This window comes from Pectinophora gossypiella, chromosome 28 (genome assembly GCF_024362695.1).
Source record: "Pectinophora gossypiella chromosome 28, ilPecGoss1.1, whole genome shotgun sequence".
Taxonomy (NCBI): Eukaryota; Metazoa; Arthropoda; class Insecta; order Lepidoptera; family Gelechiidae; genus Pectinophora; species Pectinophora gossypiella.
Window position 1 is genome coordinate 1,024,076 of NC_065431.1, and position 243,793 is coordinate 1,267,868.

Consider the following 243,793-nt stretch of genomic DNA (forward strand, 5'->3'; position numbering starts at 1 on the left):
CTAAGAATGCTGTCGACTCCTTCCACCAACCTTCATGAATCGATCAAATAAACAGTCTTCTAAGAGTTGCCACTCAAAGTCAATACATTTGCATAAATTTTATCCCCAAGTAGTGAGTTTGGCCTAAGAATGCTGTCGACTCCTTCCACCAACCTTCATGATTCGATCAAATATGCAGTTTTTTAAGAGTTGCCACTCAAAGTCAAAACATTTACATAATTTTCACCCGCAAGTAGTAAGTTTGGCCTAAGAATGCTGTCGACTCCTTCCACCAACCTTCATGAATCGATCAAATATAAAGTTTTTATATAAATAATAGTTTTTATATATAAAGTATTATTTATGTCATGTTGGAATGAGGGACTTTTGCTGCGTTCCTCAAAAGTTGTATAGATGGCGCTGTACAGAATTAACGTGATAACTGCCTATTTAGAAATAGAATAATATATTATATATTTTTTTTTATATTTGCTTTTGAAAAGGGTACATTAATAGATGGATGTTCGGTTGTACAATAAACTTCCGGAGTCATTTACAACTATGAATATGAACAAATTTAGAACTGCTCTTAAGACATGGCTTGCACAAAAATGTTATTATGACGTCAAAGAATTTTTGAATGAAAACTAAATAGTTATTTCATAGACCTACTTATTCATTGTATATATTCTTTAATAATTTTTTGATTTTTTTATTATTATTATTATTGTTTTCTTTCTCTTATGTTATAATGAAATATGGTGTGAAATGAAATATCATTGCCTGTGTAAAATGTGTATATGCCTGCAAAGGCAAAATTTAGTGAGACGTAATTTGCAACTATAACTGCAAATATTATCTATAACTGTACCTAAATTTATGCACAATAAAAATCTTTATCTTTATCTTTAAAAGTCCCTCCTTATCAGCTTTCAACAATAGCATGCAAATATTGTTACAATTTAGGTATACTTATCTTCTTGGTCGGTGTACTGCGGAACGGAAGGCGATTGGGGCAACCACCGTTCTACACGCCCTATCTATGGAGTAATGAAGGCGATTACTCCACCGACAAGAGCGCAACTCTTAAATAAAGAGAGAGGTATACTTATATGTCATATCATATTATGTGTATTTCCTCTTTACTCAGGTACATAATTATTAAAAAATATCATCATCATCATCATCATCCAAGCCGTGTCTGGCGACGGCGACTCCTAAATGTCTATCCCAGGTCGATGATTTGATAGGCTCTAATGTGGCTAGCAAAACCGAACTTCGATTTGAAGGTTCGGCCACATGGCGCGCAGAATAACTGGCCAGCAGAATTAAACGTATAGTTGTAAAAAATATAATGTAATGACGGATGCATATATAAAAATAATTATTGCTATATTTGGATTACATTAACCCCTTAAACGCCGGAACGCGGATCTCGACCAGACACAATGTAAAATCTATTGTGTCTGGTATCTCGGCATATGAGAGGTTAATGTATAGAATTATGTTGCTACCTATATCGCCTTTCTTTATTTCGATCAGAATAATAATGGGTGTAAGACGTAATTGTGCCTGGGTGTAATAAAAAGGGTTATTATCCTCTTATTTCCCAATGACGCCTTTTGGCGTTCGGATATTTTTCGCACCGCTTACCGTGAACGCCGAAAGGCGTTCAGGTGACCGCAGCCGATATTTTAGCTTATTATAATTACAATAAGGAACAAAGTGGCATAAATTATATATGAATGGATGGAGATAGAAAATGCATAATGTCTGTTATCCATGATATAAGAAGGTTAAACGGAAAATAAGACTACACTACACACTATAAGGCACCTTCTGGGCGAGCTCGCTCCATCTTAGGCCTCGCCAATGCCTTCGGGCAAATCTGGGGCCAAAAGCAAACCCATCAAAGGTAAAATTAAAAGATAAAGGTAATTTTGCTTTTGAGGAACGGACCCTGGAAAGTACCTTATTATGAATTTATGAATAAAGATAATTTATTTTAGAATATGTAAGGTCTAGGGGTGTATGTTTCTACGTAAGCTCTTGAATTGTTAATTTATAATTAATTACATACATACATAAACTCACGCCCGTAATCCCTAATGGGGTGGGCAGAGCCACAAGTAATCAAAGACAACTTGCAGCCACTGTTGATACGAAGTCCAAAGATGGATATGATGAACCTTATGGTGATAAGGGATCAGCCTATCGCCCATAACATTAGTCCATCATGTTAGAGGACACAATCCCTCTGTCGGTTTTTACGACATGCCCGGGAAGAGAAGCAGCTGAACGTGTTCTATGTTTTTTATATGCTCCCAGAACAGCATAGAAGCAATTATAATTAATTATCAATATTATTTTGTTTATTTGCGGTAAACGCGCTCGGTCTGCGATTGTTGAAGTTAAGCAACTTTCGCAAAGGCTGGTCTCGAGCTCCTCCGTGCTTCGGAAGGCACGTTAAGCCGTTGGTCCCGGCTGCATTAGCAGTCGTTAATAACCACCAATCCGCACTGGGCCCGCGTGGTGGTTTAAGGCCCGATCTCCCTATCCATCCATAGGGAAGGCCCCCGCCCCCGCAGTGGGGACGTTAATGGGCTGATGATGATGATGATGTTTTTTTTAGAAATATTGTTATAACATTAATTTTGTCAAATTAATTGTATAATATGTTGTTTGCTTCTATGCTGTTCTGGGAGCAAATAAAAAACATAGAACACGTTCAGCTGCTTGTCTTCCCGGGCATGTCGTAAAAACCGACGAAGGGATTGTGTCCTCTAACATGATGGACTAATGTTATGGGCGATAGGCTGATCCCTTATCACCATAAGGTTCATCATATCCAGCTTACGACATCGTATCAACAGTGGCTGCAAGTTGTCTTTGATTACTTGTGGCTCTGCCCACCCCATTAGGGATAACGGGCGTGAGTTTATGTATGTAATTGTATAATAATTATGAATTGTATAAAATCAATTTTTGAATTGATTAGAACTTGTCTCGCCTCTACATTTCACACCGTTACCCAATATTTTACATAAGTATCTTTACTACATCCGTTCGCTGCGGGCCATCCCGAGTCATCCGATCTGAATCACGATTTGGATCTATACATCTTTTCCTTATTTGTCTATTCAAACTATACCTACCTACCTGACAACCTAGTCAAATGAGATACTTTTTACGAAACGTCAAAACAACAGTTTTCTTTGGCGTTTCCATGGAAATACTGTCCTGTGACGTCATTTTTTAAGTAAAGTCCTTAGTTTGGTTATCAGATTTGAATACAGTTTGCAAGAAATCTGACAGAGAAGGAATATTTATTGCTGTTGTCTGAGTCAATATCAAGTAAAATTTTCCGTCTTTTTTTTTACTTTTGATGGGTATGCTCTTGGCCCCAGACTCGCCCGAAGGCATTGACGAGGCCTAACATGGAGCTCGCCCAGAAGGTGCCTGTTCACTCTGGCCTTGAAAGCACCCGAGTTATATGCATTCGGAAATACAGAAGACGGCAGAGAATTCCACTCCTTAGCAGTGCGTATAATGAAGGACGAAACGACACGCTTTGTGTGAATAGTTGGGATATCCGCCAAATAGGGATGGGACCCCGCCGTACGTTCCAACCCGTCGCAAAATTCAAGAATTATTATTTTCATTTCCATACTTTTGCGACTGAAAATTCCATTTGATATCAACTGAAAAATATGGTCTGAATCAACCCTCAAAGTTTTCGTTTCGTCTAACACCCTGTATGTATTTAGCAGAGAAGATGCGGCGCAAGAAAAACCAACATATTATCACATGTTCCTAGAACATAAGCTTCTTGGTTTTAACCGGATTTCTCAGAGTAAACAATAAAAAAAACTGTTGATTCATAAAGTCAAACAATGAAAACCGCGAGACTACGCAACAAAACCTAAAAAAAAAACATATTTTTTTAAATTACAACTAAAACATACATACATAAACTCACGCCTATTCCCCACCGGGGTAAGCACAGACTGACTTAGGCCCTGCGCAGACGACAGACTATCCGTGACGCACTTTTTAGTCTGTGAAAATATAACCTATGCAATTATATGCAGTAACGCGCCGGACTTTTTGCGCGTCGTGTGCGTTACTGCATATAATTGCATATTTATGTTATATTTTCACAGACTAAAAAGTGCGTCACGGATAGTCTGTCGTCTGCGCAGGGCCATAAACTCACATGTGATGTCATAATATCTCCTAAAACGAGGGGATTAAACTGAAATCCCGTCGCAATGTCAGAGTTGCTTCATGACGGGATTACGATGACTAATCGGCCGCGACAGTGGAGAAAAAAACAAATATTCGGTTCCGTACGGTACGCCGTATGAAGCAAAATAATGAAAAACATATAGAAAAATCATACTACAATACAGTACAATACAATACAATACAATACAAATACACTTTATTGCACCAAAATAAAAATAAATAATTACAAAAAAAAACTCTTAACTAAGTAAATGGCAAATGGCAGCCTTATCGCTTAAAGCTACTTTATGTAAGCATACTACTTTATGTAAGTTTTTTAACGGCCTCTGTGGTTCAGTGGTTGAACGTTGGGCTCAAAATCCGGAGGTCCCGGGTTCGAATCCCGGTGAGGACCATCATCATCAATTTAAGAGCCACGCTCTTGTCGGTGTAGCATTTTCCATTCCAGTCTAACAAAGTCCAATTCCGGTGAGGAAATATTTCAAAAATCACTTTGGGATCCCTAGTTTGGTTAGGACATTACAGGCTGATCACCTGATTGTCCGGAAGTAAGACGATTCGTGCTTCGGAAGGCACGTTAAGCCGGTGGTCCCGGTTACTACCTACTTACTGATGTAAGTACGTAGTCGTTACATGAGTCATGTCAGGGGCCTATAGCGGCTTAATAGTAACCCAGACAGCGGGGTTGATGAGATTGGTCATCCACCTCACAACCCACACGACAGAAGTACCTATTTACTTACAATACGAGCCACCATTTTTTTTCTAGCCGCTTCTTTTCCCCGGCTATACAGGTCGTGAGAAGCTGCAGTAGTTTTAGACGGATGAGACGTTCGTTATGTAAAAAATGACGATTCAAACTGTAACTATGTTACCTACTGAATAAAGATATTTTTGAATTTGAATTTTTCTCCGTGCAGCGAACCCTACTTTAAACAATAACCCATCAAAAGATGTCCAAAATCGTCTTTGCAATCGCAGATGTTTTTAATGTCACATAAAGACCTTGAAAGGATTAAAACTAAATGTTACTTTTACTCAAGATTTGAGAGTCTGCTACAATAGTTCGAACATGCAGAACATATACATAAACTCACGCCTATTTCCCACTGGGGTAAGCAAAGACTATGTCACCATTTGCTTCGATCCTGACACACTTCTCTTGCTTCCTCCACGTTCATCAATCGTTTCATACACACGCCGCCGGTTCAGAGTAGATCGTACTGAATCTTTTCTAAGGACACAATTTAGTCAATGTACGTCCTTCTAGGTCTTTCTCTCGATAAATTAAAAGTCACTGTGCTCCTATGTGTCAAACGGGGAGAACGGGTTCGAACCCCGGTACTGGATTTGCACCAATGGCCCCGATTCCTGCAGACACCGCCTAATGTTATTTTAAGTTATATCCGTCATTTTCATATCCGTCGAAAAGGAAAGGGACGGATGATTCACAGCTCTTAATTTTAGGAAGAATGAGTAAATGAATGAATAACCCGGGCGAATCAAAAGGTACGTCGCTGGTATGCAATCCGTTTGACGTGCTGTCTACTTAACTGTGTCGGGTTATTGACGGACGTAAAATTTTTAGACGGTTGGTTTAGATTTGTGCTTAAAATTGACGTGTGTTCCATATTTTTTATGCTTGTCGATTACCCGTCCCTTTCCTTTTCGGCGGATAAGAAAAAGACAAATATAACAAAATTAGATGGTATTTACAGGAATTAGCACCAATGAGTTATTAATTTATCTTAAGTGTTAGTGAACACAGTTGTCTCGACGATTATAGACGGCGATACGGCTCACCTATCACGTTGGTCTAACAGAAGCTCGGTGAGGTGTGGGTACTTAGTTCATCTTATGATGAAACTAGTCCACATTTTGTTAGTAACTGGGAGGTTAGAATGGCCACACCGAAGCAATTCATCTAAGAAAGCAATATTGCTATTTGACATTTGTTTGCATAGCGCACTTACTTGTATATGCGCAAATGTCAAATTAACAACATATAAAATAATGAAAGACGACAACATAAAAAGAAGCTACATGAGGCTAGCCCGAGGCCCCGAAGCCGCGGGCAGCTATGTAACAGCGTGCAATCGCACTCAGCGGTTCAGCAGCGGAGAGTCATACCGGTCCACCAATGCGCTCATGATGGTGTAAAAACATTTTTTCTTTTGACGTGACTTATTGTAGATTTGCCGCAGATGGCATTAACTTCTTGGCCGGACAAATGGGGAGCGCTGAAGGCTCTCACCCGGTACAACGTTTAAGACAACAGGCCTGAGGGTGCCCAGTTGGGCGCGAACCTCGGCTCAGGGCGTCGTCTGGGAGGAAAAATATTTGAAAGAATTAATCGACCCTAGTGTTTATTTTAGCACATTTAGTTTGTCTCATAGTGATTTTCTGAGTTATTGTTAACTTAATAATTATTTACCACTAATAGCATTTACGCGTCCATCCGTTACTCACTAACATAATTTTAATTTAAGGTGTATTGTATTTCTCTAGTTAAGTGAATTATATTACATACATACATAAACTCACGCCCGTAATCCCTAATGGGGTGGGCAGAGCCACAAGTAATCAAAGACAACTTGCAGCCACTGTTGATACGAAGTCCTAAGCTGGATATGATGAACCTTATGGTGATAAGGGATCAGCCTATCGCCCATAACATTAGTCCATCATGTTAGAGGACACAATCCCTCCAATACACCAACCTCCTCCTCCTCCAATTCCAAATGAATTATATTCTTTTGGAGAAATAAATTTCTTAAACCGTAGTAACAATAACACATAAACATAAGTATATAAAGAAGGCAAGGTCCATTAGTTCTCAAGGCTTCAACCTACATGAGTAGGTATAATAATGTCTGGTATTTGGCATAATAAATTCCTAAATGTGAATTCTAGATCGATGTATTTACATAAAATTATCTAGAAGCATCCTCATTTTAATATAATAGCTGTACGAATGGCACAGTCACGACTTTAAGTTATGTCACTTTATACATTGATTTAAGCTAACGCAAAAAAAATCCATAGAAAATTATGGATATACCTACTCCACTCCAATCTTATCAGTCATCCCGTGATCATGGCACTTGCAACAGTCGAAATATCGGGAGTCTCATATCCCTTTTTAAACGCGATAAGAACCCGTTATTATGTGTTTTAATTGTGTCACTTTAATTATAAGTTATAACTGCCTTAAGGGCTCAAACTGGATGACAGCGGCAGCGGCGCGGGGAGCGGCGCGGCGACCGCTGTTGCGTTCTCGATACCAGCGGCCAGATCGCGCGGTGTTGCGGCGGTATAGAGTTGTGTCTCAAATGAATGCGATGTCGAAACGGCGACAACGCATTTTCGATTGTAGTTCTTTTGTTTCGTACGATTTATCGTGGGCAAAAGAAGATCTGAATCCCTATAATGAACAAAGGGAACAAAAAGGCGAGTTTCAAACGCAGAGACACCGCTCGACTAGAGCGCACCGCTCGTACCCCGCTCGCCGCGCCGCTGCCATCGAGAACACTTCAATATAAATCTTAGCGTTTGAACGCGCCGCTCCCCGCACCGGCGCCGCCGCCGCGCCGCTGCCGCTGTCATCCAGTTTGAGGCCTAACAGCTGGCTCGACCATTACGGCGACTCATGTCGTCTGCACGGATTAGAAGAAAGAGGTTGGAAGGGACATGTGAGCGCGAAACGCGACTCTATCGCAAAAACGTAAATGCGTCGTATTTTAGATTTGCGTTCTTGTAGATTTGTCGCAGATGCCATTAACTACTTGGCCCTGATAAATGGAGAGCGCTGAAGGCTCTCACCCGGTACAACGTTTAAGACAACAGGCCTGAGCGTGCCCAGTTGGGCGCGAACTAGGGCTTGGCCTTTGCCTTACGCTTCGGGGAAAACCAAAACAAAAACAAAAATTGAAATATGACGTCACGTTAAAACAAAAAGCAGGCGCGGGCAAAAGCTAGTTAGACCATAAAGTTGATAAATGTTATGTGACATAACAAATGTATTATCGGTTGGCGGTACAATTGCTGCTATTACTTTGATTAATAGGAATGTCGCAAGAGGATCCTTTGTACAATGCACAAAAAACACAAATCAAAAGAAAAAAGTCATTGTGGCTAAAAAAAATAATCCCGCTCCTTGTTCGAGAGGTATTTACAGTGTAGTTTACGTCTTATAAGTAAGTAAAATGTTTATTTTTCATGAGAAATACAGAAAATATGGGTACAATAAAAACCCCACAAAACCAATTCCTCGGTTTGTCTGTGGGAGTGGCAGCTATGTTCCAGCATTGTTACAAAAACCGAGGAGCATAAGACGTAGACTACACTGTTAATACCTCTCGAACAAGGAGCTTCGTATAATTGAGATAGAACTTCACTTACAGGTAAGTTCGTTTAATCTCATAATTCTATCTATCTGCTCAGCCTGTATCCACCCACTGCTGGGTATAGGCCTCCTCTCTTTCACGCCTTTCCGGTCCTGTGCAAGCCTCTCGAAGGACGTAATATACGATCCCGACGATCTGATTACTCTAGCCATAGAGGCGGCCAATCAGCTCGCGACACCAAACATTCAGGCCCCTGATACCGACCCCGCCGGCGTCGTGGACGATTTCCCACAATCAGCGCTTATCGCTTATTCTTTCAAATATTTTTCCTCTCAGACGCCCTGAGCCGAATTTGCGCCCAACTGGTCACCCGCAGGCCTGTTGTCTTAAACTTTGTACCTTCGAGCCTTCAGCGCTCCCCATTTTTCCGGGCAAGAAGTTAATGCCATCTGCGGCAAATCTACAATAAGTCACGTCAAAAAAATATATATATCCTACATACTTCATATTTTAGTTACAACTGTCAAGTAGGCAATTCGCCGCTCCGCTTTGCCGTGAAAGACGGGGAAACAAACAAACACACACACACACACACACACACACACACACACTTTTACATTTATAATATTAGTAAGTATGCATTTGATGGATGGACTTGAGATCCTAATGTCTTGTATTATGTAAGTTATATGACGCTGCTAGTACCTACTGGTACTAGAAGGTCGATAACCTTTATTTTTTTAGAGATCCTCTGGCAAAACAGGCGAGACTGAATAGGCAAACAAATGCTATCGGCGAAACATATCGGACAACATAAAATGACATAAACTCTGCCGGGTTGGGCGTAACACGAAAGACAATAGTTAGATAAAATCTTTAAAAAAAACCTCAATAAAAAATCTTAACTCTCTAACCTCCGTGGTCCAGTGGTTGAGCGTTGGGCTCACGATCCGGAGGGCCTAGGTTCGATTCCCGGTGGGGACATATCACAATAATCACTTTGTGATAATAAAGTTTGGTTAGGACATTACAAGACGATCGAAAGTAAAATAATCCGTGCTTCGGAAGGCACGTTAAGCCGTTGGTCCCGGTTACTACTTACTGACGTAAGTAATTAGTCGATACATGAGCCATGTCAGGGGCTTTTGGCGGCTCAATAGTAACCCTGACACCAGGGTTGATGACGTTGGTACTCCGCATCACAACCCATACGATAGAAGGTCTTCAATATTGAATCGTCACAATATAAGATTATTCCGTGCCTCGGAGGTCACGTTAAGCAGTCGGTCCCGTTATCTAGGTACTAGTTAGGAATATAACATAACGTAAGCTAATGACTATGTCCTAATTGGGGTAGTCAGAGGTACATCCATCGCAAGATGAACTAAGTACCCACACCTCACCGAGCTTTCTGTTAGACCAACGTGATAGGTGAGCCGTATCGCCGTCTATAATGGTCGAGACAACTGTGTTAGTGAAAACTGCACTTGAGATGAATTAATAACTCATTGGCCCTGATTCCTGCAGACACCGCCTAATTTTATTTTAAGTTATATCCGTCATTTTCATATCCGTCGAAAAGGAAAGGGACGGATAATTCACAGCTCTTAATTTTAGGAAGAATAAGTAAATGAATGAATAACCCGGGCGAATCAAAAGGTACGTCGCTGGTATGCAATCCGTTTGACGTGCTGTCTACTTAACTGTGTCGGGTTATTGACGGATGTAAAATTTTTAGACGGCTGGTTTAGATTTGTGCTTAAAATTGACGTGTTCCATAAATTTTATGCTTGTCGATTACCCGTCCCTTTCCTTTTCGGCGGATAAGAAAATGACAGATATAACTTAAAATAAAATTAGATGGTATTTACAGGAATTGGCCCCGATTCCTGCAAACACCGCCTAATTTTATTTTAAGTTATATCCGTCATTTTCATATCCGTCGAAAAGGAAAGGGACGGATGATTCACAGCTCTTAATTTTAGGAAGAATGATTGACTGACGTAAAATTTTTAGACGGTTGGTTTAGATTTGTGCTTAAAATTGACGTGTGTTCCATAAATTTTATGCTTGTCAATTACCCGTCCCTTTCCTTTTCGGCGGATAAGAAAATGACAGATATAACTTAAAATAAAATTAGATGGTATTTACAGGAATTAGCACCATTAGCACCATTGGTGCAAGTCCGGTATCGGGTCGTGCCCTTACCGGGTCCATGTTGATACTATAATATTTACTTCTGTATTTTTACAACACCACAATTTGTACTAACCCTCTCTCTCTCTCTCTCTCTCTCTCTCTCTCTATTTAAGAGCTGCGCTCTTGTCGGTAGAGCAATCGCCATTCCTCTCTTCTTCCCGCCAAAACCTTCACCTCCCGATACGACACGACCTGCACCTTCTCTTTTATTTGTTTCATAAATGTTCTCCTAGGTCTACCCCTTCCTCTCTTCTCTTCAATTTTTCCTTCTATAATGTTTGTTATAAATGAATCGTGTCGTATCAGGTGGCCAATCATATTTCCTCTCCGGTTCTCTATAGTCTTCAATATGGTTCTCTTCAACTCTTTCCAGCACTTTTTCATTTGACACCATTTCAGTCCAGCTTATACCCTCCATCCTTCGCCAACACTACATCTCAAATGCTTCCAACCTCTCTCTGTCTCTCTGTCATAGTCCACGTTTCACTTCCATAGTGTACTAACCCATGGTCGCAATAAAAAAACATTTATATTTCTACCGGGGTTCGAACCCGCGCTCTTAGTTCGAGAAACAAGCCGGTGAATCACAGGACCTCAGTGACTATTGTTTTTTTTTTTATAAAATAAATTATACAATAATAATAAACTTTGAAACAATACGATGAAAAACCCAATTTATCATTATACTTTTATTAAGCGAAGTAAGAACAAAAAATACTCATGAAATGTACATCTGTATATGGTACGAGTATTTATATTTGATACCATGTCACATTAACTTTTATGAGAAACTAAACCGTAAGTCTAGTTAAATGTCAAATATGATAGTGCGACAGGGTTCTAAAGTGGGTAAGTACATGATATTATTCATGACTGTACATATTTTGACGGCGCTTAGGTCTTGTCGTTATGAATCATACTTATAAGAGGAATAAATTACTTATCTGATTGAAATATCTACTTAACTTTTATTAACAAAAAATAATGGCGAACCTATGAACTGTTTTTTGATTTATTTGGTTCTGAACATAATTTGATAGTTTTCTACATAAATCATATCATCTTCTTCTATAGTGTGGGTTGTGAGGTCGATTACCAACCCATCAACCCGGGTGTCAGGGTTATTACTGAGCCGCCATAGGCCCCCTGACATGGCTCATGTAACGACTACGTACTTACATCAGTAAGTAATAACAGGGACCAACGGCTTAACGTGTGATCAGCCTGTAATGTCCTAACCAAACCGTCCCTCCCTAGATCACGAAGTGATTTTTCTGATTTGTCCCCACCGGGATTCGAACCCGGGACCTCCGGATCGTGAGCACAACGCTTAACCACTGGACCACGGAGGCCGTAATCATAAATAGCCTATATACGTCCCACTGCTGGGCACAGGCCTCCCCTCAATCAACCGGAGGGGGTATGGAGCATACTCCACCACGCAGCTCCACTGCGGGTTGGCGGAGGTGTTTTAAGGTTAGCCGGGATCCACTGCTTAACATCCCCTCCGACACATTACTTTTTCGGAAAATCAAATGATTCAAGTTCGCAATTCACGTTTGGATCATAAATTTTCTCACGTACTCAGCGGTGAAGGAAAACATCGCGACGAAACCCACATTCCCGAGAAATGCGTTTCTGAGAAGAGACAAGTTCGGGAAGTCCCATGTTTTATTTAGAAGTTGTATCAATGGGACTTTATATAATAAAAAATCGTTGTTGCCAATTTAATATTTATTATGTGCAATCGGGTCAATTTTACAAAAAAAAAAACTTTCGCCTGAAATTTTTTTGTATGACTGTGTGCTTCTATGCTGTTCTGGAAGCAAATAAAAAACATAGAAAACGTTCAGCTGCTTGTCTTCCCGGGCAATTCGTAAAAACCGACAGAGGGATCGTGTCCTCTAACATGATGGACTAATGTTATGGGCGATAGATCCCTTATCACCATAACGTTCATCATATCCAGCTTACGACATCGTATCAACAGTGGCTGCAAGTTGTCTTTGATTACTTGTGGCTCTGCCCACCCCGTTAGGTATTACGGGCGTGAGTTTATGTATGTATGTACGTATGTAAGTATGTGTGTTAAAAATATTAAAAGATAAGGTAATTGATATTTACGCACATAAGAGTTTGTACGTAATGTTTTAGGAGCAAAATACTATTCGATCCTGACAAAAAAAATTGGTGAGGGTTTCACCTATGAGCTTTTAAATTGGCAACGTCGAAATGCGAACTAAAACTATTTTTCATATATTCTGTATGGAAATCGCGGGACGAGTTGATTATTAAGTGATGATTATGATAATTTAGTTAATAGATCGATTTAGTTTGCGAAATGAATTCTTAATTGATGCTTAAATTATTAACATAACAATACCTTGGTCAGTTCTCTTTTTTTATAATGTTTTCATGCCACTGATTGCCTGGTAGAAATTGCTGCTAAGCAATAAGGCCGCCAGATTGTAGTATATTCAAAATTCAAAAATATCTTTATTCAGTAGGTAACATAGTTACACTTTGAATCGTCAATTTTTACATAACGAACGTCTCATCCGCCTAAAACTACTGCAGCTTCTCACAACCTGTATAGCCGGGGAAAAGAAGCTGCAAGAAAAACCTCGGCACAGGGCCCTAGACGTTCTTTAAAAAAATAAAAATAAACATAAAATATTGATATACAATTGAGTAATTTAGCTGCCTAATATCAGTTCTCAGACAGTTAATCCCATGCATTCATATCTTCTAAATAATCACTAACTTTATAATAGCCTTTTTTTGAAAGTTTTTGTATTTCGTTCATGTGTATTTTTTGACGTGACTTATTGTAGATTTGCCGTAGATGGCATTAACTACTTGGCCGGACAAATGGGGAGTGCTGAGGGCTCTCACCAGGTACAAAATTTAAGACAACAGGCCTGAGGGTGCCCAGTTGGGCGCGAACCTCGGCTCAGGGAGTCGTCTGAGAGGAAGAATATTTTAAAGGATTAATCGACTCTAGTCGATAGCGATAAGCGCTGAATGAGGGAAATCGTCGACCACGCTGCGGCGCTCCCCGTTTGAGAAGCAACCTAGTAAACAGGACCAGTGACTGTACAATTTAGATGCAAAAAAATGCCAATAAATAATTTCAAGCTTCATCTTTTATTCAGAAACATTGAAAAATTGTCTGCCATTATCTAAATATGACCTCATTCCTTCTAGATGACCTTTGTCGCATATTGCTATAGTTTCAATAATGGCTATTATTATTTTATTGTTATTTATTAGGTTATTAGGCTAAACTTTACATAAAATAAATATTACTTAAGGTGATCCGTTTCCATACAAAAGTTGATGCACTACTACAGGAAAACGGATAGAGGAATATTGTTTTAAAACCGATAAATAGTAATATTTTGGGGTATTATTTTCGCAAACTAACAAAAATTTTGGGTCCGAATACGAAGAGTACCATATATCAGACTCTCAATTTTGATTAATTCTACATTTGTACTGGTGCAGATTACAGTGTAAGTATTTGCTGAGCGTGTAGAGGTGTCAATGTTAGTTTGTGTGCGTGATATGTTTTTTTTTTCTCTAAAGGCTTTGACTGCTTGACAAGCGTAGAATATCGGTGACAATTTCTAAAGAGATTTCGTATAAAGAGAATAAATATAAATAAAAAACTAAAAATACTAAAATCTGAGGAATGGAATATTGGAAAATATTTTGATTCAAACGCGTATTTTATTATTTAAACATTTTTAAATAACGGGTAAGTCTCTCTTTATTTAAGAGCTGCGCTCTTGTCGGTGGAGTAATCGCCTTCATTACTCCATAGATACGGCGTGTAGAACGGTGGTTGCCCCAATCGTCTTCCGTTCCGCAGTACACCGACCAATTTCTCAATCGGTGATGTTCTAGCTAAAGCCCTACCAGAATCCATTTCCTCGGCCTCCAACCAGTACTGATACCGCTGCTGCCCGGCATCAGGGGTGCGCTTTTGAAGTAGCGGCGCCTACTCGCTACGTCACAAAATCGTCATAGAACCTAAGTAGCATTTTATAGGTTAGTCCGTCCCAGTGAGCTACCCACTACGTTCTGCTAATCCTGTCGCTGTTTGGTCGGGGACTGCTTATTTTTATATTCGCAGCTGTAGCGGACCCAACTAGTTGGCCACCTAGTTCCGCTCACATGCGACAGATGGCGCCACATTCAATAATGCAGTCTTCAAGCGGTCGTGAAACGCGATATCGAAGTTTACACGGCAAGACGCTTATATACAACTTCCATCACAACACTGTTGGATCGTCGATCCCTAGTTACACTACCAAATTGTGGCTAGCGGGGTACTATGCTCTGTTCGGTATCCCGAAAACATCCTTTGGCGGCAGCACATCCTTGCCGCCAAAGCAGCTAACCATCATATCTGATGGCCGTTCCACTACCCGCCACCTGTGGACCCCGTAGATGGCCTACAGCTCAGCCTACTACTACGGGTAAGTACCGTGTTTTAAAAGTGGACATATGTTTTTTGTAAAAATTCAATACATAAAAAGAGATGGCTGTATGGGCATAGTTTTGAACGGAAGATTTTATTAATGGGATCATAAGGTAATTTTTCTACTCCTCTACTTTAATCTGGCATTTAAATAACCAAAAAGTCTAATATAAGTACATACATAATTAAACTCTTTGAAAAAGTGTACGCTCTATGGCCTATAAAAGCATTGTTTACAAAGTGTAACTGTACTATAATGTCGCCAAAAAAGCATTGTTGTTGTTTTTTTTTTTGACCTGGAAACTGGCACCTTTACTTTGTTTGGTGCCATAGATATACTATAAAAAAAAAGTATACATTTGCCGCCATTTTCCCGCGCGTTGGAAAATAAATTGGAAAATTTTTGTGTTTCGTTTAAAATTACGTCGTCGTAGAAAAAGTATTGTATGCAACGTTGTATAACTAGGTCAAAAAATGCTCGTGGCGTCTCTTATTGCGATGTTCGCCAAGGCTCACATCGCAACTCACGCCACTCGCATTTTTTGACCCTTCTTATACAACTGTTGCATAAAATACTATTATGACACCATAAAAACGTCAAATTAAGTACCTATTCTATGCATATTAATTATTAATTACCCTGTCACTGCACTGAATAGAATTATTGTCGAGTATATCAATCGATGGGTCTCCCATCGGCGCATAGATAATAAAATTATGCGGAATTAAAAAAAAAACATAGCTACATAATTGTGTTCTCTGTGCGTACCTAGAAAGAAAAAAACATAATTATCTCCGTTGTTGGTAATTAACTGTTTTACGTCAGACGTAATAGTGGTAAATAACAATAATTAATTGGAAACATTTATTAGATTAATAAGGGACTTTAAAAAGCTGCGTTCTCTAAAAACAATATAGGTAGATGGCGTTGTACTGTTTTAGAATCATTTATTTATTTATTGAGGATATCCAACAGCTTAATAATTAACTAAGAATAATTACAGTAAGTACAATGTTTGTTCGCCAATCACAGGATACCACAAATAAAACAAATTATAGAATTTGATGAGAACAGTAAACAAAACTAACGATACAATGGCCCCGATTCCTGCAGACATCTCTTAATTTTACTTTAAGTTATACCTGTCATTTTCTTATACGCCGAAAAGGAAAGGGACGGATGATTGACAGCTCTTAATTTTAGGAAGAATGAGTAAATAAATGAATAACCCGGGCGAATTTTTAGACGGTTGTTTTAGATTTGTGCTTAAAATTGACGTGTGTTCCATAAATTTTATGCTTGTCGATTACCCGTCCCTTTCCTTTTCGGCGGATAAGAAAATGACAGATATAACCTAAAATAAAATTAGATGGTGTTTACAGGAATTAGCACCAATGCTAGGCTTAAAGTATATAAAAATATATATATTATAAAAAAAAACACATTATAAAAAAAACTGGAAATGTTACAAAAAGATTGTTTATAAACTTAAACCTTATATTATAAACTATTGTCATTATAAGCAGGCACAGACTAAAATTGGTTTACGTGACCACAAATAAATATAAAAATAAAAGATTATTTTAATAATTTTAACGTAGTTTAGTTAATTTAGTTAATTTCTTGGCAAAAGTCTTTTCAGTATTTGTGACTTAATGGGGTTTTAGACAAAGCATAAATATCCAAATCACTAAATAGAATCAGAATCATTTATTCAACGTAATTATCATGGATAAACTTGAAGGTCAATCGTGTTTTAACGTGATAATTATATATATGATAATTATATATTTATCTTCGGACTTCCAGACATAAGTACAGCCGGGTTCCATCCCTATTTGGCGGATATCCTAACTATTCGCACAAAGCGCTTCGCATCGTCCTTCATTATGCGCACTCCTAAGGAATGGAATTCTCTGCCGTCTTCTGTATTTCCGAATGCATATAACCCGGGTGCTTTCAAGGCCAGAGTGAACAGGCACCTTCTGCGAGCTCCATCTTAGGCCTCGTCAATGCCTTCGGGCAAGTCTGAGGCCAAGAGCAAACCCATCACATAACGTAAACAGCCTATATACGTCCCACTGCTGGGCACAGGCCTCCCCTCAATCAGCCGGAGGGGGTATGGAGCATACTCCACCACGCTGCTCCACTGCGGGTAAAGGTAAAAAAAATATCCAATAATATAACGGCAGAAGTATGTTTAACAAAAAGAATTGTTGCTTGATATTTGGATCACATTATGTAAGTACATAATTATGTTGCTACCTACATTGCTTCTCTTTATTTTGATCAGAATAGTAATGGGTGGAAGATGTAATTGTGCCTGGGTGTAATAAAAAGGGTCATCATTTATACCCAAAACCAAAAAAAAAGCATATGTTATCCATGAAATTGGAAGGTTAAGCGAAAAAAAATCTAGACAGCGCCATCTATATTATTTTTGAGAAACGTAGCCTTGAAAGTCCCTCAATAATCCGTTCCTCACGGGGTCCGCAAACGTATAAAACATAACAGAAAATAAAACTGAGTTATCTCTATAATTAAAAGATTAATCACAAAATAAAAATACCTGATTTTAACCGTGGAAAGATTCCCCGTCGATCTGTAAATTTCGTTGTCCGAAAATCCTGAGGCAGGATTATAAACCCCAGCCGGTGTTAAGTATGTAGGTACCTATGGAAACAAAATATTTTCAAAGCTATTTACTACAAACTAAGATTAACATACCGCCCATGCGAAGCCGGGGCGGGTGCTACATAATATTCTTCTATCGTGCGGGTTGTGGGGTGAATTACCAACCTCAACAACCCTGGTGACAGGGCTATTATTGAGCCGCCAAAGGCCCCTGACATGACTCATGTAACGACTACTTACTTACATCAGTAAGTAGTAACCGGGACCAACGGCTTAACGTGCCTTCCGAAGCACGGCTCATCTTACTTTTTGGACAATCAGGTGATTTGACTGAGTGCTAGTATAATCATCATCATCAGCCCATTAACGTCCCCACTGCTGGGGCCTATGGATGGATAGGGAGATCGGGCCTTAAACCATCACGCGGGCCCAGTGCGGATTGATGGTTATTAACGACTGCTAATGCAGCCGGGACCAACGGCTTAACGTGCCTTTCGAAGCACGGAGGAGCTCGAGATGAAAACTTTTTTTTTGTGGTCATCCATCCTATGACCGGCCTTTGCGAAAGTTGCAATCGCAGACCGAGCGCGTTTACCGCTGCGCCACCGAGCTCCTCAAGCTAGTATAATAATAAGAGGCATATATATACTTACATACTTTGACCGTTGTAGAACTCCGGTTGCGATAATCCACAAATCACCGAGGATGGGGATACTTTGATACCACACAATGTCCACAACACAGTACAAATAACACAGACACTGTTAAAAAACTCCTGCCAAGCAATATTATTTCATGCCATTGCGAATCTGTGTAGAATAAGTAAATAAAAGTTATAAATAAAAAAAATATGCAAAATAATGCAAGAGAAACTCCAAAACTTTGAATTTTCAAAACTAAATGTCTGCCGCATTGCCGCGCGTAGACAACGTGGCGCCGACGCTTAAGTTTCCCACCAATCGCGCGCCCTGTGGTCGCGGTTTTTTTTTAATTTCTGTGCATGGTATTTACAGGTATTTAGCTTGGCAGGCATACACACGTATTTTTTTTAAACATACAATGGCCCCGATTTCTGTACACCTCCTAATTTTACTTTGTTATAGGTACTTACCTGTCATTTTCTTATCCACCGAAAAGGTAAGGGACGGATCATTGACAGCTCTTAATTTTAGGAAGAATGAGTAAATTAATGGATAACCCGGGCGAATCAAAAAGCTGGTATGCAAACCGTTTGACGTGTGCTTACAACATAATTCTGTCGCGTTATTGTCCAATGTAAAATTTTTAGACGGTTATTTTAGATTTGTGCTTAAAATTGACGTGTGTTCCATAAATTTTACGCTTGTCGATTACCCGTCCCTTTCCTTTTCGGCGGATAAGAAAATGACAGATATAACTTAAAATAAAATTCGATGGTGTTGACAGAAATTAGCACCAATAACATGATATACTAAACCGTTTTAACCCTGTGTTCTAAGAGTTTTTTTTGTTAAATTTGCCCCGAGAAGGAGCAGGCAAAGGGACATAGCCATACAGCCTGGTCAAATGAAGTTTTTCTTCGTGTATTATTTCTTGAATTTGTTTTCTTTGTCTTCAGGAAATTGTTTTCGAAGGCCGGAGCCATATTTATTGCTGTATGTGTACCTAAATAAAGAAACAAATGTACTTATGAGTATTGTTGAAAAAGAAAAAAAAACTCGTCATAAAGGATATAGTACATATTTATTGCATTACAACAATTATTTTAATAATAATAGCTTAAAACTAAAATAATATTACACTTTTCAGGCACTTTTAACTTATGTCAAATAATATAAACACAGTTACCTACATTATTGCTAGAATAGAAAGAAAAACAAAGATAAACTTTTTTGAAGTCGATTAAGGCCCTGCGCAGACGACAGTCTATCCGTGACGCACTTTTTAGTCTGTGAAAATATAACCTATGCAATTATATGCAGTAACGCGCCGGACTTTTTGCGCGTCGTGTGCGTTACTGCATATAATTGCATAGGTTATATTTTCACAGACTAAAAAGTGCGTCACGGATAGTCTGTCGTCTGCGCAGGGCCTTAATCGACTTCAAGGCCTCAGGGCCTAAGAATGGCGGATTGTCAAATGCATATACAGGCTGTTAGTGACATCGTAACGAATACTGAGGGGGATGATTCAGACCATGATTCCGAGTTGATACCAAGTGGAATATTCCGTCGCAAAATTCATGTTTGTTTTTGGAGTTTTTTTTTTAATTATTTTCAATTCTATACTTTTGCGAAGGAAGTCGTCACATGATATTAACTCAGAATCATGGTCTGAATCAGTGAAATACATTTTTTTTTATTTGACGTGATTTATTATAGACTTACCGCAGATGGCATTAACTACTTGGCCGGACAGACGGGGAGCGCTGAAGGCTCTCACCCGGTAAGTGAAATACAGATGATTTTCGTTGAATTGAAAAATGATTATTTTATTGTTTAAATTAATAACTTAGTTTATATAACAGTTTTATAACAAATTGTAATTAAAACTTAAATTTAAACACAAATGAGATTTAAAACACATTTTACTTACATACATATACATAGCATCACTGAGGAGCTCGGTGGCGCAGCGGTAAACGCGCTCGGTCTGCGATTGTTGAAGTTAAGCAACCTTCGCAAAGGCCGGTCATAGAATGGGTGACCACAAAAAAAATGTTTTCATCTCGAGCTCCTCCGTGCTTCGGAAGGCACGTTAAGACGTTGGTCCCGGCTGCATTAGCAGTCGTTAATAACTACCAATCCGCACTGGGCCCGCGTGGTGGTTTAAGGCCTGATCTCCCTATCCATCCATAGGGAAGGCCCGTGCCCCAGCAGTGGGGACGTTAATGGGCTGATGATGATGATGATGACATAGCATCACGCCTATTTCCCGTTGGGGTAGGCAGAGAACACTGAATTCCATTTACTACAATCCTGACATACTTTCACTTCTTCCACTCTCATCGAAGTCTTCGCGCATGCTCGCTAGAGTACTCTTGACAGAAAAAAAAATATTCATCACCAGCCCATTAACGTCCTCACTGCTGGGGCACGGGCCTTCCCTATGGATGGATAGGGAGATCGGGCCTTAAACCATCACGCGGGCCCAGTGTGGATTGATGGTTATTAACGACTGCTAATGCAGCCGGGACCAACGGCTTGACGTGCCTTCCGAAGCACGGAGGAGCTCGAGATGAAAACTTTTTTTGTGGTCACCCATCCAAAAATATTAAATAACATTTTTGTAATTTTAAAATTATTCAACTATCACTGGCTTATTACAAGGCACATTTTTTATAGGACAATAGAGACTCATAAAAGTTACCTATATTGATATGACGTTTTTCATCATACTTTTACTTAATTAAAACACATAATGGCCCCGATTCTTGCAGACACCGCCTAATTTTATTTTAAGTTATATCCGTCATTTTCATATCCGTCAAAAAGAAAAGGGACGGATGATTCACAGCTCTTAATTTTAGCAAGAATGAGTAAATGAATGAATAACCCGGGCGAATCAAAAAGTTACGTCGCTGGTATGCAATCCGTTTGACGTGCTGTCTACTTAACTGTGTCGGGTTATTGACTGGTGTAAAATTTTTAGACGGCTGTTTTAGATTTGTGCATAAAATTGACGTGTGTCCCATAAATTTTATGCTTGTCGATTACCCGTCCCTTTCCTTCTCGGCGGATAAGAAAATGACAGATATAACTTAAAATTAGATGGTATTTACAGGAATTAGCACCAATAACGGGTTCATATGGATCTACCTACTCCATTCTCATCAGTCATCCCGTGATCATGGCACTTGCATCAGTGTCGAAATATCGGGAGTCTCATATCCCTGATTTAAACGTGGTAAGAACCCGTTATTATGTATTTTAATTATGATAATAACCGCGTAAACCTAAAACAATGTATACTTTTACTTTAAAAAAGAAACATTAAAAAAGCACAATATGCACCTATTGCCGCCTTAAAGGGAAAACCAAGTAGGCGCCTGTACGGTTTACGTACGTACAAGTTAATCTAGCTGAGCTTGCGCCCTACTTTTGCGCATCGCACACGTTTTCTAGAGTTGACGTAAATACGTCGTCGCGGTCGGTCACGATTAGCATCCATCCAAAACCAACTAATTGTAACTTTACTTTCGAATAAAACAACTTAATGTGATCCTTGCCCAAGTGTTTATGTTTCAACTCATCTAACTAACTTAACTTACTACGACGTCCAAGGCCATACATTTTGGTCCTTCGAGCAACGGAAATCAGTGCTTCGGGTTTTTTCGTGACGTTAGCGAATCGGTGCTTTCGGCCTCCCACCAGCGGGACTCACCGACAGCATAGAGACGGCGCATATAACGTCATAGGAGAGCAGGAACATTGAGACAACAAGATTAATGAAACTTCGCGATCTTGTAGAACTAGTAAACCTACGGAGAAACGTGCCATAGGATTTCATATAATTTATAACTACAACTAGGTAGGTTAGACTAAAAAACCTATCTTATTAACTACATTGAACAACTTACTATACAACTTTACTTTTAACAATGGCAACGGACGTCTCGGAGATGATTGCCAATCAGGAGTCTATCTTCGTAACTCTAAAACAACTATGTTCCAACTACAAGAAAGATAGTCCCTCAAGGAAGACTCTGACGTACCTGGAGGAACATCTTAAGCGTCTAAACTCTAACTGGGAGAAGTTTATCAGCAACCACATGGATTTAGTGAAATCTGGAAAAACGGACACCGAATACTTTAGAGATGATGTATACGCGAAAATGAAAACTTTATACGAAGAAGTGTTACAAGACATGCTTCAACGGAAGTCCGCGTTGACTTCTAAACCAACAAGTAAGTCTGAACAAGCAACTACTTCTTCTTCAACTGTAACCAAACAACTTGCGACCACTTCGAAATTTAATTTTGATGATATTAAGTTCGAAGTACCGCTACGGGAAACTAACGAAACTAAAGAGAAGCAGCAAGAAATGTTAAGACAACAATATTGCAATTTTAGAGCCTTTGAGCGCACAGTGGAGAAAACTTATCGTGAAAACATTTCGGAAAAATGGGAGCTTGAAGATACTTTAAAAATTCTAAAAAACAAATGGGACAATATAGAAAAAATACATTGGGAACTAGATTGCATTTTGCAGGATGACGAAACAACTTATAAACTGAAATACGAGGCATTAGAGAGCGTCTACGATAACTTACGTAAAGAACTAAACCACAAAATTTGGAACAACACACATTACCAACAATCTACGCCAAAGATTGCTATCCCGGACTTCTATGGTAACTATAACCATTGGTTAACTTTTAAAGATCTTTTTATTGAGAGCGTACACATCAACCCTCTCCTCTCTAATGCCCAAAAAATGCAACACCTTAAGTCCAAGCTTAAGGATGAGGCTGAGAGAATAGTATCTCATCTCAGAGTGAGCGCCGAGAACTACACTTCATGCTGGGAACTGCTTACAAACAGATACGACAATCAGAGCCTACTTTTTAACTCTTACATGAACACGCTCTTCAACCATCCCGCTCTACAACAGGAGTCCGCCGTGGGCCTTAGAAAACTCCATGATGTAATTAAAGAGTGCCTGAATGGATTATGTAACATCGGAGTCGACGTAGCATCATGGGGACCTATGGTTGTATACTTGATGATTCAGAAACTTGATCCCACCAGTTCCAGTGAATATAGGAAAGAACGAGAGAATCCTAGAGGGTTACCTAATCTGGATGAATTTACTCATTTTCTGGAAACAAAGTTCATGGCTCTCGAACCAGTTCAAGGTGAGAAAATTCAGAAATCATCAATGAACAAACCACACTCTTACTACAATACCGCAAATAACAACACGAAGCATACCTATAACAATTATAAGAAGAATTATTTTTCGCCGAAGGGTTCATCAAACTTTAACAATTCTAAAAAGGAAGCAAATACCTACTTTACTATAGCACGAACTTGCCCACTCTGCAAAAGTGATCAGCACGTGCTAATGCAATGTCAGAAGTTTTTGAATATGACACCAACTGATCGCCGCAAAACAATTATAAACTTGCGATTATGCAAAAACTGCTTATTTACGCATGGCAATAATGCATGTACATCACAGAAAACATGCAAAATTTGTAACAAAGCCCATCATACACAGATGCATGAGGCGGAAACTGAACATCTAACGAATAGAAATAATTCTAACCAACTTCCTCTAACTTCAAGCTCACATGCCGTCAACAACATAACTGACGTTAACAAAGAGGTTTTACTGACGACTATACAACTACGAGTAAAAACTATAGATGGAAACTATGTAACACTTCGAGGCCTACTTGACCAGGGCTCACAAGTAAGCCTAATTACTGAGGATGCTGCACAGCGACTCAGGTTAAAACGTAAAAAACTGAGTGCGGTCGTATCTGGAATCGGATCGCTGTCGGGAAACTGTAAGGGAGCGGTGAACTTAGAATGCAAGTCTATCCATACTGACTACACGCTCCACATCGAAGCTTTAGTATTGAAGAAACTAATAAACAACTTACCAAGCACTACATTTTCCCTGGACAACTGGCATTACCTGGAAAACTTAAAACTCGCCGACCCTAACTTCAACACCTCGGGCCCAGTTGATCTGTTGCTGGGTGCCGACATCTACTCAGACATCATACTCGATGGTGTGATGAGAAACGATAACTTACCAGTAGCGCAGCAAACGAAGGTGGGTTGGATTATCAGCGGCAGAGTGAAAACGTTCAACTGTCTCGTTATACACAACGACCTGCAAAACATGACGCGCTTTTGGGAGTCGGAAGAGATAACGCCTAACTCAACCGACATAAACAAACAGGACTTCTGTGAAGAAATGTACACTAAAACTACAACTAGATTACCAGACGGGAAGTACGTGGTCCAGATGCCTATGCAGCCAGGCTATGAACATAACTTACCAACAACTCGACCTCAGGCCCTGTCGCAGTTCATGCAACTGGAACGAAAGATGGAGAAAAACAACGAGTATAGCAAGGAGTATAATCGTTTCATGAACGAATACATTGCGATGGGACACATGAAACCTATAACTAAACAAACTAAACAGAAACAACAACTATACTTACCTCACCATGGTGTACTCAGGTTAGAGTCACTAACGACTAAACTACGAGTGGTCTATAATGCCTCCTACAAAACAAGAAATAATCAGAGTCTCAACGACTTAATGTACACGGGACCTAATCTGCAGAAGGATATGTTAACACTCCTTATCAACTGGCGAACATACAAGTACGTTTTCACTGCTGACGTGGAGAAAATGTACAGGCAGATTTGGCTTGATGAAAACCAGCAACATCTACAAACAGTATTCTGGAGAGGGTCACGCGCCGAACCTTTGCAAGAATGGCAACTTTGTACTGTGACGTACGGAACAAAGGCTGCACCGTATCTTGCAATGCGGACCATGCACCAACTCGGTCAAGATGAACAACTTAACTACCCGGTGGCGGCAGAAGTACTTAAAAACTACTTTTACATGGACGACTTAGTCTATGGACAAGACACGATCGAATCGTCTAAACAGCTTATTAGCGAACTTATTAAACTACTGGAAAAAGGAGGTTTCAACTTACGTAAATGGAACAGCAACGAGCCAACCATTTTGGATGACTTACGAGATGACCAGCGCTGTAGTAAGACGACTATCGACTTCAGCTCTGAACAAACTCCAAGCTCGAAGACACTCGGAATGCGCTGGAACCCGGCCGCCGACACTTTTACCTACAATTGGAACTTACCGGCAAAAGATAATTTAACGAAACGTAACTTACTAGCACAGATAAGCAAACTCTATGACCCACTCGGATGGCTGTCACCCACAACCATCAAAGCGAAATTACTCTTTCAAAAGATGTGGATGAGTAAAAACGAGTGGGACGAACCAGTATCTGCTGCAGTAGTAAAGGAATGGGAGGACATACGACAAGACCTACACAACGTAAACAAACTTACTATACCCCGATGGTTAAATTGCACTACAAACAAACTTGAAATACACGGATACTGCGATGCAAGCGAAAAGGCGTACGCTTGCGTCCTGTATAGTCGAGTGCAATCTGATGGCGGCTGTTACATCACTACATTAATTACAGCCAAAACAAAGGTCGCACCGCTGAACAAGAAAGTAACATTGCCTCGAATGGAACTATGCGGGGCCCTTTTATTGGCCAAACTGGTTGATAAACTGAAAACTATCATAACTAGCAAAGAACTGCAAATAAACTGCTGGAGCGATTCCAAAGTAGTCCTGGCGTGGCTACAGGGCAATGTACAACGATGGGAGCGCTACGTCGCTAACAGAGTGACACAAATAAACAATGTAATTCCTCCCACACAGTGGCGCTACGTAAAGTCGGAAGAAAACCCCGCTGACTGTGCCACTAGAGGTCTCACACCATCCCAACTTGTAACATTTAACTTATGGTGGGAGGGACCCCAACAGCTAGAAACCGAAAAGTTTGTAAACAACAACGAAAATCAAGAAACATACACTACATGTGATGAAATAAAAACAAATTGTTTCATAACAAAAGGAGAAAAGAAAGGCGATATCATACCTACACTATTGAACAGATATAGTGATTTAAAACGTGTAACACGAGTACTAGCGTGTGTACTACGAGCTGTGCAAATATTTAGCATTCAGAAAAGAAATAATGCTATTAATAACTTACCCAACTGCGAAAAAAGAGTGTTGCCTTTATCTCCACAAGAACTAACTACTGCGACTGAACGAATAATTAAAGATGTTCAAGAACAATGCTTTAGCGAAGATATTGAGAGACTAAAGAAAGGCATCCCTATATCACAAAAGAGCAACTTATTAAAACTGACTCCTTATCTCGACGATAAGGGTCTCTTACGAGTAAAGGGACGCCTAACTAACTCAATGTTGCCAACAGAATCCAAGCATCCGTTCATCCTTCCCGCTAAAGGACGATTGACGGAGCTTCTAATTCAAGAAGCGCATATCATCACTATCCACGGCGGTGCACGTCTCACTCTAGCACAACTACGCTTAGAGTATTGGATTATAGGAGGAGGCAGTACTGTCAAAAAACAACTAAGACAATGCGTGAGATGTCATCGTTACAAGCCGCACCGAAACACACAACTCATGGCTGACTTGCCAAAGGAAAGAGTCACACCAGCAAGACCTTTCACGAACACCGGTGTGGACTTCACTGGCCATATTGAAATAAAAATCAACAAGGGCAGGGGAGTCAAAACGTGTAAGGCTTATGTAGCAATTTTCATTTGCATGGCAACAAAAGCCGTGCATTTGGAACTTGTTTCTGACCTAACAACACAAACGTTCCTAGCTGCTTTCAAGAGAATGTGCGCACGGAGAGGTACACCACAAAACGTCTTTTCGGATAACGGCACGAACTTTGTAGGTGCCGCCAAACAGCTACAACAAGACTTTGAACTTAACAAAACTTTCCTAGCTTCAGAATTTCAAGACAACATGAGCAACTTACGCGTACAATGGCACTTCAACGCACCTCTGTGGCCTACAGCAGGTGGGCTCTGGGAGGCTGCGGTAAAATCGATGAAGTACCATCTTAAGCGAGTCCTCGGCGAGCAAAAGCTCACATTTGAGCAATTTTCAACGTTGCTGGCGCAGATAGAGGGCTGTATGAACTCGCGCCCCTTGTGCCCACTCTCGGAAGACATCGAAGATCTGGAATACTTAACCCCAGGTCACTTCCTCGTCGGCGGACCGCTGCTGTCACTACCACAGCAAGAAGAAGACTTCAACCAGTACGACTTGAGAAACAGATGGAGACTTGTTGAACAAATGAACATCCATATATGGAAACGATGGTCCAGCGAGTACCTCCATCAACTCCAGGAACGCAGTAAGTGGCATCATCCAACAAAGAACTTGGGAGAAGGCAACGTAGTACTCGTGACAGACGAAAACTTGCCTCCGGGGCAGTGGGCTCTTGGTAGAGTGACAGAACTCCATCCAGGAGCGGATGGCAAGGTTCGGGTGGTCACTATAAAAACTAAAAAAGGACACCTGAAACGACCTATTACGAAACTAGCACCGCTGCCGCAACAAGATGACCTGCAAACTAACTTACAAACTAAAAAGAAAGCAGAAGAAAGCGACACCCCTATCCTACAAAAAACAAATAAAAAGGGGAAGAAAACTATTTGCAGTCTATTCACAATACTGCTTGTAATGCTAACTCTTAACGTGAAAACTGCAACATCAACACAATTAAATAACTATAAACTAACTAAAATTGAAAATAATCACCCGATATATTTCGACGCGGCTGGGAAAATACAACGGATACACGACGAGTGGAATCTCTTAATCTACTATAATCTAACATCTTATTGGCAAGCTGAAAACAAACTTAAAAACTACGTGGAACAGATAAACATTCTTTGTCAAAAGATTCCTTACCCACCATGCAACACTATCGTCAGTCATTTACGCGAAGAACTGCGTCATCTCTTCGAACGCGACGAGCTTCTGTTGTCTCAACATCTGGCACGGCAGAAACGAGGCTACTTCGATGGCGTAGGAAAGCTAGCACGGACACTATTTGGGGTTCTTGACGAGGATTTCGCCAAAAAATATGTGGATGACATCGAAACCTTGAATAACAACGATAACTACCTACTACAACTTATGAAAAACCAAACTTTGATTATTGAAGCCCAAAACAACATTGTTAAGAAGAGCCAATACTTTATGGAAGAACAATTTAACATCATACATAACTACATGAACAAAACCTGTAACGAAATCGAAAAGATGGAACACCGCGTGCAAATCTTGTATGTAGTGAACGATGTCAACTCAGCAGCTATAACTACAACTTTAATTCTCAGCGCACTACAACGTATACAAGAAATGTTGCTAAACGCAATCTCAAACATCTACAAAGGTCACTTAGATACCCATCTGTTCCCGACATCGCAATTGATAGACCAACTGAATACTATATCCGGAAAACTTCCAAGTGGTCTATCTCTCCCAATCAAAGATATACATCAAGATGTACAGGATATTTATCAACTTATCTACGTGAAGGCTCGAGTTACGAAAAACTATTTACTGTTCGAACTTCATATACCACTAATCAGCGACGAAGAATACAAACTACACAGAATCATCCCTATACCATTCATAAGACAGGGACACTTAAAACTGATACGCCCATCTTCAGAGTACATTGCTATAAACTTTGTAAAAAACTCATACATAACTATGGACGAAAATAAAATGCAGCAGTGTACAGCATATGGAAAAGAACAATATGTTTGCGTTGCAAACCAACCGATCCACAACCTATACGACAAAAATGCGCCATGCGAAGCAAACGTGTTCAGTCAACAAACGTCACACTCATGCGTCATCGATGACGTAGACTGTAAAGAAATGTGGACGAAGCTACACAGACCGAACTTATGGCTATTCACATTATGCAACAAACACTTGATAAGAATCATATGCGAAGATCAAGTTACGTCTGTGGCATTAATGGGTACCGGAATTATATTTCTAAAGCCTAAGTGCATTCTACAAAAAAGAGATGCAACTATTTACACATTTAATCACTTTGGAAGTCATCTACAGATGAGTGCTGACATAGATGTACCAACAATAAACTCTTCGATTAACAACATGTTTAACTTAAATTGGAACAATGCCCAACTAAACATGACGGAACTCAAACCTACATCATTGGACTTCGGTAAGATTGAGCAACAACTGGCATATCAGAAGCAAAATGAGAAGCTACCAATGACGTCACACTTATCGGTTCACGACACTTACCTATACTCCGTCACAACTTTGCTGTTGGGAGGAATGCTTACAGCAGCCCTCTATTTTTACATTAAAAAGAGGTGCATAAAAAGAAAAACTCCCAATTCATCCTCTAAAACTTACATGAGAAACACGGAACCAGATATAGAGTTGCAAGAAGTACGCAATCCGACACCAGCGGAACCTGTCTATAGCGAAGTGAAGACGAAACGTTCAGAATTTAACTTTGACTAATTTCTTGCTTTGTACTGGATGCTCATTGTAATCAAAACTTTGGCTATTTTTCATAACCTTTCCCTCAGGAGCATGTACGGTTTACGTACGTACAAGTTAATCTAGCTGAGCTTGCGCCCTACTTTTGCGCATCGCACACGTTTTCTAGAGTTGACGTAAATACGTCGTCGCGGTCGGTCACGATTAGCATCCATCCAAAACCAACTAATTGTAACTTTACTTTCGAATAAAACAACTTAATGTGATCCTTGCCCAAGTGTTTATGTTTCAACTCATCTAACTAACTTAACTTACTACGACGTCCAAGGCCATACAGCGCCATTTTGAAAAAATATTACCTGCACGGAAACTGGCGTCAAACAAAAACACATTAAAATATGATTTTTCAAAAAAGCACTTGTGAGGTATTCGATATAGGGCGTCACTATGCTTTTATTGCTCAGAAATTCAGCACCTATTTCTGTAAATTATACAAAATCTTATACAACTCTAGCAACATTGAGTCGGTGGTCGAATTAAAAATATTAACAACCGTATTATAAGATGTTCACTCGTGTCGTCGTTGTGCAATAAAGTATTATTGATTGATTGATTGAAGGCCTTGAGGTCGCCTCAACTGAGCCGCCCTCAGTCGAGGAAGGTTGGAGTGAACATCTTAGAATAGGCTTGTAGGTTTTGGTGGAATGTTTATTCATAGCCAATTGGGTAGTTTCCTTGGTCAAAGATAAATTATGAAACTCTGATTACTAAATAAAGACAGATCTAAAGGTGACAAAAAATGTGTTCTTTTTTTCTATTCATTTTGTCACGTTTTCTATGACGTCACAGGTTGCTTTTTCAATAATTTTGTGTTTTGACGTTTAGTAAAAAGTAACTGATTTGACTAGTTGGAACCTACCCTATTATATGTTATTTAATCTTAGAAACATCTAGATTTTAAAAACATCAAAATTATATTTGTCGAATGTGCTAAGTTTTCGTGTTACATTACAAAATAATGGAGATTATTTTTAATTTGGGCACAAAATCAAAAGTGCCCGCTAGAAATGGACAATGTCTCAAGTCTATAAGGTGGGTGCTGTTGAAGATTTTCTTCTAAGGCACTAAATTTCTATCACAATTATTTTAGATTTTATTTAACTTTTAATATCCTGATTCTCTATAGATTTTAGTTAAAATAATAAATATATTTAAAATTATAGGGAAGATCAGTTTGAATATAAAGCTGAAATCAGTCCTAACGACTTGATTCATATTTTTTAACAGGCCGGCACTTTTGACAATGTGCCCAAAACGATATTTTCTAACTTGGGCACCTAAAAGCAGTCTTATTAACAGCATTACAATTATAAAGCCTCAAATATGGAGTTTCTTACATACAGATATGTATACTTCAACACTACTACATTTCTATTACATTTATCTACCATCGCACTTGCCTATGCCTCTATCCTTTTCTGTCATTCAGGGTCGTCATTTGCTAGAGCGAGATAACACGACCGCATGCGGCGGAATCGACCATGGTATAAGAAAACCAGCACCGTAAGCGTGCGACTCTTTCTCGCCTCGACATACGTCACCCGTCACTCTCTCACAGTACTGCACAGAAAGAGACAGACGATCTCCGTCGCGGCGAGAAAGAGTCGCGTGCTTACGGTGCTAAGCCCGCTGGTATGCTCAAAACTGACAGCTAGCATTTCAAGGTTAGCCCAGCTGACGTCATCCCACCCTGGGTTGCCATTTCGTAAAAAATAAATTACCCACGTTCAATGTTTTTAATTTACTTTGCAAGGAAATTTGTACTTTTAGTAAAAGATTTACGTACTGATTTTTATATATGTGATAAAATAATAGTAATTTAAATACATTAGTCAGTAATTCCCTTAATTTTCTATAATAAAATTTACGTCCTTGGAATGTTGGAGATACTAATTTAATGGTAACACTTACGTCATCAATGGGCTAGCAATGGCGGCTTGTCATAGGATTGAGCATAACTGTTATGTAGCAGATAACGGTTCTGAGTGACAGAAAGGGATAGGAAGGTGCGATGCGCGGTCAGATGTAGTTCAACCTTTAGTATGATAATTTCCCGTCCCTTTCCTTTTCTACGGATTAGAAAAAGACAATTAGGAATGTGTGGGTAAAATGTTGTCAAAATCAGTTAAATATTTTTAACACCAATACATGTACACAGTGGAGGTATCATTCTTTTTTTTTACGAAATTATTTTTTTTCTTAAAACACTATGATTATTTTAGCAAATTGTCAAAAAATCTATATATTTTTGCTAAAAAGAGGTGGCAACCCTAAAACATTTTTTCAAATAGCTACAAAGTATTGCGTGTTGCGTCTCTGTGTGTCTAAACTTGAAAATTTCATCAAAATCAGTAGAGTAATTTAAAATTATACTTAAATAGTCTAAAACTAAAAACTTAAACGAAAATCACTTAAAACTAATCATAAACACTATGAGATTATGTAATTTATAAATTAATATATCACAATTTATAGAAACCATATTAAAAGTTCCATAGAATTTCTACCATACCGACATGTCGTAGAAACCGACAGAGGGCTTGTGTCCAAGGGAATAGAAGAAAAAGGTTGAAAGGGACAAGTAAAGAAATAGGTCATACTTCAACTTTGCACTCCACTCGCCCGCAAACTTTACGACGCACGGAGCTTTGCTATGGTATATTAAAAGGTCGTCTTGTGCATTATAACCTGCAGGGCAAAAAATCTAATATCGACTTTCATTCAAGGAGATCCCTCCTTAACACAAAAAACCTAAAAACTTTAGTATGATCGGCTTATTATCAAAAAAATACTTTTGTATGCAGTATGATAAAATTGCAGCCTATCACATAAAATATACATTGAAAAAGTGGCTATGGAATTTGAGAAGCAGTAGAGCTATCGTAGTTATCTGTTTGCAGGAGTAGCAGTAAAAAGTGGGGTTGAATCTTTTTTTTTTGACGTGACTTATTGTAGATTTGCCGCAGATGGCATTAACTACTTGGCCGAACAAATGGGGAGCGTTGAAGGCACTCACCCGGTACAACGTTTAAGACAACAGGCCTGAGGGTGCCCAGTTGGGCGCGAACCTCGGCTCAGGGCGTCGTCTGAAAGGAAATATATTTGAAAGAATTAATCGACCCTAGTGGGTCGATAGCGATAAGCGCTGAATGAGGGAAATCGTCGACCACGCCGGCGGGGTCGGTATCGGGGTCCTGAAGTGTTTGGTGTCGCGAGATTGGCTGCCTCTATGGCTAGAATAATCGGGTCGTCGGGATCGTATATTACGTCCTTCGGACGCCGATACTTTTCAGTACCGTCCCTAAGCGGAATGTATTCGGAAGTGGGGTTGAACCGGCGACAGCGGTTCTTATAAAATGCGCGTCAGGGCCTTTCCCACCTCCTTCTTCTATACCGTGTCGTGTTCTTTCTATTGGCCATAAGGGTTAAACCACATCTGACTGCACCTCATTGCACTTTCCTATACTTCTACCCTTTTCTGTATACTAATGGCTTAGCACCGTAAGCACGCGACTCTTTCTCGCCGCGACAGAGATCGTCTGCCTCTTTCTGTGCAGTACTGTGAGAGAGTGACGGGTGACGTATGTCGAAGCGAGATAGTCGCATGCTTACAGTGCTAAGCCTGCTGTTACTCACAAACGTCATTTGATAGAGGCAGATAGCGTGCGTCATAGTATAAAAAGACCAGGTATGCTCAAAAGTGACAGCTAACATTTCAAGGTTAGCCCAGCTGACGTCATCCCACCCTGGGTTGCCATTTTGTAAAACACAAATTACCCACGACCAATGTTTTTAATTTACAAGGAAATTTTGAACTTTCAGTAAAAGATTTACTTACAGTTTTAATGTTTTTTATATAAATATTTGACAAGTAATAGTAATTAAATACATTAGTCAGTAATTCGATTACTTTTCAATAATAAAATTTACAATTAAAACACATAATAACGGGTTCTTACCGCGTTTAAAGTAGGGGTATGTGTTATTATGTGTTTTAATTATGATAATAACCGCGTAAACTTAAAAAAATGTATAATAAAATTTACGTTCATGGAATGTTGAGATACCAATTTAATGGTAACACAGTGGTTACACTTACGTCATGAAAGGGCTAGCAATGGCGGCTTGTCATAGGATTGAACATATCTGGTCTTATACTCACTCTCTTATGCTTTTGGCGGCGAGGGTGTGCTGCCGCCAAAGGATGTTTTCGGGGTACCGAACTGAGCATAGTACCCCGCTAGCCACAAGTTGGTAATGGGATCGACGATCCAACAGTGTTGTGTTGGAAGTTGTATATATGCGTCTTGCCGTGTAAACTTCGATACCGCGTTTCACGACCGCTTGAAGACTTCATTATTACTGCATTATTGAATGTGGCGCCATCTGTTGCATGTGAGCGGAACTAGGTGGCCAACTAGTTGGGTCCGCTACATACTCATTTTGACTCATTATCCTTTTCATACAAAGAGAATAAAAACTGCCTATTTCTCCCGTCAGGTGTCGCTACTGTTGAGTGTTCTTAAATTTTGACAGTTCCCCATACCATATGAGTAAACAAACATATCGTTTTGGTTATATTTTTACACTATAACCCTTTGCGCTGCGTTTAACTGCAAAATCATAGTGTTATATTTATTCCCTAAAGATCGGAAAGAAGAAAACTTATTTTCAATCAACACTGCCGTTTTCCAACTGGCTGCTTCGTGACTCATCCTTCAGACGGGATACACTCCACGCTGCTCCACATTTAGTAGCAATTTATCACGAATTTCAGCTGGACAGTATGAAGAACTGTCAAAATTTAGAAACACTCAACAGTGTTGCCAAATGTAGGCACATTTTAGCTTCAAGTTTTTATCCTAATTAACCAACTATTTACGTTACCAACTCTCTCAATTTAGTCTTTAAAAGCTTCATCCTTTTATTCATAGCATTCTTATAGTTACTCTTGTCAAACTTCTGTGAATCATTCTTCCTTCTACACCGTACTCTTTCGTTGAACAATTCGTAGAAGTTCGGCAGCGGCGTGTCGACCAACGTCATTTGACGTAAAGACGTTTGCGAGGTGGACGTCGAGTTTGACGTAAATGACGTATTGGAGGTTTGACGTTGCAAGGTTGGTTCGTGGATGATAGCCATGTTTTGTATGAAGTGGTTGAACATTGCGGTTTCAGTGAACCATTCAAGGAAGTATTGGGTTTGCTTTGCTGGCGCGCTGCGGATGTACGATTCTTTCTGTGGATAGAAAATAAACAGACAATATAGAATTCTCTTTTTTAAGAGCCGTTGTAGGCCAGTTGGTAGAACGCTAGCCTTTCACTTCGAGGTCGCAGGCTCGAATCCAACACATACCTAAACCAATGATTGTCGGATTTGTTTTCGAATTCATGTTTGGATCATAAATGATTATCACGTGCTCAGCGGTGAAGGAAAACATCGTGAGGAAACCCACACGAGAAATGCATTTTCGAAGGTATGTGACCTAACCTGTATTGGGCTGGTTTTCCCTTCGCGGGTTGGAAAGTCAGACAGGCAGTCGCTTTTGTAAAAAAGCGGACCTGTCAAATCTTCAGGTTTGGTAAGCGGACCCTGTGAAAAACAGGATAATGCTAGGGAGATGAGAATTACTTTTTTAATGAAGGACTTTTTAATAAATATAGATAGCGCTACTAGTTTGTACAGCGCCATCATATTTTAAACTATAGTAAGGCCAACCAGACGAGATAAAAAACGTAAACAAGCGGACCATTACTGAGTTACATTGCGATAGCCAGGGATTATTATCTCTGTCCTTATCACTCGTACGCGCAGTTATGGCGTCAGTTGGTCGACGACAGCTGTCGTTGTGTGTTTCGTGGTACAGGAAAGCAGTCAGTACCGCAGCTGTCAACATTTGGTCCGCCATTTTATGAACAAGTTCATTTCTGTTTGGATTGCGTTCGAAGTGGACTCTTTGAGGGAGCTGTTTAAAGAAATAAATATACTGACGGTCGCAAGTCAATATATATATGAAAACATTATGTATCGTAAAAACTTATCTCTCCTTCCGAGAAACTGTGAAAGGCATACTTACAATACAAGAAATAAACATAAAATTGCTATTCAAAATTCTAGATTAAGTAAATTAAATTCATCTTTTTTGGGGTAATGTATACGTTTTTACAATAAAATACCAGATAATATTTTAAATTTGTCAGAAAATAAATTTAAAGCTCATGTGAAGCTTACTTTATGTAAAAAAGCTTATTATAAGATTTATGACTACCTAAATGATAAAAATGTCTGGTATTGAATGTGTTCCTCTAGTTATTAAATAACTTGTAATGTATATCCTCATTGGTTTTTAAAAGATGTGTTGCTGTTGCAGTTTCTTGTCATTTCTTCTCCTCAGCCATAACACCTTGCGAAATGACGTAAATTCAAAAATGTTACATTGACCTTCAACAAGTTTATCCATGATAATTACGTTGAATAAATGATTCTGATTTCTGAGTGATACATATTTTTTCGTCTCCGTATTTACTTAGTTTTTTGTTCTTATTATTCCGTTTCTGTTAGATTTATTTTTGATTTTTGCTGTTATTGTGAGTAGTTGTTGATTTGAACACAGTATTGACAACATGATTGATAACACAATAGATAGTTTTACCATAAACACAGCTGACTCGGCCTCTAACGACGAATCATCTTTGTCTAGTACAGACGACAGCGATTAAAATTCGAACTTTATAATAATTTATTCAAATAAAAATGTTTTGAACCCTTGAAACTTTGTTTACATTCTTTATCTCGTCTGGTTGGCCTTACTATATATAGTATGTTGTAACCGGGACCAACGGCTTAACGTGATTATTGCCGTGATATCCCTTATAAATGAACTTATATATAACTAGTAACGTAACTTATATATACATTTATACTTACATCAAATACTACATCTCCTTTGCCTAAGTCCCCTTCCTTCACCTCCCCTACTGAGAAATATTTCCAGAAATCACCCAGGATGTCCACGAAAAACCTGAAAATTAAACAGACATAGATGCATTAACACTATCGGAATTTTCTATCGCATAACCATAGAATTGAAAATAATAATAATAAAAAAAACAAAACAACATGAATTTTGCGACGGAAAATTCCACTTGATATTAACTCAGAATCATGGTCTAAATCATCCCCCTCAGTGTTCGTTACGATGTCACTAACAGCCTGTATATGTTATGTTTTATGTATTTACCTCAGGAAAGCTTCAGAGATCATAACATTCCTGGTTTTCTGGTCTTCCGACCTGTCCTTCTTTGTCTCCATCTGCAGGGAAGTCTTCAAGGTCTTATAGCTTGGAGTCGGGAGGATGGTTGACTCATCTCCTTGGTAGAAGAGGACCTTGGAAGGATGTGTCAGGTCTATGAGCATACCCTGGGGGAGAAGAATAATTAGCATAACATAACATAAGCTCAACCACCTAAGTCAGTTGGCAGTCTCCGTGGTCTAGTGGTTAGAGCGTTAGGCTCACGATCTGGAGGTCCGGAATCGATTCCCGATGGGGACATTATCGAAATCACTTTGTGAGACTGTCCTATGTTTGGCAAGGACTTAACAGTAATTAAAACACATAATAACGGGTTCTTACCGCGTTTAAAATGGCGATATGAGACTCCCGATATTTCGACACTGTTGCAAGTGCCATGATCACGGGATGACTGATGAGATTGGAGTGGAGTAGGTAGATCCATAATTTTCCAAATTCCAATAGGGAAGACGGGTTCGAATTATCGAGCATGTGGAATCCAGTAGTAGGTGTTGTATTCCTCGAAAGGCCTTCATTACTGTTTTAAAACTGTTCAAAGGTAAATTCAAGGCACGAAAGAAAAGCGACTGTGTGTGATTACCATACCTCTTCAGTGTGATGATTAGATGCTTGACTGGTGTCCGTTGTCAGCATCCCCGCGAGCAGAGGCAGCGGCGCCTCCAGCACCTATACAAACACAAAATTGATCAGTCCAACTACCCCGCCGGCGTGGTCGACGATTTCCCTCATCCAGCTCTTATGGCTATTTATTTATTTATTTATTGCAACACACAACAGGACATTGACAATACATGATAAAATATACAGTTACACACGAAAATGGTCAGTCAACATCCCAAACAGGGTGCGTTGACAGCATGCAAAATCATATAGCAACTAAAAAGAGGTAAAGAAAAATAAAATAAGATTATCTTATCTTATCTAGCCTAAAGTGTCCCACTGCTGGGCAAAGGCCTCCCTCCATTTCTTCCAGGACTCTCTCTCCAGTGCTTCCTCCGGCCAGCCTTCCAGGAAAGCATCCAAGTCGTCGCGCCATCTCCGCCTCGGTCTGCCGCGCCTGCGTCTGTCTCTATTCGGAGACCATTCTGTGGTGATCTTAGCCCACAGGTCGTTAGGCATCCGACAGACGTGACCTGCCCAATCCCACTTCAACTTGGCAAATAAGATTACAATTCAAAAAACAAAACGACTTCAGTTTTTGACTGATTTTAGACTTTTGATAATTTGTGTTCTAAATGTTCCAAAATTATCAAAAATATCCAAGTTTTTATCCATGGAGGCGACATTATTGTAAAACCGACACATGCGTATGATAGGATTGTTCGAGTCTCTCTGTGTTCCGAAGTTACGCAGCCAGAAAGTGAGGTCACGCTTAGCCGCATTAGACTAACTAAACGGCTATCGGCTCAATATCGATTATTTTTTTCAAATATCTCTCAAGGCTGAGGCTGCCTAGTTGAACTCGAATTGGGCACCCTCGGGAATTAGAGTCATTTATTCCACGTATTGAGGAGCTCGGTGGCGCAGCGGTAAACGCGCTCGGTCTGCGATTGTTGAAGTAAAGCAACTTTCGCAATGGCCGGTCACAGGATGGGTGACCACAAATAAAAAAAAAGTTTTATTCTCGAGCTCCTCCGTGCTTCGGAAGGCACGTTAAGCCGTTGGTCCCGGCTGCATTAGCAGTCGTTAATAACCATCAATCCGCACTGGGCCCGCGTGATGGTTTAAGGCCCGTTCTCCCTATCCATCCATAGGGAAGGCCCGTGCCCTAGCAGTGAGGACGTTAATGGGCTGATGATGATTCCACGTAATTGGGTTGCTTCCTAGGTGAAAGGTAAAATATAGAATTCTATTCACCTCTCTCTGGATCTCTGCTGGTATGCTGGATATGAGCGGCTGCTGCCACACCAGCGGGTACAGAGCTGACTGCAGGCCCTCCAGGCAGGAGGACACCAGGCTGGGGACAAGGAAGTTCAGGTTTAATGACATCGTAACGAATACTGAGGGGGATGACGCAGACCATGCTTCTGAGTTGATATCAAGTTGGATTTTCCGTCGCAAAATTCATATTTATTTTAGTATTTTTTCAATTCTATACTCAATTGTATAACAATATTTTATGTTTATTTTTTTAAAAGAACGTCTAGGGCCCTGTGCCGAGGTTTTTCTTGCAGCTTCTTTTCCCCGGCTATACAGGTTGTGAGAAGCTGCAGTAGTTTTAGGCGGATGGGGAAGGTGTCTCAGTCTGTGTGTTTGTGTGTGTGTGTGTGTCTTTGGTGGGTGTATGTGTGGGATGTGTGAAGACTGGACAAGCCCATGAGTCAGCGTTGCCAGACGTCCCGATTTTGGCGGGACGTCCCGATTTTTAAATCAAAATTTAATCTCCCGCGCGGGACAGGCTCAGTCCCGCTTTTCGGGAATAACTCGACCGTGCGTGCAACGTACTGAGAAAGCGCGGGCGGATGGCGCAGACAAGTGTGTAATAAATAAAACTATAAAAAAAAGATTTTGATTTCCGTTTTTTTATTCGGAAGACGAATAAGACACGAATAAGACAACTATTTAACGATAGGGTAAATCTGATTTAAAATATCATATTATTTTTATTAAAATACATTTTCTATGGATATTTTTACTATCTGTTGTCACGTAAACGTAATTTGAACTCAAATTAAAAGATAAATATTCAAAAACTTTTTATTATATACATATTTTTTACTATGTTCCGCTTTCGACGGAAGAATCCCGCTTTTTTTCACTCAAAAAGTTCCAAAATCCCGACTTGGCAAAAAAAATCTGGCAACGCTACCATGAGTACGGTCACGATCATTAATATGTATACACTTTGGTACCATGTCACATTAACTTTGACAAATTGAACTGTAAGTCTCACTAAATGTCAAATAAATGTCAGTGCGACAGAGTCCTAAAGTGGGTACATTATATTGCTCATGATTAAAAAAAAATAATTTTTCAAAATTGGCTTACAAAGTTAGCGCTTTTTGAACGTCAAAAAACTAAATTACATATTATGTAACTAGCTGTGAAACTACTACCACATCGGAATCTGTAACGCTGAGGGAAAGACGTGAAGACGTGACTGTACGGTCACGAGCATTAATATGATACACTTTGGTACCATGTCACATTTACTTTTTTGACGAATTGAACTGTAAGTCTCACTAAATGTCATAAAATGATAGTGCGACAGAGTCCTAAAGTGGGTACATTATATTGCTCATGACTAAAAAAAAAAAAACAAAAAAGTAATCGCTTTAAGCGATAAGGCTGCCATTTGCCATGTACTTAATTAAGAGACTTTTTGTAATTATTTCTTTTTTATTTTGGTGCAATAAAGTATATTTGTATTGTATTGTAAAACTTACTGAAGGTCGTCGCCCATGACCAGCAACTTCCTCTCCAGCAGCAGCGAGCCGAAGACTTTGATGGTGAGTCCTGCGCCCAGGCAGTCAAGCAGCACGGATAGATTGTCTTCATCAACACGCGGCTCGATCGGGCGCTTTATAACCTTCGTTCTGTAAAATTTAAAAAAGAAACATACATACATAAACAGCTTATATACGTTGTTTTAGGTTTACGCGGTTATTATCATAATTAAAGCACATAATAACGCGTTCTTACCGCGTTTAAAATGGCGATATGAGACTCCCGATATTTCGACACTGTTGCATGTGCCATGATCACGGGTTGACATCCGGATGTCATCCATGACTTATTTTTAACGAGGCTTTGAACACCCTGTTATTGTAATATTTAAGTACGCACCTATGTAATAATATATAATATATTTCTTTTTATAATGTAACTATGGCTTCTTTATTTTGTAGTGTACCTATATAACATAACATAAACAGCTTATATACGTCCCAGCAGCGACCCGCAGTGGAGCAGCAGTGCCTTCCGAAGCACGGAGGAGCTCAAGATGAAAACTTTTTTTGTTTTTGTGACCACCCATCCTATGACCGGCCTTTGCGAAAGTTGCTTAACTTCAACAATCGCAGACCGAGCGCGTTTACCGCTGCGCCACCGAGCTCCTCATCATAGTCGTGATCTTATGTTCTGTTAAAAAAAGTAATAATACACACCTAGGCGCATCCAAACACAAGAACACTTTTTTTGAACTATTATTGTTTTCCAAATCATAAAAATCTGGCACTTTATCTGCACTGTCGTTAACACTTTTTTCGCGGTCCGAAAAATCGCACACACTTGTATCCGAATTTTGCTCACTGTCACTTTTCCCGCCACTTCGTCTCATGTCCGGCATAGTTTTACACTTTGAAACGTCATTCAAGATGGCGGGTTGGTGTTTGTTGTAATCTTTGGTGTACGATATCGTTATATCTTCGCCAGGGTTCGGGAAGTCGGATTCGAAGAGTTGTTGGAGTATCGAGTGGATTTCTACTTCTGAACTGCCGTGGTGCGACTCTATTTCTTGTAGAACCTGCAAATAATAATTGGTTAGTATCCTAAGTCGAAAAATATAAAATTCTGATTACTAAATAAATATTGGAACCACTGCGAAGTAAAAACCAATTATTAATTTGTTACAGTAACAGATGCCTACAATATACCTAAGTATATCAGAATCTATTAAACCATATCATGTATTTTGAAAAAGTCAATTTATTAGACCTTTTAGTATAACTACTCGATAACAGATGGCGCTAGTCGTCTCAAATTTTCTCTTTATTGATATTTATAAATTTAATTTAGTACAAAATTACTGTTTTATAAAGGTCTTCTGACGTAGTGAAGTACGAATAAATACTTACTTTGTAGTAAAATCCCGGAGCTCTGTACTTCCCAATGATGCAGTAGCACAGTGGTAGACAGATTGTGGCGCCCTCTGGCATCACACGACGGCAGTAGCTGAAACAATTTGGAATTTTCATGTTAGTGTTGTTATCATTCAAATTCCGGGGGGACTCGAGCCATAGAGCCAGCCAATCAGCTCGCGACACCAAACACCTCAGGACCCCGGACACCGACCCCGCCGGCGTGGTAGACGATTTCCCTCAATCAGCGCTTATCGCTATCGACCCACTAGAGTCGATTAATTCCTTCAAATATTTTTCCTCTCAGACGACGCCCAGAGCCGAGGTTCGCGCCCAACTGGGCACCCTCACGCCTGTTGTCGTAAACGTTGTACCGGGTGAGAGCTTTCAGCGCTCTCCATTTGTCCGGCCACGTGGTTAATGCCATCAGCGGCAAATCTACAATAAGTCACGTCAAAAAAAAAATTAAAAAATAGAATCCCTTGTGATCCCTATTATGGTTAGGACATTACAAGTTGATCACCTGATTGTCCGTAAGTCTCTAGTTAAAGCAACTTACCCATAAGAGCGGTCGCCGCGTTCATTGGTAAGCACTAGTGAATGCATCTGGGCTCTGCCGCCGTTCACTTGTGACGTGGAGCTCAATGTTTCCGGGAATATCAGGTTCTCTATGTGGGGAGGGACTTGCACCTGCAGGAAAATAGGAGTACATTTGAAACTCAATAATCCACACAATGAACAATGAACCACAATGTGACGTATTCAAAAAAAAATAAAAAAATATATATTTAAAACCCATTTCCCTGGGCTGTTTTGTGTTTTTGTGACTGGTAGTGTTAGCTACTTTTAAATTTGTGACTGGTAGTGTTAGCTACCAGTCACAAATTGTTAATCTTAATTTATGTAAATGCTTTTGTAACCTTCACTGTTTTGGGAATACAGTTATTCTAATCTATTTTTCAAAATTGACTTACTTAGCGCTTTTTGAACGTCAAGAATGTTCGCTGATAGATGGTGGATTCTATGAAGAGAGTGTTTGGCTTTTTGCGAGAAGATTTATTAATGATTTACTGTTTTGTTTTTTCTATTATTATTTATATTTTTAACCCTCGACGCAAAAACGACGGGGTGTTATAAGTTTTGACGTGTCTGTGTGTGTGTGTGTGTAAATGTGTATGTGTCTGTCTGTGGCATCGTAGCTCCCAAACGGATGATCCGATTTTAATGCGGTTTTTTTTTGTGTGAAAGGTATATCAGTCGAGAGTGTTTTCACTTTTTATAGGGTTTAGCATTTTTAACCTTTTGTCATAATAATTGCGTACTTTTTTTTTGGTCGGGGGTTTTTTATATTTTAAGTTATTGTGTGATAGTTTACTTTTTAAATTTGAAATTGTATTTTTTTTAGTGTTTTTCATGTTATTCAGAGTGTTATTTTTCTTTTTGTTTCTTTTTTCATTAATTTTTATTTTTGTTGTATTAGTTTTTATATTGTTTCCTCGTTATACAGCGCATTGGGTTACACTGTAATGTTGTATGTACCTTTATAAATAAATAAATAATCATCATCTCCCTCGCATTATCCCGTTTTTCACAGGGTCCGCTTACCTAACGTAACAGTTTGACAGGTCCGGTTTTTTACAGAAGCGACTGCCTGTCTGACCTTCCAACCCGCGAAGGGAAAACCAGCCTTATACAGGTTAGGTCACATACCTCCGATTATTATTTTTCATTTCTCGGGAATGTGGGCTTCCTCACGATGTTTCCTTCACCACTGAGCAACAAATTTGACAATTGTTTAGGCCTGTGCTGGATTCGAACCAAAAAGCCAAGCGTTCTACTGACGAAAAAGAAAAAAAAAAATATAGGTAAAAAAAAACTTACCTGTTTAGGAAATACGCTTTTCACATAAGCCTGGCCGGTCATATAATTCATTCCGACGAGAAGGCAGACGTTAAACAAACCTTTCTCCCGCGGCTCAAATGGCAAGGCTATATCGACACACCCCGTCTTCTCGTCTATGCTCTCGTTGTCTATGGTTTCCGAGCTGTCAAAGTCACTTTTCATAGACAATACATTCCCGCTGTCATCTGTCAGGTTGAATTTCGAGTCTGACGCGTCGCGCTCCATTTTGAGGTTGTTCTGTGACGTTCGGAAACTTTTCCACGATCGAAAAGTGCTGTAAGGGTTGTCGACGATTTCCGATTTGTAAGAACAAACAGAGGTTTGGTGTCTGTAACGTGTGTTTTTGATATTCTTCGTGTCTAGATACGCGACCCGGGACGACACGCGGCGAACGTAATTTTTGCGTTTTTCAGTCAGGCTGCGTGTCAGTTTTACCGAATCTGTGGATGAAAAAAAAATTGGCTGAACAGCGAAGATGCATTTCCAAACTTTTTGGCGGAAACGGGAACGGGACAGTTGCTTTCTTCATTGAATAATCTAAATAATTAATACGAAGTGGTGTTTTGTGGTTAAAGATCGCTTTAAGTTAGTCGGAAAACATTCGCGACAGTGTTATTATAGCGGAATATTCAATAAACAAAGTATCTATCTATTTTCGCTTCGTGCCAAGAAGCCGCTTCATAACTCGAAAGTTTATGCGGAAAAGAGTTAATTCGTTTGGGGTTCGGAGTAGGAGTCTGCTCCGAGAGTGGGGGCTTAGGTTTCATCATCATCATCACCTTTTATCATTTAATTAATCATCAAGAAAAAGAAATACGTAAGACATGGCTGTATGGGCATAGTTCCCTTTGCCTTACCCTTCCGGGAAAACGAAACAAAAAAAAGAATTTCCAAATTTAAATTCAAATAGGTACACAAAATATTATGAATTTTGTGACGGAAAATTTCACTTGATAGTAATAACTTGATTTTAATTTTAAGTACATTTTAGTTTTGATTTTAATAATTTTTAACTTTATAACATTTTTTGATTGTAATAACTTTTAATTTTAATTTTAAAGTGACATAATTGTATCTTATAAAATTCAAAATTCAAAAAATATCTTTATTCAGTAGGTAACATAGTTACAATATGGGTACCTACCCGAAATAAATGCATTTTTTTTTTAATTTTATTTATTAACTCCGAATCATTCTCCTCGGTATTCGTTTTCGTTACGATGTCACTAACACCCTTACGTCCCACTGCTGGGCACACGTGGACAACTAGTGCTAAATAATCTAGAAAAAGTACAACGAAGTTTCACCAAAATACCGAAAGAACTCAGGAAAAAATCTTATGAAGAGAGGCTAGAAACTCTTAAGCTGACCACACTGCAAGCTGGCAGGGAGCGTGGAGATAGAGACATACAAAATCTTAAACAGTTACTATGACGTGGACAACTTTGAAGCATTATACTTGTTCAATCAAAACACCCATCTAAGAGGTCATACGCTCATACTCTGTAAATGAATTTCAAACAACAACCCCCATAAGCACTTCCTGACTAAGGGTGGTATTAATAAACTAATCTCAGCTTCAAGACTGCCCTCAAGATCATGTCAATGTGACAGTTCTCATATAAAAACAGAGACTTGAGCATGATCTTAAGGGCAGTCTCAGCTGAGATTCGTTTATTAATACCACCCTAACAGAGTAGTAGCAGCGTGGAATTACCATAAAACAGAGAAAGGAAAACACAACTGAATAGTCGAATACAATTTTAAATTCGTATGCCAATTCTTGGCTGAATGTGCTGAGACCGATGACAACACTGTAACCCTGTAATACAACTGTAATATTTTGTAACACGCAACATTCACGAATAAATATTTTTGTATTTGTATTTGCCATATCAGGGGCCATGGCGGCTCAATCATAACCCTGATGTTCCAGGCTGGTATTCCACCTCACAACCCACACGATAAGAAGTGATAAATGAATCTCTCACCGTCACTAATGGTGTCGGAGACAGAGTCTGTTGGGAAGCTGCCCGGCTTGTTGTCCGCCATGTTGCACGCCGTCACTGTCTCGTAGATCTCGTTCATCAAACGGGTCAACTGAAACAGAGAAAACAAGTTTGGTCAACTCATCAAACTCAATCAGTAACCCCCCTCAGTGTTCTTTACGGTGTCACACCCTGTCCAATCATGAGCAATATCATGTACCCACTTTAGAACCCTGTCGCACTATCACATTTGACATTTAATGAGACTTACGGTTTAATTTATCAAAAAACTTAATGTGACATGGTATCAAAGTGTATACCATGTTAGTACTCGTGACCGTACATATTATTATCCTTTTGTACCTACACACACACGGACAAAAGACACAGAACAATCTGGCGGCCTTATTGCTAAGCAGCAATTACTTTCAGGCAAAAATGAAGATAAAGATAAAAGATAAAGATAAAGACAAATAAAAAAAAAAGAAAAAAAAAAGAAGAAGAAGGATGAAAAATAAATAAAAGAGGATGGTCACTCGCCTTCAACTACATATATCAGTAATTATCATAACGGACTCTGTGGTCCAGTGGTTAGCCTTGAGCTCACGATCCGGGGGTCCCAGATTCGAATCAATTTGTGATCCCTAGATTGGTAAGAACATTACAGGCTGATCACCTGATTGTCCGAAAGTAACATGATCCGTGCTTCGGAAGGCACGTTAAACGTTGGTCCCGGGTACTACTCACTGATGTAAGTATGTAATGTCGTTACGTGAGCCATGTCAGGGGCATTTGACGGCTCAATAATAACCCTGACACCAGGGTTGATGAGGTTGGTAATTCACCTCACAATCCACACGATAGAAGAAGTACTTATCACATATCACCAGACCTACGGGGTATAACGTAGAACCCTTGCCCAGGGATACGGGTGAAGACCTCAACGGTTGCAGAGGCGGAGATGGGAGCCATCGGTACGGCAATGCAGGACAGAAGAGGCAAGTCACAGGGACTGTAACCTGACAGAGGGCAGTTGTCAACTGTGTTCGTGAAAACTGCATCTTTACTAATTTAAGAGCCACGCTGCGGCACGCTGGGTGGTGAGGATATGGTATCCCGACGTGCCGGCAGAGTAGGGGAATGATTGGTGATGACGATGATAAAGTAGAAGCAACAGCAAGCAGGAATATATACAGTTTATTAAAAACACTTCACAAACAGGATAGGAATATACATAGTTCACACACTTCACAAAAGAATCAAGAATTAGGTATTAGAGGGCACGGCCCTAAACAGTATAATACACTTGTTGTTTTTATCAAGGTCGGGGATGCAGTGAGTCAAAAAAGAGTAAAATGAAAGGAAATGCGAATGGAATGGAATGAGAATTTCGTAATTTAAAATGATGATGGTCCGAACAAAAGGCCAGTATGTGCAGAGTTTGTACTCTGCTACAACGCTCTTGTGGATGCAGCATTTTCCCTGCCACTTTTTAGGGAAAAATAGGGCAATGGTTTCCCTCTTGCCTTCCACCCCGCAGTACTCTGTCTGACGCGAATGGGATGGCGCCCAGAGTAGTCTATTACAAAGCCATACTAGGACTCTTGTCCTCCGCCTCTGAATAGTACTGACAGTTGCTGCTGCCCTCTATCAGGTTCCAGGTTACAGTCCTTGTGACTCGCCTCTTCCGTCCTGCATTGCCGTACCGATGGCTTCGCGTTAAAATCAGGGATATGAGACTCCCGATATTTCAACACTGTTGCAAGTGAACACTGTACTTAAGGTAAATTGATAACTCATTGGTGCAAGCATAGGTCTATAGTGACTATTCAAATCTCATTAGCATATCGAACTTTCAAACATTTACCTTTAAACGTACCCATTTTGTATTCAACACTAATCTTATAACAATTTAAGGAAGAAATATTCAATTTTTATTAATAATATTTTTATCCTCATTGACACTGTTTTATTGCAATAATTATTTCACATTTATTATTATTATAATTTATTTTTTATTTTATTTCATTATTTGTTTTATTTTTTTATTATTTTTATTAAAATAAACAAAAAATAAATTATTATTATGCCAGAGACAACCACTCGCGGAGAGAAGTAAGTCGAACTAAATTATTGGAAGTACATATTTATGTTTGTTTGATAAGAAATATGTATGTTTATAATTCTGCACAGTGATGCGCAGTAGAAAGAGCTTTATTACCTAACCTTTAGCGTATAATAAGAAATAATACTACCCCATAACATACATAAATATAAACAGCCTATATACGTCCCGCAGCTGGGCACAGGCCTCCCCTCAAACAACCGGAGGGGGTATGGAGCATACTCCACCACGCTGCTCCACTGCGGGTTGGTGGAGGTGTTGTTACGGCTTAACGTGCCCTCCGAAGCACGGAATCATCTTACTTTTTCGGACAATCGGGTGATTCAAGTCTGAAAAGTCCTTACCAAACAAAGGACAGTCCCACAAAGTGATTTCGACAATGTCCCCATCGGGAATCGAATCCGGACCTCCAGATCGTGAGCCAAACGCTCTAACCACTAGACCACGGAGGCTGTTAATAATACTACCAACTTTTTTTTAGGGAACGTGGCCTGGACTGTTCCTCATTGAGATTTCGTCGTGAGCTACAAATCCATCTAATCCGCCTACTTTATGAACATACCGCAGTGTTATTGATTGAAGATTGATTGATTTTAAAAAGTCTTTATTACACATTAATAAATTACAGTATTACAGACACAGTCTAACAATACTTACAAGAATGAATTTAGTACAAATATTTCGCCGGCCATAAAGCCATACGGAAATTTATGACACATACATTGAGAACTATTTTGAAAAGTTGACTATGTTGGCATTATCAATCAGGAATGGAGTATTAATAATACCCACACAGCCAACTTATATCACACAGCGACAATTTATATGAATGTAGATGGTAATATGAGAGTACAGTACGTTCTCATTTATAGCAGCTAAGAATATAAATAATATTAAGTAATAAGCAATAGAATGCCAACAATCATCGCAACAAAATGTAACATTAACATTGGTAGGTTATTGATTGAAGAGTTCCCTAATGACTCATGGCTGTGAGCTGACGCATTCAAGGTAAAATAGGATTCGTTACCCTTCCCACATCATATATATTACCATAACTACAGTATAAGATCAGCTACAAAGCATTACATAATATAAAATCAAACTTATAGTTCCTTATTTGTTACGATGTCACTAACACCTTATCAAGTTGTGTGGCTACCTGTATGTACGGTCACGAGCATTAATATGTATACACTAGTGATGTGCCGGATCGTTAAAAATGTGTATCCGCGGATACAGATCTGAATACGGATATTTAGTGTAAAGATCCGCGGATACAGATACGGATACGGATCTTTATTTTCTTATTCGATATTATTCGATTGGTGTCGGCGCCAGCGACCTTGAAACGATAGCTGTTGACGTCTTCGCTCGCCGCAACGTCAGGCAGGACACGTTTTAACTTGCATTGCGCGGGTAGTACTTTTGTTTTGGTTGTGGTTTAGTGTGACACTGTGGAATTTTATAGATTTTTATTTATTAATTCTACTTAATCACCTGAAAAAGATCCGTAAAAGATCCGCGTGAAAAGTAACGGATACGGACACGGATTTTTCTTTTATCTCGGATATCCGCGGATACAGATACGGATATTCGGAACATCACTAGTATACACTTGTTGCTGGCAACACAAGTATAAAAATAATTAGTATTTTTTGGTATGGCAATGTTGTAAGAATCGAATGGCCGACGCCTCCCGCGAAAGTGTAAAAGTGTGTATTTTATTAACAATTTAATTAAATAGTGAAAAGTAACAATCTGGTGTTTTGCTGCAGTTGGATTTAGAACCCTCGACCTCTCACCATCTACATATAGAGTCCACACAAACCAAGAGAAAACACACTTTGGCACCATGTTACATTAACTTTTTTGACAAATTGAACTGTAAGTCTCACTAAATGTCAAATATGTTAGAGCGACAGAGTCCTAAAGTGCGTACATTATATTACTCATGACTGTACTTGTACGGGGTGTTAGTGACATCGTAACGAATACTGAGAGGGATGTTTCAGCTCATTATTCTGAGTAGATATCAACTTTCCATCGCAAAAGTATAGAATTGAAAATAATTAAAAAAACACAAAAAAAAACATAAATTTTCCGACAGGAAATTCTACTTGTAATCAACTCTCCCCCTACGTATTCGTTACGGTGTCACTCATCATCATCATCACCAGCCCATTAACGTCCCCACTGATGGGGCACGGGCCTTCCCTATGGATGGATAGGGAGATCGGGCCTTAAACCATCACGCGGGCCCAGTGCGGATTGATGGTTATTAACGACTGCTAATGCAGCCGGGACCAACAGCTTAACGTGCCTTCCGAAGCTCGGAGGAGCTCGAGATGAAAACTTTTTTTTGTGGTCACCCATCCTATGACCGGCCTTTGCGAAAGTTGCTTAACTTCAACAATCGCAGACCGAGCGCGTTTACCGCTGCGCCACCGAGCTTCTCCGGTAGCAACATAATCAGATCCAAATATCAAGCGACAATTATTTTCATATATGCTTCTGCCATTACATTGTATTTTTGAATATAATTGACATTCAGAAACTGTCGACGAATGATTTTCAGAAAGAATTGTTTAAAAATGGATTTTGCCAAAAAACATTTACAAAATTAAAGATTTCATTGAATTTTGATAACTTTTGACATGAATGTACTTAATATAACCATAATTTTTGACATGTACCTAACTATTAGAGTATTTTTTTAATTTATTTTTTTATTGTTTGTTTTCATTGTATTTTGACTATTTTAATTTTATTCTTTGACTTGTTAGTACACTAACAAATTTGCATACCTATGTTATGGCCAAATATGTTGTTCTTAAATATTATTTATTGTTACCACCTTAAATAAGTGCAATAAGGGTCGTTCTTCTTTTTTATCGACAAGGATCTGTCTTACGTACTGCTTTTAATAAGTTATGTTTTAGAATTTTATTTCATGTTTCCATTGTCCAAATATATAGTTATCTTATTATACTCAAAATACAAGCAAAATACTAATCGGTTCCTCAATTAGTTATTAACGTTATTAACGTAGCTTCATTGTTTTTCACAAAATTTTGTGACAGAGTGGTATATTGAAATGCTGTCTCCGATGAAAAGGGCCACTCTGTCACAATATTTTTTGGAATGCGCCTGCAGAGAAAAGTATGTTACCAAGATAAAGAGAACCACTAAATAGTCCTCTACGGACAGATCTTTATATGATGTTTTAAAATATTTATTGCCGTTATAATTTTAAAGATGTTAAGTCCGATTAATAGGGAAAATGTCTTTTTATTGTCGATAAAAAAGAAGAACGACCCATAAATGTTTTGATTGATTGATTGAATAATGAGGGGGTGAGATTAGGCCCGATACGAGTTGGCGCGGGGCGAGTTACCGTTCTATACGTAGTATTATTCTTTTTACTATGCCATTGCGTTGTGTGTGACGTAGTTAATGGCTTGTTATTCAACAAACAGCCAAATTTTTTTACTAAAGATCTTTTTTTAACTGTGGGATAATAACTCAAAATAGAACTAGGTACTTGAAGTATGTAAGATTGTTCACAATGACATAAGTAAAGACACGAATTTTTACAATAAAGGGTGTTAGTTACATCGTAACGAATACTGGGGGGGATGATTCAGACCATGATTCTGAGTTGATATAAGTATGGAACTGAAAATAATTTAAAAAAAAAACATTTATTTCGCGGCGGAAAATTACATTTAATATTAAATTATTAGAAGACAGAGAATTCCACTCCCTAGCAGTGCGCGTAATGAATGACGATACGAAACGCTTTATGTGAATAGTTGGGATATCCACCAAATAGGTATGGAACCCTGGAATCTACAAAACAATCCTGTTATCTTTAAATCACGGCTGAAAAGGCATTTTCTGGGTAAGCTCGTTCTACCGTCGACCTCTTCTCCTCGTGGAAGAACGAAGTCAAGAAAAAAAAGCAACCAAACATCTCCACCGACCCGCAGTGGAGCAGCGTGGTGGATTATGCTCCATACCCCCTCCGGTTGGTTAAGAGGAGGCCTGTGCCCAGCAGTGGGACGTATGTAAGCTGTTTATATGTTATGTTACGAGTAGGTACGAGGGGAGGTCAAAAAGTTCGCGGAATGAGGGGGAAGGGGGTCGAAATTAAACACGAAACTATTTTTCCTTTTCAATATATTCTCCCTTAACCTTAACACATTTTCCGGATCTATCAAATAATTTGTTTATTCCATCATAAAAAAAAGATTTCTCTTTGCTGTCAAAATAGGCCGAAATTGCAGACTTGACTTCTTCATCATCGCCAAATTTTCGTCCACGCAGTTCCTTTTTCATTTTTGGGAACAAATAATAATCGCTGGGGGCCAAGTCTGGACTGTAAGGCGGGTGGTTTAATTTTTCGAACCCGCATCGGTGAATGGCAGCCGTCGCAACATGGCACGTGTGGACGGGTGCGTTGTCGTGCAAAAGGAGCACACCTCTTGACAGCTTTCCTCTTCTTTTTTCCTTGATAGCCTCTTTCAATCTATCCAGTAAAGAAGCGTAGTAATGTCCCGTTATAGTCACACCACGATCTTTATAATCAATCAGCAAAATACCTTCTGTATCCCAAAAAATAGTGGCCATGATCTTTCCGGCCGATTGTGACACCTTAAACTTCTTTGGAGGAGGTGTGCCTTTTTTATGCCACTGCATCGACTCTTGCTTCGACTCAGGTTCATAGTGGTGAACCCAGGTTTCATCTCCAGTAACAATCCGGGCCATAACTTCTTCCTTATTCTCTCCACAGAGCTCTAAAAACTGGCGAGAACACTCGACACGCTCGCTTTTTTGAAGTGGCGTGAGCATTCTTGGAACCCATCTTGATGTAGGATATTTAAAATACTTGTTTCGGATACACCGACCATTGCTGCAAGCTGCTTCTTCTTCAAGCGGGTATCTTCTAATACAAGTTTCTCTACTTTTTCGATGATTTCCGGTGTGGTGGCCTCAATGGGCCGTCCGGAGCGGGGGTCATCTTCAATCGACTCTCTTCCTTGCTTGAAAAGACTATGCCACTTGTAAACCATGGTTTTACCAGGGGCAGAGTCCGCGTAAACTGCTAACAGCTCTTGAAAAATCGTCTGAGCGGATTTTCCTTGCTTGGTGAGGAACTTAATGACGGCGCGGTGTTCAATTTTCTCCATATTCGCTGAGTTCTTCCCGATTCACTTGTTTGCTGGTCGATAGTTCAAACGTTAATGACCCGATTTGCTTCAAACTTGGTACATATACTGTTAATGAGGTGTGCAACTAGCGGCTACCTGTACGAACAAACCAACCCCCTCCAACCCCTCCATTCCGCGAACTTTTTGACCTCCCCTCGTATGTTGAGAAATAATTAATATAATTACTATTCTTAATGCGTGTGTAGTGTTAATTAGTACAACAATTGAAGGTTCATTCGTCATACAAACATGAACACGTGTTCAATGAAATATTAACATGAGTTATGGATGATATCATTTCGAATCTAGATAGCATCGCTTTATAGAGAACTAGCGACCCGCCCTGGCTTCGCTCGGGTGCAATGCTGAGGAAAAAATCAAATTATTTACGACATCACATTAAAAACCTCTAAAATAACAGTATTTCTCCACTATTTAATGGACGTTATTATACATATGAACCTTTCCCTTGAATCACTCTATCTATTAAAGAAAACCGCATCAAAATCCGTTGCGTAGTTTTAATGATTTAAGCGTACATAGGGATATAGGGACAGAAAAAGCGACTTTGTTTTATACTATGTAGTGATAACTTGCAAGCGCCTTTTTGGAAAACTGAAAGATGGATGCGATTTTTGTTAACAAAACCTCACAATAGACAAGCTAGAATCAATCCAAGTAAAAAATATATTCTAAATTTTATTATCCGGAATGAAATGATGGGCTTTCCAGACTTCGTTCACCAAAAACTATAAAGATGGCGTTGTACAGCTTTAACGTGATAATTACCTACTTTCTCATTACTCGGGTACATAATTATTCCAAAATACAATGTAATTGCAAAAGCATATATAAAAATAATTGTTGCTTGAAATTCGGATTACATGTTAGGTTTAAAGATTATTTATTCTCACTTAAGACAATACAAAGTCACTTACATGAGACAAAAGATAAACTAGGTTAAAACTAAAATTAATTTCATCGTTCACATAAATCGTAGTAGACCAAAAATAAATGCCATTTCACTCACTGTCACTTTCTTACTATTAAATATCAAACGGGTTTTAACTACCTTTCCAAAATGTGGCGTGCTAATTTTTTTTTTAAAGCGTTAAAGAAATTACATTTTTTAATGTGCGAAGGTAGGTTGTTATACATTTGAACTCTACATGTTGCTACCTATATTGCTTCTCTATATTTTGATCACAATAATAATGGGTGGAAGATGTACGTAATTATGCCTGGGTGTAATAAAAAGGGTCATCATTTATACCCAAAAACAAGATAAAAGATGCATATGTCTGTTATCCATGAAATTTTAAGGTTAAACGAAGGAAAATCTGTACAGCGCCATCTATATAGTTTTTGAGGAACTTAGCCTGGTAACTCCCTCATTCATGTTATTTATTTATTTATTTTTCGGAAAACCAACAGCTACTTTAAACAATATACATATAAAAATACATACGATGCGGGGGAGCCAATTATAGGTTTCCACAAATAGACATAGTACAAATCGGTCTGATAGCATTAATTATACAATACTAAATACAAGTAAGGTGAACAAGCATAAGCACTAAACTTATTGAAAACTTATAGAAAAAACATAAAATAATAATAATAATTACACAACACTACACTACACACACACACTAGAAATAAGGTAAACAAGCTTAAGCACTAAACTTATTAAAAACAAATAATACAAAAAAAAGAAAAATAATAATAATAATATGTAAAAAATAATATTATAAACATACATAACATAAACAGCCTATATACGTCCCACTGCTGGGCACAGGCCTCCCCTCAATCAACCGGAGGGGGTATGGAGCATACAAAAATAATAAAACAAAATAATCTAATAAAATCAAGGTTTTTTTTTTCAAAAAGGCGCTTAAGTCGTTTGCGCTATAAGATATACTGCTTCATATTGATAGAAGAATCTTACTTTTTCAGTGAAACATCCAATTGCCTTCTCCAAATCACTAATACACTAACTAAGGAATAATTTGCACCACTTTTACACTATATTTTTATTGGAAAGTATAATAATTACTCACTATGGTATTTTCATTTGTAAAATCTTTCACTATTTTAAACACTTTCGGATATTTTATTGTCTATTTTCGCGTTGTAAGTGCATATTTATTATATTTATTACTTTATTATAGTGTTTATTTTTGCACAAAATAATAATTATATTTTCCACAAATATTTTGGTTTCTATTTTACACTAATCTCTCGTTTTATTTAATAAAAATTCATAAAGTATTTTTCTGTTTTGCACAATTTTCTTGTATACTACATTATGTTTTTACACAAATCTGGGTTATTTTTTAGCACTATTCCAGATTCCTTCAGATTTCCAGACAAATAGACAATGGAGATTTTAGAAGGGCATTCGGTCTTGCGCGTTTAAAGTTGTATTTTGAGTAAACCTGTATCATTACGGTATTTTACACAAAACTGTATTGTATACACAAAACAAAGCGTTCACAGTGCTTGTTGGCACGAAACTAACGCATCGTCGGTATCCTTGAGTCGTCAGTAAAGTTTGGTTCACATGGCGTTCGAGGCGTCGTGCCAAAAAACCGTTCATTTCCCATTCCGTTAAGGTGCAATAGGTATCTATCAATTATTATTTTTTTACATTTTTTCCTTACCTTGTGGTCTGAGAGAAATCGCTGTAAGCGACAAGGCCGCCATTTGCCATGTACTTAGTTAAGAATCTTTTTTTAATTATTTCTTTTTATTTTGGTCCAATAAAGTGTTGTTGTATTGTATTGTACATAGTAAGTTGATCACACGCTAAACAGTGAAGGAAAATATCGTAAGGAGATCTACAAAAAATTTTACAATATTTTAAGCTCACGAATATATTCCCAAGTGGGGTAGTCAGAGGTACAGAATCGCGTAATGAACTTAACTCATATAAGAGCCACGGTCTTGTCGGTGTAGCATTCTCCATGCTACTTTTTAAGGAAAAATAGGGCAGTGGTTTTCCTCTTGCCTTCCGCCCCGCAGTACTCTGACGCGAGCGGGATGACGCCCAGAGTAGTCTATTTCAAAGCCTCACTAGGACTCCTGTGCTCCGCCTCTGAATAGTACTGACGGTTACTGCTGCCCTCTGTCAGGTTACAGGCCTTGTGACCTTTCGGTTTACAAGGTCAGATTATAGTCGCTTCTGTAGAAAACCTACTCGATGGATATATTTTGGACCAATACCAAAGAATAAGGAATAATACTACGTACAGAACGGCAGCTCTCCGCTCTTTTATTTGTTTCATAAATGTTCTCCTAGGTCTACCCCTTCCTCTCTTCCCCTCAATACTTCCTTCTATAATGTTTGTTATGAATGAATCGCGTCGTATCAAAAGTTATGCGTCTTTTTATTTCCGGGAATGTTTTCAAAGTGGGAACATCCTCCGAAACGGCATATCGCTGGTGCCAAACCATGGAATCGGTTACTCATTCTTCCATTATCACATATTAACACAATTTATCTGCAGTAGTTTTAGGCGGATGAGACGTTCGTTATGTAAAAAATGACGATTCGAAGTGTAACTATGTTACCTACTGAATAAAGATATTTTGGAAATTGAATTTGAATTTAAAGACCCGTGGTAGACCAGTTGGAAAAACGCGTCACTCTCAATGTAAGTTAAATTCTATACTTTTGCGATGAAACATTCCACTTGATATTAACTCAGAATAATGAGCTAAATCATCCCTCTCAGTATTCTGATGTCACTTACACCCCGTACAAGTACATACAGGTATCCATATAAGTAGGTATTAGTGACACCGTAACGAATTCTGAGGGGGATGATTCAGACCATGATTCTGAGTCGATATCAAGTGGACGGACAATTAATTTAAAAAAAAAATCAGCTCCATACTTTTGCAACGAGACTACCTCTTAGCCTCTCTTTTTTCTTTTTTTGTTTTTTTTTTGATGAGAGGAAGGGGAAGACCAAGAGCTTACATGGAACAGATTAAAGAAAAGGTTAACGTCGTGTCTTATAGGGAAGTCAAGGAATTGGTCTTTGATTGACTGGAAGGGAAAATGCAGCACCGACAAGAGCGTGGCTCTTAAATTGATGATGACTTTTGCGACGGGAAATTCCACTTGATATCAACTCAGAATCATGGCCTGAATCATACATACATACATACATAAACTCACGCCTATTTCCCACCGGGGTAAGCAGAGACTATAGAATTCCATTTGCTTCGATCCTGACATACTTCTCTTGCTTTCTCCACATTCATCAATCGCTTCATACACGCACGCCGGTGGCCTGAATCATCCCTCAAAGTTTTCGTTACGATTTCACTAACACACTGTATAGGCTGTTTATATTTTATATTTTTTTTTTAGAGCCATGTGAACCTACCTTTATGTGTCGTGATTTTTTCCAACGCGTGACTCATAGATAATGGTGGTAGGGAGTAGGTATACTTATAGTGACGTATAGTTAGTACCTATACATTAACTAACTGTTTACTATAATTAGTTAGCCTATAACGGCCTCCGTGGTCCAGTGGTTGAGCGTTGGGCTCACGATCCGGAGGTCCCGGGTTCGAATCCCAGTGGGGACATATCACAAAAATCACTTTGTGATCCCTAGTTTGGTTAGGACATTACAGGCTGATCTCCTGATTGTCCAAAAAGTAAGATGATCCGTGCTTCGGAAGGCACGATAAGCCGTTGGTCCCGGTTACTACTTACTGATGTAAGTAGTCGTTACATGAGCCATGTCAGGGGCCTTTGGCGGCTCAATAGTAACCCTGACACCAGGGTTGATGAGGTTGGTACTCCACCACACAACCCACACGATAGAAGAAGACTATAGTTAGTATTATACAGAGCATGGTATTAGAAAACCAGGTATGCTCAATCCTATGACAAGCCGCCATTGCTAGCCCATTGATGACGTAAGTGTTACCATTAAATTGGTATCCAACAATCCAAGGACGTTAATTTTATTATTGAAAATTAAGTCAATTACTGACTAAAGTGTTTAAACAAAATGAACAATTCAATACATCATCATCATCAATTTAAGAGCCACGCTCTTGTCGGCGCAGCATTTTCCATGCTACTTTTTAGGAAAAAATAGGGCAGTGGTTTCCCTCTTGCCTTCCACCCCGTAGTACTATGTCTGACGCGAGTGGGATGGCGCCCAGAGTAGTCTATTACAAAGCCGTACTAGGACTCCTGTCCTCCGCCTCTGAATAGTACTGACAGTTACTGCTGCCCTCTGTCGGAAGTCAATACACTTGCACAATAAATTTCCACAACACTGTACTATTTACTGCACTCTCTTCCTTAAAATACTTATCAGAAAACTATCAAGTAGCCAATAATAAGTGTCCAAAATGTCCTTCTTAAAATGTCTTTTTCACAAGGCCATTGAGAGTTGGTCATGGTTTGACATAATTACTTCCTTCATTAAGTATTATATAGGTAACTTTTTATTTCCGATAAATTTCGGGTTTAAAAGGTCAGGCGTCTTAAAAATCAATAACAGCTATAAACAATAATTTCGCATAATATAAGATATGAATTAATACTGATTACTAAATAAAGACAGATCTAAAAGTAACGATTTTTTTTCTATTTAACTTATTTATGAATTTTATTAGAGAAAAACGTAATAATAAGTCCGACATTTTATCACGTTTTCGTGTTTTGACGTTTAGTAAAAAGTAACTGATTTGACCGGTTGGAAACTAGCCTAGGCTTTCTGGCGGGAAACGGGAACGGGACAGTTGCTTTCTTCATTGAATAATCTAAATAATTAATACGAAGTGGTGTTTTGTGGTTAATGATCGCATTAAGTTAGTCGGAAGACATTCGCGAGTGTTATTATATTGGAGTATTCAATAAACAAAGTGTATCTGCCTATTTTCGCTTCGTGCTAGGAAGCCGCTTCATAACTCAAAAGTTTATGCGGACTTTTGAGTTAATTCGTTTGGGGTTCGGAGTAGGAGTCTACTCAGAGGGTGGGGGCTTAGGTTTCATCATCATCACCTTTCATCATTTCATTAATCATCAAGAAAAAAAATACGTCAGACATGGCTGTATGGGCATAGTTCCCTTTGCCTTACCCGTCGGGGAAAACCAAAACAAAAAAGAAAGTAACTAGCCTATATTAAATGTCATTTTGTACTCACGTTTTCTCTGTCCACATCCAATTGGCTACTATCCTTTTTTGGCAAACTGTATCTCCCATTCACCTCTCTTTCTCTCTTATACTTCTTTCCTTCTGTGGAATATTTATTGTCTGTTACTTTCCCTTCTACTATAGCATCTTCTAGAAGACTCTCAGAAGATTTCGAGGTTTTATTTTTAACAAAAATTGGCTTTGGTCGCATTGGTGGCTTTTCCAAGCTTGGTCGTTTAACATCGTCGTGGCCAACATTTTTGATACTTGACGTCAAATCAGTCTTAATTCTTTCAATAGTACCGTAAATGTTTTCATTGGTACCGGTAATTTTATCATTGGTAACGGAATTTCTGGCATTGGTACCGAAAATTTTTTCATTGGTACCGAGAACTTTGTCATTGGTAACGGAATTTCTGTCGTTGGCACAGAGAATTTTATCATTCTTTAAACTGTTTCTCTGGTTTTTGTTGCCTGTGGTTTGGAAGCCCTTTTCGAAGTTTTGTCGTAGTCTTTCGAAGTCGGATTTCGGTGGTATGACTTCGGATTTCGGTCGTGGATTCGGCTCTGGGTCTGGCGTTTTTGATGAGGCTCTGGTCTCCATGGCTTCAGGAGTAGCAGGTCTAGATATGTCGCAGGGGATGTCATAGATTTTCTGGTCCTGGAAAAAGAGAAAAATAAATAATATTAGCATATCTGTTAACATAACTCAGAAGAGCGTTCATTGATGAAATTGGTGGTGTCCTTAGAAAAGATTTTATACGATTTACTATTAACCGGCGTGTTAATATAAATTCAAAAATGTCTTCGTTTATTAGGTAACATAGTTACACTTTGAATTGTATTTTTTTCATAACGAACGTCTCATCCGCCTAAAACTACTGCAGCTTCTCACAACCTGTATAGCCGGGGAAAAGAAGCTACAAGAGAAACCTCGACACAACGTGCGTGTATGAGACGATTGATGAATGTGGAGGAAGCAAGAGAAGTGTGTCAGGATCGAAGCAAATGGAATTCCATAGTCTCTGCTTACCCCGGTGGGAAATAGGCGTGTGGTTGTATATATATGTATTAATATAATATTCATATAAGGGCCTCCGTGGTTGAGCGTTGGGCTCCAGATCCGGAGATCCTGGGTTCAATTCTCAGTGGTGACACGTCTTACAAAAAAAAACACTTTGTGAGACTATCCCTGGTTCAGAAATCAGAAATCATTTATTCGCAAGGTCAAGACATCGCATAAAGTTTATTTTCGACAAAAACTTTTAGGTTTCATAACATAAGTTCACGACGCTATCCCAATTGGGGTAGTCAGAGGTACCTACATCCATCGCAAGATGAACTAAGTACCCACAGCTCACCGCGCTTTCTGATAGACCAACGTGATAGGTGAGCCGTATCGCCGTCTATAACGGTCGAGCCAACTGTGTTACTAAAAACCGTCACTAGATGGCGTTATGATACAAAGCATTTTTAATAAAGTGGTTGAGCGTTGAGCTCACGATCCGGAGGTCCCGGGTTCGAATCCCGGTGGGGACATTCACAAAAATCACTTTCTGATCCCTAGTTTGGTTAGGACATTACAGGCTGATCACCTGTTGTCCGAAAGTAAGATGATCCGTGCTTCGGAAGGCACGTTAAGCCGTTGGTCCCGGTTACTACCTACTGATGTAAGTAGTAACTGATGTATGAGGCCTTTGGCGGTAGTAACTCTGACACCAGGGTTGATGAGGTCGGTATTTCACCTTACAACCGAAACGATAGAAGAAGAATAATAAAACTATGCACAAAAGCATGAGATTCTCAATTCTGTTATATAATAACGAACGTAAAATCTTTATTACAAATATTGTAACGTCTGACGATAAGAAAGAAAATGGAAAGCGTGTAAGTACTAATAAATGTTAGATTAATTCCGATGAGTTCGTATATTTTTATACATTGGAGAAACCAAATGTAATTGATGATATAATGATTAATGTAATTTATTGAGGAGCTCGGTGGCGCAGCGGTAAACGCGCTCGGTCTGCGATTGTTGAAGTTAAGCAACTTTCGCAAATGCCGGTCTTAGGATGGATGACCACAAAAAAAAAGTTTTCATCTCGAGATCCTCCGTGCTTCGGAAGGCACGTTAAGCCGTTGGTCCCGGCTGACCATCAATCCGCACTGGGCCCGCGTGATGGTTTAAGGTCCGTTCTCCCTATCCATCCATAGGGAAGGCCCGTGCCCCAGCATACATACATACATACATAAACTCACGCTTATTTCCCACCGGGGTAAGCAGAGACTATAGAATTCCATTTGCTTCGATCCTGACACACTTCTCGTGCCCCAGCAGTGGGGACGTTAATGGGCTGATGATGATGATGATGATATAATTGTATAAGTTATGTACGCCGTAATTTTCATATATATTAGGCACAATACCGTAACCTTGTAAATGTAAAAATGTATGTCATGAAAATCCGTCGGCTTATTTCGTGGCGCGAATATGATTTTAAACCTAGCTGATCTTTAATATGAGTTTAAATTCCTGACCATAAGTAATTGATTATCGCGTGGTTTCCAGGACTTTTGTCCGGTTCATGGCAATAGGCTCGCTTCATAGCTGGCGAGAATGTGTGGCGGCTTGAAAACTGCCGCCAACCGTCAGCCAATCGGCGGTCGTTCCCCGCCCGCGCTCGCGCACACACACTGGAGAGAGAGAGAAGAGTTTGACATTACGATATAGGGGATAGAAAAAGGAACCGGCTTCATGATTGGTTGCGTCTAAATAATAAGTGTGCGCTATAAATGGTGGATAAATGATTGGTTAGTTAGAATAGAATAGAATAGAATAGAATAGAATAGAATAGAATAGAATAGAATAGAATAGAATAGAATAGAATAGAATAGAATAGAATAGAATAGAATAGAATAGAATAGAATAGAATAGAATAACTTTATTCCCAAAACAGTGAAGGTTACAAAAGCATTTACATAAATTAAGTTTAACAATTTATGACTAGTAGCTAACACTGCCCAGGGAAATGGGACTGACTCAGCATATTGTTGCTAAGAGTATGGTACGAATGCCCACTCTCACCAACACTGATATTCTGCCAGTACCCATATTACGCTTATAATTAGTAATAAATGAATTGAACGTGCCAACAAAAAACCGTGCCGTGAATTGTTTAAACGGAAAAAAATATATAACAACAAAACAAAAAACAAAGGTAAGGTTAACAAAGTACTAAATGAAAATCAGTAGTATGCCAAGGGGTTAAATCATAATTGATAGTATAAATAGTTAGTATAAATAGTTACCTAGTTAAGAATTAATGGTGAACTGTGGGAGGTGTAATAAACGTTTTGGACGTCAAAGAACGTGACAAGGTATATCTGTAAAGCAAAGAGGGATTCAGCGGGCTCGCACCGCCGCAATTCCCAAAAATGTATATACTAAATACCTCTACCTACCCCTTCGAGGATACAGGCGTGAAGCAATCGTAAGACGGGTCACTGATCGTTTGACAGGTCAATTGTGGTCTGTGGTCATTGCTGTTACTTGATCTGTCTTGAAACAAGTGGGCGAGACGTTACCATAGAATAAGGAATAATACTACGTATAGAACGGCAACTCTCAAGCCAAGCCAGCCAAGCCAGCCAAGCCTGGAGGATCTGGATCTTGTGATCTGGAGGTCCGGGTTCGACTCCCGATGGCGACATTGTGTAAGTCATTTTGTCAGACTGTCTTTTGTTTGGTAAGAACATTGCAGGCTTGAATCACCTGATTGTCTGAGAAAGTAAGATGATTCCGTGCTTAGGAGGGCACGTTAAGCAGTGGGTCCCGGTTACTACTTACTGATGTAAGTAAGTAGTCGCTGCATGAGCTGACAAGGTCATTGGCGGCTCAATAGTAACCCTGACACCAGGGTTGATGAGGTCGGTTATTCACCCCTACATCCGCCTTTCCTTCTCAAATCAATGATATCAATTTCAAAATCTGATACCATGTCTGTCAACGTTAATAAAATATAACACTTATTATGTAATCCGGCCATTTAATGTATGTATGTATGTTACATTATATCCTACGAAATTAACATTATTATGTCATTTAAATGGCTTATACAGATAGACACTACCTATACGTTGGTCTGTGGTTGGAACCCCGGTACCGGACTTGGATTAAAAAAGTTATCTTTTTTTTTGACGTGACTTATTGTAGATTTGCCGCAGATGGCATTAACTACTTGGCCGGACAAATGGGGAGCGCTGAAGGCTCTCACCCGATACAACGTTTAAGACAACAGGCCTGAGGGTGCCCAGTTGGGCGCGAACCTCGGCTCAGGGCGTCGTCTGAGAGGAAAAATATTTGAAAGAATTAATCGACACTAGTGGGTCGATAGCGATAAGCGCTGAATGAGGAAATCGTGGACCACGCCGGCGGGGTCGGTATCGGAGTCCTGAAGTGTTTGGTGTCGCGAGCTGATGGGCTGCCTCTATGGCTAGAGTAATAGGGTCGTCGGGAAAAAAAGTTATCAGTTCATCTTCTATCGTGTGGGTTGTGAGGTGAATTACCAACCTCATCAACCCTGGTGTCACGGTTACTATTGAGCCGCCAAAGGCCCCTCACATGGCTCATGTAACGACTACTTACTTACATCAGTAAGTAGTAACCGGGACCAACGGCTTAACGTGCCTTCCGAACTTTTTCATACTTTTTGGAAAATCAGGTGATCAGCTTTGACATTTGTTTGCATTGCGCACTTACTTTTATATGCGCAAAATCAAATAGCATCATTGCTTTCTTAGATGAATTGCTTCGATGTGGCCATTTTAACTCCCCAGGTCTTTTTGTACCATGATGTCTACTTACTTTAGACCGCAGCCGTTAAGATATCTACATAAGGAATGTGAACCGACGAACAAGTTTCACTTTAATACATGTACAGTAACTGCAACTGCTTATAACTAGTTAGTTTAGTTTTAAATTGATATCCTTTCTGGATATAACTTTCGATTTTTAACCGACTTTATAAAAGGATGTATTTGATGCGACTAACTGTAAGGTTTTATTTATTTTCATAATATTTGTGGGACTTTTTGCCTTTTTACTGGCAACACTAATTGGTAGAGAGAGAACTTGGCAGGGCGCAAGCACTCGGAAGGCAGTCTTGTTTGGACGATCGAAGTGATCGGACGTCAAAAGCTTCTGTCAGTGCTGTAGTAATTGAAGAATATAATTTATACAAGTGTACATTGTGGTTTGTTTTACTGAGATATCCTATATAACGTAGTTTTTTTTAGATGGATGAAAGGCGCAGTCCTGGATATAAATATGTTTCATCCCCCTAGCATTATCCCGTTTCTCACAGGGTCCGCTTACCTAACCTGAAGATTTGACAGGTCCGGTTTTTCACAGAAGCGACTGCCTGTCTGACCTTCTAACCCGCGAAGGGAAAACCTGCCCAATACAGGTTAGGTCACATACCTACCTCCGAAAATGCATTTCTCAAGTATGTGGGAAACATTCAACACCAGGCATTTTTATCATTAGGTAATCATTAATCTTATAATATTATAAGCATTTTTACATAAAGTAAGCTTCACATGAGCTTTAAATTTATTTTCTGACAAATTCATAACACTGCCTTGTACTTTATTGTAAAAAGATGAATTTAATTTACTTAGCCTAGACTTTTGGATAGCAATTTTATTTTTGTTCCTTGAATTGCTTCTGCGGCAAATCAACAAAAAATCACGTCAAAAAAATCTAATAAAATGATATGTCCCCACGGGGATTCGAAACCGGGACCTCCGGATCGTGAGCCCAACGCTCAACCACTAGACCACAGAGGCCGTTAGAACCCGGTATTATGTGTTCTTGTGATGTGAAAATACGGATTTCAATCATGCATATAATGAAATGTAAGTACAAAAGTGGTATATAAACCATAAAACGCACATATCTTGATAAAACGAGTGTTATATTACGTACCACACCTGTACAAGCAACGTGCGCATGAGCAAGTCGTGTTTACTTTTACCATAGAATGAACAATACTACATATCGCCGCCAAATAGAAAATAGCGGCCTCAGTGGTCCAGTGGTTGAGCGGTGGGCTCACGATCCGTAGGTCCTGAAATCACTTCGTGATCCCTAGTTTGGTTAGGACGTTACAGCCTGATCACCTGATTTTCCAAAAAGTTAGATGCACAGAAGGCACGTTAAGCCGTTGGTCCCGGTTAATACTTACTGATGTAAAAGTAGTCGTTACATGAGCCATGTCAGGGGCCTTTAGCGGCTCAATAGTAACCCTGCACTAGCGTTGATGAGGTTGGTACTCCACCTCACAACCCACACGAGAGAAGAGAAGAGTGAATCCAAACATGAATTCGAAAACAAATCCGAAAATCATTGGTTTAGGCCTGTGCTGGATTCGAACCTGCGACTTCGCAATGACAGCGAGCGATCTACCAACTGGATTACCACGGCTTTACGCTCTCACGAATCATAAACCTTAATAGTAGTGTGACGTAATGAAGTGTATTGAGGGTACTAGGTACTTCCGTTTTTTTTATGAGATAACTCCGTTTAATACATTCTCCTTGATAATATCTTACAGTTTTATTTTTAATTAAGTAAGTCAATATAACGTGGGACTCAATTCTTAGCTGGCAAGGAGTGGGTGATTACAGGGTGTTAGTGACATCGTAACGAAAACTTTGAGGGATGATTCAGACCATGATTCTGAGTTGATATCAAGTAGAATTTTCCATCGCAAAAGTATAGAATTGAAAATAATTTAAAAAAACTAAAAAAAACATGAATTTTGCTAAGGAAAATTCCCCTGACATGGCTCATGTAACGACTATGTACTTACATCAGTAAGTATTAACCGGGACCAACGGCTTATAGTGCCTTCCGTGCATCTTACTTTTTGGAAAATCAGGTGATCAGCCTGTAATGTCCTAACCATACTAGGGATCAGTGATATGTCGCCACCGGGACTCGAACCCGGGACCTCCGGATCGTGAGCCCAACGCTCAACCACTGGACCACAGAGGTCGTGAGGTTATGTTATGGTTATCTATGTAATCTATTCTAACACCCGTCCTTGATCTTCTGAACTCTACAGTAATGCTTAAAGAGCTCAAAGTCATTTGTATTTGTAAATAGTTTTATTACTACTAATAGTTTTGTGATAACATTAGATAACTTTGGTTTATTGATTATTATGTTAATAATTTGTTTGTTTGTCGGCTGTTCAATGAATATTCTTTGTTTTAAATAGATTAAAACAACTATTGATTGGTGAGATGGTGGCCAAGGGATGGTATGTGATATCAAATTCAATTCAAATTCAACAATATCTTTATTCAATAGGTAACATAGTTACACTTTGAATCGTCAATTTTCACATAACGATAGTCTCATCCGCCTAAAACTACTGCAGCTTCTCACAACCTGTATAGCCGGGGAAAAGAAGCTGCAAGAAAAACCTCGGCACAGGGCCCTAGACTTTCTTTTAAAAAAACAAGTAAGAATAAAATATTGTTATACAATTGAGTAATTTAGCTGCCTAATATCAGTTCACAGACTAAATAATCACAAACCTTATAATAACCTTCTTTGCAAAGTTTCTGTTTAACTACTGTCTTAAAACAGTTGAAAGGCATATAGTGTTGCTGATACTTTTATCATTTAAAATTCAAATTCAAATTCGTTTATTGCAAAAAATGTGGTACATATAGGTAGGTAGGTTAGGTAGTCATTAATCTTATAATAAGCTTTTTTACATAAAGTAAGCTTCACATGAGCTTTCAATTTATTTTCTGACAAATTCAAAATATTATGTGGTATTTTATTGTAAAAACGTATAGGTACATAAACATAACCCCAAAAAAGATGAATTTAATCTAGAATTTTGAAAAGCAATTTTATTTTTATTTCTTGTATTGTATTCCTTGTATGCAAACTGTTAACCAAAATGGGACCCTCTGTTCTTTCAAAACACTGGTTTATTTATAGATTCATGTGGTTATGACTCACCCCTATAGTACCAGAATAGAACCGAATGAACAACCGCCATTCCACGCACAACATAACAAAGCATCACGTCTGTATCCCGAGGGGGTAGGCAGAAGTGTATAGCACAGTCATGAGCAATATAATGTACCCACATTAGGACTCAGTCGCACTAACATATTTGACATTTAGTGAGACTTACAGTTCAATTTGTTGAAAAAGTTAATGTGACATGGTACCAAAGTGTATACATATCAATGCTCGTGACCGTACCTATACACCCACTCCCCGCCAGATATGTCTAAGCACTCCCCGGACACTTCATACGAACAACATCGTTTTACAAAGACACTATAAGCGGTGGAGGCGGTGGTGCTTTAGCGTTACACATTTTATAAAGTTAAGAAGTTTTTGATGTTAAGAGTCCATAGTCGATTTATTTTAATTATTTTTTGTATTATTTGTAATCATCATCATCATCATCACCAGCCCATTAACGTCCCCACTGCTGGGGCACAGGCCTTCCCTATGGATAGATAGGGAGATCGGGCCTTAAACCACCACGCGGGCCCAGTGCGGATTGGTGGTTTTTAACGACTGCTAATGCAGCCGGGACCAACGGCTTAACGTGCCTTCCGAAGCACGGAGAAGTTCGAGATGAAAACTTTTTTTTTTGTAGTCACCCATCCTATGACCGGCCTTTGCAAAAGTTGCTTAACTTCAGCAATCGCAGACCGAGCGCGTTTACCGCTGCGCCACCGAGCTCCTCATTTGTAATATTTTTTGTAATATTAATCTCGTCGCGAGCGGTTGATGCCAGACACGGCAGGGTCGCCATATAAGGTCAGGTTCGGGACGAGTGAAATAGCCGAGTATCATCTCAAGACTCATTTATTAATGGAACCTATCTTAGTCATCATACATAAGTTATAAATACATATACAACTACACTACAACACCGCACATTCTTCTTCTTCTATCGTGTGGGTTGTGAGGTGAATTACCAACCTCATCAACCCTGGTGTCAGGGTTACTATTGAGCCGCCAAAGGCACATGACATGCCTCGTGTAACGTCTACTAACTTACATCAGTAAGTAGTAACCGGGACCAACGGCTTAACGCCTTCCGAAGCACGAATCACTTTAGGATAATCAGGTGATCAGCCTGTAATGCCCTAACCAAATTAGGGATCACAATTTTTGTGAAATCACAAATCAGAAGCATTTTACACAACGTAATTATCATGGATAAACTTGTTGAAGGTCAATGTAACATTTTTACGTAAATCTTTTTACTAAAAGTACAAAATTTTCTTGCAAAGTAAGTTAAAAACATTGGACGTGGGTAATTTACTTTTTACGAAATGGCAACGCAGGGTCGGATGACGTCAGCTGGGCTAACCTTGAAATGCTAGCTGTCAGTTTTGAGCATACCTGGTCTTCTTATACTATGAAGATAACTATGTTTACTATTCTTGGTATTCTAAACACTAAACTGGGTCAAAGATGTTCGGGTGACATGCGCAAACAATGGATGCAACTCTATTGTTCTTTCCCCAATGGAATATTCTCTTGCATTGTAATTAGGATGTTTGTGTAATTAATAATAGTAGTAAACAAATCTCGGAGGAGCTCGGTCTGCGATTGTTGAAGTTAAGCAACTTCCGCAAAGGCCGGTCATAGGATGGGTGACCACAAAAAAAAAGTTTTCATCTCGAGCTCCTCCGTGCTTCGGAAGGCACGTTAAGCCGTTGGTCCCGGCTGCGTTAGCAGTCGTTAATAACCACCAATCCGCACTGGGCCCGCGTGATGGTTTAAGGCCCGATCTCCCTGTCCAACCATAGGGAAGGCCCGTGCCCCAGCAGTGGGGATGTTAATGGGCTGAAGATGATGAATAAACAAATAAACATGGGTGCAATTTTTTTTTTACCTTTGATGGATTTTGGCCCAGACTTGCCGGAAGTCATTAAAAAATAAAAAAAAAATAAAAAACATAAAAAAATAAAAAATTTTTTTTTTCTTTTTTATTTTTTTTTTAATTATTAATTTTTTTATTTTTTTAATAAACAAATAAACATGGGTGCAAATTTTTTTTTACCTTTGATGGATTTTGGCCCAGACTTGCCGGAAGTCATTGACGAGGCCTAAGATTTAGCGAGCTCGCCCAGAAGTTGCCTGGTGTCAGGGTTACTATTGAGCCGCCAAAGGCCCCTGACACGACCCATGTAACGACTACGTACTTGCATCAGTAAGTAGTAACCGGGACCAACGGCATGCCTTCCGAAGCACTGATCATGTTACTTTCGGACAATCGGGTGATCAGGCAATGTCCTAACCAAACTAGGGATTACAAAGTGATTTTGTGATGTCCCCACCGGGATTCGATCTCGGGGCCTCCGGATCGTGAGCACGACGCTCAACCACTGGACCATGGAGGTCTGTTGATTAGAAACAGTATTGAGGCAACTTCCAGGTAAACAAAGTATATTTTTTTTTGTTGGTTATGTTAGGCAACGGCTTGAATTCAAACAGCCATTATACAAAAAAAAACAATGTTACTTATAGATAGTTGCATAATGTTTTAGTTTAGTAATTAAAAGTAAACATTTCATCATCTCCTCAACTTAATGAACTCGACTTTTTGAGTTTGAATTCGTTCGATCATTAATATGTATACACTTTGGTACCATGTCACATTAACTTTTTTGACAAATTGAACTGTAAGTCTCAGTAAATGTCAAATAGGTTAGTGCGACAAGAGTCCTAAAATGGGTACATTATATTGCTCATGACTGTTTATTTATGGACAAGAAATCTCAAAAATATCTTTAGGGAGTGGAATTCTCTGCCGTCATCTGTATTTCCGAATGCACATAACCCGGGTGCTTTCAAGGCCAGTGAACAGGCACCTTCTGGGCGAGCTCCATCTTAGGCCTCGTCAATGCCTTCGGGCAAGTCTTGGACCAAGAGCAAACTAATCAAAGGTAAAAAGAAACACACAGGTTTTTTTTTTGTTAGTGACATCGTAACGAATACTAAGGGGGATGATTCAGACCATTCTGCGTTAACATCAAGTAGAATTTTCCATCGCATCGGATATTAGGCAGCTAAATTACTCAATTGTATAAAAATATTTTCACATTAATAAAATGTTTTCATATTATTAACAGCCTCCGTGGTCTAGTGGTTAGAGCGTTAGGCTCACGATCTGGAGGTCCGGGTTCAATTCCCGATGGGGACATTGTCGAAATCACTTTGTGAGACTGTCCTTTGTTTGGTGAGGACTTTTCAGGCTTGAATCACCTGAATTGTCCAAAAAAGTAAGATGATTCCGTGCTTCGGAGGGCACGTTAAGCCGTAGGTCCCGGCTTTTAGCCGTAAAAACACCTCCACCAACCCGCATTGGAGCAGCGTGGTGGAGTATGCTCCATACCCCCTCCGGTTGATTGAGGGGAGGCCTGTGCTCAGCAGTGGGACGTATATAGGCTGTTTATGTTATGTGTTGATAAAGAACGTCTTCGGCCCTGTGCCGAGGTTTTTCTTGCTCCTTTTCCCCGGCTATACAGGTTGTGAGAAGCTGCAGTAGTTTTAGGCGGATGAGACGTTCGTTATGTAAAAATTGACGATTCAAAGTGTAACTATGTTACCTACTGAATAAAGATATTTTGCGCACTTACTTTTATATGCGCAAATGTCAAATCGCAATATTGCTTTTTAGATGAATTGCTTCGATATGCCTTTTTATCTTCCCAGGTTTGGTGTACTAAAATGTCCAAACTAATTACTTATGTAATACAAACTGGATTTAAAAAAAAGAAAAAAAAGGAAAACATGAAACAGTAGGACTAGGGCCCTGTGCTGGGAGGTTTTCTGGCCACGTCTTTCCCTCAGCGTTACAGATTCCGATGTGGTAGTAGTATTACAGCTAGTTACATAATGGCCCCGATTCCTGCATACACCGCCTAATTTTATTTTAAGTTATATCCGTCATTTTCATATCCGTCGAAAAGGAAAGAGACGGATGATTCACAGCTCTTAATTTTAGGAAGAATGAGTAAATGAATGTATAACCCGGGCGAATCAAAAAGGTACGTCGCTGGTATCCAATCCATTTGACGTGCTGTCTACTTAACTGTGTCGGGTTTTTGACTGATGTAAAATTTTTAGACGGTTGTTTTAGATTTGTACTTAAAATTGACGTGTGTTCCATAAATTTTATGCTTGTCGATTAAGGTTCATCATATCCATCTTTGGAATTCGTATCAACAGTGGCTGCAAGTTGTCTTTGATTACTTGTGGCTCTGCCCACCCCATTAGGGATTACGGGCGTGAGTTTATGTATGTATGTATGTTGTCGATTATCCGTCCTTTTCCTTTTCGACGGATAAGAAAATGACAGATATAACTTAAAATAAAATTAGATTGTATTTACAGGAATTAGCACCAATATGTAATTTAATTTTTTGACGTTCAAAAAGCGCTAACTTTGTAAGCCAATTTTGAAAAATAGTATGCAAATAAAGAATATTGAATATATGTATATATTGAATATTGAAAAATAAATATTTTTGAATTTTGAATTTTTTGCCCGGAATTGGCACCAACGTCTTGTGAAACAGTTCCGATACGACAGATTTCTAATTCGATACGTAACGACTGTCGGTATTAGTACAGCGAAAGTATTTGCTTCATCCATTGTTTACATCGTGTAGGTGGGCGAAAGTAATGCTGTGGTACTACGCGTTCGATTACTAGTCGAACGGAACTCGAAAATGTCGCGGGAAAATCACGTGAGCGCTAAAACACAGAATAACGGGTTCTTACCGCGTTTAAATCAGGGATATGAGACTCCCGATATTTCGACACTGTTACAAGTGCTTCTGTGCCGTTATTGGCCCCGATTCCTGCAGACACCTCCTAATTTTATTTTAAGTTATACCCGTCATTTTCTTATCCGCCGAAAAGGAAAGGGACGGATGATTGTCAACAAGTTAATTTTAAAACGAATGAATAACCCGTGCGAATGAAATAGGCATCTCGCTGGTATGCATTCCATTTGACGTGCTGTCTACTTAATTCTGTCGGGTTATTGGCCGATGTAAAATTTTTAGACGGTTGTTTTAGATTTCTGCTTAAAATAGAAATAGAAATGTTTTAGAAATGTTTTATTGCGACCATGTGTTCGTACAAATTGTGGTGTTATAAAAATACAGAGGTAAGTATTATAGTATCAACATGGACCCGGTAAGGGCACTGCAACTGGTAGAGAGGCGAATCAAAAAGGTACGTCGCTGGTATCCAATCCATTTGACGTGCTGTCTACTTAACTGTGTCGGGTTTTTGACTGATGTAAAATTTTTAGACGGTTGTTTTAGATTTGTACTTAAAATTGACGTGTATTTCATAAATTTTATGCCTGTCGATTACCCGTTCCTTTTTTTTCAACGGATAAGAAAATGACAGGTATAATTTAAAATAAAATTAGATGGCGTCTGCAGGAATTAGCACCATTATGTGTTTTAATTGTGATAATAACCGCGTAAACCTAAAACCACGTAAGAGCTTTTTAGAAAAGTCACATTCTCTTGTGATTTTTGTTAATATTTTTTTTTATTAAGTTTCCTTGAGTGATAGAGAGAGAAACAGTTTGATAAAAGATAGATGCGGTGTAAAATAAAGATATAGTGACTAAGATTGAGAAGGGAATGATAATTAAAACACATAATAACGGGTTCTTACCGCGTTTAAAGCAGGGATATGAGACTCCCGATATTTCGCGGTAAGAACCCGTTATTATGTGTTTTAATTATGATAATAACCGCGTAAACTTAAAACAAGGGAATGTTAAGTTGGTTTGGACACGTAGAGCGGATGATCTTTTTTTATTTATTTTTTTGCCGTGTCTTATTGTAGATTTGCCGCAGATGGCATTAACTATTTGGCCGGATAGTCGGATATCGCGCGTGACTCGAGATGAGTTTTTAAGAACGAATTTGATGTGAGTTTGTGTGCGTGTGTGGCCAATAGTAGCACACCTCCGTAGGCGGAACGTTGCGTGATATGAATGCGCATCGAGTAGGTAGTGAATGTGCAGATTTGTTCAGGTAATCGATAATAATTGTAGACATATAGTCATGAGTAATATCATGTACCCACTTCAGAACCCTGTCGCACTATCATATTTGCTGGAGTAATCGGGTCATCGTGATCGTATTAAATCTGTACAATTTGTACAGCGCCAACTATATTGTTTTTGAAGAACGTAGCCTGGAAGCTCTTTTAGTGGCACAGAGTCCAAACCGGGATTCGAACAGGGCTATCATTGATTCTTATATTAATTTCACGCAATCATTTAGTTATCATAAATCAGAGTTATGATAATTTATGACTGCATAATATTATTTACTAGCTTTTGCCCGCGGCTTCGCTTGCGTTAAATTCAGGGTAACATGGTTCCCCTTAGGTCCATCAGCTCATCAAGTCCATTCCACCTGAGGACATCCAGACGTACGGCGGGTTACCATCCTTATTTGGTTGAGCTACCACTAATCCGCACCAAGCGCTTCGCTTCATCTTTCATAACACAGCTAAGGAATGGAATGGGCTGCCGGCGTCGGTGTTTCCTGTATCTTATAACCTGGGGTCCTTTAAATCACGGGTGAATAGGCATCTTCTGGGTAAACTCGTTCCACCGTCGACCTCTTCTCGTGGAAGAACGAAGTCAAGAGCAAACCTATCTTAATTAAAAAAAGTCTCATAAACAATTTCACCCCCTCTTTGAATGGCTTAATATTTCAAAAAAAAAAAATGATGCACGATGTTTTTGTTACTCACAAATAGTCCGCATACCGATTTTTATCTCTCTACCTTGAAAATTGCAGAATGCTCCATATAAACTTCCACTCTTCATTTTAAAAAAATGGGGGTTCGGTGGCGCAGTGGTAAACGCGCTCGGTCTGCGATTGTTGAAGTTAAGCAACTTTCGCAAAGGCCGGTCACAGGATGGGTGACCACAAAAAAAAAGTTTTCATCTCGAGCTCTTCCGTGCTTCGGAAGGCACGTTAAGCCGTTGGTCCCGGCTGCATTAGCAGTCGTTAATAACCACCAATCCGCACTGGGCCCGCGTGATGGTTTAAGGCCCGATCTCCCTATCCATCCATAGGGAAGGCCCGTGCCCCAAGTGGGGACGTTAATGGGCTGGTGATGATGGGGGTTTAGAAAAAGGCAAAAAATAGCCTATGTCACTCTCCATCACTTCAACTATCTCCACTTGAAAGATCACGTCAATTCGTCGCTCCGTTTTGCCGTGAAAGACGAACAAATAGACAAATACACTTTCGCATTTATAATTAGTGTGGATGATAAACTTTACAAAGGTCAGTGTGTTTACTACCGCTTCGGAAAGTGTCATGGCTGGAGAAACAAAATGGCGAATGGGTCTCAATAACACATACACATAAACGACTATATCCCAATGGGGTAGTCAGGGGCACATCCATCGCAAGACGAACTAAGCACCCACACCTCACCGAGCTTTCTGTTAGACCAACGTGATAGGTGTCGCACACAGATGTTGTTGTGCTCTGCCTGGTGTGTAGAAGATGTTAAAGAATACAGCGACTTTGAGTTGACCACGTTGTTTTATTAAATAATTAGGCACACACAATTTACGTTATTACACATTTCGTTGATCGTAGAAGAAGAAGAAAACAGTATTGGTATTTTATGGTTCAAAAAAAGTACAAAATAATAATTTTGTTGGATGTTGCCAACAATAGGTGAGCCGTATCGCCGTCTATAATGGTCGAGCCAACCGTGTTAGTTGAAACTGCTTCGATAGATATTTTAACATATCACAACATAAGCTCACGACTACATCCCAATTGGGGTAGTCAGAGGCACATCCATTGCAAGTTGAACTAAGCACCCACACCTCACCGAACTTTCTGTTAGACCAACGTGATAGGTAAGCCGTATCGCCGTCTTTAATGGTCGAGACAACTGTGTTAGTGAAAACTGCATCATCACTAATTTAAGAGTCACGCTCTTGTCAGTGTGGCATTCTCCATGCTATTTTTTAAGGAAAAATAGGGCAGTGGATTCCCTCTTGCCTTCCGCCCCGCAGTACTCTATCTGACGCGTGTGATGGCGCCCAGAGTAGTCCATTCCAAAGCCATACTAGGACTCCTGTCCTCCGCCTCTGAATAGTACTGACAGTTACTGCTGCCTTCTGTCAGGTTCCAGGTTATAGTCCCTGACTCCCCTCTTCAGTCCCGCATTGCCGTACCGATGGCTCCCATCTCCGCCTCGCGTTAAAATCAAGGATATGAGACTCCCAATATTTCAATACTGTTGCGGTCGATCCAACCGTGTTAGTGAAAACTGCTCCGGTATATAATTGTTTTTAATATTATCCTCGCTAGTCTATATAGAAATTAATACCAAACAAGTCACAAGATAGTAAACGTGTGGCTGCCTTGAGAACTGGTTTCATATCCTGCCTATTGCCTTAACAAGCCGTATATACCTATAAACACAATAATGTTCTTGTTATAAAGATTTTTTAAATAAAGTTTCCTTATAAATAGTCTATGGCATAGTATATGGTATGGTAAGGTTGGCAGAGGAAGACCTAGAAGGACGTACATTGACCAAATTTGGAGATGTCCTTAGAAAAGGTTTAGTACCATCTACTCTGAACCGGCGTGCGTGTATGAAGCCTTTGGCGGCTCAATAGTAACCCTGACACCAAGGTTGATGAGGTTCGTAATTCACCTTACAATCCACACGATAGAAGAAGTAAATATTAGCCGGGATCGACTGCTTAACGTGTCATCCGAAGCACGGAATCATCTTACTTAATCAAGCCTGCGCTATGCCTTACCAAACAAAGGACAGTCTCACAAAGTGTCTTCGACAATTTCCCCATCGGGAATCGAACTCGGACCTCCAGATCGTGAGCCTAACGTTCTAACCCCGATACACCTAACAATACTTAAAATATGGTATTACTCATTGACAAATCACCATATTAAGTTAAATAAAGCAACTTATTGTTGTGAATATGATTCATAAATGTGGAGGAAGCAAGAGAATCGAAGCAAACGGAATTCCATAGTCTCTGCTAACCCCGGTGGGAAATAGGCGTGGGTTTATGAAACGATTGATGAATGTGGAGGAAGCACGAGAAGTGTGTCAGGATCGAAGCAAATGGAATTCCATAGTCTCTGCTTACCCCGGTGGGAAATAGGCGTGAGTTTATCTATGTATGTGTGTATGTATGTATGTATTGTTGTGTAAAGACGGTCAGTGTGACGTAACGGTAGAATGGTAAGAATGGTAACTGTATGGCGTGTACTCTTAGCCTAGTGACACGTTGGTAGGTGATGGCATAGAATAAGGAAATTCATGTGTCTACACTCCGCGGGATCGACTGTCTCTCCTTATTCGTACATCTAGTGCAATTAAAAATAGGTAATTTAAGTGAAATTATAGTCGTAAATAGTTCAATTTTTATTAATTTAGTGTAAAAGGTACAAAAGAATGTCAGCTACGGAACCCTTCATTGGCGAGTCCGACTCGCACTTGGCCGCTTTTTGAAGTTACAAAATAAGTAATTAAAACACATAATAACGGGTTCTTACCGCGTTTAAAGTAGGGATATGAGACTGCCGATATTTATTATTATTTTTTCATATTCCTGATTTAAACGCGGTAAGAACCCGTTATTATGTGTTTTAATTATGATAACAACCGCGTAAACTTAAAACAATGAACAAAATAAGTAATTGGCAAGTGAAGATAAACGATAAGAAAAGATATAAGTGAAGATACGAGTTTAGAAATTATCTTATTTTCTTTCATTTAACGTAACATGTGGAGGTGTTTTTACGGCGAATAGCTGGGACCAACGGCTTAACGTGCCCTCCGAAGCACGGAATCATCTTACTTTTCCGGACAAGCAGGTGATTTAAGCCTGAAAAGTCCTTACCAAACAAAGGGCAGTCTCAAAGTGATTTCGACAATGTCCCCATCGGGATTCGAACCCGGACCTCCAGATCGTGAGCCTAACGCTCTAAGCACTAGACCACGGAGGCTGTCCAACCCGCATTGGAGCAGCGTGGTGGAGTATGCTCCATACCCCCTCCGGTTGATTGAGGGGAGGCCTGTGCCCAGCAGTGGGACGTATATAGGCTTTTGGCTGGGTTTATGTAACGTGTGTGCTAATTAGGTTAAAAGACTTCCAAGCCAGTGTTATAATAATGAGAACTTTAGTCACGTGGGCGCTTAGTACACCTACATAATAGTGAGTCAAATTCTACTCGAGACAAGACCGCTAATTGTCATATTAGGCGAATTGTCTGTAACTTTGTCGAACTTCTTCTTATCGTGTGGGTTGTGTGGTGGATTACCAACCTCAACAACCCACCAGGGTTATTATTGAGCCGCCAAAGGCCTCCGACATGGCTCATGTAACGATTACGATAAGCTGCAAAAGTCCAATCAGTTTCAATGTAATAAATTAACTGGTTGCACTTAAGACCTCCTAGTTACATGTCGTTTCTGTAATAGACCAAAAAGACCTACAAAAACTTTTTTTTTTTAATTATGACAACTAATGGTTCATAATTTCACAACTGTTTACAAATAATTCGCTGGGCTCAGTGACTGAACTTTTGCTCTTTGATTGTACTTGCATCAGTAAGTAGTAACGGGGACCAACGGCTTAACGTACCTTCACGTACGTAAGTAAGTAGTCGTTACATGAGCCATGTCAGGGGCCTTTGGCGGTTCAATAGTAACCCTGACACCAGGGTTGATGAGGTTGGTAATTCACCTTACAATCCGCACGAGAGATCATAATGTTAGGACTTCGTATCAAGTCTTACAGTTTGTCTTTCGATTGCTGCCCACCCCGTTAGGGTTCACGGCGTGAGCTTATGTGTATGTGTGTGTAAGAAAACATAAGTTGAGTTGAATTATTATGTCGCGGACAGTCGTCCCACTTCACATCGCCGTAATGAAGACCGTGCCAAATTTGTCATGTCCGCCGTCCGGAACAGTTTTGAACACGGAATAGAAAAAGAGGTTTGAAAAAGTCTGACAGGCAGTCGCTTCTGTAAAAAACCGGACCTGTCAAATCTTCAGGTTAGGTAAGCGGACCCTGTGAAAAATGGGATAATGCTACGGAGATAATGGTGCTAATTCCTGCAGACGCTATCTAATTTTTTTATTTTAAGTTATACCTGTCATTTTCTTATCTGCTGAAAAGGAAAGGGACGGGTAATCGACTGGCATAAAATTTATGGAACACACATCAGTTTTAAGCATAAGTCTAAAACAACCCTATAAAAAAATTGCATTGGCTAATAACCCAACTGAATTATGTTAACAGCACACGTCAAACAGTTTGCATACCAGCGAGATACCTTTTTGATTCGCCCGGGTTATTCATTCATTTACTCATTCTTCCTAAAATTAAGAGCTGTCAATCATCCGTCCCTTTCCTTTTCGGCGGATAAGAAAATGACGGGTATAACTCAAAATAAAATTAGGAGGTGTGTGCAGGAATCGGGGCCAATCTTACTAATATTATAAATGAGAAAGTTTGTGAGTATGGATGTTTGTTACTCTTTCACGCACAAACTACTGAATGGATTTTAATGAAACTTTACAGTTTCTCTCTCTCTCAGGCCTTTACATCTTTATCAGATGATTCAAACAGCGTTTCTGTGGCAGCTTTTAAAATGGCTGTAAAGTCCAATGCGAGAGCGACAGTAGCGGCCGCACGACTGGCATTGTAGTTGAGGGTTATTAGATGGTGTAGTGGTAAATCGGCCCTCTCCAATGCCGAGGCGGACCAGTACCTAATTGGCCGGGGGCTGCCCAGCTGAAGCGGGCGGTAACTGGTCAGTGGGTCTGCGATGGACCCTCCCACTGTCGAGAGTGACCCATCAGTTTATACATCAGAATAACACATAATGCTACAATTTAGAAAGATACGATGTGAATTGTTAAAAATGTGACGATAAGTATCAAGTTAGTAGTAAAAATTAATTAATTAATCTGACGTGCGCTAAAAAAACCGTTACACAATTATGTAATGTATGGTATTATGGAAAGTTTATCTTAAAAGGTCCCACAAAAAAGCCAGGCCTATGATTAGGTCTGTGTAGTGATTGATCTATATACGATTTTTTTCAATTATTAGAGTCTATACCCTAAATTAAAAATAAAAACTTTGTTTATTTTTTTTTATTTAAATTTAATTTATTTTAATTTACACCTGATACGACACGATTCATTTGTAACAAACATCATAGAAGGAAAAATTGAAGGGAAGAGAGGAAGGGGTAGACCTAGGAGAACATTTATGAAACAAAAGAGAAGGTGCAGGTCGTGTCGTATCAGGAGGTGAAGGATTGGCGATTACTCCACCGACAAGAGCTTCTTTATTTTTTCTTTTTTTTTTTGACGTGACTTATTGTAATTTGCCGCAGATGGCATTAACTACTTGGCCGGACAAATGGGGAGCGCTGAAGGCTCTCACCCGGTACAACGTTTAAGACAACAGACAAAATAAGAAATTCTTACCGCGGAAACCGAAATCTACGCGGACGAAGTCGCGGGCGGTCGCTAGTAATAATTTTCCTTTGCAAGCTTTCTCTTAACAATAGTAAATATCAATTTAATGGAAACAGGAAGAGTATTCATTTAATTAGTAACCTTATGTCAAAGAAAAAACGAAGTAATTAGCTGTTACAATGAATAGGAAAATTGTCTATAATTGCTACTATGCAGAGTTTAATAGACTTGACACGGCCTCTGTGGTCCAGTGGTTGAGAGATGGGCTCACGATCCGGCGATCCCGGATTCGAATGCCGGTGGGGACGTATCACAAAAGACACTTTGTGGTCCCTAGTTTGGTTAGGACATTACAGATCACCTGATTGTCCGAAAAAGTTAGACGATTCCATGCTTCGGAGGGTAAAAAACACCTCCACCAACCCGCAGTGGAGCAGCATGATGGAGTATGCTTCATACCTCCTTCGGTTGATTGAGGAGAGGCCTATGTCCAGCAGTGGGACGGAGCATACTCCACCACGCTGCTCCAATGGGGGTTCGTGGAGGTGTTTTTATTGCAACGGCTTAACGTGCCTCCGAAGCACGGAATCATCTTACTTTTTCGGACAATTAGGTGATTCAAGCCTGAAAAGTCCTTACCAAACAAAGGACAGTCTCACAAAGTGATTTCGACAATGTCCCCATCGGGAATCGAACCCGGACCTCCAGATCGCGAGCCTAACGCTCTAACCACTAGACCACGGAGGATGTACAATGATATCTATAAAATATTAATCTTGATGGTCCTTAAGAGTTCATTGTACTAAGATAGCTATCTATGTAGGTAAACGACAGATTACTATGATATCAAGAGTTTCATTGTCTAGACTTATACAATACAATACACTTTATTGCACCAAAATAAATAATTACAAAAAGACTCTTAAGTACATGGCAAATGGCGGCCTTATCGCTTAAAGCGATTTCTTCCAGACAACCATAAGGTGAGGAAAAAAAATAAAAATTTAAAGATTGCGGGTACAAACTATAAGTACAACTTACCAATAAATACATGCAAATAAATATATATGTGTATATAATATAAATATATATAATATACATATACCTAACCTATATAAAAAAAAAAAATTCGGACCTATATAACTTATATAGAAATTACATAGAAATTAATTTAATTTTTTCCAAAGACTTTTTACATTTACATAGAAGAAATTAATCATTTATCGCCCCTAATCGTAAAAAGCCTCTGACTACCCCATTTGGGATATAGCCGTGAAATTATGTTATGTGTTATTGTGAAAAGGTGAAAACAGCGCCATTTTGATTACATTCGGCTCTGATTTTTGTTTTAAAATAAATTGGAAATGTTCTTCGAAAAGGTTCGGGACCATCTACAGAAAAGTAAGATGATTCCGTGCTTCGGAGGGCATTTTAAGCCGTTGTTCCCGGCTATTAGTAAAAAAGATATCTTTATTTTGAAAGCCCGGTCCCACATGCTTGAATTTATAAAATATTATATATATAAAAATTCACTTATAATGTTATGTATTCTATTCGAACAAGTGTACAAAACATTTGCTATAGAAATCAAGCAAAAGTGATGTGAAAGTGGCTGACATAATGGCATTCTGATGACCCTATCAGCTCATAGACCATGTACCACAGAATATAATACGCCTAACTTGGCTGGGGTACTTTCACGGGCTATTAAAAAAAGTTCATAATGGAATTAATTTATCGTACATGCAATTTTCACTAACACTGCTCGATCATTATATTGCGCGGTAAGTTGTAAAAGCCGTTACTTTTTTAATAAGGTAATAGCCTAAATCCTGCAGACACCTCCTAATTTTATTTTAAGTTATACCTGTCATTTACTTATCCGCCGAAAAGGAAAGGGACGGATGATTGACAGCTCATAATATTAGGAAGAACGAGTAAATGAATGAATAACCCGGGCGTTTCAAAAAGTATCTCGCTGGTATGCAAACCGTTTGACATGACACAACATAACTCTGTCGGGTCATTGGCCAATGTAAAATTTTTAGACGGTTGTTTTAGACTTTTGCTTAAAATTGACGTGTGTTCCACAAATTTTATGCTTGTCGATTACCCGTCCCTTTCCTTTTCGGCGGATAAGAAAATGAAAGATACGAGGGGCGGCTGAAAAGTTATGAGCCTAAGGTATTAAAAATACTGATAGATGTGTATAAAAAAAATATTTTTCTATGTAATCTCCCTCTACTTCAACACACTTCTTACATTTATTATAAAGCGCTTTTAACCCGGTCAAAAAATATTCGCCGTCTTTGTCTTCGAAATGTTCGTTTACGGCCGCCTTCATTCCCTCGTCACTGGCAAATCTCCGTCCTCGGAGGTCCTTTTTTAAATCGGAAAAAAGGAAATAGTCGCTAGGGGCCAGGTCTAGACTGTGCGGTGGGTGGTTGATTTCTTCAAATCCAGTCTCGGCAAGGGCACGCCTTGCAACTCGCGCAGTGTGGACGGGCGCATTGTCTTGCAAAAACAGGACACCTTTCGCAAGTTTGCCTCTCCTTTTCTCGACAACTACTTGACGCACTCTTGTCAACAATCCAGCATAATAATAACCATTCATTGTAGTATTTTTGGGAAGGTAATCTATAAACAAAATTCCTTCACAATCCCAAAAAACAGTGGCCATGAGCTTGGACGCCGATCTTTCAACTTTGAATTTCCGAGGCTGCCTTTCTCCTTTTTCTATCCACTGCATTGACTCCTGTTTGGATTCAGGATCATACTGTCAAATTCATGTTTCATCAACAGTGACAAGACGCGAAAAAACATCATCAGGATTATCACCACAGATGTCCAAAAACTCCTGCGAAGTTGTGACGAGTCGCTGTTTATCCAACGGCGTGAACATTTTTGGCACCCATCGCGCACACACCTTTTTCATGTGCAAATGATTATGCAGAATGTCGCCGATTCGGTCCTTGCTAATGCCTATAGCTTCAGCTAGATACCACAACTTGAATCGCCGATCTTCAAGAAAAAGTTTTTTTCTTTTTCGATGTTTTCTTCGGTAACGGCGGTGTTCGGCCGCCCCGGCCTGGGGTCATCTTTGAGCGACTCCCTGCCATGTTTAAATTTTCGGCTCCAACGTTTTACGGTGGCAAACGAAGGTGCAGACGCTCCGTAAACAGTAGACATGTCTTAAAATATTTCCGTCGGCGTTTTATTCTTCTTTGTAAGGTATTTGATGACAGCTCTGTACTCGAATTTCGTGCAATTCGCGGAATACTCAGACATGGTGACGTTTAAGGTTCAATTACTAAAAAAGTACTGATGCTAAAGACATGAAAATTGAGATTTATATTGCTTGAGATACCCTCAATTAGTGCTGTACCGCGCGGCTCACTAGTAATAGTTAAAGGTACTTAGGCTCATAATTTTCCAGCCGCCCCTCGTATAACTTAAAATAAAATTAAGAGGTGTTTGCAGGAATTAGCACCAATGGCCCCGATTCCTGCAGATACCTCCTAATTTTATTTTAAGTTATACCTGTCTTTACTTATCCGCCCAAAAGGAAAGGGACGGAGGGAAATAAATGATCACTCATTTACATAACCCGGGCGAATTAAAAACGCATCCCGCTGATATTCAACCAGTTTGATTTAACATGATTCTGTCGGGTTATTGGAGCAGCGTGGTGGAGTATGCTCCAGACCCCCTCCGGTAGATTGAGGGGAGGCCTGTGCCCAGCAGTGGGACGTATATAGGCTGTTTATGTTTTATGTTCTTAAAGTTCTGCCTAAAATTGACGTGTGTTCCATGAATTTTATGCTAGTCGATTTCTCGTCCCTTTCCTTTCAACAGAAAGCTCGGTGAGGCTACTTAGTTCATCTTGAGATGAAGGTGACGATCAACCAAGTTTTTCATTTGCAATGACCTAACCAAACTAGGGATCACAAAGTGATCTTTGTGTCTTCAAAGGGATTTGAACCCGGGACCCCCGGTTCGTGAGCCCAACGCTCGACCACCGGGCCACAACGACTGATACCTCTCTTGTCCTTCGGTAATGGCGTGGTCACAGCATGGCCAGCCAAGTGTGACCGTAAGGTCGCTCAGTTGAGACGTCACGCTTCGTCGGGTGTGAACACAAACTCAAAAATATCTTTATTCATTAGGTCTTCTATCGTGTGGGTTGAGAGGTGGATGACCAACCTTATCAACCCTGGTGTCAGGGTTATTGAGCCGCCAAAGGCCCCTGACGTAACTCAAGTAACGACTACGTACTTACATCAGTAAGTATGATTGATGAATGTGGAGGAAGCAAGAGAAGTGTGTCAGGATCGAAGCAAATGAAATTCTTTAGTCTCTGCTTACCCCGGTGGGAAAAAGGCGTGAGTTTATATATGTATGTAGGAAAGTGAGAATACTATGGAGGGATATTGAATGGGAATTTGATTGTTTATGGTATGAATGGAGGATGGTTAATGGATGGGACGTAAGGCAGTTTTAAAAAGTAAGAAAGACGGGTCTTTGGTGCGATTTCCGTCGGGTTAGAGGATTCTGTTAAAATGTAAGGAGTAAAGATATTTAAAATATCCCGTGTTATTTCTGTATCTATGTATATACATACAGTCACGAGCAGTAATATGTATACACTTTGGTACCATGTCACATTAACTTTTTTGACAAATTGAACTGTAAGTCTCACTAAATGTCAAATATGTTAGTGCGACAGAGTCCTAAAGTGGGTACATTATATTGCTCATGACTGTACATACATACATACATAAACTCACGCCTATTTCCCACCGGGGTAAGCAGAGACTATAGAATTCCATTTGCTTCGATCCTGACACACTTCTCTTGCTTCCTCCACATTCATCAATCGCTTCATACACGCACGCCGGTTCAGAGTAGATCTTATTAAACATTTTCTAAGAACATCTCCAATTTGGTCATCGTAAGTCCTTCTCGGTCTTCCTCGTATGTATGTAAATAAATAAATAGACACATTGCTAGACCCTACAAAGATGTATTCTCAAAACTATGAGAACAATAGCGCACAGTGGGTTGTGATTCACTCGCGAATTGTAAATATTATAACAACCGGGATATTATTAGGTGAATCATACTACTATCTATGTCAACTCATCTACGATTTATGATTTAGGTTTTGATATAATGGCCTCGATTCATGCAGACATGGTATAAGAAAACAAGGTATGCTCAATAGGCTCTCTATTTTTACTAATAAAATTTTATGTAATAATTTACCATGACATACTGTTACTTGTCCTATTATTAGTTACGCATAGTATTAATTTGTCATAACCTTTTAAGCATAATTTTGAAACTCATAACTACTATAAGCATAATAATCAATGACAATAATGATATATAAGCATAATTATTATAAGTATAAATAAACTATACTCCGAATAAGAAAAGTTTTGCCACAACTTTGAACATTTTCGAAACTTACTTTTGCTTTTGGTTCATGATTGTGACTTTTTATATTTTTTGACACTATTTCATGCTGTTGGTCATCATTCAGTATACTTTTCGTGTGTAAGATAAACATGCTGACGGCGTAGGGGTGGCCCAAGGGCCAACCCCGCCGCACCCTAACCTACTGTTATGCCTTGTAAAAATTATGACAAAACACTATTATTCTAAAAAAGAATTATGGATACCTATTTATATGCGAATCAGATTTATACCAATAAATATTAGTCCAAAAATAAGTTATACCTACCAAACCAGTATTCCTAGATGTTATTATGGGAAAGTACTATTATCATAATTAAAGCACATAATAACGGGTTCTTACCGCGTTTAAATGGGGGTAAGAACCCGTTATTATGTGCTTTAATTATGATAATAACCGCGTAAACTTAAAACAATGTATAAGTACTATTATGCTAAAAAACGTTATGCAAAAAGGATTATGATAATTAAATAAAATTATGACAAAAACATTTATGCATTTTAAGAGAATCCCTGCTCAATACTATGACAAGCCGCCGTTTAGCCGAATTAAGTTAATAACTCATTGGTGCAAGTTCGGTACCGGGGTTCGAACCGGCGTTCGCCGATTGAGAAGCGAGCCGGTGTTCCACATAACCATACAGACTATTGTTAATATTACAAATCATAACAGGATGTACTTGATAAAAATGTCTCGTAAATGCATTTTTATCCTCGTAACGTTTCATTTTGTTTCATTATTTTAATGGCGGTTATAACGAGATAATAAAAATAACGGGTAACCAATGAATATAGATGGCGCTGTTCAGATTTGACGTGATAATTACCTACTTTCTCATTGCTCGGGGTACATAATTATACAAAAATATAATTTAATGGCCTCCGTGGTCTAGTGGTTAGAGCGTTAGAGGAACATGACTGGGGGACTGTCCTTTCTTTAGTAAGGACTTTTCAGGCTTGAATCACCTGATTGTCCGAAAAAGTAAAATGATTCCGTGCTTAGAAGGGCACGTTAAGCCGTTGGTCCCGGCTATTAGCCGTAAAAACACCTCCGCCAACCCGCATTAGTTCAGCGTGGTGGAGTATGCTTCATATTCCCTCCGGTTGATTGAGGGGAGGCCTGTGCCCAGCAGTGGGACTTATTTAGGCTGTTTATGTTATGTATGTATAATTTAATGTCATAATTTAATTACATACCACAAGAAATTACTTTATGATCCCTATTTTGGTTAGGACATTACAGGCTGATCACCTGATTGTCCGAAAGTAAGACGATCCGTGCTTCGGAAGGCACGTTAAGCCCTTGGTTCCGCTTACTACTTACTGATGTAAGTAGTCGTTACATGGGCCATGTCTTCTAGGTCTTCCTCTGCCAGCCCTACCACCAACCTTCGCTTTATAAGTATAAGCTTTCGTAATTCTGTTATCCTTCATCCGCTCTACGTGTCCAAACCGACCTAACATTCCCATCTCAATCGTAGTTACTATATCGTATTTCCTAATAGGGAAGGCTTTATTTCTTGTTTTGGTATAACGCGGTTTGTGTACTTGCCATCGACAGACAGACAGAAGTGGCGCAATAAGGAGGCCTATGTTCTAGGGCAGCCCTCATATAAATATAATAATATAAAAGTTAAGAAAAAGTTAAGAAAAGGTAAAATTATCGGTGATTAAAGGCTATTTTTATACATTGTTTTAGGTTTACGCGGTTATCATAATAAAAACGATAATTTTCTATGGGCAGACATATCTGTCTACCCTCTTTATGGATCTACCTACTCCACTCCAATCTCATCAGTCATCCCGTGACCATGGCACTTGCAACAGTGTCGAAATATCTGGAGTCTCATATCCCTGATTAACGCGGTAAGAACCCGTTATTATGTGTTTTAATCGGCTATCTTTAATTTAAGAGCCACGCTCTTGTCGGTGTAGCATTCTGTATGCTACTTTTTTAGGAAAAAAATAGGGCAGTGGTTTCCCTCTTGCCTTTCGCTCCGCAGTAGTTTATGTGATGCGACACGCGAGTGGTATGGCGCCCAGAGTAGTCTATTTCAAAGCCGTACTAGGACTCCTGTCCTCCGCCCCTGAATACTACTGACAGTTACCACTGCCCTCTGTCAGGTATTTTTATGTAGCTATTTTATTTTTATTAATAATACATTAAGACTTACCTCTTGAATCTTTGCAGACCGCAGATCCTCCAAACTTTTACTGTGATTCAATGTTCCATATTTATTACTTCTCCTTTGGCTGTGTCTTCCAATCGTTATATGCCCATCATCGTTGAAAGGCTCATCATAAATATGCTCGTTGTCAACAAAGAACTGTGACATTTCCTCTCGACACTTACAGTTCAAATGACATTTAAACTGATCATGTTTCTGTTCATTCATCTGACACTTTGCACATTTCTGTGTCAAAAATGTAGTCAGATGTTTGTCTCTATCAAGGCTATCGTTACTACAGGTGCAACACTTTATAGATTCACGATTCGATCCTGCACTCAAACGTGTATATGGCAGGCTGAGTGTAGAGTTATTTGTTATGGCACAATTTAACGATTTAAAACAATTATTTGTAGAGTTTGGAAGCAGCGTTTTATGTGTTATATCTAAGATTTCTGTGCATAAATAGTGTATTTCTTTAGGTTTTTTCAAACTCAAATTCGCTTCTGCTACATCATAATTATTTTCGGGTTTTAAAGTATTATTTTGAGCTTCTCGCTTTTGTAATACTTGTTCCAACTTTTCTAACATTTTCTTAGCATCTTTTTTTTGTCGTTCAGGACTTTCTGGTATAGGCGAACTGGCAAATACGCGTGGTGGCTTTTTGGGAGGCGGCCCAGGAGGCAACGGTTGTTTTAAAGCCTTTTTCAAAGTATCTGTTAGAATTAAATGTGGATTTTTACGTTCTAATTTCATAGTCTCGCTTGAAGCGCACAAATCATTCATTGTATCTAAATTACCCTTTTCTTCCGGAGATTCGGACTTTTCGAATTGACATAATAGCTTTTTAATTCTTCCGGATTTTTCGTCTTCTAAATTCTCAGTCTCTGAACTCACTCCACTATCAGTCATGCCGTCCTGTTTGTCATTATCATTCTTTTTAGGTTTAACGACTTTAGCGTACTGGTCTAGAATGTGTTGGGGGACTTCAGAGTCCGGTATGGAACACAACGGAGGAGCCATCTCGTTGTCAATCTCTAAAACATGTCCAACGATTACTTCATTACTTTTTGGCACAACAAAGTTCTCTTTTCTCATCTGATCCTCTAATAAATTCCCTAACCTTTTGAGCCTGTCTTTGCTTAGTTTTATTTCGCCTTTTAATAGAAAATCACTGGTTTCAGACCTTCCGTTACAACTTCCATGCCTTTTAGGGCTAACGATTTTGCTTCTATCGCAACGAAACGCGTGACTCCTATGCAATTTTTTGCCAGGATCACTAGTTTGACGAGTGAGTGACTTTTTTGGATCACTGACGCTACGTTTTACTTCATTTTTACTGTAGAGATAACTCATGTTAGGTTCCAAAGACCACTCATCGTTAGAGTCGGAATCTGTGTCTTTTTCCTTATTATATTTAAGTTCATCGTTAAATGAATTCTCTTTATCGTTGCTACAGGAATTGTTGTCATTATGAGTAAGTTGTTTAGTCAGCTGCGCGCTTCGGAAGCTACTGTCGTTGTTAAGATTCTCGAATTTACTCTTAATAGCTTGCACTCTGTTCTGTGTCTGCGATAACATTATTTTTGCAATTTTTGATGCGACATTTTATACACAACAATGCTTAAATCGACAAAAAGTAGCAAAAAAAGTTTTACGAAACTTCACTTTCCGGAACACTTTTTATTTTTCAAGAACCGTGGCACATAAAAAGACCTGAATTTAAAAAATAACTTTGATTTCCGAACTCCTTTTTTATTGGACTTATGCGTTTGTTTTTTTTAATCACACTTGCACAACACAAGACAACGGAAACACTAATTGATACACTGTTGTTTTTTTATAAAACAAGTCACTAGATTTGTAGTTTGTAAATCCACAAAGGTATGTCGCGACGGGAATGAAAGAGTGTCGTTTTACACTGCACTTTACTATCTATTCGTAAATACAAGGAAAGTTTACTATAAACAGCAACAGTTGTCCGTTCGAGAGGGCATGGCACTTTGGTGTTGCCAGCGTTTGGATAAAAATTACCCTACCAGTTGATTTACCACTTTCTCTATACTAGTTGTTTTGATCGACATTGAAATGAGGCGTTTTTGAAATCGAAGTCAAAAAATGACAAAATACAATAAAGACTTTCAATCAATAATATTTTATTGCACAACGACATATACAAAGGACATAAACATACGAATAAAAACGTAAGTACCATAGGCGGCCTTATTGCTAAATAGCAATTTCTGCCAGGCAACCTTAGGGTGAAAGAAGTTAATGAATTGGAGCACGGACTGGTGCAATAAACATATAATAATACGAACAAAATAAGAAAATAATAATATAATAAATAATATATATATATATATATATATATATATATATATATATATATATACATAGCTACATACACACACATACATATACATAGATACAAATAGCCAATACAATATATACTTTCCGCCTGGAAAGCAATATAGATGGCGTTGTACAGCTTTAACATGATAATTACCTATTTTCTCATTAGTAGAATACATAATTATTCCAACTTATATTATAAGTACTTGGTTTTATTCTCTTCTTGGTCTTCTTATAGTTTTAGCTTTAGATGCACCCTTAACTCGGATAGACAGCTATTCTGCGTCCAATGAGACCGGGCGTTCAAAACAAACTTCAATACAAATAAAATACAAATATACTTTATTGCACACAACATACAAAACAAGACGAAAGATATAGTGCAATCTGGCGCCCTTATTGCCAAACAGCAATTTCTTCCAAGCAACCAGTGTTTATTTTATTTATTTTTATTTATTTATTAAACCTAAATAACCTTTTTTATTATTATTATATGTCATTTCCATATCTCGGGACTATGGAGTCCCGAACTTTTGGCACGCATGCGTGTGGCCGAAGCCAAAACGTAGAGGCCCCTCAAGACAATTTAATCTGATCTAAATTATTCCTATTATTATTTGTATGTCGTTTCCATATCTCGGGCCTATTATTATTTATTTAAACGATACACACAACAGGTAACAATCATGGCATAAGTAAATAAAAGGTTACAGATGTGGGTAATAACTATATTGAAACCCAAAACCTGTATGCACGGCATGGTTAGTAAATTTTGTAACGTGAGCTTAGTTGCAGTTAAATGCTAAAAAGTTCTTAATTATTACGTAACAACAAAATAAGAGAGGAGAAAAAAAAGAGAAAAGAAACTTAAAGTAAGTACCTAGAAAACATTTATCACAATTTCAAAGTTCGGCTTTGCCAGCCACATTCGAGCGTACAAGAGATGACACTGAGTTCGCCACTGTCGGGTACGACAAGGAGGACTATAATCATCTTAATATATTTGTCTTTTTATTTATTTACTCAATAATAATTTCCGCTAGCGTAATTCCGTTTGCACAGATAAGTCTACATGTCACTCTAAAAATGCTTGCATAGAATGTCAATTCGTATAATTCTAAATTCTCCCTTGCAAAGGGGTAATATTTTAGTCTTCTCACTTGCAGCTCTTTGCTTGCAGCTGATTAACGTTTGGATACACGTGTAAATTGAATAAAACAGATAAACACTAGACGTAGTCTGATTATTGGTAAAATGCCTTCTGTACATCGTATGAAAATGAAAGAAAAATTTCCTAACATAAAAGTTATCGGTATTAAAAAATATTAAGTACGCTTTGCGTTTCGAATAATGTTTATTTATAAATGAACAAACTGATATACGTGTATCCGATCGTTTACATGCGCCATCTAGTAGAGAATAGCAATACCAAAATATTTCAGTATCTCCAATTAACTAACCCGTTTTATATAATAAATCACAGATGGCGCTATGCCAAATTATAAAAATATATCACATTACAAAAATAACAAACATCAAACATCTATTATAAATATGCAAAATTATTTGACATATTAAAAAAAGAATTATTTCTTTGCAATTTTTAACTATTTCCCTTATCGCACCTTCTTGTTAAAAATGTACATCAAATGAACTCTGCCATCTAGCGACGAATAGCGTTACTACAGTTACAAATAAATTTGATAGATGGCGGTAATTGTATTGAATCAATCGTAAATATTGCAAAATTAAATTATTGTAAGTACAATCATTCAAGGTAGGCTAAACTACAAGTTGTTAGTAGTTACTATTGTATTTTTGTACATGTCTACACTAAACGGGTACCCGGCAAAAGTGAGATTACTGTCTAGCTTTATGTATTGCCTACCTTAATAAGGAATAAGCGTTTTGCCACGCCGAAGGATATCTCCCTGATGCAGAACAGTATTCGAAGATCTACAAGTTTCCCGTACTCACTGTGACGTCCCGATCACACCCCCCATACATCATTTTTACCTCCCGACTCTCCTTCTGGGAGAACAATAGGTTAGTTTCCAACTAGTCAAATCAGTTACTTCTTACTAAACGGAAGGCACGTTAAGCCGTTGGTCCCGGTTACTACTTACTGATGTAAGTAGTCGTTACATGAGTCATGTCTATGATGAGGTTGGTACTCCATCTCAACCCGCAGGATAGAAGATTAGCCGTTAAAACACTCGCAGTGGAGCAGCGTGGTGGAGTATGCTCCATACCCCCTCCGGTTGATTGAGGGGAGGCCTGTGCCCAGCAGTGGGGTGTATATAGGCTGTTTATGTATGTATGTATGATGTGTACTGGTCTTCTTCTATCGTGTGGGTTGTGAGGTGAATTACCAACTTCATCAACCCTAGTGTCGGGGTTACTATTGAGCCGCCAAAGGCCCCTGACATGGCTCATGTAACGACTTACATCAGTAAGTAGTAACCGGGACCAACGGCTTAACGTGCCTTCCGAAGCACGGATCATCTTACTTTCAGACAATCAGGTGGTCAGCCAGTAATGTTATATTATTATGTTCTGTTTATGTATGAGCAATATCATGTACCCTCTTTAGAACCCTGTCGCACTATATCATATTTGACATTTAATGAGAGATGTTTAATTTATCAAAAAAGTAAATAAATTATTTATTAAATAAAAATACATAAACAAGTACATTCCATCCAACTACAATTGTATCAACACACATATTATTAAAATCAAAACATAAAAAAGGGATAAAAAGCTATAAATAAAAAATGTCCTCCAGCTCACCACATCGAGGCAAAGTCCCCAGAATACTGGCCACGTTGCCCCTCTGCACCGCCAAACTGACCCTTTGGGCAAAATAACTCCCTGCTCTAGGGTCGGAAGTTGCCTCGATCAGGCGAGCCGAAATTGTCTTTAAAAACTGTCGTGCTTCTGGACCCCATGGGCCCAACGTTTCTACAGCAAAAGGCAAGAAAAAATAACCTGCACCCAGACCCTGATACTTACGGCGCTCAAAAAAGTTAAAGTGACATGGTTTCAAAGTGTATACATATTAGTACTCGTGACCATTATGATGTGTATTGGTAACACCACCATTAACCCTTGCACTGTTCTATTAGCATAACATTGTAACTAATCCTTGTAATATTACAATATAATGGTTACCACAATTAGATACATTTTCTGTAATATAACATAATTATATATTGTGTAATTACTTACATTGTTACTTAACAAATGGTCTAGCAGTTAACTTTTTTTTAAAGATTATATTCTCTCTGCAAATTATTCTTCCTTGTACATTGTAATCTAATTAAATACTTAATTAGTCAGTTATTATATAAAGAAGCATCTTCAGGCTACGTCCCAAGAAAAATATATATAGATTGCTCTGTACAAATTTCATGGGTAATAAATAGAGGAGCTCGGTGGCGCAGTGGTTAACGCGCTCGGTCTGCGATTGTTGAAGTAAAGCAACTTTCGCAAAGGCCGGTCATAGGATGGGTGACCACAAAAAAGCTTTCATCTCGAGCTCCTCCGTGCTTCGGAAGGCACGTTAAGCCGTTGGTCCCGGCTGCATTAGCAGTCGTTAATAACCATCAATACGCACTGGGCCCGCGTGATGGTTTAAGGCCCGATCTCCCTATCCATCCAAAGGGAAGGCCCGTGCCCCAGCAGTGGGGACGTTAATGGGCTGGTGATGATGATGAAATATATGCAACTTTAACTTTGTTTGGACGAATCTCTTTGAGTTATACTTTTTGTTTTGATCATGCTGATTTCCAAAGAAAACTTAATTATTTAGTTACTAATATTGAAGAATAAAGGTTTTTGTTGTCCTTCAAAAAATAATCTGTTTTAATTCACCTCACTATCAAACAAACAAGCACGCGAATGTATGTATGTCTAAGTATATTATTATATACTGCATGTCTCCTGGTCACGTAGGTCAGCTGGAAGAAATCTCTTTCTTAGAGATAAGTTTACCTGTAACCTAGAACCTGACAGAGGGCAGCAGTAACTGTCAGAACTATTCAGAGGCGGAGGACAGGAGTCCTAGTATGGCTTTGTAATAGACTACTCTGGGTGCCATCCCACTTGCGTCAGACAGAGTACTGCGGGGCGGAAGGCAAGAGGGAAACCACTGCCCTATTTTTCTCTAAAAAAGTAGCAATCATGCTACACCGACAAGAGCGTGGCTCTTAAATTCATGATGATGATGTACTGTTTGTTTTCTTTGTATGTTTCTTTTGTCTGTTCTGTGGTGTACAAATAAATAAATAAATAAAGCAGTTTTCATCGTGTTCAGGCATCGTAACTTTACATTTTCTTATGAACTAGACGAGATCCCGAAAATTTCGAGATTTCGCGGGATTGTTATTTCCAATCCCGCGGGATCTCGAATTTGCTATCTCGCGTCGGGATTGCATTCTCTAGCTATCACTCACGAAGGGAAAATATTTACAGCAGAAATGTGGGTCAAAAACACGAGGTCTAGGTCACTCGACAACATTGACGCAAAGTGGTACCTACCCAGTTATGATTAAGGCTTTAATTCCTAAGGCCAGGAAAACCCAAGGTCCTTTACGTCTTAAGGTTCGTGACGTCAATCGAAAAGGTTTCTACGAAAAAAAAAATGTTTATTAAGTAGGATTACGTCAAACTTAGGTACTTATATAGTTCCATGGATAATTTTGTTATTGGAATATTATTTAAATTATATTTTATTTTTTAATTGATTCCATGCTTCCGAAGGCGCGTTAGGCCGTTGGTCCCGGCTACTGCGTAAAAACGGCCGGAAGTCCCGGGTTCGATTCCCGGTGGGGACATATCACAAAAAATACTTTGCGGTCCCTGGTATGGTTAGGACATTACAGGCTTATCACCAGATTGTCCGAAAGTAAGATGATCCGTGCTTCGGAAGGCACGTTAAGTCGTTGGTCCCGGTTACTACTTATTGATGTAAGTTAGTAGTTGTTACATGAGCCATGTCAGGGGCCTTTGGCGGCTCAATAGTAACCCGGACACCAGGGTTGATGGGGTTGGTAATCCACCTCACAAACCACACGAGAGAAGAAGATTGCGTAATAACACCTCCACCAGCCCGCATTGGAGCAGCGTGGTAGAGTATGCTCCATACCCCCTCCGGTTGATTGAGGGGAGGCCTGTGCCCAGCAGTGGGACGTATATAGGGTGTTTATTATGTTATGGAATATAAGTAGGTGCACTGAAAAACCTATCCTAGCATGAGCCAGCCCCAACAGTATCCAAATGATTGGATACTAATATTGAAACGTCAACGTTTAATGATATATCAATCAACTTTTGGCCATATCGTTAATGTAGGCGGTGTTCATGCTATGTGATGTACTTAATAAAAATGCGAATTGTTGATTAATTTCTTAGGTTCAAAATTATGTACCTATTCGATATGGGAAATTGTACAATTACATCGATTCATCGATTATAATGTCAATCAAGTTTTAAATACAATCGACACCAGCGCCACTACCGGTGGATAATGTTACTAATTTTACGATATGATTGCCAACGTTTGGCCATATCATGAAGTAATCTTGCATTTAGTTGCTCATATCGTTAAACGTTTTGTGTTCATTGATTTGGCCAAACTACATCATGATGTGGCCAACGAATGATATTCTATTTCATGAAATATGACCAATTCATGAAATGATCGAGCATATCATGACATGATCAATTCTATGATCTGGCCACGACTTATATATACATATATAATAATTTTCCTGCCTTCATTCGTTTTCTTGTTAGAAACATAATGCTCACCTGAAGATTGGGTCGTAGATCCATGAATCGTAATTGTTACCATGTTGTTACGGAGCTAAGTATATTTTATTGTAATATCTTTAAATTTGCGTCGTGTTTTCTCACCATAGTATTATTATATAACTTGCATACGTGTAGTTGGGCCACAGTCTGAACCTCAAAAAGTGTATTATTTCATAACATTTGTGTCTGTAACCTGTTACGTGTGTTTATTATTAAATAAATAAATTAAATAAATATAGACATACATATATATACATACACACACAGACACATATACATATATACACATATACATAAACACACATACAAATAGCCTATACGTACAATATAATCGCCGTTCGGGGAGTCGCTGTCAACGCTACAATTCATGTTTATAGATTGGCATTTTATAATGTATCTTTGACCTAGTCATCATATATTATATTGCATATTATCATATTAGTTAGGCTTGCGGTCAAGCAAGAACCAATTCCTTTGAAATAAAAAACCTGCAACCTTTGATTAAAGGAAACGTGTAACTAATATTTGCATACTATCGATTGTGTACTGCCCAGGCCACAAAGAATAAGCGGCGCGGGGAATGACGGATTTCCCAAGTCATGTTCCCCAAAAAAATATGGCATTGTACTAAGTTGCCTTCGTTGAACCTTCTAATTTCATGGACAACAGACATATGCATCATTTATCTTTGTTTTTGGGGTATAAAATGATGACCCTTGTTATTACACTCTAAGTGACGAAAAACATAGGCACAACCTGCGTGTTCAAAAAGTTGGCAACCAAATCGTCCCCATATTTTCTTTTGACTGCTTGGATACCATTGGCGCAGTGAGTGTTGTCATATTAACGACGACATAATTGCGCCGAACTATTTGACATTGTTAACAACCTCCGTGGTCTAGTGGTTAGAGCATTAGGCTCACGATCTGGAGGTCCGGGTTCGATTCCCGATGGGGACATTGTCGGAATCACTTTGTGAGACTGTCCTTTGTTTGGTAAGGACTTTTCAGGCTTGAATCACTTGATTGTCCGAAAAAGTAAGATGATTCCGTGCTTCGGAGGGCACGTTAAGCCGTTGGTCCCGGCTATTAGCCGTAAAAACACCCCCACTAATCCGCATTGGAGCAGCGTGGTGGAGTATGCTCCATACCCCCTCCGGTTGATTGATGGGAGGCCTGTGCCCAGCAGTGGGACGTATATAGGCAGTTTATGTTATGTTATTTGACATTATAAGCGTCTCGCGAATCTGGGTTAGGTTGTTGCCAACTTTTTGAACACGCAGGTTGTGCCTGTGTTTTTGGTCACTTAGAGTGTTACTAACAAACATTACAGAAGGAAAAATTGAAGGGAAGAGAGGAAGGGGTAGACCTAGGATAACATTTATGAAACAAATAAAAGAGAAGGTGCAGGTTGTGTCGTATCGGGAGGTGAAGGTTTTGGCGGGAAGAAGAGAGGAATGGCGGTTACTCTACCGACAAGAGCGCAGCTCTTAAATAGAGAGAGAGAGAGAGTGTTACTATCTAAACGGCCACCTTGAACGTTCCTAATTATTGGACATTGTGGATGTTGCTTACTAACCTACCTACTTATACCTTGACTGTCACTAGCTATTTGCATTTGTAGGCTCTGCACGGTAATCTCGCCGCGCGCGGCGCGAATTATATCGAGGCCTTCGACCAATAGCCGTTTGACGTCCATCTACGTAGATAGCATTTGTATCGTTTATTGGCCGAAGCGCTCGCGCGGCGCGGTTGTCATGCACACCCGGCTGACTGTACCATTTACCGCTTCCGCCACCGCGTATGCAATGTAACCGCAGCGTTTGCAGCAACCTGATCCCATTATACCTTGGCCCTAGTTCTTTTAAGTCATAAATATTATCCTCATAAGCATAATAGGCATAACCCTTTAACCTATGGCGGACTGCGGTAGGCAATTTGCACCTTATTGAATGCTATAAACCTGTGCAAATACCCACCATAGAGATTTAATTATTGTCACCTTAAGCCGCGTTTTCACTTGGCAAAACTTGGCGTGTTACATGTAGCAACTGGGCACCCTCAGGCCTTCTTCTTCTTCCTTGCGCTATCCCACTTTAGGTGGGGTCGGCTCTCTTAATTTTGCGGCGCCATGACATTCTGTCTAGGGTTGTCGGGTCGGGTAAATTTTCATTTTTCAATAATCGGGACATGCTGGTCCACCAAGTATAAGGAGGGCGTCCTCTGCCTCTTTTGTTCTCGGGCAGGCAAAGAGCTGTGTGGACTACATGCTGCTGGTCTCTCCGCATTACGTGGCCATACCACCTCAAACGACTTTCTTTCAGCTTATCGGGTATAGGGGCTACTTTGAAGCTTCCGCGAACGTACTCGTTTCTAATTTTGTCTTGCCTAGTCACCCCTCCCGACCATCGAAGCATTTATGGGCACCCTCAGGCCTGTTGTCCTAAATTTTGTACCGGGTGAGAGCTCACAGCGCTCCCCATTTGTCCGGCCAAGTAGTTAATGCCATACAATAAGTCACGTCAAACATTCTTCTTCTTCTTCTATCGCTTGAGTTGTCAGGTGGACTACCAACCCCATCAACCCTGGTGTCAGGGTCACTATTGAACCGCCAAAGGCCCCTGACATGGCTCATGTAACGACTACTTACTTACATCAGTAAGTAGTAACCGGGACCAACGGCTTATACCTTCCGAAGCACGGATCATCTTAATATCGGACAATCAGGTGAGCAGCCTGTAATGTCCTTACCAAACTAGGGATCACAAAGTGATTTTCGTGATATATCCCGGTTTGAACCCGGGACCTCCGAATCGTGAGCCGAACGCTCAAACCACTAGACCATGAAGGCCGTTAAAACAATATTATTGGTAGTACAGTCATGAGCCATATCATGTACCCACTTTAGAACCCTGTCGCACTATCACATTTGACATTTAATGAGACTTACGGTTTAATTTGTCAAAAAAGTTAATGTGACATGGTTTCAAAGTGCATACATATTAGTACTCGTGACCGTGAGGAGCTCGGTGGCGCAGCGGTAAACGCGCTCGGTCTGCGATTGTTGAAGTTAAGCAACTTTCGCAAAGGCCGGTCATAGGATGGGTGACCACAAAAAAAAAAGTTTTCATCTCGAGCTCCTCCGTGCTTCGGAAGGCACGTTAAGCCGTTGGTCCCGGCTGCGTTAGCAGTCGTTAATAACCATCAATCCGCACTGGGCCCGCGTGGTGGTTTAAGGCCCGATCTCCCTATCCATCCATAGGGAAGGCCCGTGCCCCAGCAGTGGGGACGTTAATGGGCTGATGATGATGATGATGACGTGACCGTACCACCATACGTGCACTGCAACGTGTCTATAACAGGTAGTCATATAATGACAGATGAAACTGTTAATTGAGTCGCCTTTATTGAACACACGATGGAAAGTAACCGCTGCGTTTGAGAAGTTTTCAAGAGACCTTCTCCCTTTTTTTTGACGTGACTTATTGTAGATTTGCCGCAGATGGCATTAGCTACTTGGCTGGACAAAATACCCCCCCCCCCACACACTAGCACTAGTATTATTATTATTATTACTAGCGTCTTTTGAGTGCCGTAGTCAAGCCAGCGCTGGCAGCTGCCGAACGCCGAGCTTTCGCGGCGCTGGCGTCGCGTACAATCAGTGTGAAAATAAAAACGGCCTCCGTCGCCCAGTGGTTGAGCGTTGTGCTCACAATCCAGAGGTCCCGGGTTCGAATCCCGGTGGTAACAAATCACAAAAATCACTTTGTAATCCCTAGTTTGGTTAGGACATTACTGGCTGATCACCTGATTGTCCGAAAGTAAGATGAACCATGCTTCGGAAGGCACGTTAAGCCGTTGGTCCCGGTTACTGCTTACTGATGCAAGTTAATAGTCGTTACATGAGGGTGTAAGTTTTTCCAATTTATGTATTTGAAGAGAGATAGATTAAGCTCATGTGAAGCTTAGTTTATGTAAAAAAGCTTATTTTAAGATTAATGATTACCTAAATGATAAAAATGTCTGGTATTGAATGTGTTCCTCTAGTTATTAAATAACTTGTAATGTATACCCTCATTGGTTTTTAAAAGATGTGTTGCTGTTGCAGTTTCTTGTCATTTCTTCTCCTCAGCCATAACACCTTGCGAAATGACGTAAATTCAAAAATGTTATATTGACCTTCAACAAGTTTATCCATGATAATTACGTTGAATAAATGATTCTGATTTCTGATCCAGAGACGAACTTACTGTGAAACGCCGCGTTTTTCCACCACAGTTCGTTTTACTTAAACTGCAGAACGCGACTTAAGGAAAATTGTTAACTTACTAATTGTTCCAAGTTCCTTAGCTCTAACTCGCTTTATCCAACGCTTAATTAGTTGCAATATTAATAAACATAAACTGCCTATATACGTCCCACTGCTGGGCACAGGCCTCCCCTCAATCAACCGGAGGGGGTATAGAGCATACTCCACCAAATACGAACCCCGGCACCGGAGTGGCACCAATGAGTTATTAATTTATCTTAAGTGCAGTTTTCACATGTAGTAGGCTGAGCTGTAGGCCATCTACGGGGTCCACAGGTGGCGGATAGTGGAACGGCCATCAGATATGATGGTTAGCTGCGAATATAAAAATAAGCAGTCCCCGACCAAACAGCGACAGAATTAGCAGAACGTAGTGGGTAGCTCACTGGGACATGCTAACCTATAAGATGCTACTTAGGTTCTATGACGATCTTGTGACGTAGCGAGTAGGCGCCGCTACTTCAAAAGCGCACCCCTGATGCCGGGCAGCAGCGGTATCAGTACTGGTTGGAGGCCGAGGAAATGGATTCTGGTAGGGCTCTAGCTAGAACATCACCGATTGAGAAATTGGTCGGTGTACTGCGGAACGGAAGGCGATTGGGACAACCACCGTTCTACATGCCCTATCTATGGAGTAATGAAGGCGATTACTCCACCGACAAGAGCGCAGCTCTTTAATAAAGTGAGAGAGAGAGCAGTTTTCACTAGATAGATAGATAGATAAAATACTTTATTGAGCACAATGGACAGTAAATACAGAGATAGGGACAACATATATGCAGAAAAGCACAACGGGCGGCCTTATTGCTCATGCAGCAATTTCTTCCAAGCAACCTTTGGGTACAGAAAAATTAAGGTGACGTTGTATTTATGTATGTTTGCCTCTCTAAACTTGAACTTGAGGTATTTTTTTTTATAATCACATAAACTTAGTAAGGCTGTCATAAGCCAGTAATTAACCTATAACCTACTCTGTTTGTCAGTCAGTCACAATACCATATTTACGTAAGCTACCACGTAACTAAGTTGGAAAACATTGTGTACAGGGTGTTAGTGACATCGTAACGAAAACTTTGAGGGATGATTCAGACCACAATTCCGATTTGACATCAAGTGGAATCCATCGCAAAATACAAAATAGAAAATAAAAACACAGAAAAAAGCATTAATTTTGCGATTTTCCATTTGATATCAACTCGGAATAATGAGCTGAATCACCCCCCTCAATGTTCGTTACGACGTCATTCGACTACCTACGGATGTTAGTGACACCGTAAAGAATACTGACGGGGATGATTCAGACCATGATTCTGAGTTGATATCAAGTGGAATTTCCAGTCGGAAAATTCATGAAAATGATGCTTTTTTATTTATTTTCAGTTCCACACTTTTGCGACGGTAAATTCCACTTGATATCAACTCAGAATCATGTCTGAGTCATCCCTCAGAGTTTTCTTTACGATGTCACTAACACTACGGATATCAGCTCGTCATTTTAAATCAAGTTAAAGATATAAAAACATATTTATTCGGCAAAACAAAAACAAACACTACTTACTTAGAAGTAATTAAATTACTTACTTAATAATTATTATTCTTAATGCCGAAACGGCTTCAGCCACCAACCCGCAGAGCAGCGTGGTGGAGTATGCTCCATACCCCCTTCGGTTGATTGAGGGGAAGCCTGTGCGGGACCTGTGGACAACATAGGTCTTGTGCTGTAGGGCTCCCCAAATGTTCCGGGCAGCCCTCGGTGGAGGGGGAGGCGCTTGACGCGCTCCCATGGGCGCTGGGCCCCAAAGGGCATCCGCTGGCGGGGACGCGGTTGTGTGCAATTGCGTTCCCGTATCCCCGCCACACGGCGGCAAGGAGGAACACCGTTGGGTTTTAGTGGGTATACCGGGTGGCGACACCCGGGGAGTTGACGTTGCCCCCCCGGGCGGCGTGGTATGCGTAACGCATTTCCCAACTTTAAAAAAAAGGAGAGGAGAAGCCTGTGCCCAGCAGTGGGAAGTATATAGAATGTTTATGGTAAGTTTATATACTTACAATCAAATACAAATTCAAAAATATCTTTATCAATAGGTAACATAGTTACACTTTGAATCGTAATTTTATACATAATGATCGTCTCATCCGCCTAAAACTACTGCAGCTTCTGACAACCTGTAAATTGACTTCTTTCACCCTAGGGTTGCCTGGCAGAAATTGCAATATAGCAATAAAGCCACCTATTTTTGTTTTATTATACATGCAGATTAAAAGATTGGTTTCCTTCATTTAGTGTTTCCGATCAACTTGTTTTCTTACTATTTTGCTCTGTCCACCCTGTTAGGAGTTACGGTCGTAAATACGTATCTACCTCGGGAGTTATCGTCAAACACATCCATGGAAATTGTGAGGGATTTGTTGCTTTCTAAAAAAATATTAGCGAAATGAGGGTAGTTACACACAAAACATCTTCATAGTAACAATCACTCGCTTCGCCAGTCGACCCGTGGCCACGGTCGAAGCAACACGGGCGAAACGTCGCGAAATATATTACGAAAATACGTTTAATACCCTTTGCGACCGGTTAAAATGTAATAGTGTTAAAGTGAGTGATTTTTTATAAAACTTACACAACATAAGCTTACGACTATAATCTCAATTGGTTTATTCAGGGCATGGTATTAGAAAACCAGGTACTTATGCTTAAAAATGACAGCTAACATTTCAAGTTTAGCCCAGCTGACGTCATCCGACCCTACGTAATTTCGCAAAAAACAAATTACCCACGACCAATGTTTTTATATTTACTTTGCAAGGAAATTTTGAACTTTTAGTAAAAGATTTACTTACAGTTTTAATGATTTTTATATATGTGACAAGTAATAATAATTAAATACATTAGTCAGTAATTCACTTAATTTTCAATAATAAAATTTAAGTCCTTGGAATGTTGGAGATACCAATTGAATGGTAACACAGTGGTAACACTTACGTCGTCAAAGGGCGGCTTATCATAATTCAAAATTCAAAAATATCTTTATTCAGTAGGTAACATAGTTACACTTTGAATCGTCAATTTTTACATAACGAACGTCTCATCCGCCTAAAACTACTGCAGCTTCTCACAACCTGTATGTATAGCCGGGGAAAAGATTGAGAATACCTGGTCTTCTTATACCATGGTCAGAGGTAAATCCATCGCAACATAAACTAAGTACCCACTCACCGAGTTTTCTGTTAGATCAACGTGATAGGTGAGTCGTAGCGCCGTCTGTAATGGTCGAGCCAACTGTCAAATCAAATCAATTTATTTGTAAGAACACATAAAATACAAAAAGGTGCAAAAAGGTACTTACTTAGTGTTTTTACAACACGAAGACTGGAAGATCTTCTTCTATCGTGTGGGTTGTGATGTGGAGTACCAACCTCATTAACCCTGGTGTCAGGATTACTATTGAACCGCCAAAGGCCCCTGACATGGCTCATGTAACGACTACTAACTTACACCAGTAATTAGTAACCGGGACCAACGGCTTAACGTGCCTTCCGAAGCACGGATCATCTTATTTTCGGACAATCTGGTGATCAGCCAGTAATGTTCTAACCAAACTAGGGACCACAAGGTAATTTTTGTGATATATCCCCACCGAGAATCGAACCCGGGACCTCCGGGTCGTGAGCCCAACGCTCAACCACTGGACCACGGAGGTCAACTGGAAGATAAACTGGGTTTAAAGGTTTTAAGTTCTTCAGACTTCCACACGCATGGCCGGGTACCATCCCTATTTGGTGGATATCCCAACTATTCGCACAAAGCGCTTCGCATCGTCCTTCATTATGCGCACTGCTAGGGAGTGGAATTCTCTGCCGTCTTCTGTATTTCCGAATGCATATAACCCGGGTGCTTTCAAGGCCAGAGTGAACAGGCACCTTCTGGACGAGCTCGCTCCATCTTAGCCCTCGTCAATGCCTTCGGGCAAGTCTGGGGCAAAAAACAAACCCATCAAAGGTTAAAAAGAAATAGTTACTGTCACGAAAGGAGTCTGGCGGCCGCGGCGCCACAGTCGATAGATTCTGCATAGAATTATTCCATAATCATCAGCCCATTAACGTCCCCACTGCTGAGGCACGGGCCTTCCCTATGGATGGATAGGGAGATCGGGCCTTAAACCATCACGCGGGCCCAGTGCGGATTGATGGTTATTAACGACTGCTAATGCAGCCGGGACCAACGGCTTAACGTGCCTTCCGAAGCACGGAGGAGTTCGAGATGAAAACTTTTTTTCTGTGGTCACCCATCCTATGACCGGCCTTTGCGAAAGTTGCTTAACTTTAACAATCGCAGACCGAGCGCGGTTACCGCTGCGCCACCGAGCTCCTTACTAGAATTATTTATGACTCCTCAAAAACCGAGATGGCGCTGCTTAATTCCTGCGGGATTTGCATCACGCCTGTAGGCAGATTACAGTAACTATACGTACAAATTCAAATTCAATTCAAATGTATTTATTGCATTGCTACAGGTCAAGAAGGTCTTAAACAATATTACATACATCCACTGCAGCATACCAGTCTAGGTGTACAATTTTAATTCTAATATATTTAAATTACAATTTCAATAAGATATTAAAATAATGTGAGTCAATATAAATGTGAATATGATTAAAAATAATTTCATTAGGTACGCTTAACTAAATACAATGACAAAATTATATGATAAGGTGAGTCAATATAGATGTCAATATATGCTTAAAATTTATTTGATTTACACTTTATTAAATACAATGACAACATTATAATTATCAATATTAAATCCATAACTCGTAAAACTCCATTATTCTAAATTTTGGTCATAATTACATTTTATTGCGATTATCAAAAAATTCATTAACACCGTAAAATAGTTTTGACAGTAACCACTGAGTCAATTTCAATTTAAAATTATAATAATTCAGATCTCTGATTACAGCTGGAATGTGGTTATATATCTTAACCGCCATATAATAAAAACTTTTCCGATAGAATGCTGACAAATGCCTTCTATTTTGCAATAAGTCATGATTATTCCTTAAATTTCTATTAAACTTACTAGTGAATTCATAAAGTTTAATATTTCTTTTCACAAACAATGCCACTTCCCTAATGTAGAGACAGGGGAGTGGCAGGATGGAATATTTAGCAAAAATTGGTCTACACGAATCAATCTGAGTCAGTCCTGCCAGTGCTCTTACACATCGCTTCTGAGCTTTGAAAGCTTCTAGAAAGTCACCAGAGTTGCCCCAAAAAATAAGACCATATGTCAACACCGATTGTACATAACCAAAGTAGGCTGTTAGGCCTGCTGATTTAGAAGTAGTATAGACAATACGCCTCAGAGGGTATACAAATTTAGCTAGTCGCCCACATACGCTTTCTATATGCAACTTCCAATTGCAATGTCTATCAAGCATGATACCTAAGAATTTTGTTTGATCAGCACCATTTATTCTCATGTCTCTATAATTGACATTTAATTCTAAAGGACCCCTAAAATAAGAATGAAACTGGACAATATTAGTTTTTGTTAAATTAATCTGCAGGTCATTCATATTCATCCATATTATAATATCATCCAATGTGCCTCTAATGTCACTTTCGTATTGTTTTGGATTTTTCGATTTGACGATAGCAGTGCTGTCATCAGCAAAAAGTACCATATCACTTCGAACGCTTTTTGGTAGATCATTTACATAACATAAGAATAATAACGGTCCCAATATGCTTCCCTGGGGAACCCCTTTGTCATTTACTTTATATTCCGATCTGTTTCGCAACACTGTATTAAGTTTTTCGCTAAAAGAAACCACTTCAGTACACTGACATCTGTCACTTAAGTAAGTCTCAAACCATCTCAGAGCTACACCTCTTACACCAATTTTCTCTAGCTTATCCAAGAGAATGCGATGATTAACACAATCGAAAGCTTTGGACATGTCCGTAAAGATCGCTGAAATGTTTATTCTCATGTCAATACACTCATGGATTGGCTTTAACAGTTGGTACATAGCAAAGTTGGTTGATCTGCCTTTACGGAACCCATTTTGTTCGTTAGTAATAAGATCATACTTTTCTAAAAATTTCATAAGTCGATTATACATTACTCGTTCGAATACTTTGGCAAAGATAGGTATCAATGTAATTGGCCTATAGTTACCTAACTGCGATCTTTCTCCTTTACCTTTATATATGGGACTTACAACTGAGACCTTTAACTGTTTTGGAAAGCGACCTTCTTCAAAAGAAAGATTAATAATATACACAAGGGGACGAACTATTACTGTACTTGAAAGCTTGATAATATTAGTGCTTATGCCATCATAACCTACAGCTTTAGAATTTTTAAGGGTTGCTATTATTTTTAGTAATTCTTGTATATCAACTGGTGACAGATAAAGACTATACGGATTAGGCTCAATTTTGCGACATGCCTGATTTTGTTGCGTTCCAGTTGAAGGTGGTATAGAATTTATAAAATGGTTATTGAAAAGGGAAGCAATTTCATCTCTATCTTTATACTCTACATTATTAGCTATAATTAACTCTATCGTTTCTGGTTGCTTAATATGTGAACCTGTGGAGGTTTTTATTATTTGCCATGTAGCTTTCCCCTTGTTGGTAGATTTTGATATAGTTTTATAATTTGATAGCCTTACTGAGGCTCTCACACATCTTTTTAAAATTATATTATAGTTTTCATAATGAATTTTCTGTGACTTATTACCTTTTGTTCTTAATTTCAAGTAGATTCTTCTCTTTACTTTACTAGATATTTTTATGCCTTTAGATATCCATCGCCGATTATTATTTCGTTTAATTTTTATTTTTAATATGGGAAAACATAAATCATATATTAATTTGTATAAATCAATGAATTCTTCATATGCCTTATCAACATTAGTTTGTTCAAACACTGTAGAGAAAGAACAACTCTCTAGGTAGTTTAAGAATTTTATAATATTTTCCTTGCAGTAATCTCTCTTTGAAATAAACCAAAATTTAGGAACCTGTTTTCTTTTAACTTTAACTGTTAATGTCTGAGCTTTATGGTCAGACAAAGTCAGATCATGAATTTCAGTTACGCATTTTTTGAAATTACTAATAAAATTATCAATACATGACTTGCTTTTTCCTGCTTCTCTAGTAAATTCTTTAATCTGTATATAGAAATTATAGCAGTGTAGTACTCGTTCAAAATTTTTTACAATATTTTTTACATCTGTCTTTTCGCTCAATATGTTTATATTAAAGTCACCACAAATAATCACTTTATGTTTCTGTTTTGTTACTAATTTTAATAAAAGTTCTTCTAATTTTCCTAGGAAAATATTTAGGTTATGTACGTCTGGAATTCGATAAACGCATATTAAAATAATGTTTTCAATGACTAACTGTACACCACAGCATTCAAAAACATTTCTAGTAGCAATTTTTTTAAAGTCTAATTGTTTATATTCAATATGACGTTTCAAGAAAATACAACTTCCGCCGCGATTATTCTTTGACTTTTTTTTTGAAATTTTCTCCCTTAGGTATGAATCCGCTAACAGGTAACCATCCAGACACAAGTTGTTTTCTTCCCCCTTTGGCACAAAATGCTCGGTTAAACAAACTGCATCAATTTCCCTATTAGAATCTTCCTCCAATTCGTTTATAGCTTCTATAAGACTCTCCTTTTTATTAAGCAACCCATTCATGTTTTGGTGTAAGACAGTGAAACTATCTTGGACACTTCTGGTTTTTACTACCTTATTCACGAAAAAAGGTATCATCTTTTATTATTGAAGAATTAGCAAAATTTTCCAATTGAGTTGGTTCCGTTTGTGTTGCCACAGTTTTATACTGTATGACGTTACTTTCATTGTTTTCGCATGACAATTTATTAACATAATTAAAGTACTGTGCTTTATAACAGACTTTAAGTATTTCTCTAAGTATAAATTTTGATACATGATTTGCATAATTCTTGTAACCCGGAATATATATTCACATATTGTTTTAACTCGTTATTATGTGTTTTATTCATATTCGCGAAAGTTTAGCGTAAGTTGATGATAGGGCTGGCAGAGGAAGACCGAGAAGGACTTACGATGACCAAATTGGAGATGTCCTTAGAAAAGATTTAATACGATCTACTCTGAACCGGCGTGCGTGTATGAAGCGATTGATGAATGTGGAGGAAGCAAGAGAAGTGTGTCAGGATCGAAGCAAATGGAATTCTATAGTCTCTGCTTACCCCGGTGGGAAATAGGCGTGAGTTTATGTTAATTATATTCACACATATTTAAATATCTATAGTTTATCTATATTTTTAGTACGGACGTGGCCTGAAAAGTCCTGAGAGATAATTCATACATACTTTAATACATTAATTTCAACAAGCATCCTATATAAATAGGTATGACAGATGGCGCATGTCATGTGGAAAAAGCATGAACCATAGTTTTTCCACGCCAACCATGGGTTTCTTCCATACTGTTAGACTACAGATAGATACTAATGAACACCACGAGGCCGACCAAGTGGTGAATGCTGGCCGAGCCAAATCGTTTTTTTACGTGGCCTCTTGTAGAAAAAAAGTGCAATCATTTGCAATGGCCTCCGCGGTTTAGTGGTTGAGCATAACGGCTCACGATCCGGAGGTCCCGTGTTCGAATCTCGGTGGGGACATATTACAAAAATCACTTTGTGATCCCTAGTTAGGTTAGGACATTACAGGCTGATCACCTGATTGGCCAAAAAGCAAGATTATCCGTGCTTCGGAAGCCACGTTAAGCCGTTGGTCCCGGTTACAGGGGCCATGTCAGGGGGATTTGGCGGCTCAATAGTAACCCTGACACGTTGATGAGGTTGGATACTCCACCTAACAACCCACACGATAGAAGATTAACTATTTGGCCGGAATTGTTGGAGTGAACATCTAAGAACGAGGGTGTATGATGATTTGTTCAGCTGACCCCAGGGTCTGTCACAGAGATCGTCATAATTACAGTCAATTGTTCGATGTAACAATAATTTGATCTTACGCAACATTTACGTAGGCATTTAATTACTTAATCTACTCAAGTGGAACTTTTTGCATACTTTGTGACGAAAAGAAATGTCAGAACCCCCATATTTGTGCGATATTTTATGTTTGGAGGCTATCAAAGTGCAATACATTTTTGATACTATTTGGTACTTACAATAAATTATCTAGTACCTCAACGAACAGTGAAAAAATAAAATTTGAAATAAACTATACATATGTGGGAACGGAACGTAAGCTGAATGGAACGGGGAAGAAAGAGAGGTGTGTGCGAAAGGGACGGGGAGGGTGATGGCGGTTGAAGATGGGTGTGCGTGCGGGGGTTGGATTTTAATTGTTTAAAAATAGAAGAAGACGATTATTTACAAACCTAAGTTTTATTTCCGCCATCCCTCATATATATATATGTTAAGGTTTTGAATATTTACTCTCTCTCTCTCTCTCTCTCTCTATTTAAGTTCTGCGCTCACGTCGGTGGAGGATTCGCCATTCTTCTCTTCTTCCCGCCAAAACCTTCAACCTCCCGATACGACACGACTTGCACCTTCACTAATAAATAATTAAGATAATATTGACTCTAACTATGTTAAAAAATGTGGTCCAGACAACCTGACGTCAGAATGTCTGGCTACTTTCTTTATATGTTTTTTCACTGTTCGTTGAGGTACTAGATAATTTAATGTAGGTACCAAATAGTATCAAAAAGGTATTGCACTTTGATAGCCTCCAAACATAAAATATAGCACTTGATCCAGGGTTTCTGACGCTAATAAAAAAATACTATTCCTCGAAAGCCCTTTCTTCTTCTTCTTATAGAGTGGGTTGTGGGGTGGAATACCAACCCCATCAACCCTGGTGTCAGGGTTATTACTGAGCCGCCAAAGGCCCCTAACATGACTCGTGTAACGACTACGTAATTACATCAGTAAGTAGTAACCGGGACCAACGGCTTAACGTGCCATCCGGAGCACGGAACATCTTACTTTTCGGACAATCAGGTGATCAGCCTGTAATGTCCTGACCAAACTAGGGATCACAAAGTGATTTTTGTGATTTGTCCCCACCGGGAATCGAACTAGCTCAACCACTGGACTACGGGGCCGTTAGGTCACATAATTCACCACATATTCTTTACAATTCGAGAATCTTTAGTAAGCTAAAATATTGCAACACATTCCACTAGACAGGCATTCTAATTTCGTAATACTAACTCATCTTTTTTTTCTGCTTACTATTAATTAAGTATACCTAACACACTGTTCATTATACCTAATTAATTTAAAATCACAATTCTGAGCACTAAATTATGCAATACAAAATAAAAAAAAACCTAAATTAAAAAAAAATAATTATTAATTCATTATTATTTTTTTGCTAAATTATGTAATTTCGCAATTTTCTTCATACAATTTATTTATTTATTTCAAATTTATATTTTAAATAACACTTTATAAAATGCAAATAGTTTGTACATTAGCCAATGAAGTCTCCGCTTATAACTAATACATGCATAAATTGTATAATTAAAAATACAATTTATGTCCTTTCGGTACCCCGCTGGCGTGGTCGGAGTTTTCCTTCAGTAGACCTTTGGCTATCAGCCCTCTCAGGCTTCTTGTCTCAAACCTCTGGGACCCTGAGCCGAGTTTTCTGGCCTGGACTCCCCCCTCGGAGCACTTTGTTTGTACCCCTCACCCTTTATATTCATTTTTTAACCGACTTCAAAAAAGGAGGTTATGTCCGGGCAAGTCCCACTCGGACTTGACATCATCCGTGTAAGGGAAATCTAGAAAAACCCAAAATTACTAAAAGAGCCATTTTAGATTTGCTTACCAAAAGTGACTGCATAACCTAACTCGCCCCTATTTCCCGCCGGGGTAAGCAAAGATCATGGATTTCCATTTCCTTCGAGTGTCTTCGATCCTGACACACTTCTCTTGCTTCCTCCACATTCATCAATTGTTTCATACACGCACGCCGATTCAGAGTAGACCGTACTATTTTTTTAAAGATATCCCTAATTCGGTCAATGTGGCTGTATAGATTTTATTGTAATTAGGTACCTAAGCCATCACTTACTTCGCAGTATTAACAGCAAGATTAAAGTTCGTAAAATCATTTTATTTCATAATTTTTCATTTGCTTTGACGACTGCCGGTGAACGGGCATTCAGTCGGGCATCAAAGCCCGTATTGGCAGAACGCGTCGACCGTTGCTTCCGCGAAAGTTAAAAAAAAGTGCATTCGCGCGCTTTTTCAACAGTGACAGCAAATTCGAAAAAAGTGTTTTATAATTCAAATTATTGTAAAATAATCAGTGTTCAGTTTTCAAATTTTAGTGACGTGTTTTTGTGTTGATTTTTTTTTAAAGTGTATTTATTTTACAACGCCTCATTATTGGAGGAAGGTGGTTTCGAAGCGAGGTATGTATTTTGTATTATCTGTTATGTCATTATTGGTTTTTGCTAAATTTGCTTTCACTGGCAAATGGCGGTAGATGTGGGCCAGTGGGGCACTTGAAAGTGATCTTTATATCTCAGATGCAAGAGGCTGTACGGCTGTAGCCGTTGCGTATTGCGACAATGATTTAAAAAGTTATTACTCTTTTAAACATAGATTTGTAAAAAAAAATGTTTATTTTTTTATTTAGGTACATTAAATTAACACGACATTAATTTATTTATTTCTGTAAAAAACCGGATCTGTCAAATCTTTTAGGAAAACGGGAAAACGGGATAACGCTACAGATATCAGACGTTAACACATTAATTTAGACAGTTAACAATAAACCAAATACTTAATAATTTTCATAAATTAATATTTGACAAATACTTCAAGCTAAATTTAGTAAATATTCTTAAACTTAACAATAGGTAAGTACAAATAATTAAAACTAAATACACTGTAGTTAAGGCTCAGAAAAAATACAAAAAAAAAATAGTGGAGTGACCTTTCTGCCAATAAACTGTCGTGCAGTTTGGCGGACGTTACCAAAATAATTTATGAAATAAATATTTAAATTCAAAATTTTAAAAAAATACTCCATGTTACCATCTCTGTAGACAACTCTGATAAAAAAAACTTAAGATTACAGCATAGTCTGCTGATGACATTAGCCTGTACCTTAAAAAAAAGTAGTAAAAATTTATTTTTATTTTTCAATTATATTATTATCTGTAATATAAAAAGAACAATTAAAAGTATTGCCTATTTAGAAATAGTAATTTAGTAAGTACTTAAATAAATCAATATTTATTTATATTAATCTGTATCGAATTAAATTATTAGAAAAAACTAAAATAATAATGTTTTTAATTATTTATCGTGTTTAATTTACAATTAAAAAGTAAACTACCTACCTATATTATATTTTATTAAAATGATAATTGATTACTTCATTAATTAATTAATTTGTTTATTTACATTTTTTTATCAAATTATCTATGTTTTTTTTTGAAGTAATTTATTGAACCCGGTTACTACTTACTGATGTAAGTGACTAATCGTTACATGAGCCATGTCAGGGCTTTTGGCGGCTCGATAATAACCCTGACAACAGGGTTGATGAGGTTGGTAATTCACCTCACAACCCACACGATAGAAGAAGAACTGGTTACCATGTACCGATGGCCCGTCATGTTGATCGGCCAAGTGGTGAACGCCATATGCGGCAAATCTACAATAAGTAACGTCAAAAAAAGTCTATGAAGAGGCTGGAAGGTGCGTGAGGGATTTAGGATCGTAGTCATGTAAAATAAAAAAAAAAAAAGAAAAAAACGGTCCGTCATTTTGGAAGGGACGTGACCTTTTAGTAACCGTATCTACTATTTTTAGTTTATTATATAATTATTATTACTGTACCAAAATAACCGACTGTTTGCTAAGGTTAACTTTGCTCAATGACACGATAAAAAAAAAAACTTAAAAAAAAAAAAAAAAAAACTTGGTGCCATATTTTACGCAAGTACAAGATATTATCATGGATATATTTCCAGTTATTTCCTTTTTTAATTTTAATTGATAACTTTCTTTTTAATTACAAGTAACCTAGAAATAAAGTAAAAAAGTTGAAAGTTATGGAAGTAGGACTTTTCAATGGACAACCGTGGCGGCGCTACTATCGGAGTTTCTGCGTAGAATGAGCGACTTTTCAGGGTACGTTCCCCAAAAACAATATAGGTGGCGTTGTACAGTTTTTATATGAAAATTACCTACATAATACCACCCTTTTTTTTTTAACGTTGGGAAATGCGTTACGCATACCACGCCGCCCGGGGGGGCAACGTGGTTATGTGGGACTCCCCGGGTGTCGTCACCCGGTATACCCACTAAAACCCAACGGTGTTCCTCCCTGCCGCCGTGTGGCGGGGATACGGGAACGCATTTGCACACAACCGCGTCCCCGCCGGCGGATGCCCTTTGGGGCCCAGCGCCCATGGGAGCGCGTCAAGCGCCTCCCCCTCCGCCGAGGGCTGCCCGGAACACTTGGGGAGCCCTACAGCACGGGACCTATGTTGTGGACAGCGGTCCCCCGACTACCGTCCACAGGTCCCCGTCAAGGCGGCGCTCGATCGATTGCGACCAAGTACGCCCGTCGCCGCCTTCCCGGTCGCCTGCGGCGAATCGGGAGCGAGTCGATAGAGTCTTCCCACTCCCTCTCCGCCGCTTCCTTCGCGGACATGACTATGTTCGCGAAGGTGGCGACATAATACCACCCTAAGTCCACCCTTGTTAATGTCCATTTCTTGTTTGTGATGTAACTAGTTGTTAAGTGCAATAAAGTATATTATTATAATTATAATTATTGGCAGAAGCATAATATGTAAAAATAATTGTTGCTTGGTATTTGGATCATAATTATTTACTTATAGAATTATGTTGCCACCTATATTGCTTCTCTTTATTTTGATCAGAATAATAATGGGTGGAAGATGTAATTGTGCCTGGGTGTAATAAAAAGGGTCGTCATTTATACCCAAAAACAAAGATGAAAGATGCATATTTCTTATGAAATTAGAAGGTTAAATGAATGAAAAACTGTACAGCGCCATCTGAATTGTTTTTGAGGATAGTCCGTCGTTATTTATTACTTGTCAATCAGGGACTTACCAGGTTACCAGGCTTCTTTTCCCCGGCTATACAGGTTGTGAGAAGCTGCAGTAGTTTTAGGCGGATGAGACGTTCGTTATGTAAAAATTGACGATTCAAAGTGTAACTATGTTACCTACTGAATAAAGATATTTTTGAATTTGAATTTGAGTTAAATTTCTCCAAAATAATAGCCGTTTTTCGGAAGACACATGAAGACTTGGTAAAAAGAAAATGGCTTCTCCAGTTCACCGAAGGGAGGCCTGTGCTCAGCAGTGGGACGTGTATAGGCTGTTTAATGTTTTATTTTTTGTAACATGGCGGCTCAGACGGCATTCATATTTTTTTTTTATTAAACCTATAAAACTAGAAAAAAGGTGTAACCACTAAACAACTATAAAATTATAATTAAATTACAATGATTACGTTTTATAATTGCCTAGTTTAAGATCACGACGTTGTTCTGAGAGTACGTAATATTTTATGTTTCGGGGAAGTCTTTAAAACCATAATTAATTATTATTATTGTAGTGAAGATAATACACACATTATGCCATAAATACGTACTGTCATGTTCACACATATTTTAAAAGAAGTTACAAGTCACATCACTAATTTAAGAGCCACGCTCTTGTCGGCGTAGCTGTTCATGCTACTTTTTTAGGGAAAAATAGGGCAGTGGTTTCCCTCTTGCCTTCCGCCCCGCAGTACTCTGACGCGAGTGGGATGGCGCCCAGAGTAGTCTATTTCAAAGCCGTACTAGGACTCCTGTCCTCCGCCTCTGAATAGTACTGACAGTTACCGCTGCCCTCTGTCAGGTTCCAGGTTACAGTCCCTATGACTCGCCTCTTTCGTTTTGCATTTACCGATGGCATAGAATAAGGAATAATACTACGTATAGATTGTCAACTCTTCGCCCCGCGTCTGACTTAGGTGTACCTCGCTCCCCCTCGGGCGTAGTTTAGAAGAAGATGGATGGATTATAAATGATGAAAAGTTTATCATCTTACCAAGACCAGCCATGTAGATAACTAATCTTGTTGGAGAGAACAGAACCCATCTGTCGGTTTCTACAGATGGATGGATTCTGCCTGGGATGATAAGCAGCTGAACACATTCAGCATAACAGCATCACACCTTCATATTCGATTCAATCCAGCACAGATAAAATTATATATATACTTATTTGATTCTCATAAAAAAAGAAAACACTTATTTTTTCTTGAATGGCTTCGCATTCAAGCAAAGACAATCGCAAAGACAAGTCTAATTATTAATTCTATTTGAATTTGGAACATTAATAATTAAGAAGTAAAAACCTAATGAAACCGACTTCAACATGACATTTACTTTTTTATTCCTTTTTTAAATATCCGTGAGTTGTTTTATTTTTAAATATTTTTCTGATAATAAGAATTTATTTATTGAATAAACAGGTCACAATTTTATCATAATAATACAATAAATCTATCATTTTTATTATTCTAATAATTCTCGTCAAACTTTTTTTGATGAGAAAAGGATATTGACTTAACTAAAAGATTATTTTTTTAATTTTTGGCCTGCTTACGAGGTTTAAGTCAAAATACTTTTCCCGAACGCCGTTCACTACTTGGCCGGACAAATGAGTCAGTAATCCAAGTTACATAGATAAAGTGGAAATTTACTGATGCTTGAATGCATTTTTTTATGTAGTAGCTGCAATACTCGTTTAAGTGGGGTTATGTTACCTAATGTAAAATGTAATACATAGTTATGCGCGGTTTTGTTAGTAGGCAGGTAAGTGGAATACTTAGTTTGAAACACACGGACACAAGATCACGCCTATTTCCCGTTGGGGTAGGCAGGCACCACGGAGTTTTTTTCTTTTTAAAAAAAAAAGACAAATAAAATCGAATCGATTAAATTCGACTGATAACTGACAATACCAACTGACGTATTTTGACACATCTAATTCTTACCGCGCATGCGCATTGAAGCTATTGTGAAAATATAATAAATAATAATATATTATCTTATTCTTCTTATCGTGTGGGTTGTCAGGTGGAATACCAACCTCATCAACCCTGGTGTCAGGGTTATTACTGAGCCGCCAAAGGCCCCTGACATGGCTCATGTAACGACTATATACTTACATCAGTAAGTAGTAACCGGGACCAACGGCTTAACGTGCCTTCCGAAGCACGGATCATCTTGCTTTCGGACAATCATGTGATCAGCCTGTAATGTCCTAACCAAACTAGGGATCACAAAGTGATTTTTGTGATATGTCCCCACCGAGATTCGAACCCGGGGCCTCCGGATCGTGAGCCCAACGCTCAACCACTGGACCAAATTTTATGGCTGTAGATTACGTGCACACCTTATGACGTCAAAGACGACCACGAACTCGTTATAAAAAAAACAAAATAAAAAAAAATATTCACGTTACCCCAAATCAAAAAGTTTTTTACTTTTTTCCCATTATCAAAGGCAAAGAGCATTCCGCCGAGTGCGTCACGTTAAAAAAAATGCGCCATTTTTTATTTATTTTTTCCCTTTTGTACAAATTTATTTTAGTTTTTTATAAGTACTTACCTGAATACCTGTTTAGATTATCAACAGACGTCATGCGTGCTGTAACCCTTACGAGAATGGTCAGTTTTTTGCAGGAAAGGCACTTAGACTTTTAAGATTAAAAAAAAATATATCTTCTTCTTCTATCGTGTGGGTTGTGAGTTCGATTACCAACCCTAATTTCTAATTTGAATAAATATCCAAAAGCGCGCCATCTCTGTAATATAACTCAGTAAAATGGCATGCATTTTTTATCAATCATATTACGAGGGTGGATCGAAAAGTTCTCGGCCTCAACAAGAAAACAAAATAAATTGCATGCAAAAACGTTTTTATTTCTCAACATAGTCTCCACCTAACTCAATACATTTCTTCCATCTGTTTTGCAAAGCTTCTATTCCGGTTTTAAAAAATGATTCTTCAAGGTCTACAAAATACTGGTTCACTGCGGTTTCAACCTCTTCATTTGATGAAAATCTCTGGCCTCCAAGGTGTTTTTTTAAGTTGGGAAACAGGTGAAAGTCGGACGGTGCCAAATCAGGCGAATAAGCCGGATGGGGCAGCAGTTCAAAACCACAGTCACGAATTTGAGCCATGCTTTCGACAGATGTGTGAGCGCGTGCGTTATCCTGGTGAAACAACACTTTCTTTCTCAGTAATCCTGGACGTTTTTCTTTAATTTCTTCACGCAAATGGCGCAATAGGGTGCAATAGTATGCTGAGTTTATTGTTTGGCCCTTTGAAAGATAGTCCACCATTATGACTCCACGAGCATCCCAAAAAACTGATGCCATCACCTTGCCAGCCGATAAAATTGCTTTTGCTTTCTTTGGGGTTGGTTCATCAGATCTTTTCCACTGCTTGGACTGTTGTTTGGACTCGGGCATATAGTGATGAACCCAGGTTTCGTCCATAGTAACAAAACGATCCAAAAAGTCCTGCGGATCAGCCTCAAACATCTCCAAACAGTCGCGAGAAATTGTTAAACGAATTCGTTTTTGTTCAACTGAAAACAGTCTGGGGACCCACCTAGCGGATACCTTAGAAAATCCGAGTTCATTGATAATGATGTTTTGTGTTCGCTCATACGAAATGCCTATAGTGTCTGCAATCTCCCTAATAGTCAATCTTCGGTTTTCCAATATGAGATCACACACTTTGTGGATGTTTTCTTCCGTCGTAGACGTGGTAGGCCGGCCGGAGCGAGGGTCATCTTCAATGCTCTCTCGTCCACGTTTAAATTCTGCTACCCATTTTTTTACAGTGGTATATGATGGCCCAGATTTCCCTAATGTTTTCTTCATATCATCATGGATCTCTTTCGGTGTTAATCCCTTTTTAAACAGATATTTGATTACCGCACGTTGTTCAATTTTGTCCATTTTTAAAAAACTGCACACTCGGTCTCTGTTAGCACGCTATAACTTATAAACCACAAATACTACTGCAACAAAATTTCGTACTGTGAAAATTGAAGAATGTATAGACCCAATGAGGGTAGTATTGTGAAAACAAAATAAACGGTTGTATGTCAGGCCGCGAACTTTTCGATCCACCCTCGTATTTTGACATGACATAAGACCATAAGTAAAACAGAACAGATTGTGGTATATCTACCACAATCTGTTCTTATTGAAATAACTAAAATTACTACACCTATTGGAAAACTGTTCTTTCTTATCTACTTATTGTAGAATAGCCGGAAATGGCGTTAACTACTTGGCCGGACAAATGGGGAGTGCTGAGGTCTCTCACCAGGTACAAAATTGAAGACAACAGGCCTGAGGGTGCCCAGATGGGCGCGAACCTCAGCTCAGGGCATCGTCTGAGGGGATATTTATTTTATTTTATTGTTACTTGCATACTTTACAGCTAACATAATTTATATCATTACATAGCTTAAATTCTTGTTGGCCAATTAAAAAGTATGACAAATCAAATATTATGTGAAAATAGTTAGTCGCCCCTAGCGTGTCGATAGCGATATGCGCTGAATTAGGGAAATCGCCCACGCCGGCGGAGTCAATAATCAGGGTTCTAAAGTATTTGTCGTCGCGAGCTGATTGGGCGCCTCTATGGTTAGAGTAAGCGGGATGTATTCGGAAGCCGCAACTACCAGGGGATTTGGGTGGTGCAGAGTAAAATCGAAAAAACGTTTTTAAAAGTGAAAGTTTAAATTGAAAAGATTCTGACTCGGACAAGTCTCAAACGCGCAGCTTATCAGTTCTTCAGCTGCGAGTTGAAGTCCCTTGCGAGTCATTTTTTTTACTTAATCTTTTGAAGCTAATTTGAACCTTTGTATATTTTTTAACCTCCCCCGTACATAATTAAAATAGTTTATTTCTCATAATTGTAACGAAGTTTGTTGTCGAGACTTCCCAGTAAGTAACTAGAGTACTTGTGTTGGGAATGACTCGCAACTAACGAAAATGTGTGTGAGAGCAAATGATCTGCGTGGGTGAGTGTGCGTGTGTGTGTGTGTGTGTGTGTGTGTGTGTGTGTGTGTGTGTGTGTGTGTGTGTGTGTGTGTGTGTGGCTACTTATATACTTATGAAACAATTAGATGTTTTAAATGCATAGAACAGTAGAATTTAACGATACACTTTACATATTAAGTACTTATTATGAAAAGAGCTGTAAATAAGCAGTTAATGGACAATAATTCCAATTGGTTATGTAATAAAATATACATTTAACTGAGAGTTACATCCTTTTAAGTAATATCATACCCCGGATACAAAATATTACGTTATCGTACTCGCGCATCTGTGTGTGTGACGTCTGACGCCATACGATTGAAGACTAAAGTAAGACCGAGGGTGTGAGGTAAACCCAGCTCAGCCGCCGGTGGGGAGCAGCGGGGAGTTGCCGTCTTATACATAGTATTCATAGATTTACTACTACCGTAGATTAAACGACCTCCGTGGTCCAGTGGTTGAGCGTCGGGCTCACGATCCGGAGGTCCCGGGTTCGATTCCCGGTGGGGACATACCACAAAAATCACTTTGTGGTTCCTAGTTTGATTAGGACATTAACTGGCTGATCACCAGATTGTCCGAAAATAAGATGATCCGTTCTTCGGAAGGCACGTTAAGCCGTTGGTCCCGGTTACTAATTACTGATGTAAGTAAGTAGTCGTTACATGAGCCATGTTAGGGGCCTTTGGCGGCTCAATAGTAACCCTGACACCAGGGTTGATGAGGTTGGTACTCCACCTCACAACCCACACGATAGAAGAAGAAGACCGTAGATTGAACATCAGCGCCCAAAAAGTGGGACGCAAAGTTACTGTTAATATAGCGACGTTGACAGTACTTTATCTCAGTACGCTATTAGGCGCCGAACTGGCAACACGGGGAAGTGCGTAGTTATAATATATTCCTTATTTTATGCCAATATACGCAGTTGTAAAACAGCTATCATTTTGTTGGGGCCGCGACCGCGTGGTGGACGATTTCCCTCAATCAGCGTTTATCGCTATCGACCCACTAGGGTCGATTAATTCTTTCAAATATGATCCTCTCAGACGACGCCCTGAGCCGAGGTTCGCGCCCAACTGGGCACCCTCAGGCATGTTGAATTAAATTTTGTACCGGGTGATAGCCCTCAGCGCTACCCATTTGTCCGGCCAAGTAGTTAATGCCGCCTCAAAACTACAATAAGTCAAATCATAATAAAATTTTAGGCTCACGATCTGAAGGTCTGGGTTCGATTCCCGATGGGGACATTGTCAAAATCACTTTGTGAGACTGTCCTTTGTTTGGTAAGGACTTTTCAGGCTTGAATCACCTGATTGTCCGAAAAAGTAAGTTGATTCCGTGCTTCGGAGGGCACGTTAAGCCGTTGGTCCCGGCTATTAGCCGTAAAAACACCTCCACCAACCCGAAGTGGAGCAGCGTGGTGGAGTATGCTCCATACCCTCTCCGGTTGATTGAGAGGAGGCCTGTGCCCAGCAGTGGGACGTATATAGGCTATTTATGTATGTATGTTATGTTATGATCCCTATTTATTATCTCTTACTTTCTTTTCAATCTTACGTTCCGTTTTATTCATTTTCCTACATGCTTGTAGGATTTAATAACTCGCCCTTGAAGCGAAATCTTGCAATGACAGTCGACATGCGATTAGCGCGTTAAATAGATGTTGAAATAATAATTTTAGTTGCTTCATGTTGCTTGCAATTTTTTTTTTGTTTTGGTTTTCCCCGAAGGGTAAGGCAAAGGGAACTATGCCCATACAGCCATGTCTTACGTATTTTTTTTCTTGATGATTAATGAAATGATGAAAGGTGATGATGATGAAACTTAAGCCCCCACCCTCGAAGTAGACTCCAACTCCGAATCCCAAACGAATTAACTCAAAAGTCCGCATAAACTTTCGAGTTATGAAGCGGCTTCTTGGCACGAAGCGAAAATAGGCAGATACACTTTGTTTATTGAATACTCCGATATAATAACACTCGCGAATGTCTTCCGACTTAATGCGATCATTGACCACAAAAGACCACTTCGTATTAATTATTTAGATTATTCAATGAAGAAAGCAACTGTCCCGTTCCCGTTCCCGCCAAAAAGCCTTGCTTGCAATGAGTGACATTCCAGGTTATGTAACATACATACATAAACTCACGCCTATTTCCCACCGGGGTAAGCAGAGACTACAGAATTCCATTTGCTTCGATCCTGACACACTTCTCTTGCTTCCTCCACATTCATCAATCGCTTCATACACGCACGCCGGTTCAGAGTAGATCGTATTGAACCTTTTCTAAGGACATCTCCAATTTGGTCATCGTAAGTCCTTCTCGGTCTTCCTCTGCCAGCCCTACCATCAACTTTCGCTTTATATACCGCTTTTGCAATCCTATTATCCTTCATCCGCTCTACGTGTCCAAACCAACCTAACATTCCCTTCACAATCCTAGTCACTATATCGTCTTTTACACCACATCTCTGTCTTATCACACTGTTTCTCACTCTATCACTCAACTTCACACCGCAGATGCTACGCAAAGATCTCATTTCTACGGCATTGATCCTACTTTAATGCTTCTTCTGCCATACCCAACATTCACTACCGTACTTCAGCGTAGGGACAAGCACTGCATTGTGAACAGCCATCCTCGCATCTTGCGAGATACATTGGCTACTAACAACAGGTTATGTTCCCTATTCAAAATATAGTTGGTGCTGTACAACTAGGGTTGCCATCTCTAAAATTTGGAAAACAGGACATGAAAACCCCGGATTTTAGAGTCCGAAAGCCGGACATATCAACAAGATCTTTTAAACATATTCAATGTAATAAAAAACAGTTGAAAATGTCATAAATCACCTTTTTTATTCATTCATTATTTTAATAAAACAGAATCATATTACAATTTCTTACAAATTGTTTTTAAAAATGAGCTTTTTAATTTTTGAAATAAGAAAACAAAACCTTATAAAAATATTAAACAAAAGCATAAAATATACTTGGTTGTGAATATACTTGGTTCGTCGGTTGATTGTGGTGTCTCGCGGGCGGCCCAATTTCTTTTTATTTATTTATTTTTTAGAACCCGGTTTACAAATGAAACCTTCCCCGAAAGCTCCCCAGATGAAACAGAAACTAGGATAAATCCGGGGAAACCCGGACGGATGGCAACCCTATGTACAACGCTACCTTCGTTTTTAAGTAAATTAGCAAAGGCAAACGCATACACGTTATTCAGCCTATAGGAGACGTCTTTTAAAAATAAAAAAAAAAACTACTAAGTACATAAACAAAAATAATCAGAAAAATAATAATTATTATAATTATTATCGGTGAGAGCCCTCAGCGCTCCCCATTTGTCCGGCCAAGTAATGAATGCCACTTCAAAACTACAATAAGTCATATCAAAAAGAGAAAACTAGAATTCCGTGTCAAAAGTGAGCCTTCTGTTTACTTAGAGCTCTGCCTACCCTATTAGAGATTGCAAGCGTGATATCATGTAGGTAAAACATATAATTATGTGCACTTTTACTAAAAATTGTAGGTCAAGATTTTCACTTAAAATAATACTTGAATCTACAAAAAAAATGATTCACCGGCATGCGTGTGCGCAGCAAGGCTACAAGGTCTGCGTGCGACTGGTACATTGCGAAAGTATAGTTTTCGCAAATCGCCCGGACTTGGACGTTTTGCAAAAGAACTGGTTTTGAGTATCTATTGACAAACTTTTTTAAAGCATATAAGTCGGACAACCTCCGTGGTCTAGTGGTTAGAGCGTTAGGGTCACCATCTGGAGGTCCGGGTTCGATTCCCGATGGGATATTTTAGAAATCACTTTATGAGACTGTCAAAGGTTTCGTAAGCTTTAAACACCTGATTTTCCGAGAAAGTAAGATGACTCGGTATTAAACGTAACAAGTCCACCAGCCCGCGGTGGAGCAGCGTGGAGTATGCTCCATACTCCCTCCGGTTGACTGAGGGGAGGCCTGTGCCCAGCAGTGGGACGTAGGTATACAGGGTGTTAGTGACATCGGAACGAAAACTTTGAAGGACGATTCAGACCATGATTCTGGGTTCATATCAAGTGGAATTATCCAACGCAAAAGTCATCATCATCATCAATTTAAGAGCCACGCTCTTGTCGGTGCAGCATTTTCCATGCTACTTTTTTTAGGGAAAAATAGGGCAGTGGTTTCAACGCAAAAGTATGGAACTTAAAATAATTTAAAAAGAAACATGAATTTTCCGACTGAAAATTCCACTTGATATCAACTCGGAATCATGGTCTGAACCATCCCCCTCAGTATTCGTTACGATGTCACTTGTATAGGCTGTTTATGTATATTTTTGTAGAGAAAATAAAGATATTACTTACTTATTAAACGTTTATATATGTATGCCTATTTAACTTGGCAGGTTTATCTTTAAATGTTAAGTTATGTTTAAGAAATCATGACATAAACGACTGTCTATTTGTATGTAAAATCTTACGTCTATATTTCTTCTACTTAAAGCAGGAAATATGATGTCTTATACATTGTCATAAATTCGTAATTTTAGCAGACGAACAGACTTTAATTTATTTGATACCATGTCCCATTAAATTTTCTGACAAATTAAACCGTAAGTCTCATTAAATGTAAAAATGATAGTGCGACAGTGGGTACATGTTTTGCTCATGACTGTACTTATATTTTTTTAAGAATAATAATATGCCAGTCTTTCTAGATTTTTGAAGAGTTGTCGTAGCCCAGTTGGTAGAACGCTTGCCTCTCACTTTGAAGTCCCAAGTTCGAATCCAGCTCAAGCCTAAACCAATGACTGTCGAATTAGTTTTCTAATTCATGTTTGGATCATTAATGATAATCACGTGGTCAGCGGTGAAGGAAAACATCGTGAGGAAACTCACATTCCCGAGAAATGCATTTTAGGAGGTATGTAACCTAACCTGTATTGGGCTGGTTTTCCCTTCGCGGGTTGGAAGGTCAGACAGGTAGTCGCTTCTGTAAAAAACCGGGATAATGCTAGGGAGATGATGATTTCGTGTTTGAATTGCACCATCATCATCATCACCAGCCCATAAACGTCCCCACTGCTGGGGCACGGGCCTTCCCTATGGATGGATAGGGAGATCGGGCCTTAAACTATCACGCGGGCCCAGTGCGGATTGATGGTTATTAACGACTGCTAATGCAGCCGGGACCAACGGCTTAACGTGCCTTCCGAAGCACGGAGGAGCTGGAGATGATTTTTTTTTGTGGTCACCCATCCTATGCCCGGCCTTTGCGAAAGTTGCTTTACTTCAACAATCGCAGACCGAGCGCGTTTACCGCTGCGCTACCGAGCTCCTCGACTTGCACCAAATAGTTATTAATTCATCTCAAGTGCAGTTTTCACTAACACAGTTGTCTCGACCATTATGGACGGCGATATGGCTCACCTATCACGTTGGTCAGAAAGCTCGGTGAGGCGTGGGTACTTAGTTCATTGTCAAAAATTAGTGATGTGACAGCGTGGCTAACGTAGTGATGTTCTGAATCGATCGATTCGGTTGCGCACATTTTTTTTTGCGTTCGTACGTATGAAATATTTGACGCAATGTTTTTATTTTAACATTTAATATTCATAGTTTATATACGACACTGAAACGTAGGAGCATTCAAAAACAAGATGGTTTTTGCGAAGGTATATTTGACAGATGTCATCGTAGATCTTTGACATTTGACATTTATTTTAAAAATAATGTCCTTTTTTGTTGTATTTATACGGAAACATCATGCAAATTGCGTGGAACTACAGCTTGGATTCCAAAGGTCAGGGGTTCGAATCTTTACATAGGTTGCTGCACTTAATCCGTAATGGGGTGACCAGACATACAAGTGACTTTGGTTATCTACTGTTAGGGTTCGTAATGTTTATTTTATTATTTAATTATGATTAGATTATATAACTAAATATCAGACAGAATAAAGTCGTGAATATGTGTCACGACTTTATTATTTTTAATTTGGAACTGACATATTTCTTTTCGGCTTTTTGGCGGGAACGGGAACGGGACAGCTGCTTTCTTCATTGAAATCATTTATGGTTAATGATCGCATTAAGTTAGTCGGAAAACATTCGCGATAGTATTACTATATCGAAATATTCAATAAATAAAGTGTACCCATCTATTTTCTGATGATTCTGACATACTTACATACATAAACTCACGCCTATTTCCCACCGGGGTAAGCAGAGACTATAGAATTCCATTTGCTTCGATCCTGACACACTTCTCTTGCTTCCTCATTCATCGATCGCTTCATACACGCACGCCGGTTCAGAATAGATTGTACTGAACCTTTTCTAAGGACATCTCCAATTTGGTCAATATAAGTCCTTCTAGGTCTTTTTGTGTTCGACTTTGAACGGTACCGGACTTGCACCAATGAGTTATTAATTTATCTCAAGTGCAGTTTTCACTAACACAGTTGTCTCGACCATTATAGACGGGGATACGGCTCACCTATCACGTTGGTCTAACAGAAAGCTCGGTGAGGTGTGGGTTCTTAGTTCATCTTGCGGTGGGTACCTCTGACTACCCCGTTGGGATATAGTCGGGAGTTTATTTTATGTTTGTTATATCCTCTGTTCATATATAGCAATTTGTCCAATAAATACATTGATTGGCAATGACTATGGCAAGGTCACATACTAATAAATTACAGCGTTATTTTTATTACCAAAGTCTTGTGTTTTATAGCCGTGATTGACTAGTTAGTTGTAAGATCGCTTGGCTCTCATTGTGATGACACAAATCAGTGGTTGAGCATTGGGGTCACAATCCGGAGGTTCCGTGTTCGAATCCCGGCGGGGACATATCACAAAAATCACTTTGTGATCTCTAGTTCGGTTCGGACATTACAGGCTGATCACCTGATTGTCCGAAAGTAAGACGATCCGTGCTTCGGAACGTTAAGCCGTTGGTCCCGGTTACTACTTACTTACTGATGTAAGTACGTAGTCGTTACATGAGCCATGTCAGGCTTTTGGCGGCTCAATAGTAACCCTGACGCCAGGGTTGTTGAGGTTGCTAATCCACCTCACACGACCACCCACACGGTAGATACTTTAAATATATGCTTCACAGTTGACTTAAAAAATCAATGAACTAATTAATTGCCATTTGCCATGTACTTAGTTAAGAGTCTTTTTGTAATTATTTCTTTTTATTTTGGTGGAATAAAGTGTATTTGTATTGTATTGTACTGCATTCACATTATTTTACATGAAGCACTTAGCCTAGGTTCAATTTTATTGCTAATTATTAGCATGTTTTGATGAACAATCACCATGAAAAATAAATATATATAGGCGCGGCGCAGGCGTACCCAGTGCGGGCAATTACTGTGCGATCAAATATTCGAATCAAACGAAAGAACATCGGCGTCGAATTTCAAAATTCGAACATATAATCTAAACTGATATAAAGTAACGATCCGCGCGCAGCCTTCACGATTCAAGTCTAAACTATGTTCGAGGGGGGTGAGGTAAACCTAGCTCAGCCGCTGGTGGGGAGCGGAGAGTTGCCGTTCTATACGTATTATTATTCCTTATTATGCAGTACTCTGCCCTCTTCAGGACCCCGATACCGACCCCGCCGGCGTGGTCGACGATTTCCCTCAATCAGCGCTTATCGCTATCGACCCCCTAGGGTCTATTAATTCTTTCAAATATTTTTCCTCTCAGACGACGCCCTGAGCTGAGGTCCGCGCCCAACTGGGCACCCTCACACTTGTTGTCTTAAATTTTATACCGGGTGAGAGCCCTCAGCGCTCCCCATATGTCCGGCCAAGTAGTTAATGTCATCTGCGGCAAATCTACAATAAGTCACGTCATGAAAAAAAAGTATGCTGTCAACTTAATTCTGTCAGGTTATTGGCCAATTTAAAATTTTGAGTTGTTTTTTTCTGTCTATAATTGACGTTTGTGCGATAAATTTTATGCTTGTCAATTATTCGTCCCTTTCCTTTTCAGCGGATGAGAAAATGACGAATTTAAGAGCCACGCCCTTGTCGGTGTAGCATTCTCCATGCTACTTTTTAGCGCAAAATAGGGCAGTGGTTTCCCTCTTGCCTTCCACCCCGCAGCACTCTGTCCTCTGTCTGACGCAAGTGGGATGGCGACTGAAGTAGAATTCATCATCATCATCATCAGCCGTACGACGCCCACTGCTGGGCATAGGCCTCCCCCAAGGATCTCCACGACGATCGGTCCTGCGCTGCCCGCATCCAGCAACTAAGTAGAATTAGTTATAAGTAACTTTGAAATTATGATGTGTCTGCAGGAATCAGGGTTACTCAGTCACTTGTGTTTACAACATGTCATAACCCGCGATGCATAAACTAGAAAAATAAAGAGAATTAGCTGTGTGTTTTGAAAGCGAACGTGAATTAGCAGTGCTGTGTGGTGCAACACAAGACCGGTTGTTGAAAGTAGCTGGCTAGCTGCGCCGCTTCCTTGGCCATTTCAACGTGGTTTAGAATCGTCGGAACGCTCTGTTTCTCTCTCTCTCTCTTTATTTAAGAGCTGCGCTCTTGTCGGTGGAGTAATCGCCATTCATCTCTTCTTCCCGCCAAATCCTTCCGGTACGACACGACCTGCACCTTTTCTTTTGTTTGTTTCATAAATGTTCTCCTAGGTCTACCCCTTCCTGTCTTCCCTTCAAGTTTTCCTTCTATAATGTAAGTACACAACACTGACTAAGATAATAATAAAAAGTAGAAACTATATTTAACAGACTAAAAAGAACAATAATCAAACTCAAACCCAGTGGTTTAACCTCTCATCTGCCGGAACGCGGATCTCGACCAGACACAATGTAAAATCTATTGTGTCTGGTATCTCGGCAGATGAGGGGTTAAACGACCGGGTCGGGATTCGAACCCATAGCACTACGATGTATGTCGCGCGTTCTCCAAACAGGTCTACCTTGTCGAATACTTTACGCTTGACACGAAATGAAAATGAAATTACTATCACGTTCAGTACGATATACTCTGAACCGGCGTGCGTGTAAGAAACGATTGATGAATGTGGAGGAAGCAACAGAAAATTTGTAGAGGAAATAACTACTTTACTTACTTACTTACTTGTATACCATAGGTCAGTTTTTGCACATAAAACATAGGGGCTGTTCACACTAGCGATTAGTCCAGCGATTTCACGGCGACGCGACATCGCGGCGTGCACGCGGCGCCACCGCCGCAATTTCCCCGCGATTATTTTTAGTAGCAAACTACCCACATTTCGCTACCGTTCTGCAACCTTTTATTTACTTACTAGCTTTTGCCCGCGACTTCGTCCGCGTGGCGTGTTATAAAAGAGAGATCTTTGTGTGTGTGTGGGAGTGCATATCAAATTTCAAACATCTAGCTTATGCAGTTTAGATTTTTTCATACAATTTTTTTTCCCGCTAACTCCCATTTTTTAAAATACAGCCATAACTAAACTTTATATTTACTAAGATATGCATGCATGCTAGATTGAAAACATCTATCTTACGCGGTTTCGATTTTTTCATACAAATGTTTTTTCCCGCTAACTCTCGTTTCCGTGGGAATTGACTGTAACCTTGCAGAGGGCAGCAGTAACTGTCAGTACTATTCAGAGGCGGACAGGAGTCTTAGTATGGCTTTGTAATAGACTACTCTGGGCATCATCCACCTTGCGTCAGACAGAGTACTGCGGGGCGGAAGGCAAGAGGGAAACCACTGTCCTATTTTTCTCTAAAAAGTAGCATTCGACAAGAGCGTGGCTCTTAAATTGATGATGATGATGAATTTTGATGTAATTGTCTTCTAAGCAGGACAGCTAGAATTATCTCCTCGTCGGAGTCCATTTTGTGAATGAAGACAGCCCGTGATGGTGACCACGGCAAGATCGTATATGTGTGTCGTAGGTTTTACCTAAATAAACGTTTTTTTTATCGCGGTGACGAGTAATCACGACGCGCACGCGGCGAGCATCGCCGTGAAATCGCTGAATAATCGCCGGACAAATCGCTAGTGTGTACAGGCTCTTAATCATTAATAATAATTGAGTCATTACAATTTTTTGAGTCATTCTAGCTAACAGTAGATAGGTCATTTACCTAAGCTTTTTTGACCATTACGAATATAAACATTGAATTACTTCGAGTAGTTGGAACCCTAACAAACCACGGACACTTCATACAAAAAAACCTCGTTTTACACAGACACTACACATTGACGTTATCGTACACGCGCATCTGTGTGTGTGACGTCTGATGACCTAGAAAATACAGGGTGTTAGTGACGTCGCAATGAAAACTTTGAGGGATGATTCAGACCATGATTCTGAGTTGATATCAAGTGGAATTTTCCGTCGTAAAAGAATGGAACTGTAAATATTTAAGAAAAAAAACACAAACATTTTCATAAACTTTCCGACAGGAAATTCCACTTGATATCAACTCAGAATCATGGTCTGAATCATCCCCCTCAGTCTCAGTATTCGTTACGGTGGCGGTGTCGGAAAACATCGTGAGGAAATCCACATTCCCGAGAAATGATCGGAGGTATGAGACCTAATCTGATTTTGGCTGGTTTCCCCTTCGCGGACTGGAAGGTCAGACAGGCAGTCGCTTCTGTAAAAAACCGGACCTGTCAAATCTTCAGGTTAGGTAAGCGGACCCTGTGAAAAACGGGATAATGCTAGGAAGATGATGACTTTAAGCGTGAAAGCGTAACAAACATTTTCGCATTTAATAATTTGAAATGCGGATGTGTTGTATGTTATTTTATAACTTGTATTTCGCATTAATTTTGTGGTTTTGAGATAAAACGTGTTGTAGCCACATACATAGAGTAATTTATTGTAGAAACGTGAAGGCAGTAGTGTACGCCACTATCGATAAATCTGTCGATAATATAAAATAATAATAATGACTCTTAATTTTATTTTAAGTTATACTTGTCATTTATTTATAACATAACATACAAACACACATAAACAGCCCATATACGTCCCACTGCTGGGCACAGGCCTCCACTCATTCAACCGGAGGGGGTATAGAGCATACTCCACCACGCTGCTCCAATGCGGGTTGTTGGAGGTGTTTTTACGGATAATAGCCGGGACCAACGGCTTAACGTGTACTCCGTAGCACGGAATCATCTTACTTTTTCGGACAATCAGTTGATTCAAGCCTGAAAAGTTCTTATCAAACAAAGGACAGTCTCACAAAGTGATTTCGACAATGTCCCCATCGGGAATTGAACCCGGACCTCCAGATCGTGAGCCTAACGCTCTAACCACTAGACCACGGAGACTGTTATGTTTGATGTATCTGTATAATGTTTTAAATCTAGTATAAGTAGATTGAAGTGGGATTGTGTCCTCTAACATGATGGACTAATGTTATGGGCGATAGGCTGATCCCTTATCACCATAAGGTTCATCATATCCAGCTTACGACATCGTATCAACAGTGGCTGCAAGTTGTCTTTGATTACTTGTGGCTCTGCCCACCCCATTAGGGATTAAGGGCGTGAGTATATGTATGTATGTATATTAGTAGATTGAACAAATAACAGACACTGTTGAGTATAACAATGCAAATTAAAACAAATAATAAACGACAGTTAGCACAGCCATTTTGAAAACTGATTCACTCGGAAAATGTATTTTCATCGACCTAATAACGGTTTAGAGGAGCGCGTGTAAGCTGGGACAAAAGTGACTCCTATATTAACAACAACATAACGGCCTTCGTGGTGATTCAAACCCGGGACTACCGGATCGTGAGCCCAACGCTCAACCACTAGACCACGGAGGCCGTTTGTTTTTTTTTAAAGAACGTCTAGGGCCTTGTGCCGAGGTTTTTCTTGCAGCTTCTTTTCCCCGGCTATACAGGTTGTGAAAAGCTGCAGTAGTTTCAGGCGGATGAGACGTTCGTTATGTAAAAAATTACGATTCAAAGTGTAACTATGTTACCTACTGAATAAAGATATCTTTGTATTTGTATTAGATGTATGTTATGTTATGCTTTATCCAGCAGTGGAACATTTAAGGTTAAAGTTATAGCTTTATTTTATAATGCTCGCTCCTCTTACTCTTACCCAGCTCTAGGTAATAGAGATTATCTTCAGGAAAATCCTAAGGTCGCCAGTGTCTGGTCACGCTATTCTTATCCGGGACTTAGCTAGACTGCGGTTTTTTTTATTTACCTACTTACTGTAACTAAGTGCCTACTTGTTGGAAAACCCTGAGTTCTGTTAAGAGTCTGGCACATAAACGGCCTATTCAGGATGTTAGTGACATCGTAACGAATACTGAGGGGGATGCTCCAGCTCATTATTCTGAGTTAATATCAAGTGGAATTTTCCATCGCAAAAGTATAGTAGAATTGAAAATAAATAAAAAAGCAAATTCTTTCATTCTCATAAATTTTCCGACAGGAAAATCCACTTGATACTAACCCGGAGTCATGGTCTGAATCATCCCCCTCAGTATTTCTTACGGTGTCACTAACACCCTATCTACTTGTATGTACTTGTACAGGGTGTAAGTGACATCGTAACAAATACTGAGGGGGATGATTCAGGTCATTATTCTGAGTTAATATCACGTTGAATTTGCCATCGCAAAAGTACGTGTATTAGAATTGAAAATATGTAATGTTACATTGACCTTTAACAAGTTTATCCATGATAATTACGTTGAATAAATGATTCTGATTTCTGCACGGATCATCTTTCGGACTATCGGGTGATCAGCCTGTAATCTCCTAACCAAATAGAATCACAAAGTGATTTTTGTGATGTGTCCCCACTGGGTTTCGAACCCGGGACCTCCGGATCGTGAGCCGCTCAACCACTGCACCAGGCCGGCCGTTACTAAAGTAATTACGACGGAATCTTTAATGACGACAATTTGCCTTGATGACGTTTATAATGAGTAATTTTTTATGGGGAGAGAAAAATTACCTTCATTGTTTAAGTCGGTGACATTGTAATAATGATTTACATGTATAGTCATGAGTCTCACTATCATCATCAAATTAAGAGCCACGCTCTTGTCGGTGCAACATTTTCCATGCTAGTTTTTTAGGGAAATATAGGGCAGTGGTTTCCCTCTTGCCTTCCGCCCCGCAGTACTCTGTCTGACGCAAGTGGGATGGCGCCCAGAGTAGTCTATTACAAAGCCATACTAGGACTCCTGTCCTCCGCCTCTGAATAGTATTGACAGTTACTGCTGCTCTCTGTCCAGGTTACAGTCCCTGTGACTTGCCCCTTCCATCCTGCATTGCCGTACTGATGGCTCCCATCTTCGCCTCTGCAAACGTTGAATTCTTCATCCGTATCCCACTATCATATTTGACATTTAATGAGACTTATGTAATGTTTAATTTGTCAAAAAAGTAAAAAAGCATAATTTATTTATTCATTTATTACATAAGAAATGTCAATGCCCATACACCCTTATCTCTGTCACAGAGGATTCGATCCCGGTCGATTTTTCTATTCCCGGGATTTCGGGATTATCTACAGTTAATCTCGGGATCCCGAGAACTACCTCGGGACTACCCGGTATTGTATTGGTAATAGAAAGAGGTATCGAAAACAGTAAAACTTATGAAATCAACTCTTATTTGTAAATTTTGGTTAAGTCTTCAAAAAACAAAACAAAATTATACTTTCTTTTTATAAAATAAACAGAGCACTTCAGTAAATATTTTCATAATTGCCTAATTTTTACAATTTACAATTAATTTTTTTTTTGGGGACGGACGGCGTGATGGAAACCACTTCTCTATTTTTCCCTAAAAAGTAGCTTGGATAATGCTACATCGACAAGAGAGTGGCTCTTAAATTAGTGATGATGAAACTTTAAGAAATACACTTATGAAATTCTTAAAACTTGTTTAGTTACACTATTAAAACGACTAATGCTTAAACACTTTAAGTCCATGCACAGCATGAACATAATCTCTTAGATCTACAGAAAAGAACACGTTGTTTCTCAACTATAGGTATTTACTCAGACACATTAATGCATTGTTGTTTTTTAATAAATTCATTGATTATCACCAATTTCAGAAAAAGATATCAATACTTACACTTTACACACTTTTACAAATAACCCGGTACCGGTCGTTAGAAAAACAAATGAAATCTACTGAATGAACAAGATGGCCGTCAAAACGTCAAATTAAATTTAGTGCATTTAATCCCGAAAATTCCGGGATTCATTAAACTTAATCCCGTAAATTTCAGAACATAAACACGACCGGGATCCCGGCACACCGAGATCTGGGATCCCGGAATCGTATCCTCTAGATTGTCTAGAAGATATAGAAGGCTTCAGACCCAGAGTAAACCTAAAGAAAATAGGAAGGATTTATAATATTTTTTATTGTTTGTAGGTTCTCGAGACCTTCAAGTAGTGGCAAAAAGGTGTAGAGCTCATTTAACTTAGTTTATCTATGACAAAAATAATAATTTCGATCACTGCTACACTTACGCCATCTATTGTCGCCGAGCGAGGGTCCCAACACCCTTAATCTTCTCAGACATTGCCCTGAGCCGAGGTTCGCGCCCAACTGGGCACCCTCATCACACATTGTTTTAAGTTTACACGGTTATTATCATAATTAGTCATCCCGTGATCATGGCAATTGCAACAGTGTCGAAATATCGGGAGTCTCATATCGCCATTTTAAACGCGGAAAGAACCCGTTATTATGTGTTTTACCCTCATCACACCCCAGACACTTCATACAAACATCTCGATTTACACAGACACCACACATTGACGTTATCGTACACGCGCATCTGTGTGTGTGACGTCTGACGCCATACGATTCAAGTCTAAACTATGTTCGAGGGGGGTGAGGTAAACCTAGCTCAGACGCTGGTGGGGAGCGGAGAGTTGCCGTTCTATCATCATCAGCCGTACGACGACGCCCACTGCTGGGCATAACCTGAATAGCATTACGGATAGGGTTGACTGCCCTATGGTTAGGCACAGGATGAAGGCACTAATAATGCCTGATTCTGGTGCCTATGATAAATAATGATAGTGTGTTATATATAGGTGTTGTACTACTAACATAGAATTAAGTTACATTGTTACTAACACTTTAATATTTAATAATTTGATTGTTAACTAACCTAGTAAGTAAGTGCATTGTTACTAACAAATTATGGATGTATACGTATTATCCGAAATAAATTGTTTTGAATTGAATTGAATAGGCTTCCCCCAAGGATCTCCACGACGATCGGTCCCGCGCTGCCCGCATCCAACGGCTTCCCGCGACCTTCACCAGATCGTCGGTCCGTAGTATTATTTCTTATTTTATACCTTCAGGCGCTAAGGGTAGCTGACTATGCAAGTAAATCTTAGGTATTTTTTATTTACATCGTAATTCGACCTTATGAGTTCGTTGTTTACATCGCAAAAGTTGTTCACCTTCCCAATGTGATTAAAACACGAATTGATGATTAAATCACATTCATAATCAAAATGCATAATTTTCGTTCGCGTCGTTATAGTAAATGAGGAAGGAAATTAGTAACAAGTTGCGCTATAAACTTTTGAATGTAAGTAAGTAATTATTTAAGTAGGAGCTCGATGGCGCAGCGGTAAACGCGCTCGGTCTGCGATTGTTGAAGTTAAGCAACTTTCGCAAAGGCTTTCATAGGATGGGTGACCACAAAAAAAAAGTTTTCATCTCGAGCTCCTCCGTGCTTCGAAAGGCACGTTCAGCCGTTGGTCCCGCGGCTGCATTAGCAGTCGTTAATAACCATCAATCCGCACTGGGCCCGCGTGATGGTTTAAGGCCCGATCTCCCTATCCATCCATAGGGAAGGCCCGTGCCCCAGCAGTGGGGACGTTAATGGGCTGATGATGATGATGAATTATTTAAGTAAGGCTTTCACAGGTGGCGCTGTGAATGAGGCACTTTTTAGGCTACGTTCCGCAAAAATAATGTAGATAGAGCTGATCCGTATTAACGTGATAATTACATACATACATACATAAACTCACGCCCGTAATCCCTAATGGGGTGGGCAGAGCCACAAGTAATCAAAGACAACTTGCAGCCACTGTTGATACGAAGTCCAAAGATGGATATGATGAACCTTATGGTGATAAGGGATCAGCCTATCGCCCATAACATTAGTCCATCATGTTAGAGGACACAATCCCTCTGTCGGTTTTTACGACATGCCCGGGAAGAGAAGCAGCTGAACGTGTTCTATGTTTTTTATATGCTCCCAGAACAGCATAGAAGCAATAGCGTGATAATTAAGTACCTATTTTCTCATTACTCGGGTACAGTCATGAGCAATATAATATACCCACTTTAGGACTCTGTCGCACTAACATATTTGACATTTAGTGAGACTTCCAGTTCAATTTGTCAAAAAAGTTAATGTGACATGGTACCAAAGTGTATACATATTAATGCTCGTGACCGTACATAATTTTTAAAAAATACAATAATAATGGTAGAAGCATTACATAAAATGTTGATTGATATTAGGATCCACATTATGTACAGAATTATGTTGCTACCTATATTGCTTCTCTTTATTTTGATCAGAATAATATGGGTGGAAGATGTAATTGTGCCTGGGTGTAATAAATTGAGGAACTAAAAAAAATAATTACAAAGTTAATTCACGCCTATTTCCCACTGGGGCAAGCAGAGACTATGGAATTCCATTTGCTTCGATCCTGACACACTTCTCTTGCTTCCTCCACATTCATCAATCGTTTCATAAACGCGCGCTGGTTCAGAGATCGTGCTGAACCTTTCCTAAAGACATCTCCAATTTGGTCAATGTACGTCCTTCTAGGTCTTCCTCTGCCAGCCCTACCACCAACCTTCGCTTTATATACCGCTTTCGTAATCCTATTATCCTTCATCCGCTCTACGTATCCAAACTAGCTTAACATTTCCTTCTCAATCTTAGTCACTATATCGTCTTTTACACCACATCTCTGTCTTATCACACTGTTTCTCACTCTATCACTCAACTCAACACCGCAGATGCTACGCAAAGACCTCATTTCTACGGCATTAATCCTAATTTCATGCTTCTTCTGCCATACCCAACAATTACTACCGTACTTCAGCGTAGAAAAGGTTCTAAGGACATCTCCAATTTGGTCAATGTACGTCCTTCTAGGTCTTCCTCTGTCTGCCTAAACAAAACTTCTAATACACTTGATTTATTAAACCGGTTTCAAGTTAATTTATCTGATGACGAACAGTATCAAATATTCGTTATGCCTAGATGCATACCACCATTAAATTCGTAGTCCACCGGCCAAGTGCGAGTCGGTCTTGCGCACGAAAGGTTCCGTACCATTGAATATCGAGCAAAAATAGGAAAAATATGGCGTTTTTTGTATGGGAGTCCCCTTTAAGTCGAGCGTGCACGGCTCGAGATCGGTAGATGATGGTACTTACATAATAAATAACTAATTCTATAATGACGTTTTATTTTTATTATTTTTATTGTATTTTATTTTATTGTGATGTGATGATGGGTTTTTACCTAAATAAATAACTTTTTTTTAAAGTATAGTTTATTTCCTCGTTCGGAGGGTATTTATAATTATTATTCAAATATTTATTTTATTTTTAGTATTTGTTTATTTAGCGGCCAACAGAAATACATAATTTGTGAAAATTTCAACTGTCCAGCTGTCGCGGTTCTTAAGATACAGCCTGGTGAAAGACGGACGGACAGACAGCGAGTCCTTAGTACTAAACAGGATCTCGATTTTATCGTTGGGTACGGAACCCTGCCGGCAGCTGCCCTGGAGGACAGGAGTCCTAGTACGGCTTTGAAATAGACAACTCTGGGCGCCATCCCACTTGCGTCAGACAGAGTACTGCGGGGCGGAAGGCAAGAGGGAAACCACTGCCCTATTTTTCCCTAAAAAGAAACATGGAGAATGCTACACCGACAAGAGCGTGACTCTTAAATTAGTGGTGTGACGGAACTCTAAAAAACGAACCGGCTGGCCTCACCATTACTAACTAATATGCATAGTTATTGAGACGAACTCAAGACCGTATTATATTATGAAACAAGGCAATTTGGCGCTAAATATAGCCACAGGAATCGGAAAAGCTAGTTTAAAACTAGTCAAATCAGTTACGTTGTAATAAACGTCAAAACACGGAATTACCACGGAATTTGTATAAAAAAACACACTTAGTCTTCTTCTATCGTGTGGGTTGGAGTAACAACCTCATCAACCCTGGTGTCAGGGTTACTATTGAGCCGCCAAAGGCCCTGACTTGACTCATGTACCGACTACGTACTTACATCAGTAAGTAGTAATCGGGACCAACGGCTTAACGTGCCTTCCGTGCGTGCCTTCCAGCTGGCTACCACAACGTCTCAAAACGGGAAACACTGGCGTTCTAGACAGTGGTGTTTGTCTATGTTGGTTTCTTTTTTCACAGAGAATGTTGCCATAGGGAAGAAAGAATGCTGTGATAGTTTCGTCGTCATTCTAAAATAATATATTATTCTGTCCATTCAAATACTTGGTCCTTGGCAAACTCTGAAGAAAACTTTCGTTTTGACGTTTCGTAAAAAGTTTTTTTTTGTTTTCCCCGAAGGGTAAGCCAAAAGGAACTATGCCCATACAGCCATGTCTTACGTATTTTTTTTCTTGATGATTAATGAAATGATGAAAGGTGATGATAATGAAACCTAAGCCTCCACCCTCAGAGCAGACTCCTACTCCGAACCCCAAACGAATTAACTCAAAAGTCCGCATAAACTTTCGAGTTATGAAGCGGCTTGTTGGTACGAAGCGAAAATAGGTAGATACACTTTGTTTATTGAATACTCCGATATAATAACACTCGCGAATGTTTTCTGACTAACTTAATGCGATCATTAACCACAAAACACCACTTCGTATTAATTATTTAGATTATTCAATGAAGAAAGCAACTGTCCCATTCCCGTTTCCCGCCAAAAAGCCCTAGGTTGTCAAGTAGCCTTCGAATAATATTGCCATTGACAGTTCTCGTCCGGTCGCGACACCTGATAAGGTGTTGCCAATAAAGTCATAATTGAAGTAACCTTGAGTTATTGAGCTACAAAATATGGATGTGAATAGATTTTTTATTTGTAAAGTGATTTTCGTTCCATTCATAGCTTTTTTTTTATTTTATTGCTTTCTTCGAGGCAAAGACGTCATATATCGTCTAAAACAGATGAAAAAGGCCAATGATGATGATGATGATGATGATGATATTTGAACAACAGGGGAAGGCTGTTTGTGTGTCTCATAATGTTACGAAATTTATGACAATATTTTTAATCATCTGCAGTAATTTTAAGCGGATGAGATGTTCGCCAAAAATAATATATTTAAGTAAAAATTTACATTAACTACTTGGCCGGACAAATGGGGAGCGCTGAGGGCTCTCACCTGGTACAAAATTTAAGACAACAGGCTGGTGCCCAGTTGGGCGCGAACCTCGGCTCAGGGAGATTAAAAAGGCACTATCGAAGCAATTCGTCTAAAAGAGCATCATCATCATCATCATCATCATCATCATCAGCCCATTAACGCCCCCACTGCTGGGGCACGGGCCTTCCCTATGGATGGATAGGGAGATCGGGCCTTAAACCATCACGCGGGCCCAGTGCGGATTGATGGTTGTTAACGACTGCTAAAGCAGCCGGGACCAACGGCTTAACGTGCCTTCCGAAGCACGGAGGAGCTCGAGATGAAAACTTTTTTGAACCCATCCTATGACCGGCCTTTGCGAAAGTTGCTTAACTTCAACAATCGCAGACCGAGCGCGTTTACCGCTGCGCCACCGAGCTCCTCGTCTAAGAGCAATAGTTACTATTTGACATTTTTGTTCGCATTACTTTTATGCGCCAAAGTCAAATTGCAATATTGTTTTTTTGGATGAGTTGCTTCGATGTGGCCTTTTTAACCCCCAGGGCGTTTATCTGAGATGAATATATTTGAAATGTCTCATGTGACGATTACATACTTAAGTAAATATACAGGGTGTTAGTGACATCGTAACGAATACTGAGGGGGATGATTCAGACCATGATTCTGAGTTGATATCAGGTGGAATTTTTCGTCGCAAAATTCATGTTTTTTTTTAGTTTTTTAAAATTATTTTCAATTCTATACTTTTGCGATGGAAAATTCCACTTGATATTAACTCAGAATAATGAGCTAAATCAGCCCCCTCAGTATTCGTTACGATGTCACTTACACCCCGCACAAGTACTACGGTAGCCATACAAGTAGGTATGGGTGTTAGTGACACCGTAACGAATACTGAGGGGGATGGTTCAGACCACGATTCTGAGTTAATATCAAGTGGAATTTTCAGTCTGAATATTCATGAAAAATTTTGTTTTTTTTTTAATAAGTAATTTTCATTTCCATACTTTTGCGACAGAAAATTCCACTTGATATCATCTCAGAATCATGGCCTCAATCACCCCTCAAAGTTTTCGTTACGATGTCACTAACACCCTGTATATAGTATATATATATATACTATATAATATATATATATATATATATATATATATATATATATATATATATATATATGCGACTTATGCTGAGCGAGGTCCTTTTATTCCGGACTCCACCGCAGATGATCGGGCCGTCAGTGCGTTGCATTTAGAATACTTAGTTTTATTATTATTGTTTTTATGATTTTGGTTTGTTTTTCTTTTTGTTTTGGATATATATATATTTTTTCTTGTCTGTGTACTTATTGATTTCCGTGTGGTTAAATGTAATGTACTGTCTGTCTGTGTCTGTGGTGTCCCGAAGTAGTAAATGTTTCTTTCTTTCTTTCAAATATCAGACGGCTGACTACTTAACGTGCCCTCCGAAGCACGGATCATTTACGCAAACATAAACAAAGAAATACTTAAAATCAAGTGTGCAGGCGACCTTAAACGTACATCCAGACAACCTTCGTCCATATTAAAAAAAATAAAAACGATTTTCCGTCGCATTAAAGAAGTACCCACTTAGATGGATGATCATAATAAAGAGAAGCAATAAGGTAGCAACATAATTCTATACATATATAATATATAAACAGCCTATATACATCCCACTGCTGGGCACAGGCCTCCCCTCAATCAACCGGAGGGGGTATGGAGCATACTCCACCACGCTGCTCCACTGCGGGTTGGTGGAGGTGTTTTTACGGCTAATAGCCGGGACCAACGGCTTAACGTGCCCTCCGAAGCACGGAATCATCTTACTTTTTCGGACAATCAGGTGATTCAAGCCTGAAAAGTCCTTTCCAAACAAAGGACAGTCTCAAAAAGTGATTTCGACAATGTCCCCATCGGGAATCGAACCCGGACCTCCAGATCGTGAGCCTAACGCTCTAACCACTAGACCACGGAGGCTGTTAATTCTATAAGTACCTGACCCAAATATCAAGCAACAATTATGCTTTTTTGAATAATTATGTACCCGCGTAAAGACATTTTTTTTTTGGGTTGGTTTTGGGTTAGGCCCCTCATTGGTACCAAACGCTTGTCCAATTTCAACACAGCCGTGCAGCTTAAACCAGTCGCGTAATAATCATTAGACATGTTTAAATTCTAACTTAACTAACTTAAGCCAAGTTCGAGCCGAGTAACATTGACCTGGTTAAAGCAACTTGTTTATACTATGATATTAACAGTTACACATTAACTTAGAGTTATAAAAAAATTAAGACATGTTGTTGATAAAAAATATAAACACAAGTTTAAGTTTTTTTTTTTGTTACGGCCTCCGTGGTCCAGTGGTTAGAGCGTTAGGCTCACGATCCGGAGTTCCCAGGTTCAAATCCCGGTGGACACACGTTAAATCACTTTGTGATTCCTAGTTTGGTTATAACATTACAGGCTGATCACCAGATTTTCCGAAAGTAAGATGTTCCGTGCTTCGGAAGGCACGTTAAGCCGTTGGTCCCGGTTACTTACTGATGTAAGTAAGTAGTCGTTGCACGAGCCATGTCCGGGGTGTTTGGTAGTTAAATAGTAACCCTGACACCAGGGTTGATGATTTTGGTAATCCACCTCACAACCCACACGAGAGAAGACAAGAAAATCATTGATTTAGGCCAGTGTTGCATTCGAACCTCATAATGAAATTCAAGGGTTTTGTCAATTGTACTAAAAATTGCCGATACCGACCCCGCCGGCGTGGTCGACTACTTCCCTCAATCAGCTCTTATCGCTATCGACCCACTAGGGTCGAATAATTCTTTCAAATATTTTTCCTCTCAGACGACGCCCTGAGACGAGGTTCGCGCCCAACTGGGCACCCTCAGGCCTGTTGTCTTAAACGTTGTACCGGGTGAGAGCTCAGCGCTCCTCATTCACAGTCACCTGCGGCAAATCTACAATAAGTCACGTCAAAAAAAAAATTGCTAATTTGTTTTTGTTTGTTCTAGGTGTCAAATTCAACGCGAGAATCATGTAAGTAATGACAATTAGTAGCAATAATAAAAAAATAAGTATGTGTTGAAGATCATAAGCAGATTTATAATACGTATAATTTAATTTAATATAATTTGAATTCAATTGAATTTTGTAATACCTGTGACGTGTAATTATTATCACTACATAGTATAAAACAAAGTCACTTTATCTGTCCCTATATCCCTGTGTACGGTCACAAGCATTAATATGTATACACTTTGGTACCATGTCACATCAACTTTTTTGACAAATTGAACTGTAAGTCTCACTAAATGTCAAATATGTTAGTGCGACAGAGTCCTAAAGTGGGTACTTTATATTGCTCATGACTGTACGCTTCGATCTTTAAAACTACGCAACGGATTTTTGTGATATGTCTCCACCGGGATTCGAACCCGGGTCCTCCGGATCGTGAGTCCAATGCTCAAACCACTGGACCATGGAGGCCGGATGTCTGAGATTATTATTATTATTGCGTATGGCAGACAAAAATAAAATATCCTGCGTGGATCAAATATCAAATCAAATCAATTGCTTCTATGCTGTTCTGGGAGCAAATAAAAAACATAGAACACGTTCAGCTGCTTGTCTTCCCGGGCATGTCGTAAAAACCGACAGAGGGATTGCGTCCTCTAACATGATGGACTAATGTTATGGGCGATAGGCTGATCCCTTATCACCATAAGGTTCATCATATCCATCTTAGGACTTCGTATCAACAGTGGCTGCAACTTGTCTTTGATTACTTGTGGCTCTGCCCACCCCATTTGGGATTACGGGCGTGAGTTTATGTATGTATGTATCAAATCAAATATACTTTATTGCACACAACATACAAAACAAATATCCAGCTTAAGCTCCCTTAACCATGTCTGAGATAAAAGGGCCTCACTCAGCACAAGTCGCGGCGTGAACCACGACGCTGGTGTTATGTGGACCCTGTTGGGTGAGGAACGAACTTATAAAGTTAGTGATTATCTAGAAGATATGAATGTATGGGATTAACTGTTTGAGAACTGATATTAGGCAGCTTAATAACTCAATTGTACTTATAACAATATTTTATGTTTTTTTTTAAACAACGTCTAGGGCCCTGTGCCGAGGTTTTTTTGCAGCTTCTTTGCCCCGGCTATACAGGTTGTGAGAAGCTGCAGTATTTTTAGGCGGATGAGACGTTCGTTATGTAAAAATTTACGTATTTCAAAGTGTTAATATGTTACCTACTGAATAAAGATATTTTTGAATTTGAATTTTGAATTTGTATATCGACAGCTTCGATCGATGGTAGAATAGAATAGTCGACGTCGATCGATAGTTACTACCAGACCAATCGATCGACGGCATCGGTCGATGGTAGAATGGAATAGTCGACGTCGATCGATAGTTTCTACCAGACCGACGGATCGATTATTGTCATCGCCCGGCAATCGATCGATTGCTTAATCGAACAGTATCTGTCGATCAATTAAAGTTACCAGACCAGTCGATCAACTTCGATCGACGTTGATCGATGCCGTCGATCGATGATCGATCGATTGGTCTGGTAGCACTCTAAATATGCGGTTTTATCTGTCTTTGAACGCATACTTATCTCTTTTATTCTCTTTTACTTATAAAGGAACGAATTTTGTTACAAGGTTTAACACAATGACCGGAATTTGCTCATTTTATTTACTTCCCTTCGCGTGGCAAGTATTGAATTGCCTTCAAACGCTTGTGCATTATCAAGTTATCGATTTCTTTGCAAATTAGCTAATTTGACCTCATAATAGCGAAGTGATTTAACAATTCCGTACATATTTATTTAAGTATTTGATTAGCTTTGCTTAGGATGTTGTTAAGTTAGGAATGATGAGTTTGAATTCATGTTTGGATCGTAGATAAAATTGATATCACGTGGTTGTCAGGATTTGTCCGGTTAATGGCAATAGTCTCGCCCGCTACATGGGGCTTAAAAATAGCTTGATAGGAGTTATTTAAAAAAAAAATACGTCTTTGGAATATTGGAGATACCAATTGAATGGTAACACTTACGTCATCAATGGGCTAGCAATGGCGGCTTGTTTTAGGATTGAGCATACAATATTGCTTTCTTATGATTGAGCATCATAAGAAAGCAATATTGCTATTTGACGTTTGTTTGCATTGCGCACTTAGTTTTATATGCGCAAATGTCAAATTGCAACATTGCTTTCTTAGATGAATTGCTTTGATGTGGCCATTTTAACCCACCTGGTCTTCATATACCTTGGGCGCCGCATCAGGGAAGCAGTCGACCATGGAGAGTTGCCGTTCTATACCTATGTAGCCTTCTCTTCTTATCGTGTGGGTTGTGAGATGGAATACCAACCTCACCAACCCTGGTGTCAGGGTTATTACTGAGCCGCCGAAGGCCCCTGACATGGCTCATGTAACGACTACATACTTACATCAGTGAGTAGTAACCGGGTACGGCTTAACGTGCCTTCCGAAGCACGGATCATCTTACTTTCGGACAATCTGGTGATTTTTGTGATATGTCCCCACCGGAAATCGAACCCGGGACCTCCGGATCGTGAGCCGAACGCTCAACCACTGGACCACGGAGGTTGTTACATACGTAGTATACCTTATTTCATACCTAGATAGTTAAAGCTGGGATGACATTGATTGTAATTGCATTATAAAACAGTTTTTCATAAGGAAATCAGTTGGCCTATGACCCTGATACATAATAGGTACCTTGTTGACAGGTGACCTAGACCTTCAGTGGACTAGACTGTATCATCTTTGTCACGCAAATAGTGACCCTGTTAGTAGAAAACAGTTGTTTAAAACAAAATGAGAATCGTTGCTGCTAATAGGCTAGTTTCCAACTAGTCAAATCAGTTACTTTTTACTAAACAGACGAACAGAACAGACGACTTCTTTGCCATGATAAGGAAAAAGACCTCATCCATTCTAACAAGAATGTGGGACAGTCCCAACAGCATCCTACAGATGGTTGCTGCTAGGTATGACTCGCCTGCACTGAAACACTTCATGAGGGTTTTAGTGAGGCAGTCGTGATTGATTGTATATAGGCCAATATAGTTTAATAAGGTTATTGTACTACTAACATAGTTGTAAGTATTATTTCAGTAACTAATAAGTGGGCCTACGTTGCCTAATTATGCTAAATACAAATAAAATAAATAAACGTCAAAACACGAAATTACTATAGAATTTGTTTGAAAAAGCACTTTGTGACGTCATAGAAAAACGTGATAAATTGTCGGACTTATTATTACGTTTTTCTTGTTTAAAATTCAAAAATGAGTAAAATTGAAAAAAGAAAACGTTTTTCGTTACTTTTAGATGTGTCTTTATTTAGTAATCAGAATTTAATAATTTATCTTGAACCTAGTACACGACCCAATTCCTGCAGACGCCATCTAATTTTATTTTAAGTTATACCTGTCTTTTTCTTATCCGCCGAAAATGAAAGGGACGGGTAATCGACAGGCATAAAATTTATGGAACATACGTCAATTTTAAGCAGAAATCTAAAATAACCGTCTAAACATTTTACATCGGCCAATAACCCGACAGAATTAAGTGGACAGCACACGTCAAACGGTTTGCATACCAGCGAGATACTTTTTGATTCGCCCGGGTTATACATTCATTTACTCATTCTTTCTAAAGTTTACGACTGTCAATCAGCCGTCTCTTTCCTTTTCGGCGTTTAAGAAGATGACAGGTATAACTTAAAGTAAAATTAGGAAGTGTCTGCAGGAATCGGGGCCATTATCTTCTTGAACAAATTGGTGATGTCCTCAGAAAAGGTTAAGTACGATCTACTCTGAACCGGCGTGCGTGTATGAAACGATTGATGAGTGTGGAGGAAGCAAGAGAAGTGTGTCAGGATCGAAGCAAATGGAATTCCATAGTCTCTGCTTACCCCGGTGGGAAATAGGTGTGAGTGGTCTCATCATCTTCCTAGCATTATCCCGTATTTCACAGGGTCCGCTTACCTAACCTGACGATTTGACAGGTCCGGTTTATTACAGAAGCAACTGCCTGTCTGACCTTCCAACCCGCGAAGGGAAAAGCCATCCAATACAGGTTAGGTCACATACCTCCGAAAATGCGTTTTTCGAGAATTTGGATTGTCTCACGATGTTTTCCTTCACCGCTGAGCACGTGATAGTCATTTATGATCCAAACATACCTAAATTCGAAAACAAATTCAGCAATCATTGGTTTAGGCTTGTGCTGGACTCGAACCTGCGACCTCAAAGTGAGAGGCAAGAGTTCTACTAACTGGGCTACCGCGGTTCTAATAATGAATAATTCAAATTCAAATATGTTTATTTCAGACATTAACACATCCATTGGGGTTATCTTATCTTAATAATAATTATATAGGCCCCGATTTTTATTTTAAGTTATACCCGTCATTTTCTTTTCCGCCGAAAATAAAAGGGACGGATGATTGTCAACAAGTTAATTTTAAAACGCATGAATAACCCGGGCGAATAAAATAGGCATCTCGCTGGTATGTAATCCGTTACTAACTCTGTCGGGTTATTGGCCGATGTAAAATTTTTAGACGGTTGTTTTAGATTTCTGCTTAAAATTGATGTGTATTCCATTTTTATGCCTGTTGATTACCCGTCCCTTTCTTTTTCAGTGGATAAGAAAATGACAGGTATATCTTAAAATAAAATTTCGACAATGTCCCCATCGGGAATCGAAGCCGGACCTCCAGATCGTGAGCCCAACAATTTCTCTTCTATTCCATCAAAACTGGGAGCTAAAAGTTTTGAAATACTCGCTCGTATACAAGTAAGTAAGTATACACATAACCTCAGATTGCGACAGGCGTATTATATAACATTCCCACTGACACACAGACACACTTCCTGCCGTCGAGAAATGTCATGTGAGGCAACAAGATATTCTCCCATATTATGTGTCATTTACCTTCACGGCATAAACGTTTCAGGGTAGGCAGTGAGTTGTATTATCACGGAGCTCGATGGCGCAGCGGTAAACGCGCTCGGTCTGCGATTGAAGTTAAGCAAATTTCGCAAAGGCCGGTCATAGGATGGTTGACCACAAAAGAAAGTTTTCTTCTCGAGCTCCTCCGTGCTTCGAAAGGCACGTGAAGCCGTTGGTCCCGGCTGCATTAGCAGTCGTTAATAACCATCAATCCGCACTGAGCCCGCGTGGTGGTTTAAGGCCCGATCTCCCTATCCATCCATAGGGAAGGCCCGTGCCCCAGCAGTGGGGACGTTAATGGGCTAATGATGATGATTAGTATCACTGCATTATGGTTTGGGGTCATTGACAAATAGCTGACAACCTTGCTAACCAAGGAACCTAATTTAATTTCTGGCTGTATCTGACTTTGTTCGGAGCGTTTTATTTTATTTTTGACGTGACTTATTGCGTGGCCGGTCAAATGGAGAGCGCTGAGGGCTCTCACCCAGTACAAAATTTAAGACAACAGGCCTGAGGGTGCCCAGTCTTGTACTAATAAGTTCTTAATTGGGTAGTTTTTAGGTCAATTCTGATTAGAAAAAAAGTCAGACCTAAAGGTGACAAAAAATGTGTTTCCTTTTTTCTATTAAACTTATTTATGAATTTTACTAAAGGAAATAATAAGTGCGACGTTTACGGTGTCACTAACTCCTTTTTTTTGACGTGACTTATTGTAGACCTCTCAATCCACACAATAGAAGAAGATTGTAGATTTGCCGCAGATGGCATTAACTGCTTGGCCGGACAAATGGGGAGCGCTGACGGCTCTCACACGGTATAAAATTTAAGACAACATGCTTCTTTTTATTGGCATTGATTTGTTGACAAGTATTCAAAAAATATGAATTTTGCGACGGAAAATTCCACTTGATATCAACTCGGAATCATGGTCTGAGTCATCCCTGAGTATTCGTTACGGTGTCTCTAACACCCTAAATGTTGTTTGAGGAACGTGTTCTGGAAACTTCCTCATGAGGATATAAATATTATTATCAAATAGCTAATGCCTAAAATCATTCGCAAGTTTGTGGTTATCAGATATAAGAGCCAATAAACCCCAATCTTAGGGTTAAGTCGGTTAAATAAACAAATTGTATTTCGGTTATTAGTATCTAAGTTTAAGTACTAACATTGACCTAACGACTGTTACTAAATAGGCCAGTAACTGCCTCCGTGGTCCAGTGGTAGAGCGTTAGGCTCACGATCCGGAGGTCCCGGGATCGAACCCCGGTGGGGAAACATCACAAAATTTATTAAAACACATAATAACGGTAGGTATATACAGGTATATGAGACTCCCGATATTTCGACACTGTTGCAAGTGCCATGATCACGGGATGACTGATGAGATTGGAGTGGAGTAGGTAGTTCCATAATTTATCGAGTGTCATATCCCTGATTTAAACGCGGTAAGAACCCGTTATCATGTGTTTTAATTATGATAATAACTGCGTAAACTTAAAACAATCACAAAAAATACTTTGTGATCCCTAGTTTGGTTTGGAAATTACAGGCTGATCACCTGATTGTCCGAAAGTAAGATGATCCGTGCTTCGGAAAGCACGTTAAGCCGTTGGTCCCGGTTACTACTTACTGATGTAAGTAAGTAGTCGTTACATGAGTCATGTCAGGGGCCTTTGGCGGCTCAATAGTAACCCCGACACCAGGGTTGATGGGGTTGGTAATCCACCTCACAACCCACACGAGAGAAGAAGAAGTAGGCCAGTTTCAACCAAGACCATTTTATAATAGCCCCGATTCCTGCAGACACCTCCTTTATTTTATTTTAAGTTATACCCGTCATATTGTATCCGCCGAAAACGAAAGGGACGGATGATTGACAACTGTTAATTTAAAACGAATGAATAACCCGGGCGAATAAAATAGGCATCTCGCTGATATGCAATAACGTTTGACGTGTGCTGTCAACTTAATTCTAACGGGTTATTGGCGAGTATACAATTTCGGGAGGGCTTTTTAAATTGACGTGTGTTCCATAAATTTTATGTCAGTCGATTACCCGTCTCTTTCCTTTTCGGCGGATAAGAAAATGACAGATATAACTTAAAATAAAATTAGATGGTGTGTTCTGGAAGCAGCACTATTTTTTTTTTTTTGACGTGACTTATTATACATTTGCCGCAGATGGCATTAACTACTTGGTGGACAAATGGGGAGCGCTGAAAGCTCTCACCCGGTACAGGAAGCAGCACTATAATAATTATGTTCTTTAATTGTAGTGGAGTAGGGAAGCTTTAACACTGACCGTGACTTTAAACCACAGAACTATTTATTATTTTCTTCAATGCATTTCATGGTTCAAATTAGTGGCTAAATGTGTGGCTAGTTCAGTTAAAGCAGGGATGTATTGAGATTTATTTATTATTTACTAGCGACCCGCCCCGGCTTCCCTCGGTTGCAATGCTGAGGAAAAAATGAAATTATTTACGACATCACATTAAAAACCTCAAAAATAACAGTATTTCTTCACTATTTAATGGATGTTATTATACATATAAACCTTCCTCTTGAATCACTCTATCTAAATCCGTTGCGTAGTTTTAAAGATTTAAACGTACATAGGGACAGAAAAAGCGACTTTGTTTTATACTATGTAGTGATACTTAAATTATAAAATTAAAGAGATAAATAATATTTTAAATCATGTTGCATACTAGCAAGATGTCTGTTTGATTCGCCCGGGTTATTAATTTATTTTAAAATTATACTACAATAGTCCGTCCCTTTCCTTTTCGACGGATAAGAAAATGACAGGTATAACTTAAAATAAATTTAATGTCTGTAGGAATCAGTACCATTGTAAAACGTTTCACATAATATAATATATGCTCTATATTTCACATAATATACTATATTCCAATTGGGATAAGGTAGAATCAAAGAGCAAAAGTGCAGTCAATGAGTCAATGAATTATTTGTAAACAGTGGTTAAGTTATGAACCATTTGTTGTCATAATTATAAAATTTAATGTTTTTGTAGGTGTTTTTGGTCTATCACAGAAACGACATGTAACCAGGAGGTCATAAGTGCAACCAGTTAATTTATTAGTGTTGTGAGAGTGGGCATTCGTACCATACTCTTAGCAACAATATGCTGAGTCAGTCCCATTTCCCTGGGCAGTGTTAGCTACTAGTCATACATTGTTAAACTTAATTTATGTAAATGCTTTTGTAACCTTCACTGTTTTGGGAATAAAGTTATTCTATTCTATTCTATTACTCAAGAAAATGATTGGACTTTTGCACGTTATCGTACAATCATCGCAAGTTCAAATTCAAATTCAAAAATATCTTCATTCAGTAGGTAACATAGTTACACTTTGAATCGTCAATTTTTACATAACGAACGTGTCATCTGTCTAAAACTACTGCAGCTTCTCACAACCTGTATAGCCGAGGAAAAGAAGCTGCAAGCAAAACCTCGGCACAGGGCCCTAGACGTTCTTTAAAAACAAACATAAGATATACAATTGAGTAATTTAGCTGCCTAATGTCAGTTCTCAGATAGTTAAATCCATGCATTCATATCTTCTAAATAATCATTAACTTAACTAAACAAGATGAACTAAGTGGGTACTAACTACTACTAACTTCACTTTTTTTTTTGTTGACGTGACTTATTGTAGATTTGCCGCAGATGGCATTAACTACTTGGCCAGACAAATGGGGAGCGCTGAAGGCTCTCACCCGCTAACTTCACCGAGAACAAGTAATATCTCCACATACTAAATCCGTCAGCTTCTCTAGCCCACATATTTTCAAAACCACATCGTTATAACTAACTCCTTATTAAGGTTACGATAGAAATTGAACTAAATTTTCACAAATTACACGCAACTCGACTTCCGTTATAAATAAAAAGTTACAAGGCAATGAACTTGGTCAAAAAAGAAATAAAAGCCAATGCATTTGAAAGTGGTACAGTTGACTGCGTCGGTTGGTTTCGAAAGAAAATTGGTGTAAAATGGATCAAGAACAAGCCGATTATAAGATACGATAAGATTATACAGGGTGTTAGTGATACACAGGATGATTCAGATAACGATTCCGAGTTGATATCAAGTGGAATTTTCCATCGCAGAAGTATGGAACTGAAAATAATTAAAAAAACCTACGGCGGTGAGACGTGGCCGCTTACTATGGGTCTCGTGAGGAGGCTCGGTGTCGCTCAGCGGGCAATGGAGAGAGCTATGCTCGGTATTTCCCTGCTCGATCAAATCAGAAATGAGGAGATCCGCAGGAGAACTAAAGTCACCGACATAGCTCGGAGAATTGCAAAGCTGAAGTGGCAGTGGGCAGGACACATAGCGAGAAGAACCGATGGCCGATGGGGCGGAAGGGTTCTGGAATGTGGACCGACAATCTGGTGAAGGTCGCGGGAAGCCGCTGGATGCGGGCAGCGCAGGACCGATCGTCGTGGAGATCCTTGGGGGAGGCCTATGCCCAGCAGTGGGCGTCGTACGGCTGATGATGATGATACTTTTTCGACGGAAAATTCCACTTGATATCAACTGAGAAACATGCCTGAATCAACCCTCAAAGTTTTCATTACGAGGTCACTAACACCCTATATTTTATTAAGATATGATACTACGTAGGCCGTCCTGATGTTCACTCTTATGTGTGAAGTTAGACATTTTGGATGACTAATGGCTATTTCACTATAGCAAGCTTTCTGTTTTGTCGTTTAAGCATTATAAGCCACTTTCAATGTTAATTGAGGTCTGTGAGGTGTAAATGCTTCACACCTCTATAAAACTTTCATTTTATTGTTGACGCCTTATTAAAATAAACATCATAGGTACACATCATCTCCCTAGCACTATCCCGTTATCCACAGGGTCCGCTTACCTAACCTGAAGATTTGACAGGTCCGGTTTTTACAGAAGCGACTGCCTGTCTGACCTTTCAACCCGCGAAGTGAAAACCAGCCCAATACAGGTTAGGTCACATACCTCCGAAACGCACTTCTCGGGTATGTGCGTTTCCTCACGATGTTTTGAAAGAAAAAAAGAAAAAATCGTTTATTTGTTGAAGGTTAAAGTTTTTACCGATAACATTTTAGCCAAAACATTATTAATACTTACAAATATTTAGATATACATAATAATTAATGAGGAGCTCGGTGGCGCAGCGGTAAACGCGCTCGGTCGGCGATTGTTAAAGTTAAGCAACTTTCGAAAAGGCCGGTCATAGGATGGGTGACAACAAAAAAAAAGTTTTCATCTCGAGCTCCTTCGTGCTTCGGAAGGCACGTTAAGCCGTTGGTTCCGGCTGCATTAGCAGTCGTTAATAACTATCAATCCGCACTGGGCCCGCGTGGTGGTTTAAGGCCCGATCTTCCTATCCATCCATAGGGAAGGCCCGTGCCCCAGCAGTGGGGACGTTAATGGGCTGATGATGATGAATAATTAATTATAATACTTTGATCTTATATTATTAACATCACTGTATTAAGAGAATTCATTTATGATCCAAGCATGAATTCGAAAACAAATTCGGAAAACAAATCATTGGTTTAGGCCTGTGCTGGATACGAACCTGCGACCTCAAAGTGAGAGGCAAGCATTCTGCCAACTGGGCTACCACGGCTATACACATCATACATACAAATCAAAACAAATAAATCAAATAACATCATGAAGTTAATATCGGGAAGACCAAGAAGAGCTTACATGGAACAGATTAAAGAGAAGGTGAACGTCGTGTCTTATAAGGAGGTGAAGGAATTGGTCTTTGATAGACAAGAATGGAGAATGCTACACCGACAAGAGCGTGACTCTTAAATTAGTGATGTAAATAATATAAGATCAAAGTATTATAATGAATTATTATGTAAGTATATCTAAATATTTGTAAGTAAGTATTATAATGTTTTGGCTAAAATATTATCGGTAAAAATTTTAACCTTCAACAATTGTTCTAATCAAATGTTTTTATGCGTAATATAATTATTTGACGGCCCTGATTCCTGCAGACACCTAATTACCCAACTGCGACGAAGCAAAAGGAGGGTTATGTGTTTGAATTTAACAAATGAGGTGTCACTAGAAGCGTCTTGATTGTCCAGTGGTTATAGGCTATGCGGCCTCTAGAGGACATACACATAATATAACATAACCAGCCTATATACGTCCCACTGCTGGGCACAGGCCTCCCCTCAATCAACCGGAGGGGGTATGGAGCATACTCCACCCCGCCGCTCCAATGCGGGTTAGTGGAGGTGTTTTTACGGCTAATAGCCGGGACCAACGGCTTAACGTGCCTTCCGAAGCACGGAATCATCTTACTTTTTCGGACAATCAGGTGATTCAAGCCTGAAAAGTCCTTACCAAACAAAGGACAGTCTTACAAAATGATTTTGACAATGTCCCCGTCGGGAATCGAACCCGGGGCCTCTGGATCGTGAGACCAACGCTCGCACCACTGGACCACGGAGGCCGTTAGTGAAAACTGCACTTATAAATTAATAACTCATTGGAGCAAGTCAGATACCGGGGTTTGTACCGGCGCACAATGAAAAGAATCGAGTTAAGATCGTATTTGTTATTTCAATGATGAGTATTATCCGAAGTGTACCGTCCTCTTCAAGTACATAAGTACTCTATACTCAACTTTCTAACTCAAAATAGAAAGGAGATAGCATGTTGCATTAAAGCATTAGTGAGAAAGAAACGGAAAATTCAATTGGGCCGCATGTGCAACGGAACTCGTTATCAAGTTGAAGTTTTCTTTTTAAATATGATTGGGTTCCGTTTGACGATAATGAAACCCTTCTACCTAATTTATTCCGCACTTTCAATCTTCTTCTAATCGTGTGGGTCGTGAGGTAGAATACCAACCTCATCAACCCTGGTGTCAGGGTTATAATTGAGCCGCCAAAGGCCCCTGACATGGCTCATGTAACGATTACTCACTTACATCAGTAAATAGTAACCGGGACCAACGGCTTAACGTGCCTTCCGAAGCACGGCTCGTCTTACTTTCGGACAATCGGGTGATCAGCCTGTAATGTCCTAACCAAACTAGGGATCACAAAGTGATTTTTTGTGATATGTCCCCACCGGGATTCGAACCCGGGGCCTCCGGATCGTGAGTCCAACGCTCAACCACTGGACCACGGAGGCCGTTGGTAGTCCAGAGGTAGTCAGAGGTGTAATATATACACCCAATCCTCGTCAGCTATGTCATCATCATCATCAGCCCATTAACGTCTCCACTGCTGGGACACGGGCCTTCCCTATGGATGGATAGGGAGATCGGGCCTTAAACCATCACGCGGGCCCAGTGCGGATTGATGGTTATTAACGACTGCTAATGCAGCCGGGACCAACGGCTTAACGTGCCTTCCAAAGCACGGAGGAGCTCGAGATGAAAACTTTTTTTTGTGGTCACCCATCCTATGACCGGCCTTTGCGAAAGTTGCTTAACGTCAACAATCGCAGACCGAGCGCGTTTACCGTTGCGCCACCGAGCACCTCAGCTCGTCAGCTATGTAATGAGATTGTTTTAGTAAGTAAAAACGACAGACCCTAATATGATTGATGTCCGACACACACTTGGCCGGTTTTCTGTGCTGTTTACAGTCAGTAGGTCACTTCGATGACTGTACATTTTTGTTGCATCTTTTTTTTAATGTTTGTCAATCTCAAACTGTGTCTAATAGACTGATGATTTAAAACTTAAAAAAGTAGGTAATAGGTAAGTTAAATTTTGCTTTTTTTTTTGTTTTTACGCGGGTAAAAATTACAGGCTGGGTAACATAACAACTTTGACAAATTATATACTTTTCTGAAACGTCATAACAGTAATTTTACTTGGAATTTGGAACGTGGTCAAACGATCACTTGTTTTTACGCAATGCTACAGTCCGGAGATGGCATTAACTACTTGGCCGGACAAATGGGGAGCGCTGAAGGCACTCACGGCCTGTTGTCTTAAATTTTCTACCAAGTGAGTGCCTTCAGCGCTCCCCATTTGTCCGGCCAAGTAGTTAATGCCATCTGCGGCAAATCTACAATAGATCACGTCAAAAAAAAGTGATAGCGGGAAGCACTAAATGGGGAAAAGCGCCTACCACGCCGGCGAGTTAGTCGTCACGATCACTTTCGATCTCCGTGGTCCAGTGGCCGAGCGTTGGGCTCACGATCCGGAGGTTCTGGGTTCGATTCCCGGTGGGCACATGTCACAAAAATTACTTTGTGGTCCCTAGTTTGGTTAGGACATTACAGGCTGATCACCTGATTGTCCGAAAGTAAGATGATCCTTGCTTCGGAAGGCACGTTAAGCCGTTGGTCCCGGTTACTAGATACTGATGTAGGTAGTCGTTACATGGCCTTTGGCGGCTCAATAGTAACCCTGCCTCCAGGGTTGATGAGGTTGGTAATTCACCTCACAACCCACACGATAGAAGAAGAAGATCTTCCTGTTGTCTGGTTGTCAATCACAGTATTTTGTTTAGCGCCTTTTTTACTGGCGGGAACGTTCCCGAAAGTGGGAATTTTCCCGAGAACTCCACATCACTGGAGGGACACTCATAAACAAATAAATATCCCTTATCCCAAGGCCAAGTATTGAAAAAAAATTAAGTTCATTACATTACAATACATTAGAAAAATACGTATCTCGAGTTAAGGTCACGGTTTTCTAGATAATTCAATAATAATTGTCAATATACGATAAATATGGCCCTTCCGTTTAAGATAAATAAAGCGAAAACATAGTTAATTAAAAGGGTGATAACATAACATAAGACACATGACTATGGCACTATTCTATTCTATCGTGTGGGTTGAGAGGTGGATTATCAACCCCATCAACCCTGGTGTCAGGGTTATTGAGCCGCCAAAGCCCCCTGACATGACCATGTAACGACTACATACTTACATCAGTAAGTAGTCAAACTCAAATTCAAATACAAAAATATCTTTAATCAGTAGGTAACATAGTTACACTATGAATCGTGAATCTTTACATAACGAACGTCTCATCCGCCTAAAACTACTGCAGCTTCTCACAACCTGTATAGCCGGGGAAAAGAAGCTGCAAGAAAAACCTCGGCACAGGGCCCTAGACGTTCTTTAAAAAGAATAAACATAAAATATTGGTATACGATTGAGTAATTTAGGTGCCTAATATCAGTAACCGGGACCGACGGCTTAACGCGCCTTCCGAAGCACGGATCGTCTTACTTTTCGGACAATCAGGTGATGAGCCTGTAATGTTCTGTAAAAAGTAACTGATTTGACTAGTTGGAAACATAATTATGATTTCGTAAGTTTTTGAAGGCCTAGGTTACACAATTTTTTTTTAGAAATCTGACTTGCGTGAAAGTTTTAAACTGGTTTTTCTGGTTCATCGTTTTCAAGGTCATGCACCAATTGATAGTAATTAAAACAATTGAGCATAACATTATAATAATTTTAAGATAAGCTGGAATCTTAACAAGATACATACTTTGTCCCCGATACCGACCCCGCCGGCGTGGTCGACGATTTCCCTCATTCAGCGCTTATCGCTATCGACCCACTAGGGTCGATTAATTCTTTCAAATATTTTTCCTCTCAGACGACGCCCTGAGCCGAGGTTCGCGCCCAACTGGGCACCCTCAGGCCTGTTGTCTTAAACGTTGTGCCGGGTGAGAGCCTTCAGCGCTCCCCATTTGTCCGGCCAAGTAGTTAATGCCATCTGCGGCAAATCTACAATAAGTCACGTCGTAACGAATACTCAAGGGGATGATTCAGACCATGATTCTGAGTTAATATCAGGTGGAATTTTTCGTCGCAAAATTCATGTTTTTTTTTTAGTTTTTTTAAATTATTTTCAATTATATACTTTTGCGATGAAAAATGCCACTTGACATTAACTCAGAATAATCAGCTGAATCATCCCCCTCAGTATTCGTTACGATGTCACTTACACCCCACACAAGTACATACGGTAGCCATACAAGTAGATATGGGTGTTAGTGACACCGTAACGAATACTGAGGGGGATGGTTCAGACCATGATTCTGAGTTGATATCAAGTGGAATTTTCAGTCTGAATATTCCTGAAAATTTTTGTGTTATTTTAAATTATTTTCAATTCCATACTTTTGCGTCGGAAAATTCCACTTGATATCATCTCAGAATCATGGCCTCAATCACCCCTCAAAGTTTTCGTTACAATGTCACTAACAGCCTGTATTATTACATATGTGACTTATATATGGCTTGCATGAAGCATGAATATTTTTAATAGGTTTTATCACCGCCTAACTTACATTGTAGAAAGCGTTCTTTTACCTTTGATCGGAAAGTATTAACAGACGCGATAAGAACCCGGTATCAGGTATGTGTTTTAGTTATGATAATAACTGCATAAACCTCTAACAATTTATATCAATGACATGTGCTTTTTGCAAAACTTATTTAGGTATTTATTTGTTATATTAATGTGGTCATACATAGTCATGGATGTAAATGTTATGGTTAATTTATAAGGAATATTACTACGTACCTAAAGTTAAAGAATTCGTTGACACTGGTGATAATTCCTGTAAACACCATCTAATTTTATTTTAAGTTACCTATGCCTGTCATTTTCTTATCCATATAAAAGGAAAGGGACGGGTAATCAACATGCATAAAATTTATGGAACACACGTCAATTTTAAGCACAAATCTAAAACAACCGTCTAAAAATTTTACATCGGCCAATAACCCGACAGAATGAAGTAGACAGCACGTCAAACGGATTGCCTATTTTATTCGCACGGGTTATTGATTCATTTTAAAACCAACTTGTTGACAATCATTCGTCCCTTTCCTTTTCGGCGGATAAGAAAATGACAGGTATAACTTAAAGTAAAATTAGGAGGTGTCTGCAGGAATCGGGGCCAATGCGCATATAAGATACGCAAATATGTCGCTTTTTAGTTCCTTCTAATGTGTGTTACCAAAGTATTTTCCTGCGGCGACATTGGCCGTTTAACTTGTGAAGAGAGGTTATGTCATACGCGGCTTATGTAAGATATTGGTCAATAATATCTTGGGGTAGGGCTGTCAAAACAACTTGTAAAATAAATTAAATTAAATAATCCTGCTTAATCCTGCTTGCTGCTTGTCTTCCCGGGCATGTCGTAAAAACCGACAGAGGGATTGTGTCCTCTAACATGATGGACTAATGTTTTGGGCGATAGGCTGATCCCTTATCACCATAAGGTTCATCATATCCAGCTTACGACATCGTATCAACAGTGGCTGCAAGTTGTCTTTGATTACTTGTGGCTCTGCCCACCCCGTTAGGGATTACGGGCGTGAGTTTATGTATGTATGTATGTTAAATTAAATAATGATTTTTACATCAGAACAAGAATAATTATTAAAACAATAGTCTTCTTCTTCGTGTGGGTTGTGAGGTGGATTACCAACCTCATCAACCCTGGTGTCAGAGTTACTATTAAGCCGCCAAAGGCCCCTGACATGACTCGTGTAGCGACTACGTACTTACATCAGTAAGTAGTAACCGGGACCAATGACTTAACGTGCCTTCCGAAGCACGGATCGCCCTACTTTTGGACAATGAGGTGATCAGCCTGTAATGTCCTAACCAAACTAGGGATCACAAAGTAATTATTGGCAAACCAATAATTCAAACTCAAATATATCTTTATTCTGTTGGTATTATTGAGTAGACATTGTGGTTTAGTACACCGGCTTGCTTCTCAATCGGGGGGCGCGGGTTCGAATCCCGATACAGGACTTGCACCAATATAATTTTCACTAACACAGTTAGCTCAACCATTGGTTCCCTATTTTGTTGCATAAAATTTTATGTCATAAATTTGCATGGCATATATTTACTATTCCTAATAATCGTTACGCATAAAAGGCATTAGGCATAACTATTTATACATAATATTATAAAGCATAAACACTTTAAGCATAAATTCATACCTATTTAAAAAAAAACATGTTGGCGGCCTAGGGGTGGCCCAAGGGCCACCCCGCCGCACCCTAACCTACTATTACACTATGGTATCCAAGTTAAATGTGATAAACCTTACAAGAATAGGGCAAACATCATTAGGCTTAACAAGCATTATGCTAAGTAAAACAGTATGACAAGTAACCATTATGCCAAAAGACTAAAAAAATATGCCTAATCGGTTATGCCTAATGAAAATAGGCCAACAAAATTATGCGAAAAAAAAAAGGGTCCCACCATTAACCTATGATGTTGGTCTAACAGAAAGCTCGGTGTGGTTAGGGTACTTAGTTGATCTTGAGATGGAAGTACGTCTGCCTACCCCAATTGGGATTATATAGTCGTGAGCTTATGTTATGTTACAGAGTGATATCGCAAATGTCGCCGTCGTTAAAGTTAAATTGAGCATATTTTCCCCCTCAATTTTTCTCCCCAATCCCCTCCGGTTGATTGAGGGGAGGCCTATGCCCAGCAGTGGGACGTATCATCATCACCAGCCATTAACGTCCCCACTGCTGGTGCACGGGCCTTCCCTATGGATGGATAGGGAGATCGGGCCTTAAACCATCACGCGGGCCCAGTGCGGATTGACGGTTATTAAAGACTGCTAATGCAGCCGGGACCAACGGCTTAACGTGCCTTCCGAAGCACGCAGGAGCTCGAGATGTAAACTTTTTTTTGTGGTCACCCATCCTATGACTAGCCTTTGCGAAAGTTGCTTAACTTCAACAATCGCAGACCGAGCGCGTTTACCGTTGCGCCACCGAGCTCCTCCGCCACCGAGCTCATCAATCAGTGGGACGTATATAGGCTGTTTATGTAAGCATATTTTATGGTAGGAAATTTCGGTAGCCCTAAGGTTATTGTATAACTATAATGATTGTTGTTAGTTCAATAGTGGGTATTAGCTAAGTACTTACTTTGCTTGCAACAGAATGGGATGTTAAATTTATACGTCGTAACCTTGAAAGTGTATTACATACATACATAAACATAAAATAATAAATATTAGGGATAATCGCCGGTTGTTTGAATAAACGTTTTCTCTCTCTCTCTCTCTCTCTCTCTCTCGCCGGTTGGTGTCACACCACATTTAGATTAAGTTGTCTTAAGGGGCCTCTAAGTGTGGGCCCCGAGCACGCCTTCCAAAAGTCCGGAACTCCATAGGCCCGAGGTATGGAAACGACATGTCTCTCTTGGGTCGGTCCCTCATATCTGAGGGTCGTGGTCAGCATCAGGGTTGCACTTGGAGCGGATAATCTGCCTCCACCGGTTTCTGTCCAGCGCTTCCCTTACTACTGTGTAGAACTTGGATGACGACGAGTCTTTCACCTGATCAGTCCATCTAGTTGGTGAACGACCACGCGAACTTTTGCCTTCAGTGTTCCCAACCACCCAATCGACGTACAAATAATAATTATATCTCTATCCCATATATATGTCAGGGCCTTAGTTATCTGATTTAAATAAATAAATAAATAAACTAACGCCTATTTCCTGCAGGGGTAAACAGAAAGTACGAAATTCCATTTGCTTCGATCCTGACACACTTCTCTTGCTTCCTCCACATTCATCAATCGATTCATACACGCACGCCGGTTCAGAGTAGATCGTATTAAAGCTTTTATTCTAAGGGCATCTCAAATTATATTACTTAAATATATTTTTAATGACGATTACGGCCCTGTGCCGAGGTTTATCTTGCAGCTACTCTTCGTCAACTATACAGGTTGTGAAAAGCTGCAGTAGTTTTAAGCGGATGAGACGTTCGATAAAAAATATATACATACATAAACTCACGCCTATTTCCCACCGGGGTAAGCTGAGACTGTAGAATTCCATTTGCTTCGATCCTGACACACTTCTCTTGCTTCCTCCACATTCATCAATCGCTTCATACACGCACGCCGGTTTAGAGTAGATCATATTAAACCTTATCTAAGGACATCTCCAATTCGGTCATCGTAAGTCCTTCTAGGTCTTCCTCTGCTAGCCCTACCATCAACTTTCGCTTTATATACCGCTTTTGCAATTCTATTATCCTTCTTCCGCTCTACGTGTCCAAACAAACCTAACATTCCCTTATCAATCAACTAAAAATATCTCTCTCTCTTTATTTAAGAGCTGCGCTCTTGTCGGTGGAGTAATCGCCATTACTCCATAGATAGGGCGTGTAGAACGGTGGTTGCCCCAATCGCCTTCCGTTCCGCAGTACACCGACCAATTTCTCAATCGGTGATGTTCTAGCTAGAACCATACCAGAATCCATTTCCTCGGCCTCCAAAACTGATACCGCTGCTGCCCGGCATCAGGGGTGCGCTTTTGAAGTAGCGGCGCCTACTCGCTACGTCACAAGATCGTCATAGAACCAAAGTAGCATAAAAAAGTAACAAAAAATATATTTGTGTAAAAAAGTGTAACTATGTTGATCCATCTTAAGATGAACTAAGTATTCACACTTCACCTAGCTTTATGTTACGGCAACATAACATATAACATAAACAGCCTATATACGTCCCACTGCTGGGCACAGGCTTCCCCTCAATCAACCGGAGGGGGTATGGAGCATACTCCACCACGCTGCTCCAATGCGGGTTAGCGGAGGTGTTTTTACGGCTAATAGCCGGGACCAACGGCTTAACGTGCCCTCCGAAGCACGGAATGATCTTACTTTTTCGGACAATCAGGTGATTCAAGCCTGAAAAGTCCTTACCAAACTAAGGACAGTCTCACAAAGTGATTTCGACAATGTCCCCATCGGGAATCGAACCCGGACCTCCAGATCGTGAGCCAAGAACAAAGATAAAAGATGCATAATGTTTGTTATCCATGAATTTAGTTGAACGAAGGAAAATCTGTACAGCGCCATCTATGTAGTTTTTGAGGAACTTAGCCTGAAGATAGTCATGATCTTAAGTTGTAGTTAATTAATTAACTATAGTTTTAAGCACATAATGGTGCTAATTCCTGTAAATACCATCTAATTTTATTTTAAGTTATATCTGTCATTTTCTTATCCGCCGAAAAGGAAAGGGACGGGTAATCGACAAGCATAAAATTTATAGAACACACGTCAATTTTAAGCACAAATCTAAACCAACCGTCTAAAAATTTTACATCCGTCAATAACCCGACACAGTTAAGTAGACAGCACGTCAAACGGATTGCATGCCCGCGACGTACCTTTTGATTCGCCCGGGTTATTCATTCATTCACTCATTCTTCCTAAAATTAAGAGCTGTGATTCATCCGTCCCTTTCCTTTTCGACGGATATGAAAATGACGGATATAACTTTAAATAAAATTAGGCGGTGTCTGCAGGAATCGGGGCCAGTAACGGGTTCTTACCGCGTTTAAATGGGGATATGAGACTCCCGATATTTCGACACTGTTGCAAGTGCCACGATCACGGGATGACTATCCCCATTTAAACGCGGTAAGAACCCGTTATTATGTGCTTTAATTATGACAATAACCGCGTAAACTTAAAACAATGTATAACTATAGTTTAACTAGAATCAAGATTTAATTATATACTTACTTAAGTACCTATTGACATATTTATATGTTGGTATAAATTGCCTCCAATTATAAACGATTTTCTCAAGGCATGCCGGACAATTAATTACATACATAAACTCACGCCTATTTCCCACCAGGGTAGGTAGAGACGGAATTCTGCTATAAAAGATCCTGACAGACCACCTTCCAGGGTTAGTAGACCGGGATTCTGGGATTATGTGGACCTAATATTGGTAAACATGGATATTGTATCCATGTATTGCAAAGCCCAGTGCGGCACCAACGGCTTAACGTGCCTTCCGAAGCACGGAGGAGCTCGAGATGAAAACTTTTTTTTCTTGTGGTCACCCATCCTATGACCGGCCTTTGCGAAAGTTGCTTAACTTCAACAATCGCAGACCGAGCGCATGGTGGTTTAAGGCCCGATCTCCCTATCCGTCCATAGGGAAAGTCCGTGCCCCAGCAGTGGTTACGTTAATGGTGATGATGATTGCAGAGCAGGCGGTGAATTGATAATAATTTAAAACAAAAAACACAAGAAAAATTATTAATTTTGCGACACAAACATTCCACTTGATATCAACTCTGAATCATCCCCCTCAGTGTTAGTTACGGTGTCACTCATCACTAATTTAAGAGCCACGCTCTTGTCTGTGTGCCGCGCACGTATCCGTAACGAATACGTGCGCGGCAGTCTCGGCGTACGCGACATCTCCGAAAAGCAGCAAGAGAGCAGGCTCCGTTGGTTTGGGCACGTAAAAAGAAGACCTCCAGATTATGTGGGTAACGTTACAGCCAATCTAAACATACCAGGGCTTAGACCAAGAGGACGGCCAAAAACAAGATGGGCGGATGTGGTCAAAAAGGACCTGTGTATGTGCAATGTCTCCGAGAACGACACGTCCGATAGAGCGAAGTGGAAGAGAAGTACGAAGAAGGCAGACCCCACCATCAGATGGGAATAATAAATGCCAAGGAGAGAGAGCTCTTGTCTGTGTAGCATTCTCCATGCTACTTTTTACGATGTCACTAACACCCGGTATTTAGTAGTTACCTTATTAAGGTCACTTGAACTGTCAAAAGGGTCTCTTCTGTCCCTTGCAAGGTCAGTTCGGTTATAGAGGTCAAGATGATTATACAACTTTTTTTTAAACCCGTTGACCTTATGATAAAAAAAGTTGGTAAAGTTAATGGAGATGCGCCAGATACTCGTAATGATTTAGCTGAATAAATCAAACGGCTTTTGTGGTTGAGCGTTGGGCTCTCGGAAGTCCCGGGTTCGAATCCCGATTGGGACATATCACATCATCATCATCAGCCGTACGACGCCCACTGCTGGACATAGGCCTCCCAAGGATTTTCACGACGATCGATCCTGCGCTGCCCACTTCCAGCGGCTTCCCGCGACCTTCACCAGATCTTCGGTCCACCTTGTAGCAGGCCTAGCCACTGAGCGTCGTCCGACACGTGGTCGCCATTCGAGAACCTTTCCGCCCCAGCGGCCATCGGTTCTCCTCGCTATGTGTCCGCACACACATCATCATCACTAATTTAAGAGCCACGCTCTTGTCCGTGTAGAATTCTCCATGCTACCTTTTTAGGGAAAAATAGGGCAGTGGTTCCCTCTTGCCTTCCGCCCCGAAGTATTCTGACGAGGACATTGCAGGCTGATCATCCTATAGTAAAGAAAGTAAGGTTATTTTTTTTTGACGTGACTTATTGTAGATTTGCGACAGGGTCGGAAATACACTACACAACATTTATGGCAATTGCATCGCCTTCATTAGCCATAGCTACTCGACTACACTTCAGGACCCCGATACCGACCCCGCCGGCGTGGTCGACAATTTCCCTCAATCAGGGCTTATTGCTATCGACCCGCTAGGGTCGATTAATTCTTGCTAATATTTTTCCTCTCAGACGACGCCCTAAGCCGAGGTTCGCCCCAACTTGGCACCCTCAGGCCTGTTGTCTTAAATTTGTTCGGCCAAGTAGTTAATGCCATCTGCGGCAAATCTACAATAAGTCACGTCAAAAAAAAGCTATTAAGTTATAATTGTCCTTGTGAAGGTCAGAATTGCAGTAGTTAGTGGTTTTATTTACTCATTTCGACCGCAAATTGGTCAAGGTAGGAGATCCATGTAATGATATCTCAACTCGTGGTTGAATGACCTTTTTTTTCATCACTAATTTAAGTGCAGTTATCACTCAACCATTATAGACGGCGATACGGCTCACCTGTCACGTTGGTCTAACAGAAAGCTCGGTGAGGTGTGGGTACTTAGTTCATCTTGCGATGGATGTACCTCTGACTACCCCAATTGGGATGTAGTCGTGATCTTATGTTGTGTTAGCAAAGTTATTAATTTATCTTAAGTGCAGTTTTCACTAACACAGTTGTCTCGACCATTATAGACGGCGATACGGCTTACCTATCACGTTGGTCTAACAGAAACCTCCGTGGTCCAGGTTGAGCGTTGGACTCACGATTCGGAGGCCCCGGGTTCGAATCCCGGTGGGGACATATCACAAAAATCACTTTGTGATCCCTAGTTTGGTTAGGGCATTACAGGCTTACTGATTGTCCGAAAGTAAGATGGTGCTTCAGAAGGCACGTTAAGCCGTTGGTCCCGGTTACTACTTACTGTTGTAAGTGAGTAATCGTTACATGAGCCATGTCAGGGGGCTTTGGCGGCTCAATAATAACCCTGACTCCAGGGTTGATGAGGCTGGTATTCCACCTCACAACCCACACGATAAGAAGAAGAACAGAAACCTCGGTAACGAGTGGGTACTCATCATCATCATCATCTTGCGATGTTTGTACGGTCATGAGCAATATAATGTACCCACTTTAGAACTCTGTCGCACTAAGATATTTGACATTTAGTGAGACTTACAGTTCAATTTGTCAAAAAAGTTAATGTGACATGGTACCAAAGTGTATACATATTAATTCTCGTGACCGTATCTCTGACTACCCCAATTGGGATGTAGTCGTGACGGTATGTTATATTACTGAGTTATGTCTACAATTTCGCCGTCGAGAATTGAACCCGGACCTCCAGAGTCCAAACTCGACCACTGGACCACTGAGGCAGTAGTTTCTCTATTACATTGTAAATTATACACTCGAGATATTGTTAGTAATTTATAACTTATCTAATGAAAGCATCCGTTCATACTAGATAATTGGTCATATAAAACTGAAAGTATTTAAAGACTTAGAACTTAACAGCCTCCGTGGTCTAGTGGTTAATGCGTTAGGCTCACAATCTGGAGGTCCGGGTTCGATTCCCGATGGGGACATTGTCGAAATCACTTTGTGAGACTGTCTTTTGTTTGGTAAGGACTTTTCAGGCTTGAATCACCTGATTGTCCGGAAAAGTAAGATGATTCCATGCTTCGGAGGGCACGTTAAGCCGTTGGTCCCGGCTATTAGCCGTAAATACACCTCCACCAACTCGCAGTGGAGCAGCGTGGTGGAGTATGCTCCATACCCCTTCCGGTTGATTGAGGGGAAGCCTGTGCCCAGCAGTGTTTGTATATAGAATAGAATAGAATAGAATAGAAATAAGATTTGCCGCAGTTGGCATTAACTACTTCGCCGGAATTTTGGTGCGAACTGCCTATGGCGCAGTAAAGATAAACTAACATAGTAACTAATGATATTGCACTTAGAAAGTTAGGCACTCTAGGTTTCAATTACTATTCCTATTTGATATAGATTCATTCACTTGATATCATCTAAGGAAAATCATTCTAATAATCATTAATTTTCTCTTTAATATTCTTCTTCTATGAGGTGGATTATCTCTAGACGGCCTGTGTGGCCCAGTGGTTGAGCATTGGACTCACGATCCGAAGGTCCCAGGTTGAAATCCCTTGGGGACATATCACAAAAATCACTTTGTGATCCCTAGTTTAATCAGGACATCACCGGTTGATCACCCGACTGTTTGAAAGTAATGTGATCCGTGCCTCGGAAGGCACGTTGGTCCCGGGTACTACTTACTGATGTAAATAAGTAGTCGTTACCATGAGCCATGTCAGGGGCCTTTGGCGGCTCAATAGTAACCTTGACACCCAGAGGTGAATAGATGTGAGAAACAATAGTGATTAAATACATTAGTCAATAATTCACTTAATTTTCAATAATAAAATGTAAGTCCTTGGAATGTTGGAGATACCAGTTTAATGGTAACACTTAAGCAACACTTACGTCATCAAACGGCCAGCAATGGTGGCTTTAAATCAGAAATCAAATCAAATCATTTGTTCGCATAGGTTTCATGGTTTTGTAAACAGTTGGTAGGTTTTATGTTCTAAGTATCACATGATCCGCTAGATATAAGCGTGCGAAAATGTAAAAGGTAAGTAGGTGGGTACTTAATTAACTACTACTTACTTACTTACTAGCAGTAGCTAGTTACTTACTAACTTACTAGCAGTTGCTTAATTAACTACTACTTACTTACTTACTAGCAGTAGCTTAATTAACTACTACTTGCTTACTTACTAGCAGTAGCTAGTTACTTACTTACTTACTAGCAGTGGCTTAATTAACTACTACTTACTTACTTACTAGCAGTAGCTTAATTAACTACTACTTGCTTACTTACTAGCAGTAGCTAGTTACTTACTTACTTACTAGCAGTGGCTTAATTAACTACTACTTGCTTACTTACTTACTAAGCAGTAGCAGTAGCTAGTAAGTAAGTAAGTAAGTAAGTAGTAGTTAATTAAGTACCTTCCGACTGTCCTTCTAAATTTTCGCACGCTTGTATCTAGCGGTGTCGCCTCTCGCGCTTGTCGGCTAGAATCTGGAACCAGGTTTTATCGTGTGCTTTGCACCCATCGGCCAAAGACGTCCTCCACTTATTCCGTTTGAATCATCTGATAAAGATGTAAAGGCCTGAGATGATATCTAGCGGTAAAGTAAGTATACTTTATTATCTTTTCATATGATTGAGCATACCTTCTTACCTTGTTTTCTTATACCATCCGGCCGGATCTATCTTCACACATATTTCACTAACGGAACATGTTTTACGAATGTCAATAGCTGACAAGTGTTGAAGAGAGAGTAGGTGCACTTGGCAGTGAAAACGACGCCCGAGGCTTTCTTATTACTAATGTCAACAGTCAATGACTTATCAATAACTACATCGCAATCAGGACTAAGAGATCCCCCACACTAGCGTCTTTCGAGTGTCGAAGTCGCGCCGGGCGTCTGCGCGACGTCGTCTACGCCGCGGGGACGCGACGTCTGCGCTTAGTGTTGTAAAACCGCTCGAGTCAGCGCTTAAACGCTGGAGTCGACGCTCGAGCAGATTGCTAATGCTCAAGTCGGGACTCGACTGAGGCGCTTGACACTTGAGCAGTGGCTTGAGCGTTTAAGTGAAAAAGTCTATTCCGAGTGCCGGACTCAGCGCTCGGCTCAAGCTTGAGCGTGAGCGTCTAGATTGAATAGTAATTAATAAGAGGAATTGTTAAAAAAAGGTATTATATTAAGTATACGCGAAATAAAATGGTTTTAGATATATTTTTTTATGATGAATGAATTAAATGAATGAAATATTAAAATATTAATACAACGCTCAGACGCTTGAGCGCGTGACTCGAGCGTCGAAGTCTGAGTCGTCAACGCTCGCAAGCCTTAAACACTCAAGCGGTTTACGCTCGAGTCTAAAACGCTCCAAAGCGTCGACTCAGCGCTAAACGCTCGACGCTCAGCGCTAATTTTTACAACACTATCTGCGCTGGCCGGCTGCCGAACGCCGAGCGTGCGCGACGCTTACGTCGCGTCGCCGCGGCCATACCCAGGGTAGTACAGTCATGAGCAATATAATGTACCCACTTTAGGACTGTCGCACTAACATATTTGACATTTAGTGAGACTTACGGTCACGAGCATTAATATGTATACACTTTGGTACCTACTTACTTACTTACGGCGACCCAGTATGAGTTTTATGTGGCCGTAATCTAACCCGATGAAGTTAGTTTGCAGCCAGGGTGAACCAATCTTGGTTGATTTTGGCGCCAAAGGCCCCTGACATGGCTCATGTAACGACTACTTACTTCAGTAAGTAGCAACGATAAGCGTTGATTGAGGGAAGTCGTCGACCACGCCGGCGGGGTCGGTATCGGGGTCCTAAAGTGCTTGGTGTCGCGAGCTGATTGGCTACCTCTATGGCTACAGTAATCGGGTCGTCGGGATCGTATATTACGTCCTTCGGACGCCGATACTTTTTGGTACCGTCCCTAAGCGGGATGTATTCGGAAGCCTTTTACCAAGACCGGTAAGCGGTTGTGAAACCACCTTCCTTTGACTATACATAATTACGATTGTCAGTGATAACCTGTGAAGGTTGTTTTGCCCATTTGATTTCTTTTATTAGTGACCTTCATGCATCCGCTCACGATCCGGAGCCGTCTAGAGGTACATGAGCCATGTCAGGGGCCTTTGGCGGCTCAATAGTAACCCTGACACCAGGGTTGATGAGGTTGGTACTCCATAATGTGATCCAAATTTCAAGCAACAATTAGTTTTGTACGTGCTTCTAACGACCTCCGTGGTCCAGTGGTTGAGCGTTGGGCTCACGGTCCGGAGGTCCCGGGTTCGATTCCCGGTGGGGACATATCACAAAAATTACTTTGTGGTCTAGTTTGGTTAGGACATTACTGGCTGATCACCAGATTGTCCGAAAGTAAGATGATCCGTGCTTCGGAAGGAACGTTAAGCCGTTGGTCCCGGTTAATACTTACAGATGTAAGTAAGTAGTCGTTACATTAGACATGTCAGGGGCCTTTGGCGGCTCAATAGTAACCCTGACACCAGGGTTGATGAGGTTGGTACTCCATCTCACAACCCACATGATAGAAGAAGAAGATACTACGTATAGAACGGCAACTCTCCGCCCACCACCAGCGGCTGAGCTACGTTTACCTCGACTATAGTTAAGACTTGAATCGTGAAGGCTGCCCGCGGACCGCTGTTTTTATTTTTTTCTCAGCTTAGTTTATATGGCGATTACTCCACCGACAAGAGAGCAGCTCTTAAATAAAGAGAGAGAGTTTATGTGTTCGAATTTTGAAACAGGACGCGCATGTTCCTTCGTATGATTCGAATATTTAATCTTATAGTAATTACATGGGCTAGCCTGCGCGGCGCCTATGAATATTTATTTTTCATGGTGACAAATTCGACAATCACTGGTTTGGGCCTGTGCTGGATTCGAACCTGCGACCTCAAAATGAGAGGCAAGACATTTAGCTTTTTTATCATCCGGAATTACGCACAGACATCCTTATAAGCAACGATTGCAATATCTTAAAATGGACTCTTTACGAACTAGACGGACGCTGAGAGATTTGTTATTTCTTCATAAACTTATTAACGGACAAATTAGATGCACTCATTTGCTCAACAAAATCAATATTAGTGTTCCGTACAAGTATCCTCGGCACCCAATCCGCAGAATATTTAGTGTTCCCCGTTCTAGAACTAACCTAGGCCTACATAATCCGGTTTCTAGAATATTGTTGAAGTTCAACGAATTAAACAACAGTGATGTGGACAAACACAACGATTCATTTATTCAATTTAAAAGTAAAATGCTGAAACTTATCCACACCACTAATAATTTTATGTAATTTTATAATTTTATGTACTTAACCACCTATCTCTAAGTTTTATTCTGCAATAGTTTTAGTTTTCGTTTGATTTTTTCATACCATTTAAACGTTGTTGTGTTGTATTAGACGTTTTATGTTTTTCCTTTTTTAAATTTTATTTTCAATTATTGTTCTTTTTAATCTAACTTTAGTTTATACTTTTTATTATCAGTGTTGTGTGCATCTATAATTGGCAGGCATAACGGAACTTTTCCTATGTGTATTTTATATTGTGTGTTTGTGTATGTACTGCTGTTGATGTACCATAATAAATAAATAAATAAATTCTACCAATAAGACTACCACGGCTCTAACCGGGATTTGAACCAGTAACACTATTATATAAGTCACGCTTATTCCGAGGTCGTTTTTAATCTGACAGATCTTAATAAGGATAATATACCTACCTAGCTCAATTAATAACTTACATAACTTTTACAAAATGGCGGAAAATCCGTTACCTCAAGTTTTCAAATATGGAACGGCGGCCAGCCAATCAGAACGGCCGTCCCTGACCGACTGTGCGCGGACGCAACCTCTGCAAACAAATGCTTGCGTATTCTGTTATATTAGTATTGATTTTTTTTTCGCCATTTTTATGTAAAGAGTAAGACCGGTTTTGAATAACGATTAGATACTAGGTTTAAAATAGATTAGAACTGGCTTGCTTGCCTCTTCTATCGTGTGAGTTGTCAGGTGGATTATCAACCCCATCAACCCTGGTGTCAGGGTTACTGAGCCGCCAAAGGCCCCTAACATGGCTCATGTAACGACTACTCAATCAGTAAGTAGTAACCGAAACGGTTTAACGTGCCTTCCAAAGCGCGGAAGCTTCAAGATTGCTTCGTTGATTCATAAGTATATAAACTAATGTCTGCAATGCCTAAAGGGGTGCGCAGAGCCACAAGTTAAAGCCACATTTAATATCACGTTCTAACATATTTTTATCGCTCTTTTTTAACCGACTTCAAAAAAGGAGGAGTTTCTCAATTTGTCGGGATCTTTTTATTTTTATTTTTTTATTATGCTCCCTGATTACTCGAAAACGCCTGGATGGACTTGTTTTTTTTTTTAATAATTCTTCTTTCTTGCGTTGTCGCGTTTCTCACAGAGTCCGCTAACCTAACCTGAAGATTTGACAGGTCTGTTTTTTTACAGAAACCACTACCTGTCTGACTTACCTATAGATTTACAAGAAAAGATTCGGATCAAAGTCTGCCCAAGGAAAATAGGATTAAGAAAGCAGTATATATAGCGAAGGTTGCTGGTAGGGCTGGCAGAGGAAGACCTAGAAGGACGTATATTGACCAAATTGGAGATGTCCTTAGAAAAGGTTCAGTACGATCTACTCTGAACCGGCGTGCGTGTACGAAGCGATTGATGAATGTGGAAGAAGCAAGAGAAGTGTGTCAGGATCGAAGCAAATGGAATTCCATAGTCTCTGCTTACCCCGATGGGAAATAGGCGTGAGTTTATGTATGTATGTATTCTAAGTCTGTGGCCCTACCAACTTAAAGAGAAGACAGGTTAGGTCACACACTTCCGAAAACACATTTCTCATAAGTCCAATTAGGTACAGTAAATCTCAGAAATAGGTATTAACCTCCTTCATTTTGGAGTCGGTTAAAAAGAGATTTCAAAAGTTTTATGAGTAGTAAGTATCCGATCTCCTTTCATTTTTCATCTTCACAGTATGTAATTAAAAATTTAACGGCATCCAAATTGAACTAATTTTTTTCGGTCTGATTAACAGCGGTGTTGAAATAATGTTACAACACTATTGCTAATATTTTAATTTTAAATGTACTGTCTCGTTAAATAAGTAAGTAATCTTTGACATAACATAACATCACGCCTGCATCCTCAAAGAGGTAGACAGAGGTGCACAGTACAGGTTAGGCTACCTACTTCATCATCTCATTATTAATTTAAGAGCCACACTCAGAAATCAGAAATCAGAATCATTTATTCAACGTAATTTTATCATGGATAAACTTGTTGAAGGTCTATGTAACATTTTTGAATTTACGTCATTTCGCAAGGTGTTATGGCTGAGGAGAAGAAATGTCAAGAAACTGCAACAGCAACACATCTTTTAAAAAACCAATGAGGGTATACATTACGAGTTATTTAACACTCTTGTCGGTGTAGCATTCTCCACTTTTTTAGTGAAAATAGGGCAGTGGTTTCCCTCTTGGCTTCCGCCCCGCAGTACTCTGTCTGACGCGAGTGGGATGGCGCCCAGAGTAGTCTATTTCGAAACCCCCAACCCTACCTCCGAAACGCATTCCTGGCATTTTCATTGGGTCGCGATAAATTATGAAATACTGATTACTAAATAAAGACAGACCTAAACCAAACGAACGGAAAACATTTTCTTTTTCTATTTAACTTATTTATGAATTTCAATCAAGAAAAACGTACTTAACAATAAGTCCGACATTTTATCACGTTTTTCTATGACGTCACAGTGTGCTTTTTCATACGAATTCCATAGTAATTTTGTGTTTTGTCGTCCCTCAATCAGCGCTTATCGCTATCGACCCACTAGGGTCGATTAATTCTTTCAAATATTTCTCCTCTCAGACGACGCCCTGAGCCGAGGTTCGCGCCCAACTGGGCACCCTCAGGCCTGTTGTCTTAAACGTTGTACCGGGTGAGAGCCTTCAGCGCTCCCCATTTGTCTGGCCAAGTAGTTAATGCCATCTGCGGCAAATCTACAATAAGTCACGTCAAAAAAAAATGTGTTTTGACGTTTAGTAAAAAGTAACTGATTTAACAAGTTGGAAACTACCTGACTAATTATAATTGGTAAGTAATAATTAATAAAAAATAACGAGAATTTTGAGGAAGTTTTTCTGAAATCATTTATCTTGAGGGCAACCACACCATTCTTAAAAATGTGTCAAGGGTGAGACGTACTGCTCATTTATTCGAATTCCGAACGTGTTGTATAAAATCGATGTACGGCCTCTATGGTTGAACATTGGGCTCACGATTCCGAAGTCCCGGGTTCGAATCTCGGTGGGCACAAATCACAAATATCACTTCGTTATCCTTAGTTTGGTTAAGACGCACAGGCTGATCACCTTGATGATCCGTTGCATGGTCTCGGTGACTACATTCTGATGTAAGTAGTCGTTACATACATACATACATAAACTCACGCCCGTAATCCCTAATGGGGTGGGCAGAGCCACAAGTAATCAAAGACAACTTGCAGCCACTGTTGATACGAATTCCAAAGATGGATATGATGAACCTTATGGTGATAAGGGATCAGCCTATCGCCCATAACATTAGTCCATCATGTTAGAGGACACAATCCCTCTGTCGGTTTTTTACGACATGCCCGGGAAGAGAAGCAGCTGAACGTGTTCTATGTTTTTTATATGCTCCCAGAACAGCATAGAAGCAAGTAGTCGTTGCATGCTATCATCATCATCATCATCAATTTAAGAGCCACGCTCTTGTCGGTGTAGCATTTTCCATTCCAGTCTATCAAAGGCCAATTCCTTGACTTCCCTATACACGACGTTAACCTTTTCTTTAATCTGTTCCATGTAAGCTCTTCTTGGTCTTCCCCTTCCTCTCTTTCCTTCTAGCTTTCCTTCTATGATGTGCTATCACCCGGTACAAAATTTAAAACAACAGGCCTGAGGGTGCCCAGTTGGGCGCCAACCTTGGCTCAGGGCGTCGTCGTCTGAGAGGAAGAATATTTGAAAGAATTAATCGATCCTAGAGGATCGATAGAGATAAGCGCTGAATGAAGGAAATCGTCGATCACTGTTCTGTTTGGTTCTGAAGTGTTGGTTGTCTCGAGGTGATTGGCCGCCTCTATGGCTAGAGTAATCGGGTGGTCGGGATCGTATATTACGTTCGATCTACTCTGAACCAGTGCGTATGAAACGATCGATGAATGTGGAGGAAGCAAGAGAAGTGTGGAAAGGCAAATGGATTTTTTTTTTAAATTGGCTAGTTGATATGGAATTTTATGACTTGAATGAATATTTTCAACAACAATGATATTTAAAATTGACAAATGTTTATAATGTGACTAATTATTAGGTACTTACTTAATTCCTTGATGCTCAATACTGACATTATTTGTAATATTGTACGTCCGACATGGACATGCTGTTGAGACAATTTTATAATGTTTGACACCTGCATGTATGTACCTACACAGCTTCTCAATAAATGTTTCTTGTTTCTTGTTTATGATCTCTGCTCACCCCGGTGGGGTATAGGCGTGAATTTATGTATGTGTTTGCGTGACTGGCTAGACAACATACGCCGACGCGACGCCTAAACAAATTACTTACAAAAATGCCTACTCACTGTTTCATATAAACGATTAAAGTTGTTAATACTCTGCGGGTAACCCCTGAGGATGTACAGTTATGTACAATTATACCTGAGAGCTAAAGGTGATACCACTATAACTTGGAGTTCACCGAGGAGCTCGGTGGCGCAGCGGTAAACGCGCTCGGTCTGCGATTGTTGAAGTTAAGCAACTTTCGCAAATGCCGGTCATAGGATGGGTGACCAAAATAAAAAAAAAGTTTTTATCTCGAGCTCCTCCGTGCTTCGGAAGGCACGTTAAGCCTTTGGTCCCGGCTGCATTAGCAGTCGTTAATAACCACCAATGCGCACTGGGTCCGCGTGGTGGTTTAAAGCCCGATCTCTCTATCCATCCATAGGGAAGGCCCGTGCCCCAGCAGTGGGGACGTTAATGGGCTGATGATGATAATGACCTATAACTTAAGAGCCACGCTCTTGTCGGTGCAGCATTCTCCATGCTACTTTTTAGGGAAGAATAAGGCAGGGACAGCGTCCTGTCGAACATGATGGAGTATCTGTAAGAGCGATAGGCTGATGGCTGAGTGAGGCCCTTTTATAAAGGACACCACCACCATCGTTGACCAGTCCATACTCTCAATTTATGTATTGTGTTTTTCTCGTGTAAGTTGTTTTTATTATGTGTTTTGATTGTAAGTTATGTGTTACTCCGTGTTTTATATTATATATTTGTTATTTGTTTTTTATTTGTTACTGTGGTGTCCCTTTATAATAAACGTTTCTTTCTTTCTTTCTTTCTTTCTGATCCTATCATCATACGGTTTATCACGCCTTAGGACCATGTATCAAAAGTGGCTGCAAATAGTTTCTTGATTATTTGTACTTCTGCCCACCCCTTCGGGGAAGACGGGCGTGAGTTTATGTATGTAAGTATGTAAGGCAGTGGTTTCCCTCTTGCCTTCCACCCATCTATCATTCTACATTCTATTATTGTACATAGTGTAAATATAACATAAGGAAACACTGATCACTATCGACTGCGAGTAATTTTTAAGATTAGCACTGTGCGGGAGATGGTACTGTGTAGTGATGGGATGAATACATTACTATACGAATTGAGTATGATATACTTAGTTTTGAGTATGACATATGACTATACGATTTGAGTATAATATACTTAGTTTTAGTTTCGAAAAAGTAAGATGATTCCGTGCTTCGGAAGGCACGTTAAGCCGTTGGTCTCGGCTATTAGCCGTAAAAACACCTCCACCAACCCGCAGTGGAGCAGCGTGGTGGAGTATGCTCCATACCCCCTCCGGTTGATTGAGGGGAGGCCTGTGCCCAGCAGTGGGACGTATATAGGCAGTTTATGTTTATGTATACTTAGTTTTGAGTACAACATATGATTCTACGATTTGAGTATAATAAATATACTTAGTTTTGAGTGTGACATAATGACTATACAATTTGAGTATAATGTACTTAGTTATAAGTATGACATGTATTATACACATATTATACGATTTGAGTAAAATATACTTAATTTTGAGTACAACATATGATTCTACGATTTGAGTATAATATACTTAGTTTTGAGTATGACATATGAACTTCCGATTTGAGTATGATATTTATACTTAATTTTGAGCATTGTATACGATTATACTTCGCTCTTGGTGCTTCGTTCTAAGAGTGTAACCTCTGAGCAAGTGATAATCATTTTTTTTTATCATTTATCCAAACGTGACATAAACTCGAAAAAAAAAACGAAAATCATCGGTTTAGCCCCGTGCTCGATTCGAACCATTCCTATGTGATTTTTGATAAAAAAAACTCAAAAAAGTAAAATTAATTGAAAGAAATCGTCATTTTGCAGAAGAAAATTACATCAGAATGTTATTTTTCAAAATGGCGCTTAAGTAAATTTTTTTTTCAGTATAACATAACAACATAACGTAAGCTCTAGACTATATCCCAATGGGGTAGTCAGAGGTACATCCATCGCAAGATGAACTAAGTACCCACACCTCACCGAGCTTTCTGTTAGACCAACGTGATAGGTGAGCCGTATCGCCGTCTATAATGGTCGAGACAACTGTGTTAGTGAAAACTGCACTTAAGATAAATTAATAACTCATTGGTACAAGTCCGGTACTGGGAATCGAACCGGCACTCCCCGATTGAGAAGCAAGCAGTTTCCATTATAAGGCAAAGATACGTCCCATCACTATCTCAGATAATCGATGTAAGACTATCACGTGTTTTGTAGACTCACGCGCTTATAAACATCTACCTTATTATGTACTTATTATGGTATATAGTAGTACATGCGATTCTAAATAAGATTCCTTCGTATATACAGGGTGTTAGTGACACCGTACTGAATACTCAGGGGGATGATACAGCTCATTATTCTGAGTTAATATCATGTGGAATTTTCCGTCGCAAATGTTCCATACAAATAATTTCAAAAACACTAACGTTTTTATGAGTTTTGCGACAGAAAATTCCACTTGATGTTAAACTCAGGATCATGAACTGAAACACCCGTTTTAGTTTTCGTTACGGTGACACTAACACCTGTACGTACTTGAACGGGTAAAGTGATATCGTAACGAATACTGAGGGGGATGAATCAGCTCATTATTCTGAGTTAATATCAAGTCACAGCAATAAATTGAAAATAATATAAGTGAGCACAAGAAAAGTCATAACTCAGAATCTCCTTCTTATCGTGTGGGTTGTGAGGTGTAATACCAACCAGGGTGGTATCAGGGTAATTACTGAGCCGCCAAAGGCCCCTGACATGGCTCATGTAACGATTACATCCTTACCAACGGCTTAACGTGCCTTCCGAAGTACCTATAGATCATCAAATCAAATCAAATCAAATATACTTTATTGCACACAACATACAAAACAAATCATCAGCTTACTTTTCCTTAGAAAATGATTCTTCTTCTTCTATCGTGTGGGTTGTGGGCTGGAGTACCAACCTCATCAACCCTGGTGTCACGGTTACTATTGAGCCGCCAAAGGCCCCTGACATGGCTCATGTAACGACTACTTACTTACACCAGTAAGTAGTAACCGGAACCAACGGCTTAACGTGCCTTCCGAAGCACAGATCGTCTTACTTTCGGACAATGAGGTGATCAGCCTGTAATGTCCTAACCAAACTAGGGATCACAAAGTAATTATTGACAAACCAATAATTCAAATTCAAGAATATCTTTATTCTACGATTTTTTTTTTCTTTCTTTATCTTTATTTTTTTTTTTTGTTGGTATTATTGAGTAGACATGTCCTTTAGTACATCGGCTTGCTTCTCAGTCGGGGGGCGCCCGCGCCGGTTCGAATCGTCAGCCTGTATTTGATTGCTAAACTGATTTTCGTGATAAGTCTCCACCGGGATTCATGTCCCGGTGGGGATTCGAACCCAGGGCCTCCGGATCGTGAGGCCAACGCTCAACTACTGAACCACCTAGGCCGTACTCAACTCAGAATTATGAGCTGAATCATTTCCTTCAGTATTCGAGACGTTATTTTAGTATTCGACTGTTAGTCACCCTAACACCCTGTATAGTTTGTTGTTCATGATTTGTTTTCATGCTACCGATATTTTTATTACGTCAGAATGATTAAGTATTGATCTTCGATCATGTATTAAGAGTAATAAAGTTATTAAGTATAGGAAACTACCATTTTGACATAATAATGTAAAGTCGTGGCTACCGTCGCTAACTAATGCATCTGATTTTTTTGCGAATCGGATTTGCACCCTTTGTTATTGTCAATAACATACATAAACTCACGCCTATTTCCCGACGGGGTAAGCAGAGGCCATAGAATTCCATTTGCTTCGATCCTGACACACTACACAGTTATATACGGTCACGAGCATTAATATGTATACACTTTGGTACCATGTCACATTAACTTTTTTGACAAATTGAACTGTAAGTCTCACTAAACGTCAAATATGTTAGTGCGACAGAGTCCTGAAGTGGGTACATTATATTGCTCATGACTGTACAGTAAAATCCTAAAATACAGTATTTTCTCTCACTCGGTACAAAATTTATCCCCGCCAGGGTCGATTAAGAATAAGAATAAAATAAATTTATTGCAAGACGACGTCCTGAGCCGAGGTTCACGCCCAACTGGGCACCGTCAGGCCTCTTGTCTTAAACGTTGTACCGGGTGAGAGCCTTCAGCGCTCCCCATTTGTCCGGCCATGTAGTTAATGCCATCTGCGGCAAATCTAAAATTAGTCACGTCAAAAAAAAATAAGGCGAAGAGTAGATAGTACTGAACCTTTTCTAAGGACATCTCCAATTTGTGTATGTTTAATTTATCGTGCAGATAAATTTATTCATCATTTTGGGAAACGTGACACGCATTGGGTTTTTGTGTTCACAAGAGCCTTCAGCGCTCCCCATTTGGCCGGCCAAGTAGTTAATGCCGTCTGCGGCAAATATACAATAAGTCACGTCAAAAAAAAGCTGTACTTACATAATTACTTAAGCATCATAGGAAGAATAACTTTCGTAACCCGCCATAATACGAATGACGTACATCGTTAGATTTGGTTGAATAGTTTGACAGAAGCCTCTTTTGAAACCGGCTTGAAACTAGCGATGTGCTGTTCCCTAGAATTTTCCCAAAGTAGGAATGTTCCCCGTTGTAAAAACTCTTTAACAGCAAGAACGCTGGCTGTCTTTCTTTTTCAAATTCCTCTTTCTTGCACCCTTATCTGCGTAAAAGTCAAGTAATAAAGCGCAATTAAAGCACATAATAACGGGTTCTTACCGCGTTTAAATGGGGATATGAGACTCCCGATATTTCGACACTGTTGCAAGTGCCATGATCACGGGATGACTGATGAGATTGGAGTGGAGTAGGTAGATCCATAATTTTCTACAGGCAGACATATCTGTCTACCCTCTTTCTTTGCCGCTTGTCTATGTATTTGATATCGGAATATTCGGAACCATCCGAACTCGCACCAAACTCACTACGACAAACCGCACTCACTGTGTCCTCACGTTTTTTCACCACATTAGGCCGTTTCAAGCTTTTTAGCAAGCGTGATGGTTTAAGGCCCAATCTCTCTATCCATCCATAGGAAAGGCCCGTGCCCCAGCAGTGGGGACGTTAATGGGCTGATGATGATGATGATGATGTGCCTTTATACTGCTGTGAACGTTCCCAAAGTGGGAATATTCCATTGAACGGCACATTGCTGTTTGGAACTAGTTTTGGCAGAAATCCATAACGGCCCAACATTAGTAGGTATGTAAATATCTTGAAGAAGATTATATCAAAACGTCCTCTTATACTGTTACTACGGAAGTTCAAAAAACTCTCATGCATATCATAATCTTACTAGGATTATCCTGTTCATCATTGTGTCCGCTTACCTAACCTGAAGATTTGACAGGTCCGGTTTTTTACAGAAGCGACTGCTTGTCTGACCCATATGACCTTGACCGCCATCTATTGTCGCCGATAATTAACACCCTTCTTCTTCTATAGTGTGGGTTGTGAGGTGGATTACCAACCTCATCAGCCCTGGTGTCAGGGTTACTATTGAGCCGCCAAAGGCCCCTGACATGGCTCATGTAACGACTACTTACTAACATCAATAAGTAGTAACCGGGACCAACGGCTTAACGTGCCTCCCGAAGCACGGATCATCTTACTTTCAGATAATTGGGTCACCAACCTGCAATATCCTGGGATGACAAAGTGATTTATGTGATGCGTCCCCACGTGGATTCGAACCCGGAACCTCCGGATCGTGAGTCCAACGCTCAACCACTGGACCACGGAGGTCACCCAACACCCTTAACCGGGCACAAATCCTGGAAAAGTGATATATCAAATTATCTATGTTCAAACATGAATTCAAACCACACACACACCAAACTCTTCAGGACCCCGACACCGACCCCGCCGACGTGGTCGACGATTTCCCTCAATCAGCGCTTACCGCTATCGACCCTCCTAGGGTCGATTAATTCTTTCAAATATTTTTCTTCTCAGACGACGCTCTGAGCCGAGGTTCGCGCCCAACTGGGCACCCTCAGGCCTGTTGTCTTAAACTTTGTACCGGGTGAGAGCCTTCAGCGCTCTTCATTTGTCCGGCCAAGTAGTTAATGCCATCTGCGGCAAATCTACATTAAGTAAAAAAACAGACTCATGGTGGTTTAGAACCCAGGGCACTGCGATATATGTCACACGACTCACACGTTCTTCGAACAGGGTCAAGACATCTTCGGATTAGCATTTCAAACAACAAATATTATGACGATAATAATACGTTAAATATTACGTCAAAATGTGTGTGAGTGAATACAAAAACCTATGCGTGTCACGTTTACCAAAATAATGAATAAATTAAATTTATCTGCACGATTACTGTTTACAAATTGGAGATGTCCATAGATAAGATTCAGTACTATCTGTTTATGACCAAGTCAACCATAAATATTTTTATGCTATAATAGTTTTTTGGATTGTCTATGGTTAGTTAAGAAAAAATCAATGTTATAAAATGGTGTAAGTTTTTTCGTGCCATAATAGTATTTTATGCAACAGTTGTATAAGAAGGGTCAAAAAATGCGAGTGGCGTGAGTTGCGATGTGAGCCTTGGCGAACATCGCAATAAGAGACGCCACGAGCATTTTTTGACCTAGTTATACAACGTTGCATACAATACTTTTTCTACGACGACGTAATTTTAAACGAAACACAAAAATTTTCCAATTTATTTTCCAACGCGCGGGAAAATGGCGGCAAATGTATACTTTTTTTTTATAGTATATCTATGGCACCAAAGTAAAGGTGCCAGTTTCCAGGTCAAAAAAAAAAACAACAACAATGCTTTTTTGGCGACATTATAGTACAGTTACACTTTGTAAACAATGCTTTTATAGGCCATAGAGCGTACACTTTTTCAAAGAGTTTAATTATGTATGTACTTATATTAGACTTTTTGGTTATTTAAATGCCAGATTAAAGTAGAGGAGTAGAAAAAATAAATATCGTGATTCTATAAATCCGCCTGTTTTTTATGTTGCCCTCATCAAGCTACTGGAAGGACTTTAAGATATAATATGTAGGGCACACTATCTACTCTGTACCAGCGTGCGTGTTCTCTTTGACCGTTATAGATTAATTCGTTACGGTAAATGCTAGGAAGATGATTATGATCATCATCACCAGCCCATTAACGTCTCCACTGCTGGGGCACGGGCCTTCCCTATGGATGGATAGGGAGTTCGGGCCTTAAACCATCACGCGGGCCCAGTGCGGATTGATGGTTATTAACGACTGCTAATGCAGCCGGGACCAACGGCTTAACGTGCCTTCCGAAGCACGGAGGAGCTCGAGATGAAAACTTCTTTTTTTTTTGTTTCATTATGATGATTCTATAATTATTCTGAGGAGCTCGGTGGCGCAGCGGTTAACGCGCTCGGTCTGCGATTGTTGAAGTAAAGCAACTTTCGCAGAGGCCGGTCATGGGATGGGTGACCACAAAAAAAAAGTTTTCATCTCGAGCTCCTCCGTGCTTCGGAAGCAATATAGGTAGCAACATAATTCTATACATAATGTGATCCAAATATCAAGCAACAATTATTTTTATATAAATATGCTTCTGCCATTACATTGTATTTTGTAATAATTATGTAGGTACCCGAGCAATGAATGCCTCGCCCAACAGGGTCCACATAATACCAGCGTCGTGGTTCACGCCGCGACTTGTGCTTGAGACCCTTTTATCTCAGAACGTCCATCACCACCTTATGATCATTCTAATGTACATCCGTCTTGCTTTTTAGTAATTCTTTTGTGGTGATATGATGTTATTGTCTTGTCTTTGTATGTGGCGTTCTTAATAATAAACAATTTCTATTATATTCTATAAAATATATAGTAATTATGACGTCAAAGCTGTCTATTGTTTTTGAACGTAGACTGGAATTCCCTTATTAAATTAGTAAGAATCACTTTTGTTTTCGATCCTCTGGTGGTGACGACGCGATGGTGACGATGTCGTAACCTGGATATGTTGAACCTTATGGTGATAAGGGATCAGCCTATCGCCCATAACATTGGTCCATCATGTTAGAGGACACAATCCCACGGAATCATCTTACTGTTTTTGACAATCAGGTGATTCAAGTCTGAAAAGTCCTTACCAAACAAAGGACAGACTCGCAAAGAGATTTCGACAATGTTCCAAACGGGAATCGAACCCGGACCTCCAGATCGTGAGCCTGACGCTCTAACCACTAGACTACGGAGGCTGTTCTTACTTCGCTGCAGTTCTGAGGATGTCGGCAGGAAGCTCTGTATGTAGTTAAGACTTGGGCTTAAGTAAATAAATGATCTCAGTTTAACTGAAAATTAGACATCATTACCTCACTTTTTTCGATAAACACATTGGAATTTATGTACTTACATAGAAACACTACGTCAAAAAAAAGTGCCCCACATATGGGCCATAACATAACATAACAAACACTTTATTGCACAAACAGGAAAAACAAAAGAGAAATAGAATTGTACAATAGGCGGCCTTATTGCTAAGTAGCAATCTCTTCCAGGCAACCTTTAAGTATAGGAGATAATTATTGAATATTAAGTAATATAGCGGGATAGTGCAGCATGGGAATACTTGTACGTATAAAAAAATACACTTTCGACTACATAATAATAATACGCATAATTATAATTGTTATAATAAATAAATATCACTACTTAAACTACTACATATACTATGGAAGAAAAGGAGTAGATAGATTATGAAGATGAAGAGGAAATAGAGGTAAGGAAATGCGCCTTGACTTGCCCTTTAAAGGACTCCAATGACGAAGCTCTCATAATGCTTTCAGGCAGAGAATTCCACAAACGGACAGCTTCCACCGTGAAAGACTTGGAGTAGAAAGTTGAGAAATGGAAAGGAATATTTAGAGACAGATTGTGGGATGAACGGAGGTTGCGGGTAAGAGTGGAAGAATGAAAGACGAAGCGATCTTTAAGATAGCAAAGAGATTTAGGGTTAAAAAGGAAGGAAACAAATTTATCGCCTCATATGTGGTTCAGACAACGTGTTAACAAAAGGGCAAAGGGCAAACGATGACGAATCGATCGCGGAAGGTATTGATGTAATATTTTGATTACAATTATTGGACAGTAGATTATTTTATTATCGTCATCACCTTCGCTTCGAGCTTCCTGCCGACATCCTCAGAACTACAGCGACTAAGTAAGAACAGCCACTGTAGTCTAGTGGTTAGAGCGTCAGGCTCACGATCTGGAGGTCCGGGTTCGATTCCCGTTTGGAACATTGTCGAAATCTCTTTGCGAGTCTGTCCTTTGTTTGGTAAGGACTTTTCAGACTTGAATCACCTGATTGTCAAAAACAGTAAGATGATTCCGTGGGATTGTGTCCTCTAACATGATGGACTAATGTTATGAGCGATAGGCTGATCCCTTATCACCATAAGGTTCATCATATCCAGCTTACGACATCGTATCAACAGTGGCTGCAAGTTGTATTTGATTACTTGTGGCTCTGCCCACCCCATTAGGGATTACGGGCGTGAGTTTATGTATGTATGTATGATTCCGTGCTTCGGAGGGTGCGTCAAGCCGTTGGTCCCGGCTATTAGCCGTAAAAACACCTACACCAACCTGCAGCCGAGCAGCGTGGTGGAGTATGCTCCATACCCCCTCCGGTTGATTGAGGGGAGGCCTGTGCCCAGCATTGGAACTATTTAGGCTGTTTACGTATGCATGAATGTAACGTTATGAATCTAATTTGCATTATATAGTCACTATAATGATAGTTTTGCGATAACTGGTTTACAACATTTGCAAAAAAGCCGGATTTTCGCGATTTTTTTCTTTGTTTTCGAATTTGTCATGGAGGTGTCATTGGTGCAAGGTTAGAATTATCAAAATCGGTCAAAATGTTATTGTCTAAGTCAACAATAGATGGGCTCGCAAACGTGAGCGTGTTGTATCGACGAAGGCAGTTACATAAACTGCCTATATACGTCCCACTGCTGGGCACAGGCCCCCCCTCAATCAACCGGAGAGGGTATGGAGCATAACTCCACCACGCTGCTCCACTGCGGGTTGGTAGAGGTGTTTTTACGGCTAATAGCCGGGACCAACGGCTTAACGTGCCCTCCGAAGCACGGAATCATCTTACTTTTTCGGACAATCAGGTGATTCAAGCCTGAAAAGTCCTTACCAAACAAAGGACAGTCTCACAAAGTGATTTCGACAATGTCCCCATCGGGAATCGAACCCGGACCTCCAGATCGTGAGCCTAACGCTCTAACCACTAGACCACGGAGGCTGTTACTTATACCTATATAATATATCGCACGTGTCACTGTGGTTTTGAGGTATTATTTTTTTTGTGTTTTTTTTCAAATTACTTTTATAAAACAAAACTTTTACAAAGTTAGTGATTATTTAGAAGATATGAATGCATGGGATTAACTGTCTGAGAACTGATATTAGGCAGCTAAATTACTCAATTGTAGAACAATATTTTATGTTTATTTTTTTTAAAGAACGTCTAGTGCCCTGTGCCGCGGTTTTTCTTGCAGCTTCTTTTCCCCGGCTATACAGGTTGTGAGAAGCTGCAGTAGTTTTAGGCGGATGAGACGTTCGTTATGTGAAAATTGACGATTCAAAGTGTAAGTAACTATGTTACCTACTGAATAAGATTATTTTAGAATTTGAATTTAGAATTAGACTTTCAGTTTCATACTTTTGCGACCGAGAATTCCACTTGATATCAACTCGGAGTCATGGTCTGAATCACCCATCAAAGTTTTCATTACGATGTCACTTCTTCTCCTCCTTCTTATCGTGTGGGTTGTGATGTGGAATACCAACCTCATCTACCCTGGTGTCAGGGTTATTACTGAGCCGCCAAAGGCCCCTGACATGGCTCATGTAACGACTACTAACTTACATCAGTAAGTAGTAACCGGGACCAACGGCTTAATCATCTTAAGCACGGATCATCTTACTTTCGGACTGTAATCAGTCTGTAATGTCCTAACCAAACTAGGGATCACAGTGATTTTTGTGATATGTCCTCACCGGGATTCCAACCCGGGTCGAGGGGGTGAGGTAAACCTAGCTCAGCCGCTGGTGGGGAGCGGAGAGTTGCCGTTCTATACGTAGTATTATTCTTTATTTTATGACTAAAGTATATATAAGTGACAAATCATCTTCGTGTTAAACCGCGTAACGCCACGGTGGTTGAGTTGTTTAATTATCTTATCTGTGTCACCAGTTATTATGCGATGAGATTTCTGTTTTTCTTGCATTTTTCTATGCTCAGCGAGTTATTGTTCTTGGTCGTTGGAAGAAATTGCTTAGATGCAATTAGGTCGATTGCATCTTTTAATGAAGTATTTTTGTTTTGTTTTTTTTTTCATATTATTATTTTTCGACATATTATAAAATTCACGCTTAAAAATATTATATATGTAGGTAGGTACTTATAAGCATTGTACTTGGGTCGCAATTTTTTTTTTTATTAAGCACCATTGACATCGATACTGACCCCGTCGGCGTGGTCAACGATTTCCCTCATTCAGCGCTTATCGCTATTGACCCAACTGGGCATCCTCAGGCTGTTGTCTTAAACGTTGTACCGGGTGAGAGCCTTCAGCGCTCCCCATTTGTCCGGCCAAGTAGTTAATGCCATCTGCGGCAAATCTACAATAAGTCACGTCAAAAAAAAAGCTATTGACCCACTAGAGTCGATTGATTTTTTTAAATCTACTTATTTTAAATAGTATCTTCTTAGACGACGCCCTGCGCCCAAGTTCGCGTCCAACTGAGCACCCTCAGACTTGTTGTTTTAAATTTCAAAATGTACCAGGTGAGTGCTCCCCATTTGTCCGGCCAAATAGTTAATGCCGTTTGCGGAAAATCTACGATAAGTCACGTCAAAAAAACTGGGTTTCCCTTCGTGCGTTGGAAGATCAGACAAGCAGTCTCTTCTGTAAAAACCGGATCTGTCAAATCCTCAGATTAGCTTAGAAGAACGTGTTGTATTTTTTTTAATCGCTTCCAGTCTAAAACTTATGGGCTTCTTCTTCTGTGAAGCTATTATTTTTTACCATTATAGACGGCGATACGGCTCACCTATCACGTTGGTCTATCAGGAAGCTCGGTGAGGTGTGGGTACTTAGTTCATCTCGCGATTTTATTTTATTTTTCTCTTTTTTGTGTATGTTTGCTTTTTTTTTTGTGATGTTTAATTTGGATAATGACATTGTAAATCATTTTATTATTATTTCATAAAGCTTTTTGGCGGGAAACGGGAACGGGACAGTTGCTTTCTTCATTGAATAATCTAAATAATTAATACGAAGTGGTGTTTTCTGGTTAATGATCGCATTAAGTTAGTCGGAAGACATTCGCGAGTGTTATTATATCGGAGTATTCAATAAACAAAGTGTATCTGCCTATTTTCGCTTCGTGCCAAGAAGCCGCTTCATAACTCGAAAGTTTATGTTTGTGGACTTTTGAGTTAATTCGTTTGGGGTTCGGAGTAGGAGTCTACTCCGAGGGAGGGGATCATAATCACCATTCATCATTTCATCAATCATCAAGAAAAAAAATACGTAAGACATGGCTGTATGGGCATAGTTCCCTTTGCCTTACCCTTCGGGGAAAACCTATTATTTCATAACTAATGTTGGGTAAATGATTGACATTTAAATTATAAATTTTATTTTGTTTTACTATTTCCATGTTATAATTTATATAACTAAAAATGTAGACCAAATGTTAAATGCTGAATATTTGCAAACTGTAATACCATTTTTATTGCGAATAAATGATTATCAATTAGATGCATGAACCTCTGACTACCCCAATTTTTTATTTTTTTTGGTTTTCCCCGAAGGGTAAGGCAAAGGGAACTATGCCCATACAGCCATGTCTGACGTATTTTTTTTCTTGATGATTAATGAAATGATGAAAGGTGATGATGATGAAACCTAAGCCCCCACCCTCGGAGTAGACTCCTACTCCGAACCCCAAACGAATTAACTCAAAAGTCCGCATAAACTTTCGAGTTACGAAGCGGCTTCCCGGCACGAAGCGAAAATAGGCAGAGATAGCCTTTGTTTATTGAATACTCCAATATAATAACACTCGCGAATGTCTTCCGACTAACTTAATGCGATCATTAACCACAAAACACCACTTCGTATTAATTATTTAGATTACTCAATGAAGAAAGCAACTGTTCCGTTCTCGTTTCCCGCCGAAAAGCCCCTGACTACCCCAATTAGGATATAGTCGTGAGCTTATGTACTTAATTAAAGGGATCGGTCGCAAACGTCACAGTTGTTTATGGTTTTTTTTTTACGTTACAGTATCAAAGGCAACTCACTTACCTAATTTACGTATAACACATAAAATAATATACTTAGTTTTAAAAACCTGTTTCTAAAGGATGGAAACTGGTTACATTGCCATATGGCGTTGTTTAAAAAAAATAAATTTAAATTGCTAATCGGGGGAATAACATTATGAATTCAAGAAAAAGTCATTCAAATATCATGACGTCATCACAAGGGGTCATATAGTCATATCTGCCTTCAATTTTGTTTTTTTTTTAAACTTATTTTGTCTGCGTCTTCTCCCGTTCCGGCCAAGTTGCCATCTGTGGAAAATCTTAAAGAAGTCACGTCAAAAAAACTTCTCTCTTGTTAATTAATTCCAGCATTCCCCATTCCTCCGATCGAGTAGTTAATGCGATCTAAAGCAAAGTCGTATGTTAGGTAAGAAAAAAAAACAGTTTTCATCTCGAGCTCCTCCGTGCTTCGGAAGGCACGTTAAGCTGTTGGTCCCTGCTGCATTAGCAGTCGTTAATAACCGTCAATCCGCACTGGGCCCGCGTGGTGGTTTAAGGCCCGATCTCCCTATCCATCCATAGGGAAGTCCCGTGCCCCAGCAGTGGGGACGTTAATGGGCTGGTGATGTGTGATGTGATGTTAGGTACTTACGACAAAAAAGAGGTTGGTCAATGTCTCAAATTCGCGTCAACATAATTTTATTTTTTATTAATTAGAATAATAATGAGGACAAAGTTATTCAACTTTTACCAAACAACATGGGATTTCCAACCAACCATGCTTCACTTAGTAGATATAAAACTGATAATTTAAATGTGTGTTCATTCATCTTATTTTTAATTAAGACACCGTAATATAATTACGAATAATAGAATTGCGAAAGCGGTACATAAAGCAAAAGTTGATGGTAGGGCTGGCAGAGGAGGACCGAGAAGGACTTACGATGACCAAATTGGAGATGTCCTTAGAAAAGGTTCGATACGATCTACTCTGAACCGGCGTGCGTGTATGAAGCGAAGCAAGAGAAGTGTGTCAGGATCGAAGCAAATGGAATTCTATAGTCTCTGCTTACCCCGGTGGGAAATAGGCGTGAGTTTATGTATGTATGTACACCGTGTTTCGGAAGGCACATTAAGCCCAACAGGGCACCCTCAGGCCAGTTGTCTTAAACGTTGTACCGGGAACCGGTGTAGAGGGCACTCGTTCACTATGTGAGATATGGTTTGATCCGAGTGATCTAGCCATAGAGGCAGCCAATTGCTCGCGACACCAAACGCTTCAGGACCCCAATACCGACCCCGCCGGCGGGGTCGGCGATTTCCCTCAATCAGCGCTTATCGCTATCGACCCATTTCGATTAATTCTTTCAAATATTTTTCCTCTCAGACGACGCCCTGAGCCGAGGTTCGCGCCCAACTGGGCACCCTCAGGCCTGTTGTCTCAAACGTTGTCCGGGGTCGGGTTGTCGGGTCCGGGCCTTCAGCGCTCCCCATTTGTCCGGCCAAGTAGTTAATGCCATCTGCGGCAAATCTACAATAAGTCAAAAAAGGCACGTTAAGCCATTGGTCCCGGTTACTACTTACTGATGTAAGTACGTAGTCGTTACATCGTTACATGAGCCATGTCAGGGGCCTTTGGCGTCTCAATAGCAACCCTGACACCAGGGTTGATGGGGTTGGTAATCCACCTCACAACCCGATCACAACACAACACTATAGAAGATGGATTTGATAACCCCCCTTTTTTGCTTTTTGCTCCAAAGCAAACAAATCCACAAACAGTCATTAGTTTAACAAAAATGTACAGTCAATGGTAACCTTCACATATTTTATCATGAGTCGTTTGATTATTCAATAAATTGTTTTGCATAATATTATGTGAACTAGAGCATTACATGGCAGTTTACCCACATATTCGAGAAATGTTTTCGGTGGTACGTGACTAGAGGATCGTATCCCGGTCGATTTTACTAATCCCCGGATTTTGGGGTCATCTACAGTTAATGCCGGGATCCCGGTGAAGGCTCGGGATTGACAAAGTGGTAACAAGATACAGTGAAACATATCAAAATGAAGTCTGTTTTAAATATTCAAAAAACTTAACAAAATTATACTTTCTCCTGACAAAACAAACAACAAAATAGGCACTTCTGAAAATAATTTATTTTAATTATTTTTTTTAATTTTATTTATTTATTTTACAGTTATTTAGTAATTTTTCCAGTTTAGTTAAAAAAAAAACAAATACTTAAAACTTGTTTAGTTAGGTATACTGTAGAATAAGGAATAATACTATTTTTTTTCGATCTATAGGCAACTAACGGCAACTCTCCGCTCCCCACCAGCGTCTGAACTAGGTTTACCTCACCCCCTCGTGAATAGTTTAGGCTTGAATTGTGAAGGCAGCGCGTGGACCGTTCTTTTTGTTGTTTATCAGTTTAGCTTATATCTTCGAATTCCGACGTTCTTTCGTCTGACTCGAAGGTTTGATCTCATAGTAATTGCGCGCGCCGCCGGCTCGACTGCGTGGCGCCTATACTTAAATTTTTATTTTTCATGGTGATTGTTCATCAAAACATGCTGATAATGCTAAGTGTAAAAATTATATGAATGAAATTATTAGTTCAGTGATTTTTTAAGTCAAGTGTTAAAGGCCTATTTATTAATTGAGTGAACCTTCATTGTTAAAAAAATATTTTTTCATAGTGATTGTTCATCAAAACATGCTGATAATGCTTAGTGTATAAATTATATAAATGAAATTATTAGTTCAGTGATTTTTTAAGTCAAGTGTTAAAGACCTATTTATATATTGTGTGAACCTTCATTGTTAGAAAAATATTGTTTGTGATTTGTGTGGTGAATAAACATTAACTGACCATTACAAAAGCATCTATCGTAAGAAATACTTCCTACCTGTGAAAGTAAGTATTATTATATATATAAGTGAGTAGTGACGATAAAATTGGGTATTGTAATTGACAGCCCTTAGAAAGTTATAATTTTTAATTAGTTGACCTTAGTTGATAATGTCAATGTGTAGTGTCTGTTTTAAACGAAGTTGTTTGTATGAAGTGTCCGGGGTGTGGTTGTAATATAAAAAGACTAATCTAATATAATCTAGCCTACAAGATCCCACTGCTGGGCAAAGGCCTCCCCTTCCTCTTTCCATTTTTCGCGGTCCTGTGCGTACTCCGGCCAGTCCCTCCGGCAAGCGTCCAAGTCGTCACGCCATCTCTTTCGAGGTCTACCATGACGCCTGTACCCGTCATGAGGCACCCAATGCATGACGATCCGTGCCCACCGCTCAGGGTGCATGCGACAAACATGTCCGGCCCAACCCCATTTCAGTTTGGCGGCTTTTCTTTTGCGTTTTATAAAAAGACTATCATGCTAAAACATTTAAGTCTATGTACAACATAAACATAATCTCTTAGAGCTATAAAAAAAAACTCATTATTTTTCATCTATATTTACTTAGACACATTAATGCATTGCTTTTTTTTAATAAATTAAATAAATCTTCTAATGTGACTTAAGCTGTATAACGGTTGGTTTTCTCTTTTTGTGCGTTTGCACGTCATTTCGCAAGGTGTTATGGCTGAGGAGAAGAAATGACAAGAAACTGCAACAGCAACACATCTTTTAAATCAATGATGGTATACATTACAAGTTAGTTATTAAATAACTAGAAGAACACATTCAATACCAGACATTTTTATCATTTAAGTAATCATTATTCTTATAACATTTTTTACATAAAGTAAGCTTCACGTGAGCTTTAAATTTATTTTCTGACAAATTTAAAATATTATCTGGTATTTTATTGTGAAAACGTATACATAACCCCAAAAAAGATGAATTTAATTTATATCCCTATGTACGCTTCAATGTTTAAAACTACGCAACGGATTTTGATACGGTTTTTTTAATAGATAGAGTGATTCAAGAGGAAGGTTTATATGTAATAATCCATTAAATAGTGGAGAAATACTGTTATTTTTGAGGTTTTTAATGTGATGTCGTAAATAATTTCATTTTTTCCTCAGCATTGCACACGAGCGAAGCCGGGGCGGGTCGCTTGTTGTGTACAAATTTAGGTACAATTATTATTATTATTATTATTATAAATAATAATTGCAGTTATAGTTGCAAATTACGTCTCACTAAACGTTGCCTTTTCAGGCATAACAAATTTCACACAGACAATGAAATAACATAAGAGAGAGAAAACAATAATAAAAAAAAACCCTCGACCAAAAAAAAAAGTATTTAATTATTATGACAAAAGTTTAAAAATGCTAAACCCTATAAAAAGCAAAAAATAACTTATCCCACATATGCTTGCAAGCAAACTGAGCGTGTAACATTCCTATCACACTTAACAACCGACCTGATGACCTTGAAGACCTGAACCGATTTCCACCAAACATAGCTAAGAACACTCTCGACTGATATACCTTTCAAATAAAAAAAACCGCAATAAAATCGGATCATCCATTTGGGAGCTACGATGCCACAGACAGACACATACACATTTACACAGACAGAGACACGTCAAACTTATAACACCCCGTCGTTTTTGCGTCGGGGGTTAAAAACAATAAACTATGCTGAAGGGAAAACCAGCCCAATTACCTGTAAGTACATTAGGCCACAAGTCATCGAAAACATTTCTTGAGCACGTGTTTCTACACATTTGTTTTTATTCACCGTTGAAAACATCAATTTAAAAAAAATGCGTCATTGTATGGGAAAAATATAATATATCATCATAACATAAACAGATTCATTAATTTATTTATTCAACAACAAAAACAGACTTACAGACTAATCCAATGCGCCTGATTTGTTAACATAATATACTTTTTGAGGCGGAGGACAGGAGTCCTAGTATGGCTTTGTAATAGACTACTCTAGGCGCCATCCCACTCGCGTCAGACAGAGTACTGCGGGGCGGAAGGCAAGAGGGAAACCACTGCCCTATTTTTCACTAAAAAGTAGCATGGAAAATGCTGCACCGACAAGAGCGTGGCTCTTAAATTAATGATGATGACACTTAATTACTTACTTCTTCTATCGTGTGGGTTGTGAGGTGGATTCCAACCACCTTCCTACTTTACTAATATACAGCGTGTCAGGGTGGTATTTATTGAGTCGCTTCTGTAAAAAACCGGACCTGTCAAATCTTCAGCTTAGGTAAGCGGACCCTGTCAAAAACGGCATAAAGGAGATAATAATGATCTTCTTCTATCGTGTGGGTTGTGTGGTGGATTACCATTCTCATCATCCCCTGGTGTCAGGGCTACTACTGAGCCGCCAAACGCCCCTGACATGACTCATATAACGCACTTAAATCAGTAAGTAGTAACCGGGACCAACGGTTTAACGTCTTAGGTATACTTTTGGACAACCAGGCGATCAGCCTGTAATGTCCTAACCAAACTAAGGATCACAAAGTGATTTTTGTGATTTGTCCCCACCGGGATTCGAACCCGGGACCTCAACCCTCAATCCGACCCCACAACGCTCAACCACTGGACCACTGAAGACGTTATAATAATGATTATTATTTTTTCTTTATGTGACTTATTGTAGATTTGCCGCAGATGGCATTAACTACTTAGCCGGAGATGATTATACAGAATGTTAGTGATACCGTACCGAATATTTAAGGAGATGATTCTGGTCATGATTCTGAGTTGCATGTGCAATTTTTTCGTCGCAAAACGGATGATTCAAATTCAAAAATAGCTTTATTCAATAGGTAACATAGTGAAAGTGACACTTTGAATCGTCCCATCCTCAGGCCTGTTGTCTTAAACGTTGTACCGGGAGAGCCTTCAGCGCTCCCCATTTGTCCGGCCAAGTAGTTAATGCCATCTGCGGCAGTACAATAAGTCAAGTCAAAAAACAAAAAATTGATGCGTCAATTTTTACATAACGAACGTCTGTAAAAAAATAGGGTACCAATTTTTTTTCTGACATCATTCTTTCATTGTCCACAGATAACATCACAAATGCGGACGCCGCGCGCCGAAATGACGTGTTAACTATAAAACTACGAGACCGATTGTGATAAAAATGGGCCACAAGCAATACCTGGCCGTGGGCCAATCAGCCCGCAACACTTTGTTCGGCTTCACACCTCGGCTGAATGGCGACCGACCCCTGAACATGCTCATATCACAACAAGGCAGAATCAATCATGGTAAGTGTCTTTTAAATAAGTATATAGAAACCGGGACCAACCGTCTTAGGTAGGTGCTGGGGCGGAAGGGTTCTGGAGTGGCGACCACGTGTCGGACGACGCTCAGTGGGTAGGCCCGCTACAAGGTGGACCGACGATCTGGTGAAGGTCGCGAGAAGCCGCTGGATGCGGGCAGCGCAGGACCGATCGTCGTGGAGATCCTTGGGGGAGGCCTATGCCCAGCAGTGGGCGTCGTACGGCTGATGATGATGATGATGAAGTGTCTTTTATTTTTTTTAACGACCAGAGCATTGGTTGCTAAATGCTACTTAGGTCTATGACGATCTTGTGACGTAGCGAGTAGGCGCCGCTACTTCAAAAGCGCACCCCTGATGCCGGGCAGCAGCGGTATCAGTACTGGTTGGAGGCCGAGGAAATGGATTCACCATAAGGCTCAACATATCCATCTTAGGACTTCGTATCAACAGCGGCTGCAAGTTGTCCTTGATTACTTTTGGCTCTGACCACCCCGTTAGGGACTACCGGCGTGAGCTTAAGTAGGTTTGTAATGTATGCTAAACTTTTTTCTCTCTCTCTCTCTTTATTTAAGAGCTGCGCTCTTGTCGGTGGAGTAATCGCCTTCATTACTCCATAGATAGGGCGTGTAGAACGGTGGTTGCCCCATTCGCCTTCCGTTCCGCAGTACACCGACCGATATCTCAATCGGTGATGTTCTAGCTAGAGCCCTACCAGAATCCATTTCCTCGGCCTCCAACCAGTACTGATACCGCTGCTGCCCGGCATCAGGGGTGCGCTTTTGAAGTAGCGGCGCTTACTCGCTACGTCACAAGATCGTCATAGAACCTAAGTAGCATTTTATAGGTTAGCCCGTCCCAGTGAGCTACCCACTATTAACTTAAACTTTTTTATAGATTCATAGATTCTATTCAAGAAAACATACTTTGAGGTCGGAATTGTTTACAAAATATTATTTTTTTATTATTTCTAGTAACTTACATGCCAATCATTTGTCAGATTTATGTTAATGAATAATTGTTTTGCAATAATTGTTATTGTTTTTCACCCGACTTTGGCGAAAAAAGGAGGGTTATGTGTTTGACCGCTACGTATATACAGGCTGTTAGTGACATCGTAACGAAAACTTTCATGGATGATTGAGCTCATTATTCTGAGTTGATATACATATATTATATCAAGTGGAATTTTCCATCGCAAAAGTATAGACTTCTTCTTCTTATCGTGTGGGTCGTGAGGTAGAATACCAACCTCATCAACCCTGGTGTCAGGGTTATAATTGAGCCGCCAAAGGCCCCTGACATGGCTCATGTAACGATTACTCATATCAGTAAATAGTAACCGGGACCAACGGCTTAACGTGCCTTCCGAAGCACGGATCATCTTACTTTCGGACAATCAGGTGATCAGCCTGTAAAGTCCTAACCAAACTAGGGATCACAAAGTGAAAGTATAGAATTGAAAATATTTAAGAAAAATTTTTAAAAAATCATGAATTTTGCGACGGATTTTAAAAACTAAATCCCGACTACGGAAAAATCACGCTCTAAAAAGCATGAAACAAGAAAAAGACAAGAAATTGACAGTATATTTGTCTGAAATTCTCGATATTTATTTTCTTAATATTTGGGAGATCAACAGCTCTTAACAACTATAGCAAAAATATCATACTTAAACACTAAGCCAATAACAGGTTACCACCTAATAATTATATTGTAGATGCTAAGTATTATTTTCGTACAGACCACCGGCGCATACGCATAGGTTGCGCAAGCATTTCTGCACTCGCCGAGTATCGTACGATACGACGTAAAAATTACTGAGACCGCTGGTTTGCGCGGCTTGTTGTATGGAGTGATTCTTAAGCGATACGCGGATAAAGTAACACACTTGGTCGGCCAAGTAGTGGCCGGTACTAACGGCTTAACTTTCTTAGCGTTAATCCGTCTTAACGGCCTTTGTGGTCCACATACCTCCGAAACGTATTTTTCGGACATTTAGGTTTCGTCGCGATGTTTTCCGTCACCGCTGAGCACGTGATAATCACTTATGATCCAAACATGAATTCGAAAGAATATCAAAAATAATTGAGACAAGTGTTCTTCCGGCTGGGCTGACTCTCAAAGTGTTTATTTAAAAAAAAAACCTTATTAAAATAGGGCTGACAAACTTTTTTAAAGGCCCTCAAATAGGTATATACTTAATTGAAAAAATAATAATAAACTGTTTATTTTTATAGCACTTAGCAGGGCTGACGGCTCTAAAGTTGTATATTAAAAAAAAACTTTCTAAAAAGGGCTGACCAACTTTGTTAAAAGCCCCTAAAAAAATAGACATTTTGTTTATTTTAAAGCAATCACCTGTGCTTAGGAAAACTCATAACGAGAAAATTAAATCGATAAAAAAAACTCATAAAATGTGGCACTTATTCATAAATAAGTTAAACAGAAAACTTTTTGGCTACTTTAGATCTGTCTTTATTTAGTACTTAATCAGAATTCCATAATTTATCTTTGACCTAGAAAACTACCCAATTTCAAAAACTACGTAACTCGTCATCATCAGCCCATTAACGTCCCCACTGCTGGGGCACGGGCCTTCCCTATGGATGGATAGGGAGATCGGGCCTTAAACCATTATGCGGGCCCAGTGCGGATTAATGGTTATTAACGACTGCTAATGCAGCCGGGACCAACGGCTTAACGTGCCTACCGAAGCACGGAGGAGCTCGAGCTGAAAAATATATTTTTTTGTGGTCACCCATCCTATGACCGGCCTTTGCGAAAGTTGCTTAACTTCAACAATCCCAGACTGAGCGCGTGTACCGCTGCGCCACCGAGCTCCTCAATTAAAGGTAATTAAGTAATAGCTATGCATTTATAACAGATAAAGTAAAATATCTTTTTTTAAATCGATAAACAATATGGCCGTCTTATAAATCACGCTACATGTCGATTATGGTAAAGACAGTGCTGTTTGCAAGAGTAGATCATTAAAATAACATTAAGACTCTTTTGTAAGTGGGTAAAATGATAAATTGCTTTAGGTAAATTAAATATTGCTTAAGATTGCCCTGAGCCGAGGTTCGCGCCCAACTGTTCACCCTCAGGCCTGTTGTCTTAAATTTTGTACCATGTGAGAGCCCTTAACGCTCCCCATTTGTCTGGCCAAGGCTACCGCAGTCACGTCACCAACAAAATAACATAAAGCTCACGACTCTACCCCAATTAGGGTAGTCAGAGATACTTCCAACGCAAGATGAACTAAGTACCCACACCTCACCGAGCTTTCTGTTAGACCAACGTGATAGGTGAGCCGTATCGCCGTCTATAATGGTCTAGACAACTGCGCCTGCGTTAGTGTCAATAAAGTATTTTTAACCGATTTCAAAAAAAGGAGACAGATGTGACGTTTAGGTCGGTTTACGATTGATGAATGTGGAGGAAGCAAGAGAAGTGTGTCATCATCGAAGCCAATAGAATTCCATTGTCTGCTTACCCCGCTGGGAAGTAGGCGTGAGTTTATGTATGTACGTATAAGAAGTTAAAAAAGTAAACCTTTTTAATTTTGCAGTCTTCCCCTTCCTCTCTATCCTTCTAGCTTTCCTTCTATGTTGTTTTTAATCAACGAAGACCAAGAAGAGCTTACATGGAACAGATTAAAGAAAAGGTTAACGTCGTGTCTTATAGGGAAGCCAAGGAATTTGCCTTTGATAGACTGGAATGGAAAATGCCGCACCGACAAGAGCGTGGCTCTTAAATTGATGATGATGAATTTTGCAGTAATTATCGCCTCCGCTTATGAATTAGCGCGGGCGTAATTATGACGAAAATCGTTCAATGTTGCAATGGACAAAAATTGCATAGTAGCGCATTTCATATTACTCATATATGCATTTTACAGGCTACTGGGACGAGTGCGCAATTGCTATTTTTGCAAGTGCTGTGCGTTTTTTTAAAGTAGGCGAATCAGACATAAAACTTCTCTATGCGGCTAACCCATTTTCGCTTTCGTTAACATAACATACATACATAAACAGCCTATGTACGTCCCACGCTGGGCACAGGCCTCCCCTTAATCAACCGGAGGGGATATGGAGCATACTCCACCACGCTGCTCCACTGCGCGTTGGTGGAGGTGTTTTTACGGCTTAATAGCCGGAACCAACAGCTTAGCGTGCCCTCCGAAGCACGGAATCATCTTACTTTTTCAGACAACCAGTTCATTCAAGCCTGAAAAGTCCTTATCAAACAAAGGACAGTCTCACAAAGTCATTTCGACCATGTCCCCATCGGAAATCGAACCTGGACTTCCAGATCGTGAGCCTGACGCTCTAACCACTAGACCACGGAGGCTGTTAACATAACATAAGCTCACGACTATATCCCAATTGGGGTAGTCAGAGGTACATCCATCGCAAGATGAACTAAGTACCCACACCTCACCGAGCTTTCTGTTAGACCAACGTGATAGGTGAGCCGTATCGCCGTCTATAATGGTCGAGACAACTGTGTTAGTGAAAACTGCACTTAAGATAAATTAATAACTCATTGGTGCAAGTCCGGTCCCGGGGATCGAACAGGCGCTCCCCGTTTGAGAAGCAAGCCTTTGTACCACAGGACCACAGTGACTTCTTTTTTCTTTTTCTAATAAGTTAACTTACATTTGCATCTTCTTCCGGCCAAGTAGTTAATGCCATCTGCGGCAAATCTACAATAAGTCACGTCACAAAAAAAAAGCATCTTCTATCGTGTGGGTTGTGACGTGGATTACCAACCTCATCAACCCTGGTGTCAGAGTTATTATTGAGCCGCCAAAGGACATGCCTCATGTAACGACTACATACTTACATCAGTAAGTAGTAACCGGGACCAACGGCTTAACGTGCCTTCCGAACCACGAATCATCTTACTTTCGGACAATCGAGAGTTCAGTCAACAATGTCTTTTGTTTGGACGTGACTTATTTGTAGATTTCGCCGGACCTGCAATATCTTAACCAAACCAGAACTCGCAAAGTGATTTTGTGTGATATTCGAACCCGGGACCTCCGGATCGTGAGCCGAACGCTTAACCACTGAACCATGGAGGCCGTGGCCAGATATTATACTTTAAATCAGCCGGTCGTAATGTCTTTAGGGCTCACGACCTTAGAGCCAATGAGGTCATCGTGTTTGTTGCTTGCCGAAACATTTTTTTTTAATATCGATTTTGTTTTAATAATTCTTTAAAATGCGGAAGACATGGCGGAAGGGCTTGGACGCCTAAGGCCACGCTAACCTAAATGAATTATGCAAATGGCCGATGAACATCGATGTATATATGTCGTGGCCAGTTCGTAGAATTGATCATTTCATGATGTGTTCGACCATGTCATGAAATGGTCATATTTATATGTCGTATAAATATGACCATTTATACGAGTCGTATATATGTCGTGGCCAGATCGTAGAATTGATCATTTCATGATGTGTTCGACCATTTCATGAAATGGTCATATTTCATGAAATAGAAAGAAAGAAAGAAACGTTTATTATACGTAAAGGGACACCACAGTAACAAATACAAAACAAATAACAAATATATAATTTAAAACACGGAGTAACACACAACTTACAATCAAACAAAACACAAATAGAATGTCATTGGTGTCTGTTCTTGAGTTCTGCAGTATTTTAACATGACTTATTTTGCCGCATATGGCTTATGTTACATAATTGGCCGGACAAATGGGGAGCGCTGAAGACAACAAGCAGCCACGTTTTCAAAAGTTGTACTCTTTGTTATGTAAATGTCGTAGCCAGTTCGTAGAATTGATCATTTCATGATGTGTTCGACCATTTCATGAAATGGTCATATTTCATGAAATAGAATATCATTCGTTGGCCACATCATGATGTAGTTTGGCCAGATCAATGAACACAAAACGTTTAACGATATGAGCAACTAAATACATGATTACTTCATGATATGGCCAAACGTTGGCAATCATAATCGTAAAATTGGTAACATTATCCACCGGTAGTGGCGCTGGTGTCGATTATATTTAAAACATGATTGGTATTATAATCGACGAATCAATGTAATTGTACAATTTTCCATATGGATTAGGTAAATAATTTAGACCTAAGAAATGAATCAACTATTCGCATTTTTATTACACCACATAGCATGGACACCGCATGCGTTAGCAATATGGCCAAAAATTTATACAAAGATAAAAAATGCATTGACATAACCATGATCATAAGAAACTGTAACAGAAAAAAAAACATGATATTAGAAGCACGCATTAAATCTGTGAAGCGCCATTTATTTTTTATTTTTTTTGGAAACATGGCCTGGAAAGTCAAATAAAGGTTGGTGTTGTATTACTTAGAGGAGCTCGGTGGCGCAGCGGTAAACGCGCTCGGTCTGCGATTGTTAAAGTTCAGCAACTTTCGCAAAAGCCGGTCATAGGATGGGTGACCACAAAACAAAAATGTTTTCATCTCGAGCTCCTCCGTGCTTCGGAAGGCACGTTAAGCCGTTGGTCCCGGCTGCATTAGCAGTCGTTAATAACCATCAATCCGCACTGGGCCCGCGTGGTGGTTTAAGGCCCGATCTTCCTATCCATCCATAGGGAAGGCCCGTGCCCCAGCAGTGGGGACGTTAATGGGCTGGTGATGTTTTTTTTACTAAAGTAAAAATATGAATATTTCCATCAAATAAAAAAACATTTGACAACGTTTGTCGAAGTGGCTGCTTGTTGTCTTCAGCGCTCCCCATTTGTCCGGCCAATTATGTAACATAAGCCATATGCGGTAAAATAAGTCATGTTAAAAAAAGGCCGAAATAGCAGTTCACCCCTAAAGGGGTAACGGCCGTGAATTTATTGAGTTAACTTCTTAAAAAACTTAAGTAATTATCCTCTCTATAATTAACCGCATGAATTATTTCAGTCCTAATTTTTTTTTAAATTAGCACTGAAATATTTTCCCTGTCTTTACCGTAATGGAGGCAGCGTGATGAAAAGTATGTCAATATCGTGAATCGAAGGTAAGTCGCTGTTTTCCTTTTATGTAGTAAATTATATAGGTACCCACGTCATACGTCACCTCGATACAATTTATCTACATTATTTTTAATAAGTAATAATCATTTTAAAAAACCAGTCAAGATAATGGCCCCGATTTCTGCAGACACCTCCTAAATTTATTTTAAGTTATACTCGTCATTTTCTTATCTACTGAAAAGGAAAGGGATGGGTGGTTGATAACTATCAATTTTAAAATGATACAGATACGTCCGGATGATTGGCAGCTCTTAGTTTTAGGAAGAATGAGTAAATTAATGAATCATCATCATCAATTTAAGAGCCACGCTCTTGTCGGTGCAGCATTTCCATGCTACTTTTTATGGAAAAATAGGGCAATGGTTTCCCTCTTGCCTTCCGCCCTAAACAATTGATGAAAGGAAGCAAGAGAAGTGTGTCAGGATCGAAGTAAATGGAATTCCATAGTCTCTGCTTATTAATATCTTTATTGGTCACGATTCCTGCAGACACCTCCTAATTTTATTTTAAGTTATATCTGTCATTTTCTTATCCGCCGAAAAGAAAAGGGACGGGTAATCGGCAAGCATAAAATTTATGGAACACACGTCAATTTTAAGCACAAATCTAAAACAACCCTATAAAAAAATTGCATTGGCTAATAACCCGACAGAATTAATTTGATAGCACACGTCAAACGGTTTGCATACCAGCGAGATACCTTTTTGATTCGCCTGGGTTATTCATTAATTTGAGCTCGGTGGCGCAGCGGTAAACGCGCACGGTCTGCGATTGTCGAAGTTAAGCAACTTTCGCAAAGGCCGGTCATAGGATGGGTGATCACAAAAAATAAGTTTTCATCTCGAGCACCTCCGTGCTTCGGAAGGCACGTTAAGCCGTTGGTCCCGGCTGCATTAGCTGTTGTTAATAACCACCAATCCGCACTGGGCCCGCCTGGTGGTTTAAGGCCCGTCCTCCCTATCCATCCATAGGGAAGGCCCATGCCCCAGCAGCAGTGGGGACGTTAATGGGCTGATGATGATGATTCATTAATTTACTCATTCTTCCTAAAATTAAGAGCTGTCAATCATCTGTCCCTATCCTTTTCGGCGGATAAGAAAATGACAGGTATAACTTAAAGTAAAATTAGGAGGTGTCTGCAGGAATCGGGGCCAGTGCCTGCCTTTGCGCTTCGTTTTGCTCGTCTTGGCGGGGGCACTGCCGTGCCCCCAGATATTATCCTTTCCTTCGAAATAAAATTGTAATATCTCGATAAGGCCGCCTTTGCCCACCTTAGAATAAGTTTATCATGTAAATGTTTTGTGAATTTGTGTGCAATAAAGTGTTTTATTATTATGTATATATCTGGATTGATTCCATCTCGGCTCTTTAAGGCCGGTACTTTTAAGTGATCACGGGCCTAAACCAAGTGATAAGTGATTAATATCTCATCATAAAATTAAACATGCCAACGTGCACATAGCTAAATAGAATGCAGTGGAACCACTCTCCGTTTCATAGCGAGTATGTAGCAACATGTTGTATTATAACCAACAATGAACTGCGCTACGTAATATACATGGTGTTTAGAAATCAACTGTTTACAGAAAGACGAACAGACAGACAGAATTACTTTCTTATTTATAATGTGGGTTTAGTTTATAGGTTACTAGCGACCCGCCCCGGCTTCGCTCGGGTGCAATGCTGAGGAAAAAATGTAATTATTTACGACATCACATTAAAAACCTCAAAAACAGTATTTCTCCACTATTTAATGGATGTTATTATACATATAAACCTTCCTCTTGAATCACTCTATCTATTTAAAAAAACCGCATCAAAATCCGTTGCGTAGTTTTAAAGATTTAAGCGTACATAGGGACATAGTGACAGAAAAAGCGACTTTGTTTTATACTATGTAGTGATTACTAACACAGTAACGGCCTCTGTGGTCCAGTGGTTGAGCGTTGGGCTCACGATCCGGAGGTCTCGGGTTCGAATCCCGGTGGAGGCAAGCCACAAAAATCACTTTGTGAGCCCAGGATATTGCAGGTTGATCACCCACTTGTCTGAAAGTAAGATGATCCGTGCTTCATGAAGGCACGTTAAACCGTTGGACCCGGTTACTACTTACTGGTGTAAGTAAGTAGTCGTTACATGAGCCATGTCAGGGGTCTTTGGCGGCTCAATAGTAACCCTGACACCAGGGTTGATGAGGTTGGTACTCCACCTCACAACCCACACGATAGAAGTTAATCGGGACACGCTGTATATGCCGCTATGTGGAGAAAGGTCGATGCGGTACCAGTTCTACAACAAACACAGTTATTAGGGATCCGTGACTATGCATCTCAACATTCTAAATGTTATGTTGGAAGGAAAACTCGATTCTGTATTTCGTTAGAAAATATCAATGCATGGGATATTAATGTCACCCGGATATTTTTTTGACGTGACTTATTATATATTTGCCGCAGATTGCCTTAACAACTTGGCCGGACAAATGGGGAGCGCTGAAGCCTCTCACCCGGTACAACGTTTAAGGCAACAAGCCTGAGGGTACTACTACCGACTTATTTATTTATTATTTATTTATTTATTTACATTTCTGCAAGCGGTCGGACTACAGGTACCAAATTCCCGTTTAAGACTTGGGCCGCGGGATCAAATTTTGTCGGTACCCAAAAGTAGGACTAACTTACTGAGACATGCCCCGGTTACCACGGCTCTCAAAATATTAAACGAGGTTTCCAAAGAAGTTGACCTATTTAACTGCTCATTGGCGAGGTTCGCAGAAGCCACGATAAAAATATTGTGTATATAAATTAAGGATATTGATGCTTTGTGTTTTGTGTTAATTTAAATTGTTAATTATGTTTTCAGTATTATGTGAATATGTGTTAGTTTCCAAGTTTATGTATGTTAGTCTAAGTTACCGCCTTGGGCGCATGCCTGTATGGTAACTTACAGTTGTAATCATAGTTATAAATAAATAAATAAATTTCACGACTTTACAGTGCAGAGGCGCCAATGCGCCGTGAAACTTTAAATATAAACAATAATATAATTAAACATTATGAAAATACTACCCGATACTATTAATGATAGCTTAATATCGACAGGCAACACTAGGGTACAATAATAACATACAGAACCCTCTTACACCAAACACACGCTTAACCAAAAAAGTAGTTTTTTACCGACTATCGTGTTACTTACACTGTGAAGTTAAAAACTGATAACCTCCTTTTGTCGATGTCGGTTAATATGATTACTTCATCAATACTTTCTTAAACTTGAACTTAACTTAACCTACTTTTGGAAGTGGCAGTTATTAAACGATTTTCCTTATTTTATGCTCAGATTGGCCCCGATTCCTGCAGACACCGCCTAATTTTAAGTTATATCCGTCATTTTCATATCCGTCGAAAAGGAAAGGGACGGATAATTCACAGCTCTTAAATTTAGGAAGAATGAGTAAATGAAGGAATAACCCGGCCGAATCAAAAGGTACGTCGCTGGTATGCAATCCGTTTGACGTGCTGTCTACTTAACTGTGTCGGGTTATTGACGGATGTAAAATTTTTAGACGGTTGGTTTAAATTTGTGCTTAAAATTGACGTGTGTTCCATAAATTTATACTTGTCGATTACCCGTCCCGGTCCTTTTCGGCGGATAAGAAATGACAGATATAACTTAAAATAAAAATTAGATGGTATTTACTGGAATTAGCACCAATGTCTGGAAAAAAAAACAGTCGATGCGATCACCATGAGCTCCCTTAAATATTAATTTAATTATTTATTTTTAAAGTGGATCATCATCCCTAGCATAATCCAGTTTTTTTTTGACGTGACTTATTGTAGATTTGCCGCCGATGGCATTAAGTACTTGGCTGTCTGTTACCTTTACACACTTAAACCACTGAAGGGATTTAGATGAAATTTGGTATACAGATAGTTTGAAACTTAGAGAAGAAGATAGGATAGTTTACAACATTCGGCTAGGCTTCTTCCTACAATGTTCGCAGTAGGTATTGGTCGTACCAACCTCGGGAAGCACTCACCTATTGCCCGGGCTACTCGCGCGATTAACGAAATAGCTCAAGAAAACCCGGACACAGATTTATATACGTGTTCGTTGGCGGAATTCACTAATATCAGTCTAAAGTTTTTTAGTAAATAGTTTGCATACATTGTCGATTTGGTTTATCTGTAATGACTATGTATAATATGTGAAATAAATAAAAAAATAACCCGAAAAACACATCTTTAAGAGATGAAAAGGGGATAGAATGAAAGCTGTTATTATATTTCAGGTGTATCTGTTCAGTGACCTTTTATCAGTAATGATTATATTTTTTTTTAAAGTTCATAATTTCCAGTCAATGTCCGTTAATATTTGATAATATATAACGGAAGAATGCTTCCGTATTCTGTTATCAAATCATTATCAATAAGGGAAGTAATAACTTTTTACGGAACACAAAATTAAAAAAACACAAAAATGGCGATATAGTAATCAATTGTTTCCTCTTGATAGATTCTTGTGTTTGAACTTCGGCCCTAAAACTTGAAACAACACGTCTGTATCCCCGAAGGGGTAGGCAGAGATATATTGTTTAAAATGTTCAAGTCCCATGTAATAGGGGACGAGCCTATTGCCAATAACCGGACGCAAATCCTGGAAACAGTTGGTAGAACGATTACCTCTCACTTTGAGGTCGCAAGTTCAAATCCAGCACAGGCCTAAACCAACGATTGTTGCACTTATTTTCGAATTCATGTTCGGATCATAAACGATTATCACGTAGGAAAACATCGCGAGGAAACCTACATTCCCGAGAAATGCATTTTCGGAGGTATGTGACCTAACCTGTATTGCGCTGGTTTTCCCTTCGGGTTGGAAGGTCAGGCAGGCAGTCGCTTCTGTAAAACCGGACCTGTCAAATCTTCAAGTTAATTAAGCGGACCCTGTGAAAAACGGGATAATGCTAGGAGGATGATGATGATGACCATTTCATGAAATGATCGACTCTTGCATCTGACCACGACATATAAGTACATAACCTAACTAATTCTTATCAGTCTACGAACATTTGGGTTGAAAAACAGGAGATTCTCAAATTCAAATTCAAATTCAGAAATATATTTATTCAGTAAGGTATAAATTGACGATTCAAAGTGTAACTATGTTGTTACACTTTGAATCGTCAATTTTTACATAACGAACGTCTCCTCCGCCTAAAACTACTGCAGCTTCTCACAACCTGTATAGCCGGGGAAAAGAAGCTGCAAGAAAAACCTCGGCACAGGGCGCTAGACGTTCTTTAAAAAAATATCCGGTTGTTTATTTTATTTTATTTTTTACTCCTCAATCCGGTTGTTTATTTTATTTTATTTTTTTTATAAAGGAATCCATAATCTCTGTCCACTCCAGAAGGTTTAGAAGCGTGAAATCTACAAGATGTGTGTTTATTTAAGAATTTCCGAGTCGCTTAAATCAGTCATTAGGAGCGCCAGTTTAACCGAGGTTTAGGAAAGGCGATCACCTTCGTCCATTGTGAAACCAGCTGTTGCAATGTTGGGTTAGGTGGAAATATTCTGCCGGTCAGTCGCCGTGGGTTTGGCTTGCGATTGGGCAGTTGCAGGTTCCATTCCGAGTTGCTTTTTTTTACTGGCCAGGTTACAACAACAATGCAATGAATAACTTTAAAAAAAACTTGAGAGAACATAATTTACCTACTAATAATTTGTGTATACGTTTTTACAATAAAATACCAGATAATATTTTAAATTTGTCAGAAAATAAATTTAAAGCTCATGAGAAGCTTACTTTATGTAAAAAAGCTTATTATAAGATTAATGATGATAATTAAATGTGTTCCTCTAGTTATTAAACAACTTGTAATGTACCCTCGTTGATTTAAAAGATGTGTTGCTGTTGCAGTTTCTTGTCATTTCTTCTCCTCAGCCATAACACCTTGCGAAATGACGTAAATTCAAAAATGTTACATTGACCTTCAACAAGTTTATCCATGATAATTACGTTGAATAAATGATTCTGATTTTGATTTCTGAATAAGTAAAGTGGAATTCAGTGGTTCTTCTACTTATCGTGTGGGTTGTGAGGTGGCCTCATCAACCCTGGTATCAGGGTTATGTGATTGAGCCGCCAAGAGTAAGGCCCCTGACATGGCTCATATAACGATTACGCATTTACATCAGTAAATAGTAACCGGAACCAACGGCTTAACGTGCCTTCCGAAGCACTGTTCGTCTTGATTTAAAAATAAAGTAGAAAGGTGGATAGAAAGGGAAAAAAATTAGAAAAGTGGAAAGATATTACATATTAACTATACCAACTGACTTAGTCTCGAGAATGGTTATGTCACAGTTTCATCATAAGTTCACTATGCTATTTGCGGTCGACGACCTGCATTCGTCGAGGTTTCTTCACGCTATGGCATTATAGGTTGGACAGAGAATATAACAAAAACTTAAAACAGCATCACACCTGTACCCCAAAGGGCTAGGCAGGGGTGGTAACCGGGATAGCCCTCTTCGGATGCGTTAGCCCTATTGGATTCCCGGGCTATAAACCACTGAATATAACGGCCTCTGTGGTCCAGTGGTTGAGCGTTGGACTCACGATCCGGAGGCCCCGGGTTCGAATCCCTGTGGGGACATATCACAAAAATCACTTTGTGGTCCAGTTTGTTTAGGACATTAGTGGCTGATCACCAGATTGTCCGAAAGTAAGATGATCCGTGCTTCAGAAGGCACGTTAAACCGTTGGTCCCGACTACTTACCGCCGGCGTGATCGACGATTTCCCTCAATCAGCGCTTATCGCTATCGACCCACTAGGGTCGATTAATTCTTTCAAATATTCTTCCTCTCAGACGACGCCCTGAGCCGAGGTTCGCGCCCAACTGGGCACCTGGCCTGTTGTCTTAAACGTTGTACCGGGTGAGAGCCTTTAGGACTCCCCATTTGCCCGGCCAAGTAGTTAATGCCATCTGCGGCAAATCTACAATAAGTCGAAAAATAAAAAGGTGGTCTTGTATTGGCCAAGCTTGTTACGTAGCCATACCTACCTACTTAAACATAAATTGATTGAACATACAATATTATTAGAACGCCAATTGTGAAAACAAACATTTAGGCTTATAGTGGCGCTGATTTCAACAGAAACCTCCGAATATTATAAAAAAAAAGAAATAAGTAGAATAGAATAGAAAAAGTTTATTATAAAAGGACGCCACACACAAAAAAAAGACAACAACATCATATCAAATTTCCACTAAAACAATTACAAAAAAGCAAGACGGATGTTTGTCGAAATGACCATAAGGTGGTGGTGGACGTCCTGAGATAAAAGGGCCTCACTCAGCACAAGTCGCGGCGTGAACCACGACGCGGATATTATGTGGACCCTGTTGGGTGACGCACGAACATCGTATTAATAATAATAAATACATACATACATACATAAACTCACGCCCGTAATCCCTAATGGGGTGGGCAGAGCCACAAGTAATCAAAGACAACTTGCAGCCACTGTTGATACGAAGTCCAAAGATGGATATGATGAACCTTATGGTGATAAGGGATCAGCCTATCGCCCATAACATTAGTCCATCATGTTAGAGGACACAATCCCTCTGTCGGTTTTTACGACATGCCCGGGAAGAGAAGCAGCTGAACGTTTTCTATGTTTTTTATTTGCTCCCAGAACAGCATAGAAGCACTATAATAATAAATAATTTATTATTTAATAAAGTATATTTGATTTGATTTTGAATATTATAAGTAACACCTGTCCTATTCATCATCTCTCTAGCATTATCCCATTTTTTTACAAATCTTCAGGTTAGGTAAGCAGACCTTGTGAAAAACGGGATAATGCTAGGGAGATGGAGATTATGGTGCTAATTCCTGCAAACAACACCTAATTTTATTTTAAGTTATACCTGTCATTTTCTTATCCGCTGAAAACGAAAGGGACGGCTAATCGACAGGCATAACATTTATGGAACACACGTCAATTTTAAGCAGAAATCTAACCGTATACATACACCGGCCAATAACCCGGCAGAATTAAGTAGACAGCACGTCAAACGGGTCGCATACCCGCGTGATGCCTTTATTCGCCCGGGTTATTCATTCGTTTTAAAATTAACTTGTTGTCAATCTGCCGTCCCTTTCCTTTTCGGCGGATAAGAAAATGACGGGTGTAACTTAAAATAAAAGTAGGAGGTGTCTGCAGGAATCGGGGCCAATATTTGTTTATGTACACTCTAATTCTATTAATTTGGTATTATATTATAATCTATGTAGGTACACCATTAACGAGGAGCTCGGTGGCGCAGCGGTAAACGCGCTCGGTCTGTGATTGTTGAAGTTAAGCAACTTTCGCAAAGGCCGGTCATAGGATGGGTGACCACAAAAAAAAAGTTTTCATCTCGAGCTCCTCCGTGCTTCGGAAGGCACGTTAAGCCGTCGGTTCCGGCTGCATTAGCAGTCGTTAATAACCATCAATCAGCACTGAGCCCGCGTGATGGTTTAAGGCCCGATCTCCCTATCCATCCATAGGGACGGCCCGTGCCCCAGCAGTGGGGACGGTAATGGGCTGATGATGATATTATAATCTACACTATTAACACATATTTATGGAACACGATGTTCGTGTGACACCCAACAGGGTCCACATAACACCAGCGTCGTTCACGCCGCGACTTGTGCTGAGTGAGGCCCTTTTATCTCAGGACGTCCACCACCACCTTATGGTCATTGTAATGAACATCCGTCTTGCTTTTTTGTAGTCGTGTAAGTACTAGGTTCAGGATAAATTATGAAATTCTGATCACTAAATAATGACAGATCTAAAAATAACGAAAAACATTTTCTTGTTTCTATTTAACTTATTTATGAATTTTAATCAAGAAAAACATAATAATAAGTCCGACATTTTATCACGTTTTTCTATGACGTCACATTGTGCTTTTCCATACAAATGTGAAATAATGAAATTTCGTGTTTTGACGTTTAGTAAAAAGTAACTGATTTGACTAGTTGGAACCTAGCCTATTGTTTTGCGAAAATTTTAAATTATTTTATTGTCTTGTTTATATGTGTCGCGTCCTTTTAAAATAAACTACTTATTTCTATTATATTCGTAGTGCTACGGGTTTGAATCCCGGCTCGGTTTACATCGGTAAGTCACGCAAAATCCGAACACAGCTCGTTGTAAAATAGACGGAAGTGAGATGGAAGATATATAAACATTGACTTTGTCTGTTTGTGTTCCTACAAGGCCAGCCGGGGCGCGCTGCTAATACTTAATATAAATTCTTAAGGTATTTAATTAATAATACCTTTACTTACCTCAGTTCCCATTTAAATAGTTTTAAAGTCATCTAAATTATATCTACAATGGTGCTAATTCCTGCAGACGCCATCTAATTTTATTTTAAGTTATACCTGTCATTTTCTTATCCGTTGAAAAAGAAAGGGACGGGTAATCGACAGGCATAAAAATTACGGAATACACGTCAATTTTAAGCCGAAATCAAAAACAACCGTCTAAAAATTTTACATCGGCCAATAACCCGACAGAGTTAAGTAGACTGCACGTCAAACGGATTACGTACCAGCGAGATGCCTATTTTCGTTTTCTTTTAAAATTAACTTGTTGACAATCATCCGTCCCTTTCCTTTTCGGCGGATAAGAAAATGACAGGTATAACTTAAAATAAAATTAGGAGGTGTCTGCAGGAATCGGGGCCACTATACATAAACATAATGTATGAATGAACGAATGAATGAATGAATGAATGAATGAAATATTTTATTTTCAGATATTTATCCATATTTTGTTAGTAATAGAAGATTATATCTAAGTTAGTAAAATTTATAAACAGCCTATATACGTCCCACTGCTGGGCACAGGCCTCCCCCCTAAAATACTGCAAAAAAAGCCGATCATACAAAAAAATAAATTTCCTGTGATAAGGAGGACTCTCCTTGCATTATTGATTTTATGCCCTGCAGGTTATAATGCGCAAGACGCCCTTTTAATATACTACCGCGCAGCTCCGTCCGTCGTAAAGTTTGCGGACGAGTGGAGTGCAAAGTTGTAGTATGAACTATTTGCTCATACTTGTATGGCGCGCGTTTCGCACTCAGTTTCCACCTCTTTCTTCTATTTCGTGGTTTTGAAAGACAGATAGACGGTTTATTTTTTTTTGACGTGACTTATTGTAGATTTGCCGCAGATGGCATTAACTACTTGGCCGGACAAATGGGGAGCGCTGAAGGCTCTCACCCGGTACAACGTTTAAGATAACAGGCCTGAGGGTGCGCAGTTGGGCGCGAACCTCAGGGCGTCGTCTGAGAGGGAAAATATTTGAAAGAATAAATCGACCCTAGTGGGTCGATAGCGATAAGCGCTGATTGAGGGAAATCGTTGACCACGCCAGCGGGGTCGGGGTCCACAGATGGACGGACAACGTGACGACACTATAAGGGTTCCGTTTATCCTTTTCGCGCGGCGAGAATTATATTCGACCAATAAACGATACGAATGCTGTCTACATAGATGGACGTCAAACGGCTATTGGTCGAAGGCCTCGATATAATTCGCGCCGCGCGCGACGCGGTTACCGTGCAGAGCCTACAGGTTCGGAACCCTAAAAATGTATTTGTCAACATGGTACATTATGTCGTGGCCAGATCTTAGAATTGATCATTTCATGAAATGGTCATACATACATACATACATATAAACTCACGCCCGTAATCCCTAATGGGGTGTGCAGAGCCACAAGTAATCAAAGACAACTTGCAGCCACTGTTGATACGATGTCGTAAGCTGGATATGATGAACCTTATGGTGATAAGGGATCAGCCTATCGCCCATAACATTAGTCCATCATGTTAGATGACACAAAAATGAAATGAAAAAAAAAAAATGAAAAATGAAACTGAATGATGAAATGGTCATATTTCATGAAATAGACAACTTAAGTTGACCATATAGTTGAAACGTCAACGTTTAATGATATTTCAATTGACGTTTGGCCATATCGTTAATGCAGGCGGTGCCCATGCTATGTGGTGTAATAAAAATGCGAATAGTCAATTCATTTCTTAGGTTCGAAATTATTTACCTAATCAATAGAAAATTTTACAATTACATTGATTCATGGACTAATGTTATGGGCGACAGGCTGATCCCTTATCTCCATAAGGTTCATCATATCCATCTTAGGACTTCGTATCAACAGTGGCTGCAAGTTGTCTTTGATTACTTGTGGCTCTGCCCACCCCATTTGGGATTACGGGCGTGAGTTTATGTATGTATGTATGTGTACATTGATTCATTGATTATAAAATCAATCTAGTTTTAAATATAATCGACACCAGCGCCACTACCGGTGGATAATGTTACTATTTTACGATATGATCGCTAACGTTTGGCCATATCATGAAGTAATCATGCATTTAGTTGCTCATATCGTTAAACGTTTTGTGTTCATTGATCTGGCCAAACTACATGATGATGTGGCCAACGAGTGATATTCTATTTCATGATATATGATCGTTTCATGAAATGATCGAACACATCATGAAATGATCAATTTTATGATCTGGCCACGACACATACACACATAAAATAAGCTAACAGGAACACCCGATGCTCTGCGTGCCTCATACTTTAGCTTTTACTTTTCAACTTTTACTCGGTACTTTCTTACGAGACAATACAAACCGGTTTGCGCATAACTTCTCTTTTGTCGTAAGTCGGTTAATCGGTCATTTGGTATAGCAAGTTATGTTGTATGTATAAATGAGGTTTTTACTGACTTATTACAAAACGATGATTAAATATAATACCACGGAGGGCACGTTAAGCCGTTGGTCCCGGCTATTAGCACTAACACCTCCACCAACCCGCATTGGAGCAGCGTGGTGGAGTATGCTCCATACCCCCCCTCCGGTTGATTGAGGGGAGGCCCGTGCCCAGCAGTGGGACGTATATAGGCTGTTTATGTTATGTATGTTAAGATTAAATATAGGACCACAAATAAAGAAGGATAATAGGATTACGAAAGCGGTATATAAAGCGAAGGTTGGTGGTAGGGCTGATAGAGGAAGACCTAGAAGGACGTACATTGACCAAATTGGAGATGTCCTTAGAAAATGTTTAGTACGATCTACTCTGAATCGGCGTGCGTGTGTGAAACGATTGATGAATGTGGAGGAAGCAAGAGAAGTGTGTCAGGATCGAAGCAAATGGAATTCCATAGTCTCTGCTTACCCCGGTGGGAAATAGGCGTGAGTTATAGGACCAGGTTTAAAATATCGTACATAAGGTCATGAGCCAGTTGGTAGAACGCTTGCCTCTCACTTTGAGGTCGCAGGTTCGAATCCAGCACAGGCCTAAACCGATGATTGTCGAATTTGTTTTCGAATTCATGTTTGGATCATATATTATGATTATCACGTGCTCAGCCGTGAAGGAAAACATCGTGAGGAAACCCACACTCACACTCCCGAGAAATACATTTTCAGAGGTATGTGACCTAACCTGTATTGGGCTGGTTTTCCCTTCGCGGGTTGGAAAGTCAGACAGGTCCAGTTGTTTACAGAAGCGACTGCCTGTCTTACGTTCCAACCCCCGAAGGGATGCATTTTTCGGGAATGTGGGTTTCCTCGCGATGTTTTCCTTTATAAACCAAACATGAGTTCGAAAACAAATTCGACAATAATTGGTTTAGGCCTGTGCTGGATTCGAACCTGCGACCTCAAAGTGGGAGGCAAGCGTTCTACCAACTGGGCTACCACGGATCTTAAGACATGGCGTGACATTTTCTAATTACAAAAATAACCATTTTGACAGAATCTTGAGGTTATAAGTACTTGTAGAAAGCTACCTTACGAATTGTTAAGTAAAAGTTTATATGAAGAGTGAAAGGTGATTATGTGCCCAATTGCCGTGAGTAATTCCATGACAGCTCTGTCCGGAGACAGAAGTTCGAATCCTAGGTCGGACTAATTTATTTATTTAAAAAGTACACACAACAGGTTGGTGGAGGTGTTTTTTTACGGCTAATAGCCGGGACCAACGCTTAACGTGCCCTCCGAAGCACGGAATCATCTTACTTTTTCGGACAATCGGGTGATTCAAGTCTGAAAAGTCCATACCAAACAAAGGACACTCTCACAAAGTGATTTCGACAATGTCCCCATCGGGAATCGAACCCGTACCTCCAGATCGTGAGCCTAACGCTCTAACCACTAGACCACGGAGGCTGCGCAGTGGAGCAGCGTGGTCCACCACGCACACACGTCCAAACTAAGATGATCCGTGCTTCGGAAGGCACGTTAAGCCGTTGGTCCCGGTTGCTATTTACTGATGCAAGTGAGTAATCGTTACATGAGCCATTTCAGGGGAATTTAGCGGCTCAATCATAACCCTGACACCAGGGTTGATGAGGTTGGTATTCCACCTTACAATCCACACGATTAGAAGATTAATCTGATCTTTCTTACAAAGTATATCAATGATAAACGTAACAATGGGCTGTGATTTCATCATTATGTGATGACTAGTATAATGATTATTCAACTACCCTTGACTTTGGCAATGATTAAAAGGAAGTAGGAGTCACAATGACAAAACAAAGCAAGTTTAAGTACTTAATCATTAACTTGGCTTAACTCCAGAAAATCAAGCTTTTGTCTATGGACGAAATAGTAACATAACACAACAAATACTTTATATTGCATACAAAACAAAAGAGAAAGAGATAGAATACAATATTCGGCCTTATTGCCAATTAACAATCTCTTCCAGGCAACCATTGTGTGTAGGAGTAGTAGGCTTTTTAGGGAAAAATAGGGCAGTGGTTTCCTGCCTTCCGCCCCGCACTACTCTGTCTGACGCATGACCGGATCTACCTATGGGCTGATTGGGCTGCAGTCCAGGGCCCCGGGGTTACAAGGGGGCCCCAGATCCCGCTAAAAAGTAGACCACAATTTGAAAAAAAAAATGTCTGTTAAAATATTTTTTGCTATTAGTTGAGTATTAAGATAGGCCCCCAAGTAGTTTCAGCCCAGGGCCCCACAAATTCATGATCCGGCCATGGTCTGACGCGAGTGGGATGGCGCCCAGAGTAGTCTATTTCAAAGCCGTACTAGGACCGTACTAGGACTCCTGTCCTCCGCTTCTGAATAGTACTGACAGTTACTGCTGCCCTCTGTCAGTATCCAGGTTACAGTCCCTGTGACTCGCCTCTTCCGTCCTGCATTGCCGTACCGATGGCTCCCATCAATGGCAATGGATGGATGGAAAACGGATGCAGGTTACTTACATAAAAAAATAAAAAATAAAGAAACCTTTCGTCTAGAAACTTCAAAATACAATGACAACAAAAACATGTTGTTAAAACCTTTAAGGCTCTGCTAATTGTGTGCTGAAAAATATTTTTAAAGGATCATCGCTTAATTACAATAACAAAAAATGTGCGCAAAAAATACCCAAATGTTTTCTTTTGAATTTGTCACTTTGTCTGTGTACGATAAAATACCTAAGTACTTACTTAAAAACAAAACGGTCAAGAATGAGTCTGTCTCCAGGCACCGAGGGTTCAGAGGCTTTATAATAATAATAATAAACGTTTATTGCATGAATTCAGGTTAGGTACATTGCAGATTACAGTGCATAAAAATAGTAGGTATCACCAAATTCTACTTTTTCGAGCATACACAATGAAAGAACGGACGGTACAAGTTACATTACGTTAACTTCTGTCTGCATAATAAATAACAATTAATAAAATACCTTAAGGTACCCATATTCATGAAATATTAGGGTGAATATCAAAAATGTGTCAAGTTTGGTGGCGAACTGTCATATAATTTTTTCGTGAAAAATTGGGGAAATTGGGAATTGAAAAATTCCTTTTTCATGTCGGAACCGAGGATCCTTTTGGATCTTTTTCATGTCGGAACCCAATTTTTCACGAAAAAATAATATGAAATTTCGCCACCAAACTTCAATACGATCTACTCTGAACCGGCGTGCGTGTATGAAGCGATTGATGAAAGTGGAGGAAGCTAGAGAAGTGTGTCAGGATCGAAGCAAATGAATTCTATAGTCTCTGCTTACCCCGGTGGGAAATAGGCGTGAGTTTATGTATGTGTATGTGTTCGCCACCAAACTTGAAATTTTGAGATTCACCCATTAAAACTATAACAAAACACCAAAATCAAAAAATCAATAAGTATCTAAATTAAACATCAAAATATACAATCTTTGACGCTGTAAAAGCATTTCTCCACAAGCCAGTCTTTGACTTTGCCGTTGAATATTGTCTACATACAAAATAGGTCGGTAATTTACCACCGGGAAACAGCCTTCAGCATTTCCCATTTCTCCGGCCAAATAGTTAATGCATTGGTAGTGCCGATGTTTTTCCTGCAGCTTCTTTTCCCCGGCTATACAGGTTGTGAGAAGCTGCAGTAGTTTTAGGCGGACGAGACGTTCGTTATGTAAAAATTGACGATTCAAAGTGTAACTATGTTACCTATTGAATAAAGATATTTTGAATTTGAATCTGAATCTGAATCTAAATTTGAATGCCATTAGCGACAAATCTACAATAACTTACGTCAAATACAAAGATTAGTTTACCAACTGCATACTCGTATACGAGTAAGTCTATAAACACAAAAATAGAATATTTTCTTTGTAATCGAACAACACCGTATTCGTTTTTCCTTTATTTGTGCCATAAGTCCTTCTTTTTTCCGAATTTCATGATTCGAGCTCTATGGGAAGTACCCATAGGTTTAGATTCATAGGTTTGAGTCATACGCGTACGAGTTTTATTTTTTTGCCCCTTCTTCTTCTATCGTGTGGGTTGTGAGGTGAATTACCAACCTCATCAACCCTGGTGTCAGAGTTATTATTGAGCCGCCAAACGCCCCTGACATGGCTCATGTAACGTTTACTTACTTACATCAGTAAGCAGTAACCGGTACCAACGGCTTAACGTGCCTTCCGAAGCACGGATCATTTTACTTTTTGGACAATCAGGTGATCAGCATGTAATGTCCTAACCAAACTAGGGATCACAAAGTGTTTTTTTTTGTGATATGTCCCCATCGGGATTCGAACCCGGGACCTCCAGATCGTGAGCCCAACGCTCAATCACTGGACCACGGAAGCCGTTGCCCCATATGTGGTTCATACACAGTGAACGTGTTAACTAGTTCCGAAGTTCAGAACCCTAAAAACCAGGATAAATCAAATGGATACACTTAGTAACTTTTTATAATGTTTATAAGACGTTGAGTAAAAAAAAACTACTTACATAAACAGGTCAAAGACTTGAGATTGTGCATTGAAGGTTATAGACAGTCACCTCAGCCTACCCCTTGGGGGATACAAACGCGATGCTGTTATTTTTTTTTGACGTGACTTATTGTAGATTTGCCGCAGATAGCGTTAACTACTTGGCCGGACAAATGGGGAGCGCTATCGACTATCCGATCAGTCTTCCCATCACTCTTAGTGCGCTTATTAAAATTAGTATAACTTTAACCTTAGAATCTTTACCACAGATCTGAGTAGAAAAAAAGATGTAATTATTTCCTGTTGACTGTTTATGTACCTACCTTATTCACAACATACTTAGAGACAAGAATGGTTTGTTATATATACATTTCATTCCGTCATGTGACGGTTTAATGCTGCATTTAAGAAATGACGGAATTTCCATGCTCTCTTTCTCTCTCTATTGAAGAGCTGCGCTCTTGTCGGTGGAGTAACCGCCATTCCTCTCTTCTTCCCGCCAAAACCTTCACCTCTCGATACGACACGACCTGCACCTTCTCTTGTATTTGTTTCATAAATGTTATCCTAGGTCTACCCCTTCCTCTCTTCCCTTCAATTTCCATGCTCTTCAAAAACAATATAGATTGCGCTGTAAAGATTTCAAATCAAATTGAACCGGAGTTAGAACCCTCGCCGATTTGAAAAGAACCCAAAATATTCCATCACGTTGGAAAGGACACAATTCCTCTGTCGGTTTTCACGACATACCCGAGAAGCAGCTGAACGTGTCTATGGTTTTACTGAGCCGCCAAAGGCCCCTGACGTGACTCATGTAACGACTGCGTACTTACATCAGTAAGTAGCAACCGGGACCAACGGCTTAACGTGCCTTCCGAAGCACGGATCATCTAACTTTTTGGACAATCAGGTGATCAGCCTGTAATGTCCTTATCAAACTAGGGATCACAAAGTGATTTTTGTGATATGTCTCCACCGGGATTCGAATCCGGGACGTCCGGATCGTGAGTTTGTATTCGCTTCCGGTTAAGTAACTTTAATATTAGGTACCTATTTTGTTTCATTTGTAGTAACTCATGTTTTAAGTAAAATCAAGTTTTCCGAAAAGTGCGTTAACCCCAGATGGTTATGATACCAAAAAAGGTTTATACTTTTAAAAAAAGTGTAATCCTTTTGCAGACGTGCTTAAAATTTAAACTGAGCCACAAAAACTTAGTCATTTTTAACTTCCATTTAAAAAAACTTGAAATGTGATGACGGTTTCTGATCCTTCGTGAGTTCGTGACAGATTTTGAATAGCAGTTCAGGGAAATATGACAAAAAACGTTCAAACTGACCTATGCTTTATGAATAGACCGGATGACAGTTATCGTGTGGGTTGTGTGGATTACCAACCTCGTCAACCCTGGTGTCAGGGTTACTATTGAGCCGCCAAAGGCCCCTGACATGACTCATGTAACGACTACTTACTTACATCAGTAAGCAGTAACCGGGACCAACGGCTTAACGTGCCTTCCGAAGAGTCCTTTAGTCCTTTGGAAAGTCCCTCATTGGCACGTGGTAACAACGACATATTTGCATGGTTTGTCCGGTCTGCGAATACTGAGAAGCCATTATATACATTGTAAACTAATAGCAGTCATTCATAACGTGCTTGCTACAAATAATGAAACAATTTAAGCAAAGGATATTATATAATACATAACATTTATGGAATAAGTTAATAACTAACTTAACTATACTTGGTACTACCTATTCTGGACTATTACTTAACTTGAGGAAAAAAATATACTTACTTATTTACAGCTGATAAATCCATACCAATATTAAGTCGTGGTAGCCCAGCTGGTAGAACGCTTGCCTCTCACTTTGAAGTCGCAGGTTCGAATACAGCACATGCCTAAACCAATGATCAAATCAAATCAAATCAAATATACTTTATTGCACAGAACTAAAATTTCAAAATCAGACAATGATTGTCGAATTTGTTTTCGAATAACCAAACTACTTTTTTTTCGCATTCATGTTTGGATCATAAATGATTATCATGTGCTCAGCGGTGAAGGAAATACATCGTGAGGAAACTCACATTCCCGAGAAATGCATTTTCGGATGGGACCCAACATGTATTGGGCTCATTTTCGCTTCGCGAGTTGGAAGGTCAGACAATTTTCAATGTAGAAAGCTAAAAATTGCAGACTATAATTAAAAGTATCCACTTAGTCTACGTTAACAGCCTCCGTGGTCCAGTGGTTGAGCGTAGGGCTCACAATCCGGAGATCCCGGGTTCGAATCGTAGTGGGGACATATCACAAAAATCACTTTGTGATCCGTAGTTTGGTTAGAACATTACAGGCTGATCACCTGAGTCTCCGAAAGTAAGATGATCCGTGCTGCGAAAGGCACGTTAATCCGTTGGTCCCGGTTACTACTTACTGATGTATTTAGTCGTTACACGAGTCATGTCAGGGGCCTTTGGCGGTTTTGTAATAACCCTGACACCAGGGTTAATGAGGTTGGTGTTCCACCTCACAACCCACACGATGAGACTAACAACTTGTATATTAACGAGACAACGATTCAATTCCGACTAGGAAGTAATCTAAGACCAACTAAGAAAAATTAAGTTAATCAGAACTGAACTGTCACGCGACATGTAATTAACTCGCCTTTTAATCATTTTACTGAAGAAAAAAGACAGAAAAAATCCTACAAGAATAGTAACATAACTACGACAAAAGAAAAAATGTCGCAACTAATTAATTACGCTACTTACCTCATCATTTATTTATTATTTATTTATTTATTTTTACAGTTTTACATTTAGCCATTACAGTAAAAACCAATTCGACTGAAACAAACACATATAAGACATAACAATTATTATTATTTAACTTGAACAATAGCGAAATGCCACATCTGTGAATTTGGCCACCGAACAGCTGTACAGGTCAACGTCCGGGTTGTCCTGGGCCAGGGCGTTAAGCATCCGCATCGCGCGAGTAACCGGCGAGTACCAACCAAGATTGGTTCTCGACAGCGGGACTTTAAACATTTGCGGTTGCCGTCGCACGTTGCAATAATTGTCCTGTACATAAAGACATAGTGACGACAAAATTTCCGGATTGGTAAATTGTCCTCTAAATACTTTAAAAATATATTTTAACAAAGTCACATCCCACGTCACATCATCATCTCCCTAGCATGGGAATTTGAAGGTTAGAAGGAGACAGAACATAGCCTATGTCACTCTCTATCCCATCAACTATCTCCACTTAAAAAATCACGTCAATTCGTCGCTCCGTTTAGCCGTGAAAGACGAACAAACAAACAGACAGACACATACACTTTGTCATTTACAATATTAGTATGGATTTCCTCCCCTAGCATTATCCCGTTTTTCACAGGGTCCGCTTACCTAACCTGAAGATTTGACAGGTCCAGTTTTTTACAGAAGCTACTGCCTGTCTGACCTTCCAACCCGCGAAGGTTAAACCAGCCCAATACAGGAGGTCACTTACCTCCGAAACGCATTTCTAGTAGGCACTGTACATGCCCCTTAAGAATTTTATGCAAGAAACATAGATCAAATAGACGTCTACGATCGTATAAGGAAACTATAACAAACTTCTTAAGACGGTTTGGATAGAGGAGACTTTTTGTCTCTTTCTAACTTCCCATCATCAGCCGTACGACGCCCACTGCTGGGCATAGGCCTCCCCCAAGGATCTCCACGACGATCGGTCCTGCGCTGCCCGCATCCAGCGGCTTCCCGCGACCTTCACCAGATCGTCGGTCCACCTTGTAGCGGGCCTACCCACTGAGCGTCGTCCGACACGCGGCCGCCACTCCAGAACCCTTCCGCCCCACATCAGAAATCAGAATCATTTATTCAACGTAATTATCATGGATAAACTTGTTGAAGGTCAATGTAACATTTTTGAATTTACGTCATTTCGCAAGGTGTTATGGCTGAGGAGAAGAAATGACAAGAAACTGCAACAGCAACACATCTTTTAAAAACCAATGAGGATATACATTACAAGTTATTTAATAACTAGAGGAACACATTCAATACCAGACATTTTTATCATTTAGGTAGTCATTAATCTTATAATAAGCTTTTTTACATAAAGTAAGCTTCACGTGATCTTTAAATTTATTTTCTGACAAATTTAAAATATTATCTGGTATTTTATTGTAAAAACGTATACATAACCCCAAAAAAGATGAATTTAATTTACTTAATCTAGAATTTTGAATAGCAATTTTATGTTTATTTCTTGTATTGTAAGTATGCCTTTCACAGTTTCTCGGAAGGAGAGATAGGTTTTTACGTACTTACATATATAATGTTTTCATATACATATATATTGACTTGCGACCGTCAGTATATTTATTTCTTTAAACAGCTCCCTCAAAGAGTCCCGACAACGCAGCTTATAAATAGCTTATAAATTATAAATAGCGCCACTTCCCTAAAATGGGAGGTTGAAGTTTTTATGGAGCAATCCGCAAATTTCAAGGTAGAAAGATGAATGTTAGGAAGATGATGATGTATTTTATTAATTTTTTTATGTTTGTTTCAGGACGCCTTGCAGTCATTATGTTCAGCATATGTACAGTCGTCGTCGGCATCATCCTATCTTTCGTGCCATGGTTGGATTATATTATATTTAGGGTGAGTGTACTTTGTCAAAGTCCATTAAAGCTAAATTAACCGCCTCTATACTCCAATGGTTGAGTTAGTTAACGCGTTGGGCTCACGATCCGGGGGTCCCGGGTTCGAATCCCGGTGGGAAAATATCTCAAAAATCAGAATCAGAATCATTTATTCAACGTAATTATCATGGATAAACTTGTTGAAGGTCAATGTAACATTTTTGAATTTACGTCATTTCGCAAGGTGTTATGGCTGAGGAGAAGAAATGACAAGAAACTGCAACAGCAACACATCTTTTAAATCAATGAGGGTACATTACAAGTTATTTAATAAGTAGAGGAACATATTCAATACCAGACATTTTTATCATTTAGGTAATCACTCTGTGATCCCTAGTTTAGTTAAGACATTACAGGCAGATCACCTGATTGTCTAAAAGTAAGATTCGTGTTTCCGAAGGCACGTTAAGTCGTTGGTCCCGGTTACTATTTACTGATGTACGTAAGTAGTCGTTACATGAGTCATGTCAGGGGTCTTTGGCGGCTCAATAGTAACCTGACACCAGGGTTAATGAGGCTGGTACTCCACCTTCCCACGAGAGTAGAAGAGAAGACCCCGATGGGAAATAGGCGTGAGTTTATGTATGTAAAAAAATGTTATACAGGGTGTTAGTGACATCGTAACGAAAACTTTGAGGGGTGGTTCAGGCCATGATTCTGAATTGATATCAAGTAGAAATTTCCGTCGCAAAAGTATGGATTGGAAAATAATTAAAAAGAAAAGAAAAATTTTCATGAATTTTGCGACGGAAAATTCCACTTGATTTTAACTCAGAATCATGGTCTGAATCAACCCCCTCAGTATTCGTTACGATGTCACTAACACCCAGTATATAACAGTATAATGGGCCCGATTCCTGCAGACACATCCTAATTTGACTTTAAGTTATACCTGTCATTTTCTTATCCGCCGAAAAGGAAAGGGACGAATAACTGACAGCTCTTAATTTAAGGAAGAATGAGTTAATGAATGAATAACCCGGGCGAATCGAAAAGCTATCTCGCTGGTATGCAAACCGTTTGACGTGTGCTGTAATGTAAAGTTTTTGGACGGTTGTTTTAGATTTGTGCTTAAAATTGTCGTGTATTCTATAAATATCCTTTTCGGCGGATAAGAAAATGACAGGTATAACTTAAAATAAAATTAGATGGTGTTTACAGGAATTAGCACCACTGTGTTACTTCCCCAGGAACTCAAAATCTGGAACGGCTCGCTGAGCTACAGTTATTGGCAGAAGCCAGGAGTGACCAGGCTGACCAAGGTGTACATCTTCAACGTGACCAACCCTCAGGGTTTCTTGGAGAACGGCGAGAAGCCCAAGCTGGTGGAGGTCGGCCCATTTGTCTATAGGTAACAGCATTTTCGTTATTTGTTTTAATTGTCACTTCAAATGTCACCGGCTTGCTTTGGTACTGACATGCACCTAATCATCATCAATTTAAGAGCCACGCTCTTGTCGGTGCAGCATTTTCCATGCTACTTTTTTAGGGAAAAATAGGGCAGTGGTTACCCTCTTGCCTTCCGTCCCGCAGTACTCTGTCTGAGGCAAGTGGGATGCCGCCCAGAGTAGTCAATTACAAAGCCATATTAGGACTCCTGCCCTCCGCCTCTGAATAGTACTGACAGTTACTGCTGCCCTCTGTCAGGTTCCAGGTTACAGTCCCTGTGACTTGCCCCTTCCGTCCTGCATTGCCATACCGATGGCTGCTATCTTCGCCTCGTGACTTGCACCTACGAGTTATTAATTTATCTTAAGTGCAGTTTTCACTAACACAGTTGCCTCGACCATTATAGTGGTCTAACAGAAAGCTCGGTGAGGTGTGGGGACGTTCATATTTCGATGTATGTACCTCTGACTACCCCAATTGGGATATAGTTCGTGAGCTTGTTGCGTGAGGATGTTTTCGTGGTACCGAACAGAGCATAATACCCCGCTAGCCACAAGTTGGTGGTGTGACTAGGGATCGACGATCCAACGGCATTATGTTGGAAGTTGTATATAATGCGTCTTGCTGTGTAAACTTCGATATCGCGTTTCACGACTGCTTGATGACTGCATTATTGAATGTGGCGCCATCTGTTGCATGTGGACGGAACTAGCTGGACAACTTGTTGAGTCCGCCACAAACTTATGCATGTTATTCATTGATTTAGGTTAGAATTCGACTGATTATTACATAACAATAGAATAGTTGGTAAATATGAAATGTAAAATTAATACTATACTAAGGATACAGGGTGTTAGTGACATCGTAACGAAAACTTTGACGGTTGATTCAGACCATGATTCGCAGTTGATATCAAGCGGAATTTTCCGTTGCAAAAGTATGGAAATTAAAATAATTAAACACAAAAAAAAAAACATGAATTTTCCGACAGATAATTTCCACTTGATATCAACTGAGAATCATGGTCTGAATCATCCCCCTTAATATTCGTTACGATGTCACTAACACCCTGTATAAGTGATCTTTAAACTTTACCTTTAGATATTTAAAAAAAAAACTAACATTACCATTCCATCGTCTGAATATGATTACTTAATCGACGAAAAGAAAAAAGTACTAAAAGAAAAATTACCGTACTTTCTTTTCGTGAGTAAAGCGGTGTTATAATAGCGTGCACTCTAATCATGTGAACGTGGTGTAATTGGCGAAATGAACACGTGATATCACTGTTAGTACACTTAAAGATAGAAGTGTTCTTCTTTAGACTATCTCTCTCTCTATTTAAGAGCTGCGCTCTTGTCGGTGGAGTAACCGCCATTCCTCTCTTCTTCCCGCCAAAAACCTTCACCTCCCGATACGACACGACATAACATAACATAACAAATACTTTATTGCACAAACAGGAAAAAACAAAATACAAAACAAAAGAGAAATAGAATTAGTACAATAGGCGGCCTTATTGCTAAGTAGCAATCTCTTCCAGGCAACCTTTAAGTATAGGAGATATTGAATATTAAGTAATATAGCGGGATAGTGCAGCATGGGAATACTTGTGCATATAAAAATAAATACACTTTTGACTACATAAACTACATAACAATAATACACATAATTATAATTGTTATAATAAATAAAAATATCACTACTTAAACTACTACATATACTATGGAAGAAAAGGAGTAGATAGATAGACCTGCACCTTCTCTTTTATTTGTTTCATAAATGTTATCCTAGGTCTACCCCTTCCTCTCTTCCCTTCAATTTTTCCTTCTATGTATAATGTTTGTTATAAATGAATCGTGTCGTATCAGGTGGCCAATCATATTTCCTCTCCGGTTCTCTATAGTCTTCAATATGGTTCTCTTTTCTTCAACTCTTTCCAGCACTTTTTCATTTGACACCATTTCAGTCCAGCTTATAGCTTTAGACTATGGTTAGGTAAATTTTTACTCCTGGTCAATCCGAGTCGCAGTATAACCCGACCGCGTTAAGAAGCACCACGCGCTAATATACGTAATAAGACGATGCATACTTTCTTAATTTGACACGATTTTATTGAATGTATATACAGCTGTGTACAAATGTATAGTTAAACAAGCGCCAAGTTTTCGCCGCATTGTTGTATCAAGCGCTGTATCTGCGGTAGTGGTAAATTACCGGGTGAGAGCCTTCAGCGCTCCCCATTTGTCCAGCCAAGTAGTTAATGCCATCTGCGGCAAATCTACAATAAGTCACGTCATAAAAAAAAGGTAGTGATAAATCAATGCATATACGCGGTCACGAGCATTAATATGTATACACTTTGGTACCTTGTCACATTAACTTTTTTGACAAATTGAACTGTAAGTCTTACTAAATGTCAAATATGTTAGTGCGACAGAGTCCTAAAGTGGGTACATTATATTGCCCATGACTGTACACTATAGTGACTCGAAATCGTAGCACTTTTCTTCGGAACAGTACTTACCCATAATTCTCATACCTTATATGTACCTTAGCTTACTGTGTGGACACAGTAAATATTATATTTATATTATATAATGTTGTAATCTTAGAAATTACAGTTACGTAAATATTTTTTCCAACTACCCACTTAACTTTTTTCTTATTTTGAAAACACATTTTTTTTAACATGTTATTTAAATTATGGTATTTCCGGTGTTACTTCACAGTGATCGCTATCATTTATATTTAGTATTATTTTTAATTGGATCTTTTTTTATTGTGGGAACAAGGATGTGGGAGTATTTTTTTTTTTTAATTTTCAAAATATTCTCACTATAGCCCAGTACAAGTAGGTAGGTATGGGTGTTAGTGACACCGTAACTTATACTGAGGGGATGATTCAGACCATGATTCTGAGCAGAAACAGGTGGAATTTAAAACACATAATAACGGGTTCTTACCACGTTTAAATCAGAGATATGAGACTCCCGATATTTCGCCACTGTTTCAAGTATTATTTAATTATGAAAATGGTGCTAATTCCTTTAAACACCATCTAATTTTATTTTAAGTTATATCTGTAATTTTTTCTTATCCGCCGAAACTGAATCATACCCATTATCAAATTAGAAAAGGGCAAACTCGTCCCTGGGCCCAGTTTCTGAGACGAGATGTCCCCTAAGCCGAAAAAAGGAGGAAAGAGACGGGTAATCGACTAGCATAAAATTTATGGAACACACGTAAATTTTAAGCACAATTCTAAAACAACCGTCTAAAAATTTCGCCAACCAAGACTTGTTCACCCTGGCCGCAAACTAATTTCATCGGGTTAGATTGCGGCCACTTTTTTTTTGACTTGACTTATTGTAGATTTGCCGCAGATGGCAATAACTACTTGGCCGGACAAATGGGGAGCGCTGGGGAGCGCTGAAGGGTGCCCAGTTGGGCGCGAACCTCGGCTCAGGGCGTCGTCTGAGAGGAAAAATATTTGAAAGAATTAATCGACGGGTATCACTGATGTAGGGAAAAAGTCCGCCAAACTGAAGTGGGACTGAGCCCCACACGTTTGTCGGATGCATCCGGAGCGGTGGGCACGAGTCGTTACTCACTGGATACCTCAGGGCGGGCTTAGAAGTCGAGGCAGACCGCGTAAAAGATGGTGTGACGACCTCAATGCTTATCGCAAGGATTGGCCGGAGATCGCGCAAAGTCGAGAGGAGTGGAAAAATCAAGGGGAGGCCTTTGCCCAGCAGTGGGATCGTATAGGCTAAATAAGATAAGTCGATAGCGATAAGCGCTGAATGAGGGAAATCGTCGACCACACCGGTGGGGTCGGTATCGGGGTCCTGAAGTGTTTGGTGTCGCGAGCTGATTGGCTGCCTTTATGGCTAGAGTGCACAGCCTCCATGGTCTAGTGGTTAGAGCGTTAGGCTCACGATCTGGAGGTCCGGGTTCGATTCCCGATGGGGACATTGTCGAAATCACTTTAGAGACTGTCCTTTGTTTGGTAAGGACTTTTCAGGCTTGAATCACCTGATTGTCCGAAAAACAGATGATTCCATGCCTCGGAGGGCACGTTAAGCCGTTGGTCCCGGCTATTAGCCGTAAAAACACCTCCACCAACCCGCATTGGAGCAGCGTGGTGGAGTATGCTCCATACCCCCTCCGGTTGATTGAGGGGAGGCCTGTGCCCAGCAGTGGGACGTATATAGGCTGTTTATGTATGGCTAGAGTAATCGGGTCGTCGGGATCGTATATTACGATTGCAGCCACAACTCATACCGGGCCGTAAACAATATTTTTAAAAGATTTAAATTGGTAATTTCTAATTTTCGGTGGCCGTAAACTAATCGAAAAACTTTGTGTTTTAACCCTTTCACGGGCAGAGATCATGGGTCATTGATGGTCCATAATAGTAAGACACCTTGGAATCGGAACGTCATTAGACGTTCAGTCCTTGAAAGTGTTAAGGGGCTGAGGGGTGCTTTGAAATCTCGCACCGCCGAAATATTTTGCTAATGCCGCTACTGCACCTCTGCCTACCCTTTCAGGGATACAGACGCGATGTTAAGCGTAGTTTTCACTATATAAGGTTCCTCCTCCTCTTTATTTAAGAGCTGCGCTCTTGTCGGTGGAGTAATCGCCATTCCTCTCTTCTTCCCGCCAAAACCTTCACCTCCCGATACGACACGACCTGCACCTTCTCTTTTATTTGTTTCATAAATGTTATCCTAGGTCTACCCCTTCCTCTCTTCCCTTCAAGATAAAAAATTCAAGAGATATAAGGTTACGATATGCAAAATATGATACAATCTTGTTATTACTTACAATTTAACCTGCTAATTACAGTACCTTGAATATATGGTCGCGTGGGCCTTCACCTTAGGGCCTAGGACATTTAGGTCTTATGATCAGATCCTATGAAGGTTAGACCTTAACCAACAGGGTCTGGCATGGCCATATTAATACCTATTACAGTCATCATCAGGCCATTAACGTCCCCACTGCTGGGGCACGGGCCTTCCCTATGGATGGATAGGGAGATCGGGCCTTAAACCATCATGCGGGCCCAGTGCGGATTGGTGGTTATTAACGACTGCTAATGCAGCCGGGACCAACGGCTTAACGTGCTTTCCGAAGCTCGGAGGAGCTCGAGATGAAAACTTTTTTTTTTGTGGTCACCCATCCTATGACCGGCCTTTGCGAAAGTTGCTTAACTTCAACAATCGCAGACCGAGCGCGTTTACCGCTGCGCCACCGAGCTCCTCAATGTATTCATATCTATTAAATTAATTTAGTATTATATAGATTATAATGAAAGTACTTACATCATTAACACATATTTATGGAACTCGATGTTCATGTGTCACCCAACAGGGTCCACATAATACCAGCGTCGTGGTTCACGCCGCGACTTGTGCTGAGTGAGGCCCTTTTATCTCAGGACGTCCACCACCACTTTATGATCATTTCGACGAACATCCATCTTGCTTTTTGTAATTGTTTTGTGAAAATTTGATATGATGTTATTGTCTTCTTTTTATGTGTGGCGTCCTTAACTAAGTATTTCTATTCTATTCTATTCTATGGAACTGTACACAACTGCGCCCCCTCAGGCCTTTTGTACCGGGTGAGAGCCCTCATTTGTCCGGCCAAGTAGTTAATGCCATTTGCGGCGAATCTACAAAAAGTCACGTCACAAAAGGAACTGTAGAAGGTGTTAGTGGCATCGTATCGAATTCTGAGGGGGATGATTCAGACCATGATTCTGAGTTGATATCAAAAGGAATTTTCCGCCGCAAAATTCATGATTTTTAATTATTTTCAATTCTATACTTTTGCGACGGGAAATTTTACTTGATATCAACTCCAGAGTTACGGTCCTCAGAATTTTCGTTACGATGTCACTTACACACTCTATTATAAGTAGGTAGTTGAATAAAAATGTATGAAAGGAAGTGCATACTTACCTTCTTGTTTCCTACTTCCTTATTTCCAAAGGAGCTTTACAAATTATGCGTTATATGCTCATAATATTACCACATATCTGAGACGTCTGCCTGTTAAAGCCATCCATTTAGGTCATTTAAAAATAACATACTTATAACTAACATAATGTAAATAGCCTATACAGGGTGTTAGTGACATCGTAACGAATACTAAGGGGGTGATTCAGACCGTTATTCTGAGTTAATATCAAGTGGAATTTTCCGTCGCAAAAATCATGTAATTTTATATTTTTAAAATTATTTTTAATTCTTTACTTTTGCGGTAGAAAATTCGACTTGATATTAACTCAGAATAATGAGCTGAATCATCCCTCTCAGTATTCGTTACGATGTCACTAACACCCCATGCAAGTACATACAGATAACCATACAAGTAAGTACGGATCTTAGTGATACTGTAACGAATACTGAGGGGAATGATTCAGACCACGATTCTGAGTTGATATCAAGTGGAATTTCCTGTCGAAAAATTCATGACAACTTGTGTTTTTTTTTATTATTATTATTGTCAGTTCCATACTTTTGCGTCGGAAAATTTCACTTGATATTAACTCAGAATCATGGCCTGAATCATCCCTCAAAGTTTTCGTTACGATGTCACAACACCCTGTATATCATAACATAACTATAGAATAAGGAATAATATTTTGTCTTTTTTTCCCGACCTCAACCTCAACCTCGGTAAGCTACCTATCTGATTCTTCATTCTTATTGTTGCAGGGAAGACATGGAGAAGGTTAACATCAAGTTTCACGACAATGACACAGTCACCTACCAGCATAACAAGATACTCAGATTCGTGCCAGAGATGTCTGTCAACAAGGACCAGAAACTCGTTGTACCCAACATTCCTCTATTGGTAAGTTCTTCACCTCTGACTACCCCAATGGAAACAATACAGCCACTTAAGTTACATGACGGCCATTTAAGTTACATTACGGCCACTTAAGTTACATTACGGCCATTTAAGTTACATTACGGCCATCTAAGTTACATTGCGGCCATCTAAATTACATTACGACCATTGAGTTACATTACGGCCACTTAAGTTACATTACGGCCATCTAAGTTACATTGCGGCCATCTAAATTACATTACGACCATTGAGTTACATTACGGCCATCTAAGTTACATTACGACCACTTAAGTTATATTACGGCCATTTGAGTTACATTGCGGCCATCTAAGTTACATTACGGCCATTTAAGTTACATTACGGACACGTCAGTTATATTACGGCCATTTCAGTTTCATTACGGCCATTTGAGTTACATTACGGCCATTAAAGTTGCATTACAGCCATTCCGGCAAATTTAATAGGCCCCACTGTGTACAACATACTCCCAGAAGATGTCACGTCCAGTGAAGTGCCAGTCCCGGGAATGTTCCCGAAGTGGGAGGTGTTTTTACGGCTAATAGCCGGGACCAACGGCTTAACGTGCTCTCCGAAGCACCGAATCATCTTACTTTTTCGGACAATCAGGTGATTCATCGTGAAAAGCCCTCCAAACAAAGGACAGTCTCACAAAGTGATTCCGACAATGTCCCCATCGGGAATCGAACCCGGACCTCCAGATGAGCCTTACGCTCTAACCACTAGACCACGGAGGCTGTTCGCTTTACATACTGTTATTTTATCCGCTCATTCATTCATTCTCTTCTCTTCCAGACCGTAACCTCATTCTCCCCCAACATGGCTGGCTTTGTCTTCAACCTCCTCGTCTCCGGGCTGGCTCTCACTTACAAGGAACGAGCTAAGCCCTTCGTTGAAGTCACCGCCGAAGAACTCGTGTTTGGGTTAGTACACACAGCTTTGTATTGATCTTAATATAGTTTATGTAGGTATACTTACGGTTGCCTGGAAGAGATTGCTACCTTAGCAACAAGACCGCCTGTTGTACTCTCTAACTGATTACAATTGTTTATTTTTAATATTTATTTTTAGTGCAATAAAGAGTTTTTGTATGTATTATACACTCTTCCTTTTTTTGACTTAACAATCATTAACAATGACGCCGCGTAGTAGATTATAATCGATATAATTGTAGAAACAATAAATACATAAATAAATATTTCGATTATTTTATGGACTTAGAAAATAATTGATTTATTAATCGATATACGATTATCGGGCATCCCTATTTATAGAATAGAATAGAAAGAATAGAAATTGTTTATATTTTAATGAATATACGTAATTACAAATTAAACATGAATACAATTAGAAATTAACAATTCAAGACCTTACGTGTCTAATCGTCAAATAATCCCCCCCGAGTTATTCCAGGCGCAAAGGTCCCCATTACGTTGTATGGCGATGGACAACCTTTGCACCAAGAAAGAGCCCGCACGCATATCAGACCCCCTCTCTCTTAACCTACGCCCCACTTCCATAATAAAGGCTATAGCCTAATTGTTTATTATATTTGGGATATTATTATTTGGGTTATTATTAATTAAAATGTTTGTTTTTCAGATACAACGACCCTCTCGTGACCTTAGCTCACTACTTCTACCCCAAAGGCAAGAGACCAAACAGCCAGATGGGACTGCTTTTAGCGGTAAGTCTTTTTTTTATTTCATCACTAATTTAAGACGGCCTCCGTGGTTTGATCGTCGGGCTCACGATCCGGAGGACCCGGGTTCAAATCCCGGTGGGGACATATCACAAAATAGATCCCTAGTTTGGTTAGGACACTACAGGCTGATCACCTGATTGTCCGCAAGTAAGATGATCCGACCTTCAGAAGGCACGTTAAGCTGTTGGTCCCGGTTACTACTTACTGATGTAAGTAGTCGTTACATGAGCCATGTCAGGGGCCTTTAGCGGCTCAGTAGTAACCCTTACACCAGGGTTGATGGGGTTGGTACCAACTTACAACCTACACGATAGGAAAAGACTAATTTAAGAGCCACGCTCTTGTCGGTGTAGCATTCTCCATTCTTGTCTATCAAAGGCCAATTCTTCCACTTCCTTATAAGACACGACGTTCGCCTTCTCTTTAATCTGTTCCATGTAAGCTCTTCTTGGTCTTCCCCTTCCTCTCTTTCCGTGTAGCTTTCCTTCTACGATGTTTTAATAAATTCGTGGTGTCTTATTAAGTGTCCAATCATCTTGCCTCTTCTGTCCTCAATAACTCTCACAGTGTTACTACAAAACAAAGACTAAATAATAAACTACTTATGTCTAAAATATAATCCGTATACGAAAGAAGTCCCGAAGGCCGCGGCGCTACTGTCGTAGATTCTGCATAGAATTATTGACTTGTCAAGTTAGTTTCATTAAAATCCGCCGACTTCTTTCGTGGCGCGAAATATTATTTCAAACCTAAGTAGTTTATTTTTAATTTGTGTTTTGTAGTAACACTGTTAATATTTACATCTTTTACCTTACTCTTACTGGCATTTCCTCATTAGTAACTCTTTCAGTCCAACTTATTCTTTCCATCCTCCTTCAAAACCACATGCAAAGGCCTCGGCCTCGAGTCTCACTCTGTCTTTTTTATTTAAAAAGAAACACTTGTCGATTATGATCCATCATAAATCATTTAAATTGGTTTCCTTAGATCCATCACTTATGGTATATGACCATGTGACTAATTTGTAATGAGTCTATTATAAAATTATGTCTATAATAAATAACATACCCATGCCATATTTTATTATAAAGATTAATAGTTAAACACATTACTGGAAAACTTTATTATATATAATTCTTCTATCGTGTGGATTGTGAGGTGGACTGCCAATCTCATCAACCCTGGTGTCAGGGTTACTGTTGAGCCGCCAAAGGCCCCTGACATGAATCATGTAACGACTAGTTACCGAGATCAACGGCTTAACGTGCCTTCCACGTATCATCTTACTGTCGGACAATCCGGGGCCTGTTTAATAAAACTTACAATTGTAAATTACAATGACAATTTGATGTACATTGCGGAGTATGTGATCACGAATATTTTGCAGTTTCATATTAGCTACGCATCATCATCATCATCAGCCCATAAACGTCCCCACTGCTGGGGCACGGGCCTTCCCTATGGATGGATAGGGAGATCGGGCCTTAAACCACCACGCGGGCCCAGTGCGGATTGGTGGTTATTAACGACTGCTAATGCAGCCGGGACCAACGGCTTAACGTGCCTTCCAAAGCACGGAGGAGATCGAGATGAAAACTTTTTTTTTTTGTGGTCACCCATCCTATGACCGGCCTCTGCGAAAGTTGCTTTACTTCAACAATCGCGGACCGAGCGTGTTTACCGCTGCGCCATCGAGCTCCTCAAATTAGCTACGCAATGAACATCAAATTGTCGTTGTAATTTACAATTGTAAGTTTTATTAAACAGGCCCCAGGTGATTCAAGCCTGCCATGTCCTAACCAAACAAAGGACAATCTCACAAAGTGATTTCGCCAATGCTCTAACCACTAGACCACAGCGGTCGTTAACACATTGGCCCCGATTCCTGCAGACACCTCCTAATTTTATTTTAAGTTATACCCGTCATTTTCTTATCCGCCGAAAAGGGAAGGGACGGATGATTGTAAATTTTTAATTTTAAAATAAATGAATAACCTGGGCGAATAGAAAAGTCATCTCGCTGATATGCAACCCGTTTGACGTGTGCTGTCAACTTAATTCTGTCAAGTTATTGGCCAATAAACAATAAAATTATGGAAGGGTTTTTTTAGTGTGTTCCATAAAATTTACGCCTGTCGATTACCCTTTCCTTGGTGGATAAGAAAATGACAGGTATAACTTCCTTCCTCCCATCGTGTGGTTTGCGAGGTGGATTACTAACCTCATCAACCCTGGTATCAGGGTTTGTAGAGCCGCCAAAGGCCCCTGAAGTGACTCATGTAACGACTACGTACTTACATCAGTAAGTAGTAACCGGAACCAACGGCTTAACGTGCCTAACAGATATAACTAGCCGTAGCCGTTGGTCGGGGTTACTACTTACTGATGTAAGTCGTTACATGAGCCATGTCAGGGGCCTTTGGCGGCTCAGTAATAACCCTGACACCAGGGCTGAGGTTGGTATTCCACCTCATAACCCACACGATAAGAAGAAGAAGGTATAACTTAAAATAAAATTAAGTAGGTAGATGATGTTCACAGGTTTTAGCTTATACTTGCAACTTGTTGTATATTGGCCATAAATAGCGGTAACTACTTGGCCGGGAACCGTTTGATCGAACCTGTATCCTTTTTCAGAGAAACGGCACCCTGGATGAAGTATCAACGATATACACGGGACAGAACTCCATGGATCGTTTCGGGTACATCGACAAAATCAATGGGTTGGATCACCTACCACATTGGAAAGACAGACCTTGCAATAATATCAGGTAAGATAATAATAATGATTCTCACCTCTGGCTTGCCTTCATTGGCCGGCCAGAGTGGGGCGTTAGAGCTTTACGCTCGCAGGGTGGAAGTGAAAGATGCATAAGTCGCGAGTTGGTGAGGCGGATAAACCGCCTTGCAGAAAGCGGTGTACACCTCTCGACAACCATGTTTCTGCCTTGCCGTCCAGTCGCGTCGGCTAGATAGGTGGCCCATCTAGTGAGTGGCGAGTCACCGCCTGCTCATTTTATCCATGTTTACCAACATTGGTCGAGCAGGCGCCATAGTCCCACATAGCCCCAGTATCCCGGACCACTAACCCTCAACTCAATAGCCCAGTTCCCTTTGTTCCCATAATCTGCATTAGTCCTACACGAACCGGGGATTTTCTTGTGTGCACTCCCTTAGTGCATACAGGGATAATCGCCGGTTGGTGTCACACAACATTTAGATTAAATTGCCTTTAAGGGTTCTACGTGTTGGCTTCGGCCCCACGCACGCATTCCAAAAGTCCGGTACTCCATAGCCTCGAGATATGGAAACGACATACAAATAATAATAAATAAAATAACACACATACATACATACATAAACTTACGCCTATTTCCCACCGAATTAAGCAGAGATAGAATTCCATTTGCATATCAGCATGGTCTGAATGATCCCTTAAAGTTTTCGTTACGATGTCACTAACATTCTGTATATTATATCCATTTGATTGAAGATAAATAGAACGAAGTATCTACTTACACGTAACCTCAGATTGTAAGCATACTTGAGTCGACTCGACAAATAACGCGATGCGCTCGCTTCTTAGTAAAGACATCAGTATATTACAAACATACTGGCCCCGATTCCTGCACACACATCCTTATTTTATTTTAAGTTATACCTGTCACTTTCTCATCCGCCGAAAAAGAAAAGGACGCATAATTGACTGGCATAAATAAATGCCCACCTCTTCGGGGAACATAGGCGTGAGTTTATATAATATATATATAGTATAATATGTGGGTGGCGCCACAAATAATCAGAAGACTATTTGCAGCCACTTTTGATACATAGTCCTAAGATGGATAATGATGAACCGAAAATTTAAAATTTAATTATTTTAATTTTTTATTTGAAATTTATGGAATAAACGTCAATTTTAAGCAGAAATCTAAAACAACCGTCTAAAAATTTTACATACGCAATAACCCGACAGAGTTAAGTAGACAGCACGTCAAACGGATTACATACCAGCGAGATGCTTATTTTATTGGCCCGGGTTATTCATTCGTTTTAAAATTAACTTGTTGACAAGCATCCGTCCCTTTCTTTTTCGACGGATAAAAAAATGACGGATATAACTTAAAATAAAATTAGGCGGTGTCTGCAGGAATCGGGGCCAATGTGTCAGTATGAAATACTTTCCCTTTAAATTAAGTATTAAAACATAAACAACACAGGACTTTAGTGTCATCGTAAGGAATACTGAGGGGGATGATTCAGATCATGATCCTGAGTTAATATCAAATAAATTTCCTGTCGGAAAATTCTTGAATTTTTTTTAAGTTTTGTAATTTTACGACGGAAAATTTCACTTGATATCAACTCAGAATCATGAGCTGAATTAACCCTCAGAGTTTTCGTTAAGGTGTCACTAACACCATGTATTGTTTGTTTTAATACTTTATTATAAAGGGAAAGTGAGGAGCTCGGTGACGCAGCGGTAAACGCGCTCGGTCTGCGATTGTTGAAGTTAAGCAACTTTCATAGGATGGGTGACCACAAAAAAAAGTTTTCATCTCGAGCTCCTCCGTGCTTCGGAAGGCACGCTAAGTCGTTGGTCCCGGTTGCATTAGCAGTCGTTAATAACCACCAATCCGACTTGGCCCGCGTGATGGTTTAAGGCCCGATCTCCCTATCCATCCATAGGGAAGGCCAGTGCCCCAGCAGTGGGTACGTTAATGGGCTGGTGATGATGATGAAAGGGAAAGTACTTCATACTGACATAGTGGACCTATACACCCATCTAATTTTATTTTAAGTTATACCTGTCATTTTCTTATCCGCTGCTGTTGTCCTATAGAAATAAAAATACACGTCTACTTACTAAGAAATTATGGTGTATTGTATATTTTCCAGGGCTTCAGAAGGATCATTCTTCCCGCCGCGATCGGTAACCGGAGAAGACATTGTGCATATCTATGACAAGGATCTGTGCAGGGTGATGCCTCTCCAGTACCGACATGATGTTTACAAAGATGGTGAGTTATACATAAACATAACATAAACGGCCTATATACGTCCCACTGCTGGCACTGGCCTCCCTTCAATCAACCGGAGGGGGTATGGAGCATACTCCACCACGCTGCTCCCCTGCGGATTGGTGGAGGTGTTTTTACGGCTAATAGCCGGGACCAACGGCTTAACGTGCCCTCCGAAGCACGGGATCAGTTTCAAGGACAGTCAGGTCATTCAAGCCTGCAAAGTCCTTACCAAACTAAGGACAGTCTCACAAAATGATTTCGACAATGTCCACATATGTCTAGCAGAATAGTAGATAGATATTACAAATTAACTACACTAGCAACTGACTTAGTCTCGAGAATGGTTATGTCACAGTTTCATCATAAGTTCACTATGGTATTTGCGATCCTGTACTAAGGTTTGAACCGGTACTTGAGAAGCAAGCCACAGTTATAAAATAAGTACTTTTTTACACTTAACTAACCCAAGCAAAAGGGAAACCACAGCCCTATTTTTCCCTAAAAAAGTAGTATGGAGAATGCTACACTGACAAGAGCGTGGCTCTTAAATCAGTGAAGATGAACCCAGTTAACATCATTCTTCTCATCTATTCTTTTATCGTGTGGGTTGTGAGGTGGATGACCATTGACCAACCTCATCAGCCCTGGTGTCAGGATTATTATTGAGCCGCCAAAGGCCCCTAACATCGTTATAATGTATTATTTGTTACCTTCCAGGCATCCAAACAGGCATGTACACACCTCCAGCGTCAACGTTCGAGTGTGCAGACGTGAATGCGGACAACAAATGTTACTGCCAGGGGGAGAAGTGTCCTCCCAGAGGCCTCCAGAACATCAGCCCTTGCCAATACAGTGGGTATCATGCATAGATTTACTACAACCGTAGATTGCACATCAGCGCTCAAAGAGTGGGACGCAAAGTTACTGTTAATATAGCGACGTTGACAGTACTTTACCTCAGTGCGCAATTAGGCGCCGAACTGGCAACATGGGGAAGGGCGTGGTAAAAACTTGCAAAAATAGAAGCTCAAAGCGAAAAAAAGAAAGATGGAACATCATATTTCTAATAAGTAATGACATTGTGCATGTTATCATAGTTATAAACATTTTAGTTTTCGCAGTAAAACCCACCAAAATTATTATTTTAGTTTAAAATACACTAAAACATGTACTGCCGGTCAATCCGAGTCGCAGTATAACCCGACTGCGTTACGAAGTACCACGCGCCAATAAACCGGACCTGTCAAATCTTCAGGTTAGGTAAGCGGACCCTGTGAAGAACGGGATAATGCTAGGGAGATGATGAAGATTTCGATCAGAATTATAATTGGTGGAAGATGTGTTGTGCTTAGGTGTAATAACAAGGGTCATTATTTATACCCAAAAATATAGACAAAAGTTGTTTTTGCCCTTTGCCGTTGAGACTGGGGGCCCATGGGGTTGCGAGGCACTGGATTTCGTTAGGGAGCTGGGGAGGCGGTTGCGTGAGAAGGGCCATGATCCGCGTTCCGGATCGTTTTTGGTTCAGCGCATTTCACTGGCTGTTCAACGTGGAAATGCGGCCAGTTTAATGGGTAGCTTTGAGCCGGAAGCGGTCCGGGGTGGGCTACTGGAGTAGGCAGTTTTGGACGAAGCCAATTGTGGTTTTGTTTTTGTATTTTGACGAAGCTTGTGCGGATTTTATTATGTATGAATTGAATATGCTTTCCCTTATTTTTATTTTATTTTTTTTTTTTTTTTAATATGAATGTTGGTACTGACGAAGCCTGTGGTGGATTTACATTCTGTTTTTTTATTATTTATGAATAAATCAATCCTTACTTTATTCTTAATCTAGAATTTTGAAATTATACTTAAAGTTGCATTATGTTTGTTATCCATGAAATTAGAAGGTTAAACGAAGACAAAACTGTACAGTTTTTTTGGGAGACTTACCTTGGAAAGTCTCTTATTATGATAATGACAGCGAAAACCACAAACAATGTAGAAGAAGTGTTACTTAATCTCCTCTTCGTATCTCCATCAGATGCCCCGGTGTACCTGTCTTTCCCTCACTTCTACGACGCGGATCCCACCCTGCTGACACACTTCGACGGCCTCAACCCCAACAAGCAGAAGCACGAGACCTACTTCATGATTCAACCTGTAAGTAATCAATAATCCGCACTAATATTATAAATGAGAAAGTGTGTCTGTCTGTTTGTTTGTTCGTCTTTCACGGCAAAACGGCGAATAAATTGACGTGATTTTTTAAGTGGAGATAGTTAAAAGAATGGAGACGGACCTAGGCTATATTTTGTCTCTTTCTAACCCTAACTAAGTTTGTATAGAGCGTTCCGCAGTTTTCCCAATTGGTGTTTGTGAGTAACAAAAAAAATCGTGCATCATTTTATTCTTGGATATCTGTCCCCAACCCCTTCAAAGAGCGGGTTCAATTATTTATGGGACTTTTCGCAGTTTTCAAGGTAGAAAGCTAAATTTTGGTACATTAGGAAAGGGAAGAGTGTTACCTCTAAAAACTAGTGTCATTATACATATAATCTTCCCAGGCTCTCGGACGACGCCCTGAACCGAGGTTCGTGCCGAACTGGGCACCCTCAGGCCTGTCGTTAAACTCTACGCTCCTCATTTGTCAGGCCAATAAGAAAACAATATAAAAAAAAACAGGTTTTGTTGACGAAAATCACAACAGAATGCGATTTTTCAAAAAGACGCTCGCTATGTTTTCTCTATGCACACTGTAACGTCATAAGTAGAAAAAAGAAAATGTATTTCGTCAGTTTTAGATCTGTCTTTATTTACTACTTAATCAGAATCTCATAATACTTAGGGTGTTAATGACATCATAACGAAAACTTTGAGGGATGATTCAGTAGGGATAACAGCCGACTCATAGCAATTATGTCACAGCCTGTAACTACATATTTATAAATGTAAACAAATATGTTATTGTCATATATTTAAGGCTTAAATGGTACAAAAACATAAAGATATTTGTCAGTATCAAACTTCAGACCATAATTTTATTCCGAGTTGATATCAAATGGAATTTTACGTCGCAAAATTCATGACTTTTTTGTGTTTCTTTTTAAATAATTTCAATTCTATACATTTGCGATGGAAAATTCCACTTGATATTAACCCAGAATAATGAGCTGAATCACTCTCAGTATTCGTTACGATGACACTAACACGCTGTATATCTTTGACCTACGATAAAACCCATTTCTTTCCAGAAACTCGGCGTCCCGCTAGAGGGCTTCGTTCGCGTGCAGCTGAACCTTAAAGTGGACCGTGCCCCCAACATCCCCATTAACAACATACACCGCTTCCCGGACATCATCTTCCCGGTCATGTGGCTGGAAGAGGTAACAATAAATAAAAAATAAAACTTAAAATACTTCCTTTTTCAACACAATCCCAACTGAGGTCAGGTTGGAGAGTCACAGTGGTCCTGTGGTACAAGAGTCACTGTGGTCCTGTGGAACAAGAGTCACGGTGGTCCTGTGGTAGAAGAGTCACTGTGGTCCTGTGGTACAAGAGTCACTGTGGTCCTGTGGAACAAGAGTCACGGTGGTCCTGTGGTAGAAGAGTCACTGTGGTCCTGTGGTACTAGAGTCACGGTGGTCCTGTGGTACAAGAGTCACGGTGGTCCTGTGGTACAAGAATCACTGCGGTCCTGTGGTACAAGAGTCACTGTGGTCCTGTGGTACAAGAGTCACTGTGGTCCTGTGGTACAAGAGTCACTGTGGTCCTGTGGTACAAGAGTCACGGTGGTCCTGTGGTAGAAGAGTCACTGTGGTCCTGTGGTACTAGAGTCACGGTGGTCCTGTGGTACAAGAGTCACGGTGGTCCTGTGGTACAAGAATCACTGCGGTCCTGTGGTACAAGAGTCACTGTGGTCCTGTGGTACAAGAGTCACTGTGGTCCTGTGGTACAAAAGTCACTGTGGTCCTGTGGTATAAGAGTCACTGTGGTTCGAAGCCCGGTGTCGGACTTGCAGTAGAATTTTCACTAACACAGTTAACTTAACAAAGTATAGAATTGAAAATAACAAAAAAGAACGTGAATTTTGCGACGAAAATTCCACTTGGTATTAACTCAAAATCATGATCTGAATCCTCCCCCTCAGTATTTGTTAAGTTGTCACTAACATTAACTCTCTCTTTCTTCCAGGGCATCCACGAGGTAACCCCGTCCATTTGGCGATGGATCTACCTGGCCACCACTGTTGGCCCAATCGCTGGCCCAATTTTAACATACGGAATGATTGTCGTCGGCATTCTCACCCTCGCTGTGGTCTTTATCAAAGCATACAAATCCTTCGTCATCGGCCAAAATTCCATGGAAATCGTAGAGTTGGGAAGAGAGACAATCCGGAGAAGTTCAACTCTGATTATCAATGGATCCCACAAGCTTTTGCCTTGCAGGGACACCGTCTACCAACCCCTAAGTCAGCCATTAGATGGCCCAAATGACAAAGAAGACAAGCCGCTTCCTGAAGAGTTCCACTTCATAAAAAGGTCAGAGATAAGTCAGAGTTTAGACGAGTTAAAAGGAAAGATAAAAAGTGAATTTGTGAGGTCCAATTTCAATTTTCATGAAGCTGAAAAGGAGTCTTTAATACACTCGAATAACTCGTTCATTTTGTCAGAACTTAGAAGATGTAGTGCCTTGAATTTAACAGACTTTTAAACGTGTATTTAGTCGAAGACTACCCCTTGTCTCTAAAGGGTGGATTGTGGCCTTCTATTGGGAGAGAATTTGCTCAATAACTTAGAATAATAATTATGGGAAGCAAATATGGGAGTGTGTAAACCGTTTCTCAAATGGCGAAGCGTTTTCTTGTCCATAGTTTGATTTTTACGTCGTGAGAATCACATTTCCGAGAAATGTGTTTAGGAGGAATGTGGCCTAACCGTATTGGGCTGGTTTTTCCTTCGCGGGTTGGAAGGTCAGCCAGGCAGTCGCTTCTGTAAAAAACCGGACCTGTCAAGTCTTCAAGTTAGGTAAGCGGATCCTGTGGAAAATGGAATAACGCTAGGGAGATGAGTTACATTTTTAAAGTCTTTTTTAGAGTAATAAAATTATTTAAAGAGCTTTTCAGAAATCCTGATTCAACCTTTGTGCTCAAAAAAAAATACTTTTATATTAATTCCTGTGTCATGTAATCAGGATTAACAATTCGTATCTTCTTCTTCTATCGTGTAGGTTGTGAGGTGAATTACCAAACTCATCAACTCTAGTGTCAGGGTTATTATTGAGCCGCCAAAGGCCCCTGACATGGCTCATATAAAGACTGCATAAGTAACATTTCGGATTTTGAGCTGATTTTGAGAAACGGTTTCCTATGCTTATTCTTAAATAAGGTTGTGTCAAGGACTGAGCGTTGCGATTCCAATTTTTAAAGGGATCCCTGTAGATTTAATTATAAATGTAATCAGACTGTAAAAGAAAAGATCGATGACGTATCGAAGCGAAGCGATGGGTTAACAGACGGCGAATGCTCGAATTCGTGTGATTTTACTTAAGTAATCGTACTAAAGTTTTTGTGTCAAGTCAAGTCACACGGCTTCGCGCAAAGTGGCCGTGTTTCTTCAACCACTAGATAGACTGTTGTATCATTTCACTAAAGACGGTAAAATAATTTAAAATCACTTCAGGACCCCGATATCGACCCAGCCGATGTGGTCGTCAATTTATCGCTAATTGTTTCAAATATAAACCTCTCAGATGACGCCCTGAGCCGAGGTTCGCGCCCATTTGGGTCCTTAGGCCTGTTGTCTTAAATTTTGTACCGGGTGAGAGCCCTCAGCGCTTCCTATTTCTCCAGCCAAGTAGTTAATACCATCTGAAGTCAATTTACAACGAAAAAAAGGTCCCTTATATTTTATGCCTCATCTATTTTTTCTTTTTGTCTATGAAAGAAAATTGCTCACCACATTTAAGTATATTGGCCAAATTTTTTTATAGTTTTAGATAGTCCATTTTGCAGAGCAATTGACGCTTAGTATTTCGTAATAAAGACTGTTCTTGTTCGATCACTCTGCAAAATATCTGTGTCGCTAATTTGTTTCAAATATGTTAAAATAATTTTGAAAAAAATTAGAGACTATGCTGCTTGCAAATATTTTATTGTTTAAAAAAGGGATATTAAAAAATACCCTTTTTACAAGTTTGCGAATCTGGTACTTAGTTTAAAAAAATAATTTTAATGTAGTTTTGTGATTTTTAATAATTGTCGAAAGTAATGAATTCAGATTTTGTTTATTTATATTATTTGAAATTATTTTCTATTTATTTAAAATGTGATTTTTTTTTAAATCTTGTCAAATATATTCTGGATTTTGAAATTTAATTATTATTGTTTTTTTAATGTAAACGCCAATTTTAATTGACAAATAATATGTGCAAGTGGCAATAATTACATAATTATTTCAGCACCAAATTCTTATTTTTATTTTTAAAACATGACATCTTGAACATAAAAAGGAATTCCTGGACTTACTAGTCGAATATTTTGAGAAAA

At 39.7% G+C, this 243,793-nt stretch overlaps 3 protein-coding genes and 1 non-coding gene across 4 annotated transcripts; 3 read left to right on the forward strand and 1 right to left on the reverse strand.

The window, feature by feature from the left end:
• Positions 1-4,548: 4,548 nt before the first annotated feature.
• On the forward strand, positions 4,549-4,622 carry Trnal-caa (transfer RNA leucine (anticodon CAA)). Its single transcript has one exon. It is a non-coding gene; the product is annotated as a tRNA-Leu (tRNA).
• A 17,850-nt stretch (positions 4,623-22,472) lies between these two features.
• On the forward strand, positions 22,473-30,020 carry LOC126379074 (uncharacterized). The gene is made up of 4 exons (XM_050027636.1): positions 22,473-22,779; positions 23,257-23,519; positions 24,096-28,181; positions 29,595-30,020. The coding sequence occupies exons 1-4, from the start codon at positions 22,473-22,475 to the stop codon at positions 30,018-30,020; spliced, it is 5,082 nt and encodes a 1,693-aa protein (XP_049883593.1).
• Positions 30,021-33,459: 3,439 nt separating this feature from the next.
• On the reverse strand, positions 33,460-89,825 carry LOC126379108 (uncharacterized). Its single transcript, XM_050027713.1, has 13 exons — positions 87,826-89,825; positions 59,582-60,232; positions 46,064-46,172; positions 44,052-44,512; positions 42,730-42,860; positions 42,168-42,264; positions 41,478-41,836; positions 40,758-40,907; positions 39,229-39,328; positions 37,957-38,037; positions 37,300-37,478; positions 36,987-37,080; positions 33,460-35,297 (listed from the first exon to the last, which is right to left on the reverse strand). The coding sequence occupies exons 1-13, from the start codon at positions 89,398-89,400 to the stop codon at positions 34,938-34,940; spliced, it is 4,347 nt and encodes a 1,448-aa protein (XP_049883670.1). The 5' UTR covers positions 89,401-89,825; the 3' UTR covers positions 33,460-34,937.
• A 21,689-nt stretch (positions 89,826-111,514) lies between these two features.
• On the forward strand, positions 111,515-243,195 carry LOC126379165 (scavenger receptor class B member 1). Its single transcript, XM_050027827.1, has 14 exons — positions 111,515-111,776; positions 141,971-141,995; positions 193,923-194,125; positions 222,126-222,217; positions 223,449-223,609; positions 230,382-230,520; positions 231,331-231,458; positions 232,138-232,222; positions 234,878-235,011; positions 237,140-237,261; positions 237,982-238,116; positions 239,291-239,409; positions 240,501-240,632; positions 241,441-243,195. The coding sequence occupies exons 3-14, from the start codon at positions 193,999-194,001 to the stop codon at positions 241,957-241,959; spliced, it is 1,893 nt and encodes a 630-aa protein (XP_049883784.1). The 5' UTR covers positions 111,515-111,776; positions 141,971-141,995; positions 193,923-193,998; the 3' UTR covers positions 241,960-243,195.
• The last annotated feature ends 598 nt before the right edge of the window (positions 243,196-243,793 follow it).

What these genes read in the sequence shown, in the direction of transcription:
- LOC126379165 (XM_050027827.1), top strand. Translation starts at nt 193,999, where the DNA reads ATGGGCCACAAGCAATACCTGGCCGTGGGCCAATCAGCCCGCAACACT. An exon ending in AGATGGGACTGCTTTTAGCG is followed by an intron (nt 232,223 to 234,877) that starts GTAAGTCTTTTT and finishes ATCCTTTTTCAG; the next exon opens with AGAAACGGCACCCTGGATGA. An exon ending in ACATGATGTTTACAAAGATG is followed by an intron (nt 237,262 to 237,981) that starts GTGAGTTATACA and finishes GTTACCTTCCAG; the next exon opens with GCATCCAAACAGGCATGTAC.
- LOC126379108 (XM_050027713.1), bottom strand. Translation starts at nt 89,400, where the DNA reads ATGTTATCGCAGACACAGAACAGAGTGCAAGCTATTAAGAGTAAATTC. An exon ending in CTCCGACACCATTAGTGACG is followed by an intron (nt 44,513 to 46,063) that starts GTGAGAGATTCA and finishes TTTCATCCACAG; the next exon opens with ATTCGGTAAAACTGACACGC. An exon ending in AAAGCGTATTTCCTAAACAG is followed by an intron (nt 42,861 to 44,051) that starts GTAAGTTTTTTT and finishes ATTTTCCTGCAG; the next exon opens with GTGCAAGTCCCTCCCCACAT.
- LOC126379074 (XM_050027636.1), top strand. Translation starts at nt 22,473, where the DNA reads ATGGCAACGGACGTCTCGGAGATGATTGCCAATCAGGAGTCTATCTTC. An exon ending in GCCTTAGAAAACTCCATGAT is followed by an intron (nt 23,520 to 24,095) that starts GTAATTAAAGAG and finishes CATCATACACAG; the next exon opens with ATGCATGAGGCGGAAACTGA. An exon ending in GTCTATTCACAATACTGCTT is followed by an intron (nt 28,182 to 29,594) that starts GTAATGCTAACT and finishes AGTCATCTACAG; the next exon opens with ATGAGTGCTGACATAGATGT.